Source organism: Sturnira hondurensis, unplaced genomic scaffold (assembly GCF_014824575.4).
Source record: "Sturnira hondurensis isolate 20B ecotype Veracruz unplaced genomic scaffold, ASM1482457v3 Scaffold0014953, whole genome shotgun sequence".
NCBI lineage: Eukaryota > Metazoa > Chordata > Mammalia > Chiroptera > Phyllostomidae > Sturnira > Sturnira hondurensis.
Window position 1 is genome coordinate 526636 of NW_028087584.1, and position 288358 is coordinate 814993.

At 38.6% G+C, this 288358-nt stretch overlaps 1 protein-coding gene across 1 annotated transcript; it reads left to right on the forward strand.

Moving 5' to 3' along the window:
* Window positions 1–21800: 21800 nt before the first annotated feature.
* CTTNBP2 (cortactin binding protein 2) lies at window positions 21801–229029 on the forward strand. Its single transcript, XM_037064207.1, is given in 26 exon segments — window positions 21801–22008; window positions 34522–34629; window positions 108672–108896; window positions 120932–122594; window positions 128988–129191; window positions 130627–130726; window positions 132929–133079; window positions 137427–137632; window positions 137634–137679; window positions 149626–149743; window positions 153693–153968; window positions 156553–156611; window positions 156613–156649; window positions 157997–158076; window positions 172935–172962; window positions 172965–173020; window positions 173103–173202; window positions 183073–183225; window positions 183379–183566; window positions 191842–192020; window positions 201652–201857; window positions 202220–202405; window positions 214514–214577; window positions 215610–215742; window positions 223493–223594; window positions 228040–229029. Coding segments are annotated over 26 exon segments (4992 nt in total). The 5' UTR covers window positions 21801–21927; the 3' UTR covers window positions 228283–229029.
* The last annotated feature ends 59329 nt before the right edge of the window (window positions 229030–288358 follow it).

The following is a 288358-nucleotide window of genomic DNA, read 5'->3' on the forward strand; positions in this document are numbered from 1 at the left end:
CTGACAGGACAACAAAAACACAAACAGCCATGGGGGCCCATTTAGTTTTAATGTGTACCATTTAACTTTTGTAATTTGACAATTGTAAGTAGATGCCACAAAGGAATTTCCAAGCTGTGAGTGGGAGCTATGAATACCAGAAACTAAAGAATCAACTGGCATGTTTAACAATTCTATTCTAAACAACCAATAAGGTGTTTGGAATGAAACACATAGCTCTGCTTTTAAAATGCCCAATTTTCTATAAACATCTGATTGTATTAATCATCCACGTGGCTGGAATGTTCTAGCAACAATGCCAACCACACTGAGCCTTACTCTCTTCCCTAAATGCATTGCACTCACTGGGCACAGAACTCAGGGAAGGAAGAGGAAACTCTTCTTTGTGATGAGAAACTTCCAAAAGTCTTCTATTCTTTCCAGAAGGTCCTCAGGGATACCACCTGCAAAATCACCCCCAAATCCTCGTCTTTTACTACAACATATGGCAAAAATGTTAAGGCAGAGGAAAGGAACTAATATATGCAATGCAAAATAAAGGCACTTCTGGTAATTAATGCTTTTCTAAAAAACAAAAAAAAAATGTTGTCAATCAAATATCAGAAAAAGAGAGAAAGTATCTGCGCACCAGAACTTACTATCAGGGAGAAAGCTTTGGATAATTGTTTGTCAATGCAGTATCTTCTGATGACACAAGGTCCTGTTTTTTTCTGTTTTGAAAGTTCATATTAGTCTGCATCTCTTATTTTTTAGGAGCAAGGCGCGTTTGCAGCTGTGCATTATCGTTTTTATAGATAGAAGACCTGAAGAACAAGAAAGGTTACCTGGCTCAATATTAGTTACATACCAGCAACCTTAGCCCTTAATTTTGTTGTCACATGGGGAATTGGTATGAGGGCAGCTACTTAGACCTTGCTCCTGTGCTTTCTGTCTTACTGATTTGGTTTCTGAGTCCCAGTTGAAGTAGTGACTCAGTGGATATGGATATTTTCTCTGCATTGGTAAATATTCTCACTCCTCTAAACCAGGATTGTCAGCTCCAGTTCAACCTAGGCTTCTCAAATTTCAGAATGTGACGAGGCAGTGTGGTAGACAAGCCATGGGTGAAAGCTCTGGAATCAGATAGCCCAAGAAAAAAACACTTGGAAACTGTCTTCTTAACCTTTCTAAGACTTGGTTTCTTAACCTTAAAAAGAAAACAAATAATAGCTGCTACTTTATCTGACTGTTATGAAGACTGAATGAGGTTATCCAAGTGGTCGTGACACAGCCTACCAGGTCCTACACACCTGACACATTCTGCTGCTACCATTCTGATCTGTTTGCCCAGGTTAACTCCCCTCTCTCACAGTGCTCCCTTTCTCCCCTCAGATCCTTACCAGCCTTTGAGGATGCCAAGTTCATTCTCCCACATAGCCTTTGCATTTGCTGCTCCCAGTGCCTGGAACCCTCATCCCCTGATGTCTACATGGCATTCCTGTAATTCTTTTGAGGGTTGTTGCTCAAATATCACCTCATAGGTAGCATAACGTCCCATACCACCACCACCACCAAAGATGTTGACATCCTATTCCTTGGAACCTGTGAATATATTAGCTCATGGCAAAATAGACTTTGCAGCTGTGATGTAGAATGTCATGTTGCAGAGATTATCCTGGACCGTCGAGCTGGGCCCAATATAATCACTTGGGCTTTATAAGAAGAAACAGTGAGATTGAGAGGAGGGAAACTTCAAAATGTTGCACTGCTGGCTTTGAATATGGAGGATTGGATAATTGACAAAGGAATGCAGGCAGCCTCTAGACACTGAAAAAGGCAAGGATCTGGATTCTCCCCTAGAGCATCTAAAAGTAATACTGCCCTGCTAGTCTATTGTAGACTTCTGACCTCCAGAACTAAAAGAGAATTAATTTGTGTTGTTTTCCCACCAAGTTTGTAGAAACTTGTTAACAGCAGAAACAGGAAACTAATAGACATTTTCTTACTCTGTGCATAAAATCATTCACATGTCTGTCCCACACCCATTACTTTCTAATCTGTTTATCCTGCTGAATTCATTTTCATAGCACTTGGTCATCCCCTGACAAAGGTTTATTTTTCTGTTTTATGTCACACCTTACTAGAATGTAACCTTAATGACAGAAGGATCTTTGCTTTATTCCTTATTTTATCTCTTAAGTAAAAGAGTGCCTGGAACAAAAACATTTTTAGGATGAATAAAGAACCTAATATGAAGTAGTCCCTCTGTGATCATTGGACATTGATAACACAGCTGCCAGGGCAGAACTGCTAAACAGTGAGCTGCAGGCCGATTGCCATGTCCCAGAGGGGTTCCACTTGTGCCTGACATACTGCTCTTCCAGACCCTCTAGCAGGTGAAACAGCCATTTCTATTTATTCTATTATTCAAATAATATTGTCTTCTATGTGTGGCATGATGGATAATGATTTTGTAAGGCTTATTTGAGAGACCAACAATGACTACCCTGCAAAAATCTCTGACAAGGTGACATTTGAGTAACAACCCTCAAAAGAGATACAGGAATGCCCCAAAGACAACAGAGGAGGAGGGTTCCAGGCACTGGGAGCCAAGAATTCCAGAACACTATTCTATATAGAGCATGAAGCAGGATTTAGTTTGAAGGTGATGTCAATAGAGAGCTCATGTTTAATGTGGAATCCATTTTTAGATTGTGAGTGACTTTCTACAGAAGAATGCCTACTATTGACAGTAGCTCAAGAGATAGGACACAACACATGGCTTCCATCGGGTTTTGGGACTCACTCTGAACCCTACACTGAACTCCCATACCTTAATCTCCTCACCAGCCAACAACATTTATAGACAGGTAAATAACATAGTGTTTGGGAATGATAAATGCTATGAAGAAAAAGATAAAGAGAAGGATAAAGAAAATAGTGGGTGGGTACTTATAGAAAGCCATTTGAAGAGATTACATCTGAGTTGGCCATGTATGGAACCAGCTCCATCTTGGCAGGCTTCATGGAAAGCAGCCTTCAAAGTAGGAGGGTAAGAGGTGTCCTCAGATTTTCAGGTTGACTTGCAATGCCAGCGCCATCATCCATTGAAGATAGGTCTTCTGCACAACTCAGAAATGTTATTCATGTTATCATTAATATTCTCTAGGAGCTTGTTGAGTTCTTTTGTGCTTGCACAATAGTCACATAATAATTTAACTACTACAAAGAACTATGGAATAAGGCTTTAAAAATCAGCAGCTATTAAACAAAAGCAGGGAAGTTAATTTGAAGGAGATAATAAAAGTTAAATCTGGGTATATGGAGGACTTAAATAAGATGCAAAATGTCCATCTATTGGCAACATTTTAGCCAGGCAATTTTTTTCTCATGCCCATTTATGGATAACACTGACTATGTGGAATAATTGTCAAGAGATCACTATAATAAATGGGCAGTAAATTAAGGTTGACCAGAGAATAGATATTTATTGAGCATCTACTACATGCATGACTGTAGACTAGTAACTGGAACTAAACGGTTTTTTTCTCCTGTTGTTTTTTACCACTTGAAATATATTTTATTCCCTTGTACCCCTGGTTAGCTCAATTTATGCTACAAATTGCAAGACAGGTATCATCTCTTACATATGCCCTTTCTGAGCAACACTTTCCAGCCCAAATTACTCCCTCCTATATTACTCCCTCCATTGTAGGTTTCTACATACTCACATTTCTGCTCTTACCAGCATGACTTATAATTTGATTATATTTCTCCTTGTGTCTTATTCATCTCTGTATCCCCCATGATTTAGTCTGTTTTTCCCAAAGTCTCCTAGCAACAAGAATTACCTGAGTGTACTTGAGAAATTATTTTGATTATCTGGCCTCTCCCAAGAAATTCTGATGCAGTGGTTCTGGGTTAGCACTTACAAATCCATTGTTTGTTTGAACAAGCAAATCAGGTGACTTGTATCATCAGGCAAGACTGGGAAATACTGACCCAGCAAGTAGCAATAATAACAAAATGTAATTGAGGGAATTAAAAACTACAGATAAACAGAACTATCAATTTAACTTTAGATCAGATAATCATCAGATAAATATAGTCTTCCAAAAATATTTGTCAGCCCTGGCACATAATTTTGATGAAATTGGAAAAAGGCAAATATGGTGAATTGTTCCACCTCCTTGGATATGAATGGAGTAAATTAAGAAATGAGCAAATAAACTGATAGTTGCTGCTGAGAATTTAACTATTTATCAGTTATCCATTCACACTTTGTACATTAAACAGTGCTTTGTAACTGAGTGATCTTGCACCACCCCATCCCCAACCCCGGGAATATCTGGCAATGTTTAGAAACATTTGGTTGTCACAATTGGAAGGTAGAAGCCTGGCGTGATGCTGCTGAACATCCTACAATGCACAGGACAGCTTTCCTCAACAAAGAATTATGTGTGCCCCATTGTAAATAGTGTTGAGGTTGAAAAGCTTACCTGGAAGCTTACCTGGAAGCTTTTAAAAATTCAGATACCCAGGCCACTTTCTAGACCAGTTGTCTCGGAATGTCTGAAGGTGCGACCCAGGCATCAGCATTTTTTGAGCTCTTTCAGAGATCTCACTATGCAAACAAGTTTGAAAACTATTGCTGAATATGTAGGGCGCTAGAAAGATAAGTGGATCTAGGAACCTGATTTTAAGGCTGAGGTTTGCCACCTATTCATTGGGAAATTAGGCACAGAGCCTCTCAGTTTGTTTCTTCATCTGTAAAATAATAATAACACCTACATCAAAGGGTTATTATAAGTATTGAAGAGATAATACAAATGAAAGTGCCATGTAACTAAATATATGAAAGTAAAGTATCATTATTACTCCCTGTTTGGGCATTGATCCAATGGCAGTGTAAGTTACTTGTTTAACACCACAAATACATTCTTGAATGTAAACTTATTCTTGATCGCTTTGGAGTACGGGTTGAGATTGATGAGTTAAGGCTTAGAGTCCTCTAGTACCATGTTACCTTCTAGGGTGGTCCATAGACCTGCAGCAGCCACAACAACTGGGAGATTGTTAGAAATGTAGAGTCTTAAGACCCATCCAGATGTACTGAATCTATAAATATCTATAAATACACTTTTGTTATAGAAGCATTACTCTAGAAAAATCTACATGGAAAATTAGACAACTCAGTTCTTCCAAACATCAAGAATCTACTAATCCTCTATGAATCTGTATTTACTCTGGACCCTTGCTCTTCTCAACTGGATGCAAAACGCTGCTGAATGCATGCTATGAATGTTTTCCTTTTGTTAATTCTACCCTCGGCCACCTCTGTTTTTTTAGCAGCCATTCTAGATTATTAGGTAATGATCTTAGAGTTTCCAGCATAAGTTTAGCCAGAAGTTATTCACTATTTATCTTTGTCATCCAATAATTTGAAACATGTTATTTCCTTGTTTTCATTATTCTGAAAAAGAGTTTATCTGGAAATAAAAGGGTTAATTGCTGCAAAAATGGTGTCTTTTATACTGAGAAGGCTGGCCTGCTCTTCCTTCTTGCTGAGAGAGGCAGTTAATCCGTGTATAAAAATATGTGATTGATGTGGCATAACATCAAAAGGTGCATGGCTTATTTCTCAGTGTAAAAGCCTGCTCCCTGAGAAGGAGGCCAAGAGTGGAGCTCTGTCAAGGCTACATTCTCTCATCTCTTCTATAGCCTACCTGGTTCTTCTAACACTAGATCCTTTGTATGTTACCTTATAGTCCTACAGCTTCTAGTTCAGATTCTCAGTGTCCTCTTTACAGCATGTTTGTGTTGATGGGGAAGCTTGTTCTAAGAAGAAATTGGTACCCACTACCAACACACTTTGGCTAAATTGTGGATTCAGTCGCAGACCACAATAAAGCAAGTCATAATCTTTTGCTGGTGGAGGATATTGCCTTCAATTTGTAAAAAAAATGCAACATCTGTGAAGTTGCAATAAAGCAAAGCACAACAAAATGAGGTATGCCTGTACTCAGATTAATTTTAAATCAGCTAGGAATTATTTGCCTTAATTGCTATTTTACCTTTTTTTCAAAAGCATCCCCATATTTGCTCACGTGAGTTATTATTATAAATTATATTCTGTCATTCAAACCTCCACACAAGAATTAAAACAACTTCCAGTTAATTTTGTAATTTGTTTGGAGAAAGAATTATTCCATTGTGAGAGAAAGGCATGTATTTCATGTGAAAAAGCAAATCTAAAAATACATAGTTCAGAAAAGAAAATGCAAAGCTCTAACAAAGAAAGAGGAGAAAATAAAATTTACCTTGTGAGGAATGAGGTGCTAAAAAAACACACAATAAAGTTTTGAAAAAGGTGCTTAGGGGACCTGGAAAAGAGTTTTTTAAAAAATGTTTCAACCTCTTGAGTTACTTAGAACCCAAACTTCTGCTTAAATTCCTGGCTAATCCATTTTTTTGAAAATGTCAGTATAGTGGCCTCCCATGTAATGTATGTGAATTAGAGTTCCTATTCACATCCTAATAAGCAAAGTAGTCAGCCTCCAAATAACCAATAAAATATTTTTGTTATGTAAAAATACATTGCATTTTAAAGTCAGTGTCTTTATCTTATTAACAATGTTAAAGGTATCAGTATGTACAAGAGGTAACTTTAAAGTTATACCTGTGTTTGATTTAAGGGCTCGGTCTCATTATTGTAAAGACACAATTCATGTAATAGCTTTAAAAAACAATCTTTGATAAACTCTACGAGGACCTTTGAAACATAACCACTAACTAGTAAAATTAAAAGAGTGTATTTTTTGTATACCATTTACTCTTACCTGAAAGAGACTGTCTCTTGTAGAAGACACTGAAGAGAAGACATTGAAGACAGTCCTGCCATCAAGAACTTAAGTATCCTATAGGACAATAAGGAAAGTATATGAAATTAGTAGAGCAAAATTCTGTTTTTTGAAAACAGATTTTATATGTTTTGTTTGTGAAAAACGTGTTTAGTGAAAGGAAAGATCTTGGTTGTTGGAAGTTTCAGAGTATGCCTCATTCTAATGAAGGAGATGAATGTAAAGCTGGACATTGAAAAAAAAGTGTAGGGTTTGGAAGAAGCAGAGATGGAGGGAGCATTTTACACAGCAAAAGAATATGGAGGCAGAAATTAGTTTAATATGCATACAGTTGTTGCATTGCTTCCCAAACACACTTCCCTAGCCCCTTTTCTTGGTCTGCTTCTACTTAGGGTAGAAAAAGGCTAACTACTGCCCCAGTCTTTGCAGCTAGGGGTGGCCATGTCACCATGAGTCTTAGTTCTGGAGGATAAGTCATATGAATAAAATTCTGCTTGGAGTTTCTGGTAAAGTTTTTGCTTTCTTGGTAAAAGAGACAGCTCTGGTTTACATTAACTTTTCCTTTTTTTTCTGCCTTAAATATGAATGTGATGGATGGTACTGCAGTAACTATCTATCTGTTTACCATAAGGGAAAAGTCTAGAGCATTAAAAAAACACAAGCCTTGAATTTGTTGCATTGCTAAAACAACACCAGGAGATAACTCCCAATTTCTTATTGTACGGGAGGAAAATATTAACCCTTATTTGCTTAAGCCATTGTAGTCAAGTTTTCTGTCACTTATAAGCAAATGCTATTCTCCCTTATACAGGATATAAGAGAAGGGATAAAAAAATTTATCTGAATTGACACAAAAAGAATGTTATGGAATGATGGAAAATAAGATTATCTTAAAGAGTTGCAAGATAATTTGGAAAATAATTAAAAGTAACAGACATATATTGAAGATGAACCATACATATTATTGATTGAAACTACTTTTTATTAATCTCATTCAGAATTTGAGATAACCAGCCCAGGTGTTGTGATTTTTACATCCTATGCACATGTCTTAGTCAGTTTAGGCTGCTAAAACAAAATATCAAAGACTGGATAACTTATAAACAACAGAAATTTATTTCTCACAGTTCTGGAAGCTGGAAGCCTGAGATCAGGGAACCAGCATGGTTGGGTTCTTGGTAAGTGCTCTCTTTCTAACTTGTAGATGGCTATCTTCTCTCTGTGTCTTCACATGGCAAAAAAAGGAGTTTACTAGTTCCATGGCCTGTCCTTATAAGAGCACTAATACCATTCATGAAGGTTCCACTGTTGAAAGGCGCCATCTCCAAATACCATTGATCACATTAGAATAAGGGTCTCAACATATGAATTCGGGTGTGGGGTGGGGGGACACAGACATTCAGTCCATTCAGCATGATGTAGTTTCTAAAGTCAGTGTGTTAAGATGAAAATTGCACATAGTTAAAAACACCATGGAGAATTCCACAAGATTTAAAGGACAAAACTTTTTGTGTTTGTTTTAACATTTTTTAAAATGTGGTCTTGCTTTAGTGTACAGCAAACTCTTTTCTAAAATGGGCCTAGAGACTAAAATTTTAGGCTTTGCAAACTGTACAGTCTCCACTGCAACCAGTTGATCCAGCTATTGAAGAGAAAAGGCTGTCATAGGTAGTATGTAAGTTAGCAGTTGTGTCTGTGATCCAGTAAAGGTTTATTAAGGCTGGATTTGGGTTGCAAATCATAGTTTAATGACACCTGAGCTAGAACATTGGTAACTAGTCTTTTTTAAAGTGGAAAGGGGCCATGAATAAATTAAAGGGGAAGGCTATACAGTTTAATTTGCATAATATAAATGTACATGAAAACCATTCTACTTTTTACAATGTAGTAAATAGTTTATGTATTTTTTGTAATTTTTAGGGTCCACTGATGAATAGAATAGATTTTATCTAGGGCACTAGCTTTTTAAACCAAAAGTTCTTATATTTTATTCAGCAAATCTATTTTCAACTTCTAAAAATTCATTGTTTGCATAACTTTTTCTGTAATCTAAGGTTGTTATTTTTCTCATTAACATAGTTCATTATCTCCATGTAATGAATACCATAGAATTCCACAAAATTCTATTTTATTTCTTTTAAATTATTTTCTAATTCAAACTTGTAGAAAAGCCCTTACCCAAGGACATATTCACTGATTTTAGAAAGAGAGAAAGAGGGTGGAGAGGTGGGTGGGAGATAGAAAGGAGAGAGAGAAAGAGAGACATCAATGTGAGAGAGAAATATCTATTGGTTGCCTCTTATGCCTCTTGTATGTGCCCTGACCTGGAATTAACCTGCCATCTTTTGGTGTACGGGATGATGCTCTAACCACCGGGCCAGGGCACTAATTCAAACCTTTAATTTTATTCATTTTTACAAAATTTCCCAGTAAATTAAAGATCAAAACAGTTATTTTCTTTGTTTTTTAAAAGTTTGTATTTGTCACAACAGGATAGGTGATGCTATGGTAATAATCACTGCCCACATCTCAGTGGTGTAACAAAATGAGCATTGCTTCTCACACCCAGCAGATCTCTGGGTCACCTGCTATCCAGATAGTAACCCAAGGATATCCCTTGTACCTATGCCATGTGGAATTGTTGACTTCTAAATCCCTTGAAAAGTGATCAAAGCCATTCTCCATGCTTTGTCCAGAAAGTTATATGTGTCACTTCGGCTTACAGCACAGGTAGCAAACACAATGCCCATGGGCCAAATCTGGCCCTTCACTTTGTTTCTACCCAGCGGCAGCACTGAGCTCTCACTTAACAGTTAAAGAGTAGTTATATTTACACAGTCCTAAAATTATATTTGGCCTTTGAAGGCAACCATGAGTCTGTAGTGGCCCCTGGTAAAAATTAATTTGACACCCTTGGTTTACAGCCAGGTTACCAGAATTAGTAACTTGACCCCAAACTACCCAGAAGGCTTAGAAATGCCATAGTCCTGTGTAATTGAATGGGCCATAGCAAAAACATAGCATCAGCTCTGCCACAGTTTTATTCTGTTGTGTAAAAGACCATAAAAGAACCAATTTATAATGATTTGGTTGAAGTTTTAAATTTAGACAAAATATCCAACATAACATATAATACATAATACATGAATAGACATAATACACCCTGCAAAAGGTTAAAGGTTATTACCCAGATTTGTTCCCCAGTTTAGATATAATACCTTCATGAATCATCAAAAAGATTAGTTGAGAATTATACTGCAGAGTGAGGTTTCTATTCAGGTGTCATGTTACTTGACAACCACAAATGACATGTAGTGGGGTACTAATATTTATGCCTATTCATTCCCTATTAAGATTTAATGATCATCGTTTGCCAGGCATAGTTGAGACAATACCCTTAGTTCTGGGCCACCTTTTTGTTTTATCTCTCAATTCCATTAATCCAGCTGGGAGTCTCACACCATTATCATCAACCCTGATCTGCACTCTAGCGCTATTTCTTTAGATGACAGCCATGTATTTCTATTCTTTGGATAACTTAAGTCTTTGACTATGCACAAACTCTGAAGTCACTCGTAAGCATAACGTCTTTTTCCATAGGGCAGCAAAGGATGTCCTACTTCCCTCCAGCAAACAATGGAAAACTGGCTGTCTGTTTTGTGTGTGACTCCAGAAGTGGTAGAATGTTACCATAATTTAATCTGAGTCTTGTTACTCTGTAAATGCACCCCAGGTTTTTTGCCAGAATTGAAGCTACATTCAGCTCCTTTATGGTACAGTGATTCTTATCAGGGGGGGTGTGGATTTCTGAGTTTGTGAGCTATTAGAATCTCTGGAAGTATGGGAGCTGGAGTGTATGTGGAGTGTATGTGTAGTAAGAAAAATGCTTTTTTATGCCAAAAAGCATTTTTGGCATAACAGTGCAATTTTGTGTTTTGAAAACAATTGTTTTTAGGATTCAAACTACTGGAAGTAAAATTTAACCATCTTTTTTGCTGCTGGAAATACACAAATGTTGGTGACTTTCAGCACAATTGGGAGAATGTATTTCTGAATCAGCAGGGAATTGGAGTTTTATATTTGTTAGAAGGCACATTGAGTTTAAAATGTGGAGAAGCTGTTTTATGGTGGAAAAAGCTAAGAACAGATCCTCTGCTGTGTAGAAAAAAGTAAACCATGGCATTATTGGGAAATACGAGGGCAAGCAGTTCAAAGGTAAGGATTCAGAACAGCAGGGAAGGGACGAACATCAGGGGACTGAAAACACTTTTAGGAAATCCTTAGAAATAAAAAGGAGGGCACTAGACATAGAGTTGTGTGGGGACCTCACATTATTTCATTTGGATGTTAAAGGAAGCTGACACAGTTTGCTCACTAGAATTGCATTTATGTTTGAATCATAAAAGGTGACCTTCTATATAGCCAAAATCAAATTAATCTGGGCCTTAGTTTTATCTATATAGTTAGAGAATGGAGGACAGCCAAGGTCTCTTACACTGAAAAAATGTGTCATTTTCTGAGGCACCCCATCCCCCAAACACACACACAAAAATTAAGCAATTAGCTAGTAGTCAACAAACAAGCATTCATCAACTCATATAATGATCAAAACATTGTAGGCCAAAGTCTTACAGGTGTTGCAAAGTAATGTTTACACTTTCCTGTCTGCAAGGAATTTACAATCTATTTGGGAAGACAAGAATTAATTGCAAATAATATAAAACACACATAGTTTTCTACTATAACACGCGTAAGCAAAATATGGCTTGTAGGACAAATCCAGGCCAATACCTATAGTTGCTCTCACACAGCATACAACAGGGCTGAGTCACTGTGACAGACTACATGGCCCACAAGCCTAAGTGTTTATTATCTGGCACTTTATAAAAAACAATCACCAATACTTATATTTGCATCATCAAATGATGTCACAAGGCAAAATAGGATTGCTTCCAAATGGATAAGAGAGGACAGAGCTGTTGAAATTGAGATAGGTGACCCAGACTCTGAAAGCTTCAACTCAGTGGGATCCTTGAGTAAGATGACTTCAGGTAGTTTCTACAGAAGACGGTGGAAATAGTGGATCCTTATAATTTGTAGGAAATGCTGATGTAACTGTATATTGTTTCCCTTACAAACTTTTTAAATTATTTTTACTATGCTAGCCCTGAAAAAAATTGGAAAATAGCTAACCCTTTTAAATATTCTTAACAGTTGTTCCAAAATCAACATTGATTAAAAATTCATCGCCCCTCTCCTGAGAAGTAAGAAATATTGCTGCATAGATGCTTTTAATAATTGAAAATTTGTGATTCACTCTAAAGATAATTGGAGGAATATATAAATAAGTTTCAAGGGAAATTAAGGTAGAAAATCTGGAGTTCCAATTAAAATGTTGGAAATATATAAATAAGATTCAACTTAAAATATTGAGACTCCCGGCCAAGATGGGGGCATAGGTAGACACCAAAAGAGGGACAACAACAAATTTAAAAACAAAAAATAACCAGAACTACCAGAAAATTAAATTGTATGGAAGTCCAACAATCAAGGAGTTACAGAAGAGACATTCATCCAGATAAGTAGGAAGGACAGAGACAGGAAGCCTGGGTGGAGAGGACTCACAACAAGGTGGTGGCTGGAGGAGCAGACTGTCCCACATTTGCATGCAGATAAAAGGGGAGGAACAACTGAGCACCTAGACAGACTGCACAATGCAGGGCTCCAACACCAGGAAATAAATACTCAAAATCTCTGACTGAAAAAACTATGGGGGTTGCAGTGGAAGGAGAAACTCCCAGCCTCACAGGAGAGTTTGTTGGAGAGACCCATAGGGTCCTAGAACTTACACAAACCCACACACCCAGGAATCAGCACCAGAAGGGCCCAATTTTCTTGGGGGTAATGGAGGAAGTGACTGAAAGCTGGAAGAGAGCTGAGTAAGCAGCATTGTTCCCTCTTGGACAATTCCCCGACATACAGCACCACAAAAAAGTGATGTGGGTTGCCCCGTCCTGGCACATACCTAACGCTCCACCCTTAACTACATAACAGGTATGCCAAGACAAAAAAATATGCCCCAATTGGAAGAATGAATCAAAGATCCAGAAAAAATATAAAACTAAGCAGTGAAGACATAGCCAGCCTATTAGATGCAGAATTCAAAACACCAGTAATCAGGATGCTCATATAAATGGTTGAGTATGGTTGCAAAATAGAGGGAAAAGGCAATGTAAAGTGAAATAAAGAAAAATGTATAGGTAACCAACAGTGAAGAGAAGAAAACTGGGACTCAAATAAATTATTTGGAGCAGAAAGAAGAAATAAACATTCAGCCAGAACAGAATGAAGAAACAAGAATTCAAAAAAAAATGAAGAGAGGCTTAGGAACCTCTGGGACGACTTTAAACACTCTAACATCAGAATCATAAGGGTGCCAGAGGAGAAGAGGAACGGCAAGAAATTGAAAACATAATGAAGGAGAACTTTTCCAATTTGGCAAAAGAAATAGACTTCCAGGAAGTCCAGGAAACTTAGACAGTCCCAGAGAAGTTGGACCCAGGAAACACACACCAAGGCACAACTAAATCTTAAGTTACCCAAGATTAAAGATAAGGAGAGAATATTAAAAGCAGCAAGAGAAAAGGAGACAGTTACCTGCAAAGGAGTTCCCATAAGACTGTCAGCTGATTTCTCAAAAGAAACTTTGAAGGTAAAAAGGGCCTGGAAAGAAGTATTCCAAGTCATGAAAGGCAAGGACCTACATCCAAGATTGCTCTATCCAGCAAAGCTATCACTTAGAATGGAAGGGCAGATAAAGTGCTTCCCAGATAAAGTCAAGTTAAAGGAGTTAATCATCACCAAGCCCTTATTCTATGAAATGCTAAAGGGACTTATCTGAGAAAAAGAAGATTAAAACTATGACAAGTAAAATGAGAACAAACTCATAGCTATGAACAACTGAACCTAAAAAACAAAAACAAACTAAACAAACAACTAGAACAGGAACAGAATCACAGAAATGGAGATCATTTGGAGGGTTATCAGCTGGGAGGGGGAAAGGGGAGGGTGGGGGAATGGAAAGAGGGTATAAGAAGCATAAATGGTAAATATAGAATAGACAGGGGGAGGTTAATCATGGTATAGAAAATACAAAAGCCAAAGAACTTAAATGTATGACCCATGGACATAAACTGAAGGGGGGAGAATGCAGATAAGAGGGGGGGTGCAGGGCAAAGGGTAATAAAAAGGGGGAGAAATGGGACAACTGTAATAGCATAGTCAATAAAAGACATTTTTTAAGAGGAGCTTTTAATACTCACTCCAAAATTTTGGAATATTTGGTTTAAAATAGAAGAATTATACAAATAACCCAGTTAAGACTATTATGTAATTTTAGAATTATTTTAAATTTAATACATTTTTTCTGAAATTCCACATATATTAGGGTGACTGTTCACTTTTTAATAGGTGTGTTCAGACCATGAAAATAGTCACGATTTGAAACTTTACTGGGGACCAAGCACTATTCTAAGTGCTTTAAATGAATTAATTGATTGAATCCTCTCAATGACCCCTTGGAAGCATGAGCCATTATGATGGCCATTTAAATGATAACTGAGAGAAGAACTTTCCCAAGATCACATAGCTAGAAATAAGTTCTTAATCATGCAACCTTGTATATAGCTAATAATATGCAGTATAGGGCCTGAGTTGTTTTGTTTGGGGTGAAAGGAGTGTGATGTTTGAGAATCTTAACCTTTTTTCTCTGAATAAGCTACTTTGCCTATCACATCTAAATGTTAATCTCCCCCCCAAAACTTAAAAATATATTTATATATAATTTATATAAGTATACATTCTATGTTATATATATATATATATATATATATATATATATCAACATATGTCACTAAATGTCAAAAATTTTCATTTTATTAAGTATGAACTCTATCTAATATCTATAGTATAAGGTTCTTAAACAATGGGGATCATAGAATTCCATAGCAACTCCACGACAAAAAAAAATGAATAAATTATACTTTAAGGTTCACTAACCTTCAACAGTTAGAATTTACTTCAATTAAGAATTTAGGCAACAGATCACAGTAGACCTGGCAGTGCCTGTGACTTTGTCACAATAAAAATCACAGATAATTTATGAGCCCTATATAATTGTTACAGAGGTCATAAAATGTCATTTACAGTCACAGAAACTTCAAAATTACATTAATTATGGGGCCCACCATTATATTATGTTACTTATTGTGATAATAAAAAAGCATATCTATTGCTATGTTAAAAATCTGTTTTTATATTCAGAATTTTGATCATTGAATTTGAGTTTAACTGGTTTTCTTTATGATCTTATATTTTGTTTTATGCATTTAAATAAATGCATAAAACAAAACATAAAAATTATTTAAATTTTTTCTGAGAAAGAATCCATAAATCTCACTATAATACCAAAGATGTCAATGACATAAAAAAGTAAATAATTGTATTTACTTCATCTGTTTATTCATCTATCTTTCCTACTATCCACCCACTTGTTCCATTGAATTAAGTTGATTAAATATTTATTATTGACTGCTTTTGGTATGCTAGATATTGATGATTTGTTTGGAATTAATAGTCTTATAAACCTTCTGATTTCATTTGACCTTGAAGTTCAGAAAATCTACAAAGTTTCCAGAATGTGCCAGAATCTTCACATTCAAGATATCTTTGTTCTTTGAAGACACCCACATAATCATCAATCTTTTCACTGAGAGAAACCTATGGCTACTCTCACAGTATTTCTTCTCCTCTGCTTTTTAATCGCTAACTTTTCTCTCATTTTCTGAAAACAATGCAGGCATGCCACTCCCTAGAAATGAGAGAAATATTGCTAAATTTTTAAGACTGGTAATACTGTGTTCACCATGGCATCATACTCCACTACTACAATGTTATTCTTTATTGTTAACATGGTTTTTCATGTCTGACTATAGATGAATTAGCAGATCAGTGCCCAGATTTTTGTCAATGGTAACTGGAGAGTCTAGTTGGGTTTAGGCCCATCCCCATTAAAAAAAAAAAACAAGCAATGCAGTCCTGGATACAATCCAATTAGACAACAGAACATTAGGAATTTACCTTAGTTATAAACACTCTCTCTAAAAGTAAGCATGTGTGGTTTTCAGTTCTAGTCATATTGGTTGAACCCTTGTACTGAAAGAAACAAAAAAAGTAACACATCATGTACGTGAATGCAGGTGAGACTTGGGGAGCTATGATTCTGGAGAGAAGGGCTAGAAGGGAGGTGGGGCACAACTGGAGAATAAAGAAGAGTTTAAGGAGCTAAGAATATAGAGGTCAGGATTTCAGGGTTACCTAAGCGCCCAGGATTTGAAGGACAAAGTACCAGAGAGGAAGAAATTTAAGAGAAAAAGTCCAAAAACTCTGTACACAATTTCATTTCAAATTTTAGGCTGCATTCTAAGCCAAGTGCATGCAGGATTAAACTTTAAGAAAGCCAATAGAAGACAGCATCTAGGAAAGTAAGAAGCTGAGAAAAGATTTCATAAACAGGACTCAAACAAAACACTAACCATACAAGAAAAAGATTGGTAAGTTTAATTGCATCATGACTGAGAATTTATGACCTGACTTGCAAGTTCACAAAAATATTTTCTTTTTAGACATTATTGCTTTACTACTCATGTATGAATCTATAATTCCATTTTCATTTGTTTCTATATCTCTAAAAATGATTTTTACAGAAAATGGCCACTATACAACATGGTGTTAGTAAACGAGATACCTTTATCCATTGCTCATGCTCAGGGTTTTTTGGGCAGATTCAGTTCAACTCCTCCCTACCACCACCTCAGATTTTAAATTCTAAGGATGGGTTCTCATCACCATAGGTACAGTGGGTGTCTATGACCACATTAGGTGGAGGCAGAGGGTTTATCCGAGCAGAAAATGTCAAGCAAAGGTGTCCTATGATCCAGATGCATTATGCCCTTGGATGGCCAATGGTCAGGAGGTGAAGACTGAAAGCTGACAAAATTATATCCTTTGCAGATATTGAAGGGACGGAATAGTAGTGGTAAAATACATCTCAACTGAATTGACTCTTAACAAAAAGACATTAATGCTGAAAGTGATAAACCATGAGCATTAAGTAATGATGTAATGATAATGTTCACTCTGATAGTGATGGCCAATATGTAGCTATTTCTGTTTTTTCCATAAAGAATATATATTGTGTTACTAGTATTAAACTACTTTAGTGGTTAAACATTTTTTAATTGCTAGAATACAACATTCCATTTCATTAAGCCTTAAGTTGATTTGTCAAAATTCTTTATTATTCTCCAAAATGACTTCATCTTCCCTAGAAAGGAAATAACACCACCAGTGCTTTTTTATCTTTCAGTTCTTCAATCACAAATATAATTAAGCCTTCAAGTCTAGTCATGGCATTGTTTTATAAACATTATGAATTACATTTTTGTCATTTATTTATTGATTAACTGAACAACTTTTGGTATATATATTTATATTATTTCTTTTTAAATAATGACATTCAATTTCCAGGTGATTTTAAACTTAACCCAACTGGTTTTAATCAATCAAAAAAAATGTCATCAAGTAAGATTTTGGGTAGCACAAGGTGGAATTCATGTTTCAAAAATTCCAGTGAATTTGAAGCTGCATTAACTTGGTATTTGGCTAATCATTATGATTGTGTGGGAAATGTTGGTATATTGATTTATTTCACAATTTAACATGGGACAGCTTACTTTTATGGCTTTTCTCCTGCTTTTTGTATCATAAGTAAATCATCACTGAATTAATCATGAATGCCATCTCTTTATTTATTAAAATTGAAGGGTGTACTCTTTAGTTTCCTTATTAATACTTCAAACACTACATTTCCTTTTGAGCTGAACAATACAAATCTATAGTGAAAAGAACATCTCAGCTTTGGTTTTACAGCTTAGCTATCTCTTCACTCTTAATCAAAGGAGAAAAAGGTCTGATCTCACAACCTATTTATATAGTTTTAAAACTTTCTAAGAAAAATAAAGCTTGCTATAATTAATGCCTAATGGTATAAACACCCCTGCATTAGTGGTTGCCTAGTAACTACATACTGCGGGTGGGGTTGCTAAAGAGGCTGAATACATGGAAATATTCAGATCTATTTCCAATTCAAGTGAATGAGGAACAGCAATGGGCCAGACTCCTTTATTAAAATTGGGTTTCCATAATGTTTTTTCACTAAAACATCCTTCTGCATTAGAACTTACTCTTGTAAATGATTTCTGCAGATAAGAATCCAACTAAAAAGTGATGGTTTAAAAAAAAACATTTAATAGAGCAAAACCAGCACTGCTTTATTATTTTGTATCAGTTCCAGTTTCTGTTCTTAGAGTGACTGGAGAATAATGGTATTAGTGTATTTTAATTCTTCAATAAAACCTTGTCTTTAGATATCACTTTAGCATTGAATGACCAAAGTAAGTTCCCAGCTAGAGGTAGTGTTAAAAGGGGCTGGAAGTGATTACTAAATATGTATTTATATTAAGCTTTGGCTTGCTTCCTACCGAGCAGATTTAATTTCCTAATTATGTTTTGCTTTAACTTGGTAAAATTAGCTTGCATTCCCTTGGCACAAACCAACTACCGTTGGTGGAGGAGGTCTTCCAAACTGTAGGTTGTTGACAGGGGTGGCTAACTACATTAGGGCTAAATTTATGGAGTAAAATCCACAAAGAGCCTAAGCACATGTAGATAATGACAAGTTAACTATGAGGGAATGTAGTTAGGTCATATGAAAACCCGTTTCTGGCAATGTCTTGGTTTCAAAAACATGGTATAAATAGAGGGCACTCAAGCTCCTGTGTGCTTTTTGTTAGAGTTCCCTGTGTCAAGATTTGGGGCTTACATTTGTTGTAGTGGTGTGGACAAGGATAAGTGTGCTCTGGAATATTTAAATTATGTAACTACAGCATTGTGGATTCAGTCAGAAGTGACTTGCTACTCTATAATTTTGTCATTTAGCAATACTAAGACATGATAACATATGGTTTGCTCTCTGGGGTTGACATAAATGTTGTTATTTGACTGAAATAGAGAGTTCTCTTATTCCACAAGGAAACTGTTTTAAGATATGTGTTTGTGCCTTTATCTTTTCACATGGGAGGAAGAATCCTATTGCATCACTACGTATAACTCTCTGGGTTTGGGGGTTAGTGGATAGGAGAATGTGGCTGATACGGCCAAGGCCTTGGTTTAATCAGAAAACCACTTACCTGCCACTGCCCACCCCCCACCGGCAGTCCCACAGTCTGCACTCACAGCTGCAGCAACCCATTTCATGGGTCCGAGAATCCATTCCAGGGGTCAGAAAATAATTTGTTTAAATTCATTTGTCAGGTCATCTACTTCACTAATTCAAAGAGAAAACAATGTAACTAGTTTTTTCTGCTTGCAATGTATTCCGTATTTGTCCTTCCATTTTAAAGGCTGCAAGTAATTTAATGATTAAAAAACACTTTCAAATTTGTTATAGGAATTTCTTTTCTTCTTATTTATACTTTCATCTTTCTCTTACCTTCAGAAATATTCACTTTAGCTCTGGGATGTCCCTTTTTTTAAAACCTGTTTAACAAAGCTTCAAAAGGTTTAATTTCTAAAACCATCAAGACACTACCTTTTCAGATATATTTGATTTGACTGTAATACATCCTGCCTTTGTGCAAAGAAAGCCTTTCAGAAAGAGTTAATTTGCAATCTCAATCTCACCAAGACTAATTCTCAGGAGAAAATTAAGCCAGCAAGTGTCCTCCCTTTAGAATTAACTCCTAGTGTGCTATTTCTGTGCAGTAGAGTGGGACATTTCTTCTACCCTGGCTAGTGGGCAGTGCCAGCTTTAAAGTAGAGATAAAACTGTGTATTTTACTTCCAAGGTCCTGGCTTTTAGCACTTAAAAAAATGTGCTTTCCTGTGACTTTTTCTCTCCTGTTTATTTTTCATTTTGCTAAACAATAAAATCATAAATTACAAAAAAAGAGGTGAGAGGGGACAAATCACTCAGGGATTCCTTTGTGTTGTTGTTATTCTTTAATTGTGTTTAGACTAACAGAAGCTATTTCTTCCCAATAATGATTTTTTTTAATTGAGCTGCTTGTACAAAATAATTGGGATTTGCTTCCCAGAAATATTGTCATGTCGTATTCTTAGTTCTTAACCCCTAAGTGAAGTTTATTATTTTCTTTCTCTCCTCAAAGTGAGTCAGTTAATTTCTTGAATAGCAATTCAACATCAGTGTCAATATCAGTATGAGAAAATCCATTGCCTTGTAAATGTGTGAATATGCATTTTGAAAAGAATAAGAAATGCTTTCGGCTCCAACTTTAATTTTTTACTATCATTTCAGCATGTAACTGTAACTGTCAAATACTTTCCTTTCATCTTATAAAGTCTCTATTTATTGAACTATTGAGCATTTTCAGAGAAAGCGTCTGATAAAGGAAAGCGGTATAATGAATGGGGATAAAAACCATAGGGCTAAGAGAGGGAGTAGCTATAAAGTCAAAGAAAATAAATCACTGAGCATCTTCACTTATAGGATAAACTTGAGGTGATTTATAAACGTGTGGATCCTTAACCCTAAGGTTCCAGGTGAAAGTTCTTTCTTAATGTAGAACTCTTCTGGGAGGAAACTTCATATAATTTATTGATCAACGCTTTCAGAGCCTTTGAAGAAAGGATTTTGTCTGCTCTGATTTGTGTCATATTTAGAGCCAGTTTGGGAAGGGACGCAATTAAAGTGCCAAAACCTTTTGATAGAAGTCTCCATTTTAAAAAAATAACGTTTGATCTGTAACTCTTGTACTCAACATTCCAGACATTTATCTTCCAGTATTTCAAGTCCATGTTTTGGTTGTAGTTTGATTTTACTTGAGACACAGCTTGAATGCCTCCGTTTGATTTTGTGCTTTCAACACATTTTTGTGATCTGGTAGTTTGGGAAGGCCTGTACGATACGGTCTTGATAAAGTGATAGATTTTCTGGGAATTGGCAGAAAGGGGTACAAATTGAACCAGACGTGAGAAGGGAAAATTGAGAATTTGAGCCTAACTCAAGCTCATGAAATGTCTTTTAAGACCTATAATTTTCGTTAAATCAATTTTTAGAAATTTTTTTTTGGGGGGTGTATCCATTGCCTAGAGGCAATTCTTTTAAACTCTCTTAAAAGTAGATACCCTCCTTTTATAAGCAATGGCACTTAATATTTCTTGGTTGGCCCTTCATAAGATATTTCAGACTTGGAATCAAAGGAGGCCCTGCTTCAGCTTTTTTTGAAAAAGAGGTTGTATAGAAAGGTATGGACTGAGGAGCCAGTTGCAACGAAATAGAGAGTAGCAGGAAGCATTTTTGATTTGGGAGTTGATGGTTTTTGGAGAAGGACACGAAGCAACAATAGCGTGAAACAAAGCCAGATAGATACACCAAGAAGATGAAAACGCCCTGGCGCCAGTCTTGCAAAAACAAACAATCAAAAAACTTAAAAAATAAACGGGCGCCTTATGTGATTCCTAGCGGTGGGACAGAGGGGCTGAAGTAAAGGGTTTTCCTATGTTACAGAGAATTCAGATTAGGAACCCTGACATTTCATCAGGTCTGTCTGAGCGCCGCCGTCTTGGTGGGGACAATGCTAGGCGAATCACCTTTTGGGCTCTTTCCTTCACCGCAACCGGGGGCTGTCATTCTCCACCAGCGCGCAGGGCCAGAGGAGGGCCTGGGCGTGTGCCCATTTCTAGCACCTCCAAGGACCCGCCCGCTGATCACAGGCAGCGGGGCGCTGGGCGTGGGCCCCAACCCAGTGGTGCGGGCGGCGCTCCGGCGCTCAGCGGGTTAAGGCAGCGGGGGCGGGGGCGGCAGCGAGGGGCGGAGGGAATGCGGAGGCTGCAGGGCTGCAAGAGCCTGCGCCCCGGGACCGCAGCGGGTTAAGCGCAACCCGCGGGGAGAAAGCTGAACCTGAAGCGGCTGCTCCGAGCTCGCGTTTGAACCGGCTGGAGCAGAAAGATGGCGACGGACGGCGCGAGCTGCGAGCCCGACTTCTCCCGCGCCCCGGAGGACGCGGCGGGGGCCGCTGCAGAGACGGCGGTAACCGAGGTCCCCGGGTGGGCTCGGGGAGCGTACAGACTGGGGCCAGTGTCCCGGCTGGACCTGGCTTGCGACCCGGGGCACCTCATAAGCCCGGGCTCCCCGGTGTGTTCCTTTCCCGTGGTGCCTTTCCTCGGTGTGTCCTCATGGCCAGAGGCCAGATCATTTAGGGTGAGGCTGCTGCCTGGGCTGGGGATCCCCCCCCCTTCGTCCTTACCGAACCCAGCGGGAAACAGCCTCGACCGCCGGGCGGTCGGGGCTTTCCGCCTGCGTCCCGTGCGACCCCTACGACCAATCCCTTCGCTGTGGTCGCCTTTGGCCAGGGGTGAGAGTGTTGGGGTGTGTTTTCCGGTGAACTTGACACCCCCTCCCATTGCCCACCTCCAGTGGCTCGCGTAGCTGTGGGCGCGTGCCTTAATTAGGGGTGCCTGGCACCTCTTATCAGACCCAGGAAAGCAGAGAGGGGGACGCGGATCATCACCATGCAGGTGTGGGGATGCCTATTGTGTGTATTGGTGTGCTGAGGCCCCTTGGGAGAGGCCTGGTGCCCAGCTGTGGTCACTGCTACAGCCGAACGCGGGGGCTTTGGGTCCTGGCTGTCTGCCTGCCCCATCACTTGGTGGTGGTGATTGCCGGGAGCGGGGGAAAGATCCTCGTCCTTCCCAAGGTTGCTTGGGCAGAGGTGGAAGTTCAGCACCTGGTATCAACACAGTGTTCTTCTATGGGGGTCTGGAAACTAAATGAGCTTCTACTCATCGCTGGTCTCCACTTTCACCCTCAGAATATCCGCGAATACAGTGTCTGTGGTGGTTTCCAGCCCTACCTTGAGGGAGAGTTGGACCCACATTTCCTGGGATAACGACGTTCTGGGGGTTTGGGAAGGAGCCTCACGAAAGTTGCAAGGATCTGCAAGAAAGGCAACAAGGGACGACCCTCCTACCCATGGCGCTATCCCACTCGCCAGATTCTGGGTGGGATGGAGTGAGAGGAGCGTGCACATCTTTCAGTTCTTTCTCTGACCTGAGCGTAATCCGTGCAGAAGCAGCAGAGCGCAGGGCCAGGTGTAAATAGTCAGGGATGCTTTAACTTACTCTCTTTCAGCTTGGAGGTAAGGCTTTCCGGAGTGGGAGAGGAGGGATGTGAAGGAAGCTATTGGGGCGTGAGAGCAGCCAAGCCTGGGAAGGAAGAAGAAAACAAGGAGCGCAGGAAAACCATAGGAGGAAGAGGGCTGCTGATTTCTACATGTGAAACTGGCAAGTTGAGATTAGAAACTGTAAGGAAAATTGATTTTTCTTTTACCTGGGAAATGCGAACTTTCTTAAGACTTCAAATCAACCCTGCCAACCCGTCATGCCCTCTGAGAAACACAATAAGGAAGCTTGCTATTAAAACAAGCTTCTCTGGGAAGTTGAAATGATTTAGTACTTTCATCCCCAAGAGATGGTAAGGAGAGGGAGTGAAAGGAAAAAGAGCTGTCTGTGTGTGTTTTCTTGTTTCCCAGAAAGGTTGAATTTGTTTGTTTAAGCTTCTTTCTACTTGCCTCAGTATTTTAACCATTTGACAATTAAACCAAACAGAAGCACCTGAGGGTCAGGATGGCCAAGCAGTCTGAGGCGCTGCATTCAGAAGCATCTGATTTACGGTCTGTAGCTGATTTGTAGTTTTATTTGGTTAGATTGTAAACAAAATCTTGGATGCAGATTTTTGTGTTAACTAGGTCAGTGGTCCCTTTCCAATGTTGAAACTTTCCAGGAGTCTACATTGAAGTCAGTGTACAGGTGGGGATTTGATCATTTCACCCTGCTAACGGAGATAGCCACAATAAATCTGTGGAAGTCCAAGTCCTTTGTTATTTCCATAGAATTCTTTAGCTTTGTGAGGAGATGCAGTAAGGTTTCTTAATCTAATAGTTTTTTTTTAATTTTAAAATAACTTTTGAGTTTATAGTAAAATTCTGATGTCATCTATGTGGTAATATAGAGCATTTTATTTTTCACTTAAAAAGCACAATCCTTTCGTATCAGCATTTGTCATGTAGACTGATTTTTAAATTAAAGAAAATCTAGGTTGAGGAATGGTATTTGTCATTATAACTGTTCCTTAAATAATTATTAAGAAATCAAAGACATTTTTATGCATTCTGGGTTTGTGAAAACTGCAGGCTTACTTGTTTTTGTGAATTTTTTTCCACTTTACTTTGTATACAATGACTTTTTATACATATATTTGACAGCAGTAAGCCAGTGGAAACTCTAAAGCGGTAGCTATTTTTTAAAAATATTTATTTATTTATCTTTAGAGGGGAAGGGAAGGAGAGAGGAAGAGAAACATCAATGTACGGTTGCTTTCTCATGCATCCCCTGCTGGGAACTGGCCCCTGTTGGGAACTGGCCTGCAACCCAGGCATGTGCCCTGACTGGGAATCGAACCGCGATTGTCTGGTTCGCAGGCCCACGCTCAATCCACCAAGCTACACCAGCCAGGGCTTAGCAGTAAGCTATTTTTGAAAGTAAGAGTTTTCACTAAGTTTTGACTATTTAGATTGTTGCTTAGAGACAAGTTTAATTTATAGTTTTCAGCTTAATATGATTTTCAGTTTAGTGTTTTACATTTAGTTTGCAACCCTTGTTCTTAGCTATTTAAATCCTGAAAGCATCCCAAGTGTAAAGCTGTGTAACAGCTACATTATTCATTGGATCCTAATAGGTTTTTTTTTGTTTGTTTTGCTGTGAACCCTGCCAAGAGACCTGGGTTATTTTCAGCACCCTAGCCAAATGTGATCACTTTTATAGCCTATATTGCTATTTCTACTTTGAAAATATCCCCCAATGGATAAGGCATTATGGAAAACAGAACCCTTTCTGTTTTTTATTGTCACCAAAGAATTTAAGAGTTAAAGGGAAAGGGAGATTTTTTTTAAACCTATCTTTAGAAAGCATACCAACATTCTTTTTTAAAAAATGGTTTTATTTATTTTTTAGAAGGGAATGGAGGAAGAGAAACTTTGAAGTGCGAAAGAAACATCTATCAGTTGCTTCTCACATCTCCCCAGCCAGGGACCTGGCCAGGACCCAGGATTGTGCCCTGACCAGAAATCAAATCTGCAATCTTTCGGCTTGCAGTACAAGGCCCAGTCCACCAAGCCACAGCAGTCAGGGCTACACCAACATTGTTGTCATTCTGGGCTTTTCTGGATCAGCTACATGCAGAAAGTAGATATAAATTTTGTTGTCATGGTGACTGATAGTGACAAGAAAAAACTTCAACACTGATTTTGTTAAAAATGTACAACAGTGATGTTAAACAAATAAACAGCCAGCACTTTGAAATTTTCATTTCCAGACACGGTATTGAACACAAATGCAGTGAGAAGAATCTTAGCAAGTTTGCTAAGCTTTCTTTAAAAGAAACTCTATTTTGTTATATGGCAGCTATAGAATATTGAAAATTTCACAGCATAGTTTTTAAGTAGAAAATAATCTAAATTGGACATACATTACTGAGCACTTTGTGAGATGGAGGAATCGTGAGTAACATATTTACTGTCCTAAAGGAACACATTCCAGTGATAGAAACCGACATAGACTAAGAATCGAGTCAGATATGATGGTGTCATGAGAGCACAAACAATTTGCATTAGGAGTCTGGGAAGGAAGAATCATGGAGGGGATTCCTAGTGAAAGGACCTGGAAACATTCCACAGAAGGATGGCGTTTGAACTGGGGCTTAAATAAGAAGGTCTGGGCAGGGAGACCACAGGAACCTGTGTCCAACTGTGGCTGGGAGTTTTCTAGGATTCATTGAGAGGTAACCCAGACCACATATGAGGGGCTTTCAAAGATGAGCATGTAAGTTTCCATTTCAGTATTAATTATGTGCTTTAGAAAAATAGCCTAGAGACTGAGGAAATAGACTAAAATATTCCCTCAAGATTAGAATATAACTGCTTTCGATGTGATGCTTTTCCTGTATTATCTTTTCCTTCTCCCATAATAGGTTGTATATTTCTCTTTGTACCTGTTGTTTAGACTTCATTATTGTTGTTGGGATCATTATTATATTTCTCACAGGAGCGATTTTGTTTAGAGAAAAGCATTTATCCTCTCTGTGCTTGAATCCAGTTGCTTCTGTTCTCTTCTGTTTCAGGTAATTTTGTGAGGTGAGAAAACGTTTCATTGACTTAGTACTTAGCCATTTGCAGATATCTGCTGTATATCACATGGAGAGAGCAGGTCTGTGGCTGAGAGGGAACAGCTTCCTCCAAGAAGAGCTTTGTGGGTTCTGTTTATAAAAGAAAGCAAAGGTTGCTTAGCACAGTGTCAGGAACATGGTAGGTGTTTCACCAATATTTATTGAATGAAGAAAATGAACACTCACTCAGAGGCAATGTCATAATACTTAATATTGATTGGCTAATTGGAAAACTTTGTGTGTTACCAGATTGTAATAAAACTCTTGGCCTGTAATTTGTAATAATTAACATTAGATATCACAGATGTTTTCTTGTTTCAGAAGGATGACCCTTATTCTTTTTTGATTTTTATTTGTATGTGGTCCTTTTCCAAGCTGCTTTTCTCAATAACATTTCAGATACTTTACAGATTTTTTAAAAAATTAATATCCAAACCTATTAATTTTTCATTTAGAGTTTTTCCCCTTCAAAATACTGACTGAGGCTGGGAATGTGGTGGTGAGATGGTAACTGCACCCCTCCCCATCCCGAATTCTTATAATAGAATCAAGGCCTAGTCACCCACAAGGTGTCAAGACAAAAACAGGGAAGTTTGGAAACAGGAAAAGGGAAGAAAAGAGAAGACTGGGTGGGAAGAAGGAGGATAGGCAAGGCTTTGGAATCATCTGCAAAGCCCAGAATTAAGGGACCAGAATCCCACTTTGAGTGTGCCTAGGAAGGTTGGAGCACTGTCTCCCTTCCGTGCCCACATGCTTTGCCACGGAAGCACTAAGCACATCTGAATATTGCTTTAGGAGAGTTTATTTAAATGTGCTTAATTGTATTCTCTGTTGGAGCACCTTTGCAAGGCTTACATAACATGGAAAAGGAACCTTGTTCTTTGTCTTTGACAATTATGTAATGAAATGGAGACCAGTTACAAGAGAGATGGTAATGACATTGATAGCAGAAGTTTTTAAAATTGTAGTTTAATTAGTTATAAATAACTTATACAAAAATGAGATCATGGTATTAATGCCTTGTGCAATATGATGTCATTCATGTAGAAATCCTGATTTTAAGGGAGAAAAGTGCTCTCTTGGAGTAAATTGTTAGTAAATAAGCAAATAGTTTGAGGCTGAATCTAAAAAGTCATATTTTAATGTTTCTGTCATTTTATTATTATATATCCTCAAGTGACAGTTTCTTGATATACTAGCATTTAATGACTTCCTACTTGAAAACTCGAGTTTCAATACCTTATACCACACTCTGTCACAGTTGTTTGTTGATGACTTTTTAAAATTATTTGTACTTATAAATCTCACTACGAGATTATTATAAAATTATTTGTACTTACAATCTCAGCAGTGAGCTGTTTCAGAATAGAATGTAGGGTTTTTTGTTTTTTGGGGTTTTTTTGTAAGTATGTTAACTTTGCTCTGTGGAGTAGATAACTTTTTTCAAACGATTTGGTTTTGACCTGTTTATATTTCATTGAAAAGGCAACAAGGTGATTCTGAAGGCCTGAGATCTTCCACAGAAGGGCTTTGTAACTGTAAGAATATCCTTTAGCCATCTACGTCTCAGCCTCTTCATTGGAAAATCAGCATGCTGACATTTGCCACCTGCAGATAACCCAAATGATCTTCAGTTCATTACAAGCTTCTTAACGGACAATTATTGGATCTGGATGCTAGCTCACATGTTGAGTTGATCCATGTCTCACACAGGACTGATGTAACATTGGAAAGCTGAGTTGGGATGGAAATAGACATTTGTTTGATCTGAACTCTGGTCCTTTTATTCTGAAGGGAAAATAGGGATTGATGGGACTTCTGAAAGGAGGAAAGGGTGATAGTTGTCCTTAATAATCAGAGGCTGCCATCCCTGACTGAGCCACTTTTCTGCTTTTCAATCTGGTTTTCTTGTACTTAAAATTAATTACCTCCATGACCAGGATTCCTTTCTGACAGTCTATTTACTTGTCAGTTTTACCTCCTTCCAATATATTGAGTTGCTTTTCTTGCATGAAAGACTCCAAACAGTTTGGTTGATTTGAGGACTATGACCATAGAGAGCTGACCCTAAGTTTTTAGTATGGTGCTTTAAAGGAACACACAAAGTTGCCCTGTTTATATTTTGAATGGTTTTTGAAACAATGAATTGAAATGATGGAACTATCAGTTATTTAGTTGCCTCTAGTATTTACACATCATTTACTTGCTGACTGCATTAATTAGATTCTTAAAGAATGTGGCTCTTGTGGCCCTGTTTGGCTGTGACTGTTGAATTGTGTACATAAACCCAGCATTTTTAAATTTGTGGGCAGGGTGAGGGGAGTGGTTTTGAAGGAAGCTTGGTATTGGTTTGTGCTCAACTGTGACCTTTTAAGATGACAATTCAGCCAGATTCCCTCCCCCTCCCTCCCCCTCCCTCCCTCTCCCTCCCCCTCCCTCCCTCTCCCTCCCTCTCCCTCCCCTCCCTCCCCCTCCCTCCCCCTCCCTCCCCCTCCCTTCCCTCCCTCCCCCTCCCTTCCCTCCCTCCCTCCCTCTCCCTCCCTCTCTCTCCCTCTCTCTCCCTCTCTCTCCCTCTCTCTCCCTCTCTCCTGCCCTTTCTCTCTCACCCTGCCAGGAACTAGAAAAGAATGCCCTCCCCACACCCACTTGCAGTAATTCAGAGCTATTGAAAACTGCTGTGTTGAACACTAATAGTTTTGAGATCGAGTCTCCTCTTTATATATATAATTTGTTTATGTCCCAAAGAAGGCTGTCTGTAGGATGACTAGACTTTGAATTAGTTTAATCTTCCTATGCCAGATTTGTAGAATTTGGTGTTAAACACTTTTCCTGGAGTACTTTTTGTGGCAGGCAGAAAACATGATGGGCAGAGGAGAGGCCTGCAGAGTTGAAATCTAGCAGGTGTGTGTGTGTGAGTTTGAGTGCCTTGCCATCATTAAAAGATGAGATCTGGATCATCTTTTGTTAGGACAAAGAAGTACAGTAATAATAAAGCTTAGTCTGTGAACATGTCTGCTGTAACTTTTTTTGAGAGGTGTCATATTTTCATGGGTGCCCTGATGCAGGTCCCTAATTTTTTTATGTGAGCATGGCATTTGGATCTTGTCTTGTTGTATTTTACTTTTGAAAATTAGGTTATCAAGTTAGTTTTTTTTTTTTTTAAAAATATAACATTTATCAAAAAAAGGATGGGCCTGGCTGGGTAATTCAGTTGGTTAGAGTATTGTCCCATACACAAAAAGTTTGTGGGTTCAATTCCAATCAGGGCCCATACTAGGTTGTGGGTTCGGTCACTAGTCAAGGAGCAAAAGGGAAGCAGTCAACTGATGTTTGTCTCTTACATTGCTGTTTCTTCCTCCCCCTCTCCCCCTCTCTCCCTCTCTCCCTCCCTTTCCTTTCCCCCCTCCCTTTCCTCCCCCCCCCTCTCTTTTCCCCCTCCCTCTCTTCCTTAAATCAATAAATATATTCTGGGGTGAGGATTTTAAAAAAAGGATGGAGGAAACTTCTGGAAGTGACACATTTGTTTATGGCATAGATTATGGTGATGGTTTCATGGCTATATACTTATCTCCAAACTCATCAAGTTGTATACATTAAATATATAAAAATTTTTTATGTCATCCATATCTCAACAAAGTGATTTTAAAATATAAGATTTAGAATAATTGTTCATAAAGCAAGAAAATTTCATTACTTTTTCTATAAGTACTTTTGTGCCATATGTGTGTCAGATTAGATAAATGTCACTTCTTATGAAACAATAACATTTTTTATTTGGATTTTTGTTTTTAAGCATCTTTATTTTTCTAAAAATACCAAAATGCTTTGAATTTATTTGTAAAATAACCAAAGTCTTATGCCCTGTCATGTTTTCATGTGGTTTCGTGTACTCTGTTTTGACAGAATAGGGGATGGAAACTTTAAGCATTGGAGTTTGAAAATTTTGAAATTTTAAATTTGACAATTTTAAAATTTTATAATATTTTTATTATTGTAGGCCAGAAAGTAGTATATATTTTTTTTTTAAAATAACACATCACTTAACATTGGGTTAGCTAAAAAGTCTGTGTGGATTTTTTCTATAAAATTAGAGGCACATTTTTCATTTTCACCAATAACTGTTGATTTGGATATTTTGAGTATGTCCGCTATCTCATTTTCACCAATAACTGTTGATTTGGATATTTTGAGTATGTCCGCTATCTCCCATGTGATGTAACATTGAGTGTTCTCAATTAATGTCTTAATTTGATTGCTGTCAACTTCAACTGATCTATCTGACCTTAGAGAATCATTCGGGGAGAAATCTCTAGCACAAAATTTCATTAACCACTTTTGACATGTTTGATCAATCACAGCATCTTCTCCATATACTCCACAAATCTGATTTGTGTTTTAATTTTGTTTTTACCTTTCTTGAAATAATAATGTATAACATGCCAAAAATGTTGCTTAGTTTTTTCCATCTTCAATATTAAAATGGCTACACAAACATTCACCAATTTTGATAAGTTTTTTAAAAAACCTTAATGCATGCTGATATTACAGCTGTCACAGTACAGTCTAACAAAATTGTTTTGAATGAAGTTATAAAGACGACTAAGTGCTACTAGAAATATCTTATGAAAAAAAAGTGCTACTAGAAACATAGGGAAAAAACCAAACATTTTGGCTACCTCTATATATTGTGATGAGAAACAGATTTTTTAACACTCCGTGTAACAATCTATGGTTTAGCAAGAACCATTGAAACTATGTTTTTTATTTTAATGAACTTCCCTTTTTACTGATATGTTGAAAAACAAGTGTCGGTTGCAGGTCACATGCTGCATGTGATGATGGAATCAGGGCAAGCTCTCCTAACTCTTAATGTGAATAAGAATCTTGGCAATGTCTTTCATAATGTTTTAGTTTTTAAAATGGAGTGCTTTACTTATGAAGCTTTGGAGAAAAAAAGGCAATAAAATATACAATTAATAAAAGCCTTTAGAATGACCAGCAGCAGCATTTAAAAAACACTCCCCGCTAAAGTAGTGATTTTCAACATTTTTCATCTCATCGTGCACATAAACTAATTACTAAAATTCTGTGACACACCAAAAAATAAATTATTTGATGACCTGATGAAAACAAATAGGTATAATTTTGACTCATTTACATTGGACAACTATTGTATTGGCTGTTGTCATTTTTTAAATGTGACAGTCTAAGGGAAAAGAGGTCAGTGCCTCTGAATAAATAGGTATTGCATGTTCTAAAAATTCTTGTGGCACACTGGTTGAAAATCGCTGCTCTAACGCACATGAGAATTACAACTTACTCTCTCATCTTACTGGAAAAAAATGAGGATAAAAGAGTGTCTTTTGTCATAGTAAATAAACTGAGTTTATTGATTTTGGGCTACTAGATTTTTCAAAGAATTAAGCTTGTAGCCAATATCTCACTTCTCCCTGCATAACGTACCTGGGTGCTCAGGTTTAGTAACAATCACCTGCCTTTATTGGTAACAATCACATTTAGCACTTAATTAATGTTTTTTTTTTAATTCTCATAAAAACTTTGTGGGATAGATGTTAAGTTTTGTATTATATACCTGAGAAAACGGAGACTAGGGTAAGTTGCAGAAATGGTTCTCCAAGTTCAGTCCTTGGACCAGCAGCAGCAGGAGCCTATTAGAAAGGCACTGTCAGGGCCGTGCCTCACACATAACCGGAAACTCCAGCTGTGGAGCCCAAGCGGTCTGTGTTAACAAGGTCACCAGATGATTGTTCTCTGTGTCTCAGTTTGAGAACATGTGGGTTATAAGTCCTATGTGACACCACGGTATAGCAGACTTGAGCCCTATTATATTGTATTTTACGAGTCACAAGGAATGTCCCTAAGTTAAACTTTTAAGCCTCCTGGAGCTACCCATGGTTTGGCTTGCTACAGCTTTTTCATTTCTTTTTCTTTGCTAGTCCCTGCCTTTCCAAACAACTACCCTGTCTAATGTATGTGCAAAAAGAAACAATTTTAAGAGGAAGATCCTTTTGAAATATTTCAAGAACCACAACCTCTGTTCTCTTTCTCCTTTATACTATTTTTATAACTTTTTAGAAGTTTCCTTTGAAACTGAGTAGTGACCAGTTTTTGGTCAATGCCTGTTTGAAAGCCCCTGTAATCATTTATGAATTGCCCATGTGTCAAAGGGGTAGTGTAGGGTTAGTTACTTAGGTGTTAACCTACTTCTCATTAGCTGATTGATGGCATGGCACTATTTTTATTTTTATTTTTTTTCCCCGTGTAATTTTTTTATTGAATTATAGTTCTCCCCATTTCCCCCCCATTACTCTCCCCTGCCCTACCCACCCCCCACCTCCCACATTTAATCCTCCCTACTGTTGTCTTTGTCCATGGGTCCTTTATTTGACCCTTCCCCTTCTTTCTCCATTATCTCTCCCATCCCCCTCTGGTCACTGTCAGTTTGTTTATTTCAGTGTCTCTGGTTCTATTTTGTTTGTTTTGTTGATTAGGTTCCACTTACAGGTAAGATCATACGGTGTCTTGTACTTCCTGGCTTATTTCACTTAGCATAATGCTCTCCAGTTCCATCCATGCTGTTGTGAAGGGTGGGAGTTCTTTCTTTCTGCTGCAATGTACCCACAGTTTTTGATCCACTCATTTAGTGATGGGCACTTAGGCTCTTTCTAGCACTTGGCTATTGTAAATTGTGATGCTATGAGCATAGGGGTGCACAGAAGGGACTTTATTATCCAACTTCTCTGAGTTGTGTTTTTCTCAACTGAAACATAGACATGATGATATCTTCCAGATTAGATTTGGTTTTTGAGAATACTTTACAAACCGTTGAGTGCTATGCAAGTGTGAAGAGATATTCTGGAATGTCCCAAGGTTTGGCTTCTGAGGTTGGCTGTTTTTAGACATTTGGGGATGAATGTGTGTTCTCTGCCCTTTGATGGTGACTGGGTTTATCAGATGAGTCTCTCTCCAGAAGGGCTCAGCAGAACACGTGCTGTGGAGGAAGCTGAGGTTGTGGAAAACTTCCAGGCAGAGCTATCAAACTGATCCTCTCAGCTTCACCTGGAACATGACTGCCCTAAGACCTGCTCATGAAACTTGCTGTGAGGATAGTGGGCAGAGTTGGAGACAAAAGAATTGGGAATCAGTGGTAGGTCAGTGGGATTTAAAGTGGTGGTATTGCATGCAGTCCTCAAAGGAGGAATGCAATTTGGAGAAGACAGCAGGGCTGGAGGAGTGATGGGTGAGGATTATGACCCCCAAGGCCCTGCAGCCAGTACCTCACGGTTAGCTGAGTCTCTGGGAGTCTTGTTTCTTCTAGCCTCAGCTGCCTTTGGAATAGCAAGAAGCTACAGAAGCATTGTATCAGGAAGCATTTGATAACCACATAGCAGGGGTCCCAGATTCACCTCACCATAGGCCCAGAAAATGAAATGTGGGTGGTGGGCCGGGCCTCTCAAAAGTGCATATGCTGACTGTGTGTGTGTGTGTGTGTGTGTGTGTGTGTCCCAAAGTGAAGAGCATGTTCCTTCCAAAGGGGCTGCTGCTACTTGGCTCTGCATATTACCCCATAGGAATGTGCGTCTGGGGTTTCCCAGTCATCTGAATTTGAAGGTAAGACAGAGATCTGGATTTTTTGGTGACATCTTAAGATTTTTTAATACTGGCTGAATAAAAAAATCAAAACACTTTTTGGTCCAACTAACACATATCTGTGGGCTAGGCTTTACTGTAGGCTGCCAGCTGGTAGCCTCCACTGCAGAGTGTTATAAAAACATGACTTGTTATTATTAGATGTTCTGGAATTTATAACAACCTTTCAGGAGCCTTTACATGGGGGCCATTCTAGGAATACTTTCTATGCTTTCTTGGCTACCCTCCCAACTTCTCCTCAAATACTCTGGGCCTATTTTGATGCAGATTCTAGGTACTTTTCAATTTATGTCACAATTTGAAGAGATTCTGTATCTAGATGTCCAGGCAGGCTGGGAAAATAGGTCTGCCTAATGGAGAGATTTAAGACATTGGTGTTGTGGTTTTTACCCCTCCTTTTTCAAAGTCAGGGCAGATCGTCTGCTGCCAAGCAGGGCCCTTGTGTTCTTGGATTTACCGAACCACTGGAGCAAAGATGATACATTGCATACCTGCTCTGTGTGTGTGTCTGTATGTCTGTGTCTTGTGGGGATGAAGGGCCAGGGGTACCAAATTAAAGAGCATGGTCCCTCTAAAGGGGATGCATATATAGACATGTGTCTTGTTCCTAGAAATAGCTTTTTCATGGCTTTTTAAAATTTTGTGTTACAGAAAAAAGAGTTTGATGTGGACACCCTCAGTAAATCTGAGCTCCGGATGCTCTTCAGTGTGATGGAAGGGGAGCTGGAGGCCAGAGACCTGGTCATCGAAGCCCTGCGGGTAAGAGCTTTCCAGAGCTGAGTCCCATCGCTATGTCATTTCTTTTGTCAGAAGGGCCAGTGGAGATGCTTCTTTTCCTTAATTTTTCCATCATGTAGATTTAAAATGTTTCATCATGTTAAAATGTGTCCTTAATCCCAGACATCAACCCGTAATCATTATAAACCCAAATACCGACTATATGGGAAACTTGAGAATTAAGTGCTTTTTGTTCCCAAATTGTTTTAAGTTTCATAAGTTTATTTGGTTAATGACATAGTTTTCAGCAAATTGATATGTATGGTCAGTGAAGAAAAATTGAAAGAATTACTTCTTATAAAAAATATTGCTGATAATAGAGTTTTTTCCTTTCTATATAAATTGTTATTTGTTATTTTCAGAAACTTAGAAAAGTTAAAAAATAAATGTTTATATATCTTCAAATATTTTTCATCTGATCTTATAGTTATTTTCATTGTTCATAAAAATTACCTTCTAATATGTTACTTAAATACCTCAATACAGTTTTTTTAAAAAACAAAATGCTGTTAAACTTTATTAATGCATAATTTTCTAATCGGTTGTTCCCAGTCTTTCACTTATTTTGGCTTGTGAGCCAAATGTAAGTCATTTGGCCAAAACATTTATTATACATGGAGTATGGATATCTATTTTTCACCGGGGAGTATTTCCTCACACTTTGTTTTAGGGAGTTTATTTTAACTGATGCAAGTCTGTGGAATGTCAAACACTTGTCTTCAATGAGTACTAATAGGGTGGTGGAAAGAAGTAGTGATAATGGGTGGTCAGACATAATAGAGAAAGTAGAAGTGCTGAGAATCCATTTATGTGGGCAAGGGGTGGTACAGTTCCTGAATAATGACTTTTGTACCTTTTTACAAACTGAAAATTAATACAATAGAGATATTGATTATTCCTCAGTCTGATGACAGAGAATGATTGCCTCAGAAACATGGGAGTCTAGTTATATCAGTATAACTAAATGAGTATTCACTTGAAGGTGTTGCTTTTTTGAATAACAAGCTTTGCCAAGTAGACTTTGCAGTTTGGTTGTGAGAGGTTTTCATTCTGCTCCACATTTGGATCATTTGCATTGCTTACAAGTGTATATTTTCTTGAAGGAACTTTATGGAATAATTGCTAAGGCAGTATATCACTAAAATGTGTGACCCTTGGTCCAAGGAGAGGCTGGAGCACATCACCTGTGAGGTCAGTAGTGTAGTTTCTTGAGACCATACAGAGGTGAAGGCTCCTGTTCTATCTTAGGTATGTTCCTATCCCTTTCTATTAACTGTAAAAGTCATCATCATTATGGTATATGGCATTTCCCACTGCTCACCCAAATTTTTCAGCAACCACATGTCTTTCTCTTTTGAACTTCATTGCAGTATTTTCAAATGTGAAAGTAGAGGTAATCTTTACTAATGATCAGAGCTTACCAAACTGAAAGTTCTTCACAGAATGAGGGATGTTGTAGATACAAGGAGCCTTATGTGATATTTAGATCCGTGTTCTGCATCCCTCTCAGGCCTAGTGTTTCATTTCATTAAAATACTTTGTATTACTCCTGCTATCCCACAATGAAATATATGGGTAATTGCATGTATAAGTAAGTTATGTTAAAAATAACCAATACATTGTCTTAATTGTGATATAAAGTAACAGGAAAAAAGTTTATATCAAAATGTTGTATATTATAATATGTGAGAGCTTGGCTATGACTCTACTGGAAGACAGAATAAAGTAGGTGGCTATTTGTACCTATTCATAGCATTTCCATGAATTGTCATCTTTGCAAAAGAATTTTGATCCAAGTATGCCATATTGTTAACTCAGGTACAGTGAGTAGATTTTTGGTAGGTGGGTGAAATGATTTTTCTGAAGTGGGTATGAGTCTTGGTAAAATTCCAGAACCAAAGTGCATATTTACATGAGGTTTGAATCCCTGGAAAATTCAATGTTTGTTAAAACTGAAATATGTAGAACTTCTGGCCAAGATGGAAGCATACATAGGTATACTTTGTGTCCTCACACAACCAAAAGAAGAACAACAACAAATTTAAAAACAAAATAACTGCAGCTGCCAGTAAATTGTACTGTATGGAAGTCCAGCAACAAAGAAGTTAAAGAAGAACCATTCATCAACACTGGTAAGAGGGGAGGAGACAGGTGGGCTGGGCAGAGAGGATGGTGGTAGCTGGTGGTCTGGGTGGTCCCATATTCCCGTGTGGATAAACGAGGAGGAACAACTGGGGAGTGAGAGGAACAACTGGGGACTGTGCAACACAGGGTTCCAGCATGGGGAAAAGAAAGCCTCAGAACCTCTGGCTGTAAAAATCTGTGGCAATTGCAGCATAGGAGAAACTCCCGGCCTCACAAGAGAGTTCATTGGAGACACCCACATGGTCCTAGAATGTACATAGCCCACCCACCCAAGTATCAGCACCACAAGGGCCCAATTTGCTTGTGGATAGTGGAGGAACTGACTGGAAGTCCACTGAGAGCTGAGCGAGTGGCATTGTTCTATCTCTCATGCCTCTCCCACATAAGGCACCATAATGCAGTGCAATGGGTTGCCCCGCCCCAGCAAATACCCAAGGCTCTGCCCATTTCTACATAACAGGTGCACTAAGACAAAGAAATACGGCCAAATGAAAAAACAGATTGAGTCTCCAAAAATAGAACTAAGTAATGAAGAGATAACCAACCTGTCAGGTGAACAATTTAAAACACTGGTAATCAGGATGCTCAGAATGAGTACAGCTGCAAAATAAAGGAAGAAGTGAAAGCTATACAAAGTGAAACTAAAAAATATATATATATATATAACAGGGAAAATATATATACAGGGAAGCCACAGTGAAGCAAAGGAAACCGGGACTCAAATCAATAATTTGGAACAGAAGAAAAAAATAAACATTCAACCAGAACAGAATGAAGAAACAAGAATTCAAAAAAGTGAGGAGAGGCTTAGGGACCTCTGGGACAACTTTAAATATTCCAACATCTGAACTGTAGAAGAGGAGAGGAGAAGAAGAGAAACAGGAAGAATTTGAAAACATAATGAAGGAGAATTCCCCTAAGTCTGGCGAAGGAAATAGACTTCCAGGAAATCCAGGAAGCTTAAGAAGTCCCAAATGAAGTTGGACCCAAAGAAGCACACACCAAGGCACAACTTAATCTTGAATTACCCAAGATTAAAGATAAGGAGAGAATATTAAAAGCAGCAAGAGAAAAGGAGACAGTTACATACAAAGGAGTTCCCGTAAGACTATCCACTGATTTCGCAAAAGAAACCTGGAAGGCAAGAAGGGCCTAGAAAGAACTATTCCTAGTCATGAAAGGCAAGGACCTCCATCCAAGATTACTCTATCCAGCAATGCTATCACTTACAATGGAAGGGCAGATAAAGTGCTTCCCAGATAAAATCAAGTTAAAGGAGTTCATCATCACCAAGCCCTTACTCTATGAAATGTTAAAGGGACTTATCTAAGAAAAAGAAGATCAAATATATGAACAATAAAATGACAAACTCACAACTATGAACAACTGAACCTAAAAACAAAAACAAAACAATCTAAGCAAACAACTAGAATAGGAACAGAATCACAGGAATGGAGATCACATGGAGGGTTATCACCAGGGAGTGGGAAGGGAGATCATGGGGGAAAAGATACAGGGAATAAGAAGCATTAATGGTAGATACCAAATAGACAGGAGGAGGTTCAGAATTGTATAGGAAATGTAGAAGCCAAAGAACTTATATGTATGACCTATGGACATGAACTAAGGTTAGGGGGAATGCTGGTGGGAGGGGGTGTGCGGGATAGAAGGGAATAAAGGGGAGAAAACAATGGGACAACTGTAATAGCATAATCAATAAATATATTTAAAAAAACTGAAATGTGAAAAGAAGTTATTGTTAGTCTAGGCTCAGATAGTCACACCAAAGGTTCAGATGAAAGGAATGAACAGAAGGACATTTTAAAGTTTGGATATTCCTGGGTATGTGGCAGATCCCTAACTCTGCCCCCTAGGGCCAATCACTGTGAAAACTAAAAATGCTGTCACTTGTTTCCAAAATGCCTCCTATGTTACTGTCCCTGTGGAGAGCCAGTGGGTGATACCAGTCTCCTTTGTGTATAGATTAAAATCAAACAAACTAAAAAGAAGCCTGAAGAGATTATGACTTACCTCAGGTCAAAATGTTGCATGCACAAATTGGGTATGTTGGAGATTCTTAAAGCTCATTGTCATTTTTTAAATTGAGAATTGTGATTGATTTACTTAAATGATTATATTTTTAAGAGTAGGTAGTAATGTCATTATCATATACCTGCCATAGCTGCCCTAGTCTCACTGTGATTTACACTTATTCCCTTGGGGGTATTCACTGCAGCCAGTGAAACTAATGAAATACTTGGGTCCAGATGTGTTATTTAGTTGCCTTTTCCTTTAATAGTAGAATATTATTTAGTGACTTGTGATTGCCCCTGAAAGAAATTGGAAAGGAGAGAGAATTGGAAATTTATATTTTTATTTTATATTATGAGATAAACTTAGTCCTCAATTAGAAGTCAACACCTGCTCAATGAGTAATAAGTATGTTGTTCTTCAGTACATTTTATTTTTTAAAAATAAGGCAAAAGTAATATTTTCTGCATATAGTAAATGTTTTTTAACTTAATATATAAATTGTGATTTTTTTAGATATAAAGATACCTAATTTGTACCCTGAACTTTATTAAAATTTAGAAATGATTGTATTATGAGGCTTTCAAATCCCTTAGAATTTTAGAAACTTTAAAAAGATATTTCCATACCAAGCTATTACTTTTTAAATCATGCTAATTTGATGATTTTGATCTTCAGATTATCATTGAAAATTGCGTACATCATTGAATTAATGGCAATACACTTTTCAGTATAATCCATAAATGTGATTTTTGGGAGGAGGATATTATGAAACTACAATATATATCTTGGTACTTTTTACTGTTTTTGTGTATTTAAGGTAAAAATATTACTCAATAAAACAGTTTCATGGCTTTATGACAGATCTAATATTTGAGATATTTAATTTTTATGGGGGTTATATTTTAAACAAGAAATATTGATGGAAATATGAATTGCAGAAAGTTATTTAATTGAGATATATTTTAATTGAATTGCATAAGAAATATGTTTTTCGATGATTCCCCCTCATTGGCACAAAACAGGAGTAAATCTTTGAATAATATATGTGTTCAAATAAAGTTTGGAAGAAGTACTTTGAAAAAGCAGTTACATTTTCTGAAATCCAAGACAGACAAAAAGCCTTCTGAATTAAATTTAATTAAATATTTAAATTTTGAATAAATAATTTATCCAGTAATCATCTATTCAGTGCTAATTGTTTTGTTTGTGAAATCTTCTGGGCTTCTTTTTCCTTCTTGCTGCTAGTATTTTTTAATCAGTATCTTAGTCAAGAGAAAAACGAGCAAGAAAATGGAAATTCTATAATCATAAAAGTTTAAGAAAGCTGTGTTTGCAGCTACATTTTACAGAGTCTAGCCTGGTATTATTAGCATGAGTTTATGTAAATATTGTATCATTGCAACAATGAATAGTTTGAATAATTAGCTCTAGATTTCTTGTATCCTTTTTTCCTTATGGATTGGATAGTTGAGAATTACAGTATTGTAGACATGTCCATTTTTACTTCTAAGCTATCAATGATTACATAATCCAGATTTTAAAATATTGTTTGCATTGAAATGGGTTTTTTTTGTTTTTGTTTTTTTAATGGATCTTTTATTCTGTTACACAGACAAACAGACCACCACTTGATAAATAGAAATGCAGCAGTTTATCTCCACACCTTAGCAAAGATTTTCTTATATGAGTCTGTGACTTCTGTTCCATCCATTAAAAGGGTCCCTTTCTAGAGAATGGAAAAATAGCTTCTCTTCATCAAGAGACAGCTGAAAGTTTGAAAATTAGAGGAATGTGCTCTTTGTACCCTTCCATCCCTCCTTCAAATGGGTAAGCCGTGGGGAAAAAAAGGAAGAATGTTAACATTCTAGCTGAAAATACGTAGTACTGGTCATATATGGATGCTTTTTCATCTTCTCCAATTGTTACTGACTACACCGATTTCACTGAAGTTGTGCTTTTAGTCTTTGGAAAGAAGTTCCAGGAATCATTAAGTAGAATATTAACTAATGATGGTGTCAGAGTTCTAGAAATGGAAACACTCACCTATTGTAATACAAGTCCAACCAATTTAATGAGCGCATAGTTCATGAGGTCTAGCAGGGGCATCTCAGTGTGAATGTTGTGGAAGGAGTAGGCAGCTTTGAGGCTCTTGTGAGCAGGGTGGTGCATGACTGTGGAGGGGAGTGTGTAGATGCTCAGGAAGTCAGGAAGTTTACCACTGGAGTTCTCCACTACAAATGTGTCAATAATGTGCTCCTTGGGGAGGAACCAGTGGGCTACTTCTTCTTCATCCATCACCGGAGCAAGATGAAACTGCTTCAGGTAACCGTTGGCTAATTCTCGAACTGCTTTGACATGTCTTGATTCCATTGGTCTTAAGCCCAAAGTCTTTGTCACATCTGGAAGTCTGTACAGCTTCATTGTTCTCTGTAAAGTCATGTTTCTACTCAAGTGAGAAAATTTCACTTCTACCAGTTTTCTGGGGTTTAGTGATCAATGCCAGTATCTGCATGTGGCCAGTGGTTTAGGGAGAACCACACCGGTGGTATAAACAGCCTGGAAAATCCCTTCCAGGTTCACTCTTCCAGTTATTTCTCAAATTAACACTGGGCAACCCGTTTGGATCTCAACTTCTTATGAACACAAAGAAAGTTGATTTCAACCATCTTCTTCACACTGCTGTAAATCCAAATGTTGGCTGGGATGGCACTTATGAATGCTACCAATTTTTGGGTTGAAGACGCTCTGACTCCACAGTGCCACTGCAGAAGCCAATCCCGGGGGAAGCAGAGCCCAGAGCAGGAACTCTGGCAAATAGTCAAACTGGAACGTGTTGTCGTCATCCTCCACATAATTCTTGTTTAACAAGGTGTACAGCTCCTGGAGCACTTCTGCATTACCCAGATCTAAAGTGTCCCACATAATACCCTGTGGCAAGGAATATAGTTCTTGATGCATGTGGTCTTTATCTGCTTCAATTGCACCATGAGACATTATCACTTCATTTAGTTTGGGTACCGGCTGTGTGTCCCAAAACTGGTATCTGAATTTGGCAGCCTCATCGATGTTCCTGGCAGGGCCCTGGCACAATCACAGCTCCATTGCTCTCTGGATATCCTGCAACTTCTGCATTGGAATGGCAGGATTTTTTGAAGGCTGCTGAATCTTGATCTCCTGGGAATCAGATGCAGAATCTGACTTGGTGCCTCCAGAATTTGGTTTCTCCTTTTTTTCTCTTCTGTTTCTTCTTTTTCTTTTTGGCACCCAAGTTGCCTCAGGAATTCCCTTGGCATCCTTGGTCTCCTCATTGTCCCCGTCTATCCCGCAAGTGTCCTGGTCGTCCAGCTCCAGGCTCTGCTGGCTGGCCGGCCGCAGACTCGCTGTCGGCCAGCTCTATGTCTGCCATCACAGCAGCAAGGGCTGCGGAGGTGGCACTGGGGCCGTGGCTGAAATGTTTTTTTAAAAATTGGCCATTTTAACATATCTTCAGGTAGAATGCACTTATAGCACTTGTATCATAGGGGATGTCAAATTATAGATCTGCCTTGTATTACTGGCTGCAACACACAGACCCAAAATATGATAGATGATTAAGAAGTTTATTTCTCACATACCATTCTGGAGTTTAATGATTCCCGCTTGAGAAGCAGCTCTATGCCAAGTGGTTATTCAATAGCTTAGGCTTTTCTATCTTCTGTCCTTAGGAAATTACCTCATCTGCATGGTTGAAGTTGGGTCAGTGCCACCTCTATATCCCAAACTCTGGTAAAAGGGGAAAGGGAGGACCAGTAGCTTCTAAGCAGTGCACACATGTGCATTGGTGAAAACTCTTTTTGGAAATGCCTGGCTGCAGAGGAGACTGGGAACTCACTCTGGCTACCTGGGAACATGCTAGTATTATGGAGGAAGGGAGGACTGTAGAAGGCATCTGAACAATCTTGTGTAGTCCATTATCTTGGTTTCAAGTTCTCTTATAAAATGTTCTGGAGTATAAGAAAATAGATCCTCTCCTTCCCTGAAATGTTTGTTGAGTACCTATTAAATATGAGGCACAAAAAAAAAGTTCGAAGTGGAGGTTTATTATTACGCTGAAATTGTGTCCATCTAGAAAATTGTATACCTTGACTTTATATTTACTTTTCTTAGACTGTAACTCTGTATGTTCAGATTTTGCCTGAAATGGTTCTTTTCTTTTTTCTTTTTATTTATTTATTGGTGTTCAGTTATAATTGTCCTACCTTTTTCCCCATTGCTCTCCCCTTCCCTACCCCCCCCCCCCACTCCTACAGTCAGTCCCCTCTCATTCTCTATATCCATGAGTCTCTATTAGTGTTCCTTTGTTGGCCCCTTCTCCTTGTTTCCTCCATTATCCCTCTCCTCCCTCCCCTTTGGTCAGTCAGTTTGTTCTTGATTTCCATGTCTCTGGTTATATTTTGCTCATTTGTTTGTTTTGTTGATTAGGTTCCACTTACAGGTGAGCTCATATGGTATTTGTCTTTTACCACCTGGCTTACTTCACTTAGTATAATGTTCTCCAGTTCAATCTATGCTGTCACAAAGGGTGGGAGCTCCTTCTTTCTTTCTGCTATGTAGTATTCCATTGTGTAAATGTACCACAGTCTTTTTATCCACTCATTTACTGGTGGGAATGTAGGTTGCTTCCAACACTTGGCTATTGTAAATTGTGCTGCATAGGTTCTTTTGAATTGGTGAGTTAGGATTCTTAGGGTATAGTCCCAGCAGTGGGATTGCTGGATTGAAAGGCAGTTCCATCTTTAGTTTTTTGAGGAAATTCCATAGTTTTCCACACTATTTTTGAAAATCTGATCTGTTACTGGTTTCAAAACTTACCTGCTTAAAAAATGTTTTTAGCAGTGCTGTTTTAAAGCAGGTTTGCACTACTGACATTTGGGACCGGCTGCTGGTGGTGGTGGTGGTGGTGGTGGTGGTGATTATTGTTGGGAGACATGCTGTCTTACCCATTGTTTGGCCCATTGTAAGATGCTTAGCAGCAGCCCTGGCCTCTGTCTACTTACTGTGTGCCAGGAGCACCTCCCCAGTTGTGTTCCTATGGGAATACACTGTGTCCACTTGGGAAACACTGATGTAAAGTAATGATGGTCAAGAAAATAACACTTTAAAAACTGTATATGATGATATAAGTGTAAGAACTCTAGTTTTTTAAATACATATTACTATGATACAATATTTTTGTGAAATATTTTTCATCAAAGTTAAATTAATCTGAAAATGCTCATTTTAACGTTTTATGACTATTGCCAAATACTCCATATTTAAATTGCATTAGTTTTTAAAGCAGAACTTAAATACTTTATTTTCAAATTAAAAAAACTTTATCGTGTAGTGCTGGAATTTTTATATAGAATAAAGGAAATCTAAGATAAACGTATTAAATAGAATAATGTTTGAAAGCAGCTTCTGGTCACACTAGAGAGTATTGTGAGGCTTTTCCTCATGTGACATGTCTGCTAAATAATGGCGAAAGAATAATATTCTGGTTTCAGCTAAGAAAAACATACAGCCCCTTGCATTTCGAAAGTCTCTTGTGATTGTAGGCAATTGATTGAGCAAAATATACCTTTTTGTATTGTTCATTTTATTTAATGAACGAATTAATTTGCTAAGCAGAGTTGAATTCATGAAAACATAAATTGTTTCTATCCCTGTCTGCTAAGATAGTGCTTTCATTTCATGTCTACAGAAACAAAGAGGACAATTGGCCAAATATTGTATTGTTTTTGCAAGCACATCAGTTTTAATAAAATACAAGTATCTGGTGATTTTTAAGTAGCATTGTATTTTGTCCAGTAGGTCAAACACAGTAAATATCAATTTTGATTCTTCTGATAAATTTCCTTTTTTTTGATGGACATTTACTATTAGTGAAGTAAAAAAAAAAAAATACAATGCCAGACAAAATAATGCTTTTTCACAGGTTAAGAAATGAAGGTGATGCCACTGAGAAAGCAAGATATTGATCACTACCACGTAATAAGCAATGGAAGTTACTTGAGCAACCTTTTCATGCCTATTTTTAGTAAGAAATCATCAGGATATTGTGAGAACAAACTAAAGATGAGGCTTTCCCAGCTCAATGATGTACCACTTGATCCACACTGAGTACAGGATAGATTTGGGGTTACAAAAGGGATGAAACCAGGAATATATTTTTATACATTTTGAAGATTATCATATTTTGGAGAACTGCCAGTTTAACTAACAGTTCCTTTTTAGAATTAGCTCCTTCTGATTTGAAAACACCAGGTCTTCCTTTGAGGCATTTTTATAATATTTTAACCACCACATGTGAATTTCCTTTGCCAAGGTTGCTGATTGTTTCATTGTAAGAGGAAACAAGGGTCTGAAATAGTATGCCTTTTCTTTGGTTATTGTTTTAGAAAGAAAAATTAAGAGCATTCATCTGCCTTTTCAGTTTTTTAAGGTATACTTTATTGATTATGCTGTCACAGTTTTCCCATTTCTTCTCCCCTTTGTCCCCTTCTACCAGGTACACCCATTCCCTCCAGCATTCCCCCCTTAGTTCATGTCCATGGGTTGTACATATAAGTTCTTTGGTTTTGCCATTTTCTATACTATTCTTAACCTCCGCGTCTATTTATATCTACCAATTATGTTTCTTATCCCTTGTAACTTTTCCTTTAATCTCCGCCTTCCACCTCCCCACTGATAACCCTCCAAATGATCTCCATACCTGTGATTCTGTTCCTGTTCTAGTTGTTTGCTTTGTTTGTTTGTTTTTAGGTTCCATTGTTGATAGTTACAAGTTCTCATTTTACTTTTCATAATTTTAATCTTTTTCTCAGATAAGTCCCTTTAACATTTCATATAATAAGGGCTTGGTGATGATGAACTCCTTTAACATGACCTTATCTGGGAAGCTCTTTATCTGCCCTTCCATTGTAAATGAGAGCTTTGCTGGATGTAGTAATCCTGGATGGAGGTGCTTGCCTTTCATGACTTGGAATACTTCTTTCCAGGCTCTTCTTGCCCTCAAGGTTTGTTTTGGGAAATCAGCTGACAGTCTTATGGGAACTCCTTTGTGTAGGTAACTGTCTCCTTTTCTCTTTCTGCATTTAAGAGTCTCTCCTTTTTAATCTTGGGTAATGTAATTATGATGTGCTTTGGTCTTAGCTTCCTTGGGTCCACTTCTTTGGGACTCCCTGGGCTTCCTGGACTTCCCAGAAGTCTATTTCCTTTGCCAGATTAGGAAAGTTCTCCTTCATTATGTTTTCAAATAAGTTTTCCATTTCTTGCTCTTTCTCTTCTCCTTCTGGCACCCCTATGATTCGGATGTTGGAACTTTTAAAGTTGTCCCAGAGATTCCTAAGCCTCTCCTCATTTTTTTGAATTCTTGTTTCTTCATTCTGTTCTGGTTGAATGTTTATTTCTTTCTTTTGGTCCAAATCATCGATTTGTGTCCTGGTTTCCTTTGCTTTACTGTGGCTTCCCTGTGTGTATGTATGTATATATATATATTTTTTTTTTCACTTTTTATAACTTTCACTTTTTTTTATTTTGAAGCTATACTCAGTCATTTCTTTGAGTATCTTGATTACTATTCTTTTGAACTCTGCATCTGATAAGTTGGCTACTTCTTCATCACTTAGATCTTTTTCTGGGGTTTTGATCTGTTCTTTCATTTGGGCCATATTTGTTGTCTTGTCCCAGCTATTATGATGTAAAGGATGGAGCCTTCGGTATTTACCAGGGTTGGGCATCCCACTTCACTGCATTGTGGTGCTCTGTGTGGTGGGTCAGAGAGGGAACATTGCCGCTTGCTTGGCTCTTGTCCTGCTTTCCTTCATTTCCCTGGCTTCCCACAAGTGAATTGTACCCTTTTAGGTGCTGATTTCTGGGTAGGTGGGCTTGTGTACATTCTAGGGTCCTATAAGCCCCTCAAATAGATTCTCATGTTGATTGGCAGTTTCTCCTGTCACTGCAACACCATCAGATTTTTACAGCCACAGGTTTTGAGGCTTTATCTCCCAGTGCTGGAACACTGGGTTGCACAGTATGTCTGTCTCCCCAGTTGTGCCTCCCAGTGGTACCGGTATACAAATATGGGACCACCCAGTCTGCCAGCCACAAACTTGGTGTGTGTCTTTTCCACGCCAGCTGCCTGTCCCCGCCCATCTTATCATTCTAGATAAATGTTTCTTCTTTAACTCCTTGGTAGTCAGACTTCCATACAGTTTGACTTTCTGGCAGTTATTTATTTATTTTTAGTTGGTTATTCTTTTTTTGGTTATACACGGAAGTGGACTATATCTACCTACACTTCTGTCTTGGCTAGAAGCCTCTTTTTTATTAAATATTTTATTGTTGTTGTAATACAGTTGTCCCAATTTTTCCCTCTTTGCTCTCCTCCACTAATCCCAACTGCTGCTCCCACAGTCAATCCCCACCCTGTTGTCCATGTCCACGGACCATTCCTACATGTTCCTTGACTATTCTCTGTCCCATCTTTCCAATCTTATCCCCCTCCTCCCATCCCCTTTGGTCTCTGTCAGTCTATTTCTTGTTTTCGAGCCTCTGGTTTGTTTTATTCATTCAGTTCCTCTTACAGATGAGATCATGTAGTATTTGTCTTTCACCACCTGGCTTTTTTCACTTAGCATAATATTGACCATCCACACTGTCATGAAACTACCTTTCATGAGCTCCTTCTTTGCACTGGGTAGTATTCCATTGTGTGAATGTACCACAGCTTTTTGATCCACTCATTTACTAATGAGCACTTAGGCTGTTTCCAGCACTTGGCTGTTGTAAATAATGCTGTTGTGAACAATTGGGATGCATAGGTTCTTTGAATTGGTGATTTAGGATCATGGAGTACAACCCCAGCAATGGAATCGCTGGTCAAAGGCAGTTGCATTTTAGTTTTTTGAGGAAATTCCATGCTGTTTTCCAAAGTGACTGAACCAGTCTGCATTCCCACCAATAGTGCACTAGGGTTTCCTTTTCTCCACAGCCTCTCCAACACTTTTTGTTTGTTGATATATTAATGATGACTACTCTGAATGTTGTGTGGTTGTATCTCATTGTGATTTTAACTTGCACATCTCTGGCTAATGATGTTGAGCATCTTTTCATATGTCTGTGGGCTAGCTGTGTGTCTTCCTTGGAGAAATGTCTGTTCAGGTCCATTGGCAGCCTGTTCAAGACTACAGGTGATCCACAGTCTATGGTTGTCTCCTTCATATTTGGCTAGACCCCACTGTTCTGCCCCGCTGGCTTTCCCTCTGCCCAGGGCCAGGGGTGGTTCATTTAGTGACCCAAGAGGTCACCTTCTTCATTTGTCTCCAGATGGGGGCTCTGGTGCATTTGGGAGGGATGGAATGCTGGGAAACCCCTAGGGGGTGTTGTTCAGTTTTTAGGTATAATGGTGGGAGTGTTTCCCCACCCCCTCACCACAGGACCTAATCTGATTTTTCAGATTTTTTTTAGTAATGTATGGTTTCTGGTGAATTAGCTGTCGACTTCCCATGAGGGGCCAATCTGTATAAAAGGGGCAGCTCTTTCTTCCTTGGTGCAGACAGCAGCTCTGTCTAGGCACAGAGGCTTGGCAGGGCCCCAAACATCCCTTGTTAAACCTGTTTCCAATCTCTCTGCTCTGTTGGTTTCAATGAATGAGGGCCTGAGGAATGTTGTAGCTTGTAGTGTCTGGTAGAAAGAGCCCTTTCAGAGTTTTTAGCTTTCAATTATGGATATGCACCCAGCAGGGGATTGCTGAACCTGGTCTCATCTGCAGAGCATGTAATCCCTCAGGTGGCAGTTGAGCAAGCCTGCCAGTGAGGGGACCTGTCTGGCTACAGCTAACCCCAGGCATTAGGCTCCTGCCTGTCCTTGTGCGATTGTGCACAGGGTCCCTGTGGAGTCTGTCCTCTGGCCTTGGCTCCTCTTTTTAAAAAGTTTCTGTGTAGGGCCCTCAAGCAGCACTGAGCCCTGGGGAGCCTGTTCTTACCTATTTGCTTACCTAGAGAAACCAAAGTCTCTCTAGGTAAGGGCTGACCAGAGCTTGCCAGAGCCTCTGGCAGTTTTAGATAAAATTTCTCTCTGGATCTCTCCCAGATGGTGCTGGGAAGAGTCCCCAGTGATACTATAAAACAGGGCAGAGGTGGAATGCTCTCACTGCTCCCACCAGTGATTCTCAGGTTTGGGTGGGCCTGCTTCTGCCACATTGTTTCTGCAGCTAACACTGCCCGGCCATCTCTCACCGCCCCCCCGGCCCTCAATCTCATGACTCCTAAGTCTAACCACAGCCTTCTCTGTCAGATTCTGCCCCATTTGCAGTTCCCGTGGTGCCCAAGGTCAGGGAGGCAACAGCCCCTTCCCCAGTAAGTACTGTAGTTCCCAGATCCTTGCTCCTGGTGGCAGTGGGTTGCCTGGCCCTGCCAGGGCAATGGGCATGAAGACATGGGGGCACCAAGGTACCAGTACTCTGGAGGCTTCTTCTTAGGAGGATATTTTAAAATGTTCAAAATGGCTCCTGCACCATATCTGTGCAGCCAGAGGTGCTGGTTTGTGCAGTGGTGCAGCAGTTCCTGCAAGTGAGCCAGGACCACCCACTTCTGAGTGCCCTGCAGGTGGGCAGGCTCTTGGTACATACTCTACACACCTGTCTGCACACACACTTACTCCCACATGATCTTACTCACTCTCAGCTAGATTTTTGAGTTGATTGCTCTGTGGTTTATCTACAAGATGGTTCTGGATCATGGAGCAAGTGGACAGAGCTTCCAGCTACTCTGCAGCCATCTTGAATCCTCTGCCTTTCCAATTTTGTGAATCAAAATATAAATAATTATTGAACAAGTGAAATAAAGGAAAGGCTATATCCCATCTTTCAGATGGTATTTTAAGAGAGTGGTGATCCATAGATTCATTTATTCAACTGATGTTTGTTGTCTTTAGCCATGTTTTTGACTTCAAGAATGGTGAACATGGGGCATTTCTTTCTCATGGAAATTAGAATCTCATGGGTGAGATTGAAGGGTGAGATTGAAATTAAACCAGTAAACAAACCATGTAAATACAAATTATTTTTGTGGAAGAAAAGGAAAGAATGCTATGAGAGGGATTAAGCGGGGTGGTATTCTACATTGGGACAGAAAAGGCTTCTCTTAGGAATGGACATCCTTGCCTGAGACTTGAAGGAGGGATATTGTAAACTCAGTTGGAGAAAGAGTGCTCAGGCAAAGGGAGCATATGTGCAAAGACCCTGAGAGAGGAAGAGTTTGGCAACTTATAGGAACTGAGAGAAGTCAGGCTTAGAGAGAGATTGGCACAAGATCAGGTGCAGAGCTATGCTGAGACCCAGCCATGCTGGAGGGTAGAGGCCATTGTAAAGCTGGATTTTATCCTGTATTAGGTGGATAACCATTTGAAGCTCAAAGAGTAAAAGCTTTTGAAGCTTAAAGCTTAAGAGTTTAAGCTCAAGAGTACCTGTGATTTGACATACATCTTCTAACAGACCACTCTCATAGCACAATTATATTGTATTTTATCTTTTGTATTAAAAGTTTTAATTTATTAAATGTAAATATTTAAAATTTATCATGATTTTCAAGGGAAAAGTGACAAAGACCACTGTAACTGCTAGGCAGACAAAAGGTTGCAGGAAAGCCAGAATGAAGGCAGAAACTCATATTGGTTGTCCGATAAATGTAAATATCTCAAATGTTTATAATTATTGTCTTAAAAGCATGGAAAGTGTGCTTCCTCATGGAAAAATGTGTCCTTTAGCTGTGAACAGTGTCTTTCCTCAGACTGTTAAGATGAGCTATGGTTTTTAGTTAAAGTGTTGTGTACCTAAAATAATATTCATAAGGTAATTCTCCACTTGAACTTTTTTAAAAGGCAAAATTCTATATTCAGTTTTATTTTTCCAGTCTAATTCATCTTATTTCAGTTTAGATTTTTATGTTGAATGAACCTGATTTTTAAAACCTTCTTCTTTTAGACCTTAAGATTATTATATATTTCTAAAGGCTTATCTGTTTTATGATCAATTTTTTAAAAACTTTTTCTGATAGGGTTGGGTACAGTTGCAGGACATTGCTTCACATAATGCTAAAAGTGATCTGGCAAGAATGTAAAATTTTTTTCAGTAGTGTCTGACTTTGTTATGCTCCAATACAGGCATGTTGGCCTATTTGAAGTAGACAGTTACAGGTGTTACGGTCACATAATTACCCTCTATGAAATAAAAATGCTAGAGCTGACACAGCTCTTCAACAGCTTTGAACTCTTCTCACGAGTTTTTTCTGTAGAATCAGGCAGTGGACAGTTTGGTCTTGTTTGGAGGTGCTATATATACTAGGCACCTTTCCTGTTTCAAAATGGGATTGTGGCTCCTATGGGCTTTGTTTTAATGGTAAGAACATTGCAGATGTTAAACCCTTGGGAAGCTCTGAACTTATCCATAAAGTATTTCAAACATGGTTTTGTATATTAAAGTAATCATTTTTATTTACAGTAGAGGTTGAGATTCACCAAGTTAGGGGGAAATGGCCTGTCCATTTGCTGATGCCTGGGCACTGCACCCCGTCTGCCTTTGAGGTGGCCTTTAAATTCCTAGTTAAATGAGGTTCAGGGGATGCTTTACTATTTCACTGCTCAGGCCTTAATACACAGTCATAGTTTTGTTTGAATTTAAGGATGAAGTAAGATAGTATTTGGAACATAGTAGGTGCTTGAGAAAATATTTGTTGTTGAATCTCAGTCTTAGTAGAAAGATTTACCCTTGAACTTTCTCCTTCTCACACTTTGAAAGTTACAGAATGGTTATTGGTTGCCTGCTTTCTGTCTCAAGAAGTAGGCATAGCTTCTTATTCCTCAGAGTTAAAGCTCACACACCTCAAGTTGGAGGGTGCTAGATGGAAAAAAGGCTAAGCTCCTCTATTAATTTATCCTCACCGTAGACCTACAGGTGGGAAATAAGCAGTAAAGTGAAATCAGATGGATATTTTAGATAATATAACCATGGGCTGCAAAGAGCTGGGGTTGGCATTATTTTTGTGGGCTCAGATGATCACTTTGGGTGCTAAATGGTTAGTTGTAAGAGTGTCTTGGAGAGAGAGAAGTGACTTGTCGATGTTGTCCGATGACATTCTCTAAAGCAAAACTACATGTTTGCCCCCAGACCCCAAGGAGGGTTTAGGAACTTTGGAAAATTCTAGTGTATTGGGTATATGATATGTATTAATTATTCTTAAAAATGACTTTGTGTATGTAGGAATGTCATGATAAAAATTAGGCCTGTGAATTGTTTTAAACATTTATCCTCAGCATGCCAGGCCATTCCCTGCAGTTCCTATGTTTAGGCAGCATATTCTTTATGATATTAAGTCTTTTATTTTCAGTGGCATTATTTTAAATTTTGCATGAGTAATTTTGTTTACAATGACCTCTATTCACAGCTTTCTAAAATGAGGAGGAAGGAGGTGATTCAGTCCTTCTAAACCAAAACAATTTTTTCATCAACCTCCTTCCTCCACCCCATGATTATGTTAGGCAGTAGACAAGTCAAGAAAAGGGGTGATGCCATGTAGCATATGTGCTCAGGAGTCCTGAGGTTTTCTGTTTCCAGCAGGCTGATGTTGGAGCAGGACATGGAGGTGGTGTGGGACTTAACATGGTTGGACTTTTATTGTGTGCCAGACACTTTGCATGCACTATCTCCTGGCATCGCTATGAAATCCTTTGAGATCAGGAATAGTACCTCACATTAGTAAAGGAGAAACAGACTCAGAATAATAAGCCATTTTCTGTTTGACTCCTAACCCTAGCTCTTACCATGCTTCTGCTTCAAAGGCATTTTTTCATGAAATTAAGCATTTTCTTAGAGCTGGAGGTTGTCATTCCTAGATCCTTTATTTTACTTCGACTGCTGTGAATTCCCAGAACATTTCCCACACACCTGTAATCAATTGTAAATATCAAAAGCTGCACAGAAGTTGAAGCAACATAGCAGTTGTTAGTCTTCTGTGTTTAATCATTCATTTGCTGTTCCCTCCCACTGACTGCAGGCAATTATAAATGGAAGTAAATACTGAAAGACTTCTAAGACATTATTGAAAAACTATTATGATAGTGTAAAAGAGAATAGTTGATACATTTTCTTCTCACTAATTATCATACAAGTACAGAAAAGTTTATATTTTTCTGTAATTAGGATATTCTCTTCCTCTGGGTGCAAACATGTTGGAGTATGTGTGAGTGCTGCATAACCCCAGTTTAAGGAAATGAAGGAGAATTTTTGAAATGGACATGGATGCAATAGCTAAGGAACTGCAATTATCCCAATCACATTTCAGTCATTATTAAATCTGCCTCTTATAGTTATATTTCATATTTTGAATTTTTGGTATTTGATCAATCTGTTTTTTCTGTTTGTGCTTGCATGTAAAAATTGGTAGGTGGTAAATTGAGTCATCAAATAGGAATTTACTTTGGTTTTCATGGAAGTCTGTTGTACTGATTTTCTTGAGTTATATAATCTTTTGATTCTCCACCCCCCCCCCCCAAATGAGTAGTAGTTGCAGAAAATTTGGAAGGGAGCTTATGTAGTCGGGGTAATGGTAGATTTACTACCAATGGAGCATTTACTATTACTAATACTTAGTGTAGTGATGTATCATTGGTCTTATTAGAAAGGTCGGCCCTGGCTGGTGTAGCTCAGTGGATTGGGTGCGGGCCTGCGAATCACATGATCGCAGTTCGATTCCCAGTCAGGGCACGTGCCTGGGTTGCAGGCCAGTTTCCAGCAGGGGACTCATGAGAGGCAACCATACATTGATATTTCTCTCCTTCTCTCCTTCCCTTCCCCTCTAAAGAAAAATAAATAATATCTTTAAAAAAAAGAAAGTTTGGTTTTCCTTCACAAAGGCTAATTCCACAGAATCTAATAGTCTTAGTTAGATTATTTTATATAAAACTCTAACTATTCCCTAAAAGTTAACTTATAATTGATCATGATTTTCTGTGGATGAGTCTCTTTCCATGAGTCACTGGGGGGTAAGTCTTTCATAGACACTCTGAGAAGTACTTTGGGCTTCCTTCCAGAGTGTCTTGACAAAATAATGAAACCCCACTGTTGTAATTGAGAAGACATCTTCCATCAATTCTGCTCAGCTCTATGCATTTTTGTGCCCATTTGGGGAATGGGAATAACATATAAGTTTGGTTTGGAGGGATGGGAGGTAGGACAATTAATGGAAGAGCTTTAGAAACTTTTAGTAGAGACAGTTAATATGTCAAATTCTTAATGAACTTAAATTTCAAACAGTTGGTAATTGAGATTCACTGTAGACTCTGGTGGGAAAGGATATGATAAAAACAGCGTTTAAGGGAGATTATGTTAACCACTTTTGGAAGTAGATTGACAGAAAAAAGGAGAGAATGGTTCTGAGGAAGCAATTACAATTGACATTAAAATATGGGTTCTATACAACTCTGAATTGTGGGTGATGATTCTAAAAGTTGATGACATCCTGTTAGGGAGTAATAAAAGGACATGAATAGTTAGAGAGGAGATTGTGAATAAAAATAACTTTTCCAGTATAAAAATGCATTATTTTCTAACCTGTGGCAGTGACCAGTTATTTCTAAAGCAATTTCAGTGTTTTGTGGTATAAACTATTTAAAAAGGGTATTGTGTTTCTGCCTTATGTGAATTCACACTTAATCCAGGCATCATAAACTATAGTCCCTTCAATAACCTTTTGAGTGCTAGTCATTCGATATTCACCCAACAAGTATTTATTGGCTGTATTCTGTCATGCCTGGTGCTGAGCCCTGGGAAGAGAGTGTAAACTAGACAGTCCCTGTAGTCACTGAACTTACTGTCTAGGGAAGGAGACTAACCATGATTAATAGGTCTTATTTGTGATAAATGCGGCAAAGAGGTACTGGGCATCATGGTATGTACCATAATTAAAAGGTCAATGATGTTCTTCTACATTATCAGTAAGTACCATAATGGGTGTGTTTCTAAGACCCACTGTGGAGACCAATGTAAAAATGTTAGGAAGAATGCTTGTAATTTAGTAAAATATTAACATTTTAAATATATTTAATAAAAGGAAAATAACCATGTTCCTCTGTTTTGATCTCTACTCATTGTGTGTGTGTCTAGATTTTGTGCAATAGCTCCAAAAGTTATTTTTGTGTGTGTATCAGCTGCTGTGTTCTGTTTCCATCTGCTCTTTCCTTAGATGCAGATGGTGGTCTCATAATTCCTTGTTTTTCAAAGTAGATGTTAGTCTCCCCTGTTTAGCATTCACTGGGTTATTTGAGATCATTGCAGAGTGGAACTGGCTTTATAGAGAATTTTTAAAGCTCCATTATATTTATAGAAGCCTCAATTTCTTACGGTTCTGTCAAACTCTGGTATGGGTAAGGTGAGATGAGGACTAAGACTGTGTTTTCTTAGGTTAAAATAAATTCTTTCCCAAGGAGTTCTCTGTTTACTCACAGAAAGAAATCTCTTGGGAGGATTTTTTCCTCTGATGATGTCTGAATCTTATTATGAATGCTCTTTAAGGTCCTAACTTGTGATCCTCTCTGCTAGATAGAAGAAAGGATGCAAAGATAATAACATGTTCCTGCTTGTCATGTATTGCTATGCCACAAACCACCCCACAACATAATGGTTTTAAACAACAGTAATCATTCATTTTGCTCACAAATCTGCAGTTTAGGCTGGGCATGGTGGGAACAGCTCACTAGCTGCACCTCATGTGGCCATGGGTGTTAGAGGATAGGCTTCCACGGCGGCTGGCTGCCTCATGGCTTGTTGTTCGCTAAGGTGTTAGTAGACACTGTGGGCATGGAGCTTGGTTCTTCTCCATGGACCGCTTTGGCTTCCTTGCCACAAAGTGGCTGGGATCTGTGAGTGTCTATCCCAAGACACAGGAAAGAGAATCTGTCAGTTCTTTAAAGTCTTAGTCACAAAGTCACTTTCCGTTATGTTCCATGGAGCAAGTAGTCAAAGGGCTCCGATTCAAGAGGAAGATACAAAGACCTGACCACCTGGGAGGAGTCTCAAAGAATTTGGGAGTAACATGGTTAAATTCTAGAAAACTGCTGTTATTATTTACTGAGGCCTATCTGCCAGGAGTGCTGTTTAGCACTTTATGAGGATTGTTTCATTTAATCCTCACCAGTCTCCCTTGAAGGAGATACCATTGCTGTCTCACTTTATCACTTTAAGGCTCATGGTTAAGTAATGTGTTGTGTCACAACTGACAAGTGTGGCCCCAAAACTTGAAGCCAGGTCTTTCTGATTCTAAGTGCATCTTCTTAATCATGCTCCTATATAATCTGGTGGAAAAAAGCCATGGCAGTTACTTCCTCAGGGGAGGCAAGCTCCACCTGAGGTTGAGTTCTAAAATTTCTTTACCACCTCTTCAAATCAGAGATGTTGGGTAATGTTCCTGCCTTGTTTTCAATAGTATCCACATAAAATGCAGTAGCTGGCTGTAAATGGGTGTGTTTGTATATCATCCAAGGACATAAGTGAGAGGCAGATGCTTATCTGAAGTAGCTGGGGTAGAAATGAAAGGGGGATTGGTGTTGAGGGGTGGGCAAGACAGTGGAAAGTTGAAATGCACAGCTTTTTGATATTCTCCTGTGAACTAGACATTGGAGTAGTTCCTCTAAATAAACAGATGGGCTGGGTGACCTTCAAACCATTTGCCAGTATAATCTCACATCATTTGCTAATGTCCCTTGGTTAATCACTTAATGTACATGTTTACCATACTGAACAGTATATTCATTTATAGTCAAATGTGGTTAGATAAAGGAGTAGCTATGAAAATTTGAACATGGGGCAAAAGCATAGAAACAGTTATATCAATGTTCCCAAAAGAAAACAAGAGTTGATGTCAGATCATTTTGGTTTATAACATTTTTTCTAAGAATGTGTGATGACTGCCTATAACACTGATATTTTTATGTTATGAGTTCATGCATACACATTATAGTTTAAGTACTGCTAATTGACATCAAACAACATTTTTATTGCACTGTAGTAATTTTGCTAAATATACATCCTCTAATCAACTTAGTTCAATTTGGAAGGTCGTCAGTTTGAAAACATACCAGTTTTCCACATGCTTAGTTTTGGACTTTTCACCTCCCTTTATTCTACTTTCCGTGCTTTGAAAACCAGTTTATGCCACCTTTCTTTTTTTTTTCTGGCACATCTCAAATGGTTTAACTATCTGTTTAAAAATGACCACTGTGTTTAAGAGGCTGGCTTTTAAATCTTCATACATTTAACAAAGGAGTGAATATTACCATATAACAATAATAATGGAACAGTATTTTAACATTTTTATTAGTAAAGATAATTGTTTATAAGAATTGAAAATTTTATAGCAGCTTTGTAAAATGGAACAGTTTATTCTACAGGCTATTTAAATGTCTTTTCATTAATTTTTGTGTTAACTAGATAGATAGTATTGCGTGATATTTTAAAGCTACAGCATTTTTTAAAAAATTATACTCTATTTACAGGACCCATGTAGATCAGACTTTCTCCATAGCTCTATTTTCTTCACAAATAATTGAGTTTTAATCCTTCATGTACCAGAAAGTTATACTACTTTTTCTTAATGGAAACATACGTCATTTGATTGTTAAATTACTAACTTAAAAATTTACTCGTAATCTTACCACCATAACATAGTTTGTGACCAGTTATTTAACACAGTTCTCCATTTTTTATCAAGCATATTAAATATTTTCTGTGTTTCTAGTGTTTATAAATTATAGCCTTCTTGACTAAGCTGTATTTCACATGGTTGAAAAACTAAAACCTAATTATTCCTCTATATTCTCTCATCTGCTATTTTTCTGTTAGTGGTGGGCAGGGGTCATGTTCAAACTATTTCACAGCAGAAACCACATAGACACCAGTGAATCAAAAAGGGTTTCTAACTATCCCTGACAGATGGCATCCATTACACCATCTTGATGCATACTCACTGAACAAGAGCCTTTGCTATGTATATCTTTTTGAAATGTTTCAGCTTGGGAAGCCTTCCAAGAAGATGCACAGTCCAATCAAATGCATTTGCTTGTAAAAATCTTTGTCATCTTAATGCCTATTGGTATCACTTGTTAATGATTTTAGGATAACCTACTCATACAGATTAAACGTATAATTTAAGTGGGTACAGTATTAAATGGCATAAATTAAAAAGAATTTTAACAGCTATGCTATTTAAAATAACATGCATAATATTCTCCTGGGATTTATTTTTTAGAGTAACAAATGTTTTTTTGTGGAATATCTTAAACAGGCATAGAAAAGGAAATTTCTCACCTTTCAGAAGTAACCATTTTTCTCTGCCTTAATTAACATACATAATATCTCTCTCAAAATGGGATCGTACTCTACATAGTAATTTGTGCAGCCTGTTGAAGATTTTCTTCAACATCGTGATTTTTCACCACTTCATAATATTTAATGAAACCTCAGTTATTTCATTGGAAATCTCCTTACCCATTTTAGATCACATGAGATATTGCTGCAGTTCTTCTTTGCAGATACCCCTGATTTCCTCAGTGCTCTCAGTTTGCTTTTGTTCACTTGGAAAAACTTTGGTGCTTGTTAAACTCAGCTTTGTCTACCTCTTACCCACACCTACTGTATAGGCTGGAGAAAAACCATCCAACCTTGCTTCCTGGTCTCATTTTAAATTCATGACCACATCCTCTTGTTGGTCCTTTGTGCTGGTTGGCAGTTGTGTCACATATCTAGAGATTTACTGTAGATTTTCTTAAAGATTTTATGTATTTATAGAGAGAGTGGAAGGGAGAGAGAAAGACAAGGAGAGAAACATCAATGTGTGGTTGCCTCTCGCCCACCCCCTACAGGGACCTGGCCAGCAACCCAGGCATGTGACCTGACTGGGAATTGAACCAGTAACCCTTTAGTTTGCAGGCTGGCACTCAATCCACTGAGCCACACCAGCTAGGGGTCTAGATTTTTGAACACTTGTGCCTTTGAGACCTTCCTTTAGCACTCCCTTTCATTTGCCTTACTCTCAGCTGTTTTCAGTTTTACTGAGTGCATAGAAGCGATCAGAAAGAACTTCCCGACTCACTCACCAATACTCTCTTCTCATTTAGTGAGAAGCACGTCACTAAATAGCATCTGTACCTATATACTCACCTTTCCTCCTCTCACTGTGGGCAGACTGTTATATTCCTGGCTCAGGGTCAGCTGGCCATTGTGTGCATGGTTCTGTGCCCTCTCACATATTCAGGGACACCTCTTAAGCAATTATCCACACCTTTTGTATCATCAGATTTTTTCTCAAATTGGTTCTGGCTCTCTGTGTTTCTACATTTCTTTTTGCTCTGTTATCACAAAACTCCTTTAAATAGTTGTCCACTAGCTGATGCTATGCTTTTTCTTCCATTCTGCCTTACCTAACCAGGCTTTTTCTAACACTAGCCCAATCAAAAGTCCATCCATTTTTATAATTGCCAGGGGAAAACAAAACAAAGCAAAACAAAATAAAAAAAAATAGGAGTAAGACTTGGTTCCTCTTTTTCTTCCACACCCCACGTCCAATCTCTGTAAATCTTGTTGTCTCTAACTGTAAGATAAATGCACAATCTCACTCCCCACCATCTTTGCTTGCATTTCTCTTTATTAATTTCCTGTTGCTGTCTTAATACATTTGGGTTACTATAACAAAATGTCATAGCCTGAGTGACTTTAACAGCAAACATTTATTTACTATCATTCTGGATGCTGGGAAGTCCAAGATTAGGTAAAGATTCAGTGTCTGGTGAGAGCCCTCTTCCTGGTTCATGTTCTGACACGGTAGAAGGGACAAGGGAACTCTGAGGACTCTTTCATAAGGGCATATTAATCCTATTCATGAAGGTTCCATCCTCATGACTTCATCACTTTCCAAAGACCCCCATTGCCTAATGCCATCACATTAGGAATTAGGTTTCAACATATGAATTCTAGGAGAATAAAAACATTGAGCCTCTAGCACGGTCATAACAAGTTATCACATATTTAATGGCTTAAAAACAATATAAATTTATTACTTTACAGTTCTGGAGGCTAGAAGTCTAAGATGGGTTGTCAGGTCTCTGTTCCATCTGAAGGGCTTTTCTAGCTTCTAGAGACTGTCCGTATCTTTCAGCTTGTGGTCCCTGTCTTCATCTTCAAATATAGCTGTGAGTTATGTTATCCTTCCCTTCCTCTCTTCCCCCACCCACCTCTTCTCTCCTTCTGTTAGTCACTTTTACAAGGACCCTTGTGTTTATATTCAGTTTACCCACATTATCTGGGATAATCTTTTTTTTCTTTTTTTTAAGTTTAATTATTTTTCAAGTATAGTTTTCTGTCTATTACTCCCATCCCACCCCCCGTGCTCCCCCCTACCTCCCATTTCCATGCTTCTTAGTTGTTGTCCATGTATCCTTTATATTTGTTCTTCTAAATCCCTCCCCTATTTCCCCTGAAATTTCCTCCCCTCTCTCCTCTGTTCACTGTCAGCCTGTTCTCTATTTCAGTGTCTCTGGTTATATTTTGCTTGCTTGTTTGTTTTGTTGTTTAGCTTCCTGTTAAAGGTGAGATCATATGGTATTTGTCCTTCACCACCTGGCTTATTTTACTCAGCATAATGCTTTCCAGTTCCATCCATGCTGTCGCAAAAGGTAGGAGCTCCTTCTTTCTTTCTGCAGCATAGAATTCCATTGTGTATATATACTATAGTTTTTTGATCCATTCATTTACTGACAGGCACCTAGGTTGCTTCCAACTCTTGGCTATTGTAAATTGTGCTGCTATGAAAGACCTACAGCCAACATCATACTCAATGGGCAAAAACTAAAAGCTTTTCCACTAAGATCAGGAACAAGACAAGGTTGTCCACTCTCACCACTTCTATTCAATATAGTATTAGAAGTTTTAGCCTCAATGATCAGGCAAGAAAAGGAAATAAAAGGCATTGAAATCAGAAAGGAGGAAACAAAACTGGCATTGTTTGCAGATGACATGATAGTGTACATGGAAAATCCTATAGACTCTACCAAAAAACTGCTCGAACTAATAAATAAAATTTTCAAAACAGGTTACAAAGTCAATATCCAGAAATCAAAGACATTTTTGTATACTAACAATGAATCAGCAGAAGCAGAAATCAAGAAAAAAATCCCATTCGATATAGTAAAAACAAAAATAAAATATCTGGGAATAAATCTAACCAAGGATGTAAAAGACCTCTATGCAGAAAACTACACAACATTGAAGAAAGAAATCAAGGAAGACACAAACAAATGGAAACATATCTTGTGTTCATGGATTGGAAAAATTAACATCATCAAAATGTCCATGCTACCTAAAGCAATTTACAGATTTAATGCAATACCTATTAAAGGACCAATGGCATATTTCACAGACGTAGAACAAACACTTCAAAAATTTATATGGAACCATAAACGACCCTGAATAGCAGCTGCAATGTTGAGAAAGAAGAACAAAGTAGGAGGGATCACAATACCTGATATCAAACTGTATTACAAGGCCACTGTAATCAAAACAGCCTGGTACAGCCTTTTACTGGCATAAAAACAGGCACATAGACCAATGGAACAGAACAGAGAACCCAAAAGTAAACCCAACTCTCTATAGTCCATTAATATTCGACAAAGGGGGCAGTAACATAAAATGGGGTAAAGATAGCCTCTTCAACAAATGGTGTTGGGAGAACTGGACAGCTACGTGCAAAAAAATGAAACTTGAACACCAACTTATACCATACACCAAAATAAATTCAAGGTGAATAAAAGACTTAACTATAACCTGTGACACCACTGAAGTCCTAGAGGAGAACATTGGCAGGAAAATATCAGATATTTCATGCAGCAACATTTTTACTGGGATAATCTTTGTATCTCAAGACCCTTAATCACATCTGCAAAGTCTCCTTTGCCAAGTAAAGTAGTGTATTCACTGGTTTCAGAGATTAGGACATGGATATTTGGGGGACAATTACTCTTCCTATAGAAACCCTCTTTCCTCTTAACTAGTCCCATCTGTTTCTGCACTAAAGTCTGTTCCCATTGTTAGAAGAGTCAGATGATGTTCACAACTTTTTCATGGCAATCTCTGAGTAAAAGACAAAGGCTTTTCAGTGACCTGCCTCTCCTATCTTGATTATGTGGGGTTTGCCCACACAATTTAGATTTCCTGCTGGAAAACAAAGCTTTTCCCAGTGATACTAGAAATAATTGCCTACAGGAGAAGCCCGGACTCCTTTCCAAAGAGAGAGAATTATACTCCTTGCAGCTGCTGAAAACTAATTCTGTTAGATGATTGCACAGCGCTCTAAACGTGTGCTTATAAATGATGCACCTGTGTGATAATAGTTTACATATGTGGGGAGTGTGTTGTGGGAGCAGGGAAATGCATTTTTTTGATCCTGTGATATGCCTTATTTCAATTTGGTGCTGGAAATGCTGACAAGAATTAGAAGTATATCCTCCTCTGACTCTTGACAGAAGTGCTAGTTGTTGCTGGGTTGTCCTGCTTTGCACAAAAGATGAATTTTTTTCCCTTCTAGCTTATTTCTGAGACTAGAAACATTTCAAAAGCCAGTGGGTTCAATAAAGCTGTGATAATTAGTTACAGTTATGTACTTTTCAGCCTTCAAAAACCTTTAACATATGCCCTAAATATTTATAGGATGTTTGAGCAGGTGTTTATATGGTGTATGTGTTTTTTTATGTGCACACACATATATAAATATGTGATTGTGTTTATTAATTTCTACATTCCACATAAAACTGTGAATCTTTAGTCATGAAAATAATTTGAGTCATACTTTTAGAAGTTTAGGTTAATCAGATTTGATTGTTTGGTAATCATTATTATACAGAGTCGTTGATGGTTCTAAAAAAAATATTTATCCTTGGCTGGTGTGGCTCAGTGGAGTGGGTGCCAGCCTGAGAACCAAAAGGTCACCAGTTTGATTACCATTCAGGGCACATGCCTGGATTGCAGAGCAGATCCCTACTTAGGGGCATGTGAGAGGCAACTAGTAGATGTGTCTCTCGTACATCAAGATTTCTCTCCCCCCCCAAAAAATAAATAAATAACATCTTTTTTAAAACATTTAATGGACAAAGCCTGGTTTAAAAACCACTTTTGAGGAATTTTATAGATGTCAAATGTGTTACTCCATGGGACCCTGAGGTAATCATGTTGTAGATGATGAAGCTGATGGTGGGACTGGTCAGACCCTGCAGCTGGCCAGCAATGATCTGGGAGCAGAACTGGGACGTGGTGCCAGGTGCTTGCCACTCTACCATGTTGCTCCTGAAGTCAGAGGTTTGACCTTGTTTTTTCTTTAGATAAAAGTAGCATTTTTTAATTAAATTTACTTTATGGCCAAAATGCTCATAAGAACAATTAACAAGACTCAGTACTTGGATACTATTAAAGTGAATAATCTATTGGGTTGACCAGAAACTCCCTTTAGTTTTTTCCATAAAATAAAAGACACACTTTTCATCTTCATCAATGACTTTATTGATTTGAATATTTTGAGTGTGTCAGGTATCCCCCATGTGGTATAACATTGATTGTTCTCAACTAATGTCTTGATTTTGACTATCAACTTTAACTGTTTTAGCCAACCATGGAGCATCATCCAGCGCGAAATCTCCAGCAGAAAACTTTGCAAAACACTTTTGATGCATTTAATCATTCACAGCACCTTCTCCATACACTGCACAAGTCTTTTTCTGTGTTTCAATTGTATTTTACCTTTCTTGAAATAATAAAGCATAATATACCAAAAATGTTGCTTATTTTCTTCCATCTTTAATGTTAAAATGGCTACACAAAAGCTCACCAATTTTGATAAAAATTTTTTAAATGCCTGCTGATATTAGAGCTGGTCAAAATACAATCTAACAAAATTGTTTTAAATGAAGTTAAAAACAACTAAATGCTACTTGAGCCATCTTAACAGAAAAAGACCAAATGAACTATTAGGCCAACCCAATAGTATAGTAAATACAATGATTTGCCCCATTATGAATGTGTTGACGTTTTTCATTTTTGTGATACCTTTAATCATTTATTACTAAAGGATTTTACCAGCTACTAGATGCATTATAAAGGCAGTTCTGTGGTGCTAATTGGGGTTTTGGAACTAAGTCCAGTCTTTGTCTGTTTTAGATCTGTGACTTTTAGGAAAATTATTCCCATACCTTAAACCTCAGTTTACCATTTTGACACATAGCATGTAAAAATAGCTATCTTAATGTGGTTGTCAGGACTTAATGAGGCTTCATATGCAAATTCTAGTAGTAATAGCCCTTACGATGTGCCAGATAGGAAGATGAGAACAAACTGTGAAAAATATTAGTACTGGTGACAAGATTTTGTATAGGTAAACTCCTACTTTGAATAGAATGGGTAGGGAGGCATTAAAGTTAATTTCAACATATTTCTCTGGGAAATGACCATGAATGTGTGGAAATTGCATTTCGGATGATTTTTTAAAGTCCCATTTGGAACATGTTGTATATTATTAAACAAAAATACAGAAAACACTTTAAAGAAATAAATTCTAAATAATTAAATGGTGCTGTGGTTCCCAAATGCTAATAATAATGCTTATTATTAAAAGGATTTTTAGGAACAAGCCTAGCGGAACTATATTAAGTCCTAAACTCTTTATTTTTGTGAAGGTTTTTTGCAGTATTTTATATGCCACTATTTAATTACCATAAAGGCACAAAGGTAGTATATAGGAATTGAGCTCTGTAAATTAAATAGTAGATATTGGTGGATTTCTGCTCCAAGCCTTCCAAATTGGATCACTTGTTAAAAAGCTAATCATTTGTTTTAAAAAAAGAAAAACACTGAATTCAGATCTCTAAATTTGTTTAATAGCTAGGGTGGTTTTCAAAGGTTGGGCCTATAATACTGCAGTTAATGTACGTTAATGAATTTAAAAAATTCCTCTTTCTGTTTTTGTATAATGATTAGTGTCTCAAGAGAAGAATTCCCTGTAGTGCTCTAACTTATATCCCCTAATAAAGCATTGTAATTGAACAACCAGTGGAGTCCTACCACATGCTGCCCACAGACAAAAACTCCAAAAACAGAGTCCAGTGGAAAGGAAAAATGTGTGTGTTTTTTTTAATTTAAACTATTCATAGCAGGTTTCTTGGTGGGCCCCACCACTAGAGGAGTGTGCAGGTAGCTGGTATGTGGTGCCCGTGGTAGCTTCCCATGGTTTTGCACACAGGGGAGGGGCACAGGACTTGCTGCCAGGTTGCACTGCCTGCCAGGACCCACTGGCCCAAGACTCCTCTCCCTCTTCTTTCCAGCCTAGCATCTGCAATGCTCCTAATCAGTCCCACAGCATTGGGGCATGTGTGCAGGGCCTGTCCCTGGCTGTGTTGGGGCTGTACCCAACAGGCCTGCACTGCTGTGAGCTGTGGACGGGTGGAAGCCACAAAGGCTTCCCCTGTGCACCCTACCAGAACCTGGCCAGGCAGGTTATGCTCCTAGCCAGGCAGGTCCTGGAGTGCTCTGGCAGAGTCAGGGAACTCTGCCATGCTCAGGAACTTCATCTCCCAGCCCGGGCCCACCAGCCAGGGGATAGGGGAGCAAAAGCACATGTTTTCCATGTGATCCTCTTTTTAAAACTGCCCCATATTTCTCAAGCAGCAAAAGTGGATGGGAGGGTACATTTCTCCCATCCAGTTACCTACCCAACTTTTGGCACCAGTCCTATGGACCTCTTTTTGCTGTCATGAGCTTGTCATCCCAGTTTCCAGAACAGATGGATGAAGGTCTTGTTCTGTAACTACTTCCTGCTGGTCAAGGAGCATAGTCCTGCCTATCTTCTGGTACAGAGGTCCCTAACAAAAAGGGGTCAGGTGTGAAGGGGAGCTATCATATGAGGGAGAAAGATCTTGCAATGTTCAGGTCAGTGGTGTCCCTGGAAAGTGGCATATCCAGTGTCCAAAGATGGTATTACTAGATGAGTTGGCAACCTTGTCTTATTCTGGAGGTGACAGATTTGGCAAGAGGGTTAGCAGGCACAATCAAAATTATAACAACTGAATAACAAAAGGTAAAGACTAATTCTGCAGCTTGGAGGAAGATTTGCAAAGAGTGTCACATCTGTCAAAAGCCCTATTGTCTACTACTTAAATTAGGCTGAGGGGAATATCCTGAGATTCTCCCCATTAACACTTCTGAATCCCTTCTAGCTGAACCATTATGGCAGAAAACAAAATCAGTTTTAAAGTAAAGCCAAGAAGCCACCTATACTTCACCAACTCAACAGTTTAATCTTGCCACACCATTGAGTCCCAGGAGGCAATGACGGAAATTGGCTTCTTAAGTGAGGCCTACACCATACCTATGTCTTTAAGACTGTATTTTGAGAAGAAATTCAGTTGCAAGGTCTTTGCTGAAATGATACTAAGCAGTGACAATTTGATATCATCAAGGGAAACCAGTTCAACTCTCAAGTGAAAACAAACTTTGAAAACAGCAGCACTAGAATCTGATGTTCATGACTGACCATTGTGATTTCCTTAAACCTTGATTCCTCTCCCTAAGATCATCCTCATTGTCATCGAAAAGACTGCCAGTTTTCAATTTTGCCTCATTGTTAGCATAAAAACAACAAGAACAACAATTGATCAGATAGACTAGTCAAATCTGCTTTCTAGAACTTACACAAGAAACCTTTAGATTGATCTTTAGTCAACCCTTCAGGGCACAGAAGCCAAGCCCCACACCTGCCATTCAGCTTTGCCTGCAGTACTTATATTTCTCAAGTCTTTGAGGTTCCTATCAGAGACTTAAGTATACTCCTTGCCATCTTTCAGGAAAGAAACCTTCATTCCTTCCCTGGGAAGACTGCCATGAGCCACATGACCAAAAAGGTACTAGGCCATTTCTCCAATGGGTTTTTGTTAGCTTCTGAAGTCATCCTTAGTTCCTCAAGGCTTTCTGGTAACAGTCAGAGCCCAGGCATACCTCCTTGAGGCATAACATTCCAGTCAAAGTCTTGCTTATTAAAACCATAATTTGAAACTGATCTTATTGGTTTCATATAAAAGAAATTTTATATCATTACTCATCATTAAGAATGCCAAATTGTGGAGAGATCAAGTAGGGTGAAAAATACAAAGCAAAAGCGAAAATCCTTTTTCTTCCAATATCTACCTAAATTGCATTTTCATGCCTTACATCTTTTATTAATTCCTAATTTCATGTGAAGTTTTAACTCTTAGAAACCTCGATTTATTTTTTAAAACAGAAAACAAAAAATCTAAAGCAAAGATGGAGTTCAAAAAGGTGGGAGCAGGGCCCGGAATGAAACTAGCCTTGGAATCTTGTTCCTTACCAACCAGTCACACTAACCAGTCACGCAGACTTTTTTCAGGTCCCAAATAGCATGAAGCCCCAATGGTACAAACATTCTCTTGCCTCAGCTGGCTCTAACCAGCACCAGATGACCAGCATGAAGCCCCAAACAGCAAAGATACATTCTCACCAGCTGTAATTTACCTGGCTCCAATAGCACAAAGCCCCAAGGCATTCTCTTGCCACCATTGTGTTCACTGGTCTTCTGACAGACATGAGCTCTGACCAGCTGGTATCATGGCAGAGACATGCTCTCTTCCCCAGCCAGCTCTCACTGGCACTGGACAACCTTTCTTAGGTCCAAATGGCACAGAGCTGTGAACAACAGACATGTTGTCGTGCAAACCAGTACCACAACCAACTTTTGTGAGGTCCAGATGCCAATATACACAGAACAGCAATGTTCCCCAAGTCCCCAGTAATCAGAAAGCAAGAAACAAAATAAAACATAAATCATAGAATAACTGAACCCAAGCACTGAGGTTTCTTTCCTTTCAAAAAACTTTTTCATACCCTTTTACGGCCTCTACAACCTTCACAAACCTTTTCTTTAGCTTCCTGTAGGGCTACAACTTTCTACATGCCTTCTGCAACCTTCATAGACTTTCTCACTTGCTAAGGAATAACCGTAACACACTTTCAGTCCTTTTCCTTTTAACTATGGAAATGACCACACTCAAATTCAGTATCTGGCAGCTAAAAGCCCTTAAATCTACAAATAAACAAAGGAACATTGTCACCTTGCATTGGGGCCTGCTGTCTTGAGAAATTTTGAATCTTCTAGAGTGCAGGTTCAGCATCAACCACAGTAGCAGGGTTCAATTTCTCCTCAGGCGGTATGCATTTTATTCATGTATGGTGGATCCAGGGCATAATTCCCATGAGTTTTAGAGAAGAGTGTGTTGTCAGTTCTATGTAATGGGGAACTGTCCATTGCTTGGCTAACTGGTGTTAAAGTCCTGAGTCTTCTGAGTCTTAAGAAGGACTCAGTCCTCTAGCTGGAGTGAGTGTAAGGGCTTGTCAGATGGATAGGTGAACCTGCAATGAGCAAATGTGCAAAATGGTTAGTATTTCCCCTACATGTTGCACATATTGCTTCATTTTTGACTCGCAATCCATATCTGAGGGGGGTTATCCCATAACTGAGATTTGGAAGGGTCTCCCATAAACTATTTAAAAATGGCTTAACTTAAGTCTACTTCTGGGCACTACCATAATCTGGAACAAAGCAATGGGAAGTATGCAGCCCCATTTGAAATGCAGTTCCTGTCATATTTTACCAGGATCTTCTTTATTATGAGTCATTTTCTCAGTCTTTCCTGTAGATTGAGGTCTCCAAGATGCATGTAATTTCCATCTTATTTGCAGTTCCTGTCCAACCTTCTGGGAGATCTCCAAAGTGAATGATGGTCCATTGTCATTCTGAATGCTATGAGCAAATCCAAACCTGGGAATTATTTCTCTAAGTAGTTTTGTTACCTCAGTCAACTTCTTAGTTCTAAATGGCTATGCCTCTATCCATCTGAAAAAAGTGTCTGCAAAAACTAATAAATTTTGAAATTCCCTCTGGTTTTAGGCATTTGTGTAAAATACTTGCCAGTCTTCTAGTGGGCATAACTCTTTATGTTGTATTCCCTTTTTCACTGGGGCACTTTCTGTCCTAGGATTGTTTTTGGCACATATCTGACAGGCTTGGGTAATCCTCTGAACAGTCTTTTGCAAATGGGGGTCTTTCAAATGTGGCCTAGTGAGGTTATCAAAGCATCCCTTATATAATGTGTCCCTTCATGTAGGTGTTTGAGGATGGGGTACACTAGACCCTCAGAGAGTAAGATCATTCCATGGGTGTTGATCTTCCATATGGAATTGGGATCAGTGTTAGTGAATCCCCATTCACAGTCCCATTCCTCATCTTGTTCTGTGTAACGAGGTTTAAATTTTGACAAGTCCAAGTAGGATCAATACCCTTAAGTGTGGCAGCCCTCTGGCTGCTTATCTTGCTGCTTTGTCAGCAGTTTGGTTTCCCTGGCTCATTTGGGAACTGTGTCTTTGGTGTTCTGGGCTGTTCGTTATGGCAACCTAGTTTGGAAGATTCACTGCCACAAACAATTGTAAAATCTCTGCATGTCTAACATCCTTATTCCTTGAGGTTAAGAGTCCCTTTTCCTTCCATATTGTTTCATGGTCATGGACTGCCATGAAGGCATATATGACATCTATGTAGATGTTAACCTTCTTTCTCTGGGACAGTACTCATCCTTTTGTGAGGGCTATCAACTCAGCTCTTTGTGCTGAGGTTCCTGATGCAAGGACTTGGGCTTCTGTTACCTTGGCTGTGGTGACTACTGCATACCCAGCTCATTGTTGGCCATTATTCATGAAACTGCTCCCCTCTGTACATAGCTCCTAGTCTGGGGCTACCAGTGACTGGTCCAGTAGAACTGGCCTGATAGTATAAATCTGGTCAGTGATTTCCAATTAGTCATGCCAGAGGCTGAGTCTTCCTCTGAGTCCATGAGCAGAGTGGCCAGATTTAAAGTTGAGGAAGTTCTCAGAGAACCATTTTTGGATTATCCTACAGAATGGTATGGTATTTTCTCATGCAACCTGCTGTCAGCCAATACCTTCCTGTTCCAATAGAGTTAGGACCAATACTGTAGTAGGCTGTCCCACAGTGGACTTCTCAGCTTCCTCTAAGGTGTCACAGGAGCTGCCACTGCTCAAAGCTATGATGGCCCTCCCTTTGTCGTATGATCCAACTTCTTTGAGAGATAGGCTATGGGTGTGGGGATGTCTCCCAGAGTTTGGGTTAGTAAACCCAGTCCAATCCTCTACCTAGATGAATGCAGAATTTGAAAGGCTTCTGTAAATTTGGCAATCCTAGTGCAGGATACAAGATCAGCTTTTCCTTCAAGGTATTAAATGCTACCAGACAATCCTTTGTCCATTCTAAATATTCAGAGTCCAGTCCTTTCAAGGAATTGTACAGTGGTTTTGGTGTAAGTCCAAAGTTCAGAATCCAAATTTGGCAGAACCCTGCAATCCCTAAGAACCCACAAAGCTCCTTTCAGTTCCCCGGGATTGGGATTTTTAGTGGCTGGTTTTCTGTCCACCATCAAGCTCCTAGTGCCTTGTTTCAGTTGAAATCCCAGGTATGCCATGCCCTGTTTTTAAAGCTTGGCCTCATGAAGTGATACCTTATATCCCCTTTTTGCCAGATGATTTAGGACTGTGACGGTGTTAAGCAAACAGTCCTTTCTGATATTGTGAGGTATCAATATGTCATCTAAGCACTGAAGAAGAACTGATCTAAACTGAATATTCCTTATGTCCTTGGCTATAGTTCACCAACTATAGTCAGGGAGTTCTTAAATCCTTGCGGCAGCACAGTCCAGCAGTATTGGTGCATGGCTTTTGTTTCTGGGCCCTGCCATTCAAAAGCAAACAATAATTGCACCTGTTCATCTTCTGGGATGCAGAAAAAAGCATCCTTCGTGTCTAGGACCAAAAACATTGGCTATCTCCAGGCACCATGATCAACAGAGTATAGTGGTTGGTCTCTATAGGATGACTGTCTTGCATAATGTCATTTATGCCTTTTAAGATCCTCTACAAATCAATATACATTAGAATGAGCCTTTTTCACTGGAGATATTGGAGTGTTATCAGGACACTAGCATGACCAATTTAGTTCTGATTTTAAGAACTTGTGCAAGATTGTTTGAATCCCCTCTCAAACCACCTTTTTGAATGGGTACTGTTTCTTCCATGGAATCCATGCCCCTTCTTTTAGGTTGACTTTTACGGGTTGCACATTAACTGCTTTATCTAGGGTTCTGTCAGCCCAAACAGGGCCTGTTCATAGATTTCAGGTAGGGAGAGTTTACCTCTGAGACCTTCTGGGCAAGTAAGGGGCACCTGGAACTGGAGAGCATATTTCAGTGGGTCCTCTATACATAGTTGCTGTTTTTCAGGAGAAAAAGTTATTTGTGAGTGCAATTGCAAAGTCAGTCTTGTCCCAGTGGTGGAATAGGGTGGACTGGCATGTAGAGAAAATTATGTACAATCCTTTGTTCCCCAAGCCGGCATTCTTGGGATTGAAGGAATTCTTATTTTTGTAATTTTCTAGTCACTCTAGTAACTGTTACTATAATGAAACTTTCTCTGGTTACTTTTGAAGTCAGCGCTGAGCATGTGGCTCTTATATCTATAAGAAAATAATTGGTTTCCCACCATCAACTGTACCCGGGGCTCCTGTGGGGAAAGAGTAATAGGTCAGGAGATGCCCCAGGGAGCCCATGGTCCTCCTCATTCATCATCGGACTCCCCTTGCCTTTTTAGCCTTTCCCAGTTAGGGTTTCCATCCCTACTTTCCCTTTTGAATTTTGGGCACTTTTTTTCTCCAGTGGTCCTACTGTTTACAATTGGCATGTTGATTGGTACTTAGTGGGCCTCTCTTTTTTTCTTTTTTAGGGTTCTGCCTTTTCTCATCTTGCCACCCTGTTTCTAAGAACACCATGGCCTGCTTTATCTTCCTTGGTTCCTGGCCATTGTAGACTTTAAAGGCTGTGTCTACCAGCTGAGAGGGATTCATTCCCAATGTTCCATGTACACTCTGGAGTTTTTTTCCTCATATCTGGGGCATATTGCCCAATAAAAGTCATGTTCACCATCTGCACATTCTCTGGTGCCTGTGGATCCGCATCAGTGCGCTTTCTACAGGTCTGATAGATTTTCTAAACGTTTAGAAGGGTCCTCATCTGGCTTTTGCTGAAGGGTCTGTATCACATTCAGGCTCTTTTGCCTGGGTGCCTCTTTCTTAAGGCTAGGCCATGACCATTTGGGTTCCAGTCAAGCTCTGTCAAGGGAATTGCTCCAGCTGGGTTGGAGAAACTGTTAGGATTCTCTTGGTGGAGGCCATATTTGTTCTCTTCATGGCCATATTCTCTTCATTAGCCATATTTGTAACCAGCTGTCTCACATCCACTGTTAGTGAGCTATTAAGGAGAGCCAGTACATTTCCCCAATTTGGATGGTAAGTGGCAGAAATGGAGGCAGTAAGTTCTGCCATTCTCTAAGGTTCCTCCCTATAGAGAGTTTGGAATTTTTCCAATTCAGTAAATCTAAAGTGGAGAATGGCGTATGGGCCCAACAGTGGCCAGCGGGCTGGCCTGAGTTACTCGGCCTGTGGGGGATTGCCTCAAAGGAAACTGCCTCGCTCCAGATCAGGATTTTCTTTGGCCAAATTGAGTGCCCTGGTGGGTCTTTGAGGGAGAGACCCATCCCTCATCATACAGGGGTGGAGCCATTGTCTCTGTAGGCCCTACTTCAGAGATAGCTAGCAGTGGGGATGTTGATGGAGGAGGGGCATTAATGAGGCCTATTTCCTCATTCTCCTCTTCCTGTGTACTATCAGGCAGAGGTTTCAAGGCCCCTTCTTTGCACCATCATGTGGATCTTTGTCTCTGGTGAAATCCTGTTATGCAATGACATAAATGCCTTGACATAGCAGATTTCATTCTATTTATGTAACTGTTGGCAATATTGTTCCAGTTACATAATAGTATAGTAATCTAGGGAACCATCCATGGGCCCCCTTTACCCACAATCCAAAATGTACATAGCCCACACAGTATTACAGTAATGAACCAATACTTCCTTGGACCTCGGATAATGGTTGTACATACCCCAGTACACTAACATTTTACCCAGAGGACTGTCTTCAGGAACCAACCCAGAATGGCCTCTGCTGGCCTAGATATACAACAGTCCCAACCCTATGACCAAAAGAAGCCAGGCAACCTGGGAACATACAGAGGAAACTGGCATCTGTGACTTCGTTATTCTAACAAGGGCTCACAAGCAAGGTTTTCTGCCCTTCAATTGCACAAACGGGCCTTCCCAAAACAATGGCCTTCCTAGAAGTTGGCCTGTTCTTACTCAGACCCTGGCTCACAGCCCTAAACCTCAGGTGATCCTTCCTCCTTCCCAGAGTCTGCTCCCATCCCAGACCCATTTTCTTTCCACCTGCCAGGCATGTTTAAGTAGCCAAAGCTTTTAGTGGGAGTGCAGAGAACTTCCCAGTGACTGAGAAGCTCCACAGCCCTACTCTTTGTGATGGGGGGAGTCAACCTGCCACAAGCAGCTGAGGCCCCATGTTGGGCACCTTTATTATAACCGAACACCCAGTGGGGTCCTATTGCTAACCACCCATAGACAAAAACTCTAGAGACAGAGTTGAATTGATAAGAAGAAGGAACTTTTTAAATTTAAAATATGCACAGCAGGTTTCTTGATGGGACCTACCTCCAGCCAGAGGGGTGCACAGGTGGCTGTTGGGTGGCTGCTGAGGCAGCTTCCTGAGACTTCGTGTGTGGGGGGGACAGGCTCAGGGCTTTCCACCTGGCTGTGCCGCCTCCCGGAACCCTCCAGCCCTAGCTTCCTTACCCCTTTCTTATGAGCCTAGCACTCACAGCACTCCTGGTCAGAACCAAAGCTCTTGGGGACAGGTGTGAGGCCTGTCCTGGCAGGCCTGCACTGGCATGGGCCATTGGCAGGTAGTGACCAAGGCTTCCTGTCTGGGAAAAGGGGTGGAACTTCCCAGCCAGCCTCCCTTCCTGAGCCCACCAGCCTCTCTTCTGCCCCCTTACCAGCCTGCTGTACTCCTGGCTGGGCAGGGGCTCAGGATATCATCCTGGCAAGGCCTGCCAGCTCAGGAAACTCATCCTCCAGCCGCAGACCAACCAGCCAGGAGGTGGGGGAGCAAAAGCACTCAATTTCCATGTGCTCTGCTCTTTAAAACTGTCTCCATAATCCCGTGCACAGTGCAATAGGTGGGAGGGTATGTCCCTCCCAGCCAATCACCTCCTCAGCTTTTGGCACTAGCCCTATGCCACGATTCTGCTATATCATGTACATGTCACGTGCAGGTCCTGGTCACTGGGGTGACACACACCATTTTCAGTGCTTCACTCCTCCCCATTACAGTGTCATATATTATGTTAGCCCTTTAATAACACTTGCAATAGGGAATATGCTGATATTTTGTGCCATGCATTCTCTATAAAGGGTGGCAAACTCATTTCCACTGGGGGGCCATATCAGCCTCGCAGTTGCCTTAAAAGGGCCAAAATAATTTTAGGACTGTACAAATGTAGCTACTCTTTAACTGTTAAGGAGTTAAAATTAATTAGGCCCTTTGAAGGCAACCACAAGGCTGATGTGGCCCCTGGTGACAATGAGTTTGGCACCCCTGCTCTATAATGTGCTCCCTTTTACAATGTGGAACTGCAGCTCGGCCGGTTAACTGCACTGGTCTTAGTGTTAGAATCTAGTTTTTTCCCACTTTACCCTGGTGATTTCTAACACCAAAGAAGGGCTCTGATGCATAAGACTTGTAGAAAGTATTGAGCTATTCAGTGCTACTGAGTGTGGCACTTAACCTCTTGGTGAGGTCTGTGTATCTCCTCTCAGGAGATTGTGTCCCTTAGGCCAATATTTTAGTTATCTATTGCCACATAAATAATCTACAACATTTTTATTTTAAACAGTGATTTGTTTCTGTTGTGGTCTTTGTGGGTTGGTAGGGTTTAAATAGACTAGTGGATGGGATAGGGTAGTGGGAGGTGAGGCTGAGAAGGAAGGACCTTGTGGGTCTCAGCTTCAGGTTGATGTCACCTTTCTCTGGCCTCTACGCCATTCTTTAAATGCAGATAACTTTCTATTTCCTTAACTGGGAGAAATTGGTTAGGGCAAGTGATGGGAAGAATATAAGAGTAAAGAGGGTAGCCAGAGAATACCAAGAGAGGATAGTGGAGATCAGAAAGAATCTGACAAGGATGCTGTCAGTACAGTAGTTGAGAGAGCAGTTAAAGTTGCTTAGGCTGATGGATGTTAACATTGAACATTGTTGTTGTTGGTGGTATTGCTACAAACTGTGGAATTAAGTGTCACTCTTACTAAGAATTTTTTTTTGTTACAATTGATAGAAACCAGTTATCTCCCAAGGAATATATTGGTTCACGTAACTGAAAAATCACAGGAATAGGTCTAGACTTTAGGTGTGGCTAAACCCAAGGACTTGTGATGTCAGTCAGAGCTCAGTATCACCAAAAATGGCCCTGGTTTCTCTGAAAAGTACAATATTGGTAGAGCTGGAGCATTAGGGTATTGTTACTGAACTCAAGGGGTTCACCACTTGGAATGCTCTATTCAAAAATAAGATGTGGTTGTCACAAGGTAGTTTTATTTTCTTACAGCAAGTAAAAGAGACCAGATTCATGTCCCGAACTTTGCCTCCCTGAAAGGGGACTTTGCCTCCCTGAAAAGGGATTTATATACACTATTTGGTCATTGTATGTTGATTTCAGTTGGCTAGACTTAGTGGATTAGGTTCCTGTGAGACTCATCCTGTTTAAAGCTGGTCTGCAAAATACTGTGCTACATTTTAACATTTAGCAAGAATAGCATTTAGTAGGAAGGGCCCAGGCCTTGAGATCCTTATGCTGTCTAACAGTATCTTCTACAGGACTTACATTTTATTAACTTTCTCAGTCAGTATTCATTCAAGACCACTATTTTTTAAAGTTTTTTATTTATTTGTTTTTAGAGAGAAGAGAAGGGAGGGAGAAAGAGAGGGAGAGAAATATCAGTGTGTAGTTGCCTCTTATGTGACCCCCACTGGGGACTTGGCCTGCAACCCAGGCATGTGCCCTGACTGGAAATTGAACTGGTGACCCTTTGTTTCACAGGCCTGTGCTCAATCCACTGAGCTACACCAGCCAGGGCATAAAGATCACTATGAAAGAAAAACATAGGGGAAAAAACATGAAATGATAAAACATTTAGCAGTACCACACACTTATTAGAATGGCCAAAGTCCAAACACTGGCAATACCAAATGCTGGCAATGATGTAGAGCAACAGAAGCTCTCACTTATTACAGGTAGGAATATAAAGGGATACAGCAGCTCTGGAAGGCAGTTTGGAGGTTTCTTACAAAACTGGACATACCCACTTGCTGTGGCTGGTGTGACTCAGTTGGTTGGAGTGTCCTCCTGTGACTGAAAGTTTGCATGTTCGATTGCCGGTCAGGACACATGCCTAGATTGAGGGTTCTGTCCCAGGTCCGGGTGCATACAGTCCCCAGTCTATGCATGTGCAGTACCCATTTCCAGCACATACTCGAGGCAACCAGTTGATGCTTCTGTCTCACATTGATGTTTCTTCTTTTCTTTCTCCCTTCTTCCTTACTCTCTCTCTCTAAAAAGAAAAGAAAAGATGCCCTTGGGGGAGAACCTTAAAAAAAACAACTAAACTTACTTTCACCGTACAAGCCAGCAATGGTGCTCTTTGGTATTTACCCAGATGAGTTGAAAACTCAAAATGTTGTATCCACACAAAAATCAGCATATGGATTATAGCAGCTTTTTTCATTATTGCCCACACTTGCGTACTACCAACATTTCCTTCAGTAGGACAACATGGATAAACATACAGTGGTATATCCACACATTGATATATTAGTCAGTGCTAAAATTAAATGAACTGTCGAGCCATGAGAAGACATTCAGGAACCTGAAATGTGTATTGCTACATAAAATAAGCCAATCTAAGGGGCCACCTACTGCATGATTCCAACTATATGACGTTCCAGAATAGGCAAAACAGGCACTGTCAAAAGATCAGTGGTTGTGGCAGCAGCGAAGAGGGGGAGAAGAAAGAAGAGGTAGAATACAGTATTTTGGGGGCAGCAGATCTACTCTGTATGATATGTCATAATGTTTGTCCAAACCCAGAGAAGGTGCAAGACCAAGAGTGAACCCTAAGGTAAACTATGGACTTTGGGTGATTATAATTTGCCAATGTAGGTTCATCAGTTGTAACAAATCTACCACTCTGGTGGTGGGTGTTGATATTGGGGAGAGGGCTATGCAGTTATAGGGACAGGAGGTATATGGTAAATCTCTGTACCTTCCTCTTGAATCTCACACTGCTCTAAAAAATAGTTTTTCACAAGTTATAGCAGCAGGTTTTAGCCTGCTGATCCGAGAACATTGCCTGTGTTTAAAACTTGAAGTAGCAGGAGGAAGTAGTAACATCAGTCTTGGTAATGCCTGCTATAACCCACCCTGCAGCCCAAACGTCTTAGTCTAGTAGTTTGTAAGTTGCGTATAAGTTTTTAATTCTCTATTACAGCGACAGAACTTAACACTTGTTGTGACAGGCAATGTGCTATGTGCACTGTGTAGTAATTATCTCTTTAAGCCTTAAAACAATCCTATGATTTAGGTATTATTATCTGTATTTTACACATGAGAAACTGAGGTTTAGGGTGGTTAGCAGCTTGACAAAGGTCACAGAAGTAGGAAATTTTAGAGCCAAAATTCAAATCCACGCAGTTGGAAACTAGGGCCTTATTCTGCAATGAATTATGTGGTTTTGCATCTCCAGAATCTCCTGTTTCTTTCCAGATGCTCAACCAGACCCTCTAACTTTAGGCAAGATGAGTGAGCCATGTGAGTTAGTGTGCTTGTCTTTCACATGGATAAGACACACTGATAACTCTTCATGATGTCCTTGGGGCTCAGAAAGGACTCCTGCAAACACTTTTCAAAGGCAACTTTAGCCATCCCCTATTGGAAGCTTGGTCAGAGCATCCATCCACATGTGGCGGCTGGCTTACTTGCGTTCAGAAACCCACCAAATGATGTGAGCTTTGTGAGCTGTTTTCCTTTTGTTAATGCTGACAGTTCCTGGGGGGTGTGGGAAAACTGGAACACCATTGCATACCTTCTGAGCATTTTCAGGAGACACCTCTAAATAAACAAGAAAAACCTGAACTTTTTGGTTTCATGTAGCTTTTGAAGGACCAGAATTCTTTTATTTTGAGAACATAAGTAAACCCAATGTAGCACAGTCCACGTGGAACAGAGAATTAGTCTCTGCATTCCTCTTCCTGTGTTCAAAACAAAACAGAACAAATTATAAAAGCTCATTACTTCTTAAAAGCAGTAGACTGAATGCCTTAAATGAGATTTCTTCAAAAGTTAAAATGGATAAATGTGTGATCACCACTTTAAAAAGTAATGTTTGTTTGTTCTTAATGTTAATTTTATCATAGTTCTTTAATAAATCGACATAGATCAATATTTTCCCCAAACCGAACTTACCTTCAGGTCTACCACCTTAACATTGAAATTGTAAATTGCCTTTCATGAGGAGGAGATGAGATCAGTTTGTTTAGATGTATGTTTTATATCATTTCCTAAATGGAGTGAATGACAAAAGAAGTCTTAAGTAGGAAGTTCCCAGTTACTACTAAGTCAGAATCAGATTTGTCTTCTCTGATTTTTTAAGGTATTGTATTGTTGATTCTCAGGTTGTATCATATACCCTTAGCCAAACAATATGTATAAAAATACATTCTGAAATCAGTCAGTACATCTTACTGGTTGAGCCACCATTAAGATTCTATCCATACACACAATATGTATAATAATATATAAGAATATGTGGTAGTATTATATGTTATATACATTTACATATGTACATAATTAATATATGTAATTATATATGTGTATGTATTGTTACTGATCAACATCCAGCTGGAAGTTCATACTTAGAAAGCTCTATTTCAAAACAGCAAAGTTGGTCATCAGCACTATTCTATACTAACACTACTTATGTACATTTAAATTAGTTTATGAAGAATTCCCTGAGTTCTTATTGTGTACTAGGCTCAGTGCTCATAATAAATATGGGTGTGTCAGAATCTGTCTTGTAGTTCATAGCGTAACTTTTTGGGACAAGAGGAGAGGTGGACTTTCAAGCAAATAACTATGTTGTGGTAAAATAGCAAATGTTCAGCCGAGGCTAGATGCAAAATATAGTGTTGGCACAAAGAAACAGGTCAGCATTGGGGTGGTCAGTAAAGGTTTTCCAGAAAAAAATAAACTTGAAATTGGTTCTCATTAGAAGAATACCATCTACACATAGAGTTATGCAACAGCATGATGAAATCAGGGCTCTGTCAATAGTTTTGTAGTTTAACCTGATTTTACAATGTAAAACAGGATTTGTTTTTTTATATATATTTTATTGATTATGCCATTACAGTTGTCCTATTCCCCCCTTCATTCCCCTCCACCCTGCACACCCCTCCCCCACCACTCCCCCCCCTTTTTATGCCCATGTGTCACAAGTTCTTTAGATTCTATATTTCCCATACTATTCTTGCTCTCCCCCTGTCTATTTTCTACCTACTGTCTATGCTACTTATTCTCTGTACCTTCTCCCCACTTCTCCTCCTCCACTCCCTTGTTGCTAACCCTCCATGTGATCTCCATTTCTATTGTTCCACTCCTGATCTAGCTGTTCACTTACTTTGCTTTTGTTTTAGGTGTGGCTGTTAATAACTGTGAGTTTGCTGTGCTTTCATTGTTCATATTTTTTATCTTCTTTTTCTTAGATAAATCCCTTTAACATTTCATATAATAAGGGCTTGGTGATGATGAACTCCTTGAATTTGACCTTATCTGAGAAGCACTTTATGTGCCCTTCCATTCTAAATGAAAACTTTTTTGGATAGAGCAATCTTGGCTGTAGGTCTTTGGATTTCATGACTTGGAATACTTCTTTCCAGCCCCTTCTTGCCTATAAGGTCTCTTTGGAGAAATCAGCTGACAGTCTGATGGGCACTCCTTTGTAGGTGACTGTCTCCTTATCTCTTGCTGCTTCCAGGATTCTCTCCTTCATTTTCATCTTGGGTAATGTAATTATGATGTGCCTTGGTGTGTTCCTTCTTGGGTCCAAGTTCTTTGGGACTCTCCGAGCTTCCTGGATTTCCTGGGTGTCTATTTCCTTTTCCAGATTGGGGAAGTTCTCCTTTATTATTTGGTCAAATAAGTTTTCCACTTGTTGCTCTTCCTCTTCCCCTTCTGGTACCCCTATAGTTAGGGTGTTGGAATGTTTAAAGATGTCCTGGAGGTTCCTAAGCCTCTCCTCATTTTTTTGAATTCTTGTTTCTTCATTCTTTTCTGTTTGGTCATTTTTTTCTTCCTTCTGGTCCACTCCCTTGGTTTGAGTCCCAGTTTCCTTTCCATCACTATTGGTTTCCTGTGCATTTCCCTTCATTTTAATTAGTTTAGCCTTCATTTGTTCCTCTAATTTGTGACTAAAATCAACCAGTTCTGTGAGGATCCTGATCACCAGTGTTTTGAACTGTGCATCCGAGAGGTTGGCTATCTCTTGGTCGCTTACAATTATTGGCTCTGGGGCTTTGAGCTGTTCTTGAGCCATAATGTTTTGGTCTGTTCACACCTGTTACATATGAGGGGTGGAGCCTTAGGTGTTCACCAGTGCAGGGCAACTCAGTTGCTGGTTTGTGACGCTGTATGGGGGGGCAGGGTCAGAGTGGGGCAGTGGTGTTTGTTCCATTTTCTCTCGGATTTCGGTCCTCTTTGCTGCTTCCCACAAGCAAAACCGCCCCCCCCCCCCCCCCCCGGTGCCAGCTCCTGGGTGTGTGGGCCTGTGCAACCTCCAGGACCCAGTGGGTCTCTCCAACAAACTCTCTGTGAGCCTGGGAGCTTCTCCTGGCACCTGGACCCCGAAAGTCTTTCCGATTGGTGCTTTCAGGGTCTAATTCCTGTCGCTGGGGCCCTAGCCTATCTCACTGGTCTGTCTCACTGCTCGCTCCTTTGCTTGGTTTATCTGCATGCCAATGTGTGACCACAATCAGCCAGCTGCCTTGCGCCCTCACTGGGTCTTCCCATTGCCACCCCACACCTGGGATCTGCCAGCCTCTGCCTGTGCTCCTGGGTTGTCCCGCCGATCTTTCCTGCCCAACCCCCGCTCTGCTGCTGACTCCACCCCTCTTACCTATCTGGATGAATGGTTCATTATTGTCTGACTTCCGTACAGTTCAATTTTCTGTGTTTTGGCTGCTTTTTTGTTACTAAAACATTGTTGTCTTTAAACTTGGTTGTGTGAGGAGTCACAGTGTTTCCACCTATGCCTCCATCTTGGCCAGAAGTTCCCAGGATTTGTTTTAATAAGATATGGTAAGACACACAAACATGAAAATGACATTTTTGAAGGTTGAAAGTTTTGTACTCAGATCCCTAGAAATAGGAAGCACAGCATTACCTCACAGGGCCACATGGGGAAGCACCAGGGTCAGTCAGGAGGTAGAAAGGGGAAGGCAAAGCATATGCAAAGCCTTTATTGTGGTTTCCCTGTGAAGGAATACACAAGCCAAGGTAAGCAGGCATAGTTTGGCTAGTTTGAATAATTTCAGAAGGCTCCAGGATATGGGGACTGCCCTCTAGTTGTCTGATACCTGGTCCTGCAGTGACTAGGGCATGGGAATAGTGGCTTGAAGTGTTAAAGTTTGATAAAGGGGGGCATTGGCTCTAGATTGGTTGGTTTATATATGAAAGTCACACTTCCCAGAGAGTCATTTGCTATCTCTAATCATCAGCTGGCCCTGGGAGAGTATTTTTTGCTATGATCCTGTTGAGCCACAAAGTTACACTAGGAGACCAATATCAAGGGTTCCATGGGTATCTTCTAAGGTCAAGAAATTAATCAGCACCTTGATATACTAAAATCTACTCCAGGATCAATAAACTCATTAGCCTATGTCTGAGTGAAACAGACACATTCAGAACACACTATTCATGGTATTCCTATTTCTTTTCTTTCATTCTTCAAGTGTGAAGAACTTGGGAGTAAGATTTAGAAAAGAGAGTAAAGAATTAGAAATCTAAACATACAGCCACTAGAGGAATGTTGTCCTCATAGCTGACACATTAATTGGAGAGAGAAGAGCCCCAGGAAGGCATTAGAGCCACTGAATAGCTGATGGTCTTGTAACAGCATTGGAAGTAATAAAGAGCTCTTGGCAGATTTTGAGCAATGCAATAATAACTTAGACCTGTATTTCAGGGTAATCTTTCTTAAAACAAAGCGGAAGATTGATTGGAGGGGTGTCAGGTCTGGAGACATGGAGATCACCCAGGAGACTCTCGCAAGTGTTACTGGGAAAGATGACAAGGAGCTAGAGTAAGGCAGTGATGGCTGGAATAAAGAGGTGTAGCACTGATAAGCCTTTACTGGTCAGCTGTGGGTATGAGAGGGTTGAAAGTGGTAGCTCTGTTGACACTCAGGTTTCAGGTGAACTGTAGGGTGGTTCTGCCACAACCAAGGCAGGGAATATGTGAGGTAAAAGCTGTGTGATGGGGAAGATGAAAAGTTCCTTTTGGTACTTAATGAGTTTTCTGGTCTTGTTGAAGCATAAAGATTAATTAATTTAGCAGGCAGTTGAATTTAAGGGCCTAGGAAAAGTAATTTTAGTCACAGAGTACTGTTTGTAGCAGCTGCAAGATAAATGTAGGGATGGAAGGTGGAGCATAGATAGAATTAGTTAACCTTACAGACAGTTTCCTTTTAGAAAGATATTAAGGGAGAAAACAGAATTTTGAGAGTACTAATAAAAAGTGAATACCAGCAGCAGGAGGAAAGCAAGTTTGAACATCATAAGGAAACTAAAGATGGGTTAGGAACATAGAGACGTTTTGGAATGTCTACCCTGTAACCAGGTCCATGCGGGAGAATAAGACTCCTTTGTCCAGTATGAGTTAGACCTGTAGAAGTCTTAGCTCAGATGAATTTGTAGAATTCAAATGTGTGTTTGCTTTAAAATATGCAGTTGTGTGCTTTCACACTGCTCAGCCTCCTGAGAAAGCATAGATGGAATGTTCTGGATAGATGCAAGCATACAATATTGAGAAATAATGGTTTGAAGAAATAGCATCTGGAGAAACATGAGCTCTACACTGGATGGAGAGAAGTGTTTGAGTGAGAGATTCACTGGGAGAAAGAAAGGCACTGAGATCTTTGTGTTGTCATGATGGAGTCCAATAGAAACCAAAATGCAGGTTCAACTGCCTACCTCAATGAAAACCAAACTCATGAGACAGGTACTAGTGCAGAAGGAAAGAGGTTTATTCAGGTGTTGTGACTTGGAGAATGCTGGTTCCTGTGTCAAAGACCATCCCCCTTGCTCAAGTTCAAAGTTCTTATAGAAATAGGTAAGGGAGGACATTTTCTTCTACCAGTTGTCTTGCTAGCTTTTGGTACTCTCAGGTCCTGTACATTCATCATTCTAGATTTTGGTTCACTCAGTGTAAAAACCTACCCCTGCACCATTTTTGCTGATGGGGAGACTCCCCAGTGCTCCTTGACTATCTACAGTAGCAGTTTTCCCTTCCAAACTCTGGACTCTTCTAATCTTACAAGGATAAATAGATAGAGGTCTTATCATATATAGTTTCTTCCTGCTGTTAAGGGGCATAGTCTTATCTATCACTGGGTCCAGAGATTCTTGCTGTCTACGAAAGAAAAAGGGGGTCAATAGTGGAAGGAAGCCTTTATGTGAGGAGGAAGAATGGCTGACTTTGGAAGGCAGAACATACAATGTTTCGAGGATGGCACTGCTAAACAAGCAAAGCTGGTAGACTGCTTCATATTTCAAGAGGCAGTGTTGTAGATGGGCTTCCAAAGTGAGACCTATTGTGTAGACAAGGAATCAAGTATTTATTGAGGAGTATGCCTAGTGGTGCAGGGGGAATTGTAGTGAAATCAGTAACTGGAGAGACTAAAGGATCCCCATGATCTAATTCGGAGTGGGGCTTTGAGTGACATACCCAACAGCAGGATAAGTTTGCCAAGAAAGCCACTGTCTGGGAAATGTGGACAAAGGCATTGTCAGTAGCAACTATCAAAAAAATAAGACTTCCGCCAATATGGAGGCATAGATGGAAACACTGTACCTTCTCCCACAACCAAGTTTGAATACAACAAAAGTTTAGTAAACAAAGACGCAGCCAAAGAACCAAAAAACTGAACTATACAGAAGTCCGACAACAACGAACCATTCAATTGGGACTGGTTCCAGTCCTTACCAGAGGGGCGGAGCCAGCAGCGGAGCAGGGTCCAGCAGGAAGGATCCCCCAACCCAGGCGACCCAGGTGCGCAGGCAGCTGGGGTAGCATCGAGGACCCAGTGAGAGTGCTGGGCAGGCTGAGCGCGGTTGCACATTCGAGCACGCAGATAAACCCAGCAAAGGAATGAGCAGTGAGACTGACCGAGCTGCCCAGCTGCAGGAGGAGGCAGAGGGGACGGCCATTGATTTCCTTTGCCCCCACCCCCACATACAGCGTCACAACCCAGCGACTGAGTTGCCCCGCCCTTGTGAACACCTAGGGCTCTGCTCCTCATACATAACAGGCACAAGCACTCCAAAATATGGCTCAAGAAGAACTCAAAGCCCCAGAGTCGATAACTCTAAGCGACCAAGAAATAGCGAACCTCTCAGATGCACAGTTCAAAACACTGGTGATCAGGATACTCACAGAACTGTTTGATTATAGTCACAAATTAGAGGAACATATGAAGGCTAAACTAATTGAAATGAAGAGAAATGCACAGGAAACCAATAGTGATGGAAAGGAAACTGGGACTCAAATCAATGAAGTGGACCAGAAGGAAGAATGAAACATCCAACCAGAAAAGAATGAAGAAATAAGAATTCGAAAAAATGAGGAGAAGCTTAGGAACCCCCAGGACATCTTTAAACGTTCCAACATTCAAATTATAGGGGTACCAGAAGGGGAAAAGAAACAGCCATGAGTGGAAAACATATTTGAACAAATAACAAAGGAGAACTTACCCAGTCTGGCAAAGGCAATAGACTTCCAGGAAGTCCAGGAAGCTCGGAAAGTCCCGAAGAGGTTGGACCCAGGAGGGAGCACACCAAGGCACATCATAATTACATTGCCCAGGATTGGAATGAAGGGGAAAATCCTAGAAGCAGCAAGAGATGGGGGGGCGGTCGCCTGCAGGGGAGTGCCCATCAGACTGTCAGCAGATTTCTCAGGGGAGATCTTGCAGGCAGGAAGGGGCTGGAAGGGAGTATTCCAAGTCATGAAATCCAGAGACCTACATCCCGGATTGCTTTAACCAGCAAAGTTTTCATTTAGAATGGAAGGACAGATAGAGTGCTTCTCAGATGGGATCAAATTCAAGGAGTTCATCATCACCAAGCCCTTATTATATGAAATGTTAAAGGGACTTATATAAGAAAAAGAAGATGAAAAATATGAACAGTGAAAGGACAGCAAACTCACAGTTATCAACAACCATACCTAAAACAAAAGCAAACCAAGAGGACAGCTAGATCAGGAGCAGAACCATACAAATGAAGAACACATGGAGGGTTAGCAACAGGGGAGTGGGAGGAGGAGGAGGGGGGAGAAGGTACAGAAAATAGCATAGACAGTAGGTAGAAAATAGATAGAGGGGAGGGCAAGAATAGTAGGGGAAATAAAGAATCTAAAGAACTTGTGACACATGGACATAAACTAAAGGGGGGAATGGTGGGGGAGGGGGTGTGCAGGATGGAGGAGAATGAAGGGGGAATAGAACAATAACTGTAATGGTATAATCAGTAAAATATATTTAAAATTTTTTAAAAATAAATAAAATGTAACATTATCACTTAGTTTTGGGAAGTGACATCATCCCTAATCTGGAGCAAGGTAATAGGCAGTGCCTGGTCCCATTTCAGTTGTGTTTCCTGGCGTGGTCTTTATTTTGTGGTTCATGTTCTCAGTCTTCCACATAGATTGGGGTCTCCAAAATGCATGCATTTCCCATTAAATCTGAAGTGCTTGTCCTGTCTTCTGGGAGATTTCTGAAGCGCACAACAACCCATTGTCACTTTGAATGCTGTAAGGAAGTCCAAACTGAAGAATCATTTATCTGAGTAGAAGGTTTGCTACCTCAGTTGCCTTCTCAGTCCTAGTGGGGTATGCCTCTGCCCATCCAGGAAGGGTGTCTATAAAAACTAATAAAAATGTAAAGCTTTCTATGGTTTTAGGCATCTGTGTAAAGTCAACTTGCAAGTCCTTAAATGGGATATCCCTTTATATTGTACTCCCTTTCTTGTTGGGGCGCATTCTATCTTAGTATTGTTTTTGTCTCATATCCAATAGTCTTGGATAGTCTTTTGAATGATTCTTTGTAAATTAGGGTCCTTCATTCTCCTCCACCCTGCACACCCCCTCCAACCTCATTAAGCTCTAATGAGGTTCCTTAAAGCATCCCTTCCATAATGTGTCCCTTCATGTAGGTGTTTGAGGATGGGATATACTAGAGCTTCAGGGAGTAAGATCATGCCATGAGTGTTGACCTTTCATAAAGAATTAGGGTTAGTGTTAGAGAATTCCCATTCATGGGCCTATTCCTCATCTTATTCTGTGTAATGGAGTTTAAATTCTCATTAGTCTGGGTGGGGAATTAAAACCCCAAGAAGTGGTGGTTCTCGGGTGCCTTGTCTTGTTGCTTTGTTGGCAGTTTGGTTTCCCTAGCTTGTTTGGGAACCATCCTTCTCGTGTCCTTGGCAGTGCATTATGGCACTCTGGTTGTTTGATGTCCTTATTCCCTGAGGGTGAGTCCTTTTTCTTTCCATATTGCCCCATGGCCATGGACTACTACCATGAAGACATATTTACAGTCAGTGTAGGTATTAAGTCATCTACATATTATAGAAGAATTCTTGATTTAAATTTAATGCCCCTTAATCTTCTGCTAATATTTTCTTACATGTGGTAGGGGAATTCTTAAATCCTTCTGGTGACATAATCTGCAACAGTTCAGAGTATGGTTTTAGTTTCTAGGTCCTGCCATTCAAAGGCAAATAATATTTGAGACTGTTCATCTGTTAGGTTGCAGAAAAAAGCATCCTTCAAATCTAGGACTGAAAACCATTTGCTATCCCTAGGCACTATAATCAAGAAAGTATAAGGGTTGAGCACAGTAAGATAAATATCCTGAACAATATTGTTTATGGCCCTAAGGTTCTATATAAATCAATGTTCTTCAGTGTGAGGCTTGTTGACTGGCAAAATGGGGATGTTATAGGTAGACTGACATGGTCAAATTGACATGGTAATCCTGACTTTAAGAATTTCTGCAATACTGGTTGAATCCCCTCCCTCTAAAGCAGGGGTGTCAAACTCATTTTCATCGGGGGCCACATCAGTCTCCAGGTTGCCTTCAAAGGGCTGAATGTAATGTTAGGACTGTATAAATGTAACTACTCCTTAACTGGGGGCAAGGAGCTCGATGCTGCTGCCAGGTAGAAACAAAGTGCCGGACCAGATAAAAGAAGGCAGAGGGCCGAATCTGTGGGCCTTGTGCTTGTAACCTATGCTCTAAAGCTTTTTTTTAAGAGAGTATTATTTCTTAGTGGGACCCATGCCCCTTTTTAGGTTAATTTTTATGGGTTGGGTGTTAATTGCCCTACCTGGGGTTCCATCAGCCCCAAAGACTCTAGCAACCTGCTTGTAGATCTCACGTGGGAAGAGTTCACCTCTGAGTCCTTCTGGGCAAATCTGGAGCACCTGGCGCTGGAGAGCGTGTTCCTGCAGGACTCCTAAACATTAATTGCTGCTTCTCAGGGGAAAAAGTTATTTGTGCAGGCAATTTACAAAGTAAATTTTGGCCTAGCAATGGAATGGGGCAGTTTAGCATGTAAAGAAAACTAATCAAAAGTTTTTGATCCCCAGACTGGCATTTAGAGATTGAAGGAACACCTATTTTTGTAATTGTCTGTTTATTCCAGTAACTGACACCACAGATGAACTTTTCCTGGTTAGTTTTGTGTTAAGTGCTGATTAGGTAACGTCCCACATCTATAAGGAAGTCAATTAGCTTCATCCCCACTGTCACTTGTACTCAGGGCACCTATGGGGAAATAGTAATAGGTTGAGAAGTATCACGGGTAGTCCCTGGGCCTCCTTGTTCATCATCAGATTCATCATTCTTTCTAACATTTCTTGGCAAGAGTTTCTGGCCTTTTTATAAGCATTCGTCTTTTTGAGTTCCAGGCAGTCCTTTCTCTGATACCCTTCCTCTTTGCAATTGATTGGTTCATTGATTGGCATCTAGTGGGTCTTTCAAAACCTTTTTCTTTTGGGTCCCATCTTTCCTGGTTTCCCCCCACACTGTTTCTATGAAAACGATGGCCTGTATTTATTTCCTTGTTTCTCAGCCATGGTAAACTTCAAAGGCTATGTCCACCATCTGGGAGGGATTCATTCCCAATGCCCCATCTAAACACTGGAACTTCCTTCTGATGTCTGAGGCACTTTGCCCAATAAAAGTCATGTTTACCATGTAGGCATTTTCTAGTGCCTGTGGATCAGCATCAGTGTGCTTTCGATAGGCCTGATAGATCCTTTATGAAAGTTCAGAAGGGTCTTCATTTGCTTTTTTGTTGAATGGCACATATCATATTCAGGCTCTTTTGTTTAGGCACCCCTTTGTCGGCCTTTCTAATATGCACCTTTGCAATGTTCTACCCAGACTAGGTCCCCACTGTTTTAGTCCCAGTTTGCCTCTATCAAGGGAATCACCTCAGTTGGGTTGGCAGTCACATTGGGATTCTCTTGATGGAGGCAATAAGCCTTATCTCTGACTAGCTGTCTTCATCTCCTATTAGAATATTAAGGAGAGCCTGTACATCTTCCCAGTTTGGATGATGAGTGGCAAACATGGAGGTGATAAGATCTGCCACTTTCTGAGAATCCTCCCTATATGAGAGGTTGGAATTTTCTAATTTCAGGAAATCTGATGTGGAAAATGGAGTATGGGCCCAGCAGTTGCCAGCGGGCCAGTTTATTCTGCCTATAGGGTGTTGCCTCAAAGGGAATTGTCCTGCTCCGGATAGAGATGCACCCTGGGAAATTGGGTCCCCTGCCAGGTTTTTGAGAGAGACCATTCCTTCATTATAAAAACATGGGGCTGTCACCTCTCTGGGACCTATTTCAGGGGTATCTAGCATCTGGGGTAGAGGGGGGAATCTTCCTGCTACTAACCCTGGGTAGCAGGGCATTACAGAGACTCATCTCCTCATTTTCTTTTTGTTACTATGTCTTACTATCAGGGAGGGGTTTTAAGTTCATTTCCCTTCTCTGCATCTTTAGGTTGTTCCCTTTGTTTGCTGAATCTTTATTGTGTAAAAACATAAATGCCATTTCCCTGACTGTTGGCAAAACAATTCCAATTATATGATTATGTACTAATTTAGGGAACTATTTAGGCGTCATTTCTCCCGATAGTCTAAAGTATACATAGGCCAAGCAGTGTTACAATGAAAAACCATTTGCGTCTTGGTCATTGGATCATAGCTGTACATAGACTGTTTTGCTAAAATTTGGCCAAGTGGGCCAAATTCCTTTCAGGAGTTAAACCCAAACAACCCCTGATAGCATGTACAAACCCCAAATCATAAGCATAAAAAGACCCTATACTAAACAGAAAATATAAACAAAACTCGAATCTATTAATTCTGTTGGTCCAATGAGCGTTCACAAGCAACTCATAGCATCTTATCTCATGCCGACCAATACTGCAAGCATTCCTGACCAGACCCAAGTGTCATGAAGCCCAAGAAGCAGGGATAGCCTACTGACCAGATCCTAACTGCAAATCATTCCAACTCTTCCTAAGTGGCACAAAGCCCTAGTGGCACGAAGCTCAGTTGTCACAAACAGCCTACCAACTGGTGCCCCAAATAGTCCTAACCAGACCCAAGTTGCATAAAGCCTATATGGCATGAGGTCCAAGTAGCACAAAGCCCAATTGGCGGGGACAGAGGACCTGCAGTGTGCACACTAATTCAACTTACCCAGTCTTGGAGTCTCCCTGCTCCCCAGAAAACTGTTTTCTTTTACCAGCCAAGTGCTTCAGGTGGCTGACACCTTGATAAGGAATGCAGGAAAATTCCCTGTAAAAAGCTCTCAGAACCTACTGGAAGTCCCCATAGCCCCATTCCTGAGGTCAGCCTGCCACAGGCAATTGGGACCCCAGCTTAGGCCCTCCAGGACTTACCAAGGTCCATACTGTCCCAGTGGAGTCACCAAAAACTGAAACCAAAACACAGGTTCAGCTGCTTGCTGCAGTGAAAGCCAAACCCATGATAGAGGTGCTGGTACAGAAGGTAAGAGGTTTCTTCAGGTGCTGTGACATGGGAGAATGGTGGACTCCCATGTTAAAGTCCATTCCCCTTCCTGCTCAAGTCCAGAGTTCTTATAAGGATAAGCAGGGGAGGCCTTTTTTCTATCTTATTATCTGGCTAGCTTTTGAAGCCCTTGGGTCCTATTCATTCAACTTTCTAGTTTTTGGTGCACTCACTGTAAGAACCTCCCCTGGTAGCGTCTGGACCTATAGAGGAGACTCCCTGGCACTCCCTGACCATCTGTGGCAATACCAGGATATGAGAATATTGAGAGTTTAGTGGAGGCTGTTGAGGCCAAGGACATTAATAAATGGTAAGCTCTGATCCTTTTGCTTATTCACATAATTCAAGGCCTCCTGGATTGTAGAAAAATTTTTAGTGAAGTCGGGTGAGGGACATTAAACTCTTAGATAAGCCATTTTATTTTTCCCCAAGTGTTTGATATGAAGATACAATAACCAGTAAATATTTTATCCACAGTTAGATTTATACCGTACCTTAACATTCATTACTTTAAAAAAAAAAGCTTACATGTGAAAACATCATTAGCTTTTTTATAGCCAGTAGGATTCTTTGACCATTTATTAATCTAGGCCATTCATCCCCAAAGGGTAGCTCAAATATAAATTCCATTTATGGCTTTGTCAAACAAAAACAATCTTACTTTTTCAATTAATTCAGGCTGAGAGGTGTTTATTTCCTATGAGGAGCAGGCAGCCTCCAGGGCCATATATTCAGAGAAGAGTGTGGTTCATTCTACCAATGAATCCTTTGTAATGAGGGAAAAACTAGTCCAATGCTGTAGCAAAACCATCAGCTGGTTAGCAGCTTTCATGCCTTTCTGGGACTCTTCTCTCTCCAAATAATGTGTCAGCATGAAGACAACATTCCTCCCAGTGGCTCTATGTTTGGATTTCTAATTTTTTACTCTTATTTCAAAATCTTCACACTTGAAAAGTGAGAGAAAAGAAATAGAGAACCATGCATAGTGTGTTCTGATGTGTCTCTGGTCCTTTCACTCAGATGCTAGCTAATGGGCTTATTAATCCTAGGGTAAATTCTTAATACGTCACAGTGCTGATGAATTTCTCGACCTTAGACGATCCCCAGGGAGCCCTTGATGCTGGACTTCTAGTGTGGCTTTGTGGCCCAACAGGATCATAGCCAAAAACACTGTAACACAGATCACTTGTGAGGGTGCATTTATTTGACTATTATCCTTTATGACAGAAAGACAATTTGATTACCTGTTCATATGTGTCATGTGCATTTAAAAATTTTTTTGTTTGTTAGGGTCATTTTTGCACTAGGAAATACTAATAAAATTAAGACTGTTACTGAATCCTAATTCAGCTTCAGGAAGAATTATTTTGGAAATAGGTTATTAAGATTTTTCCTTTAATACATTGATTTTTTTGTCATTTTTTTGGACTCTTACACAAAAATGGAGTAGGAAATGTTTCTATGGATGCAACTAATTTCAAGGAAGTACATGTTATCCTTTACTTCTCAAACACAGCTAGCTGCAAGTGTCCATGCCTGGTAACAATATTTAAAAATTAGATTATACAGGCAAAACAGTCTGTGTGTTTACTTCCAAGCACAATATTATTTTAGACAGATCTTTTAAGTGCATAGATGTACCGAGTCAGCTTAGATAGCTCTCATGATATCTTGTGTTTACTCTGGCAGATCCTTCTTTAGAAATGTGGATGTGCAGTTAGGTCCGTTGTTATGAATGTGGGGCTGTGACCAGGGTTTTGGATGTTGTTCCCATTTGGCACATTTACTGTAGCACAGAGGCAGTAAAATTATACATGAATCCTTTCCTGCTGACTAGTCCCATGGAAGTACAAATCCTCTCCTGCTGGCTAGCCCTATGAGGTGGTCACCCAGCCCCTCATAGGAATGGGTGACAAGTGTGTCTGGGTAGCCCATTCCCAGTCCTGTTGCTCCTAGGGGATGTATGTCTTCTGGGACATTTCATAGAATAATCTGAGAGATCTTGTATACAAAGCAAAGGTGCTTGGATAAAAAGGAAATTATTATCTTTAACATGAATGGTAGCCTTATTTACTTCAGCTGAGGGACCATGACCATAGGCTTTAGTTACATGTAACAGTTCCCTATAACTGATCAGAATTTTGAGAGCTTACATGATTTTTGCAAAGTTGGTGACCTTAATCCCATCCTAAGTAACTTTATTTCACTGTCCTTGGGTTCTCCAGGAATGTTAACAGCAGACCAAGGATATTAGAGGACAGAAACAGATGCCTTCAGTAGCTGCTCCAGAACAGAGTGGGGTGGGAATGACAGAGTCCTGATCTCCTTCCTGCAGCATATTCCAGCAAGTACTGTAACGTGCCACCTACACAGAAGAGCAGTCTCATCTGGTCTAAGGCCACTAAGTCTTTCAGTGAGAAAGTGGGTGGCATAGCTTGGAGAGGAGAAGTTGAATTCTTAAATGAATAAACTTAAAAACTATAGTTCAGGTTTACTCTTCAGAAATTGTGATCAGAGAGTCATAAATCATGTTGGAGCCTCAGGAAATGATTACCATTCGTCTTGGCCTAAACTCCTTTGGAAGACACTCTACATTCCACTGTTTCATATTGTATAACACATGCTTACAGTACTCTGTGATTTATTATATATTGCAGACTAGTTAAGCACCCCTTCCCATTCTGCTCACAGATGCCCAGTACAATAAGGAAGAGAAAGGCAGCTGGTTGCTGGAGAAAAATAGCCCATGCGTAAACCTTGCTTGAATAAATGATGAAATGTAAAAAAAGTCTAGCAGAAACACAAACTGTTGAGCATTTTTACTGATGTGAACCAACACAAATAGGCCTGTGAAGAATGACCAGTTTCATGTTAGTAATATCAGCCACCCTATGCACCACATTTGATGGTTTATAAAGCATTTTTGCAGCTGTCCTTGCTTCAGATACAATGAAGGGAAATAAAATTCCATGATCTAAAATGGAGTCTTACCCTGTTCCTGCAAATAACATTTGTCCTGCTGAGCTATGCCTGTTGTTTTAAGAGAATCAGCTCTTTTCCTCACCTCTTGTCTATTAGGTCTTTGTGCCTCTAACTTAAGAGTAGCCAGGAATGTCCAACCCACAGTTTGCATATCTGCACATAATGGAGCACACACTGTTATGCCGGCATCTGATGAAGTTACCTGCCAGGGACTCTGCTTTCTCCCAGGGTTGTCCTGTGATCTGTGGAGAGAATTCTTTCTGGCAGCTGCAGCCATTTTCTGGTTTGCTGTGGGGAGAAGCAGCAGGTATACATCCTTTGAAGAACTTGGGAACATTTAATGGTGGTAAAGTTACTGGCAGATTTTGAATAAAGACTGCTTTTTACCCTTTGACCTTCCTTTTCCCTTAATTGTTGATAACAAGAGCTGGTAGGAGGTGAGAATGTTAATATCTTTTTGTTTATGTTTTGCCAATGCTCAGCAGTTCTCATGATTAGTAAGTTACTCCTCAGGTGACCAAAGGAGGTTTTGTAAGGAGTTGGGAAAGGGCACAGCACTGAGAGCAAAACTGTCTCCATCATTCTCTCTTTGTGTCCTGGGGACTTTTGTTTTTAACCAAACCAACTTATGTTTCCTGCAGCTATAAAAGGGAGGGTATTTTAATTTTTTAATCACAACCTCTGTCCACAGAAATTATCTGTTACATTATCCCGAGGAGACAAGACACTGCCTTTATTTCTTTGTTTTTCACTTTTTAAAAATTTTGCATAGGCATGCTTATGTTAACACTATTTCCACATTTTTTCTCCTTGAGTTATAAATAATAGGTATTTCTGGAATTATCATATTGGCTAACTATATTATTCCCGAGCTGTTAAAACATTTCAAAGAAGCTACCTTGCATTTTCTTGACGTTTGTTTGTTTGGTTGTTTGGATAACTGCTTTTATGTTCATTTTTACGAAAGGTGTTTAATGCTGTTTTTTTCTTGGTATAAGTTAGAAGTCCTAGATGATTAAAACCAATTAAGGAAATACTTCTGTGCAGTCCTGATGATGTGAATAACATGCGAGTGGGAGAAAGACCTATTTGGTGATTTTCAGAACATGAATTTGGTCCAACACATGTGAAGGGAGGTGCCTGCAGAATCCCTGCTGGCGCAGTTGGTACAGGACTGCTCGGTCCCCAGAAGTAGACAGTGTCTGACCACTCAACAAAAGCCTATTTTTCAAACATTTATTTTAAAAATCAATGGTCAAATCAAATCTACTCTCTTTTAATCATTGGAAACATATTTTCCTATGTATGTTCTAAGCTGCCCCTTTATTTGGAGCTTTTATGTTGCTGCTTCACTCTAATGTCACAAACTTTGGTACATTTTTTGATGGGGTTATTTATTTTGTTGGAAAATTCTACCAGTTTACTCAAAATCTAAAAACTTTTGAAAACTTAGCATGAAGAATACAATTTGCAATTTGAGCAAGTGAAATATATTTGTTATTTTAGGGCCACAAGTAGAATATTTATTTACATGTGATATCTAAATTCCATTCATAATGGCAAAGCTTCTGAGGTTTATGTCATAACAGTATCTCCTTTCTCTAAATGTGGTGCTTCAGGACACATCATTTGATTTACATTAAAACATTTGATTTTATGTATTAAAGAGTAGTATTGCACAGGATTCTGTTGTATTTTTTCTAAGTCTGCTTTTTGTTCTGTAATTCTTTAAAAAGATCTCTCAAAAATATTATTTCTATTTTCTCTATCCATAGAGTGTCATATTTGCATGTGTTTTTGTAACTGTGGGATGATGAGTTCATTTCTGCCCATGGGCACATTGATTCTGTTTATGTGTAGCATTTCATGAGTGTGCCCTCAGTGCATGGCTTCCCACACACACTGAGAGGGCTCTAGAATAATGGACTTCAGAAGCACAGGCTTTCCCATTAAGTTATATGATGCATAGGAGAGACAGAATAGTTGTCCACATGTGGGCACACACATGAAAACAATCATCCAGCACACTGGACACTTGGCAGATTTCTCCTGGGAGCTCTGAGTAACATGGAGACCAGCACTGGCATCTGACTCCCAACATTTCATTTGTGAGATCAACTAATGACATAAACATCATTAAAGACAAGCCAAAAAGAGTGTCATCATTATTGAAATGATAGCTGTCACTTATTACATGTTCATGATTATCCAGGCACTGCTAAGTTCCTTACATGCATTATTTCATGGATTAGCTAGCTATTATTCTTATGGAACTGGTGAAGACCCAGTGCAGTGAAGTAATCAGCCCTAATATATATAACTTGGAAGTGGCAGAGTCTGTATTCCAATCTTTTGCAGGGGCTGTAGCTCAAACTTCTCTTACTGTCAGCTGAAAGGAGCACAGTGAATTAAATTTGCATCATTCTTCCCTGATTCTCCATATTAGAGAAGCACATATGTTGGCAACCATCTGAAGTAGATATTAGAGGAGACTCTACCTGCCCTGCTTGGGATAAATGCCAGATACAAGTTGACTCCTACTATCCAGAGATAGAGAGGGAAAAACAAGGAAAGAAAAGAAAAAGGCCTGTGAAAGAGTTGCAGCATAGAAAAAAGGAAGATAACATTTAAAATGCAAGAAAACAACATAGAGCTAACAAAATTATGAGAAACAAGTAAATTTTATAAAGTAATTTTTAGATAGCATCTGCTTTGTGTCTTAAAATTCAGGGAAACATAGACCTTGAAGGGACTGAGTGGTAGGTAAGCCAGATTGTGATGAATCAGAGGATATCTGCAAAGCTAAGGAAAAGAATGTAGAATTGGGCATAGATCTGGGAGGCAAGAATTTGGGGGTGAGTACTAGGTCCACCACTTCTAGCCCTGCAACTTTAGACAAGCCCTTTGCCCTCTGCTTTAGTGTTCTTATATATATGAAGTACCTACTTCATATATATAAGTACCTACCAACTTAATATGGTTGTTATGAGAATTTGAAATGAACTAGGAGAAACAAAGCATATATTAAAGTAACAGTGAAAAATGAACACTATTAAAAATTAAACCCATAATGAATCAAGATCTCCCAGAACCCAGAGGAAAGGAATACAGTGATAGAGTAGAAAAGATATATGTATGTGGACAATACAGAATGGAGATCCCGCAGGAGTGAAACTCATGTTTTTTTAAAGACTAGAACAGATGGAATTGATGCTGCAAACAAAATGTAGCAGAATCTTTAGATAAAAAAAAACTACATGCCAGGGCAATACCAGCCAACACTAGGAATAATCTTAAATGTTATTTATTAATTTTAAGGGTAGGAAAACAAGTTAATCGGGCAGAAAAGCACAAGGTTTACCTGAAAGGGAGAAAACACTGCCTGGCTTAGCCTTGCTCTTGTGCACTGCAGAATGCCAAAGGTGATAAAACAATGTCTTGGTTGAAGGACATCAGTTATAACTGTTTTTACCTAGACAAGGTAGTGATCATATAAGAAGAAAAAATCATCCTGAGATTGACAATGATATAAAATATCTCCATCTAAAATTTACTTGAAAAATAAATGACTGCAGATTTTCCTATTTAGAAATCAGTGTAAAAATAAGTAATGGTACAAGAAGTGCATAAAGGAACAAAAAAATTGGTTATTAGTTCTTGTCCTTGGCTGGGGCACTAAGTACTAAGGGGACTCTTGATAGACTTCCTAATTGAGTGCTTGGACAAAACTAAGTGTGATTCTGAGAAGCAGCCAGCACTGAGAACACTTCACTGATTTTAATCAAGATAAAATATGTACTGTACACAGATAATTAAGAAAGTGGGGAATATTGCCAAGGGTATGTACAAAGGATCCCATTATTCTTAAATTTATGTTAATTGATTTGAAAATACCAAACTTTTGTAAGATATAAAATCAAATTTTAATAAATGAAAAAGATTATTTTCCACTGACAGGACTCAATTTCATGAAAATGTCTTCTTCCAGTGTGTATCTAAAGCAGGCATGGCAAACTCATTTTTACCGGGAACCACATCAGCCTCACAGTTGCCTTCAAAGGGCCAAAAGTAATTTCAACTCCTTAACAGTTAAGGAATAGTTACATTTATGCAGTACTAAAATTTATTTGGCCCTTGGAAGGCAACTTTGAGGCCGATGTGGTTCCTGGTGAAAGTGAGTTTGACACAGACAGCCCTAGTCTAATGTATACATAATTCCAATCAATATTATAATTGATTTTTTAGAAGTTGATAAATTGAAATTTTATCTAGAAAAGCAAGCTGATAACATAGCAAAGGAGTTTTTAGGAACTGTTTTTTGTGAAGGAAGCTTGTCCTACTGGTTGGTAGCACTTAATACAAGTTAAAACATTTGTACTGGCAAATTATGAATAGGAAGATGAAGGAAACAGAATGAAGATTCAGAACCAGGAAGTGGGAGGAGGAAGATGGCAGCGGAGTAGGACAAAGAATTTCGCTTCCCTCCACTCACTGGAGAAAAACCGGGCTGATCTGCAGAGGAGCACAGTGGAGAGCCAACAGGGACCCAGCATATAGGAAGGCAGGACTCCAGAAAGTGTAGCGGACACTGAATGACCAGAGGTTGAGGAGAGGAGAGGACCGCAGATCAACAAGGTACGAGGGAGCAGCGCAGAGGTGGCGGCAGGCCCTCCACCGGGCTGCGCCAGGGCCCTGGTCAGGTCGCCCCGGTCTTCTGTGAGCTGAGGGCGGGCAAGAACAACCCTAGGAGAGAACTAGTCACCAACACCCTCCCTATCCAGCAGGGCACAAATTGGAAAACACCAGGAGAGATCGGTTTTCCTGTAGTGGCAGAGAGAGGAGTGGGCATTGGGAAGCAAACCAGAGAGCTCTGATCACCCGTGGAGTCAGGCTGTGGTTGCTGGCTTGGGAGATTTGAGAGTTGCCCATGCGTTCCCTGTAGTGCAGGGTCAGAGCCTGGTCTGCCACAGACCCTGCGAGTCTCAGGCTACTAGCAAGGCCCCTGGAAGAGAGCCAGTTGCCAGCTCCCTCCCTACCTAGCGGGGCATAGACTGAGAAGCACCGAGAGTCAGGCTGTGACTGTCGGCTTGGGGAACTGAGAGTCGCCCGTGCGTTCGCTGTGGCAAGGGACCCGAGCTGGCACTCCAACAGTCTTGGGGAGCTGCAGGCTACTGGCAGGGCCCCTGGAAGAGAGCCAGCCGCCGGCTTCCGCCCTACCCAGTCGGGTGCAGACTGAGAAGCACCGGGAGTCAGGCTGTGGTTGCCGGCTTGGAAGGATCGTGAGTTGCCCTGTGTGTTCACCCATAGCACTGGGAAAGATCTACGCCCAAGCCTCTGAGACGAGGAAAACCTGGCTGGGAGCGCGTGCCCTCACGGCAGGCCAGGGCTGGGAAGCCTGGGGCAAAATCTGCTCTCAGTAGGGCACGGGAGAGCGGCGCCAGTCTGGATCTTGGGAGGGCACTGGTGAGACCAGTTGAGTTCACCCAGATGAGAGAAAGGCCACACTAATAGCCGCTCAGGCTGCTGCAGCTAGTGAGACCAGAAGAAAAGGTTTGACCAGCTGGAAACCGACAAGAGGAGTAGGTGGAAGTGAAGAACACCAAGATACCTGCAGGAAACTACACCACTGAATTTCACAGTTATCCTACCACAGAAGTTAACACCATAAACCCAGGGAACCAGAACAGATCAATTTAAGAAGCTGAGGCCAACAAGAAGAGCAACACAAACAATGGGAAGACAAAGAAACAATCCCCAAATGAAAGAAAAGGAGGAAGTCTCAGAAAGAATGTCAGATGAAATAGAGGCAAGTCAACTATCAAATATGGAATTCAAAGTACTGGTTATCTGGAAATTCAAACAGCTTACAACGAGCTACCAGAAACTACAGGGGAGCTACAATGAACTCTCTGCAAACTATTCCAACATGAAAAAGGAAATAGAAACCATCAGCAAAGGCCAAGAGGAAATGAAGAATACAATTTCTGAACTGAAGAACACAGTAGAAGGTATGAAGAGTAGGATTGATGAGGCAGAAGATCACATAAGTGAGATCGAGGACAGGGTAGAAAGAATCTCCCAGACGGACAAAGTAAGGGAAAAGAGAATCAGAAAAAATGAGGAGAGTTTAAGAGAAATGCAAGTCAATATGAAATGTAATAATATCCGAATAATAAGAATACCAGAAGAAGAAGAACAAGAACAAGGGATAGAAAACCTACTTGAAAGAGTAATGGAAAATTTTCCTAAGTTGAGGAGAGATAAAGTCACACAAATCCAGGAATTGCAGAGAGTCCCAATCAGGTGGAACCCAAGGAGGCCTACTGCAAGACACATCATCATTAAAATGGCAAACCTCCAAGACAAAGAGAGAATCCTAAAGGCAGCAAGGGAGAAAAAGGAAGTAACGTACAAGGGGGTCCGAATAAGGTTGGCTGCTGACTTCTCAATGGAAACGTTCCAGCAAGATAAGAATGGCAAGAAATATTCCAAGTAATGAGAAACAGAGGCCTACAACCAAGGCTACTTTACCCAGCAAGACTCTAAATCAAGATAGAAGGCCAAATAAAGAGCTTCCAAGGTAAAAGAAGTCTAAAAGAATACGCTTCCACCAAACCAGCAATACAAGAATTACTAAAAGGGCTGCTTTAAGGAAAGGAAGGAAAAGAGAGAGACAGAGAGGAACACAGGTACATAAATGGCAATGAATAAGTACCTTTCAATAATAACCTTAAATGTAAATGGATTAAATGAACCAATTAAGAGACATAGAATAGCTGAATGGATAAGAAAGCATGACCAACACCTATGCTGCCTACAAGAGGTCCACGTCAGGTCAAAAGACTATCACAGACTAAAAATGAAAGGCTGGAAACAAATTTCCAAGCAAATGGAGAAGAAAAAAAAAGCCGGGGGTAGCAATCCTCATATCAGACAAAATAGACTTTAAAAACAGGGCCATACAGAGAGACCCAGAAGGTCACTTCATAATACTCAAGGGAAGAATCCACAAAGAAGACATTAACATCGTAAATATATATCCACCCAACACAGGAGCACCCAAATATATAAAGAAAATCCTAGAGAACCTCAAGAAAGATATTGACAGCAACACAATTATAGTAGGGGATTTTAACACCCCACTGTCAAAAATGGACAGATCTTCCAAACAAAATATCAACAAAGATATTGCAGCATTAAATGACATCCTAGATAAAATGGACCTAATTGATATATAGAGAGCCCTCCATGCCAAAGAAGGAGACACATTCTTTTCAAATGCACATGGAATATTTTCAAAGATAGACCACATGATAGGACACAAAATGGGTCTCAACAAATTCAGGAAAATAGAAATCATACCAAGCATTTTCTCTGATCACAAGGAACTGAAATTGGAAACCAACCCCACAGGAAAAAAACCAAAACACCCAAAATCATGGAGACCGAATGCTATGCTATTAAACAACGAATGGGTCAAGATTGAAATTAGGGGAGAAAGCAAAAAGTTTCTGGAAACAAATGAAAATGAACTCACAACAACCCAAAACTTATGGGACACAGTGAAGGCAGTCCTGAGAGGGAAGTTCATAGCAATACAGGCTTACCTAAAGAAGATAGAAACATTTCAAACAAACAACCTAACCCGATGCCTGCAAGAACTCGTGGAACAACAATAAAGGCAGCCCAGAGCAAGTAGAAGGAAGGAAATAAGCAAGATCAGTGCAGAATTAAATGACATAGAGACTAAAAGCACAATTCTAAGGATCAATGAATCCAGGAGTTGGTTTTTTTAAAAGATAAACAAAATACACAAGCCTTTATGTAGGCTCATCAAGAAAAGAAGAGAGAGGACCCAAATAAACACAATCAGAAATGAAAGAGGAGAGATTACAACTGACAACACAGAAACAGAAAGGATTGTAAGAAATTACTATGCAGAACTGCATGCCAAGAAATTTGAAAACCTAGGTGAAATGGAAAAATTCCTAGAAAAATATAATCTTCCAAAACTCAATGAAAACAAGCAGAAAGCCTGAGCAGACCAATAACAGCAGATGAAATTGAAGAAGTAATCAAAAAACTTCCATCACACAAACGCCCTGGACCAGATGGTTTCACAGGAGAATTCCACAAAGCTTTGAAGGAAGAGCTAACCCCTATTCTCCACAGACTATTCCAAAAAATCCAAAAGGAGGGAAAACTCCCCAACTCTTTTTATGAAGCCATTATCATCCTAATTCCAAAGCCAGATAGACACAACAAAGAAAGAAAACTTCAGGCCAATATCACTGATGAACATAGACGCCAAAATCCTCAAGAAGATATTGGCAAATCATATCCAACAGTACATCAAAAAGATCATACACCATGACCAAATGGGATTCATCCTAGTGATGCAAGGATGGTTTAATATTAGCAAATCAATAAATGTAATACATCACATAAACAAAAGCAAAGACAAAAACCACATGGTCATATCAATAGATAAGAAAAAGGCTTTAGATAAGGTACAACACCCATTTATGATAAAGGTACTCAGAAAAATGGGAATCGAGGGAGCATTCCTCAATATAATAAAGGCCATATGTAAAAGATCTACAGCCAACATCATACTCAATGGGCAAAAACTAAAATCTTTTCCACTAAGATCAGGAACAAGACAAGGTTGTCCACTTTCACCACTTCTATTCAATATAGTATTAAAAGTTCTAGCCACAGCGATCAGACAAGAAAAGGAAATAAACGGCATCCAAATCGGAAAGGAGGAAACAAAACTGTCATTGTTTTCAGATGACATGATAGTATATAGAGCAAATCCTATAGCCTCTACCAAAAAAACTGCTCGAACTAATAAATGAATTTGGCAAAACAGCGGGATATAAAGTCAATATCCAGAAATCAAAGGCATTTTTTGTATACCAACAATGAAACAGCAGAAGCAGAAATCAAGAAAAAAATCCCATTCAGTATAGCAAAAACAAAAATAAAATATCTTGGAATAAGCCTAACTAAGGAGGAAAAAAACTGTATGCAGAAAGCTACACAACACTGAAGAAAGAAATCAAGGAAGACACAAACAAATGGAAACACATACCGTGTTCATGGATTGGAGGAATTAGCATCATCAAAATGTCCATACTACCCAAAACAATTTACAGATTCAATGCAATATGTATTAAAGTACCAATGGCATATTTCACAGGCATAGAACAAACACTTCAAAAATTTATATGGAACCATAAAAGACCCTGAATAGCAGCTGCAATATTGAGAAAGAAGAACAAAGTAGGAGGAACACAATACCTGATATCAAACTGTATTACAAGGCCACTTTCATCAAAACAGCCTGGTACTGGCATAAAAACAGGCACATAGACCAATGGAATAGAACAGAGAGCCCAGAAATAAACCCAACTCTCTACAGTCAATTAATATTTGACAAAGGGGGCAATAACATAAAATGGAGTAAAGACAGCCTTTTCAACAAATGGTTTTGGGAGTACTGGACAGCTACATACAAAAAAATGAAATTTGAGGACCAACTTACATCACACACCAAAATAAATTCCAGGTGGATAAAAGACTGAAATATAAGCCGTGACACCATTAAAGTCCTAGAGGAGAACAATGGAAGGAAAATCTCAGATATTCCACGCAGCAATATTTTTATTGATATGTCCCCTAGAGCAAGGAATATAAAGGAAAGAATAAATAAATGGGATCTCATCAAAATTAAAAGCTTCTGCATGGCTAAGTAAAACAGTATCAAGATAAAAAGAGAAGCAACAGCTTGGGAAAACATATTTGCCAATGATACCTCAGACAAAGGTTTAATCTCCAAAATATACAAAGAACTCACTTGACTCCACTCAAGGAAGACGAGCAACCCAATTAAAAAATGGGCAAAGGACTTGAACAGACATTTCTCCAAGGAGGACATACAGAGGATCCAGAGACACATGAAAAGATGCTCGATATTGCTAGCTATCAGAGAGATGCAAATTAAAACCACAATGAGATACCACTTAACACCAGTAAGAACGGCTATCATAAACAAAGAAACAAACAACAAGTGCTGAAGAGGTTGTGGGGAAAAGGGGACCCTAGTTCACTGTTGGTGGGATTGCAGACTGCTACAACCACTATGGAAAACAGTATTGAACTTTCTAAGAAAACTAAAAATGGCTGTGCCTTTTGACCCAGCAATTCCACTATTAGGAGTATATCGTAAGAACCCTGAAAGATCAATCCAAAAGAACCTATGCACCCCAATGTTCATAGCAGCACAATTCACAATAGCCAAGAGTTGGAAGCAACCTAGATGCCCATCGGTCAATGACTGGATCAAAAAACTATGGTACATTTACACAATGGAATTCTATGCTGCAGAAAGGAAGAAGGAGCTCCTACCCTTTCCAACATCATGGATGGTACTGGAAAGCATTATGCTGAGTGAAATAAGCCAGATGGTGAAAGATAAATACCATATGATATTACTGTTAACAGGAATCTAAACAACAAAACAAACAAGCCAAATATGACCAATGACACTCAAATATGGAACCGGCTGACAGGGTCCAGAGGGGAGAGGGGAGAGAATCATAGGGGAAAAGGAGATTGACTCACATGAACAAGTATAATGGACACATGGACAATAACTAACGGTGGGGGGGCGGTAATGGGAGGGAGGTGGGGAGTACTGGGGGGCCAGGGTTGGGAATATAAGATAGAAAACTGTACTTGAACAAGAATTAAATTAAAATTAAAATTAAAAAAAAGATTCAGAAACAGACCCCGGATTATAGAGATGAAAGGGATAATTCATCACAAAGATGTAATTATAAATGTTTGTGTGACTAGTAACAGAGCCTCAATGCAGGCAGGGTTGGGAATATAAGACAGAAACCTGTACTTGAACAAGAATGAAATAAAAATTATATTAAAAAATATATATATGATATTGAAACAAAAAATGACAGAATTACAGGGAGAAACAGATAATTTCATAATCATTAATTTTAATACTATCAGTAGTTGATAGGAAAAACAGGAAAAACAGGAAATATGAATAACACTATCATCTTTTTAAAATAAGCTATAATTTATAGATCAGAAAAAAATAAAAGTAAATCTTTTTAAATCTTTTTTAAAATATATTTTATTGATTATGCTATTACAGTTGTCTTATTTTCCCCCCATTATTCCCCTCTGCTCTGTACCCCCCCATCATTCCTCCCCCTTAGTTCATGTCCATGGGTCATGCATACAAGTTCTTATATATGAATAAGAATATACATATATTCCACCAACCAGCCCCTGCCTTGCTGAATATCCTCTCTACCTCCACTCTCTGTCTCCACCCCTCCCACCAGCCTGAATGAATGTTTCTTCTTTAACTCCTTCGTTGTGGGACTTCCATACAGTTTGATTTTATCAGGTCTGGTTATTTTCTGTTTTTAAATTTGTTGTTGTCCATCTTTTGGTTGTGCGAGGAGGCAAAGTATATCTACCTACACCTCCATCTTGGCCAGAAGTCCAGTATTATCAATCATCTTAATTGACCTTTGTATTTTTAGAATGTATTCAGTGACCTCAAAAGAAGTAACGTAGAACTCAATAACAATGAGCTATATAGGAAAACTCTAAATATCTGAAAATTTTTGAAAAATATTTCTCTGTAATTCATATGGCAAAGACAAAATCACAAGGAACCTAGAAAATAATTTGAAATGAATGGCAGAATATATAGAGCCACTACTGGTATATATTCACTATATATTCAGTTCCCTTAAAGGAACTGACTGCATGTATCTTGTACTTTGTTATAAAATTAAATGTAAGTGTACATTTACAAAGAAAATCATGGCCATTTTTTGTTGATGATCTTGAATACAATTGTACATTTTTAGCAGAAAAAAATTGCCCACCTTTAACAGTGTCTCAGTGGGACTGTCAATTAAAGTAGTCATTTTAAAACAAAACCAACACAACAAAAAACACACAAAACTTTTTCACACTAGTAAAATGTAGTATTAATTTTTTTCTGAGCATAAAATCTATTTAAACTGGAAATAGGTCAGTGATGCATGTATTTATCTCTTATATTAATATAAAATTAACCCATTTATCAAAAGTTCACTCTGATTTAAGAATAACCCATCTGGTTAAGAAATCACTTGAGTATGTTATAGCACTGTATGTCATAAAATATATTGGATATGTGAGTTGACATCAAGTAATTGTAATTGGTTGTTAAAGCATACATTTCAGCAGGGAACACATAATAGTAAATATTGGATACTAAAGTGAGAATGAAGATACACAACTTTGTGAAGCAATTTTGAAATCCAGTTTTAATTTTTAAACACCTTACCCACACTGAGGGTGTAAAAGAATCTAGTTGTTGGAGATTATAAAGAAAGGTTTTTTTTTTAATTAGTTTGTTTTTTTAATCAGAGTAAATGTTCTTTGACAAAGTCTCTGGAGAGATTTGTGCTGAGTCCTGTCCCATCTAGTTGCTTCTCCTTTCATCTCAAGTTGAGAGAGAGGCTTCAAGGACACGAGTTGACTTATTAAGTTTCTCCTGAAGGCCTTGGTGGTCAGAATCTAAGTGGAGATGAAAAAGCTGGAATCCTGTAGAAATGACAGTGACTATTTCAAGAGTCATCTTGCACTGTCCGATTTTGTTTAGATGAAGACCTGTGAGTGTGTCCTATAGACTACATTGGGCCATGGATATCAAAGGGTGGGAATGAGATTGGTCCTATTTAATAAAGAAGACTCAATAACATGGGACCTCAGCCCACAAAATCTGCTTTCTAGATGCTTCACAAGAAGTATATGCAGGGCCACTTTCATGGGTGTGTGACCTACGCAGTTGCAAAAAGGCAGGCCCTAAGGAGGGCCCATACTTGGTTAAATAGGATGCTATTACCATCTTGAAATTCTTAGTTTTTTTAATAAACAGCCTTATGTTTTCATTTGTTACTGGACTACCACAGATTACTATTTGTAGTCTGTCCTACATTTATTACCTGCCTTAAGGAAACTATGATGAAGGAGTCTCAGCAGGGGGAGAAAGGGTGGTCCTCTAAAGCAGGGGTCCCTAACCCCTTGACCACACACCAATACTAATCTGTGCCCTGTTAGGAACTAGGCCATACAGCAGGAGGTGAGCTTGAATGTACTGGGCTTGAATCATCCTGAAACCATTGCCTCCCCACTGCCTGTGACCCCCCCCAGCCCAGATCCATGGGAAAATTGCCTTCCACAAAACCAGTCGCTGGTGCCAAGAAGGCTGGGGACCACTGCTCTAGAGTGAGAAAGAGTAGGCTTTAAATACTCACCATACTCGTTGATGAGGCTAGTGAACCAGTCAGGTAGAATGTTCCTGCTTCTCTGACCTCTATTTTCATCGTCTACCTCCAGTCCCTTCCAACCCAGAGAGGACTAAAAACAGCTTAGGAAGGGGGAGAGATAATTCAGATGAAAAGAGGTTTTCATAAACACTCCTTTCCCAGGTGGTGCATGCAAATCTGCAGCAGGTCCTTGGTGGGGAAGGTAAGCTGTCCTACCACTGAAGCTGGAGATTCCAGTAGCCAGGTGGAGACTGTTTTATGTTTTTAAGTGACTACAGGACTTGTATTAGATAAAAGTAATTCGAAAAACCATGGGATTTTCTAAGATTTCACCTGGGGTAGGGGGTGAACTACTACATTGAATAAGAATTAAGTGAATGACTTAATTTTTAAATTGTTAAAAATGAAACTTCTTTTGAAATTGTACCTCAAAAGTAGTACTTTTTCAGTGTATTGATTACATAAGAATCTAGAAATATCAAATGCTTTTTTGATTCATAAACCATGTTAACTTTTAAGTTTCAGATGATGCTCTGAACACTCACTTTTATTTAATGGTGAAATGGATTTTTTGTAAATTGCATCTCCAAATTGATATAATTTGGTAATAGGAAAACAAAATGTTAGGTTTTCCCATTTGTCATTTGCACTTGTGTTTATCTAGTTGTTGGCTTGCTGACAGTGGTCTAAAAATGGAAAAGTGTAGCTCAATGGGGTTGCTTTTTAAAGTAAGGAAAAGTGTGTAATATATCTTTAGAAAACACACTTAACATTTGGGACAATTAAGCTTGATTTATAATAAACTATCCCGTTTTTCCACTGGTAGTGTGACATAGAATGTTTTTCCTAGGGGCTCTTCCAAATTACCTGAATTAGAAGAATGTTGCTAGTTTTCAATATATTTCTACTTCACTTTTCCATTTTATACAAAGACTATAGTAGGCTAATTATCAACAATTGCATGTAGTGCCACGTGGATGTGCTTTGAATTAACTTTGAATGCTAATGGACTGACATTTAGAGTAAAATGCGGTTACATTCTTTCCTGGGATTCTGTCACCTATATTTTAATGCCCTTGAATGATGAGATATTTATGTCTTCTTAAAATTTCTGGAGGTTTTTTATTTTTATTTTTATTTTATTTTATTTTAACCCAATTTTTTAAAAGATTTTATTTATTTATCTTTAGAGGGGAAGGGGAAAAGAGAGGGAGAGAAATATCAATGTATGGTTGCCTCTCGTGTGTCCCCTGCTGGGAACTGGCCTGCAACCCAGGCATGTGCCCTGACTGGGAATTGAACTGTGATCATGTGGTTCACAGGCCTGCGCTCAATCCACTGAGCTACACCAGCCAGGGCACTAGAGTTTTTTTATAGTTGTTTAAACTTCACAAAATGAGAATGTTGACTAAAAATATTCATCAAGTATTTTCTTCTTTAGCAAATATCCTTACAAATTCTTTTTGGCTATATAAAACTTGTAGGAGATTTATATTTTGTGACTTCATAAGTATTGTGAGAAATAATATAAGTTCTAACAACAGAGATCATTTTATTTTTTGAACTTTTGCTAAAATTTATTTTAATTGTTGATTTTTCTGATTTTTACTTTAAATTAAAAAAGATTGCACCTAAAACAGATCCTTGAAGGAGTGGGCATCATAGGAAAAATATATTATTATCATTTGTAATTTAAAAGACAATATTCTTAAAGGAAGAAAATTTAAAAGTAGATGCAATGGCATGCCAGGTTAGTCAGAAATTGGGGTCAAACTCCCCTTACATTTTGCTCTATGCCTAATATCGTACACAAGCCATTATGCAAAAGAGTTGTGAATTCCATTAAAAAATATAATCACAGAACCTCCTTATAAATATCTTAACTTCTCATTTCTTTCTTCAGTACATTCCTCTGATTTTGTTCTAGGCTCGCAGAAAGGAGGTATTTATCCAGGAACGATATGGAAGATTTAATTTAAACGACCCATTCTTGGCACTGCAGAGAGACTATGAAGCAGGTGCCGGTGATAAAGACAAGAAGCCAGTTTGTACCAACCCCCTCTCCATCCTTGAAGCAGTCATGGCCCACTGCAGAAAAATGCAAGAAAGAATGTCCACACAGCTAGCTGCTGCTGAGAGCAGACAAAAGAAGGTATTGAGACTTTCAAATGGTCATTTTTCCCATAATACAGTGTAGAATGCAGAGACCATCTCTGAGGTTATCTCTTGTTCTTAAATATTGTATTTTGAAAAAGATTTGGCATGAGTACTCAGAAATTCAAGATTCTAGTGGTTTTTTTCAAATGTCACTCAAAATTTAAAAAAACAACAACATTGAACTAGAAAAGATGTTTGACAAAGAAATTATGTTTTCCATAATGGTGACTTTAATGCCTTCTTTAAAATATTATTTTTTTCTTCTGAATTTCTTTTTTCTAGTGCCATAAGACATGCCTAACTGCTAGGTGGGAGATCCAGTCATGCAGCCATGACCCTGACCATGTGGTGGCATTCCCAACTTACGTTATCTAGCTGTCTCGAATTTTTCTTTAAAACTCAAAATCATTTAAATTATTTCTTTGGAAAATGAAACCAGCATGAGGAGAATTAGAATGAAAGTTTGCATGCAATCTCACCTTGTGTCATTTTGAAGTCCTGGTCAGTCTCAGACTTGCCTCTGGGGCCTGATAGCTGTGTTTGCTGCAGAACTCCAGGCTCCTGCTCATATATGTTTCATTTAAACTGACTTCCTCCCCACCCCTCGCCCCCCGTCCCCAACCAACACACACTTATTTATTGCAAATGAGTAGATAGTTGAAAAACTCCCAAGTGATAGAAGCTTACTGTCATTAGCCATGAGGAAATAAAAGTTCAAATTTTGTCCTTCCGATATGCAGCCAATGGTGCTAATTCCCTTTATTAGAAAAGAGAGTGAGGAACTCATTGTAGTGTAATCAGAATAAAGAGCAATATGTTCTTCCAACCATCATTAAAGCATAAATTTAACTGTTTCTATTTGTACTTTTCAGAGAAGTTGTTACAGCTCACATGTAACACTTGCTTTATCAACTTGAATGCACTATACTGTAAATATTTATGATACTGTCATTTAATGTGTATGTCTTTTCCCTATAATTACATCTGTGCATTAACATATGTATGTCAGTGTTCTGGTATGGGCGTTGAGTAAAAGCAAACATTTTCATCACCATGTCACATGGTAGAAAACTAAAGTACTGGGTAATATATTAAAGAAGGAAGAACTGAAAGCTTTGCATGGATGTGAGGTACAATCAAATGGTTTTACTTTAGATGTTGCAGACCCTCTGCAGATCCCAGCAGACAACCACTGAGGTCTCCAAAAATTGTCAGAAATCTCCAGAAACCACAATCCAAGCTCCAGAAGCAAGATCCAGTGTATTTCAGCTGATGTCACTGAAACTCATTTATATTTCTTGGATGGGACACTTTTCAATTATGCTCTTAACATGTCAAATGAACTATTTTATAATAAAGTATTTCTGCTGGATTTTATGCTGTATTATCAAAAATCAAGAAATATTTGGTTTTCATTATAGTTTTCACTTAATATATCAAAATGCATGCTTTCCTAAATTTCACTTCAGTTGTGCATTTTATCTCCTATTTCTCTTTTAGAGAAAAAGAAGAAACTCATTTTGACTTGAATCAAAGATTTTATTATCTAACTAACTTTTTTTAAAAATTGACTTACATTCTCTTTGTTTCTGAATGACTGGGTCATTTCCAACCTGGCTGGGAATGAAAGGAGATATTTTTCTGTCCTATGAGTCCTGACAGGATAATATGAAATGAGCCAGTGATCTGTCTCCCATATAACAGGGATACAGTGGTCCTTTATGGGCAGATTCATTGGCTGTGTAGTCTCAGTGGAGGTTCACTCTGATAGGCATTGCTACCCTGTGCCCCTGATGGATATTATGTTCTGGTGGATCATGTCATGTAAGAAAAGTTACAGTCCATACTCTTATCCTGAATCTTACAACAAAAATACTATATCACCTGATAAAGCCAGAAATACCAAACTCTTTTTTTTGGTTAGAATTTTTTTAATTTTTAATATATTTTATTGATTATGCCATTACAGTTGTCCTATTTCCCCCCCTTCATTCTCCTCCACCCTGCACACCCCTCCCCCACCACTCCCCCCTTTTAGTTTATGCCCATGGGTCACAAGTTCTTTAGATTCTATATTTCCCATACTATTCTTGCCCTCCCCCTGTCTATTTTCTACCTACTGTCTATGCTACTTATTCTCTGTACCTTCTCCCCACTTCTCCTCCTCCCACTCCCCTGTTGCTAACCCTCCATGTGATCTCCATTTCTATGGTTCTGCTCCTGATCTAGTTGCCCTCTTGGTTTGCTTTTGCTTTAGGTGTGGTTGTTAATAACCTTGAGTTTGCTGTGCTTTCATTGTTCATATTTTTTATCTTCTTTTTCTTAGATAAATCCCTTTAACATTTCATATAATAAGGACTTGGTGATGATGAACTCCTTGAATTTGACCTTATCTGAGAAGCACTTTATGTGCCCTTCCATTCTAAATGAAAACTTTTCTGGATAGAGCAATCTTGGCTGTAGGTCTTTGGATTTCATGACTTGGAATACTTCTTTCCAGCCCCTTCTTGCCTGTCAGGTCTCTTTGGAGAAATCAGCTGACAGTCTGATGGGCACTCCTTTGTAGGTGACTGTCTCCTTATCTCTTGCTGCTTCTCCTTCATTTTCATCTTGGGTAATGTAATTATGATGTGCCTTGGTGTGTTCCTTCTTGGGTCCAAGTTCTTTGGGACTCTCCGACCTTCCTGGATTTCCTGGGTGTCTATTTCCTTTTCCAGATTGGGGAAGTTCTCCTTTATTATTTGGTCAAATAAGTTTTCCACTTGTTGCTCTTCCTCTTCCCCTTCTGGTACCCCTATAGTTAGGGTGTTGGAATGTTTAAAGATGTCCTGGAGGTTCCTAAGCCTCTCCTCATTTTTTTGAATTCTTGTTTCTTCATTCTTTTCTGTTTGGTCATTTTTTTCTTCCTTCTGGTCCACTCCCTTGGTTTGAGTCCCAGTTTCCTTTCCATCACTATTGGTTTCCTGTGCATTTCCCTTCATTTTAATTAGTTTAGCCTTCATTTGTTCCTCTAATTTGTGACTAAAATCAACCAGTTCTGTGAGGATCCTGATCACCAGTGTTTTGAACTGTGCATCCGAGAGGTTGGCTATCTCTTGGTCGTTTACAATTATTGGCTCTGAGGCTTTGAGCTGTTCTTGAGCCATAATGTTTTGGTCTGTTCACGCCTGTTACATATGAGGGGTGGAGCCTTAGGTGTTCACCAGTGCAGGGCAACTCAGTTGCTGGTTTGTGACGCTGTATGTGGGGGCCGGGTCAGAGAGGGGCAGTGGTGGTCCCCTCTGCTGCTTCCCATAAGCCACTGGGGCCTGCACAGTCTGTTTCACTCCTTGCTTCTTCACCTGGTTTATCTGTGTGAGAATGTGTGACTGTGCTCAGCCAGCCGCCTTGTGCCCTCACTGGGTCTATCTGTTGCCACCCCACACCTGGGATCTGCTAACCACTGCCTGCACTCCTCGTTGGTCTGGCCAATTTTTCCTATGTGACCCCGCTCCACCAGCCACTGGGTCTGCCCCTCTTACTGGTCTGGCTGAATGGTTCGTTGTTGTTGGACTTCTGTACAGTTCAATTTTCTGTGTTTTGGTTGTGTTTTTCTTCCTAAAACTTTGTTGTCTTTAAACTTGGTTGTGCGAGGAGGCACAGTGTTTCCACCTATGCCTCCATCTCGGCCAGAAGTCCCCAACTCATCTTTTTAGCAGCAAAATTACCTGCCACTTGTAATCCTGAAAGTGTTTTAACCAAACATCTTCAATTCCCTTGCATATAGAATAAACTGAAGCTTTAGAAATCTAAAATAGTAACACAAAAAAATCCATTATTTTCAATGAGTTCAGTTCTTTAAATCACTGCCAGAGCAAGAGTCAGGGAAAGCAAAGGCCTCATTATCTACAATTCAAGTATTTATTATCTGACACTGGGCACAGCTCTTGCACAATTCTGAGACATTTGGCCTGAGTGCTGCTCTGGTTGGCCTCTCCAGGAGAGAGAAGAGGCCCTGTGCTCATTCATGCATTGGTTCCTACTGAGACTACTAATAGGAGGGTTAACCGGTAGTTTGTGTGCCAGGAAAATTTGGGCAAGAATCAATTTGGCAAATGGACTGAGTCCTTAAAGCCACTTTGAATAAGCTAATGAATAATCATAATGGGGAACTTTGCCTCCAGTAGTCTACTCCTCATTTACAGATAGTAACTTAGGATAGAATGATATTTGTCTTTTCATTACCTTATACATCATCTCTTAATAGAGTTTGTATCTTAATTTATTTCCAATCATTTTATTCATACCTAGAAACTATAATTTCTAACCCTGAAACAGGAAAGACCTTTTAATTTGAGCAGAGTCTTTAAAAGTAAGAAGCTAAGTAAGATAAGTAGGAAATTCAGAAGGGGGCAAACATTTTTTTTCACCAGTATAAAAACTAGAAGTAACTCTGTGTATTGGGTATAGCTTCTTTTAGGTGTCAGTTCATCATGCTGAGGTTGGTTGCATGGTAGTAGATGTATCATGCAGGATTCTTTGTTGTGAGCAAATGAAGCCAGTTTTATTGAGTTAAGCTGAAAAAGCATTTATTGGTTAGTATACAGCATGGTAGAGCATGGCTGGGACAGTTAGGGGACCAGCTCCTCCCAGTCAACATCACCAACAACAAATGTTCTCTATAGATCTAGTCTTAAGTGGTGATGCCCGAGAGTCTGCAGGTTGTAGATTCCAGGCAGCACCTTTGCCATCACTGGGTCTTTAGTGGTGCCTCTTATGGTACCTTGCCTGGTCCTGCTTCTCTGCATCTCTCATTTTTCACTTGAAGCCTAAGAACAGGTGTATTTGGCTGGTCAGGCTAAGGCCCCACACCCTCTCTTTGGCTACTAGGAAAGCTACTATTGGACATATTTCACTTCTGTAGAGGTGTAAAGGTGGAGAATTTGAACACTGGAGTTTCAGGTGCTAGCCGGCCAAAGAAAGGACAATTAGACCAGAAAAGTGTAATCAAATTATTTTGTTTAATTTCTTTCATGTCTTTTCTTCCTATTATAACAAATGGAACCATTCTGCCAATTGTATTTAGTGCTCTCTACTTAATTATATAATGGTTTATAAAATGTAATTTAATTTTAAGTTGCTTTCTAGACTTCTGTTTAAGGGACAACATGGTAGGAAATCATCTAAAATAGCATTTTCAGGAAGACTATTTGGGGCATTTTGTACATGAGTGATTGTTTTTAGCTCATATCTGATTCTTTTTTTAATGATTCATTGTTACATTTCAACATGCATTTTGATTCCCCAGGCACACTGCAGTGAGTGTTAAGGGGGAGCTGGCTACTGAGGCCTGTGGCTCTGAGCAGAAACAGAATAGAGGGCAGTTTACCTGATACATGTCTTGTGTTCCCTCTGAAACTCTAGATGAGAAGGAAAGAGACAGATGGCATCTGCAGAGCCCTAACTGCTGACTGGGAGCTCCAGCCCCTATAAAGAAAAAAATGTTTTAGTGTATTTTGTTATTTATTTGTTTACCAGTATTGGGCAGGTGGGTGGGGGTGTGTAGTTGCAGAAGAGGACAAAAATGCAGTGAGTATTAAAAGATACAGTGAAGCAATAATGGATATAATTAAATGTCATAAGAATATTTTGTGGTTGCATGCAATTTGCCTTCTCATTTTATGAATGACCACAATCGCTTACTTCTCTGTTTTCCACTTTGAATTAGAAGTAATTGCCTTCACATTGCTGCTCTGCAGCCGCCTACATAGTTTTCTCTTTCATCTCGTGAAAACATTAATTGGCTTTCAAATATTAAAGCAACTTTGGATTCCTGAGGTAAACTTCAGTGGGTCACCTTTTATTCATTTTATTTATTGGTGGATTCAGTCTGCCTATATTTTGCTAAGGCACTCCATCTCTGTGTTCATTAGTAATAATTTTTATGTGAATTAATGAATATGTGGTGTTTTGACTGATGCTAGTCCTAGGTTTATGTAGTGAACTAGAACATTCCCCCCTCTGTTTTCTTAAAGGGCACGTGTAAGTTTGGCATTATTTCTTTCTTTGATGTTTAATAGAAGTCACTAGAAAATTGTATGAGCTAGGAGTTCTCTTTGAGGAAAAGTTTTTATTTGTGAATTCAATATCTTTAAAAAATGCAAAGCTACTTAATTTTCTGTGCCATTTTATGTCAATTCTGACATAAAATGTGTTTTTATGTAAGAGGAATTTGATTTGTTGAATTTGTTGCAACAACGTTATTCATTATTCTTTTAATATTCATTCTGTAGTGATTATCTCCTTTTTTATGCCTGTTATTTGCTATTTGTGTTTCTCTGCATTAACCTGTTTGTTCTAAATGTTTAACAATATTATCAGTATTTTAGAAGAAAAACTTTTGGTTTTCATAATTTCTCTATCATTTGTCTCCTTTATTTCATTTTTACCTTTATTTTCTCCTACAATTTGCTTAGCTTTCATAGCTTCCTAAGGTGAAACTCAAATGATTGATTTCAGATAACTCTTCCATATAGGCAATTTAAGATATAAATATTTCTCTGTCCTCTGCTCCAGCTACCTATAAATATCCTTCTTTCACAACATCCCACAAATTTTGGTATGTTCTGTTTTTATTTTCATTCAACCCCAAATATATTCTACTTTCCTTTGTGATTTCTTTTTAAAACTTTTTTACTATTTAGAAGTATGATTTTTTATTTTTGAATTTTGAGGTTTCTTAATATCTTATTCTGATTTATTTATAATTTAATTTTACTGTAGTCAGAGACATATTTTGTAAGATTTTAGTCTTCCATGATTTTTGGTGGTTTTGATTAGCTTAACAATTACAAAAGACTATATCTTCTGTAGTCATAGACTATCCTATTCCATAATGTCAGTTAGGCCATGGCATGCTCATAGTATTAAGATCTGTGTTCTTGCTGATATTTTAAAAGATTTTACTTGTTTATTTTTAGAGAGGGGGAAAAGCGAGAGAGACAGAGGAAGAGAAACTTTGAAGTATGAGAGAAACATCAGTTGGTTGCCTCTCACACACTCCCAACTGGGGACCTGGCCTGCAACATAGGCATTTGCCCTGGCAAGGCATTGAACCAGTGACCTTCCAGTTTAAAGGATGATGCCCAACCCACTGAGTCACACCAGTCAGGGCTATTCTTGCTGATTTTTAATCTAGTGCTCTTTTTCTGAGAGAAACTTATTATCATATATTTTTCTATTTTTCCCTTTGATTGTATTAGGTTTTGTTTTGTATATTTTAGATATAATCATTTAGCCATCATTTGTATGTAGTGTATCTTTTTTCCTCTGTTTTCAAGAATTGCTTCTTATCTTTGTTTTCAGCAGTTTTACTATGATGTACCTAGGTATGATTTTCTTTATAGTTCTCCTGCTTTGGGTTGCTGAGCTTCCTTGATTATAATTTTTTTAAATTGTATTTGTACATTTTTTAGCTATTCTTTCTTTTACTATATTTTTCTTCCTCGTTTTCTCTTTCTTCTTTCTTAAACTCTACTTTCATGGAATTTAGACCACTTTATATTGTCTTACAGGTTACTGAGGTGCTGTTCACTTTTGTCAATCTTTTTTTCTATGTCTCTTAAGTTAGATACTTTTGCTCTATTTTCATATTCATTGTCCTTTTTAATTCTACTCTCTCAAATCTATTATTAAGCCCACTTGGTGAACTAGTTTTTTATTTTAGATACTACATTTTTTAGTTCTAGATATTCATTTTACTTTTTTGTTTCTATTTCTATGCCAACATTTCCATTCTGTTCTGTCATTATGACCGTATTTTCTCTGACAATGGCTGCTTTAAGGTCCTTTTTTTCTAATTTCAATATAGATCATCTTGGACCCAGTTTATATTTGAGTGCATTTCTCTTGATGAAATGTGGATCACTTTAAAAAATTAATTTTTTGCTTGTCTAATAATTTGTTGTATACTAAACATTATGGATGATATAGTAGAGACCCTAGATTCTGTTATCTTCTGAAGAATGTGTTTTGTTCTAGGAAGCAGTGAACCTGGTGAAATTCATACTCCATACTCTGTCCCCTTGCTGTTGGCAGTACCTGAAATATTTGCTGAGTTCTCTCAGCCACTCAGCAGCCACCTCTGTCATTTAGTGTGGAGTCTTCTTGAGGAATATGTAATTCAAGTGTCAACCAGAGATGCTGGTGGGTTCACTGTGGCAGCTTCAGTTTCATCTTCTGCCTTGGACCAGAATAAGGGGTGCTCTGTGCTTGAGCTCCTGCTGCCAGTGTTATCAGGACAAAGAATTGCCCTCACTTGAAAAGCTACACAAGGGTAAATCTTGTCCAATTCTGTTGGCTCCTTTCTTAGTCCTACTACTTTTACTGTTCTCCAGAGCCTTCAAATAGTTATTTTTTGTATTTTTCAAAGGTTCATAATTATTTGCAGGAAAGATAGTCTAAAGACATTATTTTACCATTACTGGTAGTGGAACTTTGTTGTACTTTCTAATCATTGAATTACAACTGCTATCTAATGTACAAAAACATTTATCTATATGTTCAGTATAGATAATTCTCTAGTTCCTGGTTTGCCTATAGAGGTCTTTTTGTCTTTAGAGGAAAAACATTGTGCAAAAGTAACATATTTTAAGTAGCAAAAATTGTTATTATAAACCAAAAACTGAAAATTTTTAGTGGCAGGCACAATGGTGCAAGCGGTACATGGAAACAGATGGAAATGTACACATTTCCATCTGTTTCCATGTACCGCTTGCACCATTGTACATCTTTGCACAAAGATGTACATCTTGCACCATTTTCATATTCAATTCAATTCAATTCATTCAATTCATTCATGTACATTCAAAGATGTACATCTTGCACCATTGTACACTGTACATGTACATCTTCAACAGATGGAAACCTTTGCTGCCTTATTTAATCTGTAATCACTCTTTTTTGTGTATTGTGCACAAAGTTCATTAGGTTTTGTCCATAAGATGTCTCTAGTAAGTGCTTAGTTGTCTTTATAACTTCATTCCAAACAGTTTTATCAGATTGTATTGTGTCAGTATGCATTTTAAAAAACACCAAAATTGATGAATATTTGTGTAGCCCTTTTAATATTGAACATGACAAAATACACAACATTTTTGGCATATTATGCTTTGTTATTTCAAGAAAGGTGAAAACAACTGAAATGCAGACAAAAAGATTTGTACAGTGTATGGAGAAGGTACTGTCACTGATCAAATGTGTCAAAGGAGTTTGTGAAGTTTCATGCTAAAGATTTCTCTCTGAACAATGGTCCATGATTGGGTATAGGCCAGTTGAAGTTGATAGAGATCAAATCAAGACATTGATTGAGAACAATCAATGTTATACCAAGCAGGTGTGTCTGACATACTCAAAATATCCAAATCAATAGTTATTGGTGAAGATGAAAATGTGTCTTTTATGGATAAAACTAAACAGACTTTTTGGCCAACTCAATACTATATCATTTACTTTTTCTTTCTTTTAAATTATTGATTGATTTTAGAGGGAGGGAGAGGAGCAGAGAGAGAGAGAGAAACAGACACATAAGTTTACTAATTCTTGCACATGCCCCTACCAGGGATCAAACCCTCAACTTTGGTGTATTGGGGTGATGCTCTAACCAACTGAGCTACCTGACCAGGGCCTCATCTCTTATTTTTCAAGCCAAAAACCTTGTATCTGAGCCAGAATGGTCAAAAAACTTTTTAATGTAAAAACTTATTTTTTTTAAGTATGGGAGTATGTTTATACTAATTGGAAGGAGCTGGTAGAGAAGATGTGTAATATTTATAAAAAGCAGTGTGATGAGTAATGCAGGAAGTCTCAGAGGTGACAGGAGAGAATGAAGTTAATTGCTGAAGACTGTCTGAACTTCAACAGATGGAAACCTTTCTCCCTTAGAGTGAAGGGAAGAACATGCAGATTTGCATGGCTATGAAAAAGCTTAATGCAGGAGACAGGATATAGAAGACAGGATATAAGTTGGTCTGAATTATCTTGTTAAATAGATCCATTAGAATAGACTGAGGGCCAGTTGAGTAATCTTTGGGTGAAATTTTGGGGAAAGTAGAAGAGCTTTTTCCATGTGTTTTTTTTTTTAAGATTTTATGTATTTTTAGAGAGGGAAAGGGAGGGAGAAGGAGAGAAATATTTGATAGGTTGCCTCTTGCATGCCCCCAACTTGGAACCTGTCCTGCAAACCAGACATGTAGACTGACTGGAAGTTGAACTGGAAATCTTTCGGTTTGCAGGACTATACCCAACCCACTGAGCCACACCAGTCAGGGCAGAGTAGCAAAGGTTTAAATATCCCATGAAGTAAATTAGCAAGGGTGTCCAACCCACAGCCCTCAGGCAGCGTGTGGCCTAGGATGGCTGTGAATGCAGCTTAACCCAAAATCATAAATTTACTTAAGACCTTTTTTATGCTTATAAGCTTTCAGTAATGTTTGTATATTTAATGTTTGGCCCAAGAGAACTCTTCTTCCAGTGTGGCCCAGAGACACCAAAATGTTGGACACCCCTGTGAGGGAAGGTAAACAGAGTTAGGTAGAGTGACAGATGATTTGCCTGGCTCAGAGCTCAGACGAATTTAGAGCCATGTGTTTGTAGGTACATCAGTTATGTGGTTTCCTCTGTGTTCCTCTCTCTGTGGTAAGATTATAAAGGACTCATGTTAGCCTGATATAATATTTATAAAGCACAAGTGATACAAGAGCAAACATACAAATGAATTATGGGAGAGTTATAGTAGTAGAGTTTTCTACATAAATAGTTGAGATTCAGTTCATCTTCAGTTGTAGGCCTGACTTCAATTCAATTCTAAAGTTTAAGATGAAAGTTATTTCAGCAATTAAAATTTGATGACCCATAGTGAAGAAACTCTGTGGGCACGATCTGTGATATGGTGAGAAATGCATATATAAATATATTACAACACTATTTTTCTCCAAATCTTACCTAATCTACTTATAAAGTCAGCCCCCAAATTTTATATAATAGAATACAATGTATGTGAATAAACAATGGCCTCTAATTATTCTTGGAGAATTATCTGTATTCCTGATCACTTATTCATAGGACCCATTACAATGTTATTCAACAGCTTCAAAGCTGGAAGCACCCCAAATCAATGAATAATATGCCAGACTCCTATCTGGGCAGGGAGCCATTCTCTTCTTTTGGTCATTGCCTAGTGCAGGAACCCTACATGAAGACGTGTGGCGGGGATTCTACGCAGAGAGAAGAGCAAGGTCAAAGATTCTAAGGTGGGACTATGTTCAAGAATGTTCAAGACACTCAGCAGAACCCAATGTGGTGGGATTTAAGGGTGCAGATGAGACTGAAGTAGAAGATGAGTTCAGAAGTGGGTTCACTGACATTGATTATAGTTCTAAGATATTTCTTTAGCTCTTTATAGTTTCCAGAGAACATTTACATAAAATTTAAGTGATTTCTACAGCAACCCATCATAAGAAACTTGAAGTTTTTTTTAAAATGCTAAGTAATACAATTAGAAAATATAGGAGGAGCTTATACTTTAACTGAAGTCTGCTGTTAAGTAGCACTTTTCTTTATACTGTACCTCAAAGATTAGTTAGTAGTCTAACTAATTACTTAGTAATCTTTAATGCTTTAAAGCATTAAACCTTAAAAAAATCAGTTTCCTAACAGAGCTGTATTTTTACAAGAAAATAGAACTTACTGAACTCTGTGCTGTGATTTGAAGCATGAGATTACTATTTTCCTCTTCTATAGTTAACTTTAGTAGATTTAAGAAAATTCTCTATTGGTGTAACTTAGATGTTTTTCATAAAATCATTTACATCTATTTTCTCATTTTAATGAGTCTAATATCTTTCATACCATAACACATTTTGAAAATGTGGTATTTTAGCTAACCCAAACCATGTAATTGTAAGGAAATTAACAAAAATGTCACAAGAAGCACTTCTTGTTCTAAAAGAATTCTCTGCATAGTAACAGAGCTGTCCTATGAATTTCTTTCAGCTGGAGATGGAAAAGCTTCAGCTACAAACCCTTGAGCAAGATCACAAGAAGCTGACCTCTCTCCTGGAGGAAGAGCGTGGCAAGAACAAGCACGTGGTCCTGATGCTGGTGAAGGAGTGCAAACAGCTCTCAGGCAAAGTCATAGAGGAGGCCCAGAAGCTAGAGGAAGTAATGGCCAAACTGAATGAGGAAAAGAAAAAGACAAGTGCGTTAGAAGAGGAACTCTCTGCTGAGAAACAAAGAAGCACAGAAATGGAAGCTCAAATGGAAAAACAGCTCTCTGAGTTTGACACCGAAAGGGAACAGCTTCGTGCCAAGCTGCACCGAGAAGAAGCACACACCACTGACCTCAAAGAGGAGATAGACAAGATGAAGAAAATGATTGAGCAACTAAAAAGGGGAAATGACAGCAAACCAAGCCTCTCTCTCCCCCGGAAGACAAAAGATAGGCGTTTGGTCTCCATATCTGTGGGAACAGAAGGACCTATGACAAGATCTGTTGCCTGCCAGACAGACCTAGTGATAGAAGGCACTGACCACGTGAAGAAGTTGCCGTTGACTGTGCCTGTAAAGCCTTCCACAGGGAGCCCCCTAGTTTCCGCAAATGCAAAAGGGAATGCATGCACAAATGCCAATGCCGCCTCTATCAGACCAGGTATTGACAGGCAGGCTTCCCATGGTGACTTGATTGGCTCTTCTCTGCCCACTGTTCCACCTCCAAGTGTAAACAGAATTGAGGAAAATGGACCCAGCACAGTCTCAATGCCAGATTTAACAAGTAGTACACCCCCACCTCCCAGCAGTGCTGCCCCTCTCACCATGAAAACACCAGGCACAAGTCCCCAGAACTACTCGCAAGCTCCACCTGTGCACAGTTTACATTCACCATGTGCTAATGCATCTCTGCATTCAGGTCTAAACCCTCGAATCCAAGCAGCTAGATTTAGGTTCCAGGGCAATGCTAATGACCCAGACCAAAATGGAAATACTACTCAAAGCCCTCCATCAAGAGATGTCTCTCCTACAAGCCATGACAACCTAGTGGCCAAACAACTGGCTCGGAATACTGTGACCCAAGCACTCTCCAGATTTACAGGTTCTCAAGCAGGAGCACTCCCAAGGCCTGGAGTGACCGCCACAGGGGATGTTGGCACCTACCCTCCAGTCAGCCGGACCAGTTTAAAGACTCCCGGTGTAGCACGAGTTGACAGAGGAAACCCTCCTCCTATCCCTCCAAAAAAGCCAGGGCTCTCCCAAGCTCCTTCTCCACCCCACCCCCAATTCAAAGTTATTGTGGATAGCGGCAGGGCCTCCAGTGCTGGCGCCAAAGTGGATAACAAAACTGTGGCTTCACCTCCTTCCACTTTACCCCAAGGGAGCAGGGTCATAAGTGAGGAGAATCTCCCTAAATCATCCTCCCCTCAACTGCCACCAAAACCATCCATAGATTTAACTGTGGCACCTGCAGGCTGTGCCGTTTCAGCCCTGGCCACATCTCAGGTGGGTGCCTGGCCTCCTGAAACCCCTGGACTGAATCAGCCTGCATGTTCAGAACATTCCCTTGTCATTCCCACCACCATTGCCTTTTGCTCTTCCATAAACCCTGTTAGTGCCTCATCCTGTAGAACAGGTGCCTCAGACAGCCTCCTGGTAACAGCATCAGGTAAAGAGATTGTAATGTTATACCCTTTTTAAGAATGTGGTCCATCCTCTTACTTGCCTTAATTTCTTTCACATTACCTTGAAACTTTTTTTTAATTTGATACTTTTTAATATATATTTCTCTCCTCTTTTTTTAAAGGCTCCAGGGTATGGTGATTCATTTTGCTATATGAATTGAAGTTTTGTTATGCTAAGTGCTTTCCTTTCTTTTTTGCTTTTAATAACCCAAAATTGTGGTTTGGAGCACACGGAGACCATTGATTTAGAGACAAAAGCATTTCCGTGGGAAGAAAAACTTTCCTTTTTATTAAATATTTATCTCTCAAGACCTCAATTTTAGTAAGTCATCACCAGGCACTATGTGTTCGGTTCTACCCTGTCTGCAATGACAGAAAAGCAGTCCTATCAAGTAGTTATTAACACTACAGTCCAACTTGGATTATCAAATTGATTAGATTTGTTGTGTAATTGGTATGTTCTAAGTTTTAATATCAGTCTGGTGTTAACTTTTTAACCTCAGAAATTGAGTGTGTGTATTTGTCAATCTCTGTTTTAAGTGTAGTTTATTCAGAGCTGTCTGCTAACACTTGAGCACAGGTGGTGAGCATGTGGCCTGCATTGGGAAAGGTGTCCATTGCAGATGTGCTTTTTATGAAGTCACAGAATCTGGAACTCTTGAACAAAGAAACTGATAAAGATCTTGATTTTTCCCTTTTGTTATAAAGTACTAGAGGAAGTGTTTTTTAACCAATGCGACTGGATTAGCTCTTCACAGGATCCTAGTGGTTAGCAGAGACTATTCGTTCTGATGAGAGGGAGCTTTAGGAATTTTTTTCTTTCTTTTGATTTAATCTTTATTGTATTTTTTCCATTATCATTTAGTCCCCTAATCCCCCTTACACCCCAGAGATGACCACACTGTTTTCTATGTCCATGAGTCCTTTTTTTCTTTTCACTCCATCCCTCCATCCCCTAACCTCCCCCCAACCCCACTAGCTGTTATCTGCTTTCCATAGAAAAACAAGTAGTTGCTAATTATCAGGTAATGAGAGCGGCACACCAGGACTTATTCACCCAGTTATAAACTGTCTCCTTGAAATTAAGTTCCTTGAGAGGCTATTTTAATATTTTAGGGGCAAAATTGGGAACAGCAGGGACTTTGGTATCTGTCACATCTGTGTTGGAATCTGAGCTCTGCCGTTTACAGCTGTGTATTTTGGGTGCATTTTCTTGAACTGAGGAAGTTATCTCATTGGAACTTATGCTACTAATGTGGGGAGGGTGACAGTTAGGAGGCTTTAATATAACATGTCCAAAGAGTGTAGTATTGTCCAAAGAGTGTAGTATTGGGTGTAGAGCAGTATGTGTGATGAATAACTAAAGGTGATATTGCTGCTTCAATGATACCGTTTCTAAAAGCAGTTTTGAAAATTTGCTTTAGAATTGACTTCAGTATTACTTTTTCATGTGTTTGTGGACATCTAACATTATATATGTGTGTGTAATCCAAAATGGTATTACTGAGCTAGATGGCCTTCTCCTGGCATGAAATGATTAATGTTGGCTGTTTCCCACATTTTAAATCCACCCGCAAAGAAGGAATTTCTGCTAGCATTCAGGAGAATCATAGAATGTGCTGTATGGTTGTAAGGCAGTCACAAAACAGATTTCCAAAAATCTGTTCAGAGCGGTGGAATGTTATCGACATAAATGCACAAACTATAAAACAGAAAACACTTCCTGGGATATATAAATTTTTGTCAGTTTTTAAGAAATATAAAACTGTCTTTACTTTGCACCCTGATGTTTTGCCAGTAGTTGTTTTGGTCATTGTTGTGCTCCAGGGCTCAGTAGAAAAGCCTTAAAACCAGGATTTATAATAGATGAGCATTTTGTCATTAGGGGTGAGCAAAAGTAGGTTTATAGTTGTGGGTATGTGAAACACTTTACTCTTGTATTACTTTTTATTAATTATTGTATTATTTTCCATACAAGCAACTATAAACCTACTTTAGCTCACCACGGTATATTCACCAGAATGACCTGCATAGGATACAGTGGAATTTTGGATGAAAGAGCCATCTGAGAAGTGCCCTTGGTTTGTATCTATAGAGTTAGAGAGTAAATAGTGGAACCAAATAAATAACAGCCAGGAAATATATGTGAAACTGGTTCCTTATTTTTTATCCTCTGATTTTGTAATTTGCCCAAAATATTTTCAGAACTGCATGATTACCTTTGGTGGGATAACAGGTTTCTATTTCATTTGATTTGAGGGTGTGGTGTATTAGTTAAAATGGAGGCAGTGAGGTGATTACTTATTCAGCAAGTGTTTACTGAACATGTACTGTATTCGGGGGATGGAAATATTACTATTACATAATGGGGATGTATAACTGTACCATGGGTGCAGGTCAGCCTACACTTTTTAAATGAGATACAGGATTTCAACTCTGCTTTCCATTTAGAGTGCCCCATTTGTTATGACTTGCCCATTGCAGCTAGGAGGCACCAGAGCTCCCTCCAGCCTGCTTCTTAACCCATTTCTGCCTGAGTGAGTCTGTGCCTCTCCAGATCATAAGCTCATTGCAGGGCATTATTCTTCTAAAAAGCCACCAATGCCATTGTAGTTGGTAAGACCTGGGCATGGGGACAGAGCACATCTACCAAATACATAGTATATGTCTGTTCCAGTTTCAGTGGTGAAGAGAGCACCAGACTAAGTGTAAGAAAGCAGAGTTAGTCCATTTCTGTCCTTTTCTAATGATCACCCTAAAGAGCAAATTCTCTCTGAACCATTAATTTTCCCATCTAAAAATGAACGCATTGAACCAAAAAGTAATAATGATTCCAAACCAAAAAGATGTATGAAACTTGCCTGTTGAATTCTCCAACTACTCACTACCTTCTCCCTCCTTGGAAAACCACTAGATCTCATGATCTTTCAAACTCTAAAATTCAGTGTTTCTATGTCAGCTTATATTTATGATAAACAATTATGATTAATAAAGCACTGAGGAGATCACAATGGCAAAAGATATGATTTCAGGGAATTATGTTGTGAATTACTCTAACCCTATTAACAATTTTTATGGCCAAATGATAAACTTTTAAATAACATTTTAAATTCTAAATAAATTAGATTTTCTTGTTCCTCCTGGACTTGTTAGAGGCAGAGAAGCCTAAACCAGAAATCATCCTGGGCAGCTGAGTTTCCATACCCTTGGAGATTTTTTCTGTATTTTTAAAAATTTGATACATTTATTTTGGTTCAGACCTTTTCCCTTATTTAAACATACATTTTAAAAATTATTCTCTACCACATATGATTGGCTTAAAAACTAAATCAGAAAGCAAGATTGATCTGAGCTACACATTGGCCTTTTCCACACTCTGAAGCTGATGCCAGAAGTTGCTCTCAACTCGTCTGTTGCCATGGCATGTGCTGTCTGTTCTCTCTGCCACTGCATGTTCTGTGAGATGTTCACTTCCCTGATGCTTGCACGTGACACTGCAAAGCTGAAGACCTTTTTCTAACATCATTAAAGTAGCTATATGAGTGCAGATCTGTTCTTCATTACTAAAGCATTACTTAAAAAGTCAACTCAATATCATTTTTACCATTGTTGGTAACTTCAAATGAGTTAATAAATGTCAAAGTTTTTTCATGGTAAAGTTTTATTGTTCTTGTACTTAGAGGAGGTTTATTACAATAACTTAAGTTTGTGCTAGAGAAAATTGGAAATGATAGTGCAGATAGAAAATTTACTTAAACTTTAACAGTTTTTCATTTAAATCATTTTAAACCCTGTTGCAAGCTGCTAAGTAATAAGAAAATTAATATATATTTTTCTGCAGTTTTGTGTAACAGAACTGTAAGGCTTTTGAGTGGCCTAAGGATTAAGGAAAGTTCTGAAAAAATATTTTATTATTCAGATAGCTTTTCATTAAAAATAGGGTTTCTCAGGAAATTATATCTAAGGTTGACTATTTCCATATACATCAGTTAAATATAGTTATATTTAAATTGTCTTCCAAAGCTTAGAATTGTATAGAAAAAATGGAAACAAAACCCAAATAATAGCAAACCATTTAATATACACCTGTTGGCATTTTTTAATCCTCACCTGAGGATATATTTTTATTGATTTTAAAGGAAAGAAGAGGGGGAGATAGAGGGAGGGAGAGAGATGTGGAAACATGGATTGGTTGCTTCCAGACATGCCCCAGCTGGGGATCAAACCTGCAACCTCTGAGTGTGCCCTTATCAGGGATCAAATCAAACCTCTTGTTGTATGAGACAATGCTCCAACCAATGGAGCCACATGGCCAGGGCAATATTCTTAAAGGGATATCAATAACCAAGAATACTTGGATGAGATAGAGAGGGAAATAGAGAGAGAAAGGGAGGGAAGGAAAGAAAGAAGAGAGAAAGGGAGGGAAGGAAAGAAAGAAGAGAGAAAGGGAGAAATAGAGTGTGGGCCACATTCCCTGGGGCTCTACAGAGGACCAATGCCTTCGTGTTGTCATTGTGTTTCCTTTGCAGTCAAAGTTTCATACCTTGGTGTTTATAGTTTTTCTGTTTATTATCTATTTCTGATAAGTACTGATTTAATTTTTGTGGGTTTGTTTTTATTTAATATAAAAGGTAAAATGTACCAGAGAGGAGCCTTCTTGTAAGTATGAAGTAAAAATAATAACTTTGCTAGAGGAGGTAATGAATATCAATGGAAAAATATCACCAAGTTTAGATAAATATTTAATTTTATAGCCATTTGAATGTATGTCATTACAGTCTAATAGGGTAAAGCAATAAATTATTTATGGGCCCAAATAAATTGAATATGAAGATATATTATCAGCAGCTTTTAATAAGGAGTTCTAGTTTCATTGTAGTAACTGCTTTATTACAAAGAATTTTTAAAATACTGAGAAGTCCTTTGATATGTACTTTTAATATTTATTAAAATAGTTTAAGGCCAATAATTAAGATTCAATTTTAAGAATTGAATATTATATACATACTAATATAATATGCATATACCTAGAATGTGCAGAGAATATAAAACATCCATCTAGCATATATTACTACATGGAATGTTATCAGATATATGTAGAAACTGTACCCTGAGGGCTGACAGTGTGTACACATGCCTTTATATTTTTATCACCATTGCTTAGAGGTATTTCAAGCTCCATGAGGAAGAAAATAAAATGATGTGTTTTGAAAGTTAATGGTATTTTAGCTTAAAATACACAATACCTATGTCACATTAAATAAACATTTTTGTTTTACTGTTTTTACAGCTTTTTGATCAAGGAAGAATTCAGAAAATTTTCCATGCTGTATGCAGCCGACTTTACACACTTAACAGATTCTCTTCTAAAGCTGCTAAATACTGATGATAAATATCTAACTATGATAACTCTTATAATTATTGTTAAATCTCTGTGTACAGTGTCCTATTCTGTTGGCTGATTAAAAATGTCTGGAACATGTGTTATAAAGATGGCCAGATGATACAATCTTTAAAAATTGTATTGATTTGTGGTGATACATTTTATTTTTTTAAGATTTTTATTTATTTATTTTTAGAGGGGAAGGAGAGAGGGAGAGAAATATCAATGTATGGTGGCCCCTTGTGCATCTCCTGCTGGGAACTGGCCTGCAAACTAGGCATGTGCCCTGACTGGGAATTGAACCATGGTTGTTTGCTTCATAGGCCCGCACTCAGTCCACTGAGCTATACCAGCCAGGTCTATAGTGATATGTTTTAGATGCAATTATATATGTAGTGCTTCTACTAGCTGTTGATACCAAATAGTTGGCCCCCCATGATTTTTATTCTCAAATAAGGAAATTCAAGGAGTATAAGTAAATTCCTTGACAGTATTTGGTCCATCTTAGTGGCTTATGTAAAATCAAGCACCTTGGGAACATTTTCAAAAAAGGGAAATCTCTATTTCTTACAATTATTTTTGTCTTACACTTTAAGATTAGTTCACTTTTTTAGATTGATACTGATATTGAAAAAAATCTTTACATAATTTTAAAATTCACATTGCTTTGAAACCTTGAAAATGAATTTGAACTTTCAAAATGAGACAGCCATTGTAGTTTCCTAAAACCAGTCCCCACCTTAACCCTTACCTGTGCAAGACTGATGTCTATAAATAATTCGTCACCATGTATATTAATTAGTAAGTATAAGATTGAGGTAACCATATAGATTTGTGCTAAATAAGTATTAACAGATTGATGATGTTAGAAACCACATAATCCTCTAAGAATGCATGTTCCTGTATCTGTGTGTCTGTAATTCAGAAAAGAGTGGGTGATGTCTGTCATTTGTCCTCCCTCCTACTCTCTAACTAGGGTCACTTTAACCTACAGGCTGGTCACCCTCCCTAACCCTTTTGCTAATGAGTGGTGGTCCTGCCCCCCTGGCTGGCAGGCCCACCCTTCTTCAGCAAGCTGCTGCCCAGGGAAATGTCACTTTATTATCAATGCTGCTTAATGAAGAAGGACTGGACATTAACTACTCCTCTGAAGATGGCCATTCTGCCTTGTATTCTGCTGCTAAGAATGGACATACAGGTAAAGATGGTGATAATATTACCTCATCATAGCAGTACCTGCTTGCAAAAGGATGGAGAGTTAAAAGTATTTGTAACACTGTCATGAGCAAAAGTTTCATTTTTATTTCAATTTTCTCTTACAGATAGTACTGGATATTTTTTTATGATTTAAACATTACTGTAAACATTTTTGTGAATCCAAATTGTACAGTTTTATAATAATGTAAAATGTTTAGCAGCTAGAAAAAAGTGATCTTTGTTTCAGGCACAATGAAATGTATTGTGTTGTAGAAATTTTAGGTCTAGTAACTGTAACACACATTGTAGAATAAAACTCTCCACCTGTGATCACTTTGGTCAGGATGAAGCAGCCCTAATTTGTCTGTTAGAAATATCTGGTGTGTGTGAAAGTCAAAGCACCTGAACTTTAGCGCATGCTTTGGAGAGGGAAAGTGCTAGTAGTTAGGACAGGTCATGGGTCTGAAATTGTCCTGTAGTTGAATCAATTTATAGTTATTTGGACTGTTTTAGAGGCTAAGAAGTTATACAATTGTAAATGGCAGATTGATGAAGTCTGGGAATTATTTTTGTTTCTTGAATGCAAATCCTAGTCAAATATACTAAAACATAAGGTAGTGAAGAAAAAGATGATTTGACTGCAAATGTAAAGTCAAATAGGATTGTCTATGATGCTGTTTATAGCTGGACAATTGTCAGTTAATTCAGATAAGGTGGCTTGGAAGTCTTCAGAACTTCATTATGTTCAAGTGGATTAAGTGGAAGGTTCTAGTGTGCTAAGAATGTAGGTCATTATTTTAAAAGTAGTTTGGGATTCATTTTTACTTCAAAAGCACTATGGGAATTTTCTTTAGTATAGAGAAATTGAATCTAGTGAATGACAAGAGGAACATGAGATCTAGGTGGCACTGTTTATGTTTGAGCCAGGCATAATACAGCTTGAAGACTGGGTCCATCTTTAGACTCATTCATGGAGTTAAGTGTAGCATGACCATGACACAAAAGCATTTTGAAGATTAAACAAAACATAAAGTAAGAGCTTATTAAATATAAGAGTGGTATTTCAATTTAGTAAATGGATTTGGTTCTCCATCCAATAACATTTTCTGGGGTAGTCTGGTAGAAAAATCTGGTAAAGTGTTTTCTGACACATGATAGACAGTTCTCTCACTCATCAGCGACTCTTCCCAAAGCACCAAAAGAAAATAAAGATCACATCTCAGTGTGTAAAGTCTGGGGTATTACAATGTTCAGGAAAAGAGGCTGCTTTTCCTGTAAATAGTCTGTGGAGTCTTACATTTGGATGATAGAGTTATCAGATGAACTGTGCATGGAAGAGGTCCTTTGGGTTTAGTATCTGTCTACAGCTTGTATAGAGTTTGGCTCACTGAAACTCTGAATAGGGAATTAAAGTGACTTTCTTTTAAAATCCGCAGACTGCGTGAGATTGCTGCTGAATGCAGAAGCCCAAGTCAATGCTGCTGATAAAAATGGCTCCACACCCTTTTGTGCTGCAGCTTCTCAGGGACATTTCAAGTAAGTGATTCTTTGTTTTCTTATGAGGAGAGGTTCTTTATAATTTGCACACATACTGTGTTCTGGCTTAATGTGTAAACTAGTGGTTAAACTCTACTTTCAAATAAATTTATTAAATATTTTTGAGGACTTAAACACATTAGGATCCTAAAATTGCTCTTAGTAATTGGTAAAGAGCTGTGTATGAAAGAAGGGAAGAAGAGAAATATGCAGTGTCCAAACCTCACATGAGTGAACTTGATTCTGAAGAAGATAATCTTGTGATAGTATGGCAACATATATGTGACAATTTAATGGGCTGTTAGACTTTGTTCTTCACCATTTTCCACCACTCCAACACAAAGAAACTATTTTACTTACAATGGTATTAAAAGTACAACATCGGACTTTATTATTTGTAACAATCTTAACTTACTAGTAGCAATTTATTCAGTATTAAATCTCGATTATTTACCTTGTTTTATCATAAAAAGCAGAAACTTTATATACTGAAAATAATGAGAGCACAAAAGCAAAATAGTCTATCAATTAAAATACATATGACTGTAGTAATGATTCCTTCAGTAGCTTATTAAGGCAGTTGAACATAGAATGTAGCTAAATTGTTTTCTGGGCCTGTGCTGAAATAGTAGGTTGCAGGGATTGCAAGCTATGTTCAACTTCTTACATCACTATCCTGATAGAAATGTTCTTTGACGAAGTTCAGAATTTTTAAAATATGGGTTTTAAGGTTCATACTAATATTGTTTAAAAAGGTGAAGGGATTAAGCAAAAACAAACAAACAAACAACCCGAAAACCTATAGACAGGCAACAGTATGGTCATTACCAGAGAGAAATGGGGCTGGGGGAAGGTAAGGCCAGGGTAAAGGGGGATAAATGGTGATGGAAAGAAACACGACTTGGGGTGGTGAACATATAATACAATATACAGATGATGTATTAGAGAATTATACCCTTTAAACCTGTATAATTTTATTAACCAGTGTAACCTAATAAATTCAATTTAAATTCTAAATGGAAAAATTTCAAAATTCACAATTCACCCTTAAAGTATACATTATTTATTTTTTCCTGCATGTCATCACTCTGAGTTATTGAAGACTGTAGATTTTGCTCCTACTTTTTGTACATCTTGAGTCCCCCAAGAGGATTTTTTCTGGGCTGTACTTTTACCTTTACTTTCACTGGGCAATCTGTAGGGCCACTTGCTTGGACAGTATAATAGTCATGGGAGTAGAGGCATGGATCACTTTATAAAAAAGAAGAGTGCTGGGGTTGATTAATTTAAATGTGCATGTTATATATACACATTAATATGTAATATTTTTCTCATATGTATACATATATATTTATATATACACACACAGATATCAAGTGTCAAGGGAAACGATGAGAAAAAAATGTACCCAAAGTAAAAAAAAAAAAGATGATGTGAATTACTTCTTAATTTAACTATGATTTAGTCTTCTTTTCTAAGTTTATTTTTATCTAATTTTATAAACTCAAGCTTCACTGTTTTGCTAGTTAGTAAGTGATAACTACGTCTTGCATTCACCTAATTTCTTACCGTTTTGAATCTCAGGGCAGTGAGTTTCTGCTTAGCTGTGTCTGTTCCCTGGTAAACCAGCAGCCCTTTAGGGGACAGCACAGCCTCTGCTCTCTTTTTTCCCCCAGGCAACTTTTTTCTCTCTCTTTGCTGCTTTTTATAGTGGAGGCACATGGTGCCCTGCTGTCTGCACTATTTATAGGTATTTTCTCAAGTGAAAAATCTCAGAATGACTCAGCAGCCTGACTTTTTTCAAGGTTCAAACTATTTTGAACCACTTACAATATATATGTCAAGCACAGATAAGTCAGTCAGTCAGTCATTCCAATAAGTTAAATATATTCCAAAGACTTCCACTTTTACAAGTTGGTTACAGAGAAGTGTCAAAAACCAGTTTTCAGCACTTAATCAAGGTTACTATTTTAAATCTTTGTAGGAGTAATTGAGTTTGTGATTAAAACACATCTTCTAGCCTTGTTAAAAAAAGTTCCCATATAATAAGACCCACAGTAATTCTTGATATATATTTATATATTTCATGTATATGAAGATGCAAAATTACTTTATAATTATTATCAATATTTAATATTTTGGTTAGGTGGCACTTCAGAAACCAAACCCAGTTTCTGTTATTAATCATAACCTTGTGTTTAGGTGTGTAGAATTCTTAATTGCATATGATGCTGACATTAATCCTGCTGCTGATGGAGGACAGACACCTCTATACCTGGCCTAGACAAATGGAAATAAAGAATGTATTAAGCTCTTGTTGGAAGCTGGAAGTGACCGAAGTGTAGAAACCGGAGTGAGTACCAGTTTTAGGGGTTTAGTTGTATAATTTACAATGTGTCTACAAATTGTACAGCTAGAAAAATAAAATATGTTAAAAAGCTAGAGTTTGTTTTGCTTCATAATATTGAATAAGGACAGTATCTGTTCTTTGAAGCTCTTCTAATAAAAGCCTTGTCTATTAGGCTAACCAGACCTTTACCTCTGGACTACAGTTTATTCAAAATGAATACCTGTGTCCTGACTGTTTTCATTCATTCAACAAGTATTTCCTGAGTACTATCTGTCCTAGGGGCTAAAGAGAGAGCAGCCACCAAAATAGCCCCTGTCCTCACTGATCTTATATTCCATTATTGGGGAGAGGGCAATAGGAAACAAATAAGTCACTAGATAGTAGTTGGATGTTTAGGAGACAGGATACCTGGGGCAGGGATTACTTTATAAAAACTGATCAGAAAATTCTTCAGTGAAAATGGAACAATTGTAAGTACTCAACAAATGTTAGGTGTCGTTCGTTGTCATCATCATCATCAATAGTAGTACTGAGTTGTAATGTGTAAACAAAAGGGAGTTTTATGATGGCCTCTGCCCTGCAATGGAGGAGGGTTATTTGTGTTGAGTATTTCTCCTAGAATGTTTTTGTTATTGCTAAGATTGTGTAGCACCTCACAGAGTTCAAGGTCACTGTCTAATTCGCCTCAGAACTTGAAACACTATGTGGAAATGCACTATAAAACCTAACACAGTGATGTAACTATTGACTTCACCTTTCACAGTCCTGATAATGCCTATATAAGCTGCACCGGTGAAGAGGTGCAGCAATTTAGAAGTTGACAAAGTCCTTGGATGGTACTTCTGGCTCAGCCACATGGGAATGCATTTGAAATAAAACTTCCCAATTAACTCTCCAAAATTTGTCTTCATCAGGCTGTCATGGTGTCCTTGAAGATCAAGAAATCAGCCCTGGCTGGTAGCTCAGTTAATCGAGTGCAGGCCTGCAAACCAGAGGATTGCAGTTCAATTCCCAGCTAGGGCACACGCCTGGGTTGCCAGGCCAGTTCCCAGCAGGGGACGCATGAGAGGCAACCATACATTGATATTTCTCTCCCTCTCTCCTTCCCTTCCTCTCTAAAGATAAATAAATAAAACATCAAAAAAAAGAAAAGAAATCAGCCCTGTGTACACTAACAAGCGTTTCTCTGACAGAGGCCCATTTAAGGGCTGGAGGAGTTAAGGAGTTTCCATCATGATCCACTGTTCATTGGGCTCAGGCATTATTTTATTTTTGTTATTGCAGCTTCCCATAATGTTATGTAGTGATTATCACCCTCCAACATATTCCTGATGGAAGACAAATACAGACATTTTAATTTCCAAAGGTTATCTGTACCTTACATTATTTCTGTTAATAGAGAATTGACTATAGTGGGCATCCATTTCACAGGAAACATCCTTAAAATTTTTAGGCTAAAAATTTTATCCTTTTAGGATAAAAAAATGTATTATCTGTTTTATAGGTCACTGTTTCATATGGGCTTTCTTAAGTAATTTCCCAAAAGAACCAGCAATTAAGGGTATAATCAGGGAAATAAGTTAGGTATAACATTTTCCATTGAATACTAGTATTAAAGCTATTTTAAGAAACTTTCTATTTAATTTTTGAAAATCTGAGAGAAGTCTAGTGTTGTATTTATTTATGCTATTTTATATATTTTATCTGATAAATTTGTGATGGTATACAGATTTCAATATGAAATTGTGAAATTTCACCTTAATGTCAAAACTGAAAGAATTTTACATTACCAAACTGAATGAAAAATAAATAGTGCCACAGAAAAATTTGCCACATCCCTGTAAGTTAGAGAACACAGAAATTCATGTTCTCAAGCAAGTTGTTGAAAGTACAGAGGTAAACAGTATAATTGATAGAGGATTTTAAGGTAATAATTATCTCTTGTTACTTTTAATAAGAAATCAAAGGAGAATGAAAGATTGAAAGTTTTTCAGGAAAGGCTGCATGGCCTTTATAATGTAAATTAGGGATGGTTAAAAGCACTTATACTCTAGTAGTGTAAGGCTGATACTCAAGTAAAGGTGTCCACAGCCCAACAAAGAACAAGCTGTTAAATGCTTTACATGGCTGGAGCCTGCTGGAGCCCACCCAAGCATTGTGTGGTATTCCAGTTACTGCCCCTGGTCTTAGCCAAGTTGACTTCACACATAGGTGGTACAGAACCAGACCAAAAAAAGAAAACCACTTTATCAAGGGGCAACATTAGCAAATGATTGGATGACTCAGTCTTAATGTACATTGTTACCATTTATTGTCTAGTTTTCTTCCTTTTACCCTGTATTTTTTAAAGTGTACTGGAGCTCACCAAAAAATGTCTAGTATAGCTATATGAAACACGATTACTGAACCAAAAAAGGAGGTTCAGCTGCCTATAGTCACAGAAGTCAGCTGCCTATAGCCAAACGTGTGAAGCAGATGCTGGTGTAAGAGGAAAGAGGTTTTATTCAGGTGCTGCACTGTCTGTGAAATTGACAGGCTCCTGTCTCAAAGCTCATCTCTGCAAAACCAAGACAAAAGTACATTTCAAAGTACAGCCCTTTGAAGCTGGCCAGTGGTCGCTAAGTGGCCATCCAGGTAGCTTAGCTTGTTCCCAGCTGCTGTCCATTTCAGACTCCCTCTTGGAGCCTGCATGTGCAGTCCATGTGGTCATGGGCCATGCATCTGCTAGGGCTGCAAGGTTGCATGGTCTCAAGAAAGAGCATGTGAACGCACCATTGAAAGCATCACCAGGTGAGTGAGAGAGGCTCCCTCCCGAAGGCCATGAGCCATGTGGCTGCTAAGGAAAGAACAGGCCAGTGCACTGTACCAGTGCAGGTCCCAAGCCAGTGAGCCAAGAGCCAGAGAGAGCAAACCTACTTTTTTTGTTTCCATGGGATATTAGCTTGGGTGTGAGATAGGCCAGGTGCTTTCACAAAATGACCAATCAACTTTGCAAACTTTTGAGCACTTTAGGTGGGTCCACCTCCCAACCAGTCCCTTCTTTCTCTAGGCTAGACTGATAGACTTTGTTAGTCCACCACCTCCTCCTGCACCATTTTGACTTCTGTGGTGCATGTATCTGCCTTCCCTTGGTCCCACACCCAATCTGGTACTGGAATGGGGGACTTTTTCCTATCCAATTATCTTGGTGGTTTTTTGGCACTCAGTCTGAGGACCTCCCCCTGCTGCCATCTTGCTCAATGGGGGAGATTCCCTGGGCTTTGGACAGACTGTCTAGTGGTAACAACACCACATGAAAAAACATGCCAAAAGGAAAATAAAGGTAGGAAAATAAAATAAAGCCAAAACAAAAATCACCAAAATAAAGCTCAGTTCTTTTACGGAAGTGTTAAAAATCTAATGAAGACAAATACCTGAATAGAAGGCAGGCTCATCTCTGTATAAGAAAATATAACACTCCAAGGAAACAAAGATTTACCCTAGAATAGTGCTTGTCAAACTTTAGTGCATCCAGATCACCTGGATTGCTCACCACACCTGAAGATTTTCTGATTCTGTAGTTTTTGAGTGATACTCAAGAATTTGCATTTCTAACAAGTTCCCAGATAATGCACTGCTGGTGATCTCGGGCCTATACCTGAGAACCATTGCCCTAGAGAAAAGTTGAGTCTACTCTAGAAACCAGCTAAGTGGATGATTGAGACTTCAAAGTAATACATCCCAGAAAATGGGCCCAATCATTTTAGTTGGAACATTTCTAAGCTTGATGTATCAGTGACCCACTGCCATTACGGAATAGTCAATAGAGACCCATACGCACACCATGAAGTAATTTGGCTCTGTTTTTCCTGTATGCATACCTTTTCCCTATTATCTAGAATCTCCCAGAATCATTAACATAAAATTTTAAGATCACTAGAATTAGGACTCTGCCCTATAAATAAAACCGGCTTATAATAGCATGTATTTAGTACACTGTAGCTAGATATACATTTTTTAAAACCTCTTCATGCTAAAGTTTACTCTCTTTTGTAATATTAAATTGAGATTTTGGTTCTCCATACATAATGCTTAATTACTGACCTGGGTAGCACCTACTTGCTCCAAATGGCTAACTTTTAAGTAGAAATTCTTACAAAATAGCAAACATGAGTTATAGCAATGGCAATACACTAATTTACAGAGGTCGGAGAACTTGACTCAACTCATCAGTGGTATTCAGGATTGGAATGCCTGCTTTTCCCAGCTCAATGGTCCATGCTCGGGAACATTTAGAAGTGAACTTCAAGTAACATTGTTCTCAATATTAATATCATAATCAACAGTTTCCCCTGGTCATTTTATTTTCAGGATGGCTGGACACCAGTTCACGCAGCTGTGGGCACTGGCAATGTGGACAGCCTCAAGCTTCTTATGTATCATGGAGCACCAACTCGTGGAAATTCCTTGCATGAGGAAGAAATCAGGTTGGATGTTTTTGACTTGGATCAGGAAGAAGAGAGTCCGGAAGGCACAGCCAAACCTGTTGTTCCTGCAGACCTCATTAACCATGCTAACAGAAGGCTGGACTGCTGCCCGTATTGCTGCTTCAAAGGGTTTTAAGGTGTGCCTGGGGCAGCTGACCTCCTGCAGTTGTGATTTGATGAGTGGCAAAGTTGTCTGCTGTTGACTGAGTGTATGTCAGGTAGATAATAGGAAACTGAATGATACCATTGCAGTAGGTGATTAGCTAGCTACCTATAGGAACTGATTTTTTTTTCTGTCCAGCGAATATTTATGGTCAAGAGTATATGAGACTTTTTATAAAAAATGTTTGGAATTTGTTAACAAAAAATGGGAGAGTAATTTTAGAAATATCTCATCTAAAATTAGGAAAAAAACTGGTGTTGGTTTAGTCCACTGGGTGTTTGATTCAGTACCAAGCCCATCATACTAGTTAGAGGGAGGGCCTGAACTCAAATACCTGCCTTCTAACATGAACAGCCTCAGGATGCCCTACCTGTGTTGTCCTGCTAATAGAAGGAGCTCTGGATTTTACTTCCAGTTAAAGTTGAAAAAGATTTGAATATTAAAGAAGTGATATAGTGAGACATTCATTTAAACTTCTTTTTCTATTTATGCCATTTTGAAAATACCATGCTCTAGAATAATAAGCTGGTAGGAAGCTTCTGAGTGCATGGCACTGTGTATGCTATCATTTGCAGGGATCATTTATGCTCTTAGGTAAGTCTTTAGTCCAATGGCAAGGGTGTGGGGTATAAGACAGCTGTAGGATAAGCACAAAAAAACTAAAGATAACAGAATGTCAACTACCATGGACATTATATTTTTAAAAAGTGTATGGTAGGAACAGTAGAAAATGCACATTTTTATTTTTGTGGAAAAAAGAGAATGCCCATATTTCAGAGAGCAGATTTGCAGGAGTGTTGGGCTCAGAAATTACTCATTCAAGAGGAGCTAAATATTATTTGGATATTTATCCTTGCAGAGTGGGCTAGAAGTGCCATCGTCAGTGGGGAAGAGTAGTTCAGATGGAGGAAGCAATAGGAACAGGGAATGGGGAGGACAGGTGGGTAATAGCTCCAACGGAGCTAATGAGAAGAAATAAGACTGGACTGGGAGTTTCATAGAATGTCATCGGCCTTCAGTGACATATTAAGGCGTTTGGGCTTTATTTACTAGTCAGAGTAAAGCCATTGAAAAGTTTTGCACAGGGGAGCAAAGTAATCAGCCCTCTAGTTTAAATTGATTAATTTGGCAAAAACCTTTAGAAGATTCAGGATTATGAGAAATTGGGTATCAAGGGAGAGAGACTAACTTAAAGATGATGGGAGTGGTAGAAATAATAAGAGATATTTCAGACTAGAAATGTCCGAGGGTTGAAGACAGATTAGATATGGAAAATGAGGAAGCTGAATAGAAGGGTAATAGTGATGTTCCCAAAAAAAGAAGTGATATCATGTGATCAAGAAGATAGAATGTGGGTTTAGACATGCTGAGTTTATGTGCTGTGATATGTTTTTTTCAGTTGGAGACATATGGGAATACCTAAAAATATGCATTTGGAGGTCCTGGTTGGATAACTTCCTGTTATTGTGATCTAGAAGAAAAGCTGGTAATTTTGGGCTTTGGTTGTTTGTTTTTTGTTTTTTTTTTAATGAGAAAAAGGTGTGATTCGGTTTAATTGTAAGGTATTCTTCATTAGCAGTTTTTTCATTTTGTTCTTTAACAAAAAACTACAAAAATCTTGTGAACTTAATATATATACAAAATATGTATTGATTTGCATGGAATTTAATAGCATTTGACATAAAATTTTTAGGAGACAAAAATGAGAAATGTGGAAAGTTTAAATTTGAAAATAGACCATTAATCTATGACAGTGAATCTCATTTAATGGTTGAATGGGGCGTGGAAAGGGTAGCTTACAACCTGTTCTAAACCCCCTAAGGAAAATCTTCGAGAATAATGCAGTATGCTACTGGTAGGAGTAAGTATACATGTATTCAACCTGAAGACAAAAAGAAATAAAGGAGCAAAACAAAACCTGAACATGACTGATCTAGAATATTCAGCTACTGAACCTTATGCTAGGCAGAGAGGAGAACCTGCTCCCTGGCATGAGTCACCCTACAGTGTAGGGTGCTTGTGTTGTTGCTCAGCTTTTTTATTATGACTCCTTATTAGTGCTGGTGCTTTTGATACACCCTTGATTACCTTCATGGGTCCCCAGGCACTTGGCAAATGTGGGTGCTCTGTCCTTGTTGAATAAAAGGAACTGTGACCTCTTTCTCACAAGGAATGTGTCTCTCCCTGTGTTCTCTTACTTTAAGAAGCATAAGATGAATTTTCAATAAGAAAAGAAAGATCTTGAGCTTGACTGACAATATTCAAACACATATAAGTAAAATAATAGATTAAAATAATAGATTTTTAGCCCTGAAGTGGATACTTAATCTTTCAGTCTGACTTCTTCATTTTCTAATTATTATGATTATAAAGACATTTAAGCCTTGAAGGATTAATAGATTGAAGTCAGGAACGAAGCCCATATTGCCTAATTTAATTACTCTTCACACTATACCATGTTGCCTTCCTTCCTAGTCAAAGGTATTGGAAAATATTTTTGCATCATTTGCCTTACAAAGTTTATATTCTGGCTGAGGTAGTTCTCCAGAGAGGTAATCCATTTACCACTAAGTTGTGAAGAACAATTTTCTGGAAAAATTTTAAAAAACACTTCTGAAGTAATCATGTAAAAAGGTTCTGCATTGACCACAAGTAACTTAAAAAAATGACTTTTTTCTCTTCGCAGTAGTATATATGTGTCCAGTCTACATAAAGTAGTAGTACTGTCACCCAAGGTGACCTCAGTTTTCACATTTTTTAATAAAGAACTGTGGGGTTTCAGAGTTCAAAGAGACATACCTCATCCAGTCTAACATCCTCATCTTACAGATGGAAAAATTAAGTCTTATAAATTAATATAACTAATTCCCCAAGGTCGATTTGTAGGAGATCAGATTTCTAAATCAGTATTTTTTCTATTTTTTATCCTTGGTCTTCTTCCCAACAGTTAAGCAATCTATGCAAATCATTATTTTTTGTTTGGTATTATTAGGTGTACCTCTCTCTAAAACTCGGGTAGGACTCTGGAACTGAACTAATCACTGAGGATAAACCTTTGTTTTCATCAGTTAGTGTGTGTAGTTAGAAGAGTGTCTTGTCTTAGTGAAACTCTGTTCTGTTATGAGAACTTTGATATGTCAAGTTCCTGCCACAGAAACATATTGGGGAGATTGTGTGGATTTGAGCATCCTTGCTGTTGAAACTCTCATACAAATAAATTCTTTATATTGGGACTGTGTGTCTTTTTGACTGCAGGAGGAGATTATAGTTCTAGTTAATATGTTGCCAAAGCCATTGCCTTCTTACCACTTAACCACTTAGGCTCTTATTCAGTCTCTCTGAGTTGATTGTTTAATGCAAACTCCTCCCCCAACACTATTCCCTTCCTTGCTTCCCCTCTGACTTTGATGACCTGGTTTTCTTTTTGTTTTTCCAGATTTTTTCTTCTGTTTGACTGTAAGCAGTTTCCAAGCTCCATTTGCAGCTGGCTAGTCCTACTTTTTAAGAATTTACCCAGTCTTTTAGCTTCAACTGTGGCTTCTGCAATAACTAGTCCCAAACCCAAATCTTCACATCTGGCTTTTTAACTGTCTTCCAGACATTTACTTCCAGCATCCTAGAAGTCATTTCTGGGCATGCCCATTGTCCTCTCATTAGATGGTGGCCCTCTTGTCACCATCCTCAGGCCACTCTTGGATTGTGTTAGGATTGTGGTCTGCCTGATGCATCCTTCACTTTCAGCTGGGCGAGTGTCAGGAATTTCTGTTCACATTGTACCATCTTCCTTCAACTGGTTTCTGGATGAAGTGTGTGTCTGAAGTGCAGAGGTCTACTTGGGGCCCTGAGATTTCAATTCCCTCCTCATAGATCATGGCTGAAAGGAGAAAAAAGTGATCAAGTGTCACACAGAGCTGGATAACTGACTGAGAGGAGAAAGACGGGATACCTGTGAAGTTGAACCATATCTTTGGGACTAGAGGTTATTCATGATAAATAGAAATCTATTCTTTGGAATCTGTTCTTGTGTTTTTGATTTTCCATGGTTATTTTTTTCTCTTAATTTTTTAAAATAATTCTTTTATTTAATTCTTGTTCAAGTACAGCTTTCTGTCTTATATTCCCAACCCTGCCCGCCCCCCACCCCATGCTCCCCACCTCCCTCCCATTTCCACCCCCCCTTAGTTATTGTCCATGTGTCCTTTATACTTGTTCATGTGAGTCCATCCCCTTTTCCCCTATGATTCTCTCCCCTCTCCCCTCTGGACCCTGTCAGCCTGTTCCCTATTTCAGTGTCTTTGGTCATATTTTGCTTGCTTGTTTGTTTTGTTTAGATCCCTGTTAACGGTGATATCATATGGTATTTGTCTTTCACCACCTGGCTTATTTCACTTTCCAGTTCCATCCATGATGTTGCAAAGGGTAGTAGTTCCTTCTTCCTTTCTGTGGCATAGAATTCCATTGTGTAAATGTACCATAGTTTTTTGATCCAGTCATTGACCGATGGGCATCTAGGTTGCTTCCAACTCTTGGCTATCATGAATTGTGCTGCTATGAACATTGGGGTGCATAGGTTCTTTTGGATTGGTGTTTCAGGATTCTTAGGATATACTCCTAAGAGTGGAATTGCTGGGTCAAAAGGCACGGCCATTTTTAGTTTTCTTAGAAAGTTCAATACTGTTTTCCATAGTGGTTGTACCAGTCTGCAATCCCACCAACAGTGAACTAGTGTCCCCTTTTCCCCACAACCTCTCCAGCACTTGTTGTTTGTTTCTTTGTTTATGATAGCCATTCTGACTGGTGTTAAGTGGTATCTCATTGTGGTTTTAATTTGCATCTCTCTGATAGCTAGTGATATCGAGCATCTTTTCATGTGTCTCTGGATCCTCTGTATGTCCTCCTTGGAGAAATGTCTGTTCAAGTCCTCTGCCCATTTTTTAATTGGGTTGCTTGTCTTCTTTGAGTGGAGTCGAGTGAGTTCTTTGTATATTTTGGAGATTAAACCTTTGTCTGAGGTATCATTGGCAAATATGTTTTCCCAAACAGTTGCTTCTCTTTGTATCTTGATACTGTTTTCCTTAGCCATGCAGAAGCTTTTAATTTTGATGAGATCCCATTTGTTTATTCTTTCCTTTATATCCCTTGCTCTAGGGGACGTATCAGTAAAAATATTGCTGCGTGGAATATCTGAGATTTTCTTGCCAATGCTCTCCTCTAGGGCTTTAATGGTTTCACAGCTTATATTTAAGTCTTTTATCCACCTTGAATTTATTTTGGTGTATGGTGAAAGTTGGTGCTCAAGTTTCATTTTTTTGCATGTAGCTGTCCAGTCCTTCCAACACCATTTGTTGAAAAGGCTGTCTTTACTCCATTTTATGTTATTGCCCTTTCTCTTAATTTTTATAAAATTATTTTTGAAAGACCAGACTGACTTAGCTCTGCGTAAGCAAAGGGAAGACTATTTTTTTAATATACATTCCACAGTGTTTAGTGCAGAGTATGGCATTCTTGCCTAATTTGAGCAGCAGTGCATAAACTTAGCCAACTAAATTATTTTGACATAAACTTTTAAGAGATATGCTCATGGACTTTGCAATATTTTCCACCAACACCTTCATTGATCTGGATTTTGACCCACTTCTCCCACTCTGTACTTACTCCCTGGAGTGATCTTATCTATCCTCAGAATGCAATGTATTAGAGATTCCAAAATCTTACCTCTTGCCCAACTTACCATTTTCTGAATTCTCCCCAATGACCACAGTTTACAAGGCATTTCCTTGGTAACTAAAGATACAAACTTCCCACTCTGGCTAGTACAGTTCTTGCTTATACCCGTCATATCAGTGTAATTATTAACAATGCCTCCTTTTTACTCTTAAAAGTGTCCCAATTTAGAAAATTACATGGTAACCCTTTTGATGAGCATACCCATTTTTGCTTCTACCCAGCAGCTCGAAGTCGGTGAATCCTTGGGCCCCCATGTTTATGCTCCTTAGCCTGTCTGCCATCTCTCTCTTGCTCTTCCTTTCTTTATCTGAAAACATCATCTGCCATTTGTGTTCACTTGCTTCATCTTCCTAACTTAATGATTTCAATTGATCAATACAATTCTAGATTTTATTCCTTTATGACTGAATTTTTAATATGTCACCTCCCTCATGCCTGATGAGCACTGTCCTTGGAGTGCCCTTACTATCGGCTGTGCAGGCACCAGTGGCATCTCTCCACCCAGTCACTCCCACTCCTCACACTGTCATCAGAGGGGCCTTGCAAGCAGGACCAAAGGTCATGCCATTTACCTGCTTAATGTCTTTGCAAGGCTCTATTACTTCTGAGATAAGTGACCTTTATCATGGCAGACAAGTCCCTTCCTAATTTGGCCTCAGTCTACCTCCTCAGGTGCACTTACTGTCTCATTCCCAAATGCATTCCTGTTCTAACCAGGCACTACTGACTGCAATGCAGGCAGCCTGTGCTTTCTCTTCTCTCCCAATCTTTGCATCTGCTGCTCCCATTATTCAAATGGCCTCCTCTCCTGTCCTGACCCTTCTCTGCCTGGAAAACATCTCAGCTTAAGTCTTGGCTTCCAAGAGTCAGATATTCCCAGGGCACCTCTTCACACTTCAGTTAGCGAGTTTGTACTTTAAAACTGTAATTGTTGCCCTGGCTTGGTGTAGCTCAGTGGATTGAGTGCGGGCCTGTGAACCAGAGGATCGTGGTTCTATTCCCAGTCAGGGCACATGCCTGGGTTGCAGGCTGGTTCCCTGCAGGCCAACTCCCAGCAGGGGACACATGAAAGGCAACCATACATTGATGTTTCTCTCCCTCTCTCCTTCCCCTCTAAAGATAAATAAATAAATAAAATCTTTAAAAAATGTAATTGTTTGCATGCCTCTCTTCTTTTCTGCCTCCTCTCCAAAATCACTTTTCCATCTTTGTATATGCCCGGCAGAGTCCCTGGCCCAAAGTACTAATGTTTGTTGAGTCAAGGAGTAAATTACTATAGTTCTTTCTAACAGCTCCCTTCCTGTCACCCTCTTCCTTTCCAGTATATCGTCCAAATGCACTAGCTGGTTTTAGGAACTGAGCCGATTGTGACACTTTGCTACCTGATCATACCCTCATGTCAATAGAAAAGCATCCAAACTCTTAGCACTCACAGCTGACTCCAGCCGACTTCTGATTCACAGTGCTAAGTCCAGCTGACTCCAGCCGTCTTAGCACTCACAGCTGACTTCACCACTCACCCCCAAATCTACCTTTTTGCTTATGCCCTTATTTCCCATTTTAACAGCTTCCATCTCCCCTGCCCTGCAAACAGTGGGTACACCCACACCCAAGGTTGTTCCCAGCACCTGCACTGGACCTTACCTCCTGTGTGTCTGCAGACTGCTTTTGCTGTCACTCCCTCTGTCCAATATCAAACTCTTAGCTCTCTGCCTTGACTATGATTTTATCTCTAGCTCTTTGGACTTGGGGTTTCTACTTAGTCCCCATGGTACTGGTACCTTGCTTCTCAGCTCTCCTTAAAGGACCATGGCAGAGATGGTAAATGATATAATTAGTTTCATGTACATGATATAACGACTCCTATTAAAATAGACATTTGAAACACAGATAAGGTAACTGAAGCCAAAAAATGTTAAATAATTTACCAAAGATACAGTTAAAATAATTTATATAGGCAGGATTACAATCCAGGTTTGTTTTGACTCTTACAGGCTTTTGCTGCAGGTACTAACTTGTATAACAAATGTGGTTTTCTCTCTTATATTCTGGGAATTCACAGTTTAGTGCTCAGACTGCATTCTACTTAATACTCATTTTAGAGTTCATCTCTAGGTCAGCATTTCTGAATTTTTCATTAACTGCCTTATGCATTCACTGCTTTTGTGCTAATTAATAAAACAGTTTGTTTAGAAGTGTTACTTATATATTTCACTTTGTTTTCAATTAATTTCTTGACATAGTGATTTCTTAGATCTGAATCCCAGACCCACAAAAGCTAGACTTTGATTATAATTATAGGGACAAGTCCTCTACTCTGAGCAGAGGCAGTGAGAAACAGATGTCTGAGCTGATTCCCTTTGCAGACAGGCAGATTTTCTTTACCCAGGGTTCCTCTGGTTCAGCTTCTCCAATTTGTGGGTCCCAAGGCCTAGTCTTCCATCCCCACAGTCTCCAAAACATGTCTCTATCAGCTTTGCCCTTAAACCAGCACTGGTTTCCTGTTCAAATTTCACTTAATTGGTGGTTTCATCTGACTCCTTGGTTTTCTTTCTGGCTGTTAGGGATTTCCTTTACTTCCTGTAAACTTGCATTCCTTGTGCATTTAAAGTATGTTTTAGAGCAATATGAAGCAATTGGAGCTCATATGTTCTCCTGGTGGGAGTGGCAATTGGTATAGGTTCTTTAAAAGCACTTTGCAGTATAAACTGACTTAGAACATGTGGATACCTGTGACCTAGCAGTCCAACTCTGGTACATGTACTCAACAGAAATGTGTACATGTGTCTACCAAAGGACTCAGACTAGAATGTTCATGGAAGGATCCAAATGCCCATCAATAAGAGATTATAAATTGTGGTATGTTCACATCACACAATACCACACAGTAATTTTAAAAAGGATAAAACAAAAGATGGATTGTGACTACTCCCAACACATGGATGTACTTTATAGACATTATGTTGACTGAAACAAGCCAAATATAAAACTGTGGCTACACTATGATTCCATTTTTATAAAGTTCATAAATAGGCTAGACAGTTTCTAATACTAAAAATCAGAATTGTTGGTACCTATGGGGGGAGAAAGCAGGGGCTAGAGATTGATATGGAAGCTCACAAAGTGTTCCTTACACAAGCATTGCACTTTATGGTCATTCTTCAAGCTGCACACTTATTTGTATAAGTCCTATGTAAATCTTCTACTTCGCAAAAAGAGTAAAATAAAAAGGAAAAGAGTGTGCTTTTCCAAACATAAAAAGGGTATTTTATATCAAAGCCTGTGTGTGTGTATAAGTGATGAGAAGGATGTTGCTTGCATTGGTTGGTAGTTCCTTTTCCTTGACTCTGGTCTATTCAGTTTTGTGCTTGTTCTTGTGGGAAATCAGTGAACAAATCATGAAGTGGCCAAAGTTAAGCTAGTAGAGTTCCTAGATAAATAGCCTGGTGTCACATCATGCCATGCAATTATTTACTAGAAAATGTTTGCAGGACTTCCGCCAAGATGGAGGCATAGGTGGAAACACTGTGCATTCTCCCACAACCAAGTTTGAACACAACAAAGGTTTGGAGAAATAGGACCCACCCAAAGACCAGAAAACGGAATTATATGGAAGTCCGACAACTACAAACCGTTGAACGGGGACGGTAAGAGAGGCGGAGCTAGCAGCGGAGCAGGGTCAGGCAGGACAGATCCCCCGACCCAGGCGCGCAGGCAGCCTGGAACCAGTCCGGGTGTGGGGCAGACTGACCGTGGTCGCACATTTGCGCACAGTGAGACGGACCACACAGGCCCCAGGGGGCGAACCCAGTGGTGGAGGGCTGACGGCGGTGGCACACTCTCGTGCAGTGGAACAAAACGCATGGGCCTGGTGACGGTGGTGGCTGCGGCACCGGGCAAGGCAGCAGGCGGGAAGCCATTGTCCCTCTTTGACCCCGCCCCCACATACAACGTCACAACCCAGCGACTTAGTTGCCCTGTTCTAGTGAACACTTTAGGGCTCTGATCCTGCTACAGAACAGGCATGAACAGCCCAAAAGATGGTGCAAGAAGAACTCCAAGTCCCAGAGCCAATAACTCTAAGCGACTGAGAAATTGCCAGCCTCTCAGAAACACAATTCAAGACACTATTTATCAGGATGCTCACAGAACTGGTAGATTATAGCCTCAAATTAGAGGAACATAGTCACAAATTAGAGGAACATATGAAGGTTAAACTAATTGAAATGAAGGGAGATGCACAGGAAACCAATAGTGATGGAAAGGAAACTGGGACTCAAATCAATGGAATGGACCAGAAGGAAGAACAAAACATCCCACCAGAAAGGAATGAAGAAATGAGAATTTAAAAAAATGAGGAGAGGCTTAGGAACCTCCAGGACATCTTTAAACGTTCCAACATCCGGATTATAGGGGTACCAGAATGGGGAAAGAAACAGCCATGAGTGGAAAACATATTTGAACAAATAATAAAGGAGAACTTCCCCAGTCTGGCAAAGGAAATAGACTTCCAGGAAATCCAGGAAGCTCAGAGAGTGCCAAAGAAGTTGGACCCAAGAGGAACACACCAAGGCACATCATAATTACATTAGCCAAGACCAAAATGATGGAGAGAATCCTAGAAGCATCAAGGGATAAGGGGACAGTCACCTACAAAGGAGTACCCATCAGACTGTCAGCGGATTTCTCAAAAGAGACCTTCCAGGCAAGAAGGGGCTGGAAAGAAGTATTCCAAGTCATGAAATCCAAAGACCTACAGCCAAGAATGCTTTATCCAGCAAAACTTTCATTTAGAATGGAAGGACAGATAAAGTGCTTCTCAGATAAGGTCAAGTTCAAGGAGTTCATTATTACCAAGCCCTTATTATATGAAATGTTAAAGGGACTTATATAAGAAAAAGAAGATGAAAAATATTAACAGTGAAAGGGCAGCAAACACACAGTTATTAACAACCACACCTAAAACAAAAGCAAACCAAGAGGACAGCTAGATCAGGAGTGGAACCATAGAAATGAAGAACACATGGAGGGTTAGAAACAGGGAGGTGGGAGGAGGAGAAGGGGGGAGAAGGCACAGAAAATAGCATAGATGGTAGGTAGAAAATAGATCGGGGGGAGGGCGAGAATAGTGGGGGAAATATAGAATCTAAAGAACTTGAGACACGTGGTTATAAATTAAGGGGGGGAGAATGGTGGGGGAGGGAGTGTGCGGGTGGAGGGGAATGAAGAGGGGGAATAGAACAACTGTAATGGTATAATGAATAAAATATATTTAAAAAAAGAAAATGTTTGCAATACTTCTAAATTGGTTTGAAGATTTTTGAAAAATAAGGCTTGTCATTTTGTAGGTAATTGATCTTTTTTGAGTGAAGATTTTTTCCTAAGCAGCACAGAAGAGGGAATATAACTTTACTATCTATTGGGAATATTTTTCTAAAATTTCAACCAATATGGTCTTTATGTATTTTAAATTTAAAAGAAAAACAGACAGTTCTGGCTGGTGTAGCTCAGTGGATTGAGCGCAGGCTGTGAAGCAAAGGGTCACCAGTTCGATTCACAGTCAGGGCACATGCCTGGGTTGCGGGCCAGGGCCCCATTGTAGGCCACATGAGAGGCAACCACACATTGATGTTTCTGTCTCTTTCTCCCTCCCTTCCCCTCTCTCTAAAAATAAATAAACAAAATCTTAAAAAAAGAGAAAGACAGTGTAAGATCTTAATATAAAAGTGCTTTCAAGGACAGAATTATTAAAATTGGAGCCCTGCACTTATATGACCAGGAAAGCAGTTCATAGTCTAAAAGACAGCAAGTAGCATCCATTTGTAGCATAAGTCTTTTTGTTTCACATTGCCAAATTACCATAGAGGGATACTGTCTGCTGAAGCCAATTTCTTTCCTAACTTCACCGTGCAAACTGAGTGATTAATAAACTAATCTTTTTTCTCTGGGAACCTAAGAGGCTATTCTGTGGACAATGTTTTGATACCATGATTCACAGTTAAATGAAGTACTCTTTGGTTTTCTTTTTGAGACATTGTTAAGAATAATTTGTATATTTGGGTTACTGAAATTGAAATAAGATTTCTGGCTGAGAATTCATGATTTGCTTGTTGTGGGCAACAGACTTTTCCCTGGGGGCTTAAGCTCAAGATTATTCATTTGGACATGAGGTAATAGAGCTCTTGTCTGACAGAACTGCCTAGAAATCCTGTTTACCCATGAAGGACTCAAGCCAGATAGGAGAGATAAGTGTGGCTGGACTGCACATGACATCACCACTGATAACTACAAGCATCTGCTGGAGAACCTGAGTGAGTACCTTTCACAGTGTCACTATTCATCCCTCATCCACAGTGTGGGGCCTCAGGGACAATGGGAAAAATAATGCCACTCTGTTTTCTCATTCTCTGCTTACCTTTCTTTGAACCCTAGCTGTTATAAACAAACAAAAAAAAACCTCTTTATTGATCACAGCTATGGTAATTATTTTTTCCATGTAGAATGGCTTTTTTACAGAAGTAGTTGATATTCAGATAATGAAAGATCTTCCTAGGAAAGAAGTCTAAGTGATTATTATTCTTTTCTTCTGACTTAGGATGTCTTTGTAGACATGAGACTAAGGGTGTGAGAAATCATGGCTGGGTACTTTGCCACGAGCTGGAACCTAGGCGAGTTTGTTGTCTTTCCACATCTATTTGCCTACCTGTCTGTGAAGATAATTGGTGATTTTTTTGGTGTCTTCCAGATTGAAGAATATATGCCCTCAGCACATTATATGAAAGGTTTACTTGTGGGGTTATAAATATGTAGTACTACGTCATACAAAATAGTATGTGTGACATCTTATGTTGAGATTATCACTCAGTCCATTCTCTCAGCTAGCCATATAAATAATTCTACTTCAGTTTGTATTTTAATGTTAAGAGAAAAGAAATGAACTATAAACATAAGAAATAATATATTCTAGAATATGTGAGGTGGTAATATGTACTATGGAAAAGATCAAGCAGGACAGAGAATGGGAGTTTTTAAAATGGGTGTAGGAATTTCAGTTTTTAAAATGATGGACAGGGTACCCTCACTGACAAGACATCCAAGCAAACACTCAAAGGAGGAGAAGGGAAGCTATGTAGATATCTCAGGTTAGAGTTTTCCAGGAAGAACATCAGGTAGACAAGGCCCTAAGGTAGGGCATACCTGTGTGCCTCAGGAACTGTCAGGACAACGGGATTAGAATGAACAAGGGGAGAGAAGAAGGAAGAGAGGTCAGAGAAATTTGAAGATACAGTGGGTTAGGGGGCCTGATCTTGTCAAAATTTGCAGCATTCTAAGGACTTAGGGGGGAACCATGTCAGTGTTCAAGTGTAGGAGTGACAGGATCTGAAGTGCATTTTAATAGTCACACTGGCTGCTTTGTTGAGAATAAACTATAAGAAGTCACAGGTAAAAATCAGGGGACTTCCTAGGCCATTGATGTAGCATTCTAGGTAAGAGACAATACTGATGGCTCAGTCTAGGATTGTAACCAATGAGATAGTAAGAAGGGGTTTGGTTCTGGATATAGATAAAGGTTGGGCCAGTCGAACTTCTGCTGGATTGAAATTGAAGTATAAGTGAGGGGAATGCTATATACCTGAAAGTAATACAAAGTGATATTGAATATAAACTGTAATTGAAAAATAAAATTTAAATAAAGTGTATGAGAGAGGGGATTTGTGGATAACTCCAGATTTTCAACTAACTGGCAAGATGGAGTCCCTGTCAATTGTCAAGGGGAAGGCTACGGGTGAAGCAGATTTTGCTAATAAGGATCAGAAGTTCAGTTTGAGTGTAAGAATCTGAGATGTCTGTTAGAACTATACAGAGATGTCAAGTCAGCGGAATTCAGAGGTGAGTATAGGCTGGATGTGTAAATCTGAGAGTCAGCAGTCTGTAGATGATATTTAAAGTCATGGGACTGAATGAGATCACTAAGGAAGTGAACGCAGATAGAAAATAAGAAAAACGAGCCTTGCAACACTCTGTCATTAAGAAACCTTGAAAAAGTAGAGGGACCTACAAAGGAATGACAGTAAAGAGTAGCCATTGAGGTATGAGGAAATCCAGTAGGAATGTTCATCAGAGAGCAGAGACATCTGCTCTTTCAGGTGCTGGTGATAACTAAGATGAGAACTGAGTATTAACAACCAGAAAAGAAAACAATCCACTACTTGGCCAGTTAATTGGAAAAGCCAATTTAAGAATTGGGATCATAAAAATACACGTTTTTGAACATTTTATTTTAATTTGAAGTAACTTTTTCTAATTTTTAGGTGGAAGTTTTCAGTTTAGTATGTCTCTACTGACTGAAGTTCTACATACTATTCTTGTTTGAACAACCACACCTTCAATGCTTTATATATGATATCTGTTATTTGGGGATTTAAATATATGAGGTCTGTCTAGAAGGTATCCAGCCATATAACATAAAAAATAGAGACATTTATTGAAGAAGACACCAAATAAAAGAAACCTCAGTCCCCTTCAAAGCAGACACCTTGAGACCTCACATAGTTCTCCCAGTCACTATCAGCTTCCCCATGGTATTTGCTTGAATGCCACCAATGATCTAAAGTCCCTTCCCTTTGAAATGGGATTTTAGCTTAGGGAAAAGCCAGAAGTATCAGGGTGCCAAATCTGGGCTGTAAGGGGTCTGAGTCACCTGGGTAATTTGATGTTTTGCCAAAATCTCTGCAGGAGATGTGATGCATGAGTGGGCATGTTGTTGTGATGAAGCTGCCCATTACCAGTTGCCTATAGCTACAGCCTTCTGAACCATCCAGATAGATTTTGTGGAGGAATATTCAAGCTTAATGTAAAATTTGATGCAGATTCATTGCTCTCCTTGCTCAGTCATTTTGAATGTGACAGCCACACAGTACACATGCTCACTGAGTGGTGTCTACCACCCCCACTGACTAGTACAATGACATTGTCTTTGTTCATACATGCTCATTCCAGTCTACTCTCCTGGGCTGCCAGGTCACATGAATGTCACAAAACTATTCTCATTATTAAAATGGCTGGACTTTTTTCCTGAACGGATCTTGTATTTGTGAAACAAACTAAAAATAGTATCTGTATAGAGATAATTAAATTGTTTACTAATTTTATGTAGTTGCCTCTCATGTACTTTATTACATGCCTTTTTTCTTAGAAACTCCTTTGTTTGTGTCCCTAAAGTATTCAACTTAGTTTTCTTAGAAATAGTAACTCATTTAATCAGTTCATAAAATATTTAATTTGCTAATTACAGTGATGAGTTAACAGACATAGAGGATTTGGGAATAATGATATGTGACTTGGTAAGTATCTAAATCAATTCATATGAAAGGAAGTGCATGGGGTTTGCTGCCCACCTAAGTGGGACCTCAGTCAGTTGGTGTCACAGAGAGGATGGAAAGAGCATTTTAGAAGCTTCTACTATACTGTTTGCCATTTATCACACTCTTAGTAGTACTTATCATGTAGCAGTGTGTTAAATTCATTCCAAATGTGAGTTTGTTTATTCTCCATAATACCTTGATTGTACCTTCTTCTATTGTATAGGAGAAATTGGGGTATAGAGAAATGGAGGCAATTTACGAGTACTCACAGCTAACCTGAGACTGCTTAACCTGAGGCTGAGATCAAGTTTGTGTGATTGAAGCCATAACCTAAGCACATTGACCTATAGAGCCATGTGTATGTTACATGCCATTGAGTCAGCTCTGACTCCTGGCCACCCTGTGAATGAGTGATATCCACAATGTTCTGTCATCAACAGCCCTACTAAAGACCCATAGACTCATGCTATGGTTGCTTTTATATACATAAAGTATTTATAACATGCCTCATTCATGACATTATCAATGAAGCTAAGGAGAAAGGGCAATACAGAGAATTCAGTGTTCAGAGAAGGCCCCTATTTTCTCAGATTCTTTTAAAGAACTTGAGAATCATGCTGAAGGAAATGAGTCAGTGAAGAAGAAAAGGCCAAAGATACAAGGAAAGATTAACAGCTCAAGCAACCTTGGTTCCAAAGAAACCATGAAGAGATGAAAGACCAAAGTTTACTCTAGTATGAGAACACTGAATTGATGTTATTTAAAGAAATATTAAAGCTGCCCTTGAATTTGCTTTTAAAATGTTCATATTTGCTTATTTTACATTATAGTTTTGCTGCTTTTCTATCAGGATATATTTTTCAAAAAATTCTAATTCTCTTTATTCTTTCAACAGATGCTCTTAAAATACCCTTAAGGATTTCAGTGGGTGAGATTCAACCAAGCAACTACAGTTCTGATAACTTTGAATGTGAGAACACAATATGTGCTTTAAATATCTGCAAACAGACATCATGGGATGATTTTTCAAAAGCAGTGAGTCAAGCTCTGACAAATAATTTCCAAGCCATTTCTTCTGATAAATGGTGGAGTCTGGAAGATGTGACGTTTAATAACACCACTGACTCCAGTGTTGGCCTCAGTGCAGGCAGTGTGCAATCCATCACTCTAGGTATCAAAAGTTCTGCGGTAAAGAGAAAGCTGAGTTTCCGGGTTATTGTGTTTATGAGCTTCATAACTTGAGACTTACTTCACTGATTAAACACATTCAAAGCTCACTTGTGGCAGCTGCTGGTGCTGAAACTTGAGTATTCACAGTACAACCGTTACATAATGTTGTCTGATAGTATAAAAATGCTTTTATGCCTCAGATAATACTTAGAGAGTAAAGAGCACGAAAGCCCTTGATGAGGATTTGTGATTGCACTTGCACTAGATAAATGCAAGAAAGTAACCACACTGCAATGGCTTGCTAATGCACAAGTACTGAACACAGCTCCAAATTTGTACGTGAGCAGTTCCAGGGATGCTGTCCAGGGGTGTCCAACCTTTTCGAGTCTCTGGGCCACACTGGAAGAAGAAGAGTTATATTGGGCCACACATTAAATACATTGCGACACATAATCACAAAAAATATCACTATGTTTTAAGTAAATTTATGATTTTGTGTTGGGCCACATGTATTGCCATCCTGGGCTACATGCAGCCTGTGGGCCACAGGTTGGACACCCCTGTGTGTCTATTAACACCTCCAAGAACAAGAGTCCTAGTGAAGTCTAGAGTTGGAAGAAGTACTTTAATGAAAATATATTTAAATCCCCCACATGGGATGAATCAGGGCGATGGCTGGTTACAGTGGATCCTTGGTTCTCAAACTTAATTCATTCCAGAAAACTGTTTGAGAAACAATTTGTTTGAAAACCAAATCTTTATTTGTCACCTGAGAAACATGAGAGTGATCATACAGGTATCAGCATGAAGGTGTTGCTGGGTAGAGGAGAATTGAAACCTGAAGTTTTGTTAGACAACCAAGGCATTTTTTTCCATGAACAACTTGGTCGAGAATAGCATTGTTTGAGAACTAAGGCATTTAAGAACCAAGGTTTGACTATCCATGAAACATCCTCAAAAGACCTTACAAAGATAAGATTTGCTTTTTTGTGAGCATAGTTAGTGCTCTGTAAATGTTAGTTATCCCTGGTTAGTTTTATTCCTCTTAAACCAGGAGAGCTAACATCTGCAGTAACCAGCTAGCACTGTGCCAGAATTGTGCTGGGTGCTTTTTATTGGCCCCTACAACAGGGACCTACAACAGGCTCATTTTACAGATAACTAGACAAGTTACATGATGACCTGTCTGAAGTGCAGCTAACAAGCAAAGCAGTCAGGACTCAAACCCCAGTGTATTTGATAGGGAAGCCTGTTTACCTCAACAAAACCATCTTGCAAAAGCATGGTCCAGGTAGAGAGAAGGGTAGTTTTCACCATGCCATTAATGTATAGGCTTATTATAGTAGAAATGGTTTTTTCTTTACTCATATAGACTAATATACTTTGAAAATATATATTACTGCTAGATTTTAAAGCATTCACAATAACTTCCACAGCTCTTTGGCACAATCATTAAAATCACCATAGTTATTACAAAAAATATATAATTAAATAATTGCATTAAAAGAAGTTGGAAATGACTTTGAGCATCACATTTTGTCCATGCAACAGTGTTGTTAAAGGTGTGGGTCAGCCTTAGGGGTCTGATAAACAAAGTCAGACAGCCATGTTTTGAAGGAAATGGACTTCTACCATCTGCCCCATCCAGTTAATCTGGAAACTGGCAAAGGAAGATGGGTATTCACCACCATCAGATAGATTTTCCTGTGAGCAGTGGATTGCAGTATTGATGCTCATCACTGAGGGTGGGATACCCCCATACAATTTTAGATCTAAAATCATTGGGTACAGGGCTTCGTTAAGTTCCTGGCTATAGCATCTTATAATTAGTAACTACGTTATTGTTGATATATATATATATATATATATATATATATATATATATATATAATTCTACTGTGTTGATAACCTAAGCTAAGTTAAAAGGACCCTGGCTAACAGATAACTGAAAGTTACAGGTGGGGTGGGCGTGTATGTTGGGGACATGCTGAGAATAGGTATTTAAGAATTGATCTGTGGAAGGAAAGAGATGAAAACAAGTTATTACTAATCCCTCCATAGAGAAGGCACCTGTGAAGTAGAACCCTTTCTGAGTAAGAGTGAGCAGAGGGCCTGTACTGGGAGAAGACTCCTGAGCACCTGAGCTTATCTGAGGTTTTTTTTCTGGAACCTAAAAACTTGCTGGAAAAGGAGGTAGGGACTAGATCATAAAGGACCTGTTACCTCGCTCAAAGTGCTTGGCCTTTATGAAGTAGGCACTGGAAGAATAATGAACAGTTGTAACCAGTTCGCTCCTGAAAACTTAACCCTAGAAGTCTTTAGTTGTATTTTCATGCTCAAGTTTGCTCCCCAAACCTCCTCAGGACAACTTTGGAAAGACCTGTAGTTTGAAGGTCTTCCTCTTGACCTTCGATAAAAGTTGTACTAGAAAGTTCACCACCTGTGACCCTTACACAGTCTCTCTATGCATTTGATAGTTTAAGCTCTGGATTCCTTAGGGCTCTCACAAAGGAGATTATATATCAACCTTTAGAAGAAAAAATACTTTTAAAACTTTTGACATTTAAAAAAATTTTTTGAACTAGGAAGTGTGCCATGGTCAGAAGGTCAGAGCTCTACACTATACCTGTGGGACTTTTTGAGAAAAAAATAAAACAGAGCAAGTCACTGTGCTTTTGTCAGGTAAAGATATACAGTGAGATGACATTGACAGAGCATTTGCTTCATGATTAATTAAAAGTACCAGTTCTTAAACCTGCATGGTTTAGTCCTGCCTCCCCTAGCCATGCACATATGACTACCACTAATAGTAATTAGTGTTTGTTGGAACCTTCCATTAGGAAGGATACCTGTGGTGATGATTGTTGATTCCTGCAATTTTGGTTGCATTCTATTAGGAACAAATCAGAGGTCAAACTAATGCTTTGATAAGAATGACAGAGCCCTGGCTGGCATAGCTCAGTGGATTGAGCACAGGCCTGTGAACCAGAGGATCACAGTTCAATTCCCAGTCAGGGCACATGCCTGGGTTGCAGGCCAGTTCCCTGCAGGCCAACTCCCAGCAGGGGATGCGCGAAAGGCAACCATACACTGATGTTTCTCTCCCTCTCTCCTTCCCCTCTAAAGATAAATAAATAAATAAAATATTTTAAAAAAAGAACTTAAAAAAAATAATGACAGAAAAGGTTTAAAAGAAGTTTGTTACTGTCAAGTACAGTGTATGATCAACATGATTACTATAATAGTACCAGCTAATGTTTAGTGAGTGCCTGCTATGTGCTAACTCCTGTTTATAGCACATTAAAAAGTATAAATTCAAGCCCTGGCTGGGTGGCTTGGTTGGAGCATCATCCCGTACACCAAAAAGGTTTCAGGCTCAATCCCTGGTCAGGGCACACACCTAGGTAGCAGTTTCAATCCCCAGTCAGGGCATGTATGGGAGGCAGCTGATCGGTGTTTCTCCCACGTCTGTACTTTTCCCCTTTCTCTCCCTTTCTCTCTCTTTCTCTTTCCCTTTCTTTCTCTCTAAAGTCAACAAAAATGTCCTCAGGTAGGGATTTTCTTTAAATTATAAATTCATTTAATCCTTATAACAACCCAAAGGGATACATATTTCTGTTAGTCCTTGTTTTATATACAAGGAAATTAAAGCTCAGATTGAAGGCTACAGGTTTCATCATGTATTTCCCACACTTGGGAATGGAGTCTTTAAAAATTCAGTTTCAACTAATAAAGTTTTATTTTATTGTTTGAATAATACTTAGTTTTAAAAAAAAGTATGGGATTCTCCTAGAAAATTTCTTTAGGTTCAAATAATGCATTGAGAGAATAGCAAAACTTATGGGGGATTGGAAGACAGAGCTGGGAAATGGGCCCAAAGGGAGACCCCAGACCTGTGCACTGATGCTGACCAAGACTAGAGCTTTCTGAAGATCGGAACCAAGCTCCAATAATCTTTGCTTATAAGCAGTAAAATAGTGAATGCACTGATCAGAGTTGGTGTTTCTTCTCTGTTTTTCTTTCTTGCAGGTCCTCAAGAAGGCTGCGTCTGTAGTGTGACTTATGCATCTATGATTCCTCTTCAAATGCTGCAGAACTACCTCAGGCTGGTAGGTGTACATTGTTGAGTGGAGCCTCACACTCCATCCCACATCAGGTGTCCCATTTTGATGTTTACAATCGTGTGAGCTCTTGCCCACCCTATTCCCTGTGCCCTGATCCCATTACCTTCCCCAATAGCCCTCTCCTTGGGAGGCTGCTGATCACTTAGTTCTGGATTTCTGTCATTGCCATTCAAGTGTTCATTACCTGGATCCAGAGACCACCTGTGAGTTGTGACTGTTGTAATTTGAACAGGAGAAGACTGTCTTTCCCTAACAAGGACTTGACATCAAGTAACTAATCAATATGGAAGAGAGTAGCTATAAACAATACTAAGATCCCTTGCTATAAATTTTTATAATTAAAAAACAAGTATATTAGCATTAGTCTGAATTTTTATTTGGCCACTTAACAGAAACCAGAAAACTACAGTATAGAAGTTTGTTTTCCTCAAATATGGAAGTCCTGGCAGGTGAAAGATCCAGGGAGGGTAAAAGAGCCTGGTGACTCCTGCAGCACCTTCTCTCTCAGTGCTCCACTATTCCCTGGGGCGTGGCTTGTGTGGCCTGTCTCAGAGAGTCACAGCCGCATCCCCAGCCTGAGGGAGGAGAGCCTGGAGGGCAAGACTTTTCCTTTCAGGGGAGTTGCACACACCATTCCTGACCACATCCCCCTGACCAGAATTTAGACACATGTCCAGGTGGGACTGGCAAGTGTGGTGTTTTGCTGGGCAACTCTGCTAATATTAGGCAGTTCTGTTACTAAAATACAGAGGTAGGGAGTATGATTATTAAGAGTAAGTAGCAAATCCTCAATACAAAATGGATAAATGTAATGCTTTGCATTTATCCAGTACTTATTACATGCTAAGCAATATATCTGACTTATTGATTCCTGAAAATATTCCTCCTAAGTAGATAATATCACCCATCTTATAAATATAGATGAGGAAACTGAGGCAAAGAGAGGTAAAATAGTTACAAGGCCACATAGCCACAGAGTGATGAAGCCAGGGTTATACAGTCCTAGATACACATCTGTGTCTGTATGTGAGGTCTCTCTAGAACTCATATATGTTGGTGGTGCAAAACATTAACTAAGCAATCATTTTTGAATTAGATTGTAGGAGTGTCAGTGCATACACCGACAGGTTGCGGGCTCCATCCCTGGTCTAGGCACATGTTTCTCACATTGTTTCTCTCTTCTTTCTCTCTCATGTTTCTCTCTTCTCCCTCCCTCTCTAAAATCAGTTTTTAAAAAAAGCCTTGGGTGAGGATTTTTCTAAAAAAGTAAATGGGTTTGAGTATGACCTTTTACAAAAATTGTTTTTATTAACTATGAATTGGTATCTTTGTTCCTGGTGAAAAGAAGTATTTTTAATACAGATCAGAAAAATTTCATTCAATATAATTAAAGTTGTAAAAAAAAAAATTAGCCCTTTTCCCTGTTCTCATCCATTAGCACTCAATTTCTGAGCATTCCAAGACAGTTAATGTAGAATTTTAAATTGCATTAATAATCCCCACTGTAGCAAACAGTATATTCCATGGTTCATTAGTCTTCCCCCATCAATAAACATGGGGTTTCAAGTAAGATGAAAATGATACCAGTTTCCATAATCTTAAAATCAAGGTAAAACAAACATCTTCGTGGTCCAATAACTTATAAAATGTAACCAGGTTGCCAGACCAAGATACTAGTGTACAACTTTAACAGTTTCTAACAGCAAAATACCTGGAATAGCAACTAATAAGTGTGTTCATTATATTGTAGAGTAACTTCTTTGTAAGAAGTAATTTTTTAAAAGTGCTCTCTAGCTCAACTGCAAGCAAACATGAAAGATATCAAAGATCTTGTTTATCTCCACTTGTCCCAGTGGAATCAGGTGAATCCTTACTAGTTTCAACAAAAACAGATTCAAAGGCAGCTTTCTGTTCATTCAAAGGAATCAGCAGCTGTGGCTGCTTTTAATTAGTGTTGTAGTGGTCAAATATTGTTGCTGCATGGAAATTGTACTGGATTCCAGTGTTTTTCTACCTCTTCTTTTACCAACATTGTGACATAATTGGCAGGTGTAAGTCCTGCCTTTTTAACCATCAACACTAGCCAGAAGCCCTTATGAAAAGAAGTATTGAAAACCATTCCATTGATCTAGTTAGGCTCAAAGTTGGGATTGACCTTTGTAAAAGTAGCTGCAGTGGCATAGAAACATTCAACAATTTAGGAGAAATGGTGTCTTCTCACTTTTACTTTTTTTATTTGCTGTTTGCTCCATTTCTCTAGTACATCAAAGTAAACCTGTGGGTTTTATACAAATGGGAAGGGGATCTGTCTCATTCCTTTGCTTAAGTGCAGCTTGATGTTGTGTCACCAAATGGCTTTAAGGAATGTGAACTTAAAGCTCTCAGTGGAGTCAGATCCTACAACCACTTCCTTCTCTCCTTCCCCCTCCTCAGTGTCTCTGTACCAGGCCAGGTGACGGCTCAGAGCTTCTCATTCACCTGTTTAGCTAATAAAATAAATAGTTTTTGAATTACAACTGCATTTTAGCCTTATCTGAGTAGATCTGTCAAATGAAATGTCCACTAGTCACATTCCAGTTGCAATTATGGGTGTGGCTCCTAATGCATAAGGCATAGTTTGACTACCAATGACCAGCAAACCAGACACTAAATGAGCATTGTTGTTAACTCTGTTCTCAATTTAATGAGTGTAGGCAAGGACGTTTTTAATCTAACAATTAACTCGTGGATGAAAATAAAAACTATCATCATGTTAGCAATTGCTTCAAAATTTAAATGAGTGAGGCAATAGTATACTATAATGGTTGTCGATGTTTCCTCTTCCATACAAGATTATAAACCCCTGAAGGAGAGAGACCATGTGTTACGCATTTTTGTATTTCGTGTAATTATTTAATTCAGTTGTTTGATAACTATTTATTGAAAGCCTCCTAAATGAAGACAGTTTTAGGAGTTTAGGATATAGCTATGTATAAATAAGATGCATTCCCTAAATGGGTGGAGCTTATATTCTAGTGAGGAAGACAGATAAAAAACAAACAAATAAATACATATAATGTGAGGCCAGCACTATTTATAAATATAAAGAAAAATAAAGCAGGTGAGGAAGTAAAAGCTAGTGGAAGGGATGGATTTTAGATGGAGTTGATAGGAAAGACCTTTCTGTGGTAACAGGTAAACAGAAGACCAAGTGAAGTGAGGGCCTCACGGAGGGTGTTTGAAGCAGATGAATTAGCATGTACAAAAATAATTATTTGCCCACTGCTGTGCTTTAGAATTGTTGAAAATCTGTACAATAAAGGTGCAAAGCTAGTGATATCTGACTTTAATGAGTATTTATTATATGCTAAGTTCTAAGTTTATAGATTATCTCTATAATCATTCTATAAGGTAGGTACTTATACCCATTACTCCCATTTTACAAGTAAATAAACCAAGATTCACAATAACTTGCCTAAGGTCCTCAGCAAGTAAGTGATAGAAAACCTAAGGAGTTGAACATAGGCTGTCTTCTGTTCACATGCATTTAACCATAGTTTATACTAGTTATTAACCTATTGGTTAAGAAAGAATTGTAGTAATCAGTTTTTATTATGTGTGTAAATGTGTTATATAAAATGCCTGTATGAAGGCCTTTATGCAGAAAACCATATGGAATGAAGACTCTAAATCAGGCATTTAAAATAAATGATGTTATTTTTTAAATACTTTTATCAAATAGTTAATACAAATACATTTTAAATCTCCATTTTTGAGTTAATATGGAAACATTTAACTTACTTGAGTTTTTAATCACTAATAATTATAGTAGTTGAACTTTTTCCATTAACTCAATCTTTTATAGCCAGTTAGCAGTTTTTATTAGCTTATTCATAGCTTTGTATTTTAATAACTTAGTGATTATAAGTGATTATTATATTAGAATAATATAATAGAAAATACTTGACTAATTAGAAAAATACTTGAATAGATCATGCTAATAGATGAGCCTTATTTTTTATAACGTATTTTATTGATTATGCTATTATAGTTGTCCCATTTTTTCTCCCCTTTATTACCCTCAACCCTGTACAACCCTTCATAACCCTGCCACCATTCCCTCACCTTAGTTCATGTCTATGGGTCATATATATTAGTTCTTTGGCTTTCACATTTCCCATATTATTCTTAACCTCCCCCTGTGTATTTTGTACCTACCATTTGTGCTTATTATTCCCTGTACCTTTTCATACATTTCTGCCCCCCTTCCCACTGATAACCCTCCGTGTGATCTCTATTTTTGTGATGCTGCTCTTGTTCTAGTTGTTTGCTTAGTTCATTTTTGTTTTTGTTTTTTTAGGTTCTGTTGTTGATAGTTGGGAGTTTGTTGTCATTTTACAGTTTGTATTTTTTATCTTCTTTTTCTTAGATAAATCCCTTTAACATTTCATATATAAGAGCTTGGTGATGATGAACTCCTTTAACTTGACCCTATCTGGGAAGCACTTTATCTGCCCTTCCATTCTAAATGATAGCTTTGCTGGATAGAGTAATCTTGGATGTAGGTCCTTGCCTTTCATGACTTGGAATACTTCTTTCCAGCCCCTTCTTGCCTGTAAGGTCCCTTTTGAGAAATGAACTGATAGTCTTATGGGAACTCCTTTTAAGATTCTCTCCTTAAGTTCTCGAGTAACTTAATAATGATGTCTCTTGGTGTGTCCTTTCTTGGATCCAACTTCTCTGGGACTCTCTGAGCTTCCTGGAAGTCTACTTCCTTTGCCAGATTAGGGAAGTTCCCTATATTATGTTTTCAGATAAGTTTTCAGTTTCTTGCTGTTCCTCTTCTCCTTCTGGCACCCTTATGATTTGGATGTTGGGACATTTAAAGATGTCCCGGAGGTTCCTAAGCCTCTCTTCACTTTTTTAATTCTTGTTTCTTCATTCTGTTCTGGTTGAATGTTTGTTTCTTCCTTCTGCTCCAAGCCCTTGATTTGCATTTCCGTTTCCTTCTCCTCACTGTTGGTCCCTGTACATTTTCCTTTATTTCATTTTTCATAGCCTTCACCTTTCCCTCTATTTTGTGACCATACTCAACCATTTCTGTGAGCATCCTGATTACCAGTGTTTTGAACTCTGCATCTGATAGGTGCAGAGTATCTCTTCATCACTTAGTTATATTTTTTCTGGAGCTATGATCAGTTCTTTCATTTGGGCCATATTTTATTGTCTTGGCATGCCAGTTACATAGTAAGGGGTGGAGCCTTGGATATTTGCCAGGATGGGACAACCCATGTGGCTGCATTATGGTGCTGTATGTAGGGGAGGAGTCCGAAAGGGAACAGTGTTCCTTACTCAGCTCTCTGCCAGCTTTCATTCACTTCCTTCTCTACCCAAAGTAAATTGGGCCCTTCTGGTGCTGATTCCCAAGTGGTTGGTTATGTGTGCATTCTAGGACCCTGTGGGTCTCTGCAATTAACTCTCCTGTGAGGCTAGGACTTTCTCCTGCCACCTCAACCCCCACAGGTGTTTTCACTCACAGATTTTGAGGCTTTATTTCCCCTCACTGGACCTCTGGTTTGAGAGGTCTGTCTCACTCCCCAGTTGTTCTTCCCAGTTTATCCACGTGCAAATGTGGGACCACCTGCTCCTCCAGCTGCCACCTTGCCTGCTCCATCTTCCAGCCACCACCTTGCCACGAGTTCTCTCTGCTCTAGCTGCCCGACTCCACCCCTCCTACCAGTCTGGATGAATATTTCTTCTTTAAGTCATTGGGTTTTGGACTTCTGTAGAGCTCAATTTTTCTGTCAGTTCTGCTTATTTTTGGGTTTTAAATTTGTTGTTGTCTTTTTTTTGGCTGTGAGACGTGGTGAAGTGTGTCTCCATCTTTGCCTCCATCTTGGCCAGAAGTCCTACTCTGAGTCCTATTTTTAAAATGTACTTCTCTGATTCTGACAGGACATAAATCTTTAGATTCTTCCACTTAATGGCTGTCCACTTCAGTCCTCACTAGGAGATTATTTTCATAAATCCCAAAATAAATTTGCTATGGTGCCATAACAATGATCTCACAGCCCTGGCTTGTGTAGCTCAATGGATTGAGCGCGGGTCTGCAAACCAGATGATTGCGGTTTGATTCCCAGTCAGGGCACATGCCTGGGTTGCAGGCCAGTACCCGACAGGGGACACACCAAAAGCAACTATACATTGATATTTCTCTCCTTCCCTTCCCCTCTAAAGATAAATAAATAAACTCTTTTAAAAAATGATTTCACAAATACTGGCTGTGTACCTAAAACAGCCCACAAAATCTCCGTCAATCTCTTTAGCAGATGACCATGTCCATCCCGATCTTTTTCGAGGTGTGGAGGAGCAAGGCTGGGTGACATCCCAGTGGAAGGAGGAGGCCAGTTTCCTGGTATGAGGAAGAGGTGGCTCCAACACCAGTGGATCCTTAGGCTCCTATGGTTGTAGTAGAAGAGGATTCTAGCCAGTTGTGCTGCTGTCAGTCCAGAGGAGGTCTGGAGCAGGAAGAGTTCATGAGTGCTAGAGCCTAGGTATAAAGGAAGGTTATGGTCAAGATGTCTAGAGTTTTATATTTTTATTTTTTATATAATCTTTATTATATTTTTCAATTACTATTTAGTCCTTTTATATCCCCTTCCCCCAACCAATCACCACACTGTTGTCCATCAGTCCTTTTTCCTTAAATAACTATAATACCCAAGTTAGTATATTTATGTTAATAAATGATGACCTAGCTTTATTTGAATTTAGTAACCAAGTCTGAAGTTGGCTTTTACAGTTTCAGTGGGGTAATTTTTAAAAATAAAAAATATGTGTCTTCATTTGTGAACTGTAATTTCTCCTCAGTTTTATTCTCTTATATCTATTCTATTAAGAGGGACCTCAGCAAATGGTTAAAACCTTCTCTAACAAGAAGGACTTCAGTTTTGTGTATTCCCCGTGCTGGATGTGCAAATATATTGGGGGGATTTTATATGAATAAATTGCTAGTAACTGTCATTTGTGGCTATGAAGTCATATATGAATTATTTCTTTAAAACCAAGTGTCAGAAGAAGTCAGAATGGAAGTTCTAGCTATAAAGCATGACATGTTAAGCTATAGCCATCCCAATTTCATTGGCTGGGTAAAGACCTTTTATTTGAGTTCAGCATCTTACCACAACCTGGACTGAGACTGTCTCAGTACCATGGAAGCTTTTCCTCAGACTCTGACAAATAGAACTCCAAATAAAAGGTGAAGTATATCGCCACAATTCTGAAACAATGCCACAAGCCTGAAACCACATTACATTTGCCACATTGACCACAGTGGAGACTATAGCTCCTCTTGTGAGCTCCATTTCTGCAGAAAAAAAAAAAAAACTGTGCAGTGAAAAAATAAAGGAATGGATGAGCCTTTGTTGAATTCATTGTTCCATTTAATCCAGAATTCATTTGCCTCACAAAGCACTAATTAACATGTGATAACAGCTTCCTGAATAGGCTGTGAAGACACCAGAATAAAAAGGATTGGTACCAGTTGTGGTGATAAGGCCCAAGTCCCTTCGCTAATAAGCAAAAATGTTACACTGTAAGCATGCACTTAGGGGATAATTCTGACAACTACAGTTCACCTTTTTAGAAATTACCTTTGATTTTCTTTTTCAAAGAAGAGATCTCCTTTTAACATAATGAAAATATTTATCTCTTACCCTAAAAAAATCTGTGTGCTTCCTTGCATGTCTTTCTGTGCATCTACCTACCTACCTTTAGAGCCCTCTGGTGGAAGCACATAGCAAATATAATTATTATACGCAGATCTTAGTATTTAGAGAAATGTAAATGGTAATGCTAGAATAGCTAACTATTTTTTCTTGCATAGCTTTGCATGTTTGCACCAGTCTCAGTAGAGTAATAGGCTCCCTGCAATTAAACTTTTTGGTTCAGAACTTAAATACTAACCAACGCAACTATATCATTGACCAGATAGAACAAAATAACATTGACAAAAATTGATAATGCTTGAAGTGAGGAAGAACTTACTATTGGAATGCATATTCTTGTTTTTCTCTTTATTTACTTATTTTGTTCACTTATTTGTAGTTTACCCTTTTCCAGAAAGGATAATAGTCTATGTGAACACAAAATGCTTACTCCTAGTGAACAGTCTTTTCAATGAAATTGTAAATGAAATGTTTCCAACCTGTATTTCATAAGACCCCGACAATCTGAGAACAAATGAGGTGTTGAAATTGAAGACAGCTTATCTGCAAAGATGGATCTCTTGCTGTTATATGATTTCAAAATCAGTCTTGAGGGAGTACAGGCTGTTTGACAGGATGGCTGTAATGAATAGAGAGTACTCTTGTTTTCAAAAGTGAGACAAGATTAAATAACAATGCTACTTGAAAATCTCAGAGGTTGAATATTCAGTAAATCTTGAAATTCTATATTCAACTTCACTGTTATGAAACAATCCATTCTTTGTGAGAGAATTTCTACCCAATAAGTCATGGCAGTTTGAAATTAATTTGGAGAGCTCAAGATTTGTGGTTTAAAGTTGCACCTGGCTTGCGGTACCTAACACACAGTTTCCCACTGAAATACTTTTGAAAAGTGATAAAACCTCACAATAACAGAAAAAAATAGAACTGAGTTCTCTTTTTGATGATAATCTAGAAAAAATTTCTACTGCCTTTATAGGGGCAAGACAGTGTTAGGCCTACTTATATTAGGCCAACAGAAATTAGGTAGGAAAACACTTTTTTTTTCTTTTTTTTAATTTAATTCTTATTCAAGTACAGTCTTCTGTTTTATATTCCCTGCCTTGCCCCCCCAGTGCTCCCCACCTCCCTCCCATTTCTGCCCCCATCTTAATTATTGTCCATGTGTCCTTTATACTTATTCATGTGAGTCCCTCCCCTTTTCCCTATGATTCTCTCCCCTCTCCCCTCTGGACCCTGTCAGCCTGTTCCCTATTTCAGTGTCTTTGGTCATATTTTGCTTGCTTGTTTGTTTTGTTGTTTAGATTCCTGTTAAAGGTGAGATCATATGGTATTTGTCTTTCACCGCCTGGCTTATTTCACTCAGCATAATGCTTCCCAGTTCCATCCATGATGTTGCAAAAGGTAGGAGCTCCTTCTTCCTTTCTGCAGCATAGAATTCTGTTGTGTCAATGTACCATAGTTTTTTGATCCAGTCATTGACCGATGGGCATCTAGGTTGCTTCCAACTCTTGGCTATCGTAAATTGTGCTGCTATGAACATCGGGGTGCATAGGTTCTTTTGGATTGGTGTTTCAGGGTTCTTAGGATATACTCCCAAGAGTGGAATTGCTGGGTCAAAAGGCACGGCCATTTTTAGTTTTCTTAGAAAGTTCAATACTGTTTTCCATAGTGGTTGTACCAGTCTGCCATCCCACCAACAGTGAACTAGAGTCCCCTTTTCCCCACAACCTCTCCAGCACTTGTTTGTTTCTTTGTTTGTGATGGCCAATCTGACTGGTGTTAAGTGGTATCTCATTGTGGTTTTAATTTGCATCTCTCTGATAAGCTGGCGATATTGAGCATCTTTTCATGTGTCTCTGGATCCCCTGTATGTCCTCCTTGGAGAAGTGTCTGTTCAAGTCCTTTGCCCATATTTTAATTGGGTTGCTCATCTTTTTTGACTGGAGTCGAGTGAGTTCTTTGTATATTTTGGAGATTAAACCTTTGTCTGAAGTATCATTGACAAATATGTTTTCCCAAACTGCTGCTTCTCTTTTTCTCTTGATACTGTTTTCCTTAGCCATTCAGAAGCTTCTAATTTTGATGAGATCCCATTTGTTTATTCTTTAGGTAGGAAAACACTTTTAATGCCTTTGTACTGTTGTCAGCAAAAAGACATCAGACTATTACCCACAATTGGACCTTGGTTCCGAAACCTCAGTACTTGAGTTCTGGCTAAGAAAGAACTCAGAGTTAAGACTCAGAGATAAACAAATTTATGTAGAAAATCACAGAGGTAGAAGGAGTGAGCTATGGAAGAAGTGTGAGCAAGTTGGGTTGCATGGGCTCATGATACAAGTTATACAGGCAAAAGAAGGGCCCTTGGAAATTCAGAGAAAGTAGAAAGAATGCACCTGGAAGGAAAAGAGGGGGGAAAGGCACAGGTATACTCCAGAAAGAGAGAGAGTGACCCCTGGAGACAAAGGGTGAAGAAAGGTATGGGTGTGCTAGAGAAACAGACAGACAGACAGACACCATGCTGAGCTGTTTGTCTTGAGGGTTTTTATCATTTATCTGGAGGTCTCAGAGGAGGATCTCAGTAGAATATTCATCAACTTCCCAGGTGTGCTTTTTCAGAGTCATGGTCTCTACTAACTGGTTGGCCCCAAGGCAGGGGTTCCTGATGGCATTACCTCTATCTGGCCTTGCAGCTTTTTTGGGTCTAGAGCTGAAATACAACTGAGGCCTAATCTATTATCTCTACAGATTAATGCTTAAGGGAGTGACTGTGGAAGGGTTTTTATTGGAGTTGTGTGGCTATTCTCTGGTCCCTTTTCCTCCTGTAAGGGGATCTACCACATGACTAGTGACATCCCAGGGGAGGAAAGGTCAAGGAGTACTCAAACTACATGACCAGCAATATGAAAGGTCAGCAGAGTCTAAACTACCTGACCAGTGCTAGGGGAGGAAAGGTCACCCTAGCAGTGAGGTCCCACCCTACAATTGTCTATTTGCTAGGTACCCAGGGCTTTCCACCCTTGGTGACCTTTGGTACTCGGTCTGTTGCCCTTGCTCTGCTCATGTCTCTCTAACTGCCTACTACACTATTATTATCTTACTAATATTTAAAAAGGAAAGATTTATACTGGTTAGAAAATGGACATATTACCTTGAGTTTATAGTCTCTGCTTTCTGCACTACCGCGATATGCTCCTTTACCATCTGTCAGTACAGGTCCTTCCACATTCATTCAGAGGTAAAAGCTTCTGGAAATACCTGGCAGGAAGTTGATAGGCTTGGGGAGACTGTGCCACATCTGGATAGTGTATTAGGTAAACACTATCAGTGGGGTGGATGCAGGAGCATCCTGCTCTCTGGGACTTCAGTTTTATCTCATGCATTTGTCTGCCATGGCGAACAGCAAGAGTTCAGCCCACTGCAGCTAGTCCTGGATCCTAGAATTTAGCTACAAACTCTAGACACCAGCCCACTACCCACCCAATTGCCTAAGGCAGGAATTCAGCAAAAAAATTACTGGACATCAGATGAAGCCTGTCCTAGTCCCCACATGCTGCTTTACTGCAGAATTCTTCTAATGATTTCACAAGTACATAAATACTAATAACAAGTTAACATTATGTAGGAATAATACTGCAGAGGAAGAGTAGAGCTAATCAATCATTTTCAAAACTCAGAAGAAAAGCACACCTTAAAAATTACTAGAAAAAAATGGAAACTTATGCTTATTTTCTAGAGAATGCAAAGAGATAAACTATGAAAGCAGGACAATAAAGCCATGGTAGAATGCAGGCTAAGATTAAAAAGAAAAGTATTATAAAGGAGGTGGACAAGGTAAAGAACTATAAAAACAATTTAAAATGCAGTGGCTTCATTAAACTGTACTTGGGACAATAAAGAACAGAAGTGAGACAGGGAATAGTCAGTGCTGTGAGAAGTCTAACTTGAGCTCTCCCAGAATGTAGAAGGACAGAGTTATGATGATGATAGATGTCTACACAGAGCTCAGCAAAGGAAAATAAGTAAGCATGATAATGTCACCAGATGGAGAAGGTTCTTTGAGGTATTATAGGAAAGAATTCAGGGACACACTCACAGAGGAGGGATTCAAGCAGTGGTGGCTAGATTTATTAAAGTGAAAGTACACTCAGAGAGAGAGTAGGCAGGCTGAAAGAGCAAATGCCCCTTAAAGCAAAAGTACACACTCAGAGAGGGAGAGAGAGCAGGTAAGCTAAAAAAGCAACTGCATGGATTCTTTGGTATTATGATCCTTTTGTTCTCATGGGCTGGGAGAAGAGTGCGTTTATTTAGAACTATCCCATCCCTAAAAAAGAGCAGACTTATTTTTAAGCTATCCAATCCTGTCCTGTTCTCTTTAGGATAGTGTTCCATCACTTTGGCTCCTACCCACAATTGTCTAGATTTGTCTACAGTGGGGAATGGGGAGGTATCAAAAATGCAATGCTAATTTATTATAATCGGTATAATTGAGAAGAGGTCACTTCAAGGTGACTTCTGTACAGGTCTGCACAGGAGCTAATAATAGACAATTCCCTCTGACCCTTTCACTCTCCTCACAGGATGCCTGTGGTTTGTCCCAGGCCTGTTGAGCTGGTGGAACTATATCTTTTACTGCCCCCCTCCCCATCGTGACTGCAAGATTATTTACCTACTTAGACAGATGTTTTGGTTTTTTGCTCCCTCTTTCCTTGATAATATCGGAGTAGCTACCTACTCTAACATTGGATGATAGGTTAGAAGTAACAGAACTAGGAAAGGAGAAATTACCAAAAACATAATGGGAGAAAAATTGTCTAAGCCAAAAAAGGTCTGGCTATGCGTATCTATAGGATTTACCATGTTTCATGTAAAATTTGGAGAGAGAGGCCACAACTAGATAACTCCGGGTTACATTTTTTATTACAGGTAAGATTTATTTATCCTCCAAGCTTCCTCATCTTGTAGGTATAGATGAGAAGAGACTATTCTTTAAAAATTATTTTTAGTAATAATTTACCTTTGCAGTTTAGTGGCTCCATAGCCTCACTCCCTAGAAACAGAACCTCTGCTGAGCTTGCTAGGATGTCCTGTCTCCCCTGTCTGTGGGGAGTCCCTGTCCATGTCTTGCTCCTCACTGGCATGTATAACATTGCTTGGCTCACAGACCCCCTACCGTAGAAAACAGCCCAGACCAGCCACTGCTGAGTTCACCCTGTGGCTTTAGGCTGCTGACATTTCTTAGGCAGCTAAAGCCACTGTCACGTGTACTCCAGGCACACCACTTTCCCTGTTGCTGCCTTAGTCCCAGTGTGAATCCATCCACTCCCTTTTCTATTGAAGGGTTAGCAGTAGCGGAATAGTATTCAAACTCAGAGAAAACTGCTCATGGCTACCAGATATGTTGTCTTTCAGAGCCTAAAACCTAGTCCCAAGTCCAACAACAAACATAAGGAGTCCCCTAAAGGACCACTTTCTGTTTAGCTCATGGTCTGACATCTGGTAATCAAGTCTCATTTTTCTCCTTTCCAGGAGTTCTTCTAAGCATGTCTTGGTCTCCTTGGAGGCCCCAGATAGGAAAGGGTTTCCTCTTCCTTTCATGCTGAAGGCTTTCTCTCAAGCTCTCCCTTTGTATCCTAGAATAAGCCTTCTCCTATAATGACAAACCAGGGCACATTCACTGTCTTGATAGAAGTCCACCCCAAACACCCTCAAAGATGTGGCTTTTCCTTATAATTTCAAAGGAATAGCCTCATCAGAGTATGAGAGAGCAACAGCAGCACAAAGGTTACATACACAAGTGTAAATTTACATTGTCCCATTTCAAATTATAAAGAGAAAAAAGACCCTTTCATGTTCAACATTTTTCTAAGTCTGAGTGGCTCAATCTGTGTACATGCGCTACCTCTACCTGTACCAGTTAGGTTGTCACTTTACCCATGCACACCCTTTCCTGAAAGACCTTTCCAAGAAGAAAGCTTCTCCCAAGCATATAGGTTAAGAGTGGTAACTCAGCTCTGGGACAATGGAGGTGGAAAATGACATCCCCTCCACATCTTGCTCCAAACATCACTCAATGTCCTACGTAGAAGGACATTGGCTTTCCATCCCAGCAGGGCTACATCTCTACATGTTCTCAGATGAAATATTCTTATATATGAAGATAAATATTTTTTAAATCCTATAGGCATCCAGGTAGGAGATTTTTTTAACAAAGTAAAACTGATCAGTCTCTACCTAAATTTCTTTGAAACATTAAATTCAGAACAGAATACTGTAAGGGGTGTCCAACCTTTTTGTGTCTCTGGGCCACGCTGGAAGAACAGTTGTCTTGGGCTATACATTAAATACATCGTGACATGTAATCACAAAAAACCCCCTCAATATTTTAAGTAAATTTATGACTTTATATTGGGCTGCATTCATAGCCATCCTGAGTTACATGGCTCATAGGCCACAGTTTGGACACCCTTCATTTATCAAAAAAATTTTGATATTCATCAAGATATCTTTTACATAAAAAGCAAAGATACTCTGATGTACAACAGCTGTAAATAGATAACACTCACGTATTCTTAAAAACATATCAATAGATCAGCTTTGCAAAGAAAAAAGCTATAAGGAAACATAATGGTTACTTTAGTGATTTCTCTGCTTCATGTTTCTTTTTTTTTCAAAATTTTCTTAATGAAATTCATTGCTCTTTTATTCACTGAAAAGTAAAGTAAGCATTGGAAAAACTTAAACTAAAGGTCACCTACAAGTGATAATAAAGAAAAAGAATCATAGAGCTTCAGTAAGGGACAAAATATGCTAGGAACCCCGTTCCCAGCTAATACACTGAACTGCAGCTGTAGATAATACAAGGAGTATGCTTTTTCATAAAATAGCATCTCTTGCTTTAAATATATACACACTATACAAAGATACATATAAATATATAAATATAATTTCCAGTGTTTCACATGAAAGTGAAAAACATGACATGTCCAATGAATTAAGCTAATTAATTAAAATATTACTTTAATCCTTTGAAAGATTAAGGACAATCAAAAAGGGAATTTCACACTTGTGTACCATCTTTTTTTCTCTTCTGAACTTAGAATTTTCACCTAAATTCTCTTCTTGGTTTATTAATAGGTTGAACAATATCATACTGTCATTTTTCATGCCCAGAAGGAAGCTTCCAGGACTATATAGTACATCAGCTTGCACTCTGCATGAAGGTACTGATTACTTGCATACCCTCTTCTTTTCTTTGAAAACTCAAATGTGTGCAGAACTAACCAGTGTGCTTCCTTATCATAGCACAAGCAAATGGCTTCAGGATTCTCCTGTGAAATAGTGAGAGCTGAAGTGGATGCTGGTTTCTCTAAGGAACAGCTAGTAAACCTGTTCATCAGTAGCAGTAAGACCATTTTAGCAAACTGAACTGTAATAACCAAAGGCATGCTCTTCAATGAAGCCATTAAAGGCAATAAACTTGTTGCTTGGAAATAAAATCAACTTTTCAATTATTCAACAGCTATGGGATGAAAATTGGGAACTCAGGTGAACATTTACAAAATTACACATCAACAGTTACAAAAATATATACATCATTATACTTATTTTACATTCTGCATTTTCTTCTTTTTTATCTTTTTTTAATAAGTCATCTATGTGAACATACTGTATTACTGGCACCAGAGTATACCAACGAGAAAGTGGTGGGAGCAGTCTACCCTAGTGGGATTGAGTATTGCATCACTGATACTGTTTAGAATTGCATGGTGATGATAAGAGAGAGATTGGTTATGGTAATTTTTATTGTTGAACTACCTTCTCCACACCACCTTCAGTATGGTATTGACTGGCACTTTGCTAAACATATTGCATGCATTTAATCTCTGACAACACTATGAAAGGAGGTATAATTATCTCCATTTCAAAGGTGGGGAAATAGGCACAGAGAAGATCAATAACTTGCCACAATTACATGGTGAAAGAACCAGGATTAAATGTGTTTTCTTGAATTGTACATCTTAGGTTTCAGAGTTTAAGACCATGACCATTTCACCACAGGTGGAATTAGCATAGCTCTGCATAGAGTAGCATGACTAGTGACTATGACATAAAACTGAAGTGAGGCAGACCCCAGTCTCCACATGATAAGAGCCACAGAGAGCCCTGGGGAGCAGCTGAAGAGGGAAGGCAGTTGCAAGATACATGAAGGATGGTTTGAAAACCAAATTCAAATCTCCCTTTTGGAGGGAGGGATGCCTCTCATCTTTGGAGCTGTGATCAAGTGTACTATCTTGGAGCAGCTGTTGACCAAGTTTAGAAAGAAGGAAATGACCAATAGTTCCTAACTCAAGAAATAAAATTAAGAGGCAGATTTGGGGATGGACTGAGGATTCCTAGAAGCACACCTTGAATACAGGAAAATCCCGCTGAAATCTGAATGTTGCTGTAGTACCCAGGCTAGCCTTTGGCCAGAAAGCAGTGAATGTTAGCTATAGAAAACTGTTTCCTCTGAAGATGTTATTAATAATAGCTAAAATTTATTAAGCTCTTATTCTGGTAGGACCTATTCTAAACACCCTGATTTATAAACATGAAACACTTGTGATAAGAAATTAAGTACTTTGGCCCTGGCTAGTGTGTATTGAGTACCAGCCTATGAATCAAAGAGTTGCCAGTTCGATTCTCAGTCAGGGCACATGCCTGGCTTGTGGGCCAGGTCCCCAGTTGGGGGCATGTGAGAGGCAACCACACATTGATGTTTCTCTCCCCCTTTTCTCCTCCCTTCCCTTCTCTCTAGAAATAAAATCTTTAAAAAAAAAAAAAAAGAAGAGAGAGGTTAAGTACTTTGCATAAAGGTCCTTCAGCTAAGACACAGAAGAAGACTCAAACCCAAACATCTGACTCCTGAACACGACCTGAATCACTGCTAGCCACTTCTTAAAACACCTGTGCCAAAATTTCTGTTTCCCCATATAGCAAATGCCCTGCGTGTTTTTTGGCTTTGTCTTTTTTTATCTCAAAGTAAGAAGCTAAAATATTTTTTTCTCTCCCTATTAGATAGATAGCAACTACAGACTGTATTCCGCTTAAGCCTAGAGAGCTAAGAACATAGATGAGCAGTGAATTAGGTCGTGAGGTGACCTAAGGGAGATGACTCACATTTCTGAATCTATGGGGGAAATCTTCTTATAAAGAACTCTTAATGATTTTCAAATTTGGTTAGTGGCACAAGTCTTTTGGTCTCTCATACTAGAAACTCAGGTCTTATTTGCAGGCTTGAAAACTTACGTGACCACAGGTGCCAACAAGCCACATTAACAGATGAACCAGACTGGATGGGGCTGTAGGGAGGAGGAGGCACGTCTCCATTTACCTTGAAGGTAGCTCTCAGCTCCAGCAGCTTGTTACTGGCGGAAGTATAGATTCAGTGTCCTGAGATCTTTTAACTTTTAGGAAGAAGCCAGAAATTTAGGTATTTATGTGAAATGTAGGGTTTTGTCCTTTCAGTATTGTCAGCTATTTCAATTTTTAAAGCAATAGGAGACTGACATAGAACCCCAAGGTCCTCTCACTCATGGACCTGTCACCCCTGTCCCATAGCCAGTCCACAGTTATGTCCTGCCAAGTTGGTCTCTGTGTGCATTTTCCTCCATCGCCATCAGCACCACCTTACTTTCTGCCCCCCTTTCCTATTTCCTGTATGCTTTCCTGTAAGTGGCTGCTCTGCTTGTTTCTTCTTCTCTCTGAATGCCCCTCAGAGGCCAGTCCCTGATTAAAAGTTCTCTGTTGGTTCCTGCTCCTCACATTCCTCCATTGCCCACTGAATTAAGTTGATGCAATTCAAGACCTTCTGTCCAAGGACATTCATTCATCTGATTTGCTTGTTTGACCCTTATTTATTTTTTATCTAGATATAACATTATATATGATTATTGGTCACAGTGTGTTGATTTGATATACTTGTACATTGAAAAACGATTATGATCATCACCTCACATAATTACCATTTCTTTTTTGTGGTAAGAACATATTTTAGTGACTTTCATATGTATAATAATAGATTGTTAACCATAGTCATGCTATATATTAGATCCCCCAAATTTATTTGTTTTATAAACATCTCCCCATTTTCCCGATCCCCCCTGTTGCCACCAACCACCATTCTACTCTCTTTGTTTCTATGAGTTTGGCTTTTTCAGATTCCACATATGTGATATCATATGGTATTTGTTTTTCTTTGCCTGATTTACCTCACTTAGCATAATGCCCTCAAGGTCCATCCACGTTGTGACAAATGGCAGGATTTTCTTCTTTCCTATGGCTAAATAATATTCCATTGTGTGTGTCTGTGATGACATTTTCTTTATTCATCTCTTGTCTAACACTTAAGTTGTTTCCTTATCTTGCCTATTGTAAATGATGCTGCAGTGAGTATAGGGGAGCAGATATTTTTTAACATCCTGATTTCATCTTTTTGGGATATATACCTGAATTGCTGGATCACATGGTAGTTATATTTTGAATTTTTTGTGGACTCTCCACACTGTTTTCCATAGTAGCTGCACAAATTCCTGCCAACAGTATACATTGGTTCCCTTTTGTTCACATCCTTGCTAATACTTATCTCTTCTCTTTTTGATCATAGAGCTCTTCTGACAAGCATGAGGAGATAGCTCATTTTGATTTTGATTTACACTTCTCTGAAGATTAGTAATGTTGAGTTTTCATGTACCCGTTGGCCATTAGTATGTCTTCTTTACAATATCTGAGTTTTTAAAAAATAGATGCCTATCCTCCTGCAAAATATGGTGTTTCTTTCTTACATGTTTTTTGTTTTTTCTACTGTCCATATGTTTGTTCTTTCTGTAATTTTCACCTAGAATTATAAAATGAACACACAATCTTCTTACCCCCAACATACACTACAACTCCCACATGGCAGGTACTACACTAAGTATATTACACAGTACTCATTAAAATAGATTTGACCTATGACAAGAAAAATCCCTATTAAAATGCTCTAAAGACACCTCAAATGAAGGCCTCTCTCATCCCTCCCAATATGACAGCTCCTTTTAATGAACAGCAGTAGACTTTGTTTAAACCCCTGTTTCCCACCTAACTATAGGTCAAGGCAGTGAGGATATTATTTGGGCTGTTGCGTTGGCCCAAACACATGTTATATACTGAGCTCTTTGAAGGCTAGTAATGTGTAGCTTTTTTTTTAACATTACATTGCACAGTGATTATATGTTGAACAAACAGGTGAATCTTACACAGAAAATAGAATAGGAAAAGAAAAAAGAAATACTAGTCATATTCAGGTGTCAGCAAGTAGAAGAACTTGCATGGAGTGAAGGCAGTAAAAAATAAGATTAAAGAGTGCAGGGGTTGATAAGGGAGGAGTTGATAGGGCATAGAGCTATAGAGTTAATTAAATTTGAAAAATGAAGTATATTTTAAATTTTATTTTTTTAAATATAATCAATATGTAACATACTAATTGCACATATACAACACAATGATTCAGAATTTGTGTGTATTGAAAAAATGATCACCACAGTAAGTCCAGTTAACATCTATCATCATACATAATTTTTAAAAACTTTTCTTGTGATGAGAACTTTTAAGATCTACTTTCTTAACAACTTTCAAATATACAATATTACATTACTGGCCATAGTCACCATGCTGTACAATGCATGAAAAATGAAGTATTTAAGCAGTAGACTGAGGTCCCCCAAATCTCCAATCTACTTTCTTATGTAGGAAATGGTGTGTCATCTCCAAATATGAAAGGATTTTTTATGTATTTGGAGATAGTAAAAGATAAGTCATTTATAAACATCAAATATCTTCCTTCTTTTTAAAATAGCAGTGCTAAGACAAAAACAGGAAGTTCATCTGCTAAGACCTTGAATGCAGTTGTCCAACTTAACTGCCTGAGCTTTATCATCCATTCCTCAGTTTGCCTCATTTCCCATCTCTAGTCAGTCTTTAGTTCTGTTGAATCTGCTTCCTATCTTTCATTTATACCTCCTACTTTGCATTCATCATACCAACTCTCATTTCTTGCTCAGAAACTAAGGAGTCCTCAACACTAACCCTTCTTGTTTGTTCTGGACTTCCCTCCGTCTATGAGCTTCCGTAGGCTTTTGTCTTCCAGAAGACAAAACTGCTCATAATAGTTCTCTGCTATTATACTGCAGTGGTTCCAGAATAAAATGTAGAGTTCCCTGAATGTTATGTCAAGAACATTATGGTACAGCCTTCGTCTGACCTAGCTCTTGCTGCTCTCTAACCTTATCTCCTAAAACTCTCTCCACCATCACCATCATTTTCTCAATAGGACCCAATGCTATTGACTGTGACCAATGAAGAGCTCCTGGAGCATATAGACCATAAGTCCTGTAGATGGGGACACCAAATGCTTTGGAGAGTGCTGAAGAATCTCAAGGGAAAAAGAGGGTCAGATCTGTCAGTGGTTTGGTGTCACCTCTGTAGTTCAGAAAGCACAGTGCAGGGATGTTCTTTTGATCAACAGGTAGGAAGAGAGTCTACCTTATTCATTCTCTGAGGAAGACTCTCTGTCTACCTACTGACCAGGGAGTAGAGAATAAAAAGGTATTCCTAGGCTGTTCCACTGAAGCTTTTAGAATAATGAGAGGATAGCAATTATCTATCAGTTACTTTCTTGTGTTATTAAACAAAAAATTAAATTGATCAAATTACATTACTACAAGTGGGGAATATACTTATTCATAAGGCATTCTATGTTTCCTCCTGGTTTTTAACTTTATTTTCTCTCATGAAAGAGATTTAAACTACTTAGATTGGGCCAAGGTTAGAATGTTGAATTTTATCTTGCACTGTGCACAGCACATACATAACCTTATTTGTTTCTCTCTACAAATCTGTAGGAGAAAGCCAATGGACAGAGAATAAAGTGTACAAGCAAAAAAATATAAGGAAGAATAGCAAATGTATTTTAAATAATGAGTTTTAAGAATTTAAAATTTATATGAAGATTAAAAATTGTACCAGTGAAGAAAAGAAGATAGAACAAAAGAACACTTCAGAAAGAATAACATAACACTTACACTAGCAAGAGTTATTCTGTGTTTATTTTAAAACCATTTAAAATGAGGTCTCCCTTTACATATTGCCTTTTTGAGAGACAGCCATGCCCCATGTCTAAGTTATGTAGTAAGAAGGGTGAGAACATGTACTAAAACTGAGTCAAAATTTGTCTCATTGTAAGGTACGGAGTTAGGTTATCCAGACAGATATTTTTTTAAGTTACGCATGACAGTAAGGAAAAAATTAATCCTTAGTATTAATATTAGTATTAATTAGTATTAATACTAATTAGTATTAGTATTAATACTAATTAATATTAGTATTAATTAGTATTAATATTAGACAGATTAGTATTTTAAAATATTACTTTGAATTCCTGACAGAACTTTCCTTTTTAGAAGTAATAAAGATGGAATTACTATAATAACATGAGGAGAATATGCTCATCAGCATCTATGTAACTGGGCTCACCTTCCTGGATCCTGCATGACACATAGAATGCTCTTCCAGGGCTTACTCTTTGCTCCTCATCTGGACTCTCAGAGTCTTGTCCCTACAGGGTCTTCCTTTAAGTAGGCAATGTAAAAGACAGCTGCTTTCTGTTCCCACGGGGAAGATTGTAGACTTGTGGTTACATTAGCCACAAAGGAGTTTGAATTTAACCATAAATGTGATATGTTAAATACTTTTAAACCAATGAGTGTTGCTCTAGGACTGACTGTACAGAACTTTTAGAACAAGGTTGTTCAAAACTGCAGTGTAGCCCTGAGCTAGCCAAGGGGGGTGTCTGATTGAGATTATCAACCTATACGAGAGGAGCAGGGCAGACATAGCTTATAAAGTTGGGAGAAAAAAGGACAAAAGGGTAGATAAGTTCCATAAATAGGACCTTGAAGTAGCATCAGACAGAGGTATTCCGAACAGTTACCTTTGTGGAACCAAACCAGGACTCTACAACTCCAAAGTGGGTGGGGGCTGTGGCCTCCTTTCATCTCCATAAACCTTGATCAGAGGCTGTTGAACCCTTCAAACTGGAAACAGTAATGACTTCCTGCTTCTGTGGTTGGTTACAATAGTAAACCTGAAATTATATTAAATAACCTGAATTAGACACATGCTCTTTCTCAACTAAAATAAAATTTGCCTTTGGACTAACCTGTTTGAGGATATTGAATTTAAATGGTTAAATGGAGAAATCAGTGTTCCTGAAAAATTGAGGAAATTAGGTTAGCAGTGTAGAATACCAAGCTTTTCACTAGAGAAATCCATTTGTTTGACCCTTGTTGGTCCTTCATGGGAGACCAAGGTAGACAAAGATGAAGTCAGAGCCCAACCTAGATGTTAGGAATAGTAACGCCATCTAGGGCACAAACTGTCCATTAGGAGTGGGATTAATTAAGCTATTAGCAATACAGTCCTTGTTTGTAGACCCAGAAGAATGAGTTTGCTGTCTCTTTCCTACAAACCCATGTATTGTATTTGCATCCTGAATCCTCCCTCCCTGCTCCCATCTTCACATCTCACTACCTGCTGGACATCTCAGAGGGACTGTCTTGCTCATCAGGCCTGAGGTATAAGCTAGCACCTCACCCCCCACCCCCAAGTACACTCTTGCTCATTTGCCTCACCTCCATTTCCTGTACAACCTCTTCTCTGGTGGGAACTCCAGTGTTACTAAGATTTCCTGCCCAGCCCTCTCAAGATAACCACCCCCAAGTCTTACTTACTATCTCTCAAGATACCTTTGCATTCTCTGCCTTGGCCCTCGATAAGGTGCCCATTGCCTTTTGCCTTCAGCAATAAAAGCCTGTAGGGGTGTTCTCCTGTTTCTGTCCTTTCCAGTGAGTTCTTGACATCAAAGTGAGATCTCAAAGCAGGAGTCAAATCCTGTTTATCAACCCTGCTTAAAGAGGTCCACTGATTCCCAGAGCTGGTAGTTTCTCCCTCCCAACATGACATTCTGGGTCTTCCATTTTTCATTTGTAGTTGAATTGTGATCATAGCAGCTGTTCTCACCCCTGGCTGCACACAGTGCTCAGGCCCAGCACAGATAGTTAAATCAGAGCCTCTGGGGGACAGACCCCAGGTGATGGCACCGTGCAGCCCTGGAGGGACACAGCCTGCTGTGCAGCTGCCCACAGCTCTGGCTACTTGATCCCAGTGCACCAGTGTGGCGCCACAACAAGCTCCCAACCAGTCTTTACTGGAGGGAGCTATCAACTTGAAGGTCACTGTCATGCCACTCTGCAGCTGTTCCAGGACTGAGTCCTGCTCAGCCTCCATTCTCTGCTTATGCCATTTCATACACTTAGTAAGCCTTCTCCTAACCTCTCCACCTATTGGGATGCCATTCCTTATAATAGGTCCAGTTTAAAATGCCACATCCCCCAGTTAGAAATAGTCATCTCCAATATGATGTAGCACAGTGAAGGGGCCCTGGGTGAACATTTGTTGAAATGTAGTTACATGTTCCTAGAGAGATTCTGGCTGGCTACAGAAACTTTAGGGCCCTAGGAACTAGCCAGGCACTTAACACAAATCAAAGAAAACTGGAGACCTTTAGTGCTTAGTTACAGGAATGCATATACATAAACTGTCCAAACTGGTCTATTTTTTATTACTGGTTTGTTAGTTTATCATTGTTGTTTTAACAAACTATAGATTTATCATACTTCCATAATCAATTATTCCTGAGAGAACATTTGAACACCAAGACTCATAGTAGTTTAACACTTTTTACTGAATAACTTCATGGAAAGGGATCCAGCACACACTAGGCACTACTGTAGTGACCCCCACAAAATACAACTGAATTGAGAGGAAGGTGTTAGTGTTTCTAGTCTTCTAATTTTTAAAGCTTCATAGCATCCAGAAAAGCTATTTCAGTCTCAGAAGAGATTCATGTACAATGTTCAAGGAGTTCTTTTGAAAGTGAGAATGCATTGTATTTATAGTAACAAGGAAGAAGGGAGTATATAGTATTTGAGAAAAGTGGAATATTTGACAAAATTACTCAAGCACTTTAAACTGATCTTTTTCTCAAGGTTAAATTGGCTAAGACTGCGGGCTATTAGACTCTTCTAAACAATTTAAAAGGTGACTTTAATTTTTTTTATTAATTCATCAGTATAGAAGAAGTAAAATACTATATGTATTTTAACTACAACATGATTAACATTTGAGTGCTTGGTAGGTGTGAGGCACTGTTTCAAGTTTGTTTTGCCCACTGACATATTTGTTTCCTACATATAATAACTTTCCATATACTTTCTCTCTTATATGAGGTTGGTATTCAATACAGTCTCCCTATCTTTATTGAGAGGACCAGGACCACTAAAACAAGACTCTCAGTCCTAGAGATTTTGGTCCTCTGTTACCACTGTGCTAAAACCCTAGTCACATCACAGTCACCTCTCTGAGACTTGAAAAGAAAGGAAGGATCTGATTATCTCTCTGAGGTCATGTCTCCCTAATTTTATGAATATTATATATGTGCAATTTAAAGGTCACACAAGGAGTTTGACCTTTTTTATTTTGAAAAATACACCTGTAAAATATATGCTACCTATATATTTACAAATCAGTGAATAATTTAAAATAAAATAACCATGTACTACTGATCAGAACAAGTAATATAATATTCCCAGCTTCTAAAATGTGCCCACAGGTTCACAAACTCTTCCTTCTGCAGGTAACCATTAATCTGTCCTTTGTGATAATCATTTCTCTGCTTTTATTTATAGTTTTACTATTAATATATTAATCTTTATATGTGTAATGTTGCCCATGTTCAAACTTAATATGGTGAAATATTATACATATTTTTTGTATTTTGCGCCTTATTTTATTGTGATAATCCTTTGTGTTTGTTGCTCTGGTTATTTGTTCACTTTCATACCCATTGCCTGAATATATTCCTGTTTATTTATCCATTGCATTGTTGGTGGACAGTTCAGTTGATTCTGTTTGGGATCTGTTGTGGAACTAGTATTGGATGGTTGTGTGTGTATATCTTCAACTGTATTAAATAGTACTGAACTGTCTGCCAGAGTCCTATACTCCCTCAACCATTTAAGAGCATTCTTGTTGTCACTCTTTGCTACCACTTTATGTCCTCAGACTTTGTAATTTTTGCCAATTCATATAGATTGTTGTAAAAGCTTGAATCACTTAATTTCATTTCTGACCACAGCTTGTCTGATCCCAGTGAAACAATCCCCTGTTAATAAGAAAATCATCATCATCTTAGAGAATTTGGAAAAATCTTCATTGTTGGAGTTATTGGGGGACCTCTTGGCACCTCTGGAAAATCGCAGCACAGAAAGCCCCTGTACTTTCCAAACAGGTAATGATTGCGGTGAGACAAGACCATGCTGAGAGGCAAGCTCCTATGCGATCATTCTATTCTTTCTGTCTCCAGAGTACGTGCTATGTTTCTTGTTCTTCTTTCTTTGACTTATTTTAATTTGCATTTGTTCTATAACATGGCTCATTTTAGGAAATGGAATGTCAAAATGTTACTACTTTCATGAGAACTGCTTTCTGATGAGCACCCTTGCAAAGGCCTGTCTCCAGAGCTCTGACTTGCTGGTGCAGTGGCATTTCCACTGGGTGCAGCTGCAGTGGGACAGCGAGCCCATGCAGGGCCTGCTGCAGAGGTCCTTAAGAAGGAAAATTGTAAATCAGGTAACCAGTCCAGAGCTGCAGCTTTTTAGGAGAGGGGATTTGGTGTCAGGAAACTTGGGCTTAGTTCTACCATTTACTAACTTTGTGGCCTTGGACAAGTGCAATATTTTCATATTCAAGGATTAAATAAGATAAGATATATAAAATCCAGAACAGTTTCTAGACCATATTAAGTTATCTAAAAGTAAATAGGTTTTACTATTATTAACTAACCAAGTTCTAGATGCCATAGAAGACTAGATTGTAAAATTAATCACTATTCTTAAGGAGAAGCCAGTGCTACTGTGGGGTCTTCAGAACATCATCCACCCACTCAAGCTACTTTTAATATATACTGTTAAACTGGCTACAGTAGTCACATGAAAAATTAGAGCTCTATTTTTTTGGTACATTTCTTTTTTTAAAATATTTTTTTGTTTTTCAACTACAGTTGACACACAATAATATATTAATTTTAGGTGTACAACATAGACACTTATAAAACTTAGAAATTGATTACCCTGGTAAATCTAGTACCTACCTGGCATCGTACATAGTTCTTACAATATTATTGACCATATTCCCTATGCTGTACTTTATTTTTTTAAAACATTTTGTTTTTATTTACTTTTAGACAGAGGAAAGGGAGGGAGAAAGAGAGGGAGAGAAACATCAATGTGTGGTTGCCTCTTGTGCACCCTGCACTGGGGACCTTGCCTAGAACCCAGACATGTGCTCTAACTGGGAATTGAACCAGTGACCCTTTGGTTCACAGGCCAGTACTAAATCCACTGGGCCACACCAGCCAGGGCCCTATGCTGTACTTTGCATCCCAATGACTATTTTGTAACCACTAATTTGTACTTATTAATCTCTTCCCCTTTTTTATTCCCTACCCCCTCCCATCTGGAAACCATCGAAATGTTCTCTATATCTATGAGTCTGTTTCAGTCCTAATTGTTTGTGTATTTTGTGTACTGGAGTGGACATGTAAGTGAAATTAAACAGCATTTGTCTTTCTCTATCTGACTTACTTCACTTAGTGTAATACCCTCTAAGTCTGTCAAAGTTGTTGTAGATGGCAGGATTTGATTCTTTTTTATGGCTCTGTCATATTACAGTGTATGACATATATGTATGTATGTACCACTTCTTCTTTATGCATTTATCTATTCATGGACACCTAGGTTGCTTCCATAGCTTGGCTATTATAAATAATGCTGGAATGAACATATGGATACAAATGTCTTTTCAAACTAGTGTTTTGGATTTCTCTGGAAAAAATACCCAGAAGTGGAATTGCTAGATCCTTTGTCTCTTATAGTAGCCTTCATTTTAAAGTCTGGTGTTGTCTGGTATAATAAGTATTGCTACCCCAGCTTTTTGTTTGTTTGTCACCATTTTCATAAAATAGCTTTTTCCATCCCTTTACTTTCAGTCTATGTGTGGTTTTCAATCTGAAGGGAGTCTCTTGCAGACAGCATATGTAAGGGTCCTGTTTTGTTATCTATTCAGCCACCATACATCTTTTGTTTGGAGCATTTAATTCATTTACATTTAATGTTGTTGTTAATAATATGTAGTTATTGCCATTTTATTATTCATATTTTTTCTTTTTTCGTTTTCTTAAAGAGTTCCTTTAACATTTCATATAATAATAGTTTGGTGGTGATGAACTCCTTTAGCATTTTCTTATCTGGGAAGCCCTTTGTCTATTTTTCAACTCTAAATGGTCACTTTGCTGCATAGAGTAATCTTGGTTGTAAGTACTTGCTATTCATCACTGTGAATATTTCATACCAATCTCTTCTGGCATGCAAAGTTTCTGTTGAGAAATCAGCTCACACTCATGGGAGCTCCCTTGTAGATAACCAACTACTTTTCTCTTGCTGCTTTTAAGATTCTTTCTTTTTTTTAAAACTTTAACATTTCAATTATGATATGTCTTGATGTGAGCCTCTTTGTGTTCATCATGTTTGAGACTCTGTAAATCCTGGGCTTGTATTTCCTCCACCGAGTTAGGGAAGTTTTCCATCATTATCTTTTCAAATAGTTTCCAGTCCCTTTTTCTCTCTTCACCTTCTGATACTCCTGTAATGTGAATGTTGTTATACTTGAAGTTGTCTTAGATGCCCTTTAAACTATTCTAATTTTTTAAGATTCTTTTTTTTCTGTTCTGATTCATTTTTTAGCTGCTACTCCCAAATTGCTGATTTAATCCCCTGCTTCATCTAATCTACTTTTAATTCCCTGTAATATATTCTTCAGTTTAGTTATTGCATTCTTCATGTCTGGTTATTTTTTTTATGTTTTCTGTGTCCATGTTTATGTTTCCTGTCTGTTTGTTGACATTCTCACTTAGTCATCTAGCATCCTTATAATCAGTATTTTGAACTCTGTATCTAATAAATTGCTTACCTCCAATAAATTTTGTTACGTTCTTTTTTTTTTTGGAGTTTTGTTCTGTCCTTTTATTTGGGACATGTTTCCTTGTCTCCTCATTTTTGCTGCCTCCCTGTGTTTATTTCTATGAATTAGGTACAACTACTATATCTCAGTCTTGGTACATCGGCCTTACGTAGTAGGTGTCTTGTGGGGCCCAGTGGCATAGTTATCCTGGTCACCTGAGTTGGGTGCTCCAGGTGGGTTGTGTGTATCCTCCTATTGTTGTTGAGCTTTGATTGCTGTTTGCACATCATTGTGAGGCATTCACCTTTCGCTGATTGGTAGTGAGAACTGGCCTTGACTACAGTGGAGGAGCTGTTATGCAGGAGGTGACCCTATGGAGCAAGGTTTGCTTCAGTAGAGGTCTAGGGTCTGCCAAGTCTGCTCTTTGAATGTACTGTTTGGGTAGTGCTGGTTGGGTAGTGCTCTGGTGTGGTCAATAGCTAGCCACCTGGTGTGTTTGTTCTGGAGCCTCTTGGCAGGAACTCTGGTTTAGGCCAAGGTCTGCCGCTGCTTTTACGGTTCCCCAGGGCCACTTGGTATGAGCTATGAGGTGATTTGAAAATGGTTGCCACTTGTTCTGGGCCTGGAGGTGCCTGAGAGAGGCTATGCTGTGAACTGAGGCCAGCTACCACTAATGCTTGGCTGGGGATTGCTTAGTGAGAGGTATGGGGCATATCAAGACCAGATGCTACTTGTTTGGGGTTTGTGAACCTTTGAGGGATTTTAAGAAAGACCAGAGGATGATCCAAGACAGTCCATATATATATATATGAAAAAGCCCCTGGAAATCGCTTGGGTGGGCTTACTAGTTGGGTGAGTGGAGTCTCTAGAAATCACCAAGGCAGGCAAACAGTGGTAGCCATACTTATGAAGATTCAGATAAGCTACCTGCATGCAGGGGGAGGACTCAGCAAATGAACAATGGCCTCTGCCAGCACTTCTGTCTGGGAGAAAGCTGTCCCTCCAACACTTGTGTTAAAGCTAAATTCAGTTTCTCCTTGTATGTCCCTGGTGCCTTTTGAGCTTCTGCCCTACCACTGGAGCTTAGAGTAAGTGAATCTGTCAGCAGGTAAGTCCATGTGCAGAATGTTAAAAAGGAACACTTGAGAGTCCAGGAGCCCTTTGTCTCAGCCACAATCCCCACTGGTTTTCATAGCCAGAAGTCTTGAGTACTTCTCTTCCTAACACTGGAACGCAGGGTTAGGGAGCCTTGTGTGTGGCTAGGAACCCTCACTCCTTAGGCAGGACCTCCACAGCTGAGCTAGCCCTCCAAATTTTATCCACCACACATGAGTGTTGGAGCAGCCCATTCCGTGTCTCCACCCCTCCTCCAAGGTTCTATGTGGCTTCTTCTCAATATCCTTAGTTATAGGAGTTCTGTTCAACCAATCTTCAGGCATTCTGAATGATTGTTGTTCACCAGATTAGTTGTAATTTTTATGTGATTGTGGAAGGAGGCAAGTATAACTCTTATCTTTGTAGGGGAGCTTTGTCTGCAGAGACCCTCATCCACCACAGATGAGAATAAATCTACCAACATGTGATCTGCTTGGGGAGGAAAGGTGGCTGATCTCTTAAAGGACAAGGACCAAGAGCCTTTTCCTCAATGGGTGTTTATTGGGTTCAATTTGCACAGGAATACAAGTAAAGCTCATCAATCATTATCAGGCATTAAAGATCAAACAATAGATAACATACAAAGAACTACCAGGGCTTATTCTGAGTCAGGGTCAGTTAGCTAAGGGGCTATAAAACTTTGGGAAACAAACTCATTTCCTGCTTGGACCCTTATCATTTAATTGAGAGTGTTCTTAGCAAAACAGATTTTATAGAAGTTCATGTATTCTTTCTTAGACCTGATCTCCTGGGGAACCCACCCTTTCCAGCACAGGGCTACGCCTCCCTCTGTCATTGTTTCAGGCTTAAATCAGGCAGGGGAAGTAAGGCAGCCAAGAGATTAGGAGACTTCTCACAGACAGAATGAGGACTCAGGCTATGTCAAAGCCGAGGAGTAAGAGTTCATCTTCCCCTTTTGCTATAGCGCCCCCTCCAAGTCCTTCCTTGAGGGCCCCCTGTGACTTTGCCTGTCTTAGGTCATCCCTCCCTTGAGAAATCTTACCTGTCATTGGCTAACTGGTCATGCACTAGGGGCCAGGTAGGGTGAAGTAAAGGGGGCAGAGGCAGCACCCCTGCCAGGGGGATAAGCTCTGTCTCCTTAGTGGCTTATGGTCCCAAGGTCACTCAGCCTTAGCCATGGGGGTTACAGCTTCTGAAACCAAGCAGGGCAGTTCCCAACATAACCTTCTCTATCATCTTGACCATAGCCTCTTTTCATACATTTTCAAGAGTAATAATAACTTGTAGTGACTTTTCTGAATATTAAAATAAATATTATATATTCTCCCAAATAACAAATTAGCTTAAGGCGAACAAAATCTAGTGCATTATTATTTAATTTAGTAATCTTAAGTTCAGTGAGTAGTTGAGTGTCAAGGTGGATTTGAAATAAAAGTTTGATTTAGCATGATTTTTAAAAATGTGTTCCTGCACAGTGAGACCATTTGGATCAGCACCGTATTTTAAGCTGTAAATCACACAACATTCCATCACTAGCTGCTTCACAAAAGAGGCATTTTCCCCTCACCATACCAAATGTCATAAGGTAGGTTTTACTGGCATCAGCCCAGAACCTCATGACGTCAGGTGCCAGGTCTGTGGGAGTCCTGTGACCTCTGCCTTCAAGATTGCTGGTTGTCTGTCCATAGGACTTCAGACAAACATGTTCAAAGGCAGGAAGCAGGATGCTGTGGAGTGGAAAGTTTTATCAGTCTTCTTCTCAGGGAAGCAAGCATCTTGTTCTGGAACTCCCAGAAACATATGACTTCCTTTAATGTTCCGTTAATCAAAATTGGTTTTATGCCCACCCCTTCAGTCCAGACTATCCCAGACCTACCTTTCTTAGATCGCAGCTCCCCACAAGATACTTGAACAAAATTGTGTCTGTTGTGCTACATAGAAGATGTGAATGGACATGCATTTGTGGATGTGGAGGAGGTTGGATGGAGGGAAAAGTGTGGGGTAGGAGTGGCTTTGGTAATTCAGTGAACAGTGCCTGCCATTAGTCATTTAAGTAATATCTGGAATTCTTAATTTAATCAGAGAAATCTTCAAACTAAAGCTTTGTTAAAGTCAGTTGCCTGGTTATAAATACATACTTGTGAACAGAGCACAGCTCTTGTCTGACCTCAACCAGTAGCCAAAAAGGTGAGGTAAAGATCATGATAGATTTTTACTTATGTATTTTTTATTTATTTATTGTTGTTCAGTTATAGTTGTACTGCCTTTTTCACCATTGCTCACCCCTACTCCATCCTCTCCCTACTTCCACAGTCAGTTCTTCCCATTATTCACACCTATGAATCCTCTATTTGTGTTCCTTTGCTTGCCCCTTCCTCTTCTTTCCTCTGTTATACCCGTCACCCTCCCTCTGGTCACTGTTTAGGTTCTTTATTTTCAACTCTCTGGTTCTATTTTGCTCATTGATGAGATCATATAGTATTTGTCTTTTACCATCTATCTTATATCGCTTAGCATAATGCTCTACAGTTCTATCCATGCTGTTGCTAAGGGGAGGAGCTCCTTTCTCTCTACTGAGTAGTATTCCATTGTGTAAATGTACCACAGTTTTTTAATCCACTCATTTACTGATGGGCACTTAGGCTGTTTCCAGCTCTTGGCTGTTGTAAATAGCACTGCTATTGGGTGATTTAAGATTCTTAGGGTAAAGTCCGAGCAGTGGAATCACTAGACTGAAAGGCAGTTCCATCTTTAGTTTTTGAGGAAGTTCCATACTATTTACCACAGTGGCTGCAGTAGTCCGTATTGCCACCAACAGTTTACTAGGGTTCCATTTTCTCCACAACTTCCCTTTTTGCCAGCATGTGTTGTTCGTTGATTTGTTTATGATGGCCATCTGACTGGTGTTAAGTGGTATCTCACTGCAGTTTTAATTTCCATCTCTCTGTTGGCTAGTGATGTTGAGCATTTTTTCATGTGTCTATGGGCCCTTTTTATGTCCTCTTTGGAGAAGTGTCTGTTCAGGTCCTTTGCCCATTTTTTAATTGAATTGTTTGTCTTTCTGGAGTGGAGTACTATGAGTTTTTCATATATTTTGGAGATCAAACCCTTGTCTGAGGTATCATTGACAAATATGTTTTCCCATACAGTTGGTTCCCTTTCCATTTCATTGATGTTTTCTTCAGCCATGCAGAAACTTTTTAGTTTGATGTAGTCACATTTGTTTATTCCTTCCTTTATATCCTTTGTTCTATGGCATGTATTGGTGAAAATATTGTTGTGTGGGGGTATCTGATATTTTCCTGCTTATGTTTTTCCCTAGGACTTTATGGTGTTGTGACTTATATTTAAGTCTTTTATCCACCTTGAGTTTATTTTTGTGTATGGTGTAAGTTGATGGTTGAGTTTCATTTTTTTGCATGTAGCTGTCCAAATCTCCTAACACCATTTGTTGAAAAGGCTAATTTTACTCCTGCCCCCTTTGTCAAATATTATTTGGTCCTAGAGACATGGGTTTCTTTCTGGACTCTCAATTCTGTTACATTGGTCTATGTGTCTATTTTTATGCCAGTACCAGACTTGATTACAGTGGCCTTATAATACAGTTTGATATCAGGTATTGTAATCCTTCCTACTTTGTTCTCCTTTCTCAAAATTGTTGAGCCTATCTGGGATTGTTTATGATTCCATATAAATTTTTTGAAATGTTTGTTCTATATCTGTGAAATACGCATTGGTACTTTAATAGGTATTGCATTGAATCTATAAATTGCTTTGGGTAGTATGGATACTTCCAATCCATTAATATAGTATATGCTTCTATTTATTTGTATCTTCCTTAATTTCTTACTTCAGCATTGTGTAGTTTTCTGAGTACAGGTTTTTTTTCTCCTTGGTTAGGTGTATTCCTAGTTATTTTATTTTTCTTCTTGCTATGGTAGATTTTTTCTAGTTTCTGTTTTCTTCTCTTATCACTGTAGCTAGGATTTGCAATACTACATTGAATTGAAGTGGTGAAAGCAGACATCCTTATCTTGTTCCTGATCTCAGAGGGAAAGCTTTAGGTTTTTGCCCATTGAATATGATACTGACTGTGGGTCATATATGGCCTTTATTATGTTGAGGTGTGCTCCCTCTACTCCCACTTTGCTGAGTGTTTTTATTATAAATGGGTGCTATACCTTATCGAATGCTTTTCCACATCTATTGATATGATAGTAAATTCTAAAAAAAAACAAAGACAAGTTTCTTTTTATCAGCAGAGCTCTGTACATTTTAAGGAAGTTCACATTTTGGGTAGGCAAATTATATCAATACAGGTGAACATGCCACAGATCCAGATGTACCATGCAGATCTTATCATCCCAAATATGAAAAATAGTTAATGTTATTTTTTATTTCATTAATTCAAAACTCCTTTTAAAAACACATATATGTAAGATCCTATGAGGTCCTTTATGTACTAGTGAACAATGATTTCTTCCAGAACTGAGGTTTAAGAATTCATCCAAGGTTTCTCCTTCGTCTACTTATTGCTCCATTATGTCTGAACCTTCCAGTTCATATGAGGAGCTACAGGTCCATATCTCATGCTAACACTTGAGATATTATCCCTCCTTCAACTACATCAAATGAATGTAAAATCTGATTCAGCTACATTTTTGTTTTGTAGTTTTAAATGTGTTTGTTTTTAATTTTGGTCTATTAAAAACAAAAGGGAAAGAAGCAGTGTTCTAAATCATGCCCTTGTGTTCTGCCTCCCTGTCTCTAGTTCAGAAGTCAGGTGCCCTCTCCCTGCGACCCCATGTGTAAGACAGTTGACTGGGCCCTGGCCATCTGGCACCAGCTCAACTCCTGCCTGGCCTACTTGGGCACAACTCAAGCACTTCTTGGGCCAAAGTATTTCCTGTCTTTCCCTGTAGTCCCAGGACATGCCCAAGTGACAGTGAAGTAAGTATCTTTTGTCTTTATTTGCCTTTTTAAAATAGAGCCATGGCCAACTTGGGTTTCTTTTTGAGAGTGAGAATGCTGATAGCCATTTCCTGTATTCAGTATGAGGTGTCAGAGGAAAACTATGACGTCTGTTGGGTAACTCTTAAGGAAACCTTTTTACTAAGAACTAGATAGCAGTTTCCCTCTTTTACAAAACTCTCATCAAAGTCATGTGGGACTGGCTGTGCAGTGTCTCCTGGGAAGGCCCATATGAGAAATTTGGTCAAGTATCTCATAACCAAAACCTTATATTCTATGGGCGAACTCAAAACTTCCTTTTATATTAGTGAGAATTTTGTACTTACGATGCTTTTCTTTGTAGCAGCTTATGAGAACAGACAGATAAACAATACAGTTAATGAACTAGAAAATCAAGAGGAAATTGAAAGGTAGAAAAATAATTGTCACAATTCAGCTTAGTAAGGGTTTTGTGACTAGCTGGTAGCTTTTTTTCTGCAATTGCTGGCATCCTGGGAAGAAATCCATTTTGGGAAGTGGAATACAAATAGTATATCTTCTTTATTATGACACAAACTGTCAATTTAATTACAGGTAATTGGGAGTAGGGAGGAAGAATCACTGTGTTAAAATATACACAGTATTCTCTTACTCAAGAGCAGAAACACCTTTATGCATATAATCATGTCCTTTTTAAAATCAGTATTACAATTAAATTAAGCCTTTTCACACTCAGAGCCTCACGATTTTTAGGATCTAGTGGTGGCCTTTCCTGTCAGGAGTACAGTCATTATAGAAAACTGTAGAGGGTCTGAGATTTGTACTGTGTTTGCAAGCTAACAAGTTCAGGGTGCTGGGTCAGAGACCAAGGACTTCATCATTTGCATCACAGTCCCAGCCTGGACTTCACATTTCATTAGTTCCCCCAGCTTCTCACATTCCCCTGGGTGATGAACAGTGACCCAGGTGGATGCTGGATTTGCATCAACAACTGCAGACCTTGAGCTTGGGAATCCCCAGGCTTCTAAAGGGATTGCTGCCAGATCTGCCCACCCTTTTTGGAAGGAGACGTTACTTTCATCATCCTGGTCAGTAAACAAACCTGCCCTCTGCTCCAGAAAGACAGCAGATGGACACTGGGTCAATCTTCAAGGCTGTGTGCACTACTAACATCCTTAAAAAGGCAGTCTGGAACAAATGCTGACACACAGTGTGCAAATGTGTCAGAGATTTGTCTTACAGCAGCCATATTAAGGAACTGCTATTTTTTAAACAAAGTTTATTATCTCTACCCTTTAGCATTTTTAGAGTAACTGCAAGTTTGACTCACATGATACAATACCAGATTATTTTTATATTCTCTATTGTAGTATCTTTTTTTTATTTATTCAAGTACAGTTTTCTTTCTTGTACTTGCAGCCCTGCCCCATCCCAGTGCTCCCCAACTCGCTCCCATCTCCACCCCCCACCTTAGTTATTGTCCATGTGTCCTTTATACTTGTTCATGTGAGTCCTTCCCCTTTTCCCCTGTGATTCTCTCCCCTCTCCCCTCTGGACCCTGTCAGCACATTCTGTATTTCAGTGTCACATTTTGCTTTCTTGTTTGTTTTGTTGTTTAGATTCCTGTTAAAGGTGAGAGCATATGGTATTTGTCTTTCACCGCCTGGCTTATTTCACTCAGCATAATGCTTTCCAGTTCCATCCATGATGGTGCAAAAAGTAGGAGCTCCTTCTTCCTTTCTGTAGCATAGAATTCCATTGTGTAAATGTATCATAGCTTTTTGATCCAGTCATTGACTGATGGGCACCTAGGTTGCTTCCAAATCTTGGCTATTGTAAATTGTGCTGCTATGAACATCGGGGTGCATAGGTTCTTTTGCATTGGTGCTTCAGGGTTCTTAGGATATACTCCTAACAGTGGAATTGCTGGGTCAAAAGGCATGGCCATTTTTAGTTTTCTTAGAAAATTCCATACTGTTTTCCATAGTGGTTGTACCAGTCTGCCATCCCACCAACAGTGAACTAGAGTCCCCTTTTCCCCACAACCTCTCCAGCACTTGTTTGTTTCTTTGTTTATGATAGCCATTCTGACTGGTGTTAAGTGGTATCTCATTGTGGTTTTGATTTGCATCTCTCTGATAGCTAGTGATATCGAGCATCTTTTCATGTGTTTCTGGATCCTCTCTATGTCCTCCTTGGTGAAGGGTCTGTTCGAGTCCTTTCCCCATTTTTTAATTGGGTTGCTCATCTTTTTTGACTGGAGTCGAGTGAGTTCTTTGTATATTTTGGAGATTAAACCTTTGTCTGAAGTATCATTAACAAATATGTTTTCCCAAACTGTTGCTTCTCTTTTTCTCTTGATACTGTTTTCCTTAGCCATGCAGAACCTTTTAAGTTTGATGAGATCCCATTTGTTTATTCTTTCCTTTATGTCCCTTGCTCTAGGGACATAAAATCAGTAAAAATATTGCTGCGTGGAATATCTGAGATTTTCCTGCCAATGCTCTCCTCTAGGGCTTTAATGGTTTCCCAGCTTATATTTACTCCTTTTATCCAACTTGAATATCTTTTGGTATATGGTGAAAGTTGGTGCTCAAGTTTCATTTTTTTGCATGTAGCTGTCCAGTTCTCCCAACACCATTTGTTGAAAAGGCTATCTTTACTCCATTTTATGTTGCTGCCCCCTTTGTCAAATATTAATTGACTGTAGAGATTTGGGTTTATTTCTGGGCTCTCTGTTCTGTTCCATTGGTCTATGTGCCTGTTTTAATAACAGTACCAGGCTGTTTTGATTACAGTGGCCTTGAAATACAGTTTGATATCAGGTATTGTAATCCCTCCTCCTTTGATATCAGGTATTGTAATCCCTCCTCCTTTGTTCTTCTTTCTCAAAATTGCAGCTGCTATTCGGGGTCTTTTATGGTTCCATATAAGTTTTTGAAGTGTTTGTTCTATGTCTGTGAAATATGCCATTGGCACTTTAATAGGTATTGCATTAAATCTGTAAATTGCTTTGGGTAGTATGGACATTTTGATGATGTTAATTCTTCCAATCCATGTACCTGGTATATGTTTCCATTTGTTTGTGTCTTCCTTGATTTCTTTCTTCAGTGTTGTGTAGTTTTCTGCATACAGGTCGTTTACCTCCTTGGTTAGGTTTATTCCCAGATATTTTATTTTTCTTTTTGCTGCATCGAATGGTATTTTTTTCCTGATTTCTGCTTCTGCTGCTTCATTGTTGGTATACAAAAATGCCTTTGATTTCTGGATATTAACTTTGTATCCCGCTGTTATGCCAAATTCATTTATTAGTTGGAGCAGTTTTTTGGTAGAGGCTATAGGGTTTTCCATGTACACTATCATGTCATCTGATATGATGCCAGTTTTGTTTCCTCCTTTCCGATTTGGATGCCTTTTATTTCCTTTTCTTGTCTGATCGCTGCAGGTAGAACTTCTAATACTATATTGAATAGAAGTGGTGAAAGTGGGCAACCTTGTCTTGTTCCTGATCTTAGTGGAAAAGCTTTTAGTTTTTGCCATTGAGTATGATGTTGCCTGTAGGTCTTTCATATATGGCCTTTATTATGTTGAGGAATGCTCCCTCTATTCCCATTTTTCTGAGTACCTGTATCATAAATGGGTGTTGTACCTGATCAAAAGCTTTTTCTTCATCTATTGATACGATCATGTGGTTTTTGTGTTTGCTTTTCTTTATGTGGTGTATTACATTTACTGATTTGCGAATATTGAACCATCCTTGCATCCCTGGGATGAATCCCACTTGGTCGTGGTGTATGATCTTTTTGATGTATTGTTGGATGCGATTTGCCAATATTTTGTTGAGGATTTTAGCGTCTATTTTCATCAGAGATATTGGCCTGAAGTTTTCTTTCTTTGTTGTGTCTCTATCTGTCTTTGAAATTAGGATGATGCTGGCTTCATAAAAAGAATTGGGGAGTTTTCCCTCCTTTTGGATTTTTTGGAATAATCTGTGAAGAATCGGGGTAGGTTCTTCCTTAAATGCTTTGTAGAATTCTCCTGTGAAACCATCTGTTCCAGGGCGTTTGTGCGATGGGAGTTTTTTTATTACTGCTTCAGTTTCATCTGCTGTTATTGGTCTGTTCAGGTGTTCTGCTTCTTTTTCATTGAGTTTTGGAAGATTATATTTTTCTAGAAATTTGTCCATTTCACCTAGGTTTTCAAATTTCTTGGCATACAGCTCTGCATAGTAATTCCTTACAACCCCTTCTATTTCTGTGTTATCAGTTGTAATCTCTCCTCTTTCATTTCTGATTATGTTTATTTGGGTCCTCTCTCTTCTTTTCTTAATGAGCCTACTTAAAGGTTTCTGTATTTTGTTTATCTTTTCAAAAAACCAACTCCTGGATTCATTGATCCTTAGAATTGTGCTTTTAGTGTCTATGTCATTTAATTCTGCTCTGATCTTGGTTATTTCCTTCCTTCTACTTACTCTGGGCTGTCTTTGTTGTTGTTCCTCAAGTTCTTGGAGGCATCGGGTTAGGTTGTTTGTTTGAAATGTTTCTATTTTCTTTAGGTAAGCCTGTATTGCTATGAACTTCTCTCTCAGGACTGCCTTCGCCATGTCCCATAAGTTTTGGGTTGTTGTGAGTTCATTTTCATTTGTTTCTAGAAACTTTTTTATTTCTTCCCTGATTTCTATCTTGACCCATTCGTTGTTTGATAGCATACCTTTCAATCTCCATGCTTTTGGGTGTTTTGGTTTTTTTCCTGTGCGGTTAGTTTCCAATTTCAGTCCCTTGTGATCAGAGAAAATGCTTGGTATGATTTCTATTTTCCTACATTTGTTGAGTGTCATTTTGTGTCCTATCATGTGGTCTATCTTGGAAAATGTTCCATGTGCATTTGAAAAAAATGTGTATTTAGCTTCTTTGGATGGATGGCTCTATATATATATCAATTAGATCCATTTCATCTAGGGTGTCGTTTAATGCTGCAATATATTTGTTGATATTTTGTTTGGAAGATCTGTCCATTTTTGACAGTGAGGTGTTATAATCCACTACTATAATTGCGTTGCTGTCAATATCTTTCTTGAGGTCCTCTAGTATTTTCTTTATATATTTGGGTGCTCCTGAGTTGGGTGCATATATATTTATGATGTTGATGTCTTCTTGGTGGATTCTTCCCTTGAGTAATATGAAGTGACCTTCTGGCTCTCTCTTTATGGCCCTGTTTTTGAAGTCTACTTTGTCTGATATGAGAATTGCTACCCCAGCTTTTTTTTTCTTGTCCATTTACTTGGAAAATTTGTTTCCATCCTTTCACTTTTAGTCTGTGGTGGTCTTTGGACCTGAGGTGGGACTCTGTTAGGCAGCATATGTGTGGGTCATGCTTTCTTACCCATTCAGCTATTCTGTGTCTTTTAATTGGTGCATTTAATCCATTTATGTTTAAGATTATTATTGAGTTACTTATTCATTGCTATTCATGTACCTGTGTTCCTCTCTGTCTCTCTCTTTTCCTTCCTTTCCTTAAAGCAGCCTTTTTAGTAATTCTTGTAGAGCTGGTTTGGTGGAGGCGTATTCTTTTAGACTTCTTTTGTCTTGGAGGCTCTTTATTTGGCCTTCTATCTTGATTGAGAGCCTTGCTGGGTACAGTAGCCTTGGTTGTAGGCCTCTGTTCCTCACTACTTGGAATATTTCTTGCCATTCTCTTCTTGCTTAGAATGTTTCCACTAAGGTTGGTCAGTAGCCAACCTTATTGGGACCCCCTTGTATGTTACTTCCTTTTTCTCTCTGGCGGCCTTTAGCATTCTCTCTTTGTCTTGGAGTTTTGCCATTTTAATGATGATGTGTCTTGCATTAGGCCTCTTTGGGTTCCACCTGCTTGGGACTCTCTGCGATTCCTGGATTCGTGTGACTTTCTCTCTCCTCAACTTAGGAAAATTTTCCGTTATTACTCTTTCAAGTAGGTTTTCTATCCCTTGCTCTTCTTCCTCTCCTCTGGTATTCCTATTATTTGGATATTATTACGTTTCATATTGTCTTGCATTTCTCTTAAATTCTCCTCATTTTTTCTGATTCTCTTTTTCCTTACTTGGTCCGTCTGGGAGATTCTTTCTGTCCTGTCTTTGATCTCACTTATGCCATCTTCTGCCATGTTGATTCTATTCTTCATACCTCTACTGTGTTCTTCAGTTCAGAAATTGTACTCATTTCCTCTTGGCCTTTCCTGATGGTTTCTATTTCCTTTTCACGTTGGTATAGTTTGCAGAGAGTTCATCGTAGCTCCCCTGTAGTTTCTGGTAGCTCGTTGTAAGCTCTTTGAATTTCCAGATAACCAGTGCTTTGAATTCCATATTTGATAGTTGACTTGCCTCTATTTCATCTAACATTCTTTCTGAGACTTCCTCCTTTTCTTTCATTTGGGGATTGTTTCTTTGTCTTCCCATTGATTGTGATACTCTTCTTGTTGGCCTAAGTTTCTTAAATTGATCTGTTCTGGTTCCCTCGGTTTATGGTGTGAACTTCTGTGGTAGAATACCTGTGGAATTGAGTGGTGCAATCTCCTGCAGGTATCTTGGTGTTCTCCGCTTCCACCTACTCCTTTCTTTATTGTGTGTGTGTGATCAATTGGAGGGGGAGGCAAAATGGTTTATGATAGCAGAAGATTATTTATATTATTTACAGACACAGTCATCAGAGAAGAAATAAACAATCTTTAGGCTATGAATAGAGTTAACTGTGCCCTTCCCCCCCTGCTTGCCACTTTTAGGAAAGGATGGACATAAGTTAAGTCTCTTGTTGGGAATGGGGGGGGTTGTGAGTTGTATCTAGAAAGCAGTGTGTTTGCGGATGGTCAGATTTGAGGTAAGGTGAGAGTACAGGTTAGTAACTAGGTGTAGTGTGTGAGTAAATAGAGTAATAGAATTCAGGAACCTGTAAGGTGGTCTAAGGTCCAAGAGATGTGTTATGAAGTATTACCGTTGTATATAACAGCTCTTATTTACAATAATATTGGAGCAACACTCACGTGATAGACTCTATGTGATCTGTCTAAATGGGGGTTATAGAGCTTGGGTAGTATGCCAAAGGAAAGCAAGTGAAGTATAGAAAATGAGCAATACACTGTGGAGGAAAGAGCAGTGGGAATCTGTCAGGTAGTACAATATAACCAGCCAGGACTAAGAATCCCGTACAGAAAGAGGAGGAATACAAAGATATTCTTAAAATAAAAAAAAAGAAGTAAGAATAATGCAAAAAATAATAATACACCTAAAAGAAAACTAAGCAACACACAAACAAACAATCCAACACACACACACACACACACACACAAAAGTCAGGAGAAAAGGGGAATAAGCGGAAAATTTGGGAAGAACGGAAGGACTAAAACCGGACAAAAAGAAAAAGAAATGAGGGACAGAGTTTTGAAAGATAAAGCAACAATACAGTTTAAAAGATATAAGATTACTTACAAAAGAAGTTGAGAGAGAAAAAAAGGAGGGAAGGGGGAAACAACTCCCACACACACAATTAAAAAAAAAAAAAGGCACCCTTCCTTTGTCGTTTTCAAACTGTCCAAACAGGTTTTCCTGGTTGCGGCCTCTCTGAGTGCAGGTATGCAGGTGTGCGCGAGTAGGCAGCCGGATTGGGATGTGGGCATCCACACCCCTGGGAGTCTGCCTGTGTCCTGTGGTATTTGGCACTGTCCTTCTCAGTCCTGTCGAGGGACCCAGGTGTTCCCACCCCTCCCCTGGATGGCTGCTGGGTGGCTGGGCTGTGAGGCAAGCTGCTGTGGCAGAGCACCTCAGTTCACTTTTCCATAGAGACTTCTCCACAAAGCCTGCCTCTCAGCCCAGCCCAATCCCAAAAGACCAGCAAGGACAGTGTCCTTCTTAAATCCCCTGGGCTGGCGGGCTGGCGGGCTGATGGGCTGGCGGGCTGGTGACCACAGAGTCCGCAGTTGCCACCCTTTACATTAACTTAAGCCCACAGGTCTCTGCCCGGTATTAACCTACCTGCCTAGACGGGAAGGGGGGAGTCACTTCTCTCCCATGGAGTCTGTTGCTGGCCCACCGGGTGCCGGGCCTCTGGAGTTCCCTCTGTCACAGGTGCCCGGGCCCTGGATTCAGACGGGGCCTCTGTTTCCCACTCATGGTGCTGGCCCAGATTGGCCGCTTGTTCTTGTCTGTACTCACGCTCCGCTGGAGGTCCCCCGCCTTGGGCGCGCCCAGGCGCAGCCCGCAGCCTAGGAGGCCACCAGTGCGCAGCCGCTTTTGTCCTCGCTCGCCTTCTGGAGTCCTGTCTGGTTCCTCTGTCACACTCTCTGGGTCTTATTTTCATAAATGTTGGGGAATTGTTGGTTGATTAAGCTGTTCTTCAGTAGATCCGCCTGGATTTTTTACCAGATGCACAGGAGCTGGGTTCCCACCGTGCTACTCTGTCGCCATCTTAACACTCTCCTGTAGTTTCTTTTTTTTTCTTGAATTACATATCATTAGACAGTAATGAAGAAGTTTACAATAGATAGATTCTTAATACATAAGTACATTTTAAATCTTTTTTTAATATGCAATTTTTTAAGGATTTTATTTTTTTAGACAGAAGGAAAGGGAGGGAAAAGGGGAGAGAAACTTCACTGTATGGTTGCTTCTCACAGGCCCTGTGCTGCCTCCTCTCCCCGCTCCCGCCCCATGACCCTTAGGTTCACAGGCCTGCACTCAATCCACTAAGCCATACCTGCCAGGGCAAGTTTTAACAGTCATAAAAGGTTTATGCCACTACCTAATAGCTTTGAAAACTTTCCTGTTCTGGGAGATGTGTTTTTGTCATAACCTTGATCATGTTAACTGATTTTTAATTCTACAACAAAATGTAATTTTTTAAGGAATTTTAATTGGTATTGGGTACTCCAAACTTGAGCTTAAGTTCCAGTGCTACAACTAGCTATTAATGCAAAGGTCTGCCTGAGGCTCATTTACCTGTCCCCTGTCTGCACAGCTAAGCCCACCTGAGTGCAGACACTGAGCCCTCACCCTGGGGCAATGTTTAATTTGCCAGTGATTCTTCAATGTACCCCAATTTCAGAATTATTAAAATACATGTTTCTTATTAAGGAAATACAGCAAATAAATTTAAGCTATTTAAGAATGAACTTGCAGGAAACCTTTTCTTTCCAGACTTCTGTCTATAAATTGACCTTTCCATGTCTTTTTAAACAAATTTTATTAAATTTCTTGGGGTGATTTTGGTTAATAAAATTATGTATGTTTCAAGTGTACAATTATATAATACATCATCTGTATATCGCATTGTGTTTATCACCCAAAGTGAAATACCTTTCCATATATTTTATTCATGCATTCATCCAACACACACTCAAGCATCGATTTCTGCTCTCAAGGATCATACAAAGCAAAAGGAGAGGGGCCTGTAAAGAGTTTCATTTGAAATACATTGTATTTTTAAGGCAAAGTCAAACTACTTTGGGGTTGGATAATTTTACTTGTTCCAGAGCTACTTGGAAAAAATAGCATACCTTTAGAAACACTTATGTTTTTTCTGCGGTCTTCAAATTGTACTTTTGTAGACTTGTTTATAACTCCTGAGGGGCCTGGTCCTAACTGTGTCCACCCCTCTTTTGCAAGGTGGATGTGTAAACTGTGGAATGCTGTCATTGCACCCAGAGTTCAAGAAGCAATATTGGCAAGAGCCTCTGTGAAAAGACACCCTAGCCTTGTGCAAACAACTGCTAAAAAGCATCCTAGCCAAGGACATCAGGCTGTGGTTAAAGCTGCACTCAACATCTTGCTCAATAAAGCTATTCTGTGTGTCTGTCCCCTCCAGAGAGCAGGTACGTGGGCTTGTGCTGGGAGGAGAGGGAAGTTGTACTTTTATGTCAAACTTGTTTAAATTTGTTATTAGAGAGCTCTGGTTTTTCTTTTTGTAACTAGAGAAATTATCTCAGCATTAATGAACATTTCATACCATTGCTCCAAAACTGTTTCTCTCTTTTGTAGTTACTGGCTAATGTTTAAATTTGACACCCCTGAGTAAAATGTGCTGGTTCACGGAATTCCTGCTTCAGTATTAAGTAGGCCTATGATTTTGAAGAGTCTCCTTCTTTGAGAATTAGAAATGTGCCTTTTGTTTGACACTATGAAACTGCATTAGCACTGCCTTCTTTTTGGCAAAACACGATTTTTGTTATTTCAGAGCTGGACCAGCATACTGCTGATTTCAAAGGAGGAAGTTTCCCTTTATGCATAGTTTCAAGTTACAACAGTTGCAGCAAGAAGAAAGGAGAGAGTGGTGCCTGGAGAAATGTGAGCACCAGCTCTCACAAGAAGCCTGGCCGTTTGTCTTCACCCACCTGGAGCAAACCAGTCCTGAGTGAGAAAGGTAAGGGGGCTGTCATGGTGTCTAGAGGCACCTGGGCACTCAAGGTCTAGTTTCTTGATGCAAATGTGCTTTTCTTTTCTTTTCTTTTTCACTATACATTCAACAAAATTCTGAGAATCTCAAAGCACATTTTCATGAAATAAAGTACATGGTAGGTACATTTCCAAAATTACGTGGGAGTCCTCTAACTGAAAAATCATTTTTCATACTAGATTTCAGATATTAAATTTATCTTTACCATGTTAATCTTTTTTTAAAATTCATTTGATATTTGTGGTGTCCACAATTAAATTTTTGTAGTTCAATAATTGTACTTTGGCATATTTCTTTCCATTTATGTACCATCCTTAAGCCAACCTTAAATTTGTAAAGGTATATGTACAGATGTATTTGATACCAGTTGAGGCCTTTATAAGTGAATACATATAAGTTTTATATATTTCTTTTTCATATATAATATGTACCATTTGCCAGGTACCATTCAAGGCAATGGAAATAAAGCACTAAAAGCAGCAACAATCCCTGCCCTCATAGAGTTTACATTCTAATAAATCATTAAACAGAATCTATATAATGGAATGTCACTTATAAAAAAGAAATACATAAGTTTTCATTTTAACAAAGGAGATATAACACATCTATCTTTGGTATTAGACCTATTTCTTTTGGTTTTGATAATTATACAAGTTATAAATGCCCTTCTTAAAGCAAATCTATATTTCACTAAGAATGAAACGATGTTCCAACATCATATGTGTGGTGGATTTCTGATATATGTACTTAATTTGAGGCCCTGAGGAGCCACCTCCAACTATTTTGTCTTGTGTCATTATATGCCAAGTGTACAGCAGTGGGGTTGTTAAGTATGAGCATATGATGCCTGAAATTTAAGAATATAAAAACAGTTTGTTCATTAATACTCACACTTTAGCTTGTATTTTGTTATTTTTTAATCAAAATTGAATATGGTTTTTAACCATATTAATTCATGCTGGAGTTTTGTAATTACCTCAAATGTGTGTTAGTAAATTATGACTGATTTTCTTCCTTTCTCTCCTTTTTAAATTCTTTAGTTTTCAATTACAGTTGACATTCAATACTATATTAGTTTCAGGTGTACAGCCTAGTGTTTCGACATTTATATACCTTACAAAGTGATCCCCTCAGTAAGTCTAGTACCCACCTGGCACGATACAAAGTTATTACAATATTATTGACTATATTCCAAATGTTGTACTTTATAGCTCTTTGGAAAAATAACGAAGTTAAAATATCTTCTCAGATATCATATTATGTGGAAATTTTAAGATAAGATACATATACATTAATTAACTGATGATCTAGTTAGTAGACGAGGGGTCTATTTATTAGGACCACAGCTGTACCCATTCATTTATGTATGACTGTTTATGTCTTTCTTATGGAGATATAATTGACACATACCACTGAATAAGTTTAAATTGTACGACATAATGAGCCCTGGCTGGCGTGGCTCAGTGGATTGAGCACAGGCCTGTGAAGCAAAGGGTCACTGGTTCGGTTCCCAGTCAGGGCACATGCCTGGGTTGCAGGCCAGATCCCCGGTGGGGGACACATGAGAGGCAACCACACATTGATGTTTCTCTCCCACTCTTTTCCTTCCCTTTCCCTCTCTCTAAAAATAAATAAATAAAATATTTTAAATTGTACGACATAGTGATTTCAAATATATATACACACACACACATAACACAAAATGATTACAATAATAAAGTTAATCAATGTCTATCTCTTCACATAGTTACACATTTTTTTGGTAATGAGAACTTTTAAGACTTACTCTCTTAGCAACTTTGAGTTATACAATACAGTATTGGGGTTTTTTTTTTAAGATTTTATATACTTACTTTTAGAGAGAGGGGAAGGGAATGAGAAAGAAAGGAAGAGAAGCATTAATGTGTGGTTGCCTCTCACACAGCCGCTGCTGGGGACCTGGCCTGCAACCAAGGCATGTGCCCTGACTGGGAATCAAACCAGCAACCCTTTGGGTCACAGGTCCACTCTCAATCCAGCTACACCAGCCAGGGCTACATTACAGTATTATTAACTGTAGTCATCCTGTTGTATATTACATATCAAGGACTTACTTATCTTATAATTGGAAATTTGTACCTTTTAGCCAGCTTTACCCAATTACCCCAACCCACCCCATCCTCGTAATCACAGTGTTTCTGTGAGTTTGGTTTTTTGAGAATACAGAATTCATCCCTCTCTTTCTGACTCCCTCCACTCAGCACAATGCCCTTGAGGTCCATCCGTGTTGTCACAAATGGCAGAATTTTCTTCTTCTTAGGGCTGAATAGTTTCCATTATATGTAGATATTATATATATCAGTAGTATTCCATTTTCTGTATAAGCATGATATATATATATATATATATAATATTCACTTTATCCTTCATCTCCTGATAGAAACTTAGGTTGTTTCCATGTCTTGGCTATAGTAAATAATGCTGCAGTGAACATGGGGGTGAAGATATCTCTTTGGAATAATGACTTCATTTTCTTCAAATATATACCCAGAAGTGTGATTGATGGATCATGTGGTAGCTCTCTTTTCAGTTTTTTGAGGAACCTCCATACTGTTTCTCTGTAGCGGCTGTATCAATTTACATTTCTACTAAGAGTACTGTACAAGGGTTTCCTTTTCTCAACATCTCCAGTATTTGTTATCTCCTCTTTCTTTTCCTTTATTTTTATTGTTGACACTATTACAGATGTCCCCATTTTCCCCCTTTGCCCCTCTCCTCCCACCTCCTCCTCTCTATTCTCTCTGGCCATCACCACACTGTTGTCTGTGTCCATGGATTGTACATATATGTTCTTTGACTAATCCCTTCACCTTCTTTCTTCTAGTCCCTCTTCTCTACCTCCTCTCAGAAAGCTGTCACTCTGTTCCACATATCTATGCCTCTCTTTCTAATATTTTGTGTCTCAGTTTATTTTGTTCATTAAATTCCATATATATGTGTGATCATATGGTATCTGCCTTTCTCTGCCTGGCTTATTATACTTAGCATAATAATCTCCAGATCCATCCATGCAGTTGCAAAAGATAAGCTTTCCTTCTTTTTATGGCCACATAGTATTCCATTGTACAAATATGTTACAGCTTTTTTATCCACTTATCTTGGCAGTTGTAAATAAGGCTGTTATGAACACAGGAGTGCATATATTCTTTCAAATTGGTGTTTTGGGATTCTTAGGATATATCTCCAGAAGCGGTATCACTGAGTCAAAAGGCAGTTCCATTTTTTATTTTTTGAGGAAATTCCATACTGTTTTCCACAGTGGCTGCACCAGTCTGCACCCACCAACAGAGCATTAAGGTTTTCTTTTGTCCACATCCTCACCAGCACTTGTCATTTGTTGTTTTATTGGTGGTAATCATTCTGGTGGGTGTAAGGCAATATATATCATTATGGTTTTAACTTGCATCTCTCTGATGATTAGTGACCCTGAGCATTTTTCATGTCTTTTGGCCATCTTTTTGGCCATGTCTATGTCCTCTTTGGAGAAATGTCTGTTCAGTTTCTTTGTCCATTTTTAATTGGATTAAATTAATTTGTCCATGGGATTATTTGTTTTCCTGGTGTTGAGTTGTATCAGTTCTTTACATATTTTGGAAATTAACCCCCATCACAGGTATCATTGGTAAGTACGTTCTTTCATAAAGTAGGTTCCCTGTTCATTTTGTTGATGGTTTCTTTTCCTATGCAGAAGTTTTTTTTTTGTTCAATGTAGTCACATTTGTTTATTTCCATTGTTTATTTTTTATTTATTTTTATTATTTTTCTTTATTTCCATTTATATCAGCAAAAATATTAGTCCAAGAGATGTCTAAGGTGTTACTGCTTATGTTTTCAAATTCCAGGATTTTTATGGTTTCATGACTTGCATTTAAGTCTTTTATCCATTTTGAGTTTATTCTCATGTGTGGTGTAAGTTGGTGGTCTAGTTTTTTTGTGTGTCTGTCCAAATTTTCCAACACCATTTATTTACTGAAGAGACTTTTTACCCCATTATATGTTCTTGCCTCCATTGTCAAATATTAATTGACCATATGGATATGGGTTGATTTCTGAACTCTCTGTTCTGTTCCAATTTTCTATATGCCTGTTCTTATCCCAGTACCAGGTTGTTTTGATTTGCCTCTCAGATATTGTGAGACCTCTGACTTTGTTCTTCTTTCTCAAGATTGCTTTTGATTTTCTCCCTTGAAAATCTATCCATTGATGTCAATTCCATGTTAAAATTCCTTACTCTGACTATATTATTGTCAATCTCTCCTTTTATGTCCATCAAGATTTGTATTTAAGTGCTCTTATGTTGGGAGCATAAATATTTACCAGTTATATTCTCTTGTTCGATTGTTCCTTTTATCATTATACTGTGTCCCTTCTTTATCTCTTAGTATAGCCTTTGTTTTAAAGTCTGTTTTGTCAGATATAAGTATTGCTACCCAAGTTTTCATTTCTATTTCAATGAAATAGAAATGAAACCCATCCCTCTTTTTTCATATATTTTATTGATTATGCCATTACAGTTGTCCTATTCCCCCCCTTCATTCCCCTCCACCCTGCACACACCTCCCCCACCATTCCCCCCTTTAGTTTATGACCACGTGTCTCAAGTTTTTTAGATTCTATATTTCCGCTACTATTCTTGCCTACACCCTATCTATTTTTTACCTACCATCTATGCTACTTATTTTCTGTATCTTCTCCCTCCTTCTCCTCCTCCCACTCCTGTTGATAACTGTCCATGTGTTCTTCATTTCTATGGTTCCACTCCTGATCCATAGTTTGCTGTCCTCTTAGTTTGCTTTTGTTTTAGGTGTGGTTGTTAATAACTGTGAGTTTGCTGTCCTTTTACTGTTCATATTTTTTATCTTCTTTTTCTTAGATAAGTCCCTTTAACATTTCATATAATAAAGGCTTGGTGATGATGAACTCCATGAATTTAATCTTATCTGAGAAGCACTTTATCTGCCCTTCCATTCTAAATGAAAGCTTTGCTGGATAGAGCAGCCTTTTACATAAGGATGTAAAATTCTGTGTTTTGCATTTTAAACAGACTTCAGATGACTGATTTTTTTAATGCTAGATTTATAGAAACATAGTATTATGTTTTCTTGTAGGTGTTAAATGTTTAAACTGATAATATTATTTATTTTCCTGTGTTATTATTGTTGATTATTGTTTGGATTTCATGACTTGGAGTACTTCCTTCCAGCTCCTTCTTGCCTGTAAGATCTCTTTTGAGAAATCCGCTGACAGTCTGATGGGCACTCCTTTGTAGGTGACTGTCCCCTTATCTCTTGCTGCTTCTAGAATTTTCTCCTTCATTTTCATCTTGGCTAATGTAATTATAATGTACCTTGGTGTGTTCCTTCTTGGGTCCAGCTTATTCGAGACTCTCTGAGCTTCCTAGACTTCCTGGAAGTCTATTTCCTTTGCCAAATTGGAGAAGTTCTCCTTTATTATTTGTTCAAATAAGTTTTCCACTCGTGACGGTTTCTTTTCCCCTTCTGGTACCCCTATAATTCAGATGTTGGAACATTTAAAGATGTCCTGAAGGTTCCTAAGCCTCTCCTCATTTTTTTGAATTCTTGTAACTTCACTTTTTTCTGTTTGGTCATTTCTTCCTTTCTTCTGGTCCACCCCCTTGATTTGAGTCCCAGTTTCCTTTCCATCACTATTGGTTTCCTGTGCATTTCCCTTCATTTTAATTAGTTTAGCCTTCATATGTTCCTCTAATTTGTGGCTAAAATCAGCCAGTTCTGTGAGCATCCTGATCACCAGTATTTTGAACTGTGCATCTGAGAGGTTCGCTTTTTCTTTTTCGCTTAGAGTTATCGGCTCTGGGGCTTTGAGTTCGTCTTGAGCCATATTTTGGACTGTTCGTGCCTATTACGTATGAGGAACAGAGCCCTACGTATTTACCAGGGTGGGGCAACTCAGTCGCTGGGTTGTGATGCTGTATGTGGAGGCGGGGTCAAAGGAAAGCAGTGGTGGCCCCCTCTCCTGCCTCCTGCCGCCAGGACCCACGTGGTCCATCCCACTGCACAGGAATGTGCGACTGCGGTCAGCCCTCTGCCGCTGGGTCCGCCGCTGGGGCCTGCATGGTCTGTCTCACTGCTCACTCCTCTGCTGGTTTATCTGCGCACGAATGTGTGACTGCAGCCAGCCCACCACCCCGCACCCTCACCCGGTCCACCTGACAAGGGGCTGCCTGGGTGCCTGGGGTCGGGGGATCTTTCTTGCCGGTCCCTGCTCTGCTGCTTGCTGGCTCTGCTCCTCTTACTGGTCCAGTTGAACGGTTGGTTGTTGTTGGACTTCTGTATAGTTCAGTTTTCTGTTCTTTGGCTGCATTCTTGTTCACCAAACTTTTGTTGTATTCAAACTTGGTTGTGGGAGAAGGCACAGTGTTTCCAACTACTCCTCCATCTTGGCGGAAGTCTTAAATCCATCCCTCTTGAATCCATCTCTTTACTTTTAGTCTGTGAACATCCTTTGTTCTGAGGCAGGTTACTGTAGACAACATATTGTGGGTCATGCTTTCTTATGTATACAGCTAACCTATGCCTTTGTTTGGAGCATTTAAGTAATTTACATTGAAGCGATTACTGATAGGATTACATTTATTGCCATTTTATCCTTTTACCTTAGTTTCTTTTTGTTTGTTTCTCTCTTCCTCCTTCTCCTCATCCATTTTCTTCTTTAAGTAAGCCATTTAACATTTTTGTAATGTTGGTTTGATGGTAACAAACTCCTTTAGCTTTTTCTTGACTGGGAAGCTATTTCCTCTTTAATTTTAAATGGTTGCACAACTTGGTAAAGTAGTCTTAGTCGTAGGTCTTGCTTTTCATCACTTTGAATATTTCATGCCAACCCCTCTAGCCTGAAGTGTTTCTGTTGAGAAATCAGCTGACAGTCTTAAGGGATCTCCCTTGTAAGTAGTTAACTTCTTTTTTTCTCTTGCCGCTTTTAAGATTGTCTCTTTCTCTTTAAATTTGCCCTTTGATGTAGGCTTCTTTGGGTTCGTCTTATTTGGGACACTCTGTGCTTCCTGGACTTGTGTGTCATTTTGTCTTTATCAGGTTAGAGAAATTTTAAGTTATTATTTCTTCAAATAGGATCTTGATCCCTTGCTTTCTTCCCCTTTTGGTACCCTATAATGAGTATATTGTTACATTTCATGTTGTCCCAGAGTTCCTTTAAACTATCCTTATTTTTTTAATTCAATCTTTATTGTAATTTAGTCTCCCATTACCATTTAGTCCCCTTATACACCCCTCCCCCCAGCAATCTCCACACTGTTGTCCATGTGTCCTTTTACCTTTCTGCTCAATCCCTCTACCCTCCCCCCACTAGATATCATCCTGCTCTCCATCTATAAGTCTGTCTCCATTTTCCTTGTTAGTTCAGTTTATTCCTTAGATTCACATATGAGTAAGATCATATGGTATTTGTCTCTCAGACTGCCTTATTTCACTTAGCATAATGGTCTCTAGGTCCATCCACAATGTCTCAAAGGGTAAAATTTTCTTCTTTTTTATGACTGAGTAGTAGTACATTGTGTAAATTCCTCGTGGTTGTTTTATCCACTCACCTGCTGATAGACACAAAGACTTAAACGTTATACCCAAAACTGTAAAAATCATAGAAGAAAACATGGGCCACAAAATCTCGGGCATTGCTCATACAAGTACTTTATCAGATATATCTCCCCAGGCAAGGGAATCAAAGAAAAAAATAAACAAATGGGACTTTATCAAACTAAAAAGCTTTTGCACAGCAAAGAAAATCATCCACACACAAAAAAAGACAACCCAGAGAATAGACAAACATATTCTCCAATATATCTGATAAGGTGTTAATATCTAAAATGTATGAAGAACATACAAATCTCAACATCAAAAAACAAACAACCCAATTAAAAACTGGTGAAAGGACCTGAATAGACACTTTTCCAAAGAAGACATACATTGGTTAATAGATATATGAAAATATGTTCAACATTGCCAATCATTAGAGAAATGCAAATTAAAACCATAATGAGATACCATCTCACACCTGACAGAATGGCTATTGTCTTGCAGCCATTCAAGGCCAGGCAGGTTCAGATGGGATTCAGGCAGACAGAAGAAAATTCACAGAGCCATGGGAATGCCTAACATGCCTTTATTCTGGAATAGGGTAATGTATGCATGTTGCAAGCTACATGTCACACAGCAGGCAGTCCCAACTCCCTTATATACTAAATGCACACAAAGCCAGCAGAATGCTAAAATATTATATAACAGAGCTTGATCCTGCTCAAGGTTATATAAATACTGCTAAGTCACAGTTGCCTGGACATACAGGTGAGGGAGCCTGACTGACTCCATTTTCCCTACAACTATCCTTAATAAATCAACAAACAAGTGGTGGCAAGGATGTGGACTGAAGGGAATCTTAGTGCACTGTTGGTGGGAATGTAGATTGGTGCAGTGACTGTGGAAAACCGTACGGAGACACCTCAAAAAATTAAAATGGATCTGCCTTTGACCCAGTGACCCCACTTCTAGAAATATAAACGAAGGAACCCAAAACACTAAATAAAAGTAACATGAACATCCTTATGTTCATTGCAAGGTTATTTGTAATCACCAAGATATGGAAGTATCCTTCTACTTTTTCATTCTTTTTTTGCTCTGATTGGGTGTTTTTTTCCTACTTTGTCTTCTAAGTTGCTCCTGTTTCATGCAACCTACTTTTTATTCTTTCCAGTGTATTTTTGATGTTAGATATCTTAATCTTCATTTTTAATTGGTTCTTTTTCTATATCTTCTTTCATGTTGGTCAGCAGCTTTAGAACCATTACTTTGAATTCTATATCTGATAAATTGCGTACCTTCATTTCATGTAGCTTTTTTTGAGATTCCTCTTGTTCTTTCATTTGGGATTTGTCTGTCTCCCTATTTTTTCTGTCTCCCTATTTGGCTGTCTCTTTGTGTGTTTTTTCTATGTATTTGATAGAACTGCAATGACTCCAGTCTTCCTGGGGTGGCCTCATGTGGTTCATGTCCTGTGGAATCCCATGGTACAAGTCTCCTTCATCTCCTGAGCTGGTGTCTAGGAATGTTTCTTGTGTGGGTTATGTGGGCTTCCCACTATAATTGGGTCTTGATTACTGTTAGCCTGTTCATGGCTCGGATCAACTCTCAGTCTGGCTGGCTGGGAGACTGAACCCCCACCATGATGTGCAAGTAGCTGTACAGGTTCTGACAAAAGCAAACCAAACTAAACAAAACAAAATAAAACAAAAAACCAAAAACAACAAAGATAGGAAAATAAAAAAAAAAGAGTTAAGTAAATAAAAATGTAAAGTGGTATAAGAAAAACAAGAGAAGAAGATAATATGAAAAGAAATAAGAAAAAATGGAAAAAATAGAACAAGAAAAGGAAAGAATAAAAGAAAAATAGAAAAGAAAAAGAAAAAAGACATGGAAAATAAGAAAAGCAAGGGAAAAAAGAAAAAAGTGGAGTTTGTCTCAGTAGAGCTTAGTGCCTGCTGTGATCTCTCTTTGGATATGCTATTTATTGAAGCTTGTTGGACCCTGCCCCAACATTATTTGAAGCTGGCCACTTGAAGTGTTGATTCTGAGCCTCTCGGAAGGTGACTCTGATGTAATCCACTGAGAGATGCCATCTATGCTGGCCCAACCTGTTTGAAGTGGTCTTGCCATGGCTTCTTCCTTTCCTTGGATGTAAGTCTCCTCTTCAGGTAGTCTTTAGTTGGTAATTCAGGGTGCTCACTCTCCAATTTAGTTCTTGGACGATATGAGAGGAAGGTCCACCTACTCTACCATCATCTGGAAAACCCATGACTACTTTTTTTTAAATGATTAAATGGAGAGTCACTAAATAAAATGAGAGTTTTACTGATACTTTTTTTGTTGTACGTATTTATAACAGGATATATTCTGACCTTAAGATCTTACTATTACTTCCTCAAAGAATGTTTGAGTCAGAGAATAAAGTCCCCCAATGTAGCCTAGAGACTCCCCAGATGACTTTCTGTAGCAAGGATTAAAGAATTATACCTTTTACTTGTTTATCCCATTATAGTATGCAAAAGAGTTCAAATATAAGAGTTATCTTCATTTACAGATAACAAAACTGAGGTTCAGAAACCCTTGCTGCCTGCTCAAAATCCTCTCCTGGAGACATAGGGTTCTGCCATCCATGTTTTTGCTCCTTGGCAGTTTAATGCTGTTTTCTTCAGTGCATGTGACTCTAATCCTGTGGCACCTGTAAAAATCCCTAAGCACCCAGATAAGTGAACACCCATCCAAGCTCTTCACCATCATTTCTAAGTTTATTATAATTTCTATAGGGTTTCAGTTCTTTCTTGACCTAAATAATAATTGTCAGAATATATACTTGTTCACAAACACAATCAATAAAATGAATATAAATTTAAAGTATTATTATGGAAATATTTCTAACTCAGAAAACTGAATTATAAATGATTTTAAATTTATTTACATTTTTAATAATTATTTTATAGTTTAAACTATGTGATATAATGTCATTAAGATATTCTTTAAAACATGAAACCTTATTTGAAAGATTAATAAAATTATATGTAACCATATTTTACATGGATTTCAACTTAAAGATTTATAAAATCTAAAAACTAATTTTACAAAGTCAAATTCATGGATCATGAATTTTAACCATACATCATGGGTAGATGAATGAACCAAAAATTCACATAACTCTCTGGTTATTATATTTTTATAACAGTAATTTTTCCAATAATTGCATTCAGTATAGGATTATAACAAAATTGGGCTTGATTTGGGTGTTTTTATATACCATTGTTAAAAGAATATCAAAATGGGAACCACTTTGCATTCCATGCAGATCATCATGGAAGGTCATGAAGTTAGTAAATACACAGCCTCTTTCTTCCCTGACCTTAAACAGAAAGGCATGATGTTAGGTCATATGATTCTGGAAAGCCTGGACACTTTCAGTAATTAAAAAAAGCCACTAGTCAATGCTTTCTGACAATAATGACAAAAGTATGGGTAAAGAAACTAGTAGAAACATTATCTCTGATTATCTGATTTTAATGAGGGTGTATTAAATTCAGTTTACTTTTCAAAATTATTCTTGCCCTGGCTTGTGTGATTCAGTGGATTGACCATTGGCCTGGGAACCAATAAGGTTGCCAGTTCATTTCCCAGTCAGGGCACATGTATGGGTTGTGGGCCAGATCCCCAGTTGAGAGCATGTAAGAGGCCACCGATTGAAGTTTCTCTCACACATTGATGTTCCCCTCTTTTTTCCACCCTTTCCCTCTCTCTGAAAATAAATAAAATCTTCAAAAATTGTTTTTAAATTATTCTGTAGAGAGAATTTGTACTAAAAATCTTCATACAATTTTAGTATTTACTCAGAAGCAACTAAATGTTTAAATGAGCTTATAAAATTTAGTATATTATACAAACAGACATTTTTAGAGTCTGAAGTGGTTTATAACATTATTTTCTCAAACTTTTGACCATACCCCACAGCAAGAAATGTTTTACATCATGACTAATACATGTAAACCTATGCATTTGTGTGTATATATAACTGATACAATCAATATATTTACTGCAACAATGAAATCTGATATTTTGTATCTTTTTATGTACTGTTCATATTTTCTTTTCTGTATAATGCACAGCAGTTAAAAGTTGAATTTCTATAAGTGCACTACTAACACCACACACTGGGATACATTATGGGGGTCCACACATCAGAAACTGTATTTGGTTTACAAGGTCAGGTGGTATTAACTGGGCTTAATTCAGTTGTGAAAATACACAAGGACCTTCCCCTGGTGGCTGTGCAGGAAGTTACATCTGGAGCCACTGTCTGAGGAAAACCCCTCAAGAGATGGATTCAATCCAAAAACAATATAAAAGTGCAATGGAGACCATAGTCTGTTTTTTTAAAAAATACAGAATTCAAGATGCACAGGAATAATGAATCATTCTATTGAAATGATTGCATTTTTCCTTGCAGATATCAAAAATATGACCATATCACAGCTGAATTGGAATAGGAACGCTTCTCTGTCAAAACAAAAGTAAGTTCCCCTTTCCAATTAACTTGGAGTGAACAATACACTCTCATTATTAGTTGTGAAGCTATTATACTGTTAATAAATTTTTTTAAAAGCAATTTGTTGAAAAGGTTAGAATATTATTATTATTAGCTTTATTTTTTATCAAACTTGAAAATTGTTAGTAATACATTTGACATAAGGATGTAAAATTCTGTGTTTTGCATTTTAAACAGACTTCAGATGACTGATTTTTTTTTAATGCTAGATTTATAGAAACATAGTATGATGTTTGCTTGTAGGTGTTAAATGTTTAAACTGATAATATTATTTATTTTCCTGTGTTATTATTGTTGATTATTTCAGCTTACAAATTTTGAGGTAAAGAATGATTTGGTTAATCATAGAGTAGAAATGTTGGGCAGTTTGCCCAGTAAATTGTGTGGTCTATCACCTGGCAGGTAACATTTAATACCCTGTCATTGGTGAAGTGAGGAGGTTGAAGAGAAAGGTGATCAAGGGAACAGCACCATATGCTTCCTGCCAGGCCCACTGCTAGATCCGTTTGGTATATAATTTTCCCAGCAACTCTATAATTCACATATAAGGAATTCATTACAGAAGCAAACCAGAAACTGAAGTGTTAATGTAAACCTGAGCCATGGCCATATTGCTAGTACATGGTAGAGCTAAGTTTGAAATTCATATTTGTTCCATTATCATACTGTCCCCTATGACACAAGAGTATGTAGTGTCTTAGCTTTATTTAGCCTTATAGATGGAGAAGGAAAGGGAAGAGTAAGGAGACTGGAATGTTGTAGGGCAAAGTGGATTTCTTCTTGGTGAATAAAATTTTATCTTATTGAGGAAAATGGTGAATAAGAGTTATCAAAATCTTAGGAAAGTGGGTTGTTATATTAAATGACATTTAAAGGATTTTTAAAACAATTTTTCCACCGCACACCAAAGTTGAAACAGGCATTATATCTAGATTTCCATATTGGGAATTGGATTGTGGCTCTCACTATAAAAACTCTTTTCTGAACTTTGTGTTAGGTCTTTAGAGAATGATCTGTCCTTGACATTGAACTTGGATCAAAGACTCTGTCTGGATTCAGATGATGAAGCAGACCTTGTCAAGGAACTTCAAAGTATGTGCTCCAGCAAATCTGAATCAGATATAAGCAAGGTAAGCAGCACAAGTTAGGCGGGCATTAAATGGCTCCACTTAACAGCAGAAAGACTTCTTGGAGCCACATTATGATGTTCATTCCCTGAAAGAAGTTCCTTATGGGGAAAATGGCGGCGGAGTAGGACGGAGTGACTCCAGTTCTGCTACTCCTAGGAGAAAATCCTGGCAGATCTACTGAGGAACAGCGCAATCAATTTCCCAACCAACAATTTTGCAGTATTTATGAAAATAAGAGACCAGAGATAGTGACGGACAGCTACAGGTCGGTGGGGTCTCAAGGACGTGAGCAAGGACAGAGGCAGCCGGTCTAGCAGCCCTTGGCCAGCCGGTAAAGACCTCGGCCAGCAGGTAAAGACCTCGGAGCTGCTACTGCCACAGCAGTCAGGGCCCAGAGGCTTCCATCTAGGCCCAGCGACAGGGGCATCTGCCACAGAGGACTCTCATCGAGAGCCCGGTACCCCTGAGTAAAGTCAAGGGCAGCGGCAGTGGGACCGGCAGACCTTAGCAGGTGCATAAAGACCTTGGACGTGCTTCTACCACAGCAGTCGGGGCCCAGAGGCTTCCGTCTGGGCCCAGCGTGGGGGCATCTGCCACAGAGGACTCATCAGGAGCCCGGCACCTGTGAGTAAAGACAAAAGCGGCAGCAGCAGGGCCGGCTGCTTTCGGCCAGCCCATAACGACCTTGGAGCCACCGCTGCCGCCACGTTAGAGGTCTAGAGGCTTCCATCTACAGCCAGTGTCGAGGGCGTATGACACTGAGGACTCATTGGGAGCCCAGCAGCAAGTGGAGCCTTGGGCCGGCTGCAGGGTCCTTGGAAGAGAGCTGGCTCCCTCCTTCCCCATCTAGGCATTGGTGGGTGGCAGAGACCTGTCTGCCTAGGTGTACAGGAAGGGTGGCAAGGACAGGGGACCATGTTCAGTTGTGATCTCTGTGGTTGCCAGCCTGCCAGCCCGGGAAATTTGAGAGGAGCATTGTCCTAACCGGTTGGGTTGGGGATTGGGGTGGGCCGAGAGGCAGGCTTTCTGGAGAAGTTTTTAGAGGAAAGTGGATTGAGGTGTTCTCCTGTGAAAGCAGCTTGACTTGCTTCTCACCCAGCCACAGGACTGGGAAGGAACAGTACCAGATCCCGTGGGGCCCAGGCAGCCTGTCGGGTGGGCGGACACCCGCACCCCAGTCTGGTAGCCAGGCTGGCGGGCAGATGTGCGCCTGGGCCTACAGGCCAGCCCACAGAGGGGTCCTGCCGAAACCAAAAAAAAACGGATTGGACAGTTTGAAACCAACAAGGGAGGGTTTGTTTGTTTGTTTTTTGGTAAACTTTTTTTTACCTTTTTTTTACCTTTTCTTCCATATATATATATATATATATATATATATATATATATATATAATTAATTTTATTGTTGCTGTATCTTTCAGTACTTTTCCTCTTCTTTCTTTTTTCCTGTTTTAGTCCTCCTTCCTTTCATCCCAAATTTACTGCTTTTTCCTCACTTCTCCTGCCCTTTTTTTGTGTGTTTGTTTGTTTGTTTGTTTGTTGCTTTCTATACCACTGTAAATACTCCACAACACATCTCTCAGGTCTTAGCCCTCTTTACAGTTTCCTGAATTATATTACTGTAGTGATTAACTCTACTTGCTCACACGCTACGCCTATTTACTATTCTTTACTCTCACCTTACCTCAAAATCTGACCACCCGCAACCTCACTGCTTTCTAGATACAACTCACAAGCCTTCTCTCCCTAACAAGAGACTTATCTTTGGTCTATCCTTTCTTAAAACTGGCAAATTGGGTTGAAGATTACAGTTAACACTATATATAGCCTAAAGATGTCCTATCTCTTCTCTACTGGCTGTGACTATAAATATCATAAAGTACCCTCCTGCTATCATAAACCATTTTGCCTCCCCCTCCAAATGATCACACACACACACAAAGAAAGGAGTAGGTGGAAGTGGAGAACATCAAGATACCTGCAGGAGACTGCACCAATGAATTTCACAGGTATTCTACCACAGAAGTTGACACCATGAACCCAGGGAGTCAGAACAGATCAATTTAAGAAGCTGAGGCTAACAAGGAGTCTCATGAACAAAGGGAAGACAAAGAAACAATCCACAAATGAAAGAAAAGGTGGAAGTCTCAGAAATAATGTTAGATGAAAGATAAGCAATTCAGCTATCAGATATTGAATTCAAAGCACTAGTTATCAGGAAATTCAAAGAGCTCAAAATGAGCTACCAGAAACTAGAGGGGAGCTACCAGAAACTAAAGGGGAATTACAATGAGCTCTCCACAGTCTACATCAACATGAAAAAGAAAATAGAAACTATCAGAAAAGGCCAAGAGGAAATGAAGAATACAATTTCTAAACTGAAGAACACAGTAGAAGGAATGAAAAGCAGGACCGATCGGACAGAGGATCAGGTTAGCGAGTTGGAGGACACAGTAGAAAGAATCTCCCAGAAAGAGCAAGAAAGGGAAAAGAGGCTCAGAAAGAATGAAGAGGGATTAAGAGAAATGCAAGACAATGTGAAACGTGATAATATCCAAATAATAGGAATACCAGAAGGAGAAGAAGAAGAACAAGGTATAGAAAACCAATTTGAAAGAGTAATGATGGAAAATTTTCCTAATTTGATGATAGAAAAAGTACACGAATCCAGGAATCACAGAGAGTGCCATTCAAGAGGAACCCAAAGAGGCCCACTACAAGACACATCATCATTAAAATGTCAAAATTCCAAGACAAAGAGAGAATCTTAAAGGCAGCAAGGGAGAAAAAGGAAGTAACATGCAAGTGAGCCCCAATCAGGTTAGCTACTGACTTCTCAATGGAAACACTCCAAGCAAGAAGAGAATGGCAAGAAATATTCCAAGTAATGAGAACCAGAGCCCTACAACCAAGGCTACCCAGCAAGGCTCTCAATCAAGATAGAAGGCCAAATAAAGAGCTTCGAAGACAAAAGAAGTCTAAAAGAATATGCCTCCACCAAACCAGCTACAAGAACTACTAAAAGGACTGCTGTAAAAAAAGGAAGGAAAAGAGACAGAGAGGAACTGTGGTACAAAAATGGCAATGAATAAGTACCTATCAACAATAACCTTAAATGTAAATGGATTAAATGCTCTAATCAAAAGACATAGAATAGCTGAATGGATAAGAAAGCATGACCCACACATATGCTGCCTACAGGAGACCCACCTCAGGACTAAAGACCATCACAGACTAAAAGTGAAAGGCTGGAAACAAATTTTCCCCGCAAACGGACAAGAAAAAAAAAAAGCTGGGATAGCAATTCTTATATCAGACAAAATAGATTTCAAAAACAGGGCCATAAAGAGAGACCCAGAAGGTCAATTCATAATACTCAAGGGAAGAATCCACCAAGAAGATATTAACATTGTAAATATATATGCAACCAACATAGGAGCACCCAAATATATAAGGAAAATCCTAGAGGACTTCAAGAAAGATATCGACAGCAACACAATTATAGTAGGGGATTTTAACACCCCACTGTCAAAAATGGACAGATCTTCCAAACAAAATATCAACAAAGATATTGTGGCATTGAACAACATCCTAGGTGAAATGGAGTTAACTGATATATATATATATATATATATATATATATATATATATATATATATATATATAGAACCGTTCATCCTAAAGAAGATAAGTACACATTCTTTTCAAATACACATGGAACATTTTCCAAGATAGACCACATGATAGGACACAAAACAAGCCTCAACAAATTTAAGAAAATTGAAATCATACCAAGCATTTTCACCAAAAACAAGGGAATGAAATTGGAAACCAACCCCAAGAGAAAAGACCCAAAACAATCAAAATCATGGAGACTGAATGGTATGCTATTAAACAACAAATGGGTCAAGAATGAAATTAGGGAAGAAATCAAAAAGTTTCTGGAAACAAATGAAAATGAACTCACAACAACCCAAAACTTATGGGACATGGCGAATACAGTCCTGAGAGGGAAGTTCATAGCAATGCAGGCCTAACTAAAAAAGATAGAAACATTTCAAACAAACCACTTAACCCTACACCTACAAGAACTTGAGAAACAACAACAAAGACAGCCCAGAGCAAGTAGAAGGAAGGAAATAACCAAGATCAGAGCAGAATTAAATGACATAGACACTAAAAGCACAATTCTAAGGATCAATGAATCCAGCAGCTGGTTTTTTAAAAGATAAACAAAATTGATAATCCATTAAGTACGCTCATCAAGTAAAGAAGAGAGAGGACACAAATAAACAATCAGAAATGAAATAGGAGAGATTACAACTGACAACACAGAAATACAAAGAATTGTAAGAAATTACTATGAAGAACTGTATGCCAAGAAATTTGAAAACCTAGGTGAAGTGGATAAATTTCTAGAAAAATATAATCTTCCAAAACTCAATGAAGAAGAAGTAGAAAGCCTGAACAGACCAATAACAGCAGATGAAACTGAAGCAGTAATAAAAAAACTCCCATCACACAAAAGCCCTGGACCAGATGGTTTCACAGGAGAATTCTACAAAGCTTTTAAGGAAGAGCTAACCCATATTCTTCACAGACTATTCCAAAAAATCCAAAATGATGGGAAACTCCCCAATTCTTTTTATGAAGCCAGTATCATCCTAATTCCAAAATCATATAGAGACACAACAAAGAAAGAAAACTTCAGGCCAATATCACTGATGAACATAGATGCTAAAATCCTCAACAAAATATTGGCAAATCACATCCAACAATACATCAAAAGGATCATACACCACGACCAAGTGGGATTCATCCCAGGGATGCAAGGATGGTTCAATATCCGCAAATCCATAAATGTAATATCCCACATAAACAAAAGCAAAGACAAAAACCACATGATCATATCAATAGATGAAGAAAAAGCTTTTGATAAGGCACAACACCCATTTATGATAAAGGTATTCAGCAAAGTGGGAATAGAGGGAGCATTCCTCAATATAATAAAGGCCATATATGAAAGACCTACAGCCAACATCATACTCAATGGGCAAAAACTAAAAGCTTTTCCACTAAGATCAGGAACAAGACAAGGTTGTCCACTTTCACCACTTCTGTTTAATATAGTATTGGGAGTTTTAGCCTCAGCGATCAGGCATTCAACGAAAAGGAAGTAAATGGCATTCAATTTGGAAAGGAGGAAACAAAACTGTCACTGTTTCCAGATGACATTATAGTGTACATGGAAAATCCTATAGCCTCTACCAAAAAACTGCTCCAACTAATAAATGAATTTGGCAAAACAGCGGGATACAAAGTCAATATCCAGAAATCAAAGGCATTTTTGTATACCAACAATGAATCAGCAGAAGCAGAAATCAAGAAAAAAAATCCCATTCAATATAGCAAAAACAAAAATAAAATATCTGGGAATAAATCTAACCACGGAGGTAAAAGACCTCTATGCAGAAAACTATACAACACTGAAGAAAGAAATCAAGGAAGACACAAACAAATGGAAACATATACCAGGTTCATGGATTGGAAGAATTAACATCATCAAAATGTCCATACTACCCAAAGCAATTTACAGATTTAATTCAATGCCTATTAAAGTACCAATGGCATATTTCACAGACATAGAACAAACACTTCAAAAATTTATATGGAACCATAAAAGACTCTGAATAGCAGCTGCAATGTTAAGAAAGAAGAACAAAGTAGGAGGGATCACAATACCTGATATCAAACTGTATTACAAGGCCACTGTAATCAAAACAGCCTGGTACTGGCATAAAAACAGGCACATAGACCAATGGAACAGAACAGAGAACCCAGAAATAAACCCAAATCTCTATAGTCCATTAATATTTGACAAAGGGGGCAGTAACATAAAATGGGGTAAAGATAGCCTCTTCAACAAATGGTGTTGGGAGAACTGGACAGCTACATGTAAAAAAATGAAACTCAAGCACCAACTTACACCATACACCAAAATTAATTCAAGGTGGATAAAAGACTTAAATATAAGCGTGATACCATTAAAGTCCTTGAGGAGAACTTTGGCAGGAAAATCTCAGATATTTCGTGCAGCAACATTTTGACTGATTTTATGTCCCTAGAGCAAGGGACATAAAGGAAAGAATAAACGAATGGGATCTCATCAAAATAAAAAGCTTCTGCACGGCTAAAGAAAACAGCATTAAAATAAAAAACAACCAACTGTATGGGAAAACATATTTGCCAATGATACCTCAGACAAAGGTTTAATCTCCAAAATATACAAAGAACTCACATGACTTCACTCTAAGAAGACAACTAACCCAATTAAAAAATGGGGAAAGGACTTGAACAGACACTTCTCCAAGGAGGATATACAGAGGATCCAGAGACACATGAAGAGATGCTCAATATCGTTTGCTATCAGAGAGATGCAAATTAAAACCACAATGAGATACCACTTTTACACTGGTGAGAATGGCTATCATAAACAAAGCAATAAACAACAAATGTTGGAGAGGGTGTGGGGGAAAGGGGACTCTGGTCCACTGTTGGTGGGATTGTAGCCTGGTACAACCATTATGGAAAACAGTATGGAATTTTCTCAGAAAACTAAAATTGGACCTGCCTTTTGACCCAGCAATTCCACTGCGAGGATTGTGTCCTAAGAACCCTAAAACACCAATCCGAAAGAACATATGCATCCCAATGTTCATAGCAGCACAATTTACAATAGCCAAGTGTTGGAAGCAACCTAGGTGCCCATCAGTAAATGAATGAATCAAAAAACTATGGTACATATACACAATGGAATTTTATGCAGCAAAAAGATAGAAGGAGCTCCAGCATGGATGGAACTGGAAAGCATTCTGCTGAGTGAAATAAGCCAAGTGTTGAAGGACAAATACCATATGATCTCACCTTTAACCGGAAGCTAAACAACAAAACAAACAATCAAGCAAAATATAACCAAAGACACTGAAATAGAGAACAGGCTGACAGTGACAAGAGGGGAGAGGGGAGGGAATTTCAGGGGAAATAAGGGGGGATTTGAAGGAACATATATAAAGGATACGTGGACAACAACTCAGAAGGCTGGAAATGGGAGGGAGGGGGGAGCACGGGAGGTAAGATGGGATGGGAGTAATAGACAGAATACTGTACTTGAAAAATAATTAAAGAAATAAATAAAGTAGTTTCTTATGGAATAGCATGGTTAATGCTCCAGATCAGAACAACTCTAACCTTGCTCAGAAAAGCCCTTTCTTCCAAAATATCATTTATACAATAAGGGATCTCTACTTAAGCTCAGCTATTGCATTTTACAAGTCATAATTTCTAGGGCTAAATACAATCACCTATCTCATTTAACCTTCTGAAGATGAACTGAAACCCTTATCCACTGGAAAAATAAGATAATGAATAAAAACTTACAATTTTTACATTCCTTTTTTTTTTTGCAACTAAATTTTGTAGGGCTATTCTGCTGATCTCCTGACTTTTTAAAGTAGATTCTCTTCCCTTAAAGGCTGTTTCTCATGCATTTGCTGTTAGTTCACAGGAAGACTTTAAGTCTGCTGTGTGAACAGTACAAGACTTGAGGATATGTTCTGTAGAGCTACTGCACATCAGGGAAGAAGAGAAATATAGCACTTCTAATGCTGGTTTTCCACAGTGATTTTAAATAGTGCCGTAGGTGTGTCACAGTGTAACTGTGAAAACATGTCTTGATTAATTGTATTTTCCAGATTTCATATTTCAGGGATGATCTAAGGAGGTTTGATAGCCCAGGAAACAACGCTACATTTTCAGCAACAGTTAATAATCTAAGAATGCCAGTGTCACAAAAGGTAAGTGTTCCTTTGCCTACAAAATCAACCAAACAGGAATTGCTTTGGAATTGACTTCAAAAATCTTCTTTCAATGTAATTGACAAAATTATTTTCAAACCACAGTTATGAAATAAGAAATAGAATAAAGATAAATCTGTTCATTAGTTAAGCAAAGTTAGAAAGTTTGTTTGGATAATAGCGAGAAATAATAACCAGAAAAGAATTACTATTTTTTAACTTTCTATTTGATACCAAAAATGTAGGTGTCTTTTGAGGTCTTCATTTGTGTATGCCAAAACTGGAAATAATGTAATTTGTGTCTTCTTGGTTGTTCCATTTTAAATGTATTATTTTTTTATTTGAGAAATTGTAACATTTCCTGAATTTTAGAATTTTGAAGTTAATTATAGCAAAGGACTGAGGGATAACATAAAGATGTTTTACATGTTAAGAAAATCTCATTTTTAGTTTAGTTTCTTAACTTGCCCTAACATGCACTGTCTCAGTGAGAGGCTTTCCTTTAAAAACAAGTCAGAATGTCAAACTGAAGAGCCAGAATTTGAAAAGACTTCATCATTAACCTCTCAGAATAACTTCTACAGTTGCTTAATAAATGCCAAAAGATGGACCAACATGGTGCACCTGAGTGAAGAGGAACAGTAAAAGTACATCTTATCCACTAGTTATTTTGTGAGGATGCAGATTTTATAGAGGCATTTAGGATTATATGCTTTGCTCACCAAGCCATGTCATTGGGGTTCATATCCTGTTCTCATCCTCTCATACAGTGGCTCAGGGACCTGTGAGGGGTGGGGAAGAGCAGGATTATAAAGTGAATTCAGTGAGACCATTAAATTATTAATCCTTATCTGATCACCTGAGAGCCCTGAGCCCCTGGGTCCATGTTCTCTCACTGCTTTGTTAGGTTTCAGTTCTGATGAGTTACCTGTGAAACTGTTGTGTGTGTTGGGAAAAGAAGTAGAGGTCAGGAGGTACTGGCAAGACTGAGTCCCACATAAAAATATATAACATGACTATCTGTGAAATGAGCATGTCCTTTCTGGCTCACTTCATCATGTCCTTTTTTTCTTTCTTCAGTTGGGAACAGTTTAAAAGCACAACATAGTTTGGAGAGCATATAAGGGAGGGTGAAAGCAGGTGACCTGGGGTCACTACTGAGAATTGTGGCTGGAGAATATTTTGTTCAGGAGCTGTCACTGAGCTTTGGCTCAGAGCACCTTTCTTGGACCTCCAGGACCACTCTTAAGGATTCCTTGTGGGATAGGCAGTGAAAGGAGCCATGAAGGTCTAGGAAGAGGAACAATGAGCCACAGTTTCTCCTCAGGGCTGTCAGTCACTTTCTATATAAAAATGCTGACTGCTAGTGACTGGCTGCCTTTGTTTACATGTCAAATGGAGACAGTTTTATACCCCTACTTCTCTGTCACATGAACATGTCCAGTTGCTACAATAATGTACTACCCATAAAAAATAGTGCTGAAAGTGGGATAAGTTCTGGGAAGCTCAGGGCCGCTTTGTTTTAAAAGGGACATTTTTTAAATGGGTTCTTTTATACTCTCTGGGCTCTTAAAAATAGAACCCTGTGCTTGTTGAAATGTGATTTGATGGAACCACATTAGGAAGGACTTCCCCAATGGCTGGAAAATGTGTTTCCCAGAAGCTGCCAGCAGAGGGCAAAGTAGCACTCACTTGGCAAACTTCTGACCATTTGGCAGGCTCATTCCCTTTCTCTCCTCAGCTGGCATTTCTTGGTTAGATGCCCAGTTTCTTCTGTTATCAGGAAGTAATTCCCTTTAGAAGTAAGAGCTCTCTGGCTTACTTGAAATTATTTATCCTGTGTAGCCCTAAAGGAGCTTGGCAGCCACCATCATACACTGGAACACAAGAATCTGTAAATTACCCTCCTACTCTTCATTTGTCACAATACAATTCCTTACTGCTACAGCAGTAAGAGAGCGTAGTGGGGTTTATGAATTGCATGGCATGTTAGCAACCCTTCTAAATTAGAAAAACAATACACACATATTTAAATTGTCAATAGAAAGAGCAGATACTAACAAATGTTTTCTTCTCATGAAAATGCAAATTAATCGCCCTAAAGCAAAAGTTATCTTTGGTGCATAAGCAAATCCACCTGAGGATATCTTTTTATCCCCCATTGCTTAGCCCATGTTCCCTAAAGGTTCTGATGTAGTTCATCTGAGGTGCAACCTAGACAATGAAGTTTTTAAAAGCTCCCTAGTGGTTCTTAGGTGGAGCTGGGGCTTGCTTAGACTCATGGCTTTAAAACATAGCTCTGATCTGTCATCCTTATTTTCCACCCCATTCCTTTCCTCCAAAATGTATCTTTAGAGGGGTTGATACACTTTCATGTAGCTTATTTTTAGATGTAATTTACTATTTGCACAGCCTACACCTGTCTGTCCATCCTTCCTCCTCCCCATGGAACCCTTTCACTTCTCTTCACCTGTCACAGTCCTATACATCCTTGAAGTGCCATCTCCAATGCTGTCATCCTTACAGCATTTTCCCTTACTTCCTGCCCCCTACTTTTGCATCTAGAGAGCAGAGATTATAACATCCTCTTAGCTTCCAGCAGATGTTCAGAATTGAGTGAATGAATGAGTGAATGAATGAACAACTATAGTTTAACAATATTTCTTTCAGACTACTAATGGGCAGTGCCTTGCTATATAAACTGAGGTTTTCTTTAAGCCGGGTATGCACAACATTGATACTAACCACATATGTTTAACACAGAAAACTCTTGGATTTTAGGTCAGGAAGCAGTAAACACCTTTAACTTTCTTAGTCCTAGGCTCTGGTACTTCTTAGCTGTGGGGAAAACACCTCAAAACCTGTGGTTGGCTGCCAGAGTCTCGGGAACATTGCTGTGTGTGTCAGTCATTTGCCCTATTCTTATAGTCTCAGCCCTGAATTGTTAGCCTCACTCAGCAAGTGATTTTTTACTCTCTCCTGTCCTGTCCTCAAACCTCCAAGGACTGATTCAGCCGCACATATCCATGCCCAGCTTCCATACCCCACCAACATTTTTAGCCATTATTGGTGCTTCCTGGTACTTCAGTTCACATGAGCATTTCCTGCTTCCGATCATAAAGATGCAATTCCCTTTCCCGCGTGATGCAGATGAAGCGGCAGACAAATAAACAACACATCGTGTGTTGCCTTCACTCTACCTGGCCCTTGGCACTACCTCTGATTTCCAGAAAGTCAAAGATTGTGGCAAAATTTTTTATAGTTACACCCACCTCTCTTCTTCCTAAGTTCTATATACTTACTCATTAGCTGTTCTCCGTATTATAACGTGTTGTGTCTTCTGAATACTTTGTGTGTTGAATTTGGTTTTTGACTAAATTACAAAGCGGAATTTGCCTTACTAGGCTCATGAGTCAGTCACATTTTACAGATTTATGAAGAAACCCAGGAGAATTCAACTATCAGCTGAGGCCAAATTGTTCCTTTCCATTAAGTATTTTATGTTCTAGTTTTATACTTTAAATCTTTTAAAGATTATATTGCTGTTTGGTTGTGTTATTACTTTTAAATTTAAAACTAGGAAAAGTAATCAATATCAACTGCTTCAGAGGCATTTGGAGCAGCTCACTTAGCAACTCACTTCACAGTTGCTGGTTGGTGGAATTTAACACAATACAGGGGAAGACACCTTGAATAAAAGTTGGGAGCCTGAGGCCTTGTGCCAGCTTCATCACTGTGTGACTCTGGGCAGATAATCTTACCTATCCAGTGCTCAGTTTCCTTGTGGGAAAAATGAGAGACATGGACCAGATGGTCATAAGAATGCTAAAACAAACACTGGAGAAGCGAGAGCAAGCCTGGAAGATTTGGAGCCACCTAATCATAGCATTGCTGCACAGAACCTCCATTACTATCTGGGGGCCATTAGAGCAAGGGCATTTCTCTCTATGTTCTCTGCTGCATGCCAGGCACCTAGCTCAGTACTCATCTTAAAATTAATGCTCAAAAAATATTTGTTGATTATTACTGAATATTAGTCCAACTTTTAGTTTATAGATCTGAAAGTAGAAAGCGGAAAAGTTAGGTGACTCACTCAGAAAAGGTAGGTGATAGTCAATTTGTACAGCTGCCTACAAATAGTTGGTCCAGTTTGATAATTTCTGTGAAGCTCCTCTTGGTGAGGAAATCTCAGACTCTTTGGCAGTTGCTTCACTGACTCCTGTATCTCACACTTTTCTGACACCACAAAGGGCCTGATGAAAATCACTAAGTCTTTAGGAAGTTAATCGTTCAACAACTTCTCTCCATCATCTTTTGAACTTTGTTTTGGGAGAAACTTCCGCATGGGTGCTCAGATAAAGAGAAGAAGAAGTGTTAGGATTGATACTAAAAGTTGGTAACACTGTCAAATGTGACACTTGTCTTTTGTTTTTCTTCTCTCACAGAAAGTCAGTCCTCTCAGCAGCCATCAAACTATGGAATGCAGCAACAGTAAATCAAAGACTGAGTAGGGTGCTTTAAGAGTTAAATCTTTTCTTCCTGTTCCCAGAAGTAAAGTTACACAGTGTTCCCAGAGCACCAAAAGAAGCAGCAGCAGCAGTAATACAAGGCAAATAGAAATAAACAACTCAAAAGAAGAGATTTGGAACTTACACAAAAATGAACAAGTAGAAAAACCTAACAAATAGGCCTGCCTACAATATTCTCTCAACTTCAATATATTTCAAACATAAACCATGGACAACAAGATGTAAATACTTTTAAATGAATAAAATATTATCACAGTAATATGAAGTATGAGTGCAGGACCACTATTCAATTATTTGTAAAGAATGTATTTATAACCAACATTTTGTTGCGCTTTTTTCCAGTTCTGTAGGATTGAACTTCAATATCAAGAAGTTATGCCAACTTTCCAAGTAGTTGTAGAATAGAATTATTGTAATAGTTTTAATCAACACATTCAGGGGGTATTATGTGTACTATGTAAACAAAACTGTGTACTATGTATCTGTATATATGTATATATTTAAGAAAGTCCATGAATCATATTGCATACTACATATTGTAAAATGTGTACAATGTTGACTTGGGTAAAGTGTGCCATTTTAAATGGAGATCATAATTTTATGTTCACTTGATAAGGAATGACTAGAATGAGGCAATAACTAATTATTTCTAAACAGTTATTTTCCATTAAAAGCCATATTAAGTATTTTGTCTGTTAAATTCTAGTTTTATATTTTAAATATTTTAATAGTTACATTGCTGTTTGGTTGCATCATATATATTTATGCTCATGAGTTTGCATTGTGACTGTAAAATATAAAATTATATAATGCAATAAAAAGGTTATCTTTCTTATAAAAAGTTTTGTACATAAGTGGATATCAAAAAGAATTGCGTAAGTGCTTCAATAAATTAATTTGAGTTAATTCCCTTTTCAATTTAATTCTAGTAGTGTAATTGATACTTTCTAGAACTGTTTTTTTTTTTAATTACTTAATGAAATTACCTTTACTTGTACAACTCAAAGTTAAGATGCTTGGACATCAAATAAAATATTGAATTAGTGAAATAATTTTGCTGCAGTTTCTGTCTAGAGCTCAAATTATTGAAAGCTCTTTCTTGGTCAGAATGGTTAACACTTTAACTTAAAGTACACACAATGCCTTTATACTATATTAAACTCTACTTACTACAAATACAGTATCTTAAAAAAATATGTAGTCAAGATTATGCCATAAGGGATGAAGTGGAGGAAAGCCTACCAGTTCTAACACATGTCAACATTTGGCCTGGGCTTTACCACTGCAAGGAGAATCCTGAAGGTGTACAGCTCGGACTGTGTGTACAGAGAATTGTGCACTGAGGTGGGTGGGTGGGTGAGGAGAAGAGGCTAGAGAAAATAGTCTTAGGTTTGAAAACAACTCCTTTGAGCTGAATTCAAGTTCTTAGTCTTCCATGGTATTTGATACTCTTAAGTGTTTTCACAAGAAGCCTAATCTTGGGAGCAAAACTGCTCTCAAAATCATAGACCAATACCTAATGTGTTTCCTCCTGCTTACTGACACCTGCTTAGACTATATCCATTTTGAATTCTTAGTGATTAGTCATTGTGTTTTACATTAGCATGTTTTCTGAAGATAAAGATCCCATTAGTGTACTAAGGGCCAGAGAAAACACAACCGAAATCAGAATACATTATTCAGAAGATATATAGTAGCTGATTCATGCATTTTTGATTTGTCAGTAAAATTCTCTATGTGCACTTTTTATGGTGGAATAGCAAACTGCAAGATGTCTAAAGACATTTAGATCTGGGGCTTTCAAAACACAGGTACAGACCTACTGTCATAGGAATTAAGTGAGTCACTACTAGCAAGGTTTTTGAAGAAAAAAACAAGTGACAGAGCACATTGCAGTTTGACAGTCAATAAAAGTAAGAACTGTTGGTGAAGCTTTTGTTTCCAGCATGTGGATGTATGAATACACATACTGGGTTGTGATGTCATGGCCAAAAATCTTTGAAAGGCTATACCACATAAGGGAATCTAGTGGTGGGGCTGGGTTGTTTGGAAGGTAAAAAGGTCGTTAGTGATAAACAGATTTGGGGCTGAGTTAAACACTGCCATTTATTAGCTCTGTGGCCAAAGAAATTATTTAATGTCTGATCTAGTTTTCTCAGTAGTAAAATAGGATTGTGATAACCCTGTAAATTGTCCACAACCATTAAATGAGGTAACAACAAAATGTTTCTAGTTACCACCGTCACTGATAAAATATTCATTTCCTCTTTTGCAACCATACTCAACCAATTGTATGAGCATCCTGATTACCAGAAGTTTGAACTCTGCATCTGATAGGTTGGCTATCTCCTCATTGCTTAGTTGTTTCTCTGGAATATTGATCTGTTGTTTCATTTGGGCCATATCTCTTTGTCTCAGCACACCAGTCTGGATGAATGTTTCTTTAACTCTTTGGTTGTCAGACTTCCATACAGTTCTGACAGTTCTGGCCATTTTTAGTTTTTAAATTTTTTGTTATTCTTTTTGGTGTACAAAGAAGCAAATTGTATGTATCTATACCTCCATCTTGGCTGGAAGTCCCACAAATACATTTTTTCCTGGGCAGTTAATAATAATTAAATTCAGTTGCCTAGTCCTAGCTATCACATGGTTTAGGCACCAGCTGTTAACAACTGTGACCAATTACACAAGTTAGGTGATGCTTTCTGAATTCTCTCACAGTCCTTTCGCAAAATTATTTTTCTCAAAAGGTAAAGAATCCCATAGGTGTCAAAGGCATAATTAGTGAGTAGATATACTCACTTTAGAATAGCTTGTTTTTCTTTTTATGAATAAATATGTTTAGTTGTGGACCAAGATGTCAGTTAAGTGTTAGTTTGAGAGAAGGGACACATTGAGAAGGGATATGCACAATTACACACTATATCCACTCTGCCTCTAATAGTCAAGACATTTGAATTATCAAGAGGCAGGAGCTAAAATTCTAAATAAAAAGCTAACTGAGATGATACTTAATATCTTGGAGCTTCAATATCTTCTGTGGATATATTAGAGAATTTTTCTTATTCCCAGGAAGATAAGCACAACAGAAAATCAAATACTGATAGTCATTTCTATACATTCTCATACCTTATAAAGGTATCAGCTAAACATACCATTAAAGTTATTTGAGTTATAGTTTAAGAAAATGAGGAAAACATTTCTCCTGAGCTAATTCAAAAGTTTGCATCTATTCAAAGTGCCCGCAGGGACTGGGGGTAAAAAGGTACCTTCTGTCTTAGAACTTATAGTCTATTAGGGTGAGACAGTGAGTAAATGAATAAACAAACCAAATTAATTTCATGTCCTGTATGTTCTTTTAAAACATCAATAGAGTGATGAGACAGAGCTCTTGGTAAAGGTCATAGAGAAAAAAATACTTCAGGGAAGAATAATTCAAGGAAAAATCTCCAAGGGTCCAAACATTTGCTTTGATACCTGATGATGAAAGGGATTAAGGAATGTAGAAGCCAGGGAGAGAGAGCACTGGCAGCTGCTCTAAAGAAGTAATAAATAGGAAGGAGGCCTGTGGGCCTGGAACACATTTAGCCACAAGAAAAAGAAGAGACAAAGGTGGACGGTTTGACAGATACTGGATTCTGGAAGGCTCTGGAAAGAATCTGTGTCACAATGAGAAGTCACTGGATGGTTTCAAGCAACTGTCAGACATTCATTTATATTTTTAAAAGACTGTTTACAGTTCAATAGTGTCCAAAATATATTATTAGCCAAGAATGTGAGTCACATATATATATATTTTTAAATTTTCTAGTAGCCACATTTTTTAAAGTAAAGTTAATTATAACAATGGTACATATTATTTAATTCACTATATCCAAAATATTATCATTTCAAAAACTAATCAATATAAAAATATTAAGATATTTTAAATTATATTTATATTAAGTCTTTAAAAGTAGATTAAATTTTACATTAAAAATTAAGACTATTATTTTTAGATAAATGAAAGTTTGCTCTCATCAGCAGACCTCACTACCAGAAATAGCAAAGGAAGTTCTTCAGATAAAATGATTGATTCCTGAGCAATATTTGGACTGCAGTAAATAATATTGTGATAGGTTTACACAGTGATAGATGATTAGTCAAATTAGTGAGGTAATCACATTGTAAGTTATCAAAATGCCAAATCATTATATTGTCTACCTGACATTGATATAACCAATATAAGATTATATTCCAAGTACACTTAAAATAAACAAAAACACTTGGACCTTAACCCTCAAAATAAGCAATGCCAGAAATCAGATGTGAGTAAATAAAAACTTTTTAAATTATCTAAAAGATAATTGTTTAAAGGAAAAATGTAACAATCAATGAATTATGGAGTTTATGACATAAATAAAAGTAAAATGTATGACAACAATAGCACAGGGAATGGGATACGTTGAGGGAAATAGTAATTGTGGTAATTGTGGTTCTTACAGTACACATCAGAGGTGTCAAACTCATTTTCATGAGGGGTCACATCAGCCTCAGGGTTACCTTCAAAGGGCCAAATGTAATTTTAGGACTGTATAAATGTAAGCACTCCCTAACAGTTAAGTGAGAGCTTGGCACTGCCACCTGATAGAAACAAGGTCCCAGGCTGGATAAAATAAGGCAGAGGGCCAGACTCGGCCCAGGGACCTTGTGTTTGCCACCTGTGGTATATGTGAAGTGTTGAAATATTATTTGAAGGTACAAGCTAATAAATTAAATGGAAACATTGCCAATTGAAGATAAACTACTAAAACACGTACCTAGCAAATCAACACTGTAGATAAAGTTGAAATAATAAAAAATAATTAACTGAACACAGAAACCAAACATTTTACAAGAAAACCAATAATCCTCATGGACAGAGATACAAACATATTTAATAAAATATTAGCAAATAGAATTCAGCAGCACATGTTCATAGAAGCACAATTCACAATAGTCTAGTGCTGAAAGCAACATGAAGTGCCCATCAGTAAATGAATGGATCAAAAAATTGTGGTACATTTACACAATGGAATACTACACAGCAGAAAGTAAAAAGGAGCTCCTACCCTTTGTGACACCATGGATGGAACTGGAGAGCATTATGCTAAGTGAAGCAAGCTAGGGAGTAAAAGAGAAATACTATATGATCTCACCTATAAGTGGAACCTAATCAACAAAACAAACAAGTAGCAAAATACAACCAGAGACATTGAAATAATGAACAATCTGACAGTAGCCAGGCAGAAGTGGGGAGAAGGATAATAGGGAATAATGGGTGGCTATCAAGGAATATGTATGAAGGACACATGGACAAAGCCAAAGGATAGGACACATGGACAAACCCAAAGGGGCTGGGTTTGAGGGTGGGAAGCAGGGATGGGTGGGGAGAGGTTCATAGTAGGGTGAAAATGGAGACAATTGTACTTGAATAGCAATACAAAAAAAGGTACTACATCATATCCAAGTGAAGTTTGTACCAGAAATGCAAAGTTTGATAAACATTCAAAAATCAGATGCACTTTCCTAAAGGCATGCTCACTTGAATCTTTTTTAGTGAATCTTCTTTCTCCTAAACTCTAAGGGTCCCCATCAGACTTGCTATCAGGGGAGTAGTAGGCAATGGTAGCTTGGCCCAGGCTAACACCCTGAGCATGTCTTTAATGGTCTCTTTTCCCTGAATTTCTAGATAGCCAGAGCCAGCAAACCTAGGCTCTCTCCTAACGCTTCATCTACCCTAGGCCTTCCCTTGTTTTACTATCTCCAGCTTTAATAAATGTTCTCTGAAAATTACCTGGACTCATGTTATGAAATCTTTCCTGCATGGAGTCTAGAACCCACATACTATTTATCAGCCTGAGGCTGACCCAATCCCCTTTCCAGTAAAACTATATTTTGTTTTCATTAAACACACACACACACACACACACACACATATTGAATGTCTTCTATAGATAAGGTTTGGTGTTGACAGAAAACTCAAAGAAGGTAAATACTTCAGACAATAAGAGTTTGCCAAGTAGGATTTGACCACCTATAGTATGTAGCAGATGCTGGGGATAGTATTATAATCAAACAGACTAGAGAGAGATTAGTAAGAAAAAAATCAATCAGCACATTAATAGGACCATATATGATGATCAGGTGGGATTTATCCTTGGCATGCAAGGATGGTTCAACATATGTAAATTAGTAACTGTGATAAATTGCATTAATAGAATGAAAGAAATAATGATATGATCATATCACTAGGTATATAAAAAGGATCTGACAAAATTCAACATTCATTCAGGTATTCTTTTTCTCCTATTTCATTTTTCGTCTCCTTTTTTCTTTCATATCTCATTCTCTCTTTCCTTACTTTGTTTCACTTTTTAAATATTTTTTACATTTTATTTTCCTATTCTTTGTATTTTCTCTCTATGTATATTTTTACTGAACTAGTACTTTTAAAAATTATTTTATTATTTTTCAAGTACAGTTGTCTGCATTTACCTCCACCACTACCCCCCCAACCCCAGCCATCCCCACCTCCCTCCCCTAATTCCATCACATCTTGGTTTTGTCCATGTGTCCTTTATAGTTGTTCCTGAAAACACTTCATCTCCTTTCCCCCATTACCCACTCCCACCTACTCTCTGGCTACTGTCAGATTGTTCTTAATTTCAATGTCTATGCATGCTTGACATGGTTATATTTTGCATGCTGGTTTGTTTTATTGATTAGGTTCCACTTATAGGTGAGATCATATGGCATTTGCCTTTCACCACCTGACTCATTTCACTTAGCATAATGTTCTCCAGTTCCATCCATGCCATCTCAAAGGGTAGAAGCCCCTTCTTTCTTTCTGGTGCCTAGTATTCCATTGTATAAATGAACTAGTACTTTTTAATTATTATTTTTCTCTTTATTTTCTCTTCCTTTTTTCCTATCATATCCTCTTTTTCATTTCCTTTTTTCTTCTTCAGTTCTTTTTGTTTCTTGTCTTTTATTATTTTATTTTCTTACTCTTTTGTTGTTGCTTTATTTTTTTGTTGTTGGGCTGTTTATGGTTTTGTTTTGTCTTGTCTTCTCTTGTTTTATTCTCTCAGTATTTGTACATCAGTTTGCATGACACATTGCTGGGGTTGAGCCTTATAGTCAATCAGCCTGAGGGTTGAGCCTACTCCTGAATAGGACTACAGCAACCAAGAACAAATTATAACAAGAGGACACACGTAAACCACAGAAAGGTCATTCCTAAGCCCTCGGTTCAGGAGATCAAGGAGACTGCATCACTGGGTACCACAAGGCACCTACTACAGAATGCCACCCCCCGCCCCAAAGACTTGGAGTCAGAGCCATTCTATTTAATACATAGAAACAAATACAAAGAGCCATAAAGGGGAGACAAATAAAGAGGCCCCAAGTGAGAGAACAAGAGGAATCTCAAGAAAAATAGCTAAATGAAATGGAGGTAAGCAATTTATTGGAAATATATTTCAAAATAATGGTTATAAGGATGCTCAACAGCATGAAAAACAACATAGAAACCATGAAATATAACTAGTCAGAAATGAAGAATGACATATCTAAAATGGAGAATACACTGGAAGTAATAATCAGTAGGTTGGATATAATAAAAAAGTGAATCAGTGAATTAGAAGACAAGGTAGAAAGAAATCACTCAATCAGAGCAGCAAAAGTAAATAGAATAAGCAGGAGGATGGTTTAAGAGATCTTTGAAACAACATGAAATGTAACAACATCCACTTCATAGAAATACAAAAAGAAGAAAAGAGAGAGGAAGTGATAGAAAACCTGATTCAAGAGACAATGTTGGAAAACTCCCCTAACCTAATGAAGGAAAATGTCACACAACTTTAGAAAGTACAAAGAGTCCCAATCAAATTGAACCCAGATATACCAACACCAAAACATATCATAATTAAAATGGCAAACATTACAGATAAAAGAGAATCTTTAAGGCAGCAAGAGAGACAAGCAGTTTGTTACCTACAAGGAAGTTCCCTTATAGCTGTCAGCTGATTTCTCAACAGAAACACTACAGACCAGAGGGACTGATATGAACTATTTAAAGTAATGAAAAGCAAAGATCTGAAACCAAGATTACTTTATCCAGCAATGCTATATTCTAAATTGAATGTGATATATAAAGAAATTCTCAGACAAAAAAGGTTAATATAGTTTTTTAACACTAAACCATCATTGCAAGAAATGTTAAAGAAGACACCAAGAAAGAGAAGAACATAGGCATAAAGAATAAAAAATGGTAGTTAATAAGTATCGATAATAACCTCACATGTAAATGGATTAAATGCTCCAATGAAAAGACATAGAGTAGCTGAATGAATGAGAAAACAGTAGTCATGTATAAGCTGTCTACAAGAGATTCAACTCAGAACAGAAGATTCACACAGGGCTGAAAATGAAGGGATGGAAAAAGCATTCCATGCAAATGGAATCAAAACAAAGCTGGGGTAGCAATACTGCAAAATAGACTTCAAAACAAAGGTCATAACAAGAGGCAAGAAAGGACATCACATAATACTAAAGAGATCAAACCAACAAAAGAATATAACTGTTGTAAAGATATATGCATCTAATACAGAAGCACCGAAATATATACATATAAAAAATTCTTGGTGGACTTTAAGAAAAAGATTGACAGCAATACAGATATAGTACGGGACTTTAACACCCCACTGATATCAGTAGATACATATTCCAGACCAAAAAATCAACAAGAAAACAGTGACCTTAAATGACACACCAGAACAGATGGATTTAATTAATATTTACAGAACATTGTATCCCAAAGCAGCAGAATCTACATTCTCATGTGCACATAGAACATTTTCAAGATTAGACCATCTGTAAGGAAACATAGTAAGTCTTAACAAATTCAAGAAGACTGAAATTATGTCAAGCATCTTCTAGGATCACAATTGTGTGAAACTAGAAATCAATTACAATAAAAAACTCTCAAAAACATTCAAATACATGGAGAACAAATAGTATGTTATTAAAAAATAAATAGGTTACTGATGACATCAAGGAAAAAAGGAAAAACTACCTGGAAACAAATGAAAATCAACAAACAACAACCCCAAATCTATAGGACACAGGAAAAGCAGTCCTGAGAGGGAAGTTCATAGCATTATAGGCCTACCTCAAGAATCAAGAAAAATATTAAATAATCTAACCCTGCATGAAAGAATCAGAAAAAGAACAAGAAGAGCCTAGAGTAAGTAGAAGGAAGAAAATAATAAAGATTAGAGAAGAAGTAAATGACATAAAAACTTCGAAACAATGCAAAAGATCAATGAAACCAAGAGCTGGTTCTTTGAAATATAAATAAGAGTCAAAAATCTATGTCCAGAAATTCTGGCCAAGATGGAGTCATAGATAGACACATTGTGCCTCCTCCTACAACCAAAAGGACAACAGCAAATTTAAAAATAGAAACAACCAGAATTGCCAGAAAATTGAACTCTGTGGAAGACCAACAACCAAGGAGGTAAAGAAGAAACAATTATCCAGACCAGTAGGAGGGCTGAGATGGGAAGCTGGGTGGAGAGGACTGACAGCAAGTCAGTGGCTGGAGGACTGAGGCAGGCAAGGTGGCAACTAGCAGACTAGGTGAGGTGGTGGCTGGCAGAGTGGGTGGTCCCACATTTGTGTGCAGATAAACTGAGGGGAACAACTGGGGAGTGAGACAAACAGCACATCCCAAAGTTCCAGCACAGGGAAATAAAGCCTCAAAACCTCTGACTGAAAAGCCTGTGAGGGTTGAGGCAGTGGGAAAGAATCCCAGCCTCACAGAAGAGTTTGTTGGAGAGACCCACAAGTCCTAGATTATACACAAACCCACACCCCAGTAATCAGCATCAGAAGGGCCCAATTTGCTTGTGAGTAATGGTGGAAGTGACTGACAGCCAGCAGAAAGCTGAACAAGTGGCATTATTCCCTCTTGGGCCCCTCCCCCATATACAGTACCACAACACGTTGATGTGGGTTGCCCCACCCTGATAATTTACTAGGAAATGAGTATGCTGAGACAAAAGGTGGGGGAGCTCAAATGAAAGAACAGATCAGAGCTCAAGAAAAAATACAACCAAATGATGAAGAGATAACCAATGTATCAGATGTAAAGTTCAAAACTGGTAATCAGGATGCTCACAGACTTTGTTGAGTACAGTCAAAAAATAGAGAAAAAAGTGAAGGCTACAAAAAGTGAAATAAAGGAAAATGTACAGGGAACCAACAGTGATGGGAAGGAAACTGGGACTCAAATCAACAGTTTGGACCAGAAGGAAGAAATAAACTGTCAACCAGAACAGAATGAAGAAACAACAGTTTTAAAAAATGAGGTGAGACTTAGGAACTTCCAGGACAACTTTAAATGTTTCAACATCCATATCATAGGGGTGCCAGAAGGAGAAGAGGAAGAGTCAGAAATGGAAAACTTATTTGAAAAAAAATAATTAAGGAGAAATTCCCCAATCTGTCAAAGAAGGTAGACCTTCAGGAAGCTCAGAGAATCCCAAAGAAGTAGGATTCAGGAAGCACAAACCAAGACACATCATAATTACATTATCCAATATTAAAGATAAGGAGAGAATCTTAAAAGCAGCGAGAGAAAAGGAGACAGTTACCTACAAAGGAGTGCCCATAAGACTATCAGCTGATTTTTCAGAAGAAGCCTTACAGGCAAGGAGGGGTAAAAAGAAGTGTTCCAAGTCTTGAAAGGCAAGGATCTACATCCAAGATTACTCTATCCAGCAAAGCTAACATTTAGAATGGAAAAGCAGATAAAGTGCTTCCAAGATAAGGTCAAGTTCAAAGAGTTCATCACCACCAAGCCCTTATGACATAAAATGTTAAAGGGACTTATCTAAAAAAAAAGAAGATAAAAAATATGAACACAAATGACTACAAATGCACAACTGTCAACAACCAAACCTAAAAAAAAACAAAAACTAAGCAAACAACTAGAACAGGAACAAACTCACAGAAATGGAGATCACATGGAGGGTTATCAAGAGGGGATGAGGAGGGGTGAAACTGGGAAAAGGTGCAGGGAATAAGAAACATAAATGGTAGGTAGAAAATAGACAGGGGGAGGTTAAGAATAGTATCAGATGGGGAGAAGTCAAAGAACTTATATGTAGGACCCATGGACATGAACTAAAGGTGGGGGGAATGCAGGTTGGAGAGGTGTGCAGAGCAGAGGATAATAAAGGGTGGAAAGTGGAACAACTGTATCAGTAAAATCAATAAAATTTATTTTTTAAAAAAGAACCTATGGCCAGACTCATCAAGAAACAAGTAGAGAGGTCTCAAATAAATAAAATCAAGAATAAAAAGGGCAAAGTAACTATGGACATCACAGAAATGTAAAGGATTGTAGAAAATACTATGAACAACTATATGCCAACAAATTGGACAACCTGAGCAAAACTGACCCCTTCCTGGAAACACAGGGTCTTCAAAAACTCTATCAGGAAATATCAGAAAACCTGAGTAGGTTGATAACAACTAATGAAATTGAAGCAGTCACTTAAAAACTCCCAGCAAACTAAAGTCCTAAACTGTATGGCTTCACAGTTAAAATTTACCAAACATTCAAAGAACTACACCTATTCTCAACGTATTTGAAAAAGTTTGAGAGAAGGGCAGACTTCCAAGGCCAGAATAATCCCCATTTTAAATCTGGATAAAGACACCACAAACAAAGAAAGTTATAGGTCAATATCCCTTGTGAAAATAGATGGAAAGATCCTCAAGAAAATAGTAAATAGGTGCAAGGTTGGCTCAATATTTGCAAATCAATAAATGTGATACATCACATAAAATGAAGGATAAAATTCACATGATGACATCAATGGATACAGAGAAAGCAATTGATAAAATCTAGCACCCATTTATGATAAAAGCTCTCCGGAAAGTGAGAATAGGGTGATCATACTTCAACATGATAAAGGCCATATATGATAAATTCATAGCCAACGTCATACTTAATGGGCAAAAAGTGAAAGTGTTTTTCTTACAATCAGGAACAAGACAGGGATGTCGGTTTTCACCACTCCAATGTAGTAGTGGAAGACCTAGCCAAGCAACTGGATAAAAATAAAGAAAATGCTTCCAAATTGGAAAGGAAGAAGTAAAACTGTCATTATTCACAGATGACATGATATTGTACATAGTAAACCCTAGAGGCTTCACTAAAAAAACTACTAGATTTAACAAATGAATTCAGCAAAGTAACAGAATACAAAATTAATATTCAGAAATTGATGGCATCAATACTGAACTCCCAGAAAGAGAAGCTAAAAACAATCCCATTTACCAATGCAACAACAAAAACAATAAGGTACCTAGGAATGAACTTAACCAAAGAGGTAAAAGACCTATTCTGAAAAACTATAGGACATTTTTAAAAGAAATAGACAAAGACACAGGCAAGTGGGAGCACATATTATGTCATGGATTAAAAGAATTAACATCATTAAAAAGCCCATACTACCCAAAGCAACCTATAGATTCAATGCAATTTCTATTAAACTACCAACGGAATATTTCACAGATATAGAATATTCAAAAAATGTATACCGAACCAAAAAAGAACCCAAATAACCACAGCAATCTTGAGAAAGAAGGACAAAGTTGGTGGTCTCACAATATCTGATATCTAACTACCAAGCCACTGGGATCAAAAAACTGTACTTGAACAGGAATTAAATAAAAAAATTTTAAAAAACTTGGTACTGGCACAAGAATAGGCATATTGATCAAAGGATCAGAACAGAGAGTCCAGAAATCAACCCATACTTTTATGGTTAATCAACATTTGACAAAGGAGGTAAAAGCATATGATGGAGTAAAAACAATGTTTTCAATGAATGGTGTTGGGAATATTGGACTGGTATATGCAAAATAGATAAATAAATAGATGACCAACGTAAACCATACAGAAGAATAAACTCAGAATGAATAAAAGTCTCAAATGTAAGTTATGAAACCATAAAAATTATTTGAAAACATAAGCAGTAAAATCTCAGGCATCTTGCATAGCAATATTGTTGGTGATATTCCTCCTAGGGCAATGGAAATAAAGGAAAAATTAAACAAATGAGAGTACATCAAACTAAAAAGCTTCTGCACAGCAGAAGAAATCAACAACAAAATAAAAAGGAAACTGCTATAAGGCAGAATACATTCGCCAGTGGAGTCATACAGAAAGAGATTGCATTGTGTGGCTTCAGGCAGAGTGTTAAAAGGACAGCTGCTCCCATCCCTGTGCTGAGTCCATCTTCCATACTGCCCACAGATTACCATCTTTCCTGGGTTGAGCATGCCCCTCCACCTGGCATTGTCCCCAACCTCCTGACTACCTGTGGCCCTGTCCTGCCAAGTTCAAGTTCTGCAAAGCAATCAGCAAACTGTGGACAGCTTGGGAATGCTACAGTCTTTCCTGGAAGGCTCTTGAGGAAGTCCAGACAGACTTAGGGGCTGTAAGAGATACATAAGGAGAAACGGAGTGGAGTGGCTTTGGGGCCATTCTTCCCTGCATGCCCAACCAGAGCCACTGGCTCTGTTTCTGTGCAGAGCCTTCCCCGCACACGGTCAAATCTTAATATTTTAGCCTGATAAACTCTACTGGCCTCACGCTGAGGACTCCACAAGATACTGCCCCAACACAGAGGTCCACAGGCCCAAGATGGGTGGCAGCTGACCTTGGTATACCCTGAGACTTTTGCTGAGTTACCTCAGATGCAGCAATGGTGCCAAAATTGAATTCATATTAACCTGGTGAACCTACCTGGTAACTCATTAAGAACCTGCTTCATGCAAGTCACACCACCACTAGAGGTTCTTTCAGTGGCCTAAAAGGTGACTGGAATATGGAAGCAGATATTTAGGTATCTTGGGGCCTTTTCTGCCCTTCTCCAGGCTCAGTATTGGTGGCAGCTGGCCTCTGCAAACAGCTTGACATCTCCCATGTGCACCCAAGCTTAGCACAGGCAGCCAAAAAACATGACTTTATTTGTAGCTTCTTACAGGTAGTCCAGGATTGCCATAGGCAGCATCTGACACTGACCTGCACCAGACTCTTCCCCTAGAAGAACCAGAATCAACATACACAGTGCCTGACTTCGGACCACATGAAAACATGACCTTATTAGCTCCCCAAGTTGCATATCCAAAGGAAGATTTAGGAAGGCACCACCTTGCAGAGGTGAATTCCACATTATGGGATGAGCCTACACACAGCAAACAGCAGCTTGTACTGTGGTCAGGGTCAATCACCTTAGCCAGCCTGAAGGTCAATACCACTCACAAACAAGTCAACTGTAATCAAAACTCACTTCAACAGAATGGCTCATATAACCAACACAAAGGATATTCCCAGAGTGTCAGCTCAGATGATCAGAGAGACTGCACCACTGAGCCCCACAGGCCACCCTGTCAAGACTGGGAGAGACTTTCAGGCAAGATGGTGGCATCAGTAAGTGCAGTATTCACCTCCTCCCACAACCACATCAAAATTACAATTAAACTCTAGAATAATCATCATTCAGAAATGCCTAAAATCTGGTAAATGGAAGCCCTACAAATAAAAAATCGAAGAAGCCACATCAAGAGTAGTTCAAAAACCAGAGATGAGGAATGGGCTGGTCCAACACCCATGAGTAGCTGATAAATATTGAGAAGTATATTTCAGTTGCAGAGATCCCCCCTAAGGAACAAGGGGTGCCACCCCCACATCAGGCATCCCATCCCAGGGTTCCAATGCCAGCAATAGAAGTCTCCATGACTTCTGTCTGTAAACAGCAGCAGGTATTGAGGCTGAGGGAAATGAAGAATTTTTGGAGGTCCAGGTAGTTCCTCTTAAAGGTCTTACACACATGGACTCTTTCTGACTCACTTTCTCTGAGCTCCAGCACTGGAACAGCAGCATGAAAGGCACCAGATTCATATGGGGGAGGAACTGAAGTGTCTGACATCAGTGCAAGAGCCAGTGAGACAGATTTCTCCCAGGCAGAAATGCTGGCAGAGACCATTGTTCCTGTTTTGAAATTTCCCACATGAGTTGGCAGGCAGGTGCCATATTTGAGACTCATCAATCTGGCTCACAATGTTGCCCCATCCTAGTGATTCCCTGAGGCCCAGCCCAATCTTTCAGGCCCCCTCCCAAGGTGTTTCCAGTAGCTTTTTCATAGCAGCATCTGGCCTCAGCATTACTTGTACTTCTGGCTAAGTGGCTCCAACCCAGCACTAGCAGAAGCCTACTTTGGTTCACAGTTTAGCTTCACCTGGGGACATCCAATCCCAGAAAAAGTAGTAGACATCAAATATTGCTTTGTAGCTCATAATGGCAGAACACAGAATGTGGCAGACCTCGTTCTACACCTCTTGGGAGGCTTCAGAGCCAGTGTACCCAGTGGACAGCTTCAGACAATGTTAAATCATCACCATAAGTGATATACTCAAGGAGTAGACTTAGCAGAGCCCCACTGAAGTAAGTCCTGCTCTGTGAGGTGGGCCACTACCCCGCTGATTCTCTACAGTTGTTGGAGGTCAGTAGTCAGTGGTCACAGACATTTTTGTAGCTGATCATCCTGAAGGTAAATCCCTACCATTGACAGGCCAATAGCAATCAAGGCTCAACTACAACAGAAAGTGTGTACACAGCCCACGTGTACACAGCCTACTATATTAGGCCACTTTACCAAGATCGGAGACATAGCAGTTCTACCTAATACATAGACACAAATATAGGGAAGCTGCCAAAATGAGTAGACAAAGAAAGATGTCCCAACTGAAATAATAGAACAAAACTCCAGGATAAAAAAAACTAAACAAAATTGAGACAAGAGCAATCTAGTAGATGTAGAGTTCAAAACACTGATTATGAGGATGCACAATAAACTTAGTAAGAATTTCAACAGCATAAAAAAGTGAGAAATGAACACACTAACTAAATTGAAAAATGCTTTACAGGAAATCAACAATAAAGTAGATGAAGCAGGCAATTATAACAGCAATTTGGTATATAAGGAAGCAAAAAAAAACACCCAATCACAACAGCAAAACAAACAAACACGAAGATAGTATAAGGAGCCTCTGGAATAACTTCAAGCATACCAATATTTACATCCTAACAATGCTGGAAAGAGAAGAGAGAGAACAATTGAAAACCTATTTGAAAAAATAAAGACAAAAAATTTACCTAGCCTGACAAAGGAAATAGACACATAAGTCCAGGAAGTGTAAAAAGTCTCAAACAAGATGAACCCAAACAAGCCCAAACCAAAACACATCATAATTAAAATGCAAAATGTTAAAAGCAAAAAGAATCAAAAGCAGCAAGAGAAAAACAGTTACCTACAAAAGAGCTTCCATTGTCTTCCACTGATATTTCAACAGAAACTTTTCAGACCTTAAAATTTTGACAAGAAATAATCAAAATGATGAAAAGAAAGGACTTATAGTCAAGATCAGTTTACCCAGCAAAGCTATTCATTTAAAATAAAAATTAAAAAACAGATAAAGAACCTCCCATACAAGAAAATGCTAAAGGAGTTCATCACCATTAAACCAGTACTATATAAAATGTTAAGGGGTATTCTTTAAGGAGAATAAAAAAAAATAATGAAATATCCCTGGCTGGTGTGTCTCAGTGGATTGAGTGCCACCTTGAGAATTGAAATGTTGCCAGTATGATTCCCAGTCAGGGCACATGCCTGTGTTGCAAACCAGGTCTCCAGTTGGGGGCATGAGAGATGTAACCAATTGATGTGTCTCTCCCTTTCTTTTTCCCTCCCTTCCTCTCTCTTTAAAAATAAATAAATAAAACCCAGAAAACTGTTAAAAATATGAAATATAAATGGCATTATACATATATATCAACAATTAAATTTAAAGTATTAAATAAATAAACAGCCCTGACCAGTGTGGTTCAGTTGGCTAGGTATCATTCTGCAAAATGAAATGTCACTGGTTTGATTACCATTCAGTGCACATGTCTGCATTGCAGTTTCCATCCCCAGTCAGGACACATATGAGAAGCAACTGATCAATGTTCCTCTCTCACATCTATGTTTCTCTCCCACTCTTTATCCCTCCCTTCCCCTCTCTCTAAAAAATAAATAAATAAAATCTTAAGTAAGTAAATAAATAAATAAACTAACAAGTAGAACAGAAACAGACTCACATTACAGAAAACATTTTGACAGTTGCTAGATGGGAAAGGCCTGGGAGGATGGATGAAAAGTTGAGGGGATTAAGAAGTACAAGTTAGTCATTACAGAATAGCCATGGGTTATAAAGTACAGCATAGAAAATATAGTCAGTAATACTCTAATAACTACATATTGTGCCAAAGGGGTGCAAGATTTATAAGAATGATCACTTAGCAAGTTATATAATATTTAATCACTGGGAGGTACACTTGAAACTAATACAATAATGTATGCCAACTATTAATAAAAAATATACAAAGGACGAGGAAAAAGAATAAATCTATCACTTTTATATTAAATAAGACTGGGAGATAAAGAAGGCTCTTCCTAATATACAGAGACAAATATGAGGATCTAACAAATCAAGGGATAAAGAAACCTGCCTGAAATGAAAAAGCAGGACAATAAGTCTCAAGAAAAAAAAATTAAATGAAATAGAGGCAAGCAAGCCACCAGAAACAGTAAGAAACAATGGTTTTGAGAGAAAATACAATTTAAAACATTTTTTAAATAAATAAAAATGACATGTTTCAAATGGGAAAAATAAAAAAAATGCTTTTAATGATGCTTAATGAACTTAGAAGAATAGATGAACTCAAAGATAACTTAAGCAGAGATATAGTAAACATAAAAAACATAGAAACCATAAAAATAACCAGTCAGCAATGAAAATTATAATATTTGAAATGAAGAATGTACTAGAAGGAATCAACTGCACAGTAGAAAAGCAGAAGATCAAATCAACAAAGTGTAAGAGAACATAGCAAAAAACACCCACTTAGAGCACCAAAAAGAAAAGAGGATTTTAAAAATAAAAATAGTGCAAGGGACTTTGGAACACCACCAACACAATAACATTCACATCATAGAGCTACCAGAAAAAGAAGATAGCAAAGAATTGAGAATCTATTTGAAAAAAATAATAATGACTGAAAACTTTAACCAGGTGGGTGAAGAAAAGAGACACAAATGTCCAGAACAACACAGAGAGTCCCAAACAAGATGAGCATAAAGAGGCCCACCAAAATACACCTCATAATTAAAATGCCAGAGGTTAAAGACAAAGATAGAATCTTAAAAGCAGTGAGAGAAAAGCAGTTAGCAGGCCCTGGCTGGTGTAGCTCAGTGGATTGAGCGCGGGCCTGCGAACCATATGATCGTGGTTCGAATCCCAGTCGGGCACATTCCTGGGTTGCAGGCCAGTTCCCGGCAGGGGACTCACAAGAGTCCATACATTGATACTTCTCTCCTTCTCTCCTTCCGGCCAGTTCCTGGCAGAGGACTCACAAGAGGCAACCATACATTGATACTTCTCTCCTTCTCTCCTTCCCTTCCCCTCTAAAGATAAATAAATAAAATATTTTTAAAAATTTAAAAAAAGAAAAGCAGTTAGTTACCTATAAGGAAGCTACCTTTATAGTTCAGTTGATTTCTCAACAGAACTTTTGTAGGCCAGAAGGGATTGTCAACAAATCTTTAAAGTGATAAAAATAAGACATATGATTAAGAGTACTTTTTCCAACAAGCTTATTATTTAAAACTGAAGGAGAATTAAAGAACTTCCCAGACAAGAAAAAGCTAAAAGAGTTTATCATCACAAAACTATTACAAGAAATGTTAAAGAGACTTATTTAAGATCTAGAAAAGAAAAAGAGGAACATAAATATGTATAATAAAATGACAATAGTACATCCCTCTCACTAGCCACTTTAAATGTATATGGATTAAATGCTACAATCAAAAGCCATAATGTAACCCTGGCTGGGTGGCTCAGTTGGTTAGAGCATCATCCCATACAACAAAATGTTGCTAGTTTGATCCCCAGTCAGGGCACATACCTAGGTTGCAGGACCAATTCCTGGTCATACTCTTGGCACTTTTGCTAGAAACAGGCACTCGCCTAAAATAAAGGTCCATGTATTAGGACAGTAACAATTAAACTATTATTATTTTCATTAAACTGTCATTATATTTGCAGATGACATGATCGTGTACATAGTAAGTCCTATAGCATCTACAAAAGAGCTAATAGAACTAATGCTTAAATTTGATAAGTTCCATAAAATATGGTCAGCATACAAAAATAAATTTTATTTTTAGACTTCCAGCCAAGATGGAGATGTAGGTAGATACACTGTGCCTTCTCATACAACCAAAAGAAGGACAACAACAAATTTCAAAACAAAAAACAACCAGAACTGACAGAAAAATCCAACTGTATGGAAGTCTGACCACCAAGGACTTAAAGAAGAAACATTAACCCAGACCAGTAGAAGGAATGGAGACAGGGCAGAGAGGACTCCAGGCAAGACAGCAGCTGTAGGACTGGGATGGGTATAGCTGTGGCTGGCAGGCAAGGCAGCAGCTTGCAGACCCGGCAAATTGGTGGATTGTGGACTGGGTGGTCCCACATTCATGTGCAGATAAACCAGGAGTGAGACAGACTGCACAACCCAAAGTTTGAGTACCAGAAAATAAAGCCTTAAACCTCTGACTTGAAAGCACCTGTGGGGGTTGAGGTGGCAGTGAGTGAAACTCCCACCCTCACAGGGGAAATCACTGGAAAGACCACCAGGGTTCTAAAACATACACAAGCCCACCCACTTGGGAATCAGCACCAGAAAGGCCCAATTTGATTGTGGGTAGTGGGGGAAGTGGCTGAAAACCAGCCGAGAGTGGAACAAGCTATATTGCTCCCTCTCCAACCCCTCCCCCACTTGAGCATCACAACACAAAAACATGGGTTGGCCCATCCTGGTGAACACTTAAGGCTCTGCCCTTTACTATGTAACAAGCACACTTAGACAAAAAAAAAAATGGCCCAAACAAGAGAACAGATCAAAGCTCCAGAAAAAAATACAACTATGGTACAAACAGATACCCAACCTATCAGATGCACAGTTCAAAACACTGGCAATCAAGATGCTCACAGAATTGGTTGAATATGATCACAACTTAGAGGAAAAAATGAAGGCTATGCTAAGTGAAATAAAGAAAAATGTAAAGGGAACCAACAGGGACAGGAAGGAAACTGGAAGTCAAATCAATGGTGTGGATCTGAAGGAAGAAACAAACATTCAACCAGAAAATGCCTTATCAAAAGCTTTTTCTTCATCTATTGATATGATCATGTGGTTTTTGTCCTTGCCTTTGTTTATGTGGTGTATTACATTTACTGATTTACGAATATTGAACCATCCTTGCATCCCTGGGATGAATCCCACTTGGTCATGATGTATGATCTTTTTGATGTATTGTTGGATGCGATTTCCCAATATTTTATTGAGGATTTTAGCGTCTATTTTCATCAGCAATATTTGCCTGAAGTTTTCTTTCTTTGTTGTGTCTCTATCTGGCTTTGGAATTAGGATGATGCTGGCTTCATAAAAAGAGTTGGGGAGTTTTCCCTTCTTTTGGATTTTTTGGAATAGTCAGTAACGGATGGGGGTTAGCTCTTCCTTAAAAGCTTTGTAGAATTCTCCTGTGAAACCATCTGGTCCAGGGCTTTTGTGTGATGGGAGTTTTTTTATTACTTCTTCAATTTCATCTGCTGTTATTGTCCTGCTCAGGTTTTCTGCTTCTTTTTCATTGAGTTTTGGAAGATTATATTTTTCTAGAAATTTATCCACTTCACCTAGGTTTTCAAATTTCTTGGCATACAGTTCTTCATAGTAATTTCTTACAATTCTTTGTATTTCTGTGTTGTCAGTTTTAATCTCTCCTATTTCATTTCTGATTGTTTATTTGTGTCCTCTCTCCTCTTTTCTTGATGAGAGTACTTAATGGATTATCAATTTTGTTTATCTTTTAAAAAACCAGCTGCTGGATTCATTGATCCTTAGAATTGTGCTTTTAGTGTCTATGTCATTTAATTCTGCTCTGATCTTGGTTATTTCCTTCCTTCTACTTGCTCTGGGCTGTCTTTGTTGTTGTTTCTCAAGTTCTTGTAGGTGTAGGGTTACGTGGTTTGTTTGAAATGTTTCTATCTTTTTTAGTTAGGCCTGTATTGCTATGAACTTCCCTCTCAGGACTGCATTCGCCATGTCCCATAAGTTTTGGGTTGCTGTGAGTTCATTTTCATTTGTTTCCAGGAACTTTTTGATTTCTTCCCTAATTTCTATTTTGACCCATTCATTGTTTAATAGCATACCATTCAGTCTCCATGATTTGGGGTGTTTGGGGTTTTTTCCTGTGGGGTTGGTTTCCAATTTCAGTCCCTTGTGATATGAGAAAATGCTTGGTATGATTTCTATTTTCCTAAATTTGTTGAGTCTCGTTTTGTGTCCTATCATGTGGTCTGTCTTTGAAAATGTTCCATATCCATTTGAAAAGAATGTGTATTTAGCTTCTTTGGGATGAAGGGCTCTATATATACCAATTAGGTCCATTTCATCTAGAGTGTCATTTAATGCGGCAATATCTTTGTTGATATTTTGTTTAGAAGATCTGTTCTTTTTTGACAGTGGGGTGTTAAAATCCCCTACTATAATTGCGTTGCTGTCAATATCTTTCTTGAGGTTCTCTAGGACTTTCTTTATATATTTGGGTGCTCCTGTGTTGGGTGCATATATATTTACCATGTTAATATCTTCTTAGTGGATTCTTCCCTTGAGTAATATGAAGTGACCTTCTGGGTCTCTCTTTATGGCCCTGTTTTTTTTTTGTTTTTTTTTTTAAATATAATTTTTATTTAATTCTTGTTCAAGTACAGGTTTCTGTCTTATATTCCCAACCCTTCCCGCTCCCCACCCCATGCTCCCCGCCTCCCTCCCCTTTCCACCCCCAACCTTAGTTATTGTCCATGTGTCTTTTATACTTGTTCATGTGAGTCCATTCCCTTTTCCCCTATGATTCTCTCCCCTCTCCCCTCTGGGCCCTGACAGCCTGTTCCATATTTGAGTGTCATTGGTCGTATTTTGCTTGCTTGTTTGGTTTGTTTAGATTCCTGTTAACGGTGAGATCATATGATATTTGTCTTTCACCACCTGGCTTATTTCGCTCAGCATAATGCTTTCCAGTTCCATCCATGATGTTGCAAAGGGTAGTAGTTCCTTCTTCCTTTCTGCAGCATAGAATTCCATTGTGTAAATGTACCATAGTTTTTTGATCCAGTCATTTACCGATGGGCATCTAGGTTGCTTCCAACTCTTGGCTATCGTAAATTGTGCTGCTATGAACATCGGGGTGCATAGGTTCTTTTGGATTGGTGTTTCAGGGTTCTTAGGATATACTCCCAAGAGTGGAATTGCTGGGTCAAAAGGTACGTTCATTTTTAGTTTTCTTAGAAAATTCCATACTGTTTTCCATAGTGGTTGTACCAGTCTGCAATCCCACCAACAGTGAACTAGAGTCCCCTTTTCCCCACAACCTCTCCAGCACTTGTTGTTTGTTTCTTTGTTTATGATAGCCAATCTGACTGGTGTTAAGTGGTATCTCATTGTGGTTTTAATTTGCATCTCTCTGATAGCTAGTGATATCGAGCATCTTTTCATGTGTCTCTGGATTCTCTGTATGTCCTCCTTGGAGAAATGTCTGTTCAAGTCCTCTGCCCATTTTTTGATTGGGTTGCTTGTCTTCTTTGAGTGGAGCCGAATGAGTTCTTTGTATATTTTGGAGATTAAACCCTTATCTGAGGTATCATTGGCAAATATGTTTTCCCAAGCTGTTGCTTCTCTTTGTATCTTGATACTGTTTTCCTTAGCCATGCAGAAGCTTTTAATTTTGATGAGATCCCATTTGTTTATTCTTTCCTTTATGTTCCTTGCTCTAGGGGACGTATCAGTAAAAATATTGCTGCGTAGAATATCTGAGATTTTCTTGCCAAGGCTCTCCTCTAGGGTTTTAATGGTTTCACGGCTTATATTTAAGTCTTTTATCCACCTTGAATTTATTTTGGTGTATGGTGTAAGTTGGTGCTCAAGTTTCATTTTTTTGCATGTAGCTGTCCAGTTCTCCCAACACCATTTGTTGAAAAGGCTGTCTTTACTCCATTTTATGTTATTGCCCCCTTTGTCGAATATTAATTGACTGTAGAGAGTTGGGTTTATTTCTGGGCTCTCTGTTCTATTCCATTGGTCTATGTGCCTGTTTTTGTGCCAGTACCAGGCTGTTTTGATTACAGTGGCCTTGTAATACAGTTTGATATCAGGTATTGTGATCCCTCCTACTTTGTTCTTCTTTCTCAAAATTGCAGCAGCTATTCGGGGTCTTTTCTGGTTCCATATAAATTTTTGAAGTGTTTGTTCTATGTCTGTGAAATACGCCATTGGTACTTTAATAGGTATTGCATTGAATCTGTAAATTGCTTTGGGTAGTATGGACATTTTGATGATGTTAATTCTTCCAATCCATGAACACGGTATATGTTTCCATTTATTTGTGTCTTCCTTGATTTCTTTCTTCAGTGTTGTGTAGTTTTCTGCATACAGGTCTTTTACCTCCTTGGTTAGGTTTATTCCCAGATATTTTATTTTTCTTTTTGCTATATCGAATGGGATTTTTTTCCTGATTTCTGCTTCTGCTGCTTCATTGTTGGTATACAAAAATGCCTTTGATTTCTGGATATTAACTTTGTATCCCGCTGTTATGCCAAATTCATTTATTAGTTCCAGCAGTTTTTTGGTAGAGGCTATAGGGTTTTCCATGTACACTATCATGTCATCTGCAAACAATGCCAGTTTTGTTTCCTCCTTTCCGATTTGGATGCCTTTTATTTCCTTTTCTTGTCTGATCGCTGCAGCTAGAACTTCTAATACTATATTGAATAGAAGTGGTGAAAGTGGGCAACCTTGTCTTGTACCTGATCTTAGTGGAAAAGCTTTTAGTTTTTGCCCATTGAGTATGATGTTGGCTGTAGGTCTTTCATATATGGCCTTTATTATATTGAGGAATGTTCCCTCTATTCCCACCTTGCTGAGTACCTTTATCATAAATGGGTGTTGTACCTTATCAAAAGCTTTTTCCGCATCTATTGATATGACCATGTGGTTTTTGTCTTTGCTTTTGTTTATTTGGTGTATTACATTTATTGATTTGCGTATATTGAACCATCCTTGCATCCCCGGGATGAATCCCACTTGGTCGTGGTGTATGATCTTTTTGATATATTGTTGGATGCGATTTGCCAATATTTTGTTGAGGATTTTAGCATCTATGTTCATCAGTGATATTGGTCTGTAATTTTCTTTCTTTGTTGTGTCTCTATCTGGCTTTGGGATTAGGGTGATGCTGGCTTCATAGAAAGAGTTGGGGAGTTTTCCCTCCTTTTGGATTTTTTGGAATAGTCTGTGAAGAATAGGGGTTAGCTCTTCCTTAAAAGCTTTGTAGAATTCTCCTGTGAAACCATCTGGCCCAGGGCTTTTGTGTGATGGGAGTTTTTTGATTACTTCTTCAATTTCATTTGCTGTTATTGGCCTGTTCAGGTTTTCTGCTTCTTTTTCATTGAGTTTTGGAAGATTATATTTTTCTAGAAATTTGTCCATTTCACCCAGGTTTTCAAATTTCTTGGCATACAGTTCCGCATAGTAATTTCTTACAATCCTTTCTATTTCTGTGGTATCAGTTGTAATCTCTCCTCTTTCATTTCTGATTGTGTTTATTTGTGTCCTCTCTCTTCTTTTCTTAATGAGCCTACTTAAAGGTTTGTCTATTTTGTTTATCTTTTCAAAAAACCAACTCCTGGATTCATTGATCTTTAGAATTGTGCTTTTAGTCTCTATGTCATTTAATTCTGCTTTGATCTTGGTTATTTCCTTCCTTCTACTTGCTCTGGGCTGTCTTTGTTGTTGTTCCTCGAGTTCTTGCAGGCGTTGGGTTAGGTTGTTTGTTTGAAATGTTTCTATCCTCTTTAGGTGAGCCTGTATCGCTATGAACTTCCCTCTCAGGACTGCCTTCACTGTGTCCCATAAATTTTGGGTTGTGGTGAGTTCATTTTCATTTGTTTCAAGGAGTTTTTTGATTTCCTCCCTAATTTCAATCTTGACCCATTCATTGTTCAATAGCCTACCATTCAGTCTCCATGATTTTGGGTGTTTTGGGTTTTTTCCTGTGGGGTTGGTTTCCAATTTCAGTCCCTTGTGATCAGAGAAGATGCTTGGTATGATTTCTATTTTCCTGAAGTTGTTGAGACTGGTTTTGTGTCCTATCATGTGATCTATCTTTGAAAATGTTCCATGTGCGTTTGAAAAGAAAGTGTATTTAGTTTCTTTGGGATGGATGGCTCTATATATATCAATTAGGTCCATTTCTTCTAGAGTGTCGTTTAATGCTGCTATATCTTTGTTGATATTTTGTTTGGAAGATCTGTCCATTTTTGACAGTGGGGTGTTAAAATCCCCTACTATAATTGTGTTGCTGTCAATATCTTTCTTGAGGTCCTCTAGGATTTTCTTTATATATTTGGGTGCTCCTGTGTTGGGTGCATATATATTTATGATGTTAATGTCTTCTTGGTGGATTCTTCCCTTGAGTATTATGAAGTGACCTTCTGGGTCTCTCTTTATAGCCTTTTTTTTGAAGTCTATTTTGTCTGATATGAGGATTGCTACCCCGGCTTTTTTTTCATGTCCATTTGCTTGGAAAATTTGTTTCCATCCTTTCACTTTCAGTCTGTGGTGGTCTTTTGTCCTCAGGTGAGTCTCTTGTAGGCAGCATATGTGTGGGTCATGCTTTCTTATCCATTCAGCTATTCTATGTCTCTTAATTGGTGCATTTAATCCATTTACGTTTAAAGTTATTATCGAAAGGTACTTATTCATTGCCATTTATGTACCTGTGTTCCTCTCTGTCTCTCTCTTTTCCTTCCTTTCCTTAAAGCAGCCCTTTTAGTAATTCTTGTAGAGCAGGTTTTGTGGAGGCGTATTCTTTTAGACTTCTTTTGTCTTGGAAGCTCTTTATTTGGCCTTCTATCTTGATTGAGAGCCTTGCTGGATAAAGCAGTCTCGGTTGTAGGCCTCTGTTTCTCATTACTTGGAATATTTCCTGCCATTCTTTTCTTGCTTGGAATGTTTCCGTTGAGAAGTCATTAGCCAACCTTATTGGGACCCCCTTGTATGTTACTTCCTTTTTCTCCCTTGCTGCCTTTAGGATTCTCTCTTTGTCCTGGAGTTTTGCCATTTTAATGATGATGTGTCTTGCATTAGGCCTCTTTGGGTTCCACCTGCTTGGGACTCTCTGCGATTCCTGGATTCGTGTGACTTTCTCTCTCCTCAGCTTAGGATAATTTTCCGTTATTACTCTTTCAAGTAGGTTTTCTATCCCTTGTTCTTCTCCCTCTTCTTCTGGTGTTCCTATTATTCAGATATTATTACGTTTCATATTGTCTTCCATTTCCCTTAAACTCTCCTTATACTTTCTGATTCTCTTTTCCATTACTTGGTCCGTCTGTGAGATTCTTTCTACCCTGTCCTCTAGCTCACTTATGCAGTCTTCCGCCTCATCGATCCTACTTTTCATACCTTCTACTGTGTTCATCAGTTGAGAAATTGTGTTCTTCATTTCCTCTTGGCCTTTGCTGATGGTTTCTATTTCCTTTTTCATGTTGGTATAGTTTGCAGAGAGTTCATTGTAGCTCCCCTGTAGTTTCTGGTAGCTTGTTGTAAGCTCTTTGAATTTCTAGATAACCAGTGCTTTGAATTCCATATCTGATAGTTGACTTGCCTCTATTTCATCTAACATTCTTTCTGGGACTTCCTCCTTTTCTTTCATTTGGGGATTGTTTCTTTGTCTTCCCATTGTTTGTTTTGCTCTTCTTGTTGGCCTCAGCTTCTTAAATTGATCTGTTCTGGTTCTCTGGGCTTATGGTGTGAACTACTGTGGTAGGATGCCTGTGAAATTCAGTGGTGCAGTCTCCAGCAGGTATCTTGGTGTTTTTTGCTTCCACTTACTCCTTTCTTTATTGTGCGAGTGTGATCAGTTGGAGGGGGAGGCAAAATGGTTTATGATAGCAGAAGATTATTTTATGTTATACAGACACAGTCAGCAGAGAAGAAATAGACAATCTTTAGGCTATGTACAGAGTTAACCGTGTTCTTCGACCCCGCTTACCACTTTTAAGAAAGGATGGACATAAGTTAAGTCTCCCGTTGGGAAGGGGAGGCTTGTGAATTGTATCAAGAAAGCAGTGTGGTTGCGGGTGTTCAGATTTTGAGGTAAGGTGAGAGTACAGGTTAGTAACTAGGTGTAGCGTGTGAGTAAATAGAGTAACAGAATTCAGGAACCTGTAAGGTGGTCTAAGGTCCAAGAGATGTGTTATGAAGTATTACCGTTGTATAGAACAGCTCTTATTTATAATAATATTGGAGTAACACTCACGTGATAGATTCTATGTGATCTGTCTAAATGGGGGTTATAGAGCTTGGGTAGTATGGCAAAGGAAATCAAGTGAAGTATAGAAAATGAGCAATACACTGTGGAGGAAAGAGCAGTGGGAACCTGTCAGGTAGTACAATATAACCAGCCAGGACTAAGAAACCTGTATAGAAAGAGGAGGAATACAAAGATATTCTTAAAATAAAAAAAAGAAGCAAGAATAATGCAAAAAATAATAATACACCTAAAAGAAAACTAAGCAACACACAAACAAGCAATCCAACACACACAAACGTCAGAAGAAAGGAGGAATAAGTGGAAAATTTGGGAAGAACAGAAGGACCAAAACCAGACAAAAAAAAAAAGAAATGAGGAACAGAGTATTGAAAGATAGAGCAACAATATAGTTTAAAAGATATAAGATTACTTTAAAAAGAAGTTGAGAGAGAAAAAAAAGGAAAGGAGAAAAAAAACCACACACACACACATACATACACACACACACACCTTCATTTGTGGTTTTCAAACTGTCCAAACCGGTTTTTCTGGTTGCGGCTGGCCGGGCCTCTCTGAGGGCAGGTATACAGGCTTGAGCCAGGCTACCATATTGGGATGTGGGCGCCCGCACCCCTGGGAGGCTGCCTGGGTCCCGTGGTATCTGGCACTGTCCTTCTCAGTCCTGTGGTGTGACCCAGGTGTTCCCACCCCTCCCCTGGATGGCTGCTGGGTGGTTGGGCCATGAGGCAAGCTGCTGTGGCAGAGCACCTCAGTTCAGTTTCCAATAGAGACTTCTCCACAAAGTCTGCCTCTGAGTCCCACCCAATCCCCAAAGACTGGCAATGACAGTGCCCTCCTCAAATCCCCCGGGCTGGCAGGCTGGTGGGCTGGTGGGCTGGTGACCACAGAGTCTGTAGTTGAACAGGGCCCTCCACCCTTGCCACCCTTTACGTTAACTTAAGCCTACAGGTCTCTGCCCAGTATTACCCAGCCTGCCTAGATGGGGAGCAGGGGAGTCAACTCTCTCCCAGGGACCCTGTAGCAGGCCCACGGCTCCCACAGAGTCTGTTGCTGGCCCACCGGGTACCGAGCCTCTGGAGTTCTTTTTTTAAATATATTTTTATTTTATTGAGTATGCTGTTACAGTTGCCCCATGTTTTTCTGCCCCATATCCCCCTCCATCCTGTACTTCCTCTCCCTCCAGTGTTCCTCCCATGTTTAGTTTATGTCCATGAGTTATAGATATAAATTCTTTGGCTATTCCATTTTCTTTACTATTCTTAACCTCTCCCTGTCTGTTTTGTACATACCAACTTTGCTTCTTACTCCCTCTCCCTTTTTTCCCATTCTCTTCCACTTCCAGCTGATAATCCTCCAGTGATTTCCATTTCTGTGATTCTGTTCCTGTTCTAGTTGTTTGCTTAGTTAGTTAGTTAGTTAGTTTGTTTATTAGATTCAATTTTTGATGGTTGTGTTTGTTGTCATTTAACAGTGCATAGTTTTGATTTTTTTCTCAGATAAGTCCCTTCAACATTTCATATTAAGGGCTTGGTGATGCTGAACTCCTTTAACTTGACTTTATCTGGGAAGCACTTTATCTGCCCTTCTATTCTGAATGAAAGCTTTGCTGGAAAGAGTAATCTTGGATGTAGGTCCTTGCCTTTCATGTCTTTGAATACTTCTTTTCAGCCCCTTCTTGTCTGCAAGGTTTCTTTGGAGAAATCAGCTGGTAGTCTTATGGGAACTCCTTATAGGTAACTGTCCCCCTTTCTCTTGTTGCTTTTAAGATTCTCTCCTTATCTTTAATTTTGGGTAAGGTAATTATGATGTGCCTTGGTGTATGCTTCCTTGTTCCAACATCTTTCAGACTCTCTAAGCTTTCTGCACTTCCTGGAAGTATATTTCCTTTGCCAGATTGGGGATGTTCTCTTTCATTATTCAAATAAATTTTAATGTCTTGCTCTTCCTTTTCTCTTTCTGGCACCCCTATGATTTGTATATTGGAATGTTTAAAGTTGTTCTGGAGGTTCCTAAGCCTCTCTTCATTTTTTTTGAATTGTTGTTTCTTCATTCTGTTCTGGTTGACTGTTTATTTCTTCCTTCTGGTCCTAACTGTTGATTTGAGTCCTCGTTTCCTTCCTGTGACTGTTGGTTCCCTATACATTTTCCTTTCTTTCACTTTTCATAGCCTTCACTTTTTCCTCTGTTTTATGACTGTATTCAACCAATTCTGTGAGCACCCTGATTACCAGTGTTTTGAACTGTGCAACTAATAGATTGGCTATTTTTTTGTTGTTGCTTAGTTATATTTTTTCTAGAGCTTGGATCTGTGCTTTCATTTAAGCTATTTTTTTCCTCTTGGCTTGCCTGTTACATAGTTAGGGGCTGAGACTTAGGTGTTCCCCAGGACAGGGCAACCCACGTTGCTGTATTGTGGTGCTATATGTGGGGGAGGTGTCCAAGAGGGAACAATACCACTTTTTTCAACTCTGTGCCAGCTGTCAGTCTCTTCCACTGCTACCCACAGGCAAATTGGGCCCTCTTTGTGCTGATTCCTGGGTGGGTTATTTTGTATACATTCTAGGACCCTGTGGGTCTCTCCAAAAAACTCTCCTGTGAGAGTTTCTCCTGTCTCTTCAACCCTCACAGGTTTTTTTAGTCAGAGGTTTTGAGGCTTTATTTCCCCACACGTCGTTGAGTGGCACAGTCTTTCTTGCTCCCCAGCTGCTCCTGGTTTATCTGCACACAAATGTGGGACCACCCACTCTGCCAGCCACCACCTTGCCGAGAGTCCCCTCCACCTGGCTGCCCATCTCTGACCTCCTACTGATATGGATGAAGTTTTCTTCTTTAAATCCTTGGTTGTTGGGCTTCCACACAGTTCAATTTTCTGCCAATTCTGGTTGTTGGGTTTTTTTTTTGTTTGTAAATTTGTTGTTGTTCTTCTTTTGGTTGTGCAAGGAGGCACAGTGTGTCCACATACCCCTCCATCTTGGTCGGAAGTCCAGAAACCATTTGTTTTAATCTCCCTCAGAACACTCTAAATTTATTTTAAAAAAACAGTAACTATGTAGAAACAGAAAGTAGATTAGTTGTAGGTTAGGACTGAGGGAAATGGAAGGTTTAAGGGAGGTGATAGCTAAAGGGTGTAGGGGTTTCGTTTTGAGGTGATAAAAATATCTCAAATTGTTTATGGTAATTGCTGTACAACTCTGAGAATATATTAAAAAATATTGAATTGTAATTGTTTTAAATGGAATAATTGTATGACATCCTATCAATATGTAAATTATATTTCAGTAAAGTTGTTACCAAAACAAGAACAAGAACAATAAAGAGGTGCAATCTAAGAGTTGCACTCTTTTTCAGAGCATACACAACTTATTTTTCTTTCATATGACAATGGTATTATAAAACTTTCTATAGAAAAATTAAGAAGATAATTCAGTGTTGTCTTTAGCAAAGTTGTTCAAAATTTATTCTGATTATTAATAATTATTAAAATTATTAGAAAATTTTAGCTTTGCCATATTTCATCTGCAATGACATATTTCTTGCTAGTGTGTGCTTTTGGCTGTGGGTAGGGTGAGCTAGGTTGCCTTGTAAGTTATGGTGGCCCTGTAAGTCATGGTGGTCTGGATCAGAGGGCAAAGCAGTTACTCACTCAGATTCTAATCTTTGGGGTAGAAGATAAGATTTGATCTGGGATGAGGTCTACCAGGATCAAGTTTTATGGATGTACAGGTAAGGCTGGTCTGGGACCAGGAAGGCTTCCGGGGGAGAACCCTATATCCCTAACACATGCTATAAAGCTATACTGTATTTCACATCTGCTGAGAAGATGTTTGGAGATTTGGAATAGGGTAATACAAGTGAATTTAGCTTATTTAGCAACACAGTAAGTTTCTTTCACAGATTCCTAATCTAGGCCTTAGAATTGGTCATTTATTTAAATTAATTTAAAAACTCTCCAATGGTGAGTCAGAAATGAAGAAGAAAAAAAGAATATTCAGATATCATGGCTTGTGCTATGAGGAAGTTCAGAGCTGATCTTGGACATGATCAGCCATTGTGCTTTAGTGGTCTATAAATTGATAATTTGAGGAAATAATCAAGTAACATTTATATGACATTTTATAGGTGAGAACAAGGAAGTCCAAAGGCAAGATATCCAATGCCACAAGCCACCTGGCAGTCATAAGCATTCTTGAGGTGGTTGAATATGATGTGAACTTTCTATAATCATTGCTTCCAAATCTTGCATATTGTAAATAATGCTGCAGTCAACATAATGGTGCATATATTCTATCAAATTAGTATTTCGGGTTTCTTTGGATATATTACTAAGAGTGGAGTCACTGGGTCATAGGTAGTTTCATTTCTAACTTTTTGAGGAAAATCCATACTGTTTTTTTGCACTGGCTACACCAGTCTATGATAAAAACTCTCAGCAAAGTAGGACTAAAGGAATTATACCTCAACATAATAAAGGCCATATATGAAAAACCCACAGCCAAGATCATACTCCATGGGCAAAAACTACATTTCTCTTAAGATCAGGAACAAGACAGGGATGTTTGCTTTCATCACACTTGTTCAATATAGTACTAGAAGTCCTATGCATAGCAATCAGACAAGAATAGGCATCCAAATTGAAAAGAAAGAAGTAAAACTGTCATTGTTTACAGCTGACATGATACTATATACAGAGAACCCTAAAGTTCCCACCAAAACACTGCTAGAATTGATAAATGAATTTAATAAAGTAGCAAGATACAAAATAAATATCCAGAAATCAATTGCTTTTTATGTGCCAATAATGAACTATCAGAAAAGAAAACTAAGAAAACAATCCCATTCACAATTGCTTCAAATAGAATAAAATACTTAGGATTAAATTTGGCCAAGGAGGAAATGGACCTGTACTAGGAAAATTATAAGGCACTGAAGAAAGAAACAGAATAAGATGAAAATAAGTGGAAGCATATACAATGTTCAAGGATAAGAAGAATGAACATTGTTAAAATATTCATACTATCCAAAGCAATCTACAGATTCAACACAATTTCTATTAAGATATTATATATTATAAGGCCATAGTAACCAAAACAGTCTGGTACTGGCATAAAAACAAACATATAAATAAATGGAACAGAATAGATAGGCCAGAAATAAAACCATGCCTTTATAGTAAATTAACAATTGACAAAGAAGGCAAAAACATAACAGTGGGCTAAAGATAGTCTATTCAATAAATAGTGTAAAGAAAATTGAACAGATATATTAAAAAAAATGAAATTAGACCACCCTCTTATACCATATACAAGAATAAAATTAAATAAATAAAACACTTAAATATTAAGCCTGAAACTATAAAAATCCTGGAAGAAAACATAGGCAGTAAAATCTCAGACATCTTTATTTAAATTTTTAATTATATTTTATTGATTATGCTATTACAGTTGTCCCAATTTTTTCTCCCCTTTATCACCACTCCCCCAACTTCATGTCCATGAGTTGGACACATAAATTCTTTGGTTTCTCTGTTTCTTATACTATTCTTAATCTCTCCCATTTATTTTATGCCTACCAATTATGTTTCTTATTTCCTGTACCGTTCCCTCCCATTCTTCCTCTCCCCCTCCTCCACTGATATGCCTCTTCTCTATCTCCATTTATGTGATTCTGTTCCTGTTCTAGTTGTTTGCTTAGTTAGTTTGTTTGTTTATTAGGTTCAGTTGTTGATAGTTATGAGTTCGTTGTCATTGTACTGGTCATAGTTTTTGACCTTCTATTTCTTTTTTTGAATTTTTAAAATTTTCCTACTCATTCTTTTTCTTAAAATTTTATTTATTTTTAGAAAGAGGGGAAGGGATAGAGAAAGAGAGGGAAAGAAACACCAGTGTGTGGTTGCCTCTTGCACTCCCCCTATGAGAACCTGGCCTGTACCTCAGGCATGTGCCCTGACTGGGAATTGAACCAGAGACTCTTCGTTTGCAGTCTGGTGCTCAGTCCACTGAGACACACCAGCCAGGGCATGATCTTCTTCTATTTATTAGATAGGTCCATTTAACATGTCATATAATAAGGGCTTGGTGATGATGAACTCCTTTAACTTGACCTTATCTGGGAAGCACTTTATCTTACCTTCTATTCTAAATGATAGCTTTGCTGGAAAGAGTAATCTTGGATGTAGGTCCTTGCCTTTCAAGACTTGGAATACTTCTTTCCAGTCCCTTCTTGCCTGTAAGGTTTCTTTTGAGAAATGAGCTGATAGTCTTATGGGAACTCCTTTGTAGGCAACCCTCTCCTTTTCTCTTGCTGCTTCCAAGATTCTCTCTTTATTGTTAATATTGAATAACTTAATTATGATGTGCCTTGGTGTATTCTTCCATGGGTCAAATTTCTTTGGGACTCTCTGAGCTTCCTGGATTTCCTGGAAGTCTATTTCCTTTTCCAGACTGGGGAAATTTTCCTTCATTATTTGTTCAAATAGGTTTTCAATTTCTTGCTCTTGTTCTTTTTCTTCTGGGACACCTATGATTCAGATGCTAGAGTACTTAAAGTTGTCCCATAGATTCTTAAAGCTCTCCTAATCTTTTTGAATTATTTTTTCTTCATTCTGTTCTGGTTGGATGCTTATTTCTTCCTTTTGTTCCAGATCATTGTATAAGTCCCAGTTTTCTTCCCTTCACTGTTGGTTCCCTGTATATTTTGCTTTATTTCATTTTGTGTAGTCTTCCTTTTTTCTTTCATTTTGTGACCAAGTTCAATTAATTCTGCAAGCATCCTGATTACCAGTATATTAAACTCTGCATGAGACAGGTTGTCTATCTCCTCATCACTTAGCTCTTTTTCTGGAGTTTTGATCTGTTCTTTCATTTGGGCCATATTTCTTTGTCTCAGCACACCTGTTATGTTGTAAGGGGCAGAGCCTTATGTATTCATCAAAGCAGGGCAACCTACTTTGCTGTGTCATGGTGCTGTATGTGGGGGAGAGGCCAGAGAGGGAACAATGCCACTTGCTTTCTCCACTCTAGCCCCAATTTCCAATGAACTCCCCTGTGAGACTGAGAGTTTCTTCCATCATTGCCATCCCCATGGCATTTTACAGCTAGAGATTTTGAGTCTTTTGTTTCTTGTTCAGCCAGTCCAACATCACCCACATGGTCCACCACCTTTCTTTGCATCCTCTCTGCTTGGCTGTGGGTCTCCAACCCTCCTACCAGTCTGGATGAATGTTTCTGTAACTCCTTAGTTGTAGGAGTTCCATGAAGTTTGATTTTCTAGCACCTCTGGTTGTTTATTATTTTAAAATTGGTTGTTATTATTCATTTGGTTGTGCAAGGAAGCAGAGCATTTCTACCTACACCTCCATCTTGGACATAACCACTCAAACATTTCTCAGAGCAATATTTTTTCTGATATATCTCTTTAGACAAAGGAAACAAAAGAAAAAATAAACAAATGGGACTACATCAAACTAAAAAGTTTTTGCACACTAAAGAAAACCATCAACAAAATAAAAAGACAACCCACTGAATGGGAGAAAATATTTGCCAGTGAAACATCAAATAAGAGGTTAATAAAGAACTTATACAACTCAACACCATAAAAAGAAACAATACAATTAAAAAATGGGCAAAGAACCTGGAGAGATAATTCTCCAAAGAGGACATACAGTCAATAGACACATGAAAAAAATCTCAACATCACTTATCATCAGAGAAATGCAAATTAAAACCACAGTGAGAGAAAAGAATTCTTAAAATAAATGTATTCTGTGTTCTTCTGACCTTACCAAAGTTTCCAAAAAGAATCCTTACTGTCTTCTGAAGAAAAGGAACCTTAATAGAACAATGGTATCTTCAGAATATACAGAGATTGGAGATGAAATCTCTATGCTCAAAATGTTCCCTCTCAGTTGATTTCAGAAAGGATGAAAGATTACTAATTATGAAATACTTCAAGTGACATCAGTAAAACTCATCAGAAAAACCTGTTGGAGGGGCTGAAGGTTTCAGGGACATTAATTTCATTCCCAACTATTTATGAATACCTCTATAAGACATTATGAAGCCTGGAGTGAATCATTGAAGTTTGGAGCATCTTAAACATATTTTCTTGACTGGAACCCACCGTGCAACATTAACAGTGAAGATAATGAGTTTAGGCATAGCTAATTGATGTATTGTATTTTGCTCTATTCTGAAGAATTTAGCAATAGCATTGAATAAACTCCATACTCTACAATAAGTACATTTCCCAGAAAAAGTGGCAATCATTGTTATCTTATAAGATAGAGGCCTTGACTATACAATGTTCCACTTTCTGTGTCTTCCAATTGATTTTTATTTCATGTTACTTGAAAGACAAAAGAACTCATTACAGGTTTATTATTAAGGAGTGGAAACTACATTTAAATAAATCACGTATTATGAACAGTTGTAGGCTCAGCCCTTTGGAAACCAATAAAAGGATCCAAGTGAAGAAATTCGGTTTAATTAATGTTTGTGTCCCCTCAAAATTTATTTGTTGAAATCTAATCCCCAATGTGATGGTATTAAGAAGTGGGGGTTTGGGGAGAAATTAAGTCAGTGGGTAGAACCCTACTGAATGAGACTAGTGCCCTTATGAATGAAATCCCAGAGAGCTCCCATGACCCTTCTGCCACATGAAGGCATGGAAAATTCATCCATTTATGAACCAAGGATCAGTTCCTCACCTGACACTGATTTTGTCTGTGTCTTGGTCTTGGACTTCCCAGCCTTCAGAAGTGTAAGGAATAAATTTATATTGTTTATAAACCACCCAGTCTAATGTGTTTTCCATTAGGCAGCCTGAACAGATTAAGATAAGAATTGATGTTTAGGATTAGCTTGTTTACTAGTTAAAGTAGGTTAGATAACATAGTAGGGCTACTTCCCTTCCTCTCTCAACCCAGACCTAGATAGTTATTTACAGACTCCTTTGCAGGTAAGAAAACAAAATGAGTAATTAAGACCTTGAACCAACACTACTATTTATCAAGTATGTGTAGTTCCCTGCTTACAAAGTTATCACCATTTAGTGGAGAAAAATGCTTTAGAACAATAAGGTAATTTGCAAATGTACAAAATATGCAAAATGCTGTAGCACCAGTTATGTTTGGGCAATAGGAAAGATCCCCTGAAGCTTCTGGAGTGTATAAACAATGTAATTTACCCAACTGTGTGTGAATTGAGCATATTGATAGAGGACTCAAGAGTTAGAAAATTTTAGTAAATAGTTAATAAGCCTAGTAAGTAATACATGTGATAAAGCTATTGTTTCAGGAACAACAGGTAAGGCTCCCCACTCCCAGAAGAGACTGCCAACCTCCTGGGCACAGCTAAAGACCAACGTCCCCCTCACCCCACTCCAGGGGCTGCTACAGCCCAGGGCAAGAATACTGCAGTTTTTTAATCTAATTTCCCCTGAATTTCAAAACCTCTCACCACACTTTGTTTTCTGTTATAAAAAGGCTGGCTTAGAAGGAAATGTAGGGTGCTCCATCAGGGCATAAACCCACTGTCTTCTTGTATTCCTGGCCATCTGAATAAAGTGCCCATAAAGATTCAATTTCTATCTCTGCTTATAGGGTTTGGTATGTGACAGGGAGCAGGAATGCTGCTTTTCCGTTTTCAATATGAGGCAATATATTTAAAGGGTGACTGAGCATTTTGTTAGCAATCTAAGCCTGAAGTATTCACCATCCAGTCCAGATCAAGGTCCTGAATAGGAAGATTTAAAAAAGGAGAAATGAAGGGTTGGTGCCTGATACATATTAGACAATGAAGATAAACCTGTCACAATTATAACCACTCTAGGAGTCACAACGCACGCAAAGCCACCTCCACAAAGGCTTTCTTGATTTACATATCCCCACTCTGCATCTCCCACTCAGGCTTTATAACTCTTCTGAAGCCCCACAGACTTTATTTGTGTCTCTCTTATGCCCACCAGTCATAGCCTCTTGGGTCAGAGGTATTGCTATTATTAAGTTACATATTCCCAAAGGACAGAAACCCATCTTTATATCTCTATCTGTACTTTATACATAGCAAATGCTCAATAAATCTCTATTTTTGCATTTAATTAAATGAAGGATAACTTCCTAGTAACTTAAGTCTAAAGCTAAAGAAGTCTGGGGACCAGGAGTGTTAGCTTTAACAATAAAAGAATCTGCTTTCTCTATTCTTACTGTATGCTTATGGAGAACAACATATATGACTTGTTAGTACCATTCCACACACAGTCCATTACAGTTCTATCCTCCATGAGATAGAGGTGACAAAAAATCATTTCTCTTTCAGTTTCTGCTCTTCCGCATTTTCATCAAAGAAGTCTCTCCCCCAATTCTGATCTCTTTTCTCTCATTCTAACCAGACTAAACCATAATGCTTCTTACTTGAAAGGTAAAGGAAACTACCAGCCAGAACTTCCCTTATCTTCTGGTTGTCCTCAGTTCTTGACATTCAAATACAGCCAGATATTCAAACACTGATACAGCCATGTATCAGTGTTTTATCATGAAAATGCACTGTCCAGGTTTCCTAGTGCAGGAGGCATAGTCGCTAGTGATAGCAGCTGCTGCCCCTAGAGGTCCATGCCCGCATTTATTTTATTTTTGTTTCTACACTTGTATTTTTTAATTTTCTTCTAAAAGCAAGCTTATCTTGTTTTACTTCATTTTTATTGTTTACACTATCACAGATGTCCCTGTTTCCCCCACTTTGTCCACTTCATCCAGCTACCTCCCTTTCCCTCTGGCCATCAGCACATTGTTATTTGTGTCTATGGATTATGCATAGGGGTGGGGGGTAGGGAGGAAGCAGGGACTGGATGAAAGAAGGTGAAGAGATTAACATGCATTTTGTTTGTGGCTAGGCTTCCCACATTCTGCCTCAGCCAGTGACTGAACATTGAGGGGGCATTAGTAGACCCATTCTGGTGAGACATGGGACTCCTTTAACTAGAGACTTTGGCATTCCATAGGATTGCCCAAAACTTACTTGGAACTGCGCTACAACTGAAAGACTTCCTGCCTCCCCTTTCATTCACTTTCCTTCACAAGTGTCAGAGTTCCTTTTGAGACAGGAGACAGCATAGGAAGAACTCTGAGAATGTACTGCTGTTCCTGGCCAGCATCTAGCATTCTGGTTGCCAGGAAACACCTTTATTACTTAGGTAGAATAAATAGTAAACCAAGGTAGATAGGAAGGAAACATGTCTCACATGCTAACTCAGCAGTCCTGAGCCTGGCTTGATAATATTGTCAAGTGTTCCAACATCACAAGAAATACTATGTTAGCAAGAAAGGAGGAAAGTCCTTGAACTTCTATGTAGCATTTCCACTATCTAGGAGAGAAAACCTTGAAATTGTGCTTTCATCCCAGGGTCTGGAATGTGGAAGAGGGTCCATGGTGCCCAAAGAAGAAGCCCATAATTAACTTTGGAAAGTGCTCCAATTTTAATTAACTGCCTCTTGTCACATATGTGTTTTATAACAAGATGAACAATGGAGTCTCAAGCAAGATAAAGACTAGGGTTAACAGATCCCCATATACACCTAAGTTTGGGTAGCTATATCCACCCCCCCACCCCCCCCAGAGAGCTGGCACCATATTTACTTGTTAATCAATACGTACCTTTTCTCTCCTGTACAGCCAACTATATAAGTCCTCATAACAAAGGACTCATCTCTCTCAGGGAGTCAGGATGCTCTTGGTGCTCTTGGTTTTCTGGCCACCTGGCCTCAGGCCATCCAGGGGCTTGCCATCCTGGTCTTCAGCCACTCTTACTTTTACCACCTTGCTTTGCCCTGAAACTTTGCCTTTCACCCTCCACACTAACTAGTCTCATTTTCTTACATGGGAATGGACCACTAGTAAACTGATTACATGCTAATAGATTTGCTGATCATAATTCTTCACATGTGTCAGCAAGAAGAACCAGGTCTCTCCTGTCAACACTTTGAGTTGTGAATGGTCTCTTCACTTTCTCTTGCCTCTCCTCCTTAGCCTTCACAGGCATTTTTCCCAATAAATCTCTCACACAACTGATTACATCCTGGTGTCTACTTCTTAAAGAACCCAAACTAGACACTTTTTATTACAAGAGATAGGGTTTTCTCTTTCACCTTCACAGTGATCCCCAAGACCTCACTCCTTCAATAACCTAATTGATGCACTTTATCTTCCCTCATTGTAGTTTTTTCCTTAAGTCAGTAGATAAGTTAGACAAGCCCCCATTAAGAAATAAAAAGGACTCCTTTATAGCGATTGATATCTCGTCATGTGTTCACACCCAGACTTTTTCCTCCCCTCCTATATTTTTTAACCAATTAAAATGTGCTCTGTATTCACTCTATAGTGAAACTGCTATTCCTAAAATCACCAGTCATCTTCTAATACCCAGAACCAATGAGTGGCTATTAAGCCTTAAATTGCTGCATTTCCATGTTGCATTTGGTGTTATTGATCATCCTCCCCCCAATCCCAACCACCACCACATAGCTTTCTAGCCTTTCTTCGTCTCCAGGACACCAGGCTCTTTCAATATTCTTTCTCTTCCCTGGAAGTTACTTCTCAGGCTCCGTTACTGGACCCTCTGTATCTGTTTGCACTTGTTCTTCTACTTACCACACTTTTACTGAAGAATTTCACCCACTCCATGTTTTTAACAACCTCTTGATGATGTTTATTCAAAATGCGTATCTATATGGTAGGTTGTAAATACCTAGATTGAACTGACCATGAGATGGGTGTCAGAGAATTGCCTTAAAGTTGAACATGTTCACCCCTGAACATGTTCAAGCCTGTCTAAACCCTCTAAACCTGTCTCCAAAGACTTCTTTTCTCTGACTTCTCAGACAAAATTGCTGAGAACCTGAATTCAGGAAAACCCAATTTAGCATAAGATGCTACTCCCTCATACATAACAGGAGAAGGCAGGGAATGGGGAGAGTTGCTAAGGCAGTAGACTGAAGCACCCTGCCTTCTCCAAAGAGATGGGCTGCCAGAGAAGGGAGATTACCCCAAAGGCAACTGTAAACAAGCTAGCATACGTTGCCCCAACGTCCAAGCAGCCCATGCCTTCCCAGCAAGGAAGGGCTGCAGAGAAAGCTACTGCCTCAGGCAGGGTCACTAGCAGCAGTTAGCAGGAGGAGGGACAGAGAGGCACTCTCCAGAAACACACCTGAAAAGTTGGGAAGCATCAAAGGCAGCCAGGGATTAAAACTGGAGCTGGAGCCTGCTTCCATATTCTTGGTGAAAGTTAACAATCAACACAGGTCATGTGACTGGAGACTTTGCCCCCTTATGGAACATGGTGGCCAGAAGAGAGGCAAACACAAGCATGTCAAGCTTAGCCCTCATTTATTGAAAAGGTAGACACTCCCATTGGCTTCCTGCACATGTGGGATTTGGGGAGCAGACTTTTAAAAAGGTGAAACCATAAAAAATACCTGGCATTCATGCTGCCTGTCACATACCAAACCCAAAAAGCAGAGACAGGGATTGAATCCTTATAGGTGCCTTATTCAAATGGCTCGTGATCTTAGAAGATGGCATGTTTGTACTCTAACAAACTGTCTTAAATTCCATTTTAAAATGGCCCTTTTTATGAGAAGAACAAAGGGGTTTGGATTTAAGGTAAAAGTTCATTGGGTTAAAAAAAACTGTAGCATTCTTGCCCCAGGCAGCGGTATTTAGCTGTGTCTTAGGCAGTGGTCATCTCACTCTGGAGTACAGTGGGTCAGAGACCATCTTGAATTACTTGCAGTCCTCCTGAGGTACAAAGGTGGAACCCCTTATGGTCTCCTAGAGTCAAGGTGGGTCATACCTTCAGTTCCTGAAACAATAGCTTTTTATGTATGCATTGCCTACTAGGCTTATTAACTATTTACCTTAAACTAAAGTTTTCCAACCCTTGAGTCCCCTATCAAAGGCAGACAGAAGCTGCACTCTTCTTTGGACTGACTGGAGTATTCGTGGGATGACCCACCTGGGGCTTAGGCCCCACATAGTCAGAGGCCAACTGCAGCAGGCAGGGTCCCACACTTGGATATGTGCCTCCCTGGGCACGAGCCCTTGGGATGCTATGACCCTGTGCAGCATGGAACATAGGTCCTAGATTGCCTCCACTCTCTTACCCTGAAAGCAGCACTCTGAGACAAGAGTTGGAAAGTTCTTCAGCCCCAGGCAATGTCAACTCTGGCACCTGAGAGAAACAGAGCCTAGAGCAGGAAAGATAGAGAGCTGTTCAAGTAACAACTGTGGGCTACAGATAGAAAATAATGGGTAACTTCTGGGTTTGGTTTTGGGCTTTAATCTCTCTGGCAATAAGAAAATGTCTGTGTATTGTGGATGAGGCCAGCTTGGAGCAGAAATGCTCCCAGCCCCATCAAGTTGGGACCCTTGTTAATAAAAGCCTATTTCCTCTCCCATAAATCTTCATGTTATGTGTGTATATGGCAACAAGTAGCTGGACCCCATGCTGCCCAGTAGCACTATTGCCAAGCTGCAACTCAATAAATCAATTGGTTCATAAAGCAAAATCATGATGGCAAAATCAGTGAGGTCATGGTTAAGGAGCAGTTGATCAGTGTATCAGGTCCTGATGTCAGCCAGGGCACTGTTCCACCTGGTTTCATGGGGGTGCAGTCCATAGTGTCCTGCTCACACCCCTCAGACTGCTTTCCAGAGCACTTAGAGTATTAGCTATTATGGGTTTACTAGTCTCTGTTCCAGCTCCAAACTACTGTTGAATCCCTTTCTTTCCATTCTTTGCTGGTTTACTAACCAGAGGCCACAGTAGCCTCCTGTTTTTTCTACTTCAGGGTCCCCTCAGGGTCTTTGTGCTTGCATTTCTTTCCAGTAGAACACTAAATCTTCCATGCCTGGGCTTCTTCAGAGTTCCTATCAAAAGGTACATAACCCTTTACCCTGTACCACTGTGTCCTGCCTTTTATTTCTTCATAGCACTTATTACTATCTAAGGTTACTTTGTTTATTTACTCACTTATTCATGTATTATCTCTGTACCAATTGGATGTAAATTACCTGAAAGCCTGGGCTTTTTCTTTTTCTTTTTTTCATCCTCAGTGACCCCATGATCAATTCTCAATGAATATTGTTTGAGAGCACAAATGAAATTATATTTGCATGTCTTTTTCCCAACTAGAATGTAAGCTCCTTAAAAACAAGGACCTCAGCTCTCTGGTTCATTACTGTGTCCCTGGCACCCAGCATTGTTTATGGACATACAAAACACTCTCAATAAATATTTGTTAAATGACTATAAACATGGTCCTATGGAGCTGGGGCATGGTGATGATTATTTATTTATATATAGGTATTTGTTTCAATCATAATTACTTTTATTTAAAAGGATTTAGAATATCTTTCAGATCACCTGTTCTGAGTTCAACAATGTTTCCCCCTAAATCATGTCAATTTGAACTTGTGAATAAAACCCAATTTGGAAATAGAGTCTTTGCATATGTAATCACATTAAGTTAAGGATGAAGATGGGCCTTAATATAGTGACTCTTGAATTCTCTTATGTGAAGAAAAAAATTCCAACACCCAGAGTTAGAAACTGGAGAGACATATGAGGTGTGACCAGAAGGTATCCATCCATATAATATAAAAAATAGAGGCACTTATTGAACAAGATTTAAGATACAAGAAACATTGTATGTAGGACAAGGATACTTCAGTCCCCTTCAAAGTAGACACCTTGGGACCTCACATAGTTCTCCCAATCACCATCAGTATCCTGTTGCATTTTCCTGAATCTCACTGACAGTCTGAAACCTCTACCCTTTCAAAAGTGATTTTAGTTTTGAGAAAAGCCAGAAGTCTCAGGGCACCAGATCAAGTCTACGGTGGGGCTGAGTAACCTAGGTGATGATGGGTTGCTGAAAAACTCTGCACAAAATGTGATGCATGAGTGAGCATTTTGTAGTGATGAAGCTGACAATTAGCATTTGCTCATAGCTGTAGCCTTCTGAATCATCTGAATAGTTTTCATGGAGGAATTTTCAAGCTTAATGCAAAATTTCATGCAGATTTGTTGCTCTACTCATTTAGTAATTTTGAATGCAATGACAATACAGTACATATGCTCACTCAACAGTATCTACCACCCCCACTGATTAGTACAGTGAAGTCATCATTGTTCGCACAAGAACATTCCAGTCCACCCTCCTTGGCTGCCAGGTAACACTGATGTTGCTCAAACCATTTTCATTATATTAGTGGCTGGGTTTTTTACAGACAGACCTCATATTTACAAGCCAAGAAATTGCAAGGATTACCTGCAATTATCAACTAGGAATAAGCAAGGAGTATACACCCCTAGAGACTTCAGGAGAACAAGCTATACCAACATCTTGACTTTGGACTTAGAGATCTTACAGAACTGTGGAAGAATAACTTTCTGTTGTTTCAATCAACCTAATTCTGGTACTTTGTTATAGCATTTCTGAGAAGCATAATACATCACTTCTCTTAAAAATATTATTATTAATCAAGAGATTCAATGCTGCCAGTATCCAAAAAGATGTTGAAAAGACAATCCATTGAATGGGAGAACATATTCACCAATGATACATCTGAGAAGCAGTTAATATCCAAAACTTTTAAGAACCTTATAAAACTCGACACCAAAAAAACCCAACAATCCAATTAAAAAATTGGCAGAATACCTGAATAGACACTTCTTCAAAGAGATATACAGATGGCTAACAGACAAATGAAAAGATGTTTGATGTCATCAGAGAAATACAAACTAAAGCCACAATGAGATATCTTCTCAAACCTGTCATTATGCTTATCATCAATGAATCAACAAACAAGTGTTGGCATGTATGTGAAGAAAAGGGAACCCTCGTGCACTGTTAGTTGAGATGAAAATTGGTGCAGCCACTGTACCAATCTTCAGTAACCTCAAAAAATTCAGATGCCCTGACCAGTTCAGCTCAGTTAGTTGGGCATCTTCCCACAAAGTGAGAGGTTACAAGTTCAATTCTTAAGGCACATGCCTTGTTGTGGGTTCAATCCCCCAGTCATGACACATACAAGAGGCAACTGAATGATGTTTCTCACATAGATGTTTCTCTCCCTCTCTTTCTCCTTCCCTTCCCCTCTCTCTAAAAATAAGTAAATAAACTCTTTTTAAAAATTAAAAAATGCTATATGACCCAGAATTTCCACTTCTGGAAATATTATCTGAAAAAATACAAATCACTAATTCAAAAGAATATATGCACCTCTAAATTCATTGCAGCATTATTTACAATAGCCAAGCAACAGAAGTAATTCAAGTGTCCATCAATAGATGAGTGGATAAAAAAGCTGTAGTACATTTACACAATGGAATACAACTTGACATCATGGGTGGACCTGGAGAATACCATATTAAGTGAAATAAGTTAACCAGACTCTTGGGAGAGAACTGAAGGAACAGCCACCAGGATCCCTATGTAAAGTCATTCCCAATACTGCAAAAGCCATCTTTCTCAGACAGAGCACTCTTCTCTGAACAGAATCAGCCTGGGGGGAAGCAATAGCCCTGCCCACAGGAATTGCTCTGCCCCACCTTGTGAAGCTTAACCTAGGCTGTTGATCAAAGCTTGAATACATTAACAGCTGATCAGTTTAACAACAAGGTGAAAAATACAAAGAAAGAATCAAAATGGAAAAACAAAGAAACAGACAAAAGAAAAATGAAAGAACAAGAAAATTCTCCAGAAGAAGAATTAGATGAAATGGAGACAAGCAATTTATCTGGTAAAAAAATTAGAGTGATGAATATAAGGATACTCGACAGCATGAAAATAAATATAGAAACCATTTAAAAAACCAGTCAGATATAAATAATGCAATATTTCAAATAAATAATATACTGGAAGGAATAAACAGTAGGTTGGATGAAGCAGAGGATCCCAGGAAGAGCAGCAAAAGGAATGTAGAATGTTTTTAAAAATGAGGAGATCTTAAGAAACATTTTGGACAACATGAAGCAGAACAACATCTACATTATGGGAATACCAGAAGAAGAGAGCAACCAAAGGATCAAGAACCTATTTGAAGAAATAATGACCAAAAACTTCCCTGATTTGGTGAAGAAAAAAGACAAGTACAGGAAGTTCAGAGGTTGCAAACAAGTTGGACTCAAAGACCTACAATGAGACACATAATTAAAATGACAAGGCTTAAAGACAAGGAGAGAATCCTAAAAGCCGCAAGAGAAAAGTGGGTAGTTACATATAAGGGAGCACCAAATAGACTGTCATCTGATTACTCAACAAAAACATTTCAGGCCAAAAAGAAGTGGTGTGAAATATTCGAGGTGATGAAACCAAGAACATACAGCCAAGCCTACTTTAACCAGCAAAACTATTATTTAAAACAGAAGGAGAAATAAGGAGCTTCCCAGACAATAAAAAGCTAAAGGAGTTTGTTAATACCCAACCACTACTGCAACACATATTAAAGGCCTTACTTTAAGAAGAAAGAAAAAAAAAACAGATAAAAATAGTATAACAATAAAATGGTACTTCATACATACCTATCAATTACCAACTATTAATGAGTTCCCATGTATATATGCACACACATTTTTGGCCCAAATTTGGCCCAAAGGAAAAAAAATCTTTTGCTTTAATTTTTTAATTCAGCTTATTTATTTATTTATTTATTTATTTACTTATTTATATTGAGATACATGTTTTCTGTTTTATAAAGGAATTTTAGCATTTATTTTTAACATATTATGGTACAAGAAATTTTATGTAACAAATAATTATAAAACACAAGAGCAGACACAAGGTATTTCAGGAAATACCCATATATAATGAATATCCTCATTTTTTCCTCAAAACTTTTGGGGAAAAAGTACACATTATATATGGCAAGATATGGTAAATGCCTTAAATGCTTCAACCAAAGTACATAGGGTAGCTAAATGGATAACCTCCAAGAGGCCCATCTCAGTTCAAAAGATACACACGTACTAAAAGATACGTGGAAAAAGATATTTTATGCAAATAGAAGAAAAAACAAAAGCTGGGGTAGCAGTACTTATATCTGACAAAATAGACTTTAACACTAAGGCTGTAGTGAGAGACAAGAAGGACTACATAATGCTAAAGGAAAAAATTCAACGAGAGGATGTAACCCTAGTAAACATGTATTCACCCAACATAGGAGCACCTAAATATATGTAAAGCAAAACTTGATGGACATTAAAGAACAGAGAGATCAATAGAAATACGGTCATAGTCAGGAATTTTAACACACCATTTTACCTCAATGGATATATCTTCCAGGTAGAAAATCAACAAGGAGACAGAGGCCTTTGAAGGACACATTAGATGAAACGGATTTAATAAATATCTCCAGAGCATTTCACTCCAAAGCAATGTAATATGCATTCTTTCCAAGTGCACATGGAACATTTTCTAGGATAGACCAAACATTTAGGACACAAAACAAGTCTCAATAAATTTGAGAAGATTAAAATCATATCAAGCATCTTCTCTGATCACAATGCTATGAAAGGAGAAATAATCACAAGAACAACGGAAAACAAGCAAAGACACAGAAGCTAAACATCATGTTATTAAACAATGAATGGGTCAATAACAGGATCAAGGAAGAAATCAAAAGACGCCTTGAAACTAATGAAAATGAAGACACAACAATTCAAATTCTGTGAGACACTGGAAAAACACACCTAAGAGAGAAACTCATAGCATTACAGGCCTATCTCAAAAAACAAGAAAATCTCAAATAAATGATCTAACTTCATACTTACAAAAACTTGAAAAACAACAACAAACAAAGCCCAATGTGAGTGGAAGAAAGGAAATAATAAAGATTAGAGCAAAAATACACAAAATAGTCTAAAAAATGGTACAAAATATCAATGAATCCAAGAGCTGGTTCTTTGAAAAGATAAACAAGATTGACTAACCTTTAACCAGAGTCATAAAGAAAAAAGAGAGGGATTCAAACAAAGAAAATGAGAAATGAAAGAGGAGCAATAATGACTGACACTAAAGAAATACAAAGGATTGTAAGAAAATATTATGAACAACTATATGTCAACAAATTAAAGAATTGAGACAACATGGATAAATTCCTAGAAACATACAATCTTCCAACACTAAATCAGAAAGAATCAGAGAATCTGAATAGACAGATTATATCTAGTGAAATTAAAGCAGTAATCAAAAACCTCCCAACAAACAAAAGCTCTGGATCAGATGACTTCACAGGTAAATTGGTAACATTCCAAAAAGACCTAACCCCTCTCCATCTCAAAGTACGTCATAAAATTCAAGAGGAGGGAAGGCTCTCAAACTCATTTTATGAGATCAACATTATCTTAATCTTAAAATCAGTTAAAGATATTACAAAGAAAGAAAATTATAGGCCAATATCTTTCATGAACATAGATGTTAAAGTCCTCAACAAAATATTAGCAAACTAAATATAGCAATGCATCAAAAAGATCTTATACCATTAAAAAGTGTGCTTTATTCTGGAAATGCAAGGTAGGCATAACATTTGCAAATCAATAAATGTGATTCACCATGTAAAAAATGAAGGATAAAAACCACATGATCATATCAATAGATGCAGAAAAAGCTTTTCATAAAATCTGGCACCCACTTATGACAAAAATTCTCAGTGAAGTGGGGATAGAGGGACCATACCACAATGTAATAAAAGCCATGTATTACTAACCCACAGACAACATCACACTCACTGGGTAAAAACTAAAAGCATTTCTTTTAAGATTTGGAACAAGACAGAGATGTCTGCTTTCCCATTCTTATGTAACATAGTAGTGGAAATCCTAGTCACAGCAGTCAGACTAGAAGAACACATAAAAGGCATCCGAATTAGAAAATAAGAAGTAAAACTGTCTTTATTTGCAGATGGCATGATACTATATAGAGAGAACCATAATATTCCACCAAAAAACACTAGAGCTGATAAGTAAATTCAGTAAAGTTGCAAGATAAAAAGTAAATAACCAGAAATCAGTTGCCTTTCTACACAACAATAATGCACTATCATGAAGCAAAACTAAGAGAATAATCTAAATCACAATTACTTCAATAAGAATAAAAAGCCTAGGAATAAACCTGACCAAGGATGTAAAAGACCTGTACTCAGAAAATTATAAGACAGTGAAGAAAGAAATTGAAGAAGATACAAATAAATGGAAGCGTATACCATGGATATATGCATTCATGGGTAGGAAGAATTAATATCATTAAAATGTCCACACTACCCAAAGCAATCTATGCATTTCATGCAATTCCCATCAAGATTCCGATGACATATTTCACAGAACTAGAACATATATTCCAAAAATTTATATGGAACACAGAAGACCCTGCATCACAACAGCAATCTTGAGAAGGAACAATGTTGGAAGAATCATGCTACCTAATATCAAACTGAACTATATGGCCATAGTAATCAAAACAGCATAATACTGCCATAAAAAGAGACACATAGATTAATGGAACAGAATAGAGAGCCCAGAAATAAACTCACATCTTTATAGTCAATTAATATTTGACAGAGGAAGCAAGCACATACAATGTGCTAAAGATAGTTTATTCAATAAATGGTATTGGGGAAATTGGACAAATACATACAGAAAAATGAAACTAGACCATCTTCATACACCACACATAAGAACAAATTAAAAAATGGATCAAAGACTTAAATGTTAGACCTGAAGCTATAAAAGTCCTAGAAGAAAACACAGGCAGCAAAATCTTGGACATTGCTCATAGCAATTTTCTATCAGATATACTTCCCCAGGCAGGGGAAATAAACAAAAATAAATAAACAAATGGACTACATAAAACTAAAAAGTTTTTGCACAGCAAAGAAAATTATCCACTAAGTAAAAAGACAACCCAGACAATGAAAGAACATATTCACTGATACATCAATAAGAGGTTAATATCCAAAATTTATAAAGTACTTACAAAACTGAATACCCAAAACCCAAATAAACCAGTTAAATAAATGGGCAAAGGACCTGAATAGATATTTTTCCAAGGAAGACATACAGCTGGCCAATAGACATATGAAAAGATGCTCATCACTAATCATCAGAGAGTACAAATTAAAACTACAATGAGATAGCATCTCACACCTTTCAGAATGGCTATCATTAACAAATCAACAAATAACAATTGCTGATGAGGATGTGGAAAAAGGAGAACCCTTTTGCCCTCTTGGTGGAAATATAGATTGGGGCAACCATTGTGAAAGGCAGTATGGGGATACCTAAAAAGGTTAAAAATGGATCTGCTCTTTGACCCACTTCTGGGTATATATCTGAAGGAACCCAAAACAGTAATTCAAAAGAACATAGGCACCCCTATGTTCATTGTAGTGTTATTTACAATTGCCAAGATATGGAAGCAGTCCAGCTGTCCATCAATATATGAGTGGGTAAAATAACTATGGGACATTTACACAATAGAATACTACTCAGCCATGAAGAAGGAAATGTCATTCTTTGTGACAGTATGGATGGACCTGGAGAACATTATGCTAAGTGAAATAAGCCAGTCAGAGAAAAACAAATACCATATGATTTCACTCATATGTGGAATCCAGTGAACAAACTGAACTAACAAGGAAAATGGGGACACACTCATAGATGGATGATAGCTAGTGTTGGTGGGGAGGTTAGGGGGTGCAGGGATTGAGTAAAAAGGAAAAAGGACTCATGGACATGGACAACAGTGTGGTGATTGCTATGGGGAGGTAGGGATAAGGAGGCTAAATGATAATGGAAAAATACAACAAAGATTAAATTGAAAAAAATAAAGACCTAAGGAAATAAAAAAAGAAAGAAAAGCCAGTCAGAGAAAGAGAAGTACCATGTAATTTCACTTATATGTAGATTCTAATCAGCAAAATAAACAGACAAACAAAATAGAGACAGACTCATAGATACAGAGAAGAGACTGACAGCTGTCAGAGGGAGGAATGTTAGGGCTGAGTAAAAATGGTGAAGGGATTAAGCAGGAAAAAAAAAGACACAGACAAGAGTATGGTGATTACCAGAGGGAAAGGGAGGTAGTGGGAGGCAGAACAGTATACAGGGGAGAGGGTAAATGGTGATGGAAGGAAACTTGACTTGGGGTGATGAACACACAAAACAATATAGAGATGATATACTTTTTTAACAAAGAAGAAAAAAGATGTTGAAAAGAGTTTCATAATAATCTGGAAGTTCCTTCATTTTGAATGTTGAAGATTCTACAACAGATGAGATTATTCCAAGAGAGGAGTTAACAGTGAACTGGCCTGGACATGTTTGATACTGGCCTGAAGAAGTTAGAAATTATTTCCCCATTCCAGGGAATAAGTGTTCAGTTTAATAGTAGGTACTGTAAGCAAGCACACGTTGCTATCAGCTGTACTTAAAGAAAGCCAAGAATATAGAAGCAGTGAGTCATATAAATGTATGAGACAGCCTCTAGGAAAGCCAAAATGTATGAAAATGTAACCCTCACCATTACTAGACAGTTGCAACACTCATTAAACTGCAGCATTATGTAAGAATGATACTTATTTGGCCTACACTCATGGAATAACACAATCCTAGTCAGTTGAGGTTATAGATTTATATCACTAACAATACCCAAAGGAGTTTTATTTTTAATGTAAGATATCAGGAAATAAGAATTGAGAATAACTATACCTACCCTATAGACAAATAACTTTATGTATGTAGAGAAAAACAGTCTCTCCTTTGCCCCACCCTTCCTCTGCCCCAGTAAACATTGGAGAAAAAGTTGAGGCTCACTGAGATGGAAATGACTGGATCCCAGAAGAGAGCAGACACACTGCTGAGGTCTCATGGGGCATGCCCAAATATTCTGTAATACTGCAGCTGGATGGAAGAAGAGAAAACATTTCCTTGTCTGTTCTAGGGGCAGAGTAAGTTTCACTCCCTACTGGAAATGCCTGCTCAAGCATGGGAGAAAGGAAAAAACTGGAAAAGGCCAAAGTCTCCCTTAGAAGAAGTTGTTGATTCTATTGGGTATCATGAAATTGAGTATCAGCAATTTCATACAGCTCGACCTAGTGCATTCTACCTATACTTTTGGGGGGAGATAGCTTTCTTCTCTGCTCCTTTTGGTGGAAGAAAGGTGTCACTTTCACACTAGGTCTAAAGTGAGTATTTCCCGGTGTGCATGACACTATTAAACAAGCCCCTCTGATGCAGAGCCTGGGGGTTTAACTCTCCTTCCTTCCATGCCACACCAGCGCAGTTTAATAATCCTTAATTTGGGGAATGAGAATGTTTAAGTCAAACCCAGAAGTTGGCATTTCTTTGTATTTTTCTCTAACTTGTACAGCACTTTGTTTTAAATGTAAATTGTCAGTTTACTGTATTATTTGAATTAAGAGGACCCTTCACAGTTTAAAAAACAAAGAGACTAGATTCTATGTTCTCTCTCTCCTTCAACTAAAGAAAGCTAGAAGACGTGTCCCTACCCACCTAGCACTGCAATCCCAAGACAGAGAGCTGAGAGGGAGAATGGACTGTCTCATACCCTCAGTTAGCCACACTAACCTAATGCAGTGATTCACAGCCACAGTGGCCATAACTGTCCCTTAGAGGAAATAAAACTGGTCATTGAAATAAAATGTACTTGGTGTCACTGTTTTCATCATTTCTGTCTTCATAGCAAAAAGTTTTAAAGGAAGTGATTCCCTACACTCTGAGGGAATCCTCAGGATAAATATCATCCAAGAAGTACCTGCAGGAGAGCTGTGCATTTCACATTTATTAATAACATTATGCTAGCCTTTCAGCTTGGTATCTGATCCCAAGGTACCACTACTTTACTTGGTTGCTGTAAAAAAACCCCGTCCATTATAACAGACTCTCTGTAGGCTAACCTACCTTCTCCCTGCTGTTTACCTAGCTAGAGGCAAAGATCTCACAAAAACCAGGGGAAGCATGTTTCTAGAAGATTCAGCACACATTCCTTTGGGACCTCTTGGTTTGCCATGGATTCTTACAACCTAGACAGCAAGAACTGGGAGAAGAAAGTTTGCTGGGAGCTGGCAAGAGAATTTAATGAAAGTTTCTTCCAACAAAGAGGATTTGCGTACAAATAAAATAAAAAGAACCAAGCCCTCTGAAAATCAAATGAACAAAAGTATAAAATACAAGGTCAGAAGCAGAACCAAAAACGTTTGGTTAGTACTTTTAATATTGAGACGATAAACATGATGCCAGCTGGCTGAGTTGACTGTTTTTCTTCACAGGGGTTTTGTTCCACTTTAAGCACTGTTCCAGCCCCTTCCTACTCCAAAGAGCAAAGTAAAATGTAATTGTCATTCTTTATATGCCTCTCCTAGAATCTATTCCTTATTTATATGGGAACTTTCTTTAAGGTTTTATGAAACATGTTATTGAAATATTGACTTTTTTTAGAAGATTGTAATAAAAAATCTGGAATTGGTAAAAATAAAAAATCCCCCAAAACAAATGCATAAAATACAAATAAACACTGAGAGAAATGAATTTTTATTCCCTTAAAAAAAGAGTTCAGCCCTGGCTTGTGTCGCTCAGTGGATTGAGCGCGTGCCTGAGAATCAGAGGATCGCGGTTCGATTCCCAGTCAGGACACATGCCTGGGTTGCAGGCCGGTTCCCTGCAGGCCAACTCCCAGCAGGGGACACACGAAAGGCAACCATACATTGATATTTCTCTCCCTCTCTCCTTCCCCTCTAAAGATAAATAAATAAATAAAACTTTTAAAAAATTATTTTTAAAAAAGAGTTCAGCTTTCTCAGAGAATGAAAATTAAGAGTATTTCTTACAAATTACACTCATCTTCACTAGAAAGTTTAAGTTGAAATAAATAACATACTGATGGAGTTGAATAGAGCAGTGATTATCTGCCCCCGGAAGCAGATTTGTCTTAAAAAATTGTAGGGCCTCATGATATATTTATGTTATCAAGTCTCTAAACCCTTAAATGTCATTGAACTGAAAGACTGGTGAAATAAATTTTGTTTCCTGACTTCAGTTACCTTTGGTAGGAAGATACTGCTGATGAATTCTTATATAGAGTTAATGACATCAGGTTGAATATGTGGAATACATACTGCTTCAAAGTGAACAGTACCCAAACCTCCCTTCCATTTTCAGTTTTTCTAACTCACCAACCAGGTAGACTCCTGGCTATGAAAGCAAATGATAACATTAAGAGGTAATGGATTTGACTTAGAATAACTGACTAAAAAAGCAACACAAGTTCATGTCACTTATTTCATCTTTGTGATTGAATAACAGCATTGGGACATTCTAAGATTTGCTGTTCATTTGCTCTCATACTGTTTTTGATTAGGTCTGAGTCAACAATGGAGATACTAAAAACTCTTTTGGAAATAGTTACAAATTTCCCTCTGCACAGAGACATGGGTCAAAAATGCACATATGGGCCAACCCTCATTTGAGCAAATAATTTTTAGGAAGTTTATGGATCCCCAAAGCCTCTAGTCAAAACCTCTGATGCTAGAGAAGCTAACCATCAAAGAGGTGAGTTGCTAGGAATTATTTTTAGTGGGGGAGCTCCATAGTGAGAAGCCCAGAGATGACTCAATCAAATTCAAACACTCTGTTGTATAAGGAGAACAAAAGGAAGGTAGGTAAGAGGATTAATATTGATTATCTCAGCCCTAAAGCCCTGGGACAGGAAGAATTATGCAACTGATGAGGAAATTCCAATCCTACCCAAAGTTCTTACATATTCTGACAATAAAATTGTATCACTAAATGTGATGTGAACAGAACTCCTTTTTGTGATTTTGAAAAGCCTAACCAATACAACTGCCAAGATGTGAGGTAGGACGTCCCACTGGGGTTATTCACTGTCTGCTGGAATGCTGGCCTTTTTCTTCCCAGTAGCTTCACAACAAAGATGGCACCACCCACCTGCCAGCTCTCGTCCTGGATACTGATTGTCTTTATTGCAGACACCTCTTGTTTGCCTCTTATTGTTGATATGGAAGTAGGTAATTTCTGGGTAGTTGAACTCTGAAATGAGTAATCTGTAAACTTGGAAAATACGTGCTAACAAAGTTTGCTTAGTAAAAGTCTGTGAAAGTAGGAAATTGCAAGTCAATTAGAACTTGGACTGACTCCTAGAATTTTCTAGCTGCCCTTTAGTGCAGCGCTTTCTGAAAGAATATTAGTCACCAAAGTCACACAGGTCACAGGAAACAGAAATACCATGAGATCCATTAAGGTGAGGTCTAAAGAGAATTAAGGACAACACCACACCACCGCCCAGCACACACACTGGTACTCACATACACTAAACATACCCTTGCTGTGGGTGTTAGGGGGTGTTATACACCCCCTAACACCCACAGCAAGGGCTCATACCATGATATGTAAGAATATGACGAAGTAAGGTTTGCTTTTGGTTTGGAAAGGAAAAATAAACAGGCTTGAAGGCCAGAGTCTTAAATAAAATGGATACTTATTTTTCTAGGATAAATTTCTTAATGCAAAGGATTAGACAAGATTCTGCAATTTCTTGTTTCTGGAACTGATGGTTTTGAGGAAATTTTAAAGTAAGGGTTAGAGGAGGCCAAGCAGTTTCCTCAGCTAGATTATGGAGAAAATATCTTCTGCCTTTAAAAAAATGTTCTCTGGAAAGTGATGTTAGATAGCATGTGCTTACTTAGGTACAAAACTTTGAACGACCTGGAGCTGTTGCTCATGAGTAGCTCTAACAACAGCAGTAATAGTAACAGGAAGCTCAGAGCTTCAACATAGGCCATCACCTGAAGTCTTATACCCTGCGATTCCACATATCCCTCAATCTTCTGCTGTCTCTCAGATCACCCAAATTGCCCCCTAGAATTACAGCCCTCTCAACAGATTCTCCTGCATATTCAAACACTTGTCCAACTGTTTACTTTGCCACATTTTTCTAATGAAAACATGGCTCCCTCTGAGCTCACTGTCCTCCCTGGAGCTACCTCAAGTGGTGTGCTTCCCCCCCCCCCCCCACGTGTCTTGTACCACTAGACTTGGAGGTGAAGGAAGATGGTCTCCTTGAGCCTCATTGTCCCATCCACATGTTGTATCTCTCATTTTCAGTAATTCCCTTCTTTGAAGTTCTGACATTAGACTCTGCTACCTGACTACAGTAGACCTTATCCTTCTAGTCATGTATATTCATTCATTTATTGAAGACTTTCATTCATTGAGACTCTCATTTATTGAAGCTTTATCTTCAGATTCACTATTACCCTCATTTGGTAATATTTTTGGTGACTTTTTAAAAATATATTTTACTGATTATGCTAATACAGTTGTCCCATTATCCCCCCTTCACTCCCCTCTGCCCTGCACAACTCCTCCCACCCACATTTCCCCTCTTTAGTTCATGTCCATGGTCATACATATAAGTTCTTTGGCTTCTACATTTCCTGTACTATTCTTAACCTCCCTTTGTCTATTTTCTACCTACCATTTATGCTACTTATTCTCTGTATCTTTTCCCCACTCTCCCCTTCCCACCCCCCACTGATAACCCTCCATGTGATCTCCATTTCTGTGATTCTGTTCCTTTTCTAGTTGTTGGCTTAGTTTGTTTTTGTTCTTCTTTTTAGGTATGATTGCTAATAATTGTGAGTTTGTTGTCATTTTAGTGTTCATATTTTTTATCTTCTTTTTCTTAGATAAGTCCCTTTTACATTTCATGTAATAAGGACTGGGTGATGTTGAACTCCTTTAACCTGACTTCATCTGGGAAGCACTTTATCTGCCCTTCTATTCTAAATGGTAGCTTTTCTGAGTAGAGTAATCTTGAATGTAGGTCCTTACCTTTCATGACTTTGAATACTTCTTTACAGTCCCTTCTTGCCTTCAACGTTTCTTTTGAGAAATCAGCTGATAGTCTAATGGGAACTCCTTTTAAGTAACTGTCTCCTTTTCTCTTGCTGCTTCTAAGATTCTCTCCTTATCTTTAATCTTGAGATAACTTAATTATGATGTACCTTGGTGTGTTCCTTCTTGGGTCCAACTTCTTTGGGACTCTCTGAGCTTCCTGGACTTCCTGGGAGTTTATTTCTTTTGCCAGATTGGAGAAGTTCTCCTTCATTATGTTTTCAATTTCTTGCTCTTTCTCTTCTCCTTCTGGCACCCCTAGGATTTGGATATTGGGATGTATAAAGTTGTCCTGGAGGCTCCTAAGCCTCTCCTTATTCTTTTTGAATTGTTGTTTCTTCATTCTGTTCTGGCTGAAAGTTTCTTTCTTCCTTCTGCTCCAAACTGTTGATTTGAGTCCTGGTTTCCTTCACGTCACTTTTGGTTCTCTGTAGATTTCTCTTTATTTCACATAATGCAACTTTCATTGCTTCCCAGCTATTTTTTATGCTGTTGAAGTACCCAGTGAGTCCCTGGAGCATCCTGATAACCAGTGTTTTGAACTGTGTATCTGATAGGTTGGCTATCTCTTTGTTGCTTAGTTGTATTTTTTCTGGAGCTTTCAACTGTTCTTTCATTTGTGTAATGTTGGGGTGACTTTACTCACAAATCTCCCTGTCTGCCACGGATGAAAGTAAACACTACCAAGATGTGATCTGCTTGAGGAGGAGAGGTGGCCAGTTTCTCAGAGGAAACAAAAGCCAGGAGCGACCAATTTCTCCTAGGAAAAAAGGACTTGAGCCCCTTCCTCCAGGGGCTTTTATTGGGTTGTAATACACAGGAACACAGGGAAGCAAGGATCAAACAGTAGATAATATTTTAAAGAAATATGAAGGCTTAGTCTGAGTCAGAGTCTGTCAGGAAGGGAGTTTTGCAGAAATTTTTAGGGTTTCCTACTCAGACCCTTAACATATGAATGAAAGCACTCTTAGCAGAGCAGATTTCACAGGTTTTTCAGGAATTCTTTGTGATGCCAGATTTTTCCTGGGGATCAGGTCTGGCAAGGCAAGGAGCTTCACCCCTCCCCATCAGGTATTCCGGCTTAAGGGGATTAGAGCCAGGAAGTGCTTCTCCCAGAGGACATGGGGACTCAGGCTATGTCACATAGCTAAGGGGTGAGAGTCCATTGCTCACTCTTTGTTGCAGCCCCCCAAGTCCTTCCATGATGGCCTCCCAAGTGACTGAGTCTGCCCCCCCCCACCCCGCTGTGAGGGGTCTTACCCATCATTGACTTCTGACCTTGCTTTGGGTGCAGGGAGAGGAAACTGAGGCAATGTTTGCTACCAGAGACAAGCTTTGTCTCCTGTGGCTCCCACTCTGGACTTCCATACAGTTTGATTTTTTTGTCAGTTATGGTTGGTTTTTGTTTTTAAATTTGTTGTTGTCCTTGTTTTTGTTGTGGGAGGAGGCAAAATGTTTCTACCTACACCTCCAACTTGGCCACAAGTCTGGTGATTTTAATATCAATTTAAATAATTCTTCTGATATTCTGACCTCTGAATTAACCAACCTCTTCCTTCACTTTACCTCAGCTACCCACTGCCATGTAGTACCCTGACTCTGTCATTACCAATACCTGCATCCCATCACAATCTCAATTTCAATTATTCTGTCGTCTGATAATCTTACAAAATCAAAAACATTAAGACCCCATAACATTCACAGTCCATTAAATCACCTATCTTTTTAATATTCCTCACCCATTCCATGTCCTACTTTCTCTCATCACCTAGTTTATATTACCTGCTACATAATTAGTCATTCCTTAGCACCTTCATCAACTACGTAACCCCTCTATTTTCTGTTGTATCTGATTGGCATAACCCCAAACCTAGTTAAATCCAGTTATCTATCAAATGTAATCACCTATATGACTATACCTGTGTAGCTGAAGATGGCTAAAAAACACAACCATCCTTACTAGTCTCTCTTCAAATTCATGAACTCCAATACACATGGATCTTTCCTCATACCTGACTATATTTTTAAGTTTTCTCTGTCCATTTATCCTCACGTGTGCCAAATAGGACCAGGTTGCTAGAAGAAATTACTTTATTTAGCTATCTGGGAATGCAAACAGTGCTCAATGGCAACCAGAACCCTTGGGCCAGCTGCCTCCTGCCTCAATAAATTTGTCCAGGACTCCAAATGCCTTCCTAATTATCTAAGTGTGCCACTGAAATATTTCTTTTAAATGTGTACCTTGGCTTCAAAAATTGGAGGAAAGTATCTTAGAAGAAAATTCACACTTCCTTCTCTGTAAATCCCCAATATTGCCTTTGCCATTCTTACACTAAATTTTTTATTTTCTTCCTATTTAATTGATGAAAATTGAGTCAATCAAAATAAAAAAGCTTAAATAATTTCCCATCCCCACATTTATCAACCTACTTTCTCTCCTGTTCCATGAATAATGTCCACCCTCCTCACTAACAGTGACCCCTTTTCTTGTGCCCTAGATAGATACCTTCACTCTCACCTGCTCCAGGTATTTGGGACAACTCTCCCTCAGCTCCACCAATTCCTATCTCTCCTTGGTTAATTATCTCTAAATCCAAAACACCAATAAGATGTTATTTCCTCATCTCAAATATAAACAAAAAAATGGCTTCACTTTACCATCCACTTACTACCTATTTATCTAATTTACTCCAATCAAAATTCATAAAAGCCTATACTCAGCATCTATCATTTCTCTCTCCCTAGTATCTTGAATACCACTAAAATGCTCTTATAGAAATCACCAACGGCATTTTTAATGCTAAATCCAGTAGTCAATTCTCTTTCTTCATCTTAATTGACCTACATGGGAATGTTAAACTCATTTTCACTGAGGGCCACATTAGCCTCATGGTTGCCTTCAAAGAGCCAACTGTAATTTTAGGACTGTATAAATGTAATGACTCCTTAACAGTTAGGTGAGAGCTCAGCACTGCCGCTGGGCAGAAACAAGGTGCTGAGCTGGATAAAACAAGGCTGTATTTGGCCTGTGGGCCTTGTGTTTGTCACCTGCAACCTACAACATTTGACTAAGTAGATACGTATTTCTTCTTGAAACTCATTCTGAACTAGATTTGAACACTGTTCTCTCTTAGTTTCCCTCCAGTATACCATCTCAGTCTCTATCTTTTTTTCACAGCCTCCAAAGTTAGACAGTCTCAGGCCCCCAGGCCCTCTTTTCTGTATTCACTCAGACCCTAGATCATCTAATCTGAAAATGTCCTTAAGCTTACCAGTCACCTGGGGATAATGATAAAATGCCAGTACTGATTCAGTAGTTCTGAGGTAGGTTATGAGATTTCTAACAACCTCTCAGATGATGTTAAGTGCTGCAAGTAGCAGGCTCAAGTTAACTCTCATTGCACAAACACACTCTACTTGCTGATGAGTTTTATACTGTATTTCTGTCTCCATTATAAACCTCTCTCCTGAAATTCTGCCCTATACATTCAAAGAGTTCACTTGACATTCACCTTGGATGTTTCAAACTTAACATGTCTAAGGATTCCAAATCCTGAATGTGTCCTCAGTCTTGCCTCCCCACCCCAACCAGTTTTTCTTTCAGTATTCCCAATTTCAGTAAATAACAACTTTATCCTTAAAACTTCTCAGACCAAAAA